The 288,358-nt window shown below is 38.5% G+C and overlaps 1 long non-coding RNA gene across 1 annotated transcript; it reads left to right on the top strand.

Annotated features, from left to right (window-relative positions):
• Positions 1-120,352: 120,352 nt before the first annotated feature.
• On the top strand, positions 120,353-122,123 carry LOC117063597. Its single transcript, XR_004429006.1, has 2 exons — positions 120,353-120,451; positions 121,893-122,123. It is a non-coding gene; the product is annotated as an uncharacterized LOC117063597 (long non-coding RNA).
• Positions 122,124-288,358: the final 166,235 nt, after the last annotated feature.

Here is a 288,358-nt window from a genome sequence, read left to right as displayed (position 1 = left end):
GTGATATGCCAACAAAGATGCCCCTGCTAATTCGGGATTTTATACTTAATTTCTGAAATGACAATAATTTTCCAAGTGGTGTTGATAAGTTTTCCTAAGAATAGCCATTCTGAGCCTGCATTTTTCATAGTTTGCTGATTCATCAGTTCTGATTACAAAGGGAACAAGGCTAATCATGGATGGAGACTGAGAGAAAAGAGAAGATGACGTTAACCTGCTCTGTGATTAACAGAATCAAAACCAAAATGAAGCAAAGCAAATGAAAACAACACAAGCCTAGCTCCAGACTACAGTAATATTAATGTAGTTATTTTGCTCCTTAACGACTTGTTTTCTTAATTTAATAAAACTTCTGGGACTAAATACTAAATTCTCCTAGTTGTGAGTGTTACTCAGAATTGTGTGTGTGTGTTTGTGTTCGTGTGCCTGTGTGTTTTTTGTGAATGTGTATTGGAGGCACAGATGTTAAGCAGAGAAAGGTTATTGGAGAACATTATTTGACCACGTAATTATCTTCCAAATGCTTGATGTTGGTCAGTAAGAGCAGGAGAGACTGTGGCCAAGAAAGTAGTCAATGTTTCTGAAGAAATGGGGCTGCCAGACAAATTACAGTTAGTAGAAGCTGTGGTTTGTGAAATAGTAACAATGATGCCAGATAAACTGGATGAGGAAGAAGCAATAGGGAGGGGCCAGAATGGTGGTTGAAAGAAGAAAAATGGTAGTGCGGGGAAAGCTAACGTGAGTAGCACCGGGTGTAGGAGAGGAGTTGATGCTTTATACCTATTTGTCTAGAAATAAGATGAGGGTCTGATTTTATTTTCTCTGCTGCACCTCCCATTTCTATAAAACTTATTTTCAAGTGTAAATGAGGAACAACTTTTATCTGCTCACGTTGTTTTAAGACTGGACACAAAGCAAGTGTTTTAAATACATTGAGTCTGTGGAGCAAAAATGAATCTCGAGTCAGATTTGAATATGCAGACATGTCACTCATGTATTTCTCAATAAGTGAAGTGAATGTAAACATTGGGTTATCATCTCTGCTTGGTTGTAGAAAACAATTTTTCCAATTCAAGGTAAATTTAGTCATTTTTAGATTAGTTTACTTTCTAGATAAATATTTAGTTTGCTTGGGAATTGCTCTTTGCATTTTCCCTCCTATTTCTGGTGTCAGGAAAAGAGTATCTTGTTATTTTATTATTTACCTTCATAATTTTTTTTTCAGCCAGAGAAAACTATGTTATATACAAGAAAGTTGACTAATGCTGCATCGTATTAAAACAAGATGAATGATCTGTGTTTACATGTTATCATGGTTACATGAACTACAACCAACAAAAACAACACAAATCTCAACGCTCATTTGAACAAGATTGATGAAGAACCAGGGACTACCTGCGGAAAATATTTTCTGCCTATTGTGTGTGTGTAAACCTACACCAACCAGAGTGATGAACATTAAGACCGCAACTATTTCTTCCATGTCACCTACAGTAAAGATCATTCTATAATTTTATTCCACAGAAAAGGCTGAAATTGATGGGCATGTAATGAATTCTGAGATGTAAATGAAAATTGAGGTAATTTTGTTACTTCAATCACTTTATTGCCATATCTCTATACCCAAAGATTAAGGGCGAAATCTTCACCAGTGATTATAAGAAGTGCAGCATTTTTAAAATAAGCAAAGCCCGGAATAACAGAATCCTGCATAAAATTATAAAGAAAGCATATTCATGCAATGCACAAAGCTTCCATTTGTGGAGTTGAGCTGATGAGTTTGCATCACCATCACTCAAATCTATGAGCACAGGAGGAGCTGGGCTTTGAACTTTGTTCTGATTAGAAAGGAAGGTAAGCTCACAACTTGGGAGTCAAATCATCATCAGCAGGTCCCTCTACTGACTGATTTGGACAAAAAAGTATTCTACTGCTCCGGTGACATCATTTGAAAGTGAGCTTCTTATTTGATGTTGAGAAGTGTGCTGTAGTGACTGGGAAGGCATCAAGAGGCTGACAGGACTGAGAAATCATTATTTTTAGCAAATAATGTCAAATTTCCTAAAGCCAACTACTAGCCTTTTCTTAATATGTTTACTGTAACTTTTAAGATACAATGTTTAAAACATACACACAATTAGAGGAAGTAGTAAAATAAGGCCTTGGTTACTTTTTCTGCAATATCTTAAAGCAAATTTTAGACATCATAGCATATCTCTCATAGACGCTTCTACTTTCAGCATCTCTAATACAGACTTTTTTGGGGGGCAACAGTTTTATTGAGATAGAATTCACATATGATATAACTTACCCTTTGATGTGTGTAAATCAATGATTTTTAGTGTATTCTCAGAGCTGTGCAACCAAAATCACACTCAATTTTGGAATATTTTACTCAGTCCTTCCTACCACAATAACCCTTAGCTATCACCCTCAATCCCCACTCCCTGCCCTCGGTCCTAGGCAGCCATTTATCTAGTTTCCATCTTTATAGTATTGCCTATCCTGTGCATTTCATGTAAATGGAATTATGCAATATGTGGTCTTTTATCTGGCTACTTTGACTTAACATTTCACTAAGTTTTCAAGGTTTATCCACATTGAGCATGATTCAGTACTTAATTTCTTTTTATGGGCAAAAAATATTCAATTATATATTGTACCATATTTTGTTTATCCACTCATCAGTTGATAGACATTTGGGTTGTTTTCACCTTTTAGCTAGTAGGAACAATTTGCTATGAACATTTGTGTACAAGTTTATGTGTGGACATATGTTTTATTTCCCTTTGCAGTCGAATCACCGGATCATACGGTAAGTCTGTGTTGAAAGTTTTTTTTGGAACATCAAGACTGTTTTGCAACATGGCTGGACCATTTTACAGGCACACCTGCAGTGTATGAGGGTTCTGACCTCTCCACATCTTCATCAACATTTGTCCTCATCTAACTTTTTTATTCTAGCTATCCTTGTGGATGTGAAATGGTATCTTATTGCGGTTTTGCCTCCATTCTGCAATGACTAATGATATTGGGCATCTTTTCATGTGCTTATTGGCCATTTGCAGATCTTCTTTAAATAAATTTCTTTTCATATTTTTTGATATGTTTATTTGGATTAGTTTATTTTTTCTTTCTACTCTTAACTTGTGAAAGTTCCTTATATAACATTTAAGAGTTCTACATAGAAGTCCTTATTAGATATATGATATGTAAACACTTTCTCTCCTTCTGTTTGTTATCTTTTTATTTTCTTGATAGTGTCTTTTGAAGCATAAGTTTGTTTTACAAAGGTCAATTTATCTATTTTTTGCCTTGTTGTTTTTGCTTTTAACATCATATCTACGATCCATTGCCAAATCGAAGGTAATGTTATTTCCTCCTAAGAGTTTTAGAGTTTTAGACCTTGTCTATTTAGATCTTTGATCCTGTTTCAGTTAATTTTTAGTATATGGGTTTTAACTGTATTTACAGTATTGCACTCTCTTGATTACTTTTGCTTTGTAATTAGTTTCATAATTAGAAGGTGTGAGTCTTATATCTTTGCTCTTTTTTTTAAAGAATGTTTTGGTTATCTTGTTCCCTTGAGTTTACATATGAATTTTAGCTTTAGAATTAGCTTGTCAGTTTTTACAAAGAAGCCAGCTGGAATTTTAATAGGAATTTCCTTGAACCTATAGATCAGTTGGAGGAGTTTTAAGTCTTACGATTCATAAGTATGGGGTGTCTTTATTTATTTATATCTTAATTTCTATCAACGATGTTTTGTATGTTTCAAAGGATAAGTTTTGCACTATCTTAGTAAATTATATCTAAAGATTTTTTGATACTATTGCAAATGGAATTTTTATTTTATTTTCAGAGGGTTCATTGTAAATATATAGGAGTGCAATTAATGTTCACATACGGATCTATTCTTCAATCTTGCTGAACTGGCTATTCATATTTTAAGAACAAAATTAAAATAAGATAAAATTTGTACATAAAATATTGTTTATAATATGTACCCATGGGAATGGTTGAATAGGGAGGGTAAAGAACAAGCTCAGTAAAATTGAAAACATCAAAAAAATGCAGAATATTCAGCAAGGTCGTGAATATTGATATGACCAAGAAATGTGATAGGATTGGCATTGCAGATAGTGTTAGAATGTGACAGGGTTAGCATTACAGAGGAAGAGTGAGTTTTGTGCTCACATCGTCAATGAACGTTAGGGTTAAACTGAACTGTTTCCCAGTGTCCATTGGGTTGTATTTTGTAGCTAGAATGAAAATCTGTTGAACTGTAGATAACTGCATCAAAGAGTAATAGGAACGGCTGTGTTAGTGGCAGAAACTCCGAGTGAGGAGCGGATTTTTAGGGAGGAGAAGGGGAAATGGTTTGGGAGCAGGAATGAAGATAAGATAAAATAATAATGGCACTAATATCTGTGTGCTACCAAGAGTGTAAGAGTGAAAGCTTCAGGAAAATGACAAATGTAGGGAGGACCAGGTTTTAATGAAAGCAAGAAAGCGAAGGTGATTCTTCAAAGAAATTGAATCTATAGTTTGTTTTGCTGATAGCTTTCAGGGATATAGAGGAAGGGTTTGAAAACTGAGGACAATATTGTAAAATTGATCAAAAAAGGAGAAGCAGAATGTGGGGAAACTAGGTCAGGTGATGGCTAATACCTTGAGACAACAATGAAAATATTTTGTAATGTTTTAACCGCTTATCTTACTTCTGCTACTTATGCAGAGTATGAGTTTTCCCATTTATATATTTCCCCTGAATTATTTATCCATCATCATCATGATTGTTTTACTAGGTCAGTAACAGTTTATATTTACCATTAGCTTGTAATTACTGTCTTTATTTAGCATTCCTGCTTAAAATGAACCCCTTCCTGTTAAATTTACATTCTAAAAGAGATATTTCAAACAAATGGGAGATGGTCCATTTTTTTCTAGTTTCTGAAAAAATTTTAAAAGTGTGTTTTACTTTCACCTTAAAACTTAGAGTAACTATGTATTTGTGTAAAAGCTTCAGAGGTAACATACAGAAGGAAATTTTGGGCAATGTCAACAGTAATATAGGGCATAATATAGTGAGAATATTTATTAGATACATTTCGTAGTTCAAAGAAGGTATTCTCACATAATAAAATGAAAGAAAGAAGTATTTTGATCCATATGGAGCTATGGACATGCATAGAGACTACATTGTAATCAAGAGCTAAAACACACAGATAGTCTCAAATGAATTTTCCTGCAGGATGTGGAGACTTTCAGTGTAGAACATTTGCTCACTGGGCATTGGAAACAATCCCTGTCTTTTTTATTCCATATATCTTTCCTTTTCCAGGTTGTTTGAATCACAATCTGTTAGTTGGTAGAAATCATTTCATTTGTTGTTTGGCAATTTTCCAAGTTGTTCTGGCTCTTTCTTCTCACAATTTCAGTATTCTCCTTACTCTTGTTCTATACATTTTTGTTTGGGGTACTGAAATCTTTTCCTCTGGCCCCCTAGAAAACTGGAATAGCTTAGCCTATCAGAAATGTACACTCATTACAAGAATTCAGTTTTAAACTAGAGAACAGATTGAATGATTTTTATTCCTACTACAAGATTTAGCCATTCCTTTAAAAATTTATTTCAAAGATTCCCTGAGATATCGATCAACGATATAAACCAGTTAAACGTGGACTGGGCACAGCTGTAAAAGATGGAGGTTGCTATTGCATAAATCTGAACCTTAGGGCATATTGACACTCAAAGCCATTAGTAAAAGGGTGCTATTGAAATATATGGAAATAAAGAAATTACCCCAAGAAGAAAGTAAAGCTAGAAAAAAGAAAAGGAGTAAAGGTTGCCGCCAGAGGTTCTTGCACATTTAGAAAGTAGGCATTAGAACATTACCTACAGAAAGGTTTTAAGGAGGGACAGTTAACATATCAGGAGGAAGAATGGGCTGCTGAGGTCTCGAATAAGGCAAGACAAAACAGTATTTCACAAAGGAGGCAGCGGGCAAGGGAGGCTTGGCCCTTTGGAATCAGCATGTGGGAGTTTCTTCTGAGCTTGTCAAGGGCAGTTTTAGTGGTGTGTTGGCAAAAGAAAGCAGATTGAAAAGCCCTGTGGGATGAACAAAAGGTGAAGTGATTAAGGTAAGAAATTGAGTAATTAAGGTAAGGAATTCCAGTTTGAGATTTTGGACGTCTCCACATCTTGCAGGAAAATCCATTTGAGATTATTTATGTATTGTAGCCCTACATGACAGTTGAGTCTCTATGCATGTCCGTAGCTCAGTAAGGATCAAAATACATTTTTCTTTCATTGGATTATATGAATCACCCACTTATGGTCTCCACGAAATGGAGGAGACAAGTGGGTGATTGGCTGGGCAGGTGTCCAGAGCTAAAGGCACTGTCCTGGGTGCTTTGCTGTGGAGGATGCCTACGTGGAGGCTCACGTGCAAGCAGTGACCCAGAAGGCAGAGTTAGTAAAGCAGCAGAATAAAGAGGATATACACAAGCAATGGCATGTTTAAAAAGACAAAGCCGGCCAGGTGTGGTGGTTCATGCCTGTAATTCCAGCACTTTGGAAGGCTTAGGTGGGAGGAATGCTTGAGCTCAGGAGTTCCAGACAAGCCTGGGCAACAGAACAAGACTCTTCTCTTCTCTTCTCTTCTCTTCTCTCTCTTCTCTTCTCTTCTCTTCTCCCCTCTCTCTCTCTCTTCTCTCTCTCTCTCTCTCTCTCTCTCTCTTCTCTCTCTCTCTATATATAAAGGTAGCCAGGTGTGGTGGTGTGTGCTTGTAATCCCAGCTACTTGGCAGGCTGAAGTGGAAGGATCACTTGAGCCTGGAAGTAGAGGCTGCAGTGATCATGCCAGTGCACTCAAGCCTAGGTGACAGAGCAAGACACTGCAAAAATAATAATAATAAAAAAGGCAAAGCCAGTAGCCCATTACTTCATTTACTTAAACTCAGAATAACTGGATTTTGTCTAAAATGGTCATAGATGTACACAATGTCTGTTATAGACATAGAAAAAGTTCTTACATCTCTAGTATCTCAGGCCTCCTCGGTTCCCCATATTTCAGATAACAAACTTTGATATCTGTTCCACCTCAAGTTGGTAGAACAGCCGATAGCTCAGAAGAGTAAAGACTCTTCTAAACAAGCACACAGTGACAGAAACAGCCCCCAAAGAATAAGAAGTTGGAGGAAACTGAAACGGGCTTGCTTAGTGATAACTGAAAACCAGACATCATGGGGCCACATCTTTTATCCCCATTTGGATGGACAATTTAAAACTGGTTTCATGATATCTCACTCAGGAGTAAGGCTCTCTCCAGAAAGATGCAGAATTCTCTGTCCTGTGTTATGAGGCCTCATGGTGCGCGGGATGGTCAGATGATCGAGAACAAAGTGTGCCCAGAGTCCATTCAGAACACATTCTGCATGGGTTGTTGCTGCCTGCTGGCAGGTGAAGGACCCCCTGGGATGGCCACAGAAGATGATCTCTCCTCTAGTCGCTGGGGTCCACTGGTGCTTATGCTACAGATTCTATCTACATCCCCTGCATTTGGGCCCAATCCCCTCATCGCTCTTATCGCTTCTGTGCACCTTCCTTTGCATGATTTTTTCTTCTTTCCTTCTTCAATTTATGCAATTAATATAGTCGATGAGGGCACAAAATTTTTTTTCTCTGTAAATGTTCATTTGGATCTTTCTGTTTCTTATCTTTTCAACATTTGCTTCTGAGAGTAACTGACTTCTGGGGGCTGGGGGTGTTGTGGTTAGTTGATACAGGTAACAATAAATTGACACAATTTTGTGAGCATAAGAAGTAGTGATACTTATAAGTCAAGATGCAAAAACTGTATCTGGCTACAAAGCAAAGAGGCAATGCACTCATAGACTAGTAGGTCCAAGGAATCATTTTGCATCCAGCTTTTCATGCATTCATTCATGCTCTACACATCTCCAATGTAACATACAAATGTTTGTTGCAACTGTATCCACTCATAGGAGAGAGGCACAGAGCTTGCTGCCCTTAGCAGTTTTTAGTATTAGAAAGAAAACAATGCCACGTTTCTATTTAGCCTCCTACTAGATATGTGACCCTGAGAAAACAGTTTAATTTCAGGTTCTTTATTTCTTTTATGAGACTGAACTTTCTCAATTCCCAAAGTTCTGGGTAAATTTAATAAGGAACATCTTTATGCCCTCCTCAAAATAGCTAAGGAAAATCCTACCAACAGTTACACATGGCTATGTTTTGTTCGGTTTCATTTTGTTTGTTCTTGAAGAAAAATCTTATCTCAAATGGAATCCTTCTGTGGAAAGTGAATTAGAAGAAAATGTGTGCCAGTTATTTATGTAACAAAAATAATTGTATCAATTAGATAATTTCATATTGGAGGGCTCCTTTGATATTTACAGTAGCTTAGTGCTACCACTGCAGATACTTCACTTACACTCATGGGCAGCTGAGCTTAGTTTAAGTGCTTACCTAAATGTTTTATATTTGTAACATAATAGATTCTCACAATATCCCTGTCATATACATACTAATGCTGTCACTATTTCACAGATGTGGAAACAGTCCCAGACAGAATAAACAATTTCACATGAGTTTGAAATAACTATACATTAATAAAGACATACATACATAAATACATAAATAATAACATCCTATCAAAGAGAAAGAAGAGTAAATGCTTTATCAAAGGGCTGCAACTAAGACACAGGGCATCTCATTCTAAGCTCAAGTTACCTAGGTAATTACAAGTAATTACCTAGACAGCATTTTTATCCTATATGTCTCAACTTTCTACTGTAAAGCATGATATCATAAATATTTTGAAGCTGTTGCAAAGATCAAGTGAGATTTTGAAAAAGAAACAATAAAGGTCTTCCTTATATCTAAAAATATTCTCTTTCTGCAAGTTATTACTATCCTCAGTCTTTTATATTATCCACACACATTGAAGCAACCGAATTTCATTTATAGTCTGCACTAATGTACACATTTCAAAGTAAAGCTATTCATTTCTTCTGATGATGTTGTATTGCTATATTATTTATTGTATAAAACTTGTCACTGGGAATACAAAATGTTTAAAATTTAGAGATTATATAGGACAGAAATATTTATTCATATATTAAACTACTTGAAATGAGAGCAGTATTATAGGTTAATTATTAAAATGTTCACTGTATGGAGCCAGTGAGGGCAGTAGCTATGGAATCTACCATTTGATAAAGATAAACCAGGCACCAGTACCGAAATCTAGAGAAGATAAAGAAAACATGAAAGCCAACTAAATAGTGAAGAAAATGACAAATGGGAGAAAGGTAACGCTGTAATTACTAGTTTGATTTTTACTTGGTTGTGACTAGACCTTCTGGTAAATAAATCTAACAATAACTTAAATAAGCTTATGAAAACTATGCGTTGAAATTGGTATTTTAGACTTTAGCAAATAGTTAACAGAAATAGCAATCTGTGGCATGATTAATCAAACATGTACACACTCTTTCTGATAAGAGAATGGAGCACTTGTGAGCATAATTTATAAGGCACCCAACTTTCCTAGATGTTCTGTGAATATTTACTACTATTGACACTTTCAAGATTATGTTTCTGTGGTTTTTATTTTTAGGACAGGGTCTCACTCTATCACCCAAACTGGAGTGCAGTGGTGAGACCACCACTCATGCAGTCTCCACCTCCTGGGCTCAAGTGATCCTCCCATCTCAGCTCCCTAAGCACAGGCACACACTACCAAGCCCAGCTAATTTTTATATTTTTTGTAGAGATGGGGGTTTTGCCATGTTGCTCAGGCTGTTCTGGAACTCCTGGGCTCAAACAATTCACCAACCTTGGTGTTCCAAAGAGTTGGGATTACACGTGTGAGCCAAAGCACCTGGCAAGTTTATGTTTAAGGATACCTTTTACTCAATGGATTCTGCTCAAAAGATTCATCTTTTATCATTCCTAAGATGAAAGAGCTGTAAGTGGATTCAAGAAATCAGAATTATAATCTTTTAAAAAGAGTTTTTTATTTTTCTTTTCCGGTTAGGATTTATAGAATCTTTGAATTCCAAAGATTATTAAATAGAAATCAAACAGATAAGAATAGGAGACACTCAAAATTATTAATATTTATAAACAGTGTGTATTTTATAGCTATTATTACATAACCATAAGAATGTAGTCATAATAGGTTCAACACAGATACTTACTGAGTAGGAGACCACTGGATAAATACATACAGAATCCGAATTATATGGTGTGAAATCTGTGAGATTTTGTTCATATTAATGAATCTCTCTATTCCTCACCACCTCTGCACGTCACTTCATAGACATGGTGTATGTGTCCTCCAAACCCAGAGTGTCCAGCAAAGAATATTCTCCTTTCTCCAAGGCCAGGTACTGCAGGAACATATGAAGTATGGAAAGTTTCCAGCTTCCCATTGAGAAACAAGTGGAATGTGAAAGAATCCTAATTATTTTATATAAAATATCATGTTTTTACAATGTTTTATAATTGCTACTTTATTGTTAGTAATGAATCAACGATATGCTGTTTCCAAGGCTTTATTAGTATACAAATTCTGTTGGCATAGCAACAGTGGTAGCAGAGTAAAAATTCCAGGAAGCTTGCAGCGGAGACGTGCGTGTGGACCAAGTTAATGGAGATGTCCTTCATGGAGGAGAAGTCTGTGCAGGATCTTGATGATTGAGAAGCGAGGGGGGTCCCTTGAGGAAAGAATGAAAGCTGTGGGTCCACCAAGGGTAAAGTCAGAAAGGAGGGTCACAGGCATTGCTGCGACCACATCGGGCTGCCCTCGACACTTGGTGCACACAAAGTTTTGATTTTAAAAATCAGGCCTGTAATCCCAGCACTTTGGGAGGCCGAGACGGGCGGATCACGAGGTCAGGAGATCGAGACCATCCTGGCTAACACAGTGAAACCCCGTCTCTACTAAAAAATACAAAAAACTAGCCGGGCGTGGTGGCGGGCGCCTGTAGTCCCAGCTACTCGGGAGGCTGAGGCGAGAGAATGGCGTAAACCTGGGAGGCGGAGCTTGCAGTGAGCTGAGATCCGGCCACTGCACTCCAGCCTGGGCAACAGAGCGAGACTCCGTCTCAGAAAAAAAAAAAAAAATCAGTTCTAGGGAGAACAGAACTGCTGTAGAAAGACTTGGATTGCTCACACTCCTTAATTGTTTCATTTGACTATTCGAGTTTGCTTGGGTCTTTTATCTCCATGCGTTAGTTCTTTCTGCAAGACAGACTTGAGAGACAGCTGTTACGCAGGTGTGCCCTCTGCTATTCCAGGCAAGAAGATGTCGGGTTAGAAGTGACCACTGGGAAACTTTTTAGTAATCCTGGACTCAATGATTTAAAATAGCCTTTTACTCTCAGTGTGAAGAAATGCATCCAACACATCTTAAATAAATAGTATTACTCTTCAGTTTCAATTTGTGTTTTGATAAAAATGTCAGTTTGGATTATCCAAGCTCCTACTTCAAAATTTGAGCACACACAGTGGTTAGCCCAGGGCCTTAGGTGTAGCTGGGTTTCAGGAAATGTCTGTTGTCATAATGAATAATTAAGAGGTGACAGTACCTCAAGTTCACCATTCTCAGTAAGTTCTCATAATCCACTACCCGCTATCCGCTGCCCCTAGGACATCTTTCTTTCTCCCTTTTATTCCTAGCATTTATCAACAGAGTAACAGAGTGTGCCCCACATCATCAACATATTTATTCTCTGAATTTCTCATATTTTCTGCTAAATTTTACACTTTTGGCATTTCCCAAGTGAAGACTCCGCTTCTTGATTCCATTTCCTCCAGTGCCTCTGCAGGCAGTGGATTGGATTCTACTCATGGCTTTCATATTGAGGGCTGTGAATGAGTCATTTTAGCTACCTGTATTAATCATCATTGTTCTTCCCTCGTTGCCGTTTTCCCAAGTCCCCACACCGCCCTATGGTCTAATGAGGTGGTTTTGAGGATCAACTTTCATGATACATGAAAGTGTATTGTGCAAATTATAAGCCACATTAAGATAACAAGACATAATTCATGTTGCAACTCTAAATGTAAAAGGATTTGCCAATAGACATGATTATTGCTGATGCAAGTGGAATGGGCCTTCAACCAATTACAAGTCTTCCTCGGGGTAGGTTGTCAACTGAAGGTGGCTTCACGGTGGAGGAAGCACATGGAAATGAGTGTGGATTTGGTTGTGAAAGAGAGAAGGGTACTTCACACCCAGAGCATGACATGAATGAGTGTGGCAGACATGTCAATGAACAGCTAATATGCAAAGACGGCCCAGAGTTGGAAAGATGACGCTCTGTTTACAGAAAGATTTGTGTGGGAGATAAGCAGTTTGGAACTCCTGTGTAGGCAACCAGGAGCCATGGGGATGTCTGAAGGATAAATGAGATGATCAAACCTGTGTCCAAACAAAATAATTGTCAGAAATATGTAGAAGGCCTTTGAATGGGGGAAAAGGGACACAGAAAAATCAGCGGGAAGAAATTACTGAAGTATGAAATGTCCAGCCGTAGAGGAAGAAAAAGCAGCAGACAGCATAGTACTGTGACCACATCCGGCTGCCTCGACACTTGATCCACACACATCTTTGTTTTAAAAATCGGTTGTCATTATTTCAATATTAAGATATTTTACTTAAAACTTGCATTTCCAGATACCTTAATTAACAACAGCAACAAAAATTTAAAGGTGGTGATAGAGGATGCAGGGGTGTGTGAATGAATAAAGTCTCATTTCCTCATGAGAATAACCAGGTGTGTATGTGATTTCCAGTTTTCCCGAGTCCCCACCCGGCCCTATGGTTTCTGAGCCCTGCAGCAAAGTGTCAGTCAGCCTTCCCTAGCTCTCTTCTGTTGTTCCCAGCCAACTAAAGCATACCTATTTCACCATAAGCATTTATATTATAATATATTGCTTAAAAGTCCTTTGATTGTTGCCATAGAATTAGAAACACTAAGTTACCTATGAGTTATGAGAAAGAGAGAAGAATTGATGATTCTAGTATCTTGATGAATGTCAAGAAAATGGTGCCATTAACTCACAATACATAACAATGCTGAGAGGCAGATTTAGGAGAAAAACCCTGAACTGGGCTTAGATCATGTATTATGGTGATAGGGGACATATAAACACATCCTTCTTCAAATGGCGGCAGGGAGAAGAAGAATGAGCAAAGGAGAGGGGAAGAGCCCCTTATAAAACCATCCGCTGTCATGAGAACTCACTCACTATCATGAGAACAGCACAACGGTAACCACCCCTGTGATTCAATTACCTCCCACCAGGTCCCTCCCTCAACACGTGGGGATTATAGGAACTACAATTCAAGATAAGATTTGAGTGGGGACACAGCCAAACCATATCAGTGTATGAATTCAAATAGACACGTATCTTTTGAAAAACTGCAGCTCCTTGCTTGAAACTCAGAAAAGCCCTGAGACAATGATTATTAAGCTTTGGGAATGATGAGTTGATCCTGAGAGTCCGTAAAGCAGAGAGAAGAGGTCTGAGGATGGAGCATTAAGTGATCCATGGGAGAGACAGCTGTGCACAGAGCATATTTACATGAGACTCCTTAGGAAAATCCATTACTCCATCATCAAATATAATGCATATGAAATGTCTTTGTTAGGATTAGTATTCTCTTATTCTAGTCGTGTGTAAATGATATTAACTACAGATTTAGCACTTGTGTTCACGGAGGGGAAAATCATTTTATTTAATTATTTTTCTTGTCTGATCTCAGACTTTAAGGAGGAATCAATTTGCTTTGAATACAGATTCAATGATTTGGCCTCAACAGACAAGTACAGAATATTGTTAGTCTTGAAAATATTTCCCAGGACACACTGTATTCGTATTTTCCCAAGTGCCTTTGTAGGTGCTACCTCACTGTAGATGAGGCAAGAGCAGAAACAAAATAGCTGTAGAAAAACAGATAAGGGAGGGAATTCTAGGGTCAGTGCTTCCCTAAATGGGATAGAAGAGAAATAATTAACTTAGGGATAAACAGGTTTTAAGAAGGCTCTGACACCATCTTTCAAAAGCTCTTTTCTGAATTATACAAAAATGTAAACATACATTTATTTTAAAAGATCATAAATCATTTGAAAAAGGTAGAAGAGATTTGGGGGGTTGGGGAGCCCTATAATCCTTACCATTGTTCGGCAACTATTGCTGTCTATTTTGAGTAGTATTCTTTCCTGTCTTTGGCCAAATCTAGCGTTTTTCACCCGGCCTGAAGGATATGACATCTTCATTGTCCCGAGAAACTTGGGACAAGATAGCCTGGTATGTGACTGACCCCCCCCCTTTTTTCTTTCAAAAATTCACATCTCCAGTATGTCTCCAGTATGCTCCACACTACAGAGCCTGAGAAGGACGTGCTCTTCCTTTGTCCGCCTTCATTTTAATTCTCCTATTTTTTTCCCCAAAGGGAGAAAAGAGTTATTTGAAAAAGCATCTGGCTTAATTCAAAAAATCCTGGGACCTAGAGGGAGAGATTTTCTAATAATCTGTAGAGAGTTGGGGGAGTTATTTAAATTAGGCAGGGTTTCCTTTACACACATTTTAACTAAGGGGGCAAATAAAGCTGACTTTGCCTTCTTCAAAGCATGTTGTGAAGGTGCACAGAGACACTACATTTTAAAATTATTGAACGTTAAAATGATATTTACTTGCAATAAGCAGGACTTGCTGGAGGCCTTCCCACCCAATGAGTGACTTTTTTTTTTTTTTTTTTTTTTTTTGGCCATTTATGGCCTAGGGACATTTTAATTCGCTGCTAGAAAATTACATTGCTACCATCAAACCTACTCGAATCTAAAAAGATGTAGACGCTTGCTTTAGAAATATTTTCAAGGTTCACAACCTAAAATAACTTAGGTGAGAGTAAACTACATCTTGTTTGTTCTAATATCTTGTTAAAGTAACAGGCAGAAATGATGCTTACTATTATACAGTGTTTTGAATAAATAATCATAACTAGATAATGCAATTACAATGCTCAAAACATGAATTTGTTTATGAACTTTGCTATTTATGGAGACAAAAATTTCATTCTCTAGTTACTTCAATAAGAAGAAATGCTGTCTGTGTGTAAACCTAGAGTTGCTAGTAAGACACTGTGCAGATAAAAATGGTTTATAAATGTTTAATGCCAACTGCGGAATGTTTTACACCTCATTAACCTTTAGCATAGTACTTGTGGCATTCCATTCAATAGTCACTTATTTTAGTATGAAAAACAAGCTACTATAATTTTTTTATATAGATATTTTATTTCTCTTTGAGAAATAGTTATTATCTAAATGCAAAATTAAGGCAGCTATTTTAGTGTTTTGTATTTAGCTTTTTATTTATGGTCATGTGTACCTGGGACTATAGGCTTCAGCTGATGTGTAGTTCGTTGAGAAACATAGTTTTGAACTTAATCATCAAATCTTGACATAAATTAAGTTCCAAGATATTTGGAGATACAGATAGACACTACAGTTAATTTTACGCATATATAATTTAATATTTATTAATATATTTATTCATGTGAATATACATACATATATACATATGTATACATATATATTTGCTTATATAAATATATATCTCCAAAGTAGTAGCATAAATGTTAACATAATAAAGGGAAATTCAATGAGAATAGCTGTACAAATAGAATATTTACTACCAGTACAGTCTGTCCCAGATTAATACACATTATGTATGGTAATTTTTACAGTTATAGAAAGGCACTTTTACACCTACAAAATGTTTCAGGTAAAATTTCTAAGTTGTTCACCACAAGATACAACATTAAACTTTCCAAAAAAGATTTCCCAAATAATATAATTACTAAGGTAAAAAAAGATTATTGAATACAACAATTGTCCCTTGGTATCCATGGGGAATTTGTTCCAGAAGCACCACTGGCTCAGAAACCACAACCTATGAATTCTCAAGTCCCACAGTTGGCCCTGAAGAACCAATGGGTATGAAAAATTGACCCTCCATATCTTCAGGTTTCATATCCCACAAATACTGTATTTTTAATCCATAATTGGTCATGGATGTGGAAACCACAGATAAAAAGTGCCAAATGTATTTATTGAAAAACATCCATGTATACGTGGACTTGTACATTTTATTCATGTTGTTCAAGGATCAACTGTACATTATGGCTAAAGATATCTAGAGATAGGATATCAGCAAGATAACGGACCAGGGAGCTCTAGAAATTGTTCTGTTACAGAAACACTGACCTAAAAACAATATACACTCAAAGAAACATCTAAGAGAACTCCAGAAAACAGGAAGTTGTGATGCCACAGGCAACTCAAATCCAACGACTGCTGTGTTCAATTAGGAAAAGAAAAGCCAATTTCATTTTAACTATATTAGTCTCTTCACCAAGTAATGACAGCTCGTGATTTAAAAAAAGTAGAGCTAAACTTGCAGCTTCTGCCTTGGGAAAGAAAGAGAAGAGTGGAATGTACATGTAATAATCCTAATTTTGGGGAGGCTGCCTGAGGGATGAGTTTCTGTCTTCTCTGACTTAGAATGCTGAGACGCCTGCATAGTGTGGATGGCTGAGGACCACTGAAAACATCCGAGAGCTCAGAGCTCATTGTCTTCTTGCACCGAGAGAGAATGTGCAGCACTATGGAAAGATTTCAGAGGGAACCAAACACTCAAAGCTCCCATAGAGACTGGTCGACCTCCCTGAAAAGTTAAAACACACACAAAAAGACTTAAGGGACACAATCAAGCAAACCAATACACACATGGTAATAGTTCCAGTCGGAGAAAAGAAATAGAATGGAGCTAAGAGTTCATTTGAAAAACATAACGGCAAAAAACAAAGAAACAAGAATACATGTCCCACGAGGTCAGGAGATCGAGACCATCCTGGCTAACACGGTGAAACTCCGTCTCTACTAAAAAAAAATACAAAAAACTAGCCGGGCGAGGTGGCGGGCGCCTGTAGTCCCAGCTACTCCGGAGGCTGAGGCAGGAGAATGGCGTGAACCCAGGAGGCGGAGCTTGCAGTGAGCTGAGATCCGGCCACTGCACTCCAGCCTGGGCGACAGAGCGAGACTCCGTCTCAAAAAAAAAAAAAAAAATTCAGAAACTTATCATGAAGAAACAGAGAGATATGAATTACCTGACAAAAGATTCAAAGTAATTGTCGTAATGAAGCTCAACACACTACTAAAGGACACAGGTAGACAACCAAATAAAATCAGAAAAACAACACATTAAAAAATTAGAATATTATCAAAGCTATGGAAACTATAGAAAATAACTAAACACAAATTCTGGAGCTAAAGAATACAATAACTAAATTGAAAAATAAATAAAAGAAATCAACAGACTTGATGAAGCAGAATAAAAATCAGCAAACTCAAAGACAGTTGAATTGAAATTATTGAGTCAGAGAAACTTAATGTTTCTGGCAAAAGTACTCTTTGAAAATTAAAAGGAGGTAATAACATTCCTGGATAAACAAAAGTTGAAGGTGTTCCACATTACTAGGCCTGCCTGAAAAGAATTGCTATAGGTAACCATTCAAGTTAAAACAAAAACACACTAGATGGCAACATGGATGCAGATGAAAGTATAAAACTCACTAGTAAAGGAAAATATATATGCAAATACAGCATCCTATAATACTGTAATAGTAGTGTGCAAATCACTTTTAATTCTGGTATAGAATTTAAAACATAAAAGCATAAAATTAACTATAAAACTATGTTAATGAATAATAATTTTAAAAGATGTAAGTTGTAATATTGATAAAGTAGAGTAAAGATAAAAGAGTAGAGCCTTGTGTCCTTTCTATCTGTTAGAAAGGATTGATACCGGCCAGCCGTGGTGGCTCACGCCTATAATCCCAGCACTTTGGGAGGCCGAGGCAAGTGGATCACCTGAGGTCAGGAGTTTGAGACCAGCATGACCAACATGGTGAAACCCCGTTTCTACTAAAAATACAAAAATTAGCTGGGTGTGGTGGCAGGTGCCTGTGATCCCAGCTACCTGGGAGGCTGAGACAGGAGAATTGCTTGAACCCAGGCAACAGAGGTTGCAGCGAGCCAAAATAGTGCCACTGCACTCCAGTCTCATCGATGGAGCGAGACTCTGTCTCAAAAAAAAAAAAAGATTGTTATAATTGATGTTATCATTTATGTAATCCCAGTATAAACCACAAAAAATACCTATAGAAGAAGATACACAAATAACATGCAGAAAGAATCAAAGCATGCCAAAACAAAACCTAAAAGACACACAAAGGAAGGCAGCAAGACAGGAAAACAGGCACAAAATAACTACAAAACATATTAAAACAACGAACAAAATGGAAATATTAAGTCTTTACCTATCAGTAATCACTTTCGATGTAAATGGATTAAATTCCCAAAATAAAAGACTTAGAGTTACTGAATAGATTTTGAAAAACGCAAAATTATACAATTCTATGCTCTCTACAAAGGACTCACTTTAGATAGACATAGGCTGAAAGTGAAAGGATAGAAAAAATATCCTATGCAAACGGTAACTAAAAGAGAGTAGTCCTGGCCAGGCATATTTCAGACAGTGAAGACTTTAATTCAAAAGCTGCGACAGGAGACAAAGAGGGATATGATATGACAAATAAGGATCAACTGACCAGAAAGATGTAATAATTATAAATCTATTTGCACCTGACAACAAAGCAGCCAAATATGTAAGTCAAACATTGACAGAACTCAAAGTAGAATGTAACACATCAATGGTAAGAAACTTCAGTACCTCACTTTGAGTATGAATAGACCACCCAGACAGAAGAACAACAAGGAAACAAAAGATTTAACAATGCTGTAGACCAACTGCACCCAACAGACATACATATACAGAATACTTCGTCCAACAAAGGCAGAATATGGATCCTTTTCAAGTGCACTTGGAACATTCTCTAGGATAGATCATATGTTAGGCCACAAAACAAGTTGTAATACATTTGTGAAAATCGAAATCACTTAAAACAAAATGGAAAAAACACCTCAAATAAGCAACCTAATTTTATGCCTCAAAAAACTAGAAAAAGGACAAGTTAAAGCCAAAGTTAGCAGAAAAAGGAACTAAGTGTTAGAATAGAAATAAATGAAGTACAGAATAGATAAACAGAATAAATCAGCAAAACTAAGAGTTGGTATTTTGAAAAGACCAACATAATTGACAAGCATTTAGTCAGACTGAGGATAAAGATAATTACATTAACATGGCTAAACACAGCCCGTACAAATTTATCTATCTACCTATCTGCCTATCTATCTATCCTTCTCTCTACATACATTTTATATATCAAATTATATAGCCAAAAACATAGATATCACAGACTGTAGATTCCAGTAGATCCCACACATGTCCACGTGTCAGAATCCCAGGGGAAGCTCATTCTAAATATAGAATTCTGAATGTCTTATATCTGACATTTTGATTCAGTAGATACAGAGTTGGTCCTGAAAATCTGTACTTTTTAAAGCTCTTTAATTTCTTTTGATGCAAAGCTAACTAGGGAAACTACTGGGTTAAACTACTGACATGTAATAAAATAAAATAAAAATGCCCACCTACAATAGCACCTTCCATTTTTGTGAAATACCACTGGTTCTTTCTTTACCTGGCAGCAAACACTTATGAGCTCAGGACTATCTTCGGAAGGTAAATTTGTATTGCCTATGTTGTTCTTCAAGATGCTTATCATCTAACTGTAAAAACAACATCAAAGAATAACGCTTTCACATGTTTTTCCCACTGTCCTTCTCATTCCTTTCTACATAATGAACATCCCTTCATGCTGCAATGCACAGCCTCAATATCACCTCCTTGAGGACATGTTCCTTCACATTCCAGGGGAGGTAGGCCTCTCCTTACTCTAAACAAACAACAGAAGACTGGAAGCCCTCCAGGTCTGGGTATCGTCAAGAGGTTGAATGCAATCTGTACTGGATACCAACTCCAGGTGTCTCACCTTGAAGGGGGCTTAGTTGGAAGATGCATGTGCTTCACGTGACTACTGGGAAGCTGGAGGAACAGCCATTGAGAAGGTTAAGAAACTAAGGGTGCTCCGGAGTGAGCAGGAGCTGTCTGGCTGGAGTAGGGCTGGCCCCGAGGTCCCCCTAAGGCCTGAGGCCACTGTCTCCTCTGAACACAAGCAGCTCACCCCCAACCCTGGCCCCCTGCTCTCTCTGGCAAATGAGTCTGAAGAGTACCTGGAGACTCTATTCTTGCTCTGAACATGAATGAAAGCTTTTGCCTTTTCAGAATCTTCAATGAGTGATCAGAGTAGCATTTCCATATGTGGTATATGATCCCTACAATACCCAGAGGAGCCACCAGCAAGGTTAACCTCTTTCATGCTAATAACAAACCAAGGTTCAGCAAATCGTTCTTCTTTTGTCCAAGATGCCTGAGATTATCAGATAGTCACAAAAGTTACTAGAGTGGTAAGTCTCTATTTTATAAAAAGATTTCATAACTTTTTTTTTTTTCTTTTTGAGATGGAGTCTCACTCTGCCGCCCAGGCTGGAGTGCAGTGGCACAATCTTGCTCACTGCAACCTCCGCCTCCTGGGTTCAAGTGATTCTCCTACCTCAGCCTCCCGAGTAGCTGGGATTACAGGTGCACGCCACTGCGTCTGGCTAATTTTTGTATTTTTAGGAGAGACGGGGTTTCACCATGTTGGCCGGGCTGGTTTTGAACTTCTGACCTCAGGTGATCCACCTGCCTCGGCCTCCCAAAGTGCTGGGATTACAGGTGTGAGCCACTGCGCCCGGCCTGATTTCACAACTTTGCTCCCCCTGTAACTCCTTCATCTCGGGCCTTGAATTTTCTTTTTTTTTTTTTTTTTTTTTTTTTTTTTGAGACGGAGTCTCGCTCTGCCGCCCAGGCTGGAGTGCAGTGGCCGGTCTCAGCTCACTGCAAGCTCCGCCTCCTGGGTTTACGCCATTCTCCTGCCTCAGCCTCCAAGCAGCTGGGACTACAGGCGCCCGCCATGTCGCCGGCTAGTTTTTTGTATTTTTTAGTAGAGACGGGGTTTCACCATGTTAGCCAGGATGGTCTCGATCTCCTGACCTCGTGATCCGCCCGTCTCGGCCTCCCAAAGTGCTGGGATTACAGGCTTGAGCCACTGCGCCCGGCCGAATTTTCTTACATTTACTCTCCTTTACTTAGTACTTCAAATACATAAGACCAAATATTTTTCTCTTGGCGCTACTGTTGCTCTGTCCCTTAGGTTCTGAAATACAGTTTCTCCTTTGTGTGTTACTCTATATATCCAATAACATTCCAGTTACATTTTCCATTATACCCAAGTGTTATCTCAGGAAAACATTTTAAACTCCCAGGAAATAGCACCATTTAATTTTATGATCATTTTAATACTTTAGCATACTGAATTGTAATCAAAGAATCCATCCACGTCTCTTGCTACCTCGAGAATATATTGCTTACTTTGCAGTTTTATGTACAGTTTGCTTTTCTTAAAAGGTAATTAGAACTTTAAAAGATGGTGTCTTTTCTGATCTTAGAGTGCTCATGTATAAAAATATAATTAATAGGATACTAATTTACCAATTACTTTCATTCTTTAATGGTTTTTGCTTTTGTTTTCCTGCCTGTACTGACTATAATAAACTTAGTCTTCTAAACTCGAGCTGGGAGCAAATTACTTCTCTGCAGGGCCAGAGAGTAAACATGTACAGTTTTGTGGGCCACGCAGCCTCCACTGCAACTACTCAACTCAGTATGTGGATTGAAGAAGACCATCTACAAAAAACCCACAGTGGGATTCCAATAGGGCTTTTTTTTTTCTTTTTTTCTTTTCAAAATGAGGCAGTGAGACAGATACCAGCAGTTTGTGGATCCCTATTATAAACAAATGCTTTTTTCATATATTTATTATTATTATTTTATTACTATTATTATTCTCAGATGGAGTCTTGCTGTGTCATCCAGGCTGGAGTGCTATGATGAGATCTCAGCTCTGCAACCTCCCTTTCCCAGGTTCAAACAATTCTTCTGCCTCAGTCTCCCAAGTAGCTGGAGCTAGAGGCGCATGCATCGCCACGCCCAGCTAATTTTTGTATTTTTAGTAGCGGCGAGGTTTCACCATGTTAGCCAGGCTGGTCTCGAACTCCTGACCTCAAGTGATCCGCCCACCTTGGCCTCCCAAAGTGCTGAGATTACAGGTGTGAGACATCGCACACAGCCATATTTATTCTTACAGTTCCTTTTTTTTTTTTTTTTTTTTGCTTTATGACAATTAATTCTGTTATTTGGTACTCAGCTATCTAAAAATGTGAAACTTTTATTGAAATGTGGATTGTAGACTTTTTCACTAACTGCCATTACTAGCCCTATTTAGTGTTCTTTCTCCTGAATTCAACCTTTAATCATATTAAAATTGTGGTTCTCTGCTTTTTGTTTGTATTTGGTGGGTCTGCATTTTTCTTGTTTATTTTCAACACTTGTAAATCACTTTTCAGAAATATTTCCTTTATTAAGTGGACGGATGAATTTTAGTTAGGGATTCATCAAGTGAATAGATGCATTTTATTTAACTGTTTTTTTCCAGATTGGACACACATCATTGATGTTAACTTTGTGATACTTTCCTGTGTTTACTGCTTTTACCTTTCTTTTAGAATTTTTCACTGTATGATTCATGTTATTTTTAGTTTTACTATTATATTAGTTTTAGTTTCTGTTTCTTTGTTCTAATTACAGAACATTTATTTTGCTATAGTGATAATTTTCTGTCATTAAATTAATTATTTTCTTACATGGTATCTATGGACTCATGTTGTGAGTAGTGGCGACATTCACTTGTTTCTATGTGTTTTCTCCCTCTGCCTTCCACTCTGTCACTGTATAGATTATTATCATTATTTTTTGCTTAGCGTTTTTATTTTTAAGATAATTACATTTATATGACCCTGGCTACCTCCTCACTTCTTCCATTTTTCACCTGTCAATTTTTGTTACATACACTTAGCTATGTTTTCAGCATTTGTAATATTCATATTCCACAATGTAACTGTGAATACCTATTTCTGTTCGTTTTAGCTCTACATTTAAATCATTTGAATACTCCCCTCTTCAAATCAGTTTTCCAGTTGTTTGTTTGCAAGGTTTTCTATCTGGTATTTCTGACAAGAAAGGAGTTCTGTAACAATATTTTTATAATTCTTTCAATATTTAGTGGTAGGTCTATTATAAGTAAATGACAAATTGACTATAAAACCATTGAGTGACACTTTTCTTGATGTTTTTGGAAGCAATATTACTCTTCAAGAATTGAAGCTGCTGCCAAGAATGTGAAGTCAACCTAATATTTTACCTCTTTTAAGTTAGTTATTCTTTTTGCCTTGAGCCCCCAATTTTTTTTTTCTTTAGTTCTAGCATGCAGCACCTTTAATAGAATATCTTCACGTTGTTCTTAGAGGGAATACAGTGTACCTCTTCAACGTATGCTATGAAGTATTGTTTTATTTCTTTAAAAATGTTTTTAAAATTATAATTGTATGCATTTTTTGCAATGACTTTAATTCTTCATTCAGTGAACACCAGGTATGCTGGTATCCTTGTATACGCTGAATATCCTTGGTCTATCTTCATATGTAAAATTTATTTACAATATTTATAAAGTGTTAGTGTTCAATTTGTTGTTCTCGTGTTTCTGAATCCTTTCTTTTTCCTGTGTTCTTCGCAGTATTGTTTTTTTAGCTTTCAAAGTGACTTTCATTCCAATTATAGCTGTATTTTTTCCACCTTTTCCTGAGCTCTGCCAGCTATGTTTCAATTTCTTTTTTCAACCACGACTTACCTAAGCTTTCACATTTCTTATCTTTCTTTTATTTTATGAACATGGTTGCTTTAAGTTGTTATTCCTTAATGAATAGGAATATATTTGGAAACTACTTTCTGGAAAGAGTTGCCAATACAGTGCCCTTGGCTGCTGTGCCTTTCTCCTGTTATCTTCCCCTTCGGCATGCTTCTTTCTTTCTTTTCTTTAGATTTTTAAATTTTTAATATTTGTGGGTTTTTGTAGTCATCCTAGACTAGTTTTTGCAATTGTTATTTTTGCTGTTCCTTAGGATTTCTTGATTGAGCTGTTAAAAAAAAATAAAAATAAAAACGTTCCCGTGGGTGGACAGGGCAAAGCCGTGTTGCTGGCTAGAGAGTCTTAAGGAGAGTCCCCTGCCAGCCATGGTTATTGTTATTAGCGAGGCTGATAATCAGGTGTCACACCTGTGTGTGTTGGCGAAGACTCCTTTACTGGATTTCTGTGTCTGGAACCACAGACCATGGTCTGTTGTTTCCTGTGTGCTGATTTGGCCTCAAGGGTCTCATGTCCCTCGCTGTAATGTGTCTGACAAACGCAGGCTCTGCCTCCCTTGGGCAGAATGGTTTCTCTCTCCTCTTTATTTGAAGAGAAGGAAAGGGAGAACTGTTTTTAATTTTTAACCTTTTATGTTAAAATCTGAATTTTATGTTTGTACTTTTTCATATTTCAGAAAGTTTTATTGAAACATGCCATCACCTTATAATAGCAAATGTAAACTAAATAGCCTCAGGTTGGGAGGTAGATGTGAGGGCCCTGCTTCCCTGGTAGGATATTTATCATATGCTTAAAGCATTGCCACTTTTAAGACATTTCCCTTATGTCCAGTATTTTTTAATTGTTCATCAGCTTTGATCAATGAAGACTAAAAATGGTGTATCAATATTTGGAAAGAATACTAATATTAAATAAGAAAATATTAATAACATTATATTTTAATAGTTTTCATATACTATTATATATTTTATAATAGTCATAAAGTTAAAATGATACAAGAGAATTTTTATATTAGATTATAATTCTTAACTGAAATGAGATATTAAAAATATCACATAAGCTATCTTGAAAGAAATCAATAAAATGGCATAGAAACTAATAAGGGAAGTAAGTGGAATGCTGTTGTGAACCTCCAGATGAATATTCCATTTATTCCATTTTAATTTCAATTTAGGAGAAAAATCACATTTTTTCTTAATAGCCCTTTGTTCTATCTACATAAAAATTTTAGTTCTCATTAAAATTGACAGAATCTAAAAATGAATTATGAATGAGGAATGATATCAGCAAATAGCGAGATAAGCTGCTCCAAGCTCCTGGCCCCCACAAAAACATTTTAAAAAAACAAGAAGCAACTGTCAGAACTCACCTTGTCAGAGCTCCGAGAAACAAAGATCTACAGCAAACACCGAATAGAGAGCAAGGCAGTGGTGGAAAAGCTTCTTGGTACTTTTTCTCCCCCTCGCCTGCGGGTTCCACAGCTCCACTCAAGTCGGAAAAGCAGCTCCCTCCCGTGCCCAGCTGGGGCCGTGGGTCCAGTCTTCAAACGGAGCTAAGGGGACCATACAAATTGCTGCCTGGCTTATTCTCTCTTTCGCAGACCTACTATAAGGTCTAATGCAAAATGTTTGTTGTCTGACTTTCATTTCACAGACAGTAATTTTTTTTTTATGAGACGCAGTCTGGCTCTGCCGCCCAGGCTGGAGTGAGCGGCGCCATCTTGGCTCCCTGCAAGCTCCGCCTCCCGGGTTCCCGTCATTCTCCTGCCTCAGCCTCCCGAGTGGCTGGGACCACAGGCGCCGCCACCGCGCCCGGCTAATTTTTGTAATTTTAGTAGAGACAGGGTTTCACCATGTTAGTCAGGATGGTCTCGATCTCTTGACCTCATGATCCGCCCTCCTCGGCCTCCCAAAGTGCTGGGATTACAGGTGTGAGCCACCCCGCCCAGCCTTTTTTTTTTTTTGTATTTTTTAGTGGAGACAGGATTTCACCATGCTGGCCAGACTGGTCTCGATCTCCTCACCTCAGGTGATCCGCCCGCCTCGACCTCTCAAAGTGCCGGGATTACAGGCGTGAGCCACCGTGCCCGGCCCACACATAATAATTCTTAAAGATCCAGGTTTAACAAAATAAAAGCTCAAGAAATTAAAGTAAAAAAACAACAAAAAAGGGACCCCATGAATTAGCCCACCTGTGAACCCAGCATATCCACAGTCTTTTTGCACCACCGTCTCAGCTCTCACCTGTCTTCTTCTGAAACTCACTGCGATGGTAATATTTGTCCTCGTGATGCAGTTCCACGTCTAGTATGAAAGGAACGTGGGTAAATTATTTTAGATATATGCCACCATGCCTTAGGACACTATGGAAAGCCATTTTACATTTCTTCTCAAATAATTTACTCACTTTGGGAAAGGATATGCTGTAGCAGTTAAAATTTTCATTTTTAACTCAACCTTTTCAAAACTTCTTTATTGGTTTGACCTAAAACTCATTTAGAAAGGCAAGTTCGTATGTGGGGGAGAAATAAAGAAAATTACATCCTATGCATTTGAAAAGAAAAAAAATGAGCACAGCCGTGTTCCTGGGTACAGAGGAAGGGCATTTGAAGGCCAAGCGCGCAGAGTCAATGGAACTCGTAGACACTGGAAGCCAGAACAAGGACACTTCCGGTTAGGGGATGAAGATGCTGGTGAGTAAAAGAAGTTACTTTCAACAACTTCTGCAAACTCCTCTTTAATCTCTGAAGTATGCTACAGGTATGTTTTAGCCTTGAGGGATGCGTTGGGAAATGACCGCTGTGTGCTGGGTCAGACTCTCTCAACTGTCTTTTTCTTTCTCTCTTTTGGTTGGAGTCTAACCTTTGCAGAGCAATCACTGCACTTTTGGGTTTTGTGAAAGCACTTCAGCTTGAGGAGTGCCATTTGCATTCCTCAGCTGCTGACACACTGGCTGACATAAACAGGAATTGCAGAAGAGTTGGCTTCCCACAGGGGGCCCTGCTCAGGGAGAAATAGACGTTAGAAAAACCTTAGGCAGATAAACTCCCTCATTTTTCTCTCTCCTGTGAGTCACTCAAAGGTAGAACTTCATGTAGCTTTCAAGCAAAAGTCCTGTGTGAAGACTTGCTGAGACTCTTGGAGGATTGTTTTAAAACAATGCTTAGCCTGAAAATAGATCGAATTCATCTGCATCTTTCTTTGCCTCACTTTGATTTTCGCTTTATGCTTTCCTGAGTTTGCACCTAAGTGAAGTGTTAGCACGTTAATCTCTGTCTTGACTCTGCTTTCTAAAGGAACTGAGCTAAATAGCTAGCAAATTTGCAATAAACCAATATTATGATGACATTTGAAGATTTATAATTAAGGCAGACAATGCTGGCTAGATTGGTGTGTTTATTTCAATATTATCCTGAATCTTGCTTTATCTATTTTAGGAAAGCATGTGAAAAAGCCTTAAAATTTGGCTGTTTAAGAATTGTAATTTTTAAAAGTCAATGATATAAGACATCAATGAAAGAAATCAAAGAAGATTTAAATAAATGGAGAGATATTCCATGGTCATGGACTGAAAGATTCAATATCGTTTAGATGTTCATTTTTCCAAAATTAATATATAGATCAGAGGCAATGCCAGTCAAAACCCTGGCGCGCTATTTTGTAGATATCGACAAACTGACACCAGAGTTTAAATAGAAAGGCAAAACTCTAGAATAACAAGCATGATACTGAAGAAGAACAAAGTTGAAGGACTGACACTAATAATTCAAGACTTACTATAAAGCTGCATTAATCAAGACAGCATAGTGTTGGAGAAAGAATGGATACACGGATCAATGAAATACAAAATGCAATCTAAAAATAGACTCACAAAATATAGTGAACGGATCTTTGGAAAAAAAAAGCACAAAGGCAATTCAACGAAGAAAGAAAAGTCTTCTCAACAAATGGTGCTGGAAAGATAAGTGTGTTTATAGTTTTAAAAAACGAAAAAGAAAAGAACCTATACAGAGACCTTAAACCTTTCAAAAATATTAACATCACCTATCTCACCTACCTATGATTAAAATGCAAAGTTCTAAAACTTCTTGAAGAAAATGTGGGCAAAAATACAAATGGCTTTCAGTTTTGTCCTGAGCTTTTAGATGCATACCAAAAGCACAATTAATGAAATTTTTAAAAATGACACCTTAGACTTTATTAAAGCAAAAGCTTCTTTACAAAAGACACTATTATGAGACTCTAAAGACAAGCCACACAGAGGAAGAAATATTTTCAAATCATATATCTGATGAAGGACTTTTATCTAAAATATGCAAAGAAACACTTTTCAAATTCAACAATAAGAAAACAAACTCAATTAAAAAGAAGGCAAACTATCTAAATGGACACCTCCCCAAAGAAGATACAGAGATTGCAAACAAGCATGGAAAGAAGCTTAACATTATTTGTCATCAGAGAAATGCAAATTAGCACAACAATGAGATGCTATTACACATCTATTAATTACTTAAAACCAGAAATCTTTTTTTTTTTTTTTTTGAGACGGAGTCTCGCTCTGTCGCCCAGGCTGGAGTGCAGTGGCCGGATCTCAGCTCACTGCAAGCTCCGCCTCCTGGGTTTACGCCATTCTCTCGCCTCAGCCTCCCGAGTAGCTGGGACTACAGGCGCCCGCCATCTCGCCCGGCTAATTTTTTGTATTTTTTTTAGTAGAGACGGGGTTTCACCGTGTTAGCCAGGATGGTCTCGATCTGCTGACCTCGTGATCCGCCCGTCTCGGCCTCCCAAAGTGCTGGGATTACAGGCTTGAGCCACCGCGCCCGGCCCAGAAATCTTGACAATACCAACTACTGATAAGGGTATGAAACAATAGGGACTCTCTCATTCGTCGCTGCTGGGAATGCAAAATGTTACAGCACCTTGGAAGATAGCTCAGCAGTTTCTTAAAAAGCTAAGCATACTCTCACCATACTACACATTAGTTGCATTCTCAGGTATTTGCTCCAGTGATTTGTAAACTTATGTCCACTTAAAAAACAGGATGTAACAGTTTCTAGTAGTTTATTGAACGATTGCCCCAAGTTGGGAGCATCTAAGAGACCCTTCAGTAGGTGAAAGTAAATTGGAGTCCAGAAGTGCCTCACACAATGAGGCGTGAATGAACTTCCTATGTGCATTGCTGAGTTAGCAAAGGCAGTGTGAGATGCTGTATAGTATATATCTCATTTACAAGACATTCTACAAGAGGCAAACTGTAGACACGCTAAGCACATCGGTGTTGCCAAGGCTCCAATTTGTAAGGGGAAGGCTGATTAGGTGAGGCACAGGGGAAACGTGAGGACACTGAAACTCTCCTATGTGCAACGGTAATCGTGGCCACATGACACACTGTGCTTTTGTCAAAACCCACAGAACTTTTTGGCATAAAGAGTAAACTTTGGGTCAGGCGATATGGCTCATGCCTATAATCCCAGCACTTTGGGAGGCCGAGGTGGGTGGATTACCTGAGGTCAGGAGTTCGAGACCAGCCTGATCAACAAGGTAAAACCCCGTCTCTACTAAAAATACAAAAATTAGCCAGGCATTGTGGCTGGTGCCTGTAGTCCTAGCTACTTGGGAGGCTGGGACAGGAGAATTGCTTGAATCCAGGAGGCGGAGGTTGCAGTGAGCTGGATTGTACCACTGTGCTCCAGCCCAGGCAACGGAGCAAGACTCTGTCAAAGAAAAAAAAAAAAGAGTAAACTTCAATGCATTCAACATTTAGAGTACTTTGTTTTCCAGTGTGGGGATTTGTATTTTTTTTCTCTCTCTCTTTTGAGATGGGATCTCACTCTTTTACCCAGGCTGGAGTGCAATGATGCAATCTCAGCTCACTGCAACCTCCAACTCCCAGGCTCAAGCGATCCTCCTGCCTCAGCCTCCTGAGTAGCTGGAACTGTAGGCATGCAAAACCATGCCCAGCTAATTTTTTTTTTTTGCTAGAGACAGGGTTTCTCCATGTCACCCAGGCTGGTCTTCAACTCCTGGACCCAAGGGATCCACCTGCCTTGGCCTCCCAAGTGCTGAGATTACAGGTGTGAGTCTCCATGCCCCATCTGGGGATATGTGTAAATAATTCTAAAACCAGTCTAAATTTATACAGGAAGTAAACAATTAAGTAAATGGGTAGTGGATTATGGGAGCCTGGTTTCCTACTGTTGCTGTGGGAGGTTACATAACAGCAATGAGAGGAGGCCACAGTGGTGCATGAGGTACAGATTCAAGCTGCAGACTTTGCTATGAACTCATATAGAGCTTAATATAGATACAGATAGTTGCATTTGGAACTGTTTCTATATATATGTATATGCCAGTCTTACTAACATTTAATATTCAGTTAATATATATTACTACCGCAAACACACATGTTAATTTTACATAATCGGCCAAGAAATCAAAATTTTGTTGGAGCACTGGGCTCCCTCAGGACAGGAACAGGTGCCAGCATATGGCTCTGGCTGGGTCCCCTGAGATTCCAATGGGTCTGCAGCTACTAGTGACATTATGGTAAAGTCCCACTAGATTTGGAAAACCTGTTTCTCCATCGATGCCTTTCACTCACAGGATTGTCATTACTTTTTTGCAAAATCTTCCACTGACAGTCTGTGCATCTTTATTTAAAGAAAATCTTACAAATATCAGATACCTCTGATTCTTGAGCAAAACCCAGCACCAACTAGGAAAGTTCCTGTAGGAAAATGCAGACTTAGTGCCTATCTCTGCTGCTAGCTTCTGTGGATTCCGTAAAGCCTCTCTGTAACTTCTAATACGTTGGAAAGAAAAATGATCAGAGTTCAAGGAATGTGGGTTAAATTCTCCATCTGGCTCTACCTGGTTGTGTGACTTTAGGGACATCGCTTAACATGCTTGCTTTCCATTTCCCCACAAGTGCACAGGCTACATTCAGTAGATACATGTCAGGTCTGGGTTAGGGTTGCAGCTCTATCGACTGATGACAAATATATCCTGAAACTGCTTATAAAATATAACTTTGTTCATGAGATTTCTAAGACCAACAATAACTCATTAGCATACAGTGTGTTGATTGATTATTCCTTACACTTAGAGTTAATCTGAAACGCATAGCCTAAATCACTCGACTTAGCTGCAATTCTAATTCTTGGTGATTTAATTGTTGCACAGCTTGCCCAGCAAACTGCTGCCCTGTAATTAAGGAAATTGTTGTTTTGGAAGGTTTCCTTGTAACCGCACGCATTTGCACCTGCTATTATGCCAAGTGTCCTTTTCTCAAACCCTGGATTTCTTCTTCTCCCTGGATCAACTCGACTACATGTCCAATTCTCTCTTACAGTTCGATGTTGCCACATGACTGATTTCTAGTTAATGTAGAGTGAGCGGAAGAACCGAACAGCTCATAGGCACCTGCCACAGCCACTCTAAACTGTCATTTCTCATTCTGCCGGGTGGACACAGGTGGTGTGAAGACCAAGAAGGCCCCCAGAACTCCACCATGGAAGGAGACTGGATCCATGAATCACTCTAGCAGAGAAAGCTTGGTGTTGTCTAACAAGAATAACCATGAGCTTTCATTTGAGTCCTAATGCATGTGCAGATGTGCTTATTGCAAAATTAGCTCACATTATCTATATACTCCGATTGTAAATATAGTTAATGACTTAAAGCCAAGGTAATATATTCTCCAATGAACTCTTCCCTTCTAGGAAGAAATGTCAATTTCCTCAGGACAAATTAATCACTCTTCCACAATGTTCTAAAGGAAATCTGGCCACATTACCATTAAAGCACTCACAGTGCTCTGTTTTCTATTTATTTATTCCTGTTACTGAAAGCAGAAATATGTGCTCAGTTATTTTTCATGCCTAATGCCTTAGAGTTTGTTATCTAGTGAAAATTTGGCCAGGGAGGTCAACAGATTTGCTGAATGAATAAATGAATGAGTAAATGAGTGAATTGAACCACTAAATTACATTTTGGGCATTTTATTCACAAATTGCCTTCTCAATTTGTCAACCTATGGAAACCCCACCCATTCACCATTCCCTAAGCCTAATGTCAAGTGCTACTTTGCCTATTCGACACTCTCCACGTTTTTCTGTTACAACAATTATCATCTTGTATTGTTTGTTTGTATCTACAATGAAATACAGATACAAAAGATTTGCTGTTCAACAGATGGATGAAGCATACTTCACCTCATAGAAGATCTTGAAAGTAGAGTTGGGGTGAAGACAGGGTCCACACATCCATTACTGAGGATGTTTGTCTTACGAGAAAGCGTTCTCCCCTGCTTCAAAGCCAGCCCTTCCTATTTACAGTTGCAAATGTGAGTGGTTGTGAGGTTGGTAGGAGAGAATTATGATGCTAGAGGGTTTGGGTGCATAAGCAAGAAGAAATGATGATGTGTATTATAAAATGAACATGGCGTAAGAGGTGGTTCCAAAGGGTGGTCTCTGGCTCCATGGCATCGGCATGACCTGGAAACTTAGGAAAATGCAAACTATCAAGCCCCAACCCAGATCTACTAAAACAGAGACTCTTGGGATAAAGCCCTAAATTCTATGATTTTAACAAATCCTGCAGGTGATTCTGATGCATAATATTTGAGAACAATTAGCATGGTGATGATATCTGCTAGCACAGGAGGTAATCCATAGCCTGAGCTGCTTTATAGAGTATTAGATTGTCACTCCAGATCTATCTTCTGCCATTGTTTGCAGCACTAACAAGCTGTGTATCCCCAGAAATGTGAACTAACCTCTTCTGTGGCCTTATATGTGATATTCAGAATTCTGAAAAGCTATCTTAGTTGTCTTTGTAGTTCTAAAATTCTAAAATAGTATGAACTATTCCCATCATTACCCAAATGAATGCGTTCATGGAAGGCATTGTGGAAGTCTAAAGTATTGCTATTTCCGTGACAATCCAAATCCACCACGACCAATTGAAAAAAAAAAACTGTATGTTTTAATGTGTTTTCCTTGACTGACAATGGTATGGGGCCACCTGCTAATAATATATCAAGCTCCTTGGATAACTGTGTGTTGGAGACGAACAAGTGCTCCTATGCCAGCTCCCCTGTTCTCTGTGCATGCAGAAGTAATCATTCGGTTGTGGTTTTGCCTCAGTTTGTTCTTCTGCAACATGTAGACAAAAACTTAATATCTGAAAGTTACAGAATTATATTATGGACATGTTTAACATGGGAAAGTTGAAATCCTTAGATGGATAAATCTATGCATACTTGTAGATATAGAATTCAGCTGTTTCCTGGGGCTGCCATAACAAAGTATCTCACACACAAAACATATACAAGGTGTCTGTCAGCAAGGTTGATTTCTCCGGAGCCCTCTCTCCTTGGCTTGTAAATGACTGACATAGTAGTCCCTATTTCCTGACATAGTAGTCCCTCTGTGTTTCTCTGTGTTTTCATCCCCTCTCCTTAGGTCTTTTCCACCAGACCTGTTGGACTAGGGCCCACTCTAATGACCTCATTTAATTTAATAATCTCTTCAAAGACCCTATCTTAAACACAGTCATGTTCTGAAGACTTCGAGATGTGAATTTCAGGTGAACACAATTCAACCTGTAACATGAAATTCACTGAAGAATCTACACAACCCCTAAGCAGTATTTGGAAGAAGAATGTTTATTCCTAAAGACCTGAAATGTTTCCAAGCTCCTTAATCAGACTGCAGAATGGATGAAAAGAATACTCATGTCCATATATATTTGGACAATACCTAATAACAGAAGCTTTTTTCTTCTTTTTCTAATTAAAGTATTCTAACCAGTTTAGAGTCAAACATAAAATGTTATAATATAAAGTACATATAGATTACATATAAATAATAGTATCTATAATGCCCAACATGGTCTTGTATTCCTTAGAATTAAAAGGAAGTTCAAATTTCCATCATAAAAGAGAAGCTACATACATTTAATCCTGATAAAAAATTTCAGTATCTTTTTCAAAACGCATTCACAGGCCAGCCATAGTTGATGCTAAACTGAGATGAATATCTATTAAATATCATCAGAAAAATATCAATTAGTTTGTAAATCATTGTTGGGTTTCTCTCATTACTGCCTGAAATTTTGAATACATTATTATGTATACTTAGCGAATGAATCCTTTATTCTGCTGTATGCTGATAATCATACATAAAAACATGATGAGTGACAAAATCACACAAAAACATGTGGAAGATGAACTGTCTGTAGTGTAAGATGTTTCTTATGAGCTCAAGCTTCAAAAATGAGATTTATTTTATCTTTAGTAATATTATTGCCATTATTATTAGAGTTTTGAAATCTCTGTAAGCTGTTTGGAATGGGTAAGCCTTATTTCTGGTTGCATATTAATGTGGAAATTATCAACAAAGCTAACCATTTATACCAGTATTTTTCAGATTACACTTTAAACCAAGAATTCACTAGTTAAGAAAATGTGCTAAGTGCTACTTTGTGAGTTGTATTTGTGATGGATACATTTATCTACCAACTTGGCTAAGCTATGATGCCAGAGTGTTTGGTCAAACACTGAAGTGAATGTTGCAGTGAAGATACTTGTGGATATGATGAACATCTGTGATCCATTGGTTTAGGAAAGCAGGTTCCCCTCCACAGTGTGAGTGACCCTCATCCAATTAATTGAAGTCCTTAAGATCAAAGACTGAGGATTCCTTGAATATAACAGTTCTACAATACTAGCTGGCCTACCCAGCATGGCTTGGATGAGTAACTTATCTTCACTCAGTATATTAATTTCTGTTGCAGCTTGCCAAATTGAGAAATGTCCCTGCAGCACTCAGTGGCTTCTCTGCCGGGAATCTGCACACTTTGTGGGCCATGTTTGTGACTTCTGATGTGAAAAGAGGATTGGTGTCTGAGTCCAGAGCCTGTTAGGCCCATGGGAGGATTTTTCTCCGTCCAGGTCTCACTGGCTTCCATTGTAGCCCAGTGTCAGCTGCATTCGCCAATTCTCCCATTCTGGGTCCTCAGGGTCACCCACGGGGGATTAAGACAAAGTCATATAGCTTGTGTTTCAAATCAGGTCCTCGAGATCTGTGAAAAAATTGTCCAGCAGTGTTATTGATGCAGTAACAAAGAAACGTTTTATTTTATGGGTACAAAGTACACCTTAAATTAAGATTTTCCTGAAGGTGCTTTTATATTTTTCTCCAGAAATGTTTCATGTCTCCTATGAAAAACCCTGATGGCACTGATATGTCACCTCATGGATTTAGCCCTCATGCAGCAAATGAAGAGGCAGTGCTATTTTCTGGCTCTCAGCAAAACTCCGTCTTCTTTGCCTCTTTTAGCTTTCACTGATTCTTCCGACATCAACCACTCCCATCCTGTCTGCCTATGCTACTTAATCTCAGATCTGTGCTCCTAACCCATCCCTTGCCCCAGGCTTCTGTACCTGTGGATCTGACTCCCTGCCAGGCTCCCTCACCATTGGGTTCTATCTAGGCCCTGAATTCAGCATGGCCAAGACTGACCTATTCAGCTTTCACTAAAAATCTTTCATTTATGTTTCTTACCTCAAGCTTGAACTCACCAGCTCTCCACCCTGAAAGTCAAATCTCCTACCCTGAGTTTCTTGAAGGACCTGTCAAGCTCTCTTTTACCTCTAGGTGTTTCTACAAATACGCTGTTCCCTAAAGTGCTCTCGGAGAAAAGTCAGACGCGTCATTTATTTCAGGGCTCTGGAAAGTTTCTCTAATACGAATCTTCTCTGAAGTCTTCTATAGTCTCCTGTGCTTGTCCGTATATCTCAAACCTCACAGCAACACTCATTCATGTGCTTCTGTCCCTACTGACCTCAGGGCTGTGCTAGCCATTGTCTCCAGGAGCTTAGCACTGACAATGATGTTTTGAATCAATATGGTTATTGTAAACATCAGAAAAGTCATCCCAAGTTTCTGTAAGTACCATTGCACATTTGCACATTACTCACTAGCTATTTATCAGGATTTCAGTTTTATAGAAAATGCCATTCTGCCCCCCTGCCATGGCCACATAATAAGCTGGTCTAGTCATAAATGTCCTCCATTTCTGTTTGTCAGAAAAAGTCTTGAGGTCTCTTCATTTTTTAAGATACAGGTTTTAGGTTAATTTTTCTCCCTTTCAAAACTTTAAATATTTTACCTTGTACTGGTTTGGTTGCATGGTTTCTGACAAGAGGTCCTCTGTAATTCTTATACTTGCTTCTCCTTAGCTAAGATTTTCTTTTCTTCCAGCTGCTTTGGAGATGTTTCCTTTTCAGAAATTTGAATATAATCTGTCTGGGCACTTGTAACCGATTGATTGATTTTATTTACCCCACATTATGTTTTCTGAGCCTCCTGTATTGGTGGTTTGGGGTCTGTTTTTTTTGGATAGAGGATTTCATTTATAAAACAATGCAAATAGCACTTGGACTTAGGAAACTTTTCCAATTTTTATTTATAACATTATTAATCCAAATTGCCACATCTAGAGTTTTAGCAGACAGTCTTTGTACTCTTTGATGAAGTGTCTGTTAAACTATTTGTTATTGATCTAGAGCCATAGATCAATAACAAAACAAGAGGGAAATGAAATGCTCCAGGGACATCTGAAAAGTACCGAAGAAACACGCACTAGGCTGAAATTCTACAGGTAAACCATCATCACCCAACAGGTTCTATTCATTCCTGCATTTTCTCAGTAAGCTCTTCCTTATATTTGTCTTTCCCTTTTCCGACTTGTTGAGACTCGGCTTTGCATTCAAGAACTTTTTCCCATTTCTGGTCCAGCTTTAGCCTGGTGATCACCACCTGGCTCGGGCAAATGCCCGCATAGATGGCAGTGCCATTGGCTCTTCTCGCACTGCACCTGCTCCATATAGATGACATATTTCCCTATGTACATCTGGACCAGCTTGCTGATTTGCTAACCAACCACCTGGACCTTTTTATCCTTGTGGATGGACATGGAGTGGACACTGTGCTTCTGCTGCAGCTCCTTGCTGGGATATCATGCTGGGAGAGCAGGGACAGCAGGATGTTCCTGTGCACATGTGAGGGGCCGCTGAAGTGACGTTTGCAGTTTTGGCTGTGGTCTAAGGTGATGAAGGGATTGAACTTTAGGCTCACCATCTGCCTGTGGCTGGCCTAGTGGTGTCTGTCTTTTATTTAAGAAAGTTCTGGGTTATTATTACCTTAAATATTTCCTTTGCACTATTCTCCATTCCCTCTTCTACTTTTCCGATTAATTATACATTTTGTTATACCTTTTAAGATGGCTCCACTTTTATGTGCTATTCTGTTCTTTTTTAAATTTGTTTTTCTCTTTTCCCTTCAACGTGGGAAATTTCTACTGATATATTTTCAAGCTCACTGATTTCTCCTCAGATATGTGAAGTCTACTGATGAGCCCATCAAAGACATTGTTTATTTCTGCTATGGTAGTTTCAGTTTCTAACATTTTGTTCTGTTTCCTTATTAGCTTTTCCATCTCTCTGCTTACATTACTCTTTCATGTTATCCGCTTTTTCTAGTAGAACCCTTACCAGATTGAGCACAGTAATTTTAAATTCCAAGTCAGATAATCCCCAAATCTCTGCCGTTTCTGAGTTTGGTTTTGATATTTTCTCTTTGTCTCATCACACTATTTTTTGAGGATACCTTGCATTTCTTTGTTGAACACTAGACAACATTTACGAAATGAAAAGAACTGAGGTACACAGACATGTAACGGATGGTCTTACATTTATCTGAGTGAGAATTAGATTGTTTTATTGTTTGATAGTCGTAGGTGGCAGAGATTAAAATTTCCTCTAGCATCTTTTACCCCTCATTTTTGTGTGTGGGTTTCCCTAGGTACTCCTTCTTGGGAAGTGTCTAAGCCTTGCCGTTCTTTAAGTTGTATTATTCTGTCATTACACAGGAGCTCTGTTAATGTGGTGGTAATGTGGGTGGGTGGGTGGGTGGCTAGAGGGGAACATCCTATAATCCTATGTTAGATCTCACTATTTCAGTGAGATGTGTCCCAGGACTATGACCTCACAAGCACTCTCAGCCTCTTCTCCGCAATCCCAACCTCCAATCTTCCCTGAGAAGAGACAATCAGGCTAGATGAGGCTGGAGTTGGATATTTTTCTTCTCCATGTCGAAAGCTAATTGGGCTGGCATTGGATAGTTTTGTTTTCATTTTTTTCTTTTCTCGAGGTCAGTCATGTTCTGATAAAATATTAATTTACAACAGTATTTCAAAATGGTTAGTTTTCCTGTCCCCCTGCCAGAAGCAGGAGGGAATTTTTCTGCAGTCTTCACCCTAAGTCTCTAGTGGAATCCCTGAAGGTAAAACTCAGTACATTGTGGGTGGCTCTCCCTCCAAAGCCTGAGTCCCTGGAGTTTGAGTCTCAGCTAATTAACAGCTCAGCCTCCATCACTTAGTCAATTACACTTCAAATGTTTCTAGCAGTTGCTGGCTCCAGCTGTGTCTTCTACTTCCAGTTAATTTTGATTCTCTATGTTCACCTGTCTCCCACCCCGTGGTTTTCAGGGAGGTAGTTCGTCCTGTGACTCCGATTCTCTGATGGGTCTAAGAGACGTGTTCGTTTTCAGTTAGTTTGGCTTTTTTCCTGTTGTGAGAATGGGGAATGAAGACTTTCGTGGTTTTACCACTTAGAACGGAAACTGTAAGCCTGTTAATGTACTTTGATGTAAAATTTTAAGTTAAACTGTGATTTTTTTTTTTTTTTAGAAAATGATATGTCATCCATATGGACTCTTGGGTGAAGTGTCTGTTAAAACTATTTGCCCATTTTTAGTGGGCGGTTTGTTTTCTTAGTATTGAATTTTGATGATTCTTTCATATTCTAATTAAGCCTATTACTACATACAATATTAGCAAATCCCATTTCCCATCCTGAGGCTTTTCCTTTCACTCTCTTAACAGTTTTATTGAAAGAGCAGAATTCTTACTTTTGATGTCATATATAAGAAATAGTTGCCTAAAAAGGTCACAACTGTATTCTCCTGTGTTTTACTATGGAAGCATTATGGTTTTATGTTTTGCATTTGAATTTATGATTCCTTTAAGTTATGATTTTTATAGAGTACAAAGAACTGAAGTTAATAGTTTTGTATATGGATATCCAGCATTATTTGTAGAAAAGACCTTCTTTTCTCTAGTAAATTGCCTTTCTATCTTAATCAAAAACCAGTTGTCCATGTATCTTTTGGTCTATTTCTGGACTTTCTCTTCTGTTCTATTGATTTATTTTATTTATGTTTACATGAATACAACACTGACTGGGTTAACTTAGCCTTATAACATATCTCAAAATCACGTAATGTTCAGTTCTCATACTTTGCATTTTTTCAAAGATGTTTTGATTATTCTAGGTCATTTACATTTAGATATAAATTTTATGCATAGTTTGTTAATTTTCATAAGAACCCGATAGTTTTGCTCAGAGTTGCATTAATTTATACTAAAATATGTGTTCAAGATTTTCTTAGAAAAACATCAAGTCTTGTCACAGAAAAACATTAAGTATGAGTTTCTGAAGAATCCATTTTAACAAAAGATGTGCCTGGAATATTTGCTAGTACCATAAAGAAAGAAGTTGCTCAAAATACAAAAAGGTAGAAACTTGTTAAATGAAATTATGAAAACCATTGAAAAGAGCTTCCAATTGCCAAAATTAATTTGAGCAACAAATCAAGTAACAAAAATATTGTGTTCTAATTCATAGAATAAAATTAATTGTCATGGAACTCTGATACAAGTAAGTAATTTGATAATTACTAGAATAAATTTTTCAGGAATTAGGAAAATAGAAAATACCATTGGAATACAACAGTAATAAGTGTCATAAGCAAAATCCACTGACGGATGCTAAAATTGTTAGGTGATTGAACAGAAACAGTGTATTTAAAGAATCAAAAGTATCTCTTCCAAGATATTTATTAATTGCAAAAGGAAAATAGTAATTTTACAATGGTGAAATCTAGCAACACCACCTTAACCAAGAAAATAATTTTATTACCAGTGATAAAAACATGTTTATCTTTTGCACCCTGAGATAATACAGCAAGAAGAGTACCTCCATGCTGTAATAGCCTTGTCAAAAACATATAACCACAACTGATTAGTCACCATCAGATTAACCCAAACTAAGGAGCATTCTACAGAATAACTGACCAATACTACTCTTCAAAATGTCAGGCCATGAAACATCTTCCTTCTGCCCTACCCGCTTCCACACAAGCAAACAAAAAGAAAGAATGAAAGAAAGAAACAAACAAAAAAGTTGCCCTAGATTGGAGAAGACTGAGGGAGAGAAATGACAAAAGCTCAAAAATGTAACGTGGGATCCTAAATTGGATCCTGGAACAGGAAAAGGAGATTAGTGGAAAAACTGGTGAAATCTGAATAAACTGTACCTATGATAATTTCTTAGTATTTGATAATTTTTCTCTGGTTATGTAAGATGTTTACCATTAGCAAAGTTAAGGCATGTGTGAACTCCGCATTACTTTTGATAACTCTGTAATTCTAAACTTATTTCAAAATAAAAATTAAAAATGGAGTCAATCGTAGACATGTATATTCTAAATCAAACAGTTCTGTTTTGTTTACAAGATACCATTTGGATAAAAACTTTTTTTCTCTGATTTTTGACCTCAGAAAAAATATTTTTATTCCATTAGTTCTTAATGAATCTATATTTCTTGAAGAAGCATCAGAGTCAATACATGTTTTTGCAAAATTATATTGCATCTCAAAAGAAAAAAAAAGTTTTCATTTTTATAACAAATGGAAAGTTCAACTCACAACCGAATCATTGGTACCTTCTTTTTCATCATGAAAAATCCATAAATCCATCTCACTATAAACATAAGATAGTGCATCTCCTAATCCAACTGATGACACCAAGTTTTTGAACTTCAGGATCAAAAAGAGTCTGTTTTTACAGCTAGTCACATGCAAACAGATGGTAAAATTTGGAACTCTACAAAATCTCTGGGAAATCATGTCTAGCTTCTCATGTCAGCTAAACTATTTTTTCTCAGCAAAGAGTGAGAGGAATATTTTGAAAACCACGAAGAATATCAGTGTACCCAGAGAATGCCTGAAATAATCATCAATTTCTCTGGTTTTTACAGGTTCTTTGATAGTAATAATTACAGAAGACTTCTGGACAACCACAGGTAAGATCTGAGAACTGAGTCAGCCTCTAACTGTTTGTAAAATTCTGCAATATTTGGACAACTTAAGTAGAATTTTTAGAGTTGAAAAGGCAGACATTGGACAATTACATGATCGGTTATCCTTTTTCTCTTGAATATTCAGCTTCTCCATCTCAGCTCTATTTTTCTCATGAGCTTTTAAAACTGATCAAGTTTCTCCAATTATTCTTCAAAGAGCTCCACTTTCTTGATCTTCTCTGTCTTCTCTCAGGTACCATTCTTCTACCTTCTTTCATTTATAGCCATGTGTTCCCTGGAGTAAATTCTCTCGACTTCCACACCTTTCCCTTAGCTCCAGTCCTCCCAGTCTGGTTCCTGTGTTTACCATCTTTGAAGATTATGTACTTTCTCTACCTAAGAAGCTTCTATGGACAACGCGCAGTTGTTATTCTATCTGACTGCCTAGAAGCAATCACCACCATGAACCTCCTTCCTCTCTAGCCACTCCTTTTATTCCCAGTTGAAATTTACCCTGTCAGTGGGTCATTAAATAATGGGTCCCTTTAAGGCCTGTCCAAACTCACCTTCTAAATGTTGTCTGTATCTCTCTTGGCAAACTCCAAGTACCCATGGCTCGAATTATATCACCTAGATACAAAATACTCAGAAAGTATTTATTTATTAATCAATGAATTCTACGCTGAATGCTTGGCATGTGCCAGACAAGATTCTAGATGTCAGAAAAGCAAATCAAATGAGGTCCTAGCCCTCACGGAACCTCTCCTCTTAACAACTTCAGATTCATGTAACAATCTGCTATCCTTACATCTTCATTCAGATATCTCAAGATGGCTCACCTTCTATCCAGTGATGTCTCTCAAAATTATGCCTTCAATTCATCTAGTATGCTAGTAGAAAACTAGCATAAAACTCCTAATGTGTGACTGTGAATCCATGCATGCCAGGGTGTACAAAGCCCTACGTGTTCCAGTCTAGCCAGCTCTGTCCATTGTCTTTCTTTACTTTTCTTGTCTCTTTTCTTCACTTTTCTTTTCTTTTCTTCCTTCCTTCCTTCTTTTTTTAATTTTTTTTTTTTTTTTAATGAAGTTTCGCTCTTGTTGCCCAGGCTGGAGTGCAATGGCGTGATCTCGGCTCACTGCACCTTCCATCTCCCAGGTTCAAGTGATTCTCCTGCCTCTCCCAGGTTCAAGCGATTCTCCTGCCTCAGCCTCCCAAGTACCCGGGATTACAGGTGTGTGCCACCACATCCGCCTAATTTTTTTGTGTTATTAGTAGAGACAGGGTTTCGCCATGTTGGCCAGGCTGGTTTTGAATTCCTGACCTCAGGTGATCTGCCTGCTTTGGCCTCCCAAAATGCTGGGATTACAGGCAAGAGCCGCCATCCCCAGCCAGCTTCGTCCATTCTTCTTTCAAACCACGTTTTCTCACTATATCTATCCAAGCCTTGGTGACTTTCTTTCTGTTCTGAAAAGAGGTCACCTATACTCTTTCGTTTTAAAGCATTGAAATGAGTAATTTCTCTCTGTAGTAAAGTTCTTAAACGTAGTAACTTTAAGAGAACCTTATTAAATTAAATTCCTGGATTAGAAGTCAAGTCCCCCTATGTAACACTGTCATTATCAAATACATCATTCCTTCATCCAAAGTAGCAAAGTTGTAGTTTTGCTTAGTTTTGGATGTGTTCACCATCTGATGAATGGCTACCTTTCCTTCTGATAACTCAGTTTCAAGATGGCAATAATAATGTCTTTGTTCATCATTATATCAACATTTTTAATACTATGCCTAGCTCATAGTAAGACCTAAGTAAATAGTAGTTGCTCAAAAAATAAATAGGTGAATGAATAAAGTGATTATTATTATGAATTTAAAATTAAATAAGCCTCTAGAGTTTATCTCTTTCTTTCAAAGATTGTCTAACTTTTGCCTTAGGTGATATTAAAATAAAATATTACATATTAATAATTTTGCTCTTGTGACTGTAAGGTCTAAAAAGTTGGATTCAATTAGATTTACCACCAAGTTTCTGCAGGTGGTAAGAAAGGCTGTGGAAAGAACTACACAGTGGAATATTACTCAGTCTTTAGACAAGGAGGAAATTCTGTCATTTGCAACAACATGGCTGAACCTAGAGGACATTCTGCCAGGTAAAATAAGCCAGGCACAGAAGGATATATACCACACATTATCACCTCTATGTGAAATCTAAAAAAGTCAAATTCGTGGAAGTAGAGAGTGGAATGGTGGTTACCACAGGCAGGAGGAGAGGGGAAGAGAATTTTGGGGGGAAAAGGGAGATATATTAGTCAAAGCGTACAGAGAATCGGTCAGAAAGGAGGAACAGGTCCTAGTGACCTGTTGCATAGCATGATAACTACAGTTTGTGTCTTGTATATGTTAGAATAGCAAAAAGAGTAGATTTAAAGTGTTCTCACAACAAAGACATAAGAAACATGTGAGGTGGTAGGTGTGTTAATAACCCTGATTTGATCATTTTATGATGTATATGTGTACTGAAACATCAGAGTGTACCTCATAAATATGTACAATTATTGTTTGTCAATTTAAAATAAAAGCTTAAAAAGAGGAATTACTAAGCTCATCAGCATGCAGCAGGTAGAAGAGCTGAACTCACCCTGTGGTGTTGACATCCTTATAGATATTAATGCATCACAGGTTTTGTTTTGTCCCATTCAAACATGTTGAGCCCCTTAGAGGTCAGCTGCAGGCACTAAGGAAAAAAGCAAATGTGAAAATGGAGAAAAATGCAGTATATCAGAAATTAATATGACCTATTTCATCATTAAGAGGAAAGGAATGGAATAAAACTTTTAGATTATCACACATGAAAATGCTATATATTTTGTATTTTACTGGAAATAATTATTTAAAAAACTACCCTCATTAATCATAAATTTGCCGAAACTTAATGTTTGTGGGAAAAAGATATTTAGTATTCTTTATGCTTCATTTTAATATTATGTATCTTTCTAAGTCATTCTGGCTTATTTTATGCATAAATAGTCAATTAGCAGGACCTTTCAAATAAATATACCCTAATTGTGTTCTCTATACAGTAATTTTTAAGTAAATCAATGAATATAATAATGAATAAAAGAGTTTTAAAAAGTTTCAATGCTTTTATTAAAGGTAAGACCTTAATTTAAAACATAGTAGCCCAAATAAACAGGGATCTTTAGTCAACTTATGACAGCAACTGAGATATTTTGGCTCAGAAACTGTATCGATGACTTTCAATTTAATTACTTAATGGTGAAATGTCTGTTGGTTTGGTGAAGAGGATCAATAATCTCTTATTTCAATGTTGCCTAATAATGTTGTAATTTTCTTACAAAAGCATTTTCATTAGAAATTAAAAAAACAAGTAAATAGATTTAACAAAATGGAAATTGGAAAGGGATACCAGAACGCAGGAATAATTTACCTTTTAAAGAACTATGTTGTTATGTTAAAATCAAAGTCAATGAAAATTCAAGACACTGATAGTTTTAAGCTCCTGTGACCAACTATAACATTGAATAAATATATAACAATAGCTTGCTTGACCAATATGGGTATGGGTTTGTGCATTGACGCCACAGAGATGAGGGGAATATTTTGGGACAGCCATTCCTTACTTCATTTCAATATGTCTTTTTATAAAAGACAAAACTCTTGAGGTATGGTTGTCTCATTTGTATTTGACAGCTTCATAAACATTGAGATTTTCCAGAAGAAACACTGAAAGAAATATTGGGAAAAATACTTCAAAACTGGGAAGAAACTCAGGACCAACAAAATAATAACATTGAAAACTATTATTATTGTAACCAAATGAATCTGGACTTGCTTTCTTTTCCTACTCGCACATAAGCTATGTCACAAATTGCTTTGAACACTGCTTATTTACCATTTTGTAATTATAGATAGCTAACTACAACCTGGAAAAGCAAGCCTACTCTGTTTTGGGGATTGGAGTGATGTCTAGAGGTAGAGCAAGTTTCCTCAAATAGTTCAGATGTATTGGTGTCATTTAGTAAACAATACCAACCAATCATCACTGCCTTTATAACCATGACTTGTTTACCACACATCATATATTTGGTGTGAGATATGCTTTTGGCCAGATACAACACATAACATTTCTAAGTGATAAATGTGATCAGTATTAAACACAAAGCAGCTGTTTCAGTCTTCAAACTTCTCCCTTTTATAATCCGGAGTCTATATGAAATTTTCAATGAAACCATGTCCCATAAATTTATAAATGTTAGGTTTGTCTTCCATAAACAGCCCTAGACAGACCAACAACATCTTTCTAAAATCATTCTATCAATATGCACTTTGCTCTTGGAAAAGGTGTTAGTGTACTTCCTTGTAGCTATGTCATGAGTATATGCTGGTAAGGGGATCTGATGAGGTTACTTTTCTTATTTTCCACAGTTCAACCAAGTAAAGGAATAGAAAATATTTCAGGCTTACTAACTCTTCCTTTCCCAATATGGTAGAATGTACTACTGGCAAATTATAGTAGTCTTCATTTTTATGCATTTAAGTTTCATGGAAAAGCATATTCTAAGAAAGAAAAAAAAATTGATGTGTTACATAATGACTATAGTATTCTGGGAGCCTGCTCCATAAATTATAACTAAATATATTAAACAGAAATACTTGAATATCATATAATTATGACTGAAAATGATGTGGTTCAAAGCATACCGTTTTGTGTAATTGCTTCTGTGGTCACTTTAATTTCAGAATAATTTGTCCATGATGAAATAGATAACATATATCTCATATATTCTCTTCCCAAGGAAGTGGTTCATACTACTTGTTTAGACAGAGAAGCTGCTGAAATTTAGTGAGTTTGCATTCAATAAAATCATTATAAAAATTCATTTTCTAGAGAAGTACAGTCCAATGCTCTAGTTCAGGGATACCCAACCCCCAGAACATGGACTCTGGGTCCATGGCAGAAGGTGAATGGCAGGTCCGTGAGCAAAGCTTCATCTGTATTTACAGCTGCTCCCCATTGCTCCCATTACCACCTGATCTCCGCCTCCTGTCAGATTAGTGGCAACATTAGATTCTCACTCACAGAAGCACAAACTCTACTGTGAACTATGAATGTGAGGGATGTAGGCTGTGCATTCCTATGAGAATCGAATGCCTGATTGTCACTGTCTCCCGTCAACCCCAGATAGGACCATTTGGTTGCAGGAAAACAAGCTCAGGGCTCAATTCCACATCATCAATTCTACATCATGGTGAGTTGTATAATTATTTCATTATATATTACAATGTAATAATAATAGAAATAAAGTACACAATAAATGTGATGCACTGGAATCATCCCAAAACCTTCCCACTCTCTGGTCCATGGAAAAATTATCTTCTACGAAACCAGTCCCTGATGCCAAAATGATTGGGAACCACTGCTCTAGTTATTGAAATCTCTCAGAAATAATTTAAGGTATATTAATATGGTAGGCTGTGACTCAAATGACTGTTTATGCCTGTTAAATATCACCATTTTGTTTCATCCCCTTTCTTAAAAATGTAAAACTTAAAATTTATTATTATTATTACTATTGTTTGAGATGGAATCTCACTCCACCTCACCCAAGCTGAGTGCAGTGGTGCCATCTCGGCTCCCTGTAGCCTCCGCCTCCCGGGTTCAAGCAGTTCTCCTACCTCAGCCTCCTGTGTAGCTGGGATTACAGGCACACGCCACCATGCTTAGCTCATTTTGTATTTTTAGTGGAGATGGGGTTTTGCCATATTGGCTAGGCTGGTCTCAAACTCCTGACCTCAGGTGACACCTGCCTCAGCCTCCCAAAGTGCTGGGATTACAGGTGTGAGCCACCGTGCTCAGCGTAAAAATTTTATTTGACCAGAAAAATTCAAGATCGGACTGATAATCTATTGAGGACCGCGGTGGTGATGGTGGAGAATGAACAGACACATGAGACAAAGACAAACAGAGAACATGGCGGCCGCGCGCAGAGCCTCCGCCTCACTTTATTTATACTCCATAAACCCCGCGTCAGCAGAAATAACACAATGCAAAACAAACTTTCTGCACCCAGATGTAACCTTCTGCTTCGTTCCTTGTCTCTAAGCTCTTTCTTATTTTGTCTGCCTTCTTGGCGCCTACTAGAGCTCATTAAAAGTTCATCTAGAGATACTGTCCTTGACTACTGGAGTTGATTGAAAGTGCAACTAGAGATACTGTCCTTGACTACTGGAGTTGATTGAAAGTGCAACTAGAGATACTGTCCTTGACTACTGGAGTTGATTGAAAGTGCAACTAGAGATACTGTCCTTGACTACTGGAGTTGATTGAAAGTGCAACTAGAGATACTGTCCTTGACTACTAGAGTTCATTAAAAGTTCAACTAGAGATACTGTCCTTGACTACTAGAGTTCATTAAAAGTTCAACTAGAGATACTGTCCTTGACGACTGGAGTTGATTGAAAGTGCAACCAGCTAGAGATCCTGTCCTTGAGCCTTATCGATTCTTAGCAGATTGTTCTCAATGGCCCCTGCAATAATCTATGGTGTCTGCATTGGCTGTGTAGCTTCAATTCCTGACTACCCCAAGTCATGCATTCCCTATAATGTAAAAATTTCTAGCATCTTTCAGGTTAAAATAATGGCTATGGTTATCACAAAGATAATTCAAAGAGAAAAATAATGCATCAGTCTACTATGTGCATGATCCGCGATATATTATGTTCATATTAGGGATCCCGAATCATTTAAGGGCAAAAGTAAATTAGACAATAGGATACATAATCACTGCAAATAACACTTCATGTCTTGGGGAAATTCACTTACGCAAAGCATCTCAATGGCTCAGTGTCAGATACATAACTATAAATTTTATCCAATCTCAATACTTCCATCTATATACTGGATTAAATTCTTTCTTGCCTACTCATTTCATTCATTCAGCAATTTTTTCTTCTTATCTCTTATTATCATTATTATCTCTTATTGTCATTCCTCCCTCCTTAGTAGATTATTTCCATCGGCAAACTCACATGCAGTAATGTACCCTATCTTACCAATATTTAAGTTAGTTGTAAAAGCTGTTCTTGGGCTCCATATGTTTCTTTGTTCCTCACTCAATTTCTTTGCTCTCCACTAAAAAAAATCTGTAAAATAGTGTCTGTAGTCATGGTCTGAATCTCCACTTATCCCCACCTCTTCTCTCCTGTATTTACACTTGTGGGACTCTCATTTTTCACCTACCCTTCCCCAGGTCATCAGCACTCTCCACATTGCCAGAGGTAAAGGACAATTCTCAGAGCTCTTCTTGGTATTCTTTTAAGCGTCCTTCACACAGTTCAGGCTTCCTCCTTTTTGAAATGCTTTATTTTTGGCCGGCAGAATACAATCTTCAAACTGCATACTTTTTCTCCTTCTCTGCTCTCCACTCCTTCTCGGCCTACTAACAAAAATCTTCACCAACCATTACATGTTGGGGTACCCAAGATTTAGATGTGGGGCTTCTGTTCTCTTCTCCATTTACTCACAGGGTAAACATACTTTGTTCTATGGAATCTAAGCGTTCATGTACTTATGTGTTTGGTCTTGAACTCTCCTAGGAACTTCGGTCTCATATTACTGTCTTGCTAAACATGTCTACTTGGAGGGTCCGCATGGAGGTCTAAAGGCGTGTATTCATGCATCTGGAGGGACCACATCCAATATCAACACAGTGGGAAGGAATAAACTAAGCCAGGAAGCGTTTATGATCATTTGGATTTTCTTCTCTTTCATGAAGAGAAAACTCCTTTCCAAAGCCATTCTGCATGCATCAAGCATCTGAAACTCTGAAACTACAACGGAACATCTGCCTTTATGGAATATTTAATAGTTTGACTATCATTTCATTGGGCTTTATGAATTTCATAAAACCCTATTGTGGATAATGCAATAACCTTAGCCTCTCTGAGTGGAGATTGTGCCACTGCACTCCAACCTGGCACAGAGTGAGACTCTAGCTCAAAAAACAAAACAAAAACCTACCCAGAGATGCCCTTAGTGCCCTGACATCGCTTGTCCCCTGCCTTCCATTCAGATTTGAACAGATGTGCTTCACTTCTCAGATCTAGTGAACTCAGCTGAAATCCCAAGAGACTTGGGACACCATTTTATTAAGGAGAAAAATTAGAAAGCAAAAAAGGAGCCAACCCTCCATTTTTATTTTTAACTAATTACTACAGAGCCAAAGAGATGCCCAATTGTTGCAATAGAAGAGAACTTTCTGAATCAAAAGTAAAGCCAGATTCAATTATTTAGCTGGTCCGTGGCTCTTGAATTTGTTAAGTGCTAAAAGCATACTTCTTTATGATGACTGACTCAAATAGTTCTTTCTCATACATAAAACAAATTTAATGCTTTTATTCCATTTCTGTCTTTATTTTTTCAGATTTCTTTTCCACTTAACTACGTGGTAGGACATTTCGAGCCAGTTGTTGAAGTCTAATGGATTGACTGAGACTGTTCTATCTTACTCTTTTTAGAGGCAAACAAAGAGGATCAATCAAACTTCTAATCTTGAATTCCACATTTACATGAATAATTCTGGGGAGTATCATCCACTTTCAATAGCAGGAGGTATGAATTTATTTTCACAATAATCAGATGACAAGTAACTTATACTGCCTGTATTTCCAGAGCACTCCAGGATGGTTTTTAAATGCCCATCTTTGAACTCCATTGATGAGCTAATAAAAACTAAGGTTGAGGAATATCGGTGGCATCATTAGTATCAAAACCTACATGAGACCAGCATGTACATGGGTGGGAGCTATGAACTTACTAAAAAGAATCAGGAAAATCTTTCTGGTGCATTGTGCCAGGTGCGACTTCATTCCCCTTCTTTCTGAATTCTTGTTTGTCTTTAATGTCTTGGGAAAAATGTGAAATTGGGACTGGAAAACAGGCTTAAATCTGTTTGACTTCAGAAGATTAACCTTAGATCTCAGACACTCAATTTCTGAAAAACGCAGGATTAATAAACACTTTACAAGAGTTGTTGATGTAGTAGTGAGGTGCTTATAAAATCACCTTGACATGGATAAAGTCTAATGCAGATGTGTTTGTGTTCGTGTGTGTGTGTGTGTGTATGTGTATTACTAAGAACATTTTTGAAAGAGAGGTTTCATACTTTGCTCACTGTGGCCCTACAGACCACCAAATGTGATGATGGTTGTGGACTACCACGCCTCCCTGTTTCCTGCTTCCAGCTCCTAATCATTTATCAGCTGTGTCGCCTCTTGACCCCTCTTGAAAAGACAGAATATGACTGGGCGCAGTGGCTTATGCCTGTAATCCCAGCATTTTAGGAGGCCGAGGCGGGCGAATCATGAGGTCAGGAATTTGAGATCAGCCTGACCAACATGGTGAAACCCTGTCCCTTCTAAAAATACAAAGAAATTAGCCAGGCGTGTTGGCAAGTGCCTGTAATCCTAGCTACCTAGGAGGCTGAGGCAGGAGAATTGCTTGAATTTGGGTGGCAGAGGTTGCAGTGAGCTGAGATTGTACCACTGCACTGTAGCCTGAGCAACAGAGTGAGACTCCGTCTCAGCAAAAATTAAAAAAAAAAAAAAAAAGAAAGGCAGAATACAATAATGATGAAGGAGCTAGACACAATATCTTTATTTTGCAGCTGAGTTTAGAGAGAATTAATTGTAGTTTTTTGAGACTTAGGTTAACTAGTATGTGCATAGTACATAGAAAGGTATCTAGCACATAAACACTCAGTACTCTTGTGTCTTTATTGTCAGAATCTCAGTTCACCATCTAATCCCTTATCACTATTGGGGACTGTTGTGATAATCTCCTAGCTGGAGTCAGTACCATCGGTCTTTGTTTGCAAGACTTCTTAGTGAAATGAACAGTCTTGAATTTACTGTATGCTTTGCTAGACTTTGTCCTTTTGACTGTAGTGTGATAAGTATTAGGGTGGTAGTTATGCGCTCATGCTCTTAGAGTTATACTCTACTTAAGTAAACACATACGTTGGGTATGTAGCTCTTCTTTCTAGAAATAATAGCCATTGCTGTCTTCATTCATTTTTCTGTCTGAATTCTTTAGTGCTCAGTGTAACAAAACTATGACACTTAGCTGAACTAATACCTGTTAAGTTCTCTTTTTATTATTAACATCAAAGAGCATTACTACAAGTGTAAGAAAGAAAGATAGTCAAGCTAATGTATCTTATAGAGTAAAATCTAGGTTTATGCTTCATTTTTATCTAACCTTTTATCTAACCTTGGTATTAGGCCAATGTATTTCACTTCATTTGCTTTCCCTTGCGTATATAAAAATTAAATTTTGATTATACTTGATTCTACAAATAGCACCTTGAAGACATTGCTATGTAGCTACTCATTCTCTGTACCTGAGGAACTTTGGAATCAGTGAATATTAAATAGAAGCTCAGAAATCTAGAGTGAGAAGCATCCTCAGAAACCATGTAATTCAACTCCGTTTTTTTTTTTTTTTTTTGCTTTTTTTTTTACGGGGGGATAATCGAGTCCCAGAATGATAACTTCATAGAGCTCTTTTAGAGACTTCCGAAGAATGCAGCTCCTCCATGACTCCTTGGTGGCCCTTCTACCATCCCTTCCACTTCCTGTTTTTACCTGTGGAAGGCATTTGTCAGGAACTCGAGCTCAGTCATTCAAAAGGTTGCTAAACATTACTGTACACAATATATTATCAGGGCCTTTCATAGAAACACAATAGTAGCTCTCTTCAATGTATTTGTTATTTATATTTTATAAGCATGAAATCTATTACCTCAGAACGTGGTTGTATGCCAATTTAAAAAAAATATGTATGTAAAATGCACATGTACACAACACTACATGTTTTCTTTTAAAATTGAGAAATATGACATACTAGACTCATAGAATATTAAAATTAGAAATGGCACTACAGATCACCAGCTCAACCTTCGCCTTTACCTCAGTAGCCTTGTTTACAAAATAAGGATAATGTGATTTCTTACAGATCTTAGAGTAGAAACCAAAAAAGATGGTTGGGGAGAAAAAATTGCTGAGGACAAAAGAACACAACAAAGGGAGTGGCAATACTACATTGGTTAAAAGATACTCTAAATCCCCTGCGGAACTGCAAGAAAGACAAAATGTTTAAATGCACATACTCATAAAGCAATCCCAAATCCTCATAGCCATGAAATATATATCACATTTGCAGTCCAATTACAGTCTTGCAAATGCCATTTTTAAAATAGCCCTAAACAATAAAATAATATTAAGAGTTTTCTCCCAACATTTGACATAAAAGTAAATAAAAGGAAGAAAAGTCCTATCTCTCTTCCTTTTCTGCTGCACAGTGTAGTATCACTAAGAACCCACAGTAATATTCATTCATTATTATTAGTGCATTTTTATTCAGAATAACCAGTCACCAGTGCATTGGAGCTACAACAGGAAACGATTGGGAATCCTTGTTTTAGAAAGTTATACATCTGTCAACGTAATCTCTGCTGAGATTTGGATTTTAAATAAAGCTTTTATGAAGTCTGAAGTTAAAAATAAAAAAAGGAGATTCTAAATTCATTCCTATTTAAAGATTCACTAAAGGCAAAGGCATGTGTTTTTCCAGATGGTAGAATTCCAAACACCACTCCGTGCTCTTCGTCACTATCTTCTCGAAGTTTTTTCCAAAATGTTTTGAATAAGTCACAGTGACTCTTCGAATGGCAGAAATTCAGCCCCAGAGGTGTTTCTGGTGTTTCCCTGATGACATTCCAGTTGGTTCTAGTGGTTTGAGACTGAGATTTTAAAGCATTTGTTAAAATTCACTCTGAAATCAAATACATTCCTCCTGCTGGGGTTTTGCCATCCCTCCTGGAGCACTGAAATAAATGAGTGTTGCCTCCTCCTGTGAAGTGCATGATATTACGACATTCAGTCGTCACCTGGGTATTCATGGAGTTAAGAGTATCTGCAAATAATTAGCTAAACAAAACGGGGTAGAGATATACCATGGAATACAACTCAGCCGTAAAAAATAAAATAATGTCCCTTGCAGCAACCGGGATGTGACTGGAGGCCATTAACTTCAGTGAAATAACTCAGAAACAGAAATTCAAATACTGTATGTTCTCACTTATACCTGGAAGCTAAATCATGTGTCTACATGTACACACAGTGGAAAAATGGACATTGGAGACTTGGAAAGGTGGGAGGGTGGGAGGAGGGTGAGGAATGAGATATTAACTATTGGGTACAATGTACACCATGTCAGTGATGGTCAAACTAAAACCCCAGATTTCACCACCGCACAATATATCCATGTAGCGAAACTGCACTTGTACCCACTCAATCTATAAAAATTGAAATTAAAATAAAATTTAAAAATATCTGCCAAGAGGGAACAATGGGCAACAATTTAGTTAAAATGTAGCATTCTCTTCCTTCTGGTTAAAAAATAAAAGTGTAATAGAATGTGACAAATAGATCAGAACTGCTATTTTATGCAAAGGAAAATTGACCCTTCCACTAAGATTTCTTGCATTTACTTATCTCAGGTTGAATCTTCTAATCTCTTATCTTTAAGGATTTCATCAGCATATGCTGCAAAGCGTGACATTATTTTGGGGACAGAAAACTGAGGACCAGACAGCAAATCCAGCAGAGATAGGTGAATGGGATGAAATTTCAAAGTATGCCAGTTGTGTCTTCTCTTCTTTGAAGAGAAGTCGAGAAGGCCGGGAAAACTAGTACTTTGCCATTAATTATTGACAAGACATCTTAAGAGGGTTGCCTCCATAAGATCTATTGATTCCTCATTTGGAGCAGGCATATTTTATTTCTTGTGCCTCACCTGCTATTCTAGTATTAAGGTTGCTCTCTGATTTGCTTTGGCTCTGACAATTGTTGACCATTAAAACAAAGATTCAGAATTGTGGCCACTATCCAAAGGATTCAGTGACTTTAGAAAGCACTGCTCTGCGTAAATTTACCAAAAAAAAAAAAAAAAAAAAAGTTTTCAAGAGAGATGTATAGTTGGGGATTTTTTTTTTCTTTCTGCAAATGGCATATAAAATGGTACATACAATGAAAGATAAATGATTTTAACTCTAAAACATGAAGTCAAAAGCCAGAACGCTATTTAAAAGTGACACAAAATCAGACGGATTCAGCATCCTCTCTAGTAATCAATATAAATAATAAATACAAACAATAGTTCCTGCAGAATTTCTTAGATATAATGGAAGAAAAACTAGAATAGTTTCTAATAATCTGTGTGCGTGTGTTTAAGAGTTGTTCTTGCTTTAAGACAATGTAAATATATTGTTAGTTAAGCAAGTTCTCAGAAAACATACTCATGTTTTTCATGTAAAAACAGTACTTGAAGAGTTCTTTCATTTCCTTAAAATAAAAATAAAAGATCACAATGTTAAAGTTCTTTATGAAATGATTGGCAGCAATATTGAAATCAGGAAAGCATAAGAAGTCAGAAAGGTTTTTGAAAATGTTCTTCGAATCCTTAATATACAAGGGCGTTTGTTTCCCAGTAGTTGATCATTTAGCATGGGGAGCTGACTGGCTCTCTTAGTCCTCCTGGTGGCAGCCACGGAGCTGAGTATAAGGGTGACGACTCCATAGGACTAACACAGAAAGCCAGGTAGAGCGCTGAGCAGAAAAGTCCCTTGGTTCCCAGGAAATGAAACCATAGGTAAATTGGCAATGATAGTTAAAGATTTTTAAAACATTATCTAGAAAATTCACAAATCTAACTGACCAAATATATATATATATACACACACATACATATATGCTTACAAATATTTGAGCAATGAAATTAAAATTATATATTTTATACACATATAAGATATGTGTGCAGGCATTTATGCATGTAGATATGTAAATACATATACATATATATACATATATGCATATGGGTCTACACAGGCAAATAATTTTTTTTTTTTTTGAGACAGAGTCTCGCTGTGTTGCCCAGACTGGAGTGAAATGGCACAGTCTCACCCAGGTTCAAGCGACTTTCCTGCCTCAGCCTCCTGAGTAGCTGGGATTACAGTCACCCACCACCATGCCACGCTAACTTTTGCATTTTTACTGGAGACGGGATTTCGCCATGTACGTCAGGCTGTTCTTGAACTCCTGACCTCAGGTGATCTGCCCACCTCAGCCTTCCAAAGTGTTGGGATTATAGGCGTGAATCACCGTGTCTGGTCAAATAATTTTAAATCCAACAGATAATACTATTATTTTTGACTGTATACGAAACAGCGACAATTATAATGCTGCATTGAGCAGCAAAGAATGTCTCTAATTCTCAAGAATCACCATTATATAGAACATGATCTCTCACTTTCAATGTCCTAGCAAAAGAGATTTTTTAAAAAGTCATATAAAGTTTAGAAACCAACTTAGATACTACTGCATAAACCTATGACTCAAGAAAAAATATTTAAAAAATTATAAAATATCTAAAACTAGAATACAGTAAAAGTGCACAAAAATGTGAAACTAAAGCAGCTTTTTTTTTTTTTTTTAGGACAACCTTATTTTAGATTTATTATAAGCATACGAGTAACACATGAATACATTATTCTTGTGAAAAAAATTCAAACGGCTCAGATAAGGCTAGAATCCCCTTAATCAATAGTCTGTCTTTTCTATCACTTTCCCCTTCTCGATGAGTAATTTTTGTTATCAGTTTGGCTTGTGTCATTTCAGACCTTTTGCTATATGTTTACATACATGTATATGTCTGCATACAAAACGCCCAAATCCCTTGTTGTTCTTTAACATGTGGAATCCTACTTGTAAACTTCATTCTGAAACTTCGTTGCCTTCACAATATGTCTCTTTTCGTGTAAGCACCAGCAGATTCATTCATTCCTTTCTACCACTGCCCAGAATTTCTTTTTTTTTTTTTAGACCAAACACCACATGTTCTCACTCATAGGTGGGAACTGAACAATGAGATCACCTGGACTCGGGAAGGGGAACATCACACATTGGGGCCTATCATGGGGAGGGGGCAGGGGGAGGGATTGCATTGGGAGTTATACCTGATATAAATGACGAATTGATGGGTGCTGACGAGTTGATGGGTGCAGCACACCAACATGGCACAAGTATACATATGTAACAAACCTGCACGTTATGCACATGTACCCTAGAACTTAAAGTATAATTTAAAAAATAAAAAAAACAGCTTTTAAGAGGAAATCTATATCTTGAAATAAATTTGTCAGAATAATTAAATGAAAAAATAAAAGAACAAATTATTCAACATAAAAACTAGAATAGAAATTATATAATCAAGAGAAAGAATGAAGCAAAGTTGTAATAAAAATTAAAGAAGAAAACTGAAATAAAGAACATAATTATGAACAAAAGTGATAACACAGTAGACAACGTTAAAAATAAGGATTTTATTAATGTGCAAAAATCACAAGCATTCTTATACACCAGTAACAGACAAGCAGAGAGCCAAATCAGGAATGAACTTCCATTCACAATTGCTTCAAAGAGAATAAAATACCTAGGAATCCAGCTTACAAGGGATGTAAAGGACCTCTTCAAGGAGAACTACAAACCACTGCTCAGTGAAATCAAAGAGGACACAAACAAATGGAAGAACATACCATGCTCATGGATAGGAAGAATCAATATCGTGAAAATGGCCATACTGCCCAAGGTGATTTATAGATTCAATGCCATCCCCATCAAGCTACCAATGAGTTTCTTCACAGAATTGGAAAAAACGGCTTTAAAGTTCATATGGAACCAAAAAAGAGCCCGCATTGCCAAGACAATCCTAAGTCAAAAGGACAAAGCTGGAGGCGTCACGCTACCTGACTTCAAAATATACTACAAGGCTACAGTAACCAAAACAGCATGGTACTGGTACCACAACAGAGATATAGACCAATGGAACAGAACAGAGTCCTCAGAAATAATACCACACATCTACAGCCATCTGATCTTTGACAAACCTGAGAGAAACAAGAAATGGGGAAAGGATTCCCTATTTAATAAATGGTGCTGGGAAAATTGGCTAGCCATAAGTAGAAAGCTGAAACTGGATCCTTTCCTTACCCCTTATACGAAAATTAATTCAAGATGGATCAGAGACTTAAATGTTAGACCTAATACCATAAAAACCCTAGAAGAAAATCTAGGTAGTACCATTCAGGACATAGGCATGGGCAAGGACTTCATGTCTAAAACACCAAAAGCAACGGCAACAAAAGCAAAAATTGACACATGGGATCTAATTAAACTAAAGAGCTTTTGCACAGCTAAAGAAACTACCATCAGAGTGAACAGGCAACCTACAGAATGGGAAAAAATTTTTGCAACCTACTCATCTGACAAAGGGCTAATATCCAGAATCTACCAAGAACTCAAACAAATATACAAGAAAAAAACAAACAACCCCATCAAAAAGTGGGGAAAGGATATGAACAGACATTTCTCAAAAGAAGACATCCATACAGCCAACAGACACATGAAAAAATGCTCATCATCACTCGCCATCAGAGAAATGCAAATCAAAACCACAATGAGATACCATCTCACACCAGTTAGAATGGCAATCATTAAGAAGTCAGGAAACAACAGGTGTTGGAGAGGATGTGGAGAAATAGGAACACTTTTACACTGTTGGTGGGATTGTAAACTAGTTCAACCATTATGGAAAACAGTATGGCGATTCCTCAAGGATCTAGAACTAGATGTACCATATGACCCAGCCATCCCACTACTGGGTATATACCCAAAGGATTATAAATTACTCTACTACAAAGACACATGCACACGTATGTTTATTGCGGCACTATTCACAATAGCAAAGACTTGGAATCAACCCAAATGTCCATCTGTGACAGACTGGAGTAAGAAAATGTGGCACATATACACCATGGAATACTATGCAGCCATAAAAAAGGATGAGTTTGCATCCTTTGTAGGGACATGGATGCAGCTGGAAACCATCATTCTTAGCAAACTATCACAAGAAGAGAAAACCAAACACCGCATGTTCTCACTCATAGGTGGGAACTGAACAATGAGATCACTTGGACTCGGGAAGGGGAACATCACACACTGGGGCCTATCATGGGGAGGGGGGAGGAGGGAGGGATTGCATTGGGGAGTTATACATGATATAAACGTCATGCACATGTACCCTAGAACTTAAAGTATAATAAAAAATAAAAATAAAAAATAAAAAATAAAAATAAGGATTTTAAACAGTAGATTAATAGGACAAGAACACTCTGGAAAGACTATTCAAGAAATAAACAGAGAATATACAAAACAAAATATAAAACTTTAAAAGTTTAGGAATGCCAAAGAAAATAGATATGCTCAAAGTAATAAAAATAAATATCTATCAATGTATTTGAACATATATTAATAGAAAAAATGCAAAGCGATTGAAATGCTAAAAATCTTCATTTTATACAAATACACTGTCTTCTTGAGAGTTACTGCTTTCAAATTTACAAAGAACATGTCAACCCTGTATTACCAAAAAAAGGAACAATTTGTTGTGTAGTTTATGCTATTTATTAACATCAAATTGATGTTTAAAAGAAAATAAGAAGAAAATCACAGGCCCACGTTACTTTTAAATTTTAAATAGCTAATATTATATTTGAACTATTTTTATTTGATCCTGGATGATGAAATAGTTAAGTATATTTAAAAATGCAAGAATGGTATTATATCAGCAAATCTGTTGATGAAATTCAAAATACTAATGAATTTATAAATCACAAGGTTATCTCAATTGATACAGTGAAAGCATGTGTTTAAATTCAATATTTTGTTATTAAAGCACAGAAAATATAGATTAATTGATAGATGTGTATATACAAATGTTTTTAAAACTTCCATAAACAGTTTAGAATAACTCATATCTTTTAAAAGCAAAATTGAAGTGTATTTACAATCAATGTTACTTTTCAATATAGAATTGAAGGCCCTGGGCGTATGATAAAATGAAAACAAGAGGTATGAAAGGAAGAAGAATAATTTGTTTTGCAAATGATATGATCAGCTACAGTGAAAATTCAACAGAAGCAATCTCCACAAATCAGTAAGGAAATTCAGCAAATGTGATGAATATATGATCAGCTTACAAAACTTAATAGTGGTTATTTATACCAGAAAATATATTGGCAAAATATTACTTATATATGTAAATAATGTATCTAGAAACTAACTGACCTAGAAAAATATAAGACTTTTACATTGAAAATTAAAATTAAATCAAAGGAAAAAGAAAATATTTAAATGGAGAGATGTACAAATTTTATGGATAGGAAAACTAATAAAAGAAAGATGTCTATTTCAAATCTCTTCACACTACTCTATCATTACAATGTAATTTGGATCAAAATTTCCACTAGAGTTTTTGAAGATTTAATCATTTTTTTAAATGTTGAAAGTCCACAAATAGCTATAGCGATTTTGACAAACAAGAGTGATGAGAATAAAGTTGTTCTGCCAGAGGAAGCCACATTACAAGTGTGCAACACTAAGGAATATTGTTGTAATGACCCTAAGAAAAACAAATGGTTAAATGGAGTAGAACAGACAGTGCAATATGAGATCCATGTGTGCACAAACCTTGGCATAAGACTGAGCCTGTGTCTACATGTATATAAACACATGTACACACATACATGTATACACATACATATACACATGTACACATATACATGTATACACATCTATGTAAACTAAAATTTGTAAAGCTGCATTAATCATGTTGGGATACAAGCTCTAAGTTGCAAATAAGAGTACGTACCTACCTTACATATTATTCAAAAGTAACATCCTCATAAATTAAATATCCTCATAAAATTTACTATTCTCATATAAAAGCAAAAATACAAATAAAGTAGAAAAAATATCAGAGAGTATCTTTATTTTATTTTGCTCATGTAGAACATGTTAAATGAGATCCCAGACATACAGTTCATAAGGCAAGACACTGACTACATAAAATTTAAACTATCTCTGGAACAAAGAAGTAGGAATTGACAGAAAATTTCTGGAAATGTTTAGTTATATCAGAAAAGCATATACGTTAAAAATAGTGTAAACATCTTTAAACTAACTGGAAGTAATATGGAAATAGTAGAAAAATGAACAAAGAATATAAATAGGCTGTTCATATTCAGGGAAACTGTAATGACTAATTTCTGAAAGTGATGGTCATTCTTTCTGTTACTGAGAATAGAGAACTTTAAATAGAGAAAATTAAAACAATATTTTTGTACCTCAGATTGTAAAAAGTTACAAAGTTAGGTATTAGTGAATCTTAAAGAATATACACTGTTCTTTATAAATATAAAGAATAATGACTCACTATTTATAAAATAATATTAAAATATAAAAATCTCATTATTTATACATATAAAGAATAATGACTTTATACATATAAAGAATAATGACTCAGAAACCTCACATGTAGATGAAATCCTTGGAAACACCTTTGTCCCCATCTACAAGGAGCTATTTACATGAACAGCCACTGACCTATTGTTCTTGATAAATGTGAGTCCATACCCTCAACCACCTCCTTTATCTGACTGTCATTTAACAAGCCGATATTTATTCTTTTCTAAATCAACCCACAGCCAGGTCCCAAACAACTAGAGACCAACCCTATCTTAAAGGGATTTCTGTGTCCTGATCTGGCTTCCCACGGAAAGCACAACTCAGGCTCTGGCCCACGCTGTCCCCTCACTCCTGCCCCCTCACTGGGCCCGGTGCTTCGCCAGGAGGCCCTGTGTGGTGTAGAGTGTCCCTCTTGGGAAATAAGTACTGAGTAACAAATTCTTGGTCACTGGCGTTAGCCTCTCCGTGTTATCACTCTAGAGATTAAATCCCATGGATACACGTTGGTACATAGTGACCTCCAAACACCATGCATTTCTGCTCCTTCACTTATCGCATTTTCATTTTTACATATCATGCATGACAATTTGTTTAATAGCAACATGCCCTACTAAAATGTCTGCTGAATTTCATTTTTGTTCCTCACATTATTCCAAATGCTTAGCATCGTGTCTGCCATGTGGAACATGGACACCAATGTTAAAATAAACACATGAATACATTTATATAAAAGAGCAATAAGGACGCTTTATATCAAAGCTTTTGAGATCTGGGAAATAGTTTAATCAGACACTAGCATTTATTCTTAGCTGCTTTCTGAATTAAATAAACATGAGTAAAAATTAATTTACTAAAGAATCCACAGCTTAAAAAGAGAGATTAAAAAAAGAAAAAAAAATGCCAAGGTAAGCTGATAATGTTTTTAAAAAGGTTAGACAATAAAATAATGTATGTAACTTAAAATTTATCACTATAATTTATTCTTAAAATGGAAAAATCAGTAAAATACTCAGACCTCTAGCATAATATCTCTATATTCTAAATTCTAAAATGCATATCTATCTTTTCACTAAAGAATTAATTTTTAGAATTCTGGGTGTGTCATACAATAGATATGTACATTTAATTGATAGTGTTTCATTTTTCCCTTTCCAATTTACTAGTCAAGTGAGAGTGTTCCTTAAAATTGATGGTGTCTTTAAATGGATACACTAATGTAATTAAGGGAAAAAAATACACAAGCAAAATTAAATATAAGGAAAATCAGAAGCCATAGAGTTTTGGTTAGTGGATTAATTTCAAGAAAGAGGTTTACTCAGGCTACATATGTAAATTTGATTTCATAAAAGGCAACTGATTGATTATTACAATAAAAAACAAGAGAAATATATGCTCAGAGAAAGGCTGTCCTTGGTCAAAAGCGCGTCGAGGCTCAGCAACTCCAAGTGCTTGCATTTTTCATTTGAGTGCTTCTTCATTGTGACACTCAGCTATTCTTTGCATATCTTCTTTCTACATCTATTTATATCCACTTTACTGAGGGTTTAAATCTGAGCATTTAAAAAATTAATTTTGTATAATGTAACAGCATTAAAATAATAGCAGGGTCTAAAAGGAGGAAAATGTGGCTTGGATCTTATATATTATTGAGGACAAAATGCTTTGCTCAATGCATATTTTGGAATTCCTTATAGTCCTAAGACCTAACTAAAATAAATGTCACGAATATTCTTCCTTAGGGTATAGGTCCACATTCTATATGTATTCTAGCGTATTTATCAGTTTCACAAAGGAAAAGCTTTTGGGTAAGATGAATGTATGATTTGGAGGAACAAGAGAAAACAGAATTTAACTCACCAGCAATGCTCTTTCAGCTATCAATGATGTAAATGAATAATTTTACATAATTAAGAATTTTCATTTGCAAACAATTATACGAACTTAAATGTTCACAGTGCCACTGGAGTTCCATGCACTGTTTGACAAACACAGGTTTACAATACGTGATTATGGGTCACGATTGTTTATGGATCAGTTGACTAAACACAATGAAAATATTTCCCATTCTTAGACATATTGCATTAATCAATATCCACCTCACAACCATTTCTGGCCTCTTCCTTGGGTCTGTGGGTGAATTCTGGCGTTACTTCATCATGCCGGTGGAAACGAATAGTTGTATTTTAACTCAGTAGCCTCATCGTCTCATAGATAGAAATTATGACTCAACAGCATATGACAGGCAAACTTAAAGATTGAAACATAACACAGAAAATGTTTTCTAATCCTTGGGTTCAAATGTAGGATATGCACAAGTGAAGTCTGCAGGAAGTGCACACACACACACACACACAAACACACACATGCACACATACATAGGCATACATGCACGAGCACACAACAAAGGAAAATCCCAGAAGAAATAAAGGCGATCATGAAATTGAGAGAAAGAGAGAGTTCTCCTAGTCCACCTACAATAAAAGTAGTAAATCGATTAAAGATTGTGACCTTTGCCTGGGGAGAAGATACTCAAATTCCAGGTATGATAGCTCACACCACTCCAGTCTATGTTCTGAACCAGGCTGGTGCAGAGAGAGTCTGGCCTGAGCTCATTATGAATAATTCATATCCCATCCATCTTTTGAAGAGGTGTTAAATTGTCCTTTTGGCGTGTCTGTGGTTTCTGAGGAATGTGTTCACACCTCATTATCACTTGGTGATGGACTCCTGAGAGAGTATGTAATTGTCTTGGAACCAAGGTCTTTGTCAGTATGGTAATGCACTATTTCAGGACAATATGACTTCCCTTGTGACCACAAAGGTAAAACTCCAGTGGAACAGAGGACAATGATCGCCTTTCTCCCTTTAACTTTTACAGCAATTTTACTTTTCTCTAATATTTGCTTCAATTATAAATTACTTATTCCACCTTCTAGTATCTTCAAAACTAAACTCTTTGAAAAAGAGCTGTAAGGAAAACCATGGTTTGTTTTTATAATGCAATGAAAAATATTATAGGACTTATCTTGCCAAAATCACATACCTTTCCACAACCATTCATTTGTGAAACAATCATTTGAGCTCTTTATTACTTTAAGCAACTTCCACATATAATTATGTTAATATAATGAAATTCTAGAAACCTGAAGAGGTAAAAATTATCTATCCCTTTACAGACTAGAAATTGATTTCCTTAATATAAAATAGCCAGTAAATGGTGGATTGACATCTCTCTTCCAAATTTTTTGTAAACCACGTGGAATACTGCCTCCAGCAATCTTAAAGTCTCCAAAGTCTCCAAGCGTGTGCTTCCTTTCAGTTTGAGAAGTTGCCACAGTAATTTCTTTTTTCTATTAAGGACCCTAGTCTATAAGCAAACTTCAGGAGACAAGTTAAGAAGAATTCATGAAAGCATGTTCAGCTGAGTTTATGAGTTTCTAAAGACAGATCTACCTACTGTGCAAATAGACTCTGTGTGTGTGTGTGTGCGCGCGAGCGCGTGCGAGTGTGCTTGCGTGTACGTGTGTGTGTGTGCCTGTGTACAGCAGATGAAGGGATGAGGCCTGTAGCAGATTGGATGAAGGTAGACTCATTCGGAAGATACTGTGCGTTCCAAATTAGAAACAACCTAGTTAAGTGGTATCCTGGTAAAAATCTGGCTAAGTGGTATTGTGGTAGAAAAGGAGAAAAAGGAATGGCATTGAGAAATATTTAGAAATGTTCAAATAATTGAAATCATCAAATTTAATTAATAGGGGGACATAAACACCTTTAGGAATAGCTGATTCCTGAAATACATGTAATTCATTTAATAGGAAGACAGTATACTGGCCACAAGCATGGGGGTGCTGTAGGCATGCGTCAAAGGTATATGGGAGAAATGGTGAATATTGGTTAATCCAGTGGGCTTCTTAATTAGCAAAGCTTCTACTGTGAAGAGTTAGAAGGCAATGAGGACTTACAAATGTTTGTAACAAGAAGACCTGTAGCTTCGTATTTCTGTTTTACAATGATAAATATGGTAGCAGTATATTTAATTTAAGCTTAATTTCTTTAAGGGGTAACGAGAAAATGTAAGAGAGAGCTTCAATCATAAAGAATTGCAGAGAGCTCTGGCTTTTGCTGGGAAGATAAGGACAAAATCTGATCCTTTCAATTCCTACTCTGTCATTCCTACTATACCTTTGTTTATTTACTTTATTTTACCTTTTAACGTCAGTGAGATCTTCATATATAGATTGATCTATCTTTTTCTCTGTACATCACTTCCTTATTTCCTAAACCCCCTTTTGGGGATGTTTTTGGACATTCACTACAAGAAGCAGAATTAGTCAACACCTTCTATGGTTGTCCAGTGAACAATTGGATTTATGACAATTATGTTTTGGCAATTATATAATTAAAAAGATTAGACAACTAGAACATTCTTCCTGGGATAGATGAAGGACATGGTTTATTTAAGCGATTATATATATTATACAGCCATGATAAGCTCACAAACACAGTACATTTGTAATAAAGGTGCCACAGTCTTCATACAGAAAGAGGAGAAATTTCTTTGAATCTGAAAACTTAAATAGCATACTGCATTCCACTTTACATTTTAAACTTCTTTAGAAAGAAAAAAATTACTAGTTGAAACACTGGTTTTCTGGATACGTCGCTTATGAATGGGTGCCTATTTCTCAGTTAAAGAACCAGACACTTTGATAAATTATTTGTCTATGGACAACCAGAAGTTAATGGCAGGCAGATTAAAGCTATGAGATTTTGGTCCCAAGACCTGAGTTTGAACCTTTGGAACATGCTTACTCTTTCAAGGATAAACATGAGTCATTAAAAGCAAAATTTTTGGAGCTATTAGCACCTAAAGAAAATGCAGGAAAGAAAGGATGTCAAGTCAATAAAGAAATTTAAAAACTAAACACAGAAATATAGTTTGAAATAGAGTTTATGTTTTTGAAGACTGCTATACTCAACCTTGCAACTTTATTAATTACAAAATATGAATGATATTTAAATGACTTTAAATAAATTTGTAGGGAAATTAAGACAACTGGTAAAGTACACGCCTGAGTGTGTTGTGTGTGTAGATGTACACACTCATAATTATGCCAATAAGGCAGGATGTAGTAATTCATAAACAATGCATGCAATATGTAATAGAGCATATCATAACAACACTCAATGTCTTTTGAGATATAAATTTGCCTATGTATAGTTTTGCTAGGTCATTCTTACCTCAGAATGTGATTGGGAAATTCTTGTGATTTTCTTCTTAAGGAACTCATGTTTCTCTCTCTCTCTCTTTATTTTTCCCATTGTGCCAAAATCAGTCCAGAACTTCACATGGATTATCTCAATTTCTCCTCATGGCACTTAGCAAACTCAATGGCAGATGACAAATACATAATCATAGACCATGAATTTTATTATTGACAGGGAAAAGTAAATATTCTGGCTACCACTTTTCCTCAGAGAGATAACGACTGCTGAAAATATTATTATATTCAAGTCAAAATAAATGAATACACACATACACAAATCTATCTTTAACATTTCTACTAGGCTTCTGCTGCAAGGTGAATTTCCCAAAAAGCATACTTTGAGATGAAGGTGAATGTGAAGGTTTAGTAGAGTTTTCTTATGAAGTAGATGGGAAGGAAAAGAAGCAGATGTGGGCCAAGAGAAGAGCTGAACAGAGATGCAATCTTAGTGCAGGCCTCAGCCAACCATAGGGGTGTTCTGCACCTGGGGTGATCTTTTAGAAGAGTCACGGGTTGGGACTAGGGCACTGAGCCCATTTAACACCCCCTTCCATCAATTAATCACGTGATGTGGACCTCCTAGAAGGGGTTTGACTTGCTTATGGTGACTTTCTCCAGCCAAGGCAAAGCTTATAGGAGGCAGGCAGCCAGCAGCAAGCACTGTAAAGGTATTCAGTTGCTTATTGCATGGGAATGTGGACTGCTTCTGATGCTTTCATCTAACCGGGATGGAAACAACACGTGTTCCAAATGGCTGGCTGCACACCTTGACCAGGAATTTGTGTTGATCTGCTCTAGTGAAAATCCCATCCCTGACACAGGAGCTGCGGTCAGGAATTATTAGGTGGTTGCTTTTGCAGTGATATACTCTTATCTTTCTGGTTTAACTTTGTCTTTGCAGCTGGAGGGATGATGGGGCTCAAGATCCCACATCTCTCAGGTCTACAAGGGAGGGACTGATTTCTGTCATTACCTCTAGAAGGTGAATTTTTTAATGTTACCTCCATTAGGACTTCGGAAGCTTTTGCTTGATCGTCCACATAAGTCAAGGAACCAACATGAGTCCTTGAGAAATATTCCGTATGTTGAATCCAATACAATGGCTTCTGTAGTTTTCAGAATGTGATGCATCACACGAAATAATCCTTTCCATGAAGAAACCATCCCTGTTCTCCAAAGTTTTAACAACTGGACATCACCTGGTGCTGGAATTTTTCTGTACCCACTGGATATGGGATTTTCATTGCCAGCCAAGCAGAAGCTGATCAGTGTGTCAGCGGGCTCCAAGATTTCAGCCAAGTTACTGCTTGCTGTCTTACGTAACTTTTAGTACCAACTGTAGCAGGCTGGGGTCCCAGAGAAGCCAACTCTGAGCCAGAGATGAGTGCACGAGAGAAGGATTAGGATTGTTTTTAGGATTGAAACCTGTGGACGCAGGAGTAGGTGGAGAGAAAAGTTGAGTCGAGATGCGGGCTCTGAGGGGGCTTCAGCCACTCCTAGAGGGAGAGCTGGAGCTGAGAGGATCCTTCCGCACTGTCTTCCTGCTCAGGGAGGGGCTAGGCTTTTATGCACCCACATGTGTGATAGAGGGATGTGACCTCATTCATGAGACTGCCCTTCAGCTCAGGCGTTTTCCTCAGGGGCCGACAAGGTAGGTGTCTCTGCCAGCAGCCCAATCGGCAGCCAGAGAGTTCCCTGACTGTCTTCTACAGCGAACAAGCCTCACATCAGCATCCCAACTTGAAAATTCTTGAGTGTAAACACTGCAATTATAAATCATATCTAGTAAATTTTATTCTATTGTCAGACATTCTTGACTCACTCATCCCTTTTCCAACTTAGTAAATATAGTTATTTTTTTTTTGTCCTTATAATAATGAGTATTTTTAGCCTTGTGTTAGTCTTCAAAGATGGACCCGGAATCCCTTCCTCCTTCTGGCAGTACGGCAATGCTCACCTTAACAGCTGGAGTGCACGTCCCTTCCCGTTGTGTGTGAGCTGGCTGGTGGCTTAGTTTCACCTACAGAATGCAGTGGACGTGATGCTCTGACTTCCAAGACCAGGCGTTCGGGATTCTGTCAGATTAAAATTCTTCCCTGGAAGCCAGTTTTTATGTAAAAAGTCAAAATACTCAGAGCCATCATATTTTCAGGTAGCCCAAACTACACAGACAGGGAGAAAAAAGCTGCAGAGAGGAACGCTCAGAACTAAACAATATTATGGAATCCTTTTTATGCCTTTCTGTACAGTTGCATACATTTGTTTATAACTGTATAAGGACAATTTAGACCATTTCAAAGTAAGTGAATTCATCTGTTAATTAAGCAAGGTAGTAATTGGGCCTTAGGTTGCACTGTTGTTATGTAACTCATAATTTTCCTTATATTTACCTACTTCACAATTATGATAATAATTATTATAGGTTCAGTTAGCAGAGTCATTAAATAAATATGTAATTTATTATAATGACATTTGTTTATGGTATAGTCTCTCTCCAAATAGTTCAAGTTTTCATAGAATCTTTAAACTATCCATAACATGATTTCATCATTAAAAAGGCAGTGGTGCCTCTGGATAATTTGCTGTGAATTAGATGAGAGCCAGAAGGTGCAATGACTTTTCTTTCTGTGTTAGGATTATAAAGTAATCCCTGGGGCTGTTCTGTGCTATGATTTTCATGTTGCAGAAGTCAAGAAAGTCACAATTACAGTCCCTCCACAACCTTTGATAGATTCAAAATAGTTATTATATCACAGATAAAAACACAGTACCATATAGAAGCAGGATCCACCACTTTTATTTATGAGAAAGAGTTGTAGTTACCAAGGGATTCATAATTTAGACTCATAAAACGTGAGTGTTAGAAAAGACAATAATGTTAACATAATCTGACTTTCATGATGTTACACGGCAATTCGAAGTTGGTATCAGTTTTCAGGCAATTGTAAATTGAAGTCATTTCGGAACTGATTGTAAATCCTTAGGTGAAGAAAACCAAATTCGGTTTACAAGGCATGATATATTCCTTACATTTCTGAATTCAGTGATATCACTCTACATGGCCAGCCCTACAGTGAAAGGAGTATATCCTCAACATAATCTGAATTTAACTTTGTCAGTGGTGTCTGCAAGTACAGACGTAGCGAAAACTTTACTCCAGAATAAATTTCAAATTAAAGAAGGGAGTAGAACAGCTGCTTCAGCTGAGAATGTTTGCTGAGGAGTAATTGGTCCCATTGTGACACCAGGTCTCCCCACTAAACAATTGTTGGAAGTCACAAAGCTTTTGTCAAAGTGAGGTATAATAAATAATGTGCAGGGAAGCATGAGTAATGTGCAATTTGGGGTAAGCTGAGAGAGGTGGTATATCCTGCCCCAAGTTGTCCTGGGGCTAGAAGGAAAGGCATATATGCTGATCATAGCAAACATTATTGTTGATAACAGGACTTGATACAGAGCTTTTATGAGTCAGTTTTGCCTGAAAACTGGGGATTAACAAGAAAAAATTAAAATATGGTAAAGCTATATCGAAAGATGCTTAATGACAGTATCTGTGTATAATTTATTCATTTATCCAGTCACAACATATTTATTAAGCTTCATCTCCTTGTAGAATAAGGTGCTAGGGGCCAGGACTATGGTGATAACAAGACAGAGATGATCCTCATTAAACTTGCATCTTAATTAGGGAGTCAGAGTGAAGCATAACAGAAACATCATGCATAATTAAAACATTTCGGTGGCTTTCTATTGTCATTAGAGTAAAAATCCACATATTTAATGTGGCCCCAAATAATCTTATTTATAGTTGATATAGTTGCCTTATCTACAGTATGATGAGTAAATTTGAAAGCACCAAGCTTATGTGCAGTGAGATTAAAAAGGAGACGATGGCCATGTGGGTTAAGATATTGGCAGTTCCCTTGAGAGATGGATAAATTGGCATATGTTAAAAGTAAGAGGCCAGGAGCCGTGGCTCAAGCCTGTAATCCCAGCACTTTGGGAGGCCGAGGCGGGCGGATCACGAGGTCAGGAGATCGAGACCATCCTGGCTAACACGGTGAAACCCCGTCTCTACTAAAAAATACAAAAAACTAGCCAGGCGAGGTGGCGGCGCCTGTAGTCCCAGCTACTCGGGAGGCTGAGGCAGGAGAATGGCGTGAACCCGGAAGGCGGAGCTTGCAGTGAGCTGAGATGGCGCCACTCCAGCCTGGGCGACAGAGCGAGACTGCGTCTCAAAAAAAAAAAAAAAAAGTAAGAGCAGCAGGAGCCTGGTACTTTTCTATAAGGTGTTAGTTTACAGAATAGCTACGGAGTTTAGGGATTTGGATCTCAAATCTAGGAGCATCCTTTGCCTGTTGTATGATGTTGGAGATGTCATTAGCTCTGTGAGGTTGCTGTGAGAATTCTTGGATATTATCGCTTTCTAAATTACTTCTCATACATTTTCTCTCTATTGCTTCCATAGCTTCAATTACATACATTTAAAAATTCTATAGCATATATTTCTTCTGTATTCAAGAAGCCAGATAAAAAGGAAAAAGCTTAATACTGTCAAGCATAGCTGACTTTTCAACAGGAACAATGTAAACTAGAAAACAATGGATGGGACACTTCACATGCTGGAGGGGAGAAATTGCCATCCTAGGGTTTTGTACATAAACTTTCAGACCTTAAAAATGGAGCATCTTTCCATGCCTGAAAGTAAAGTTCATAGGAACAGGCTTTAAGGTATTCTCTTACTTGGATACATGGAACAATTTAAACAGCAAAGTAACAATTTTGTTAAAAGATTGTAATGAATTGAATAAAAAAATCAGTGAGTGCATGGTAATATTGAGAGAGAAAATAAGAGAGAGATTGAAAAATGGGGAGGGAAAGAGAAACAGACAAGAAGAAGAATAAGCTCTAATTTACAGAAGCATTTGAATTGCTAAATGTAGAAACATTGATAATATAAAAATAATTATTTTTCAAATTCCCCAAAGGAATAAATATTTTAGGATATAATCATTTATGGATAATAAAACCGTTGGATAGATAATTGTTACAAAACAGATTACCAGCACATGTTGAAAGTACCATTGCAGAGATTAAAAAGAAAAGAGGAAAATGCATCTCTATCATTCTGCTTAGGCTACCATAATGAAATACCATGGATGACAAGCCAGCTGAATCAACAGAAACTTATTTTCACGCAGTTCTGGAGGCTGGAAGTCCAAGATCAAGGAAGCGGCATGGCTGGGTTCTGGAGAAGGCTCTTTTTCTGACTGGTACATGGCAGTCTCCTCACTGTGTCTCCCCATGGAGGGGAGAGAAAAAGGGAGAAAGGGAGCAAGTTTTCTGGTGCCTCATTACTAATCCCATCATGAAGGCCTCACCCTCATGAACTCATTTAATTACTTTCTTAGCGTCCCCATCTTTCAGAACAACCACACTATTAGGGGTTAGGACTTCAACAGATAAATTCTGGGGAGACACAAACATTCACTCCATAACATATCTCTAAAGTGAAAAGCTCTGATGGCCACCATGCTGTCCATCTTACTCACTGACCAATGTAGTGTCACTAGTCATGAAGTCACAGGACAGTCTGACGTTATGTATCTCCTGACGTGATGTGAAAAGAACTAACGCACTATGAACTATGTAGTGTACTTATCTGGAATGATTACCCTGAACCTGTGCATAAGGAGAAATACACAGCTGAGACATTCTATAAACTGAGTTGCCTGGACTATTCCAAAATATCCATGTCACTAAAAGCAGAAAGAAAGATGAAGGACTTTAAAAGGTTAATACACTACAGAATCATAAACATAATGTGAGGTGTGTTACAAGTTGGCATCCCTAGGAAACTGACTCTGAAGCGGAGATTAGAGCACGAATGTTGATTGAGTTATGTTCTTTTTTTTTCTCACCCCTCCTTCCCCTACTACACAGGGCCCACTATATGTTGTTCCCCTCTCTGTGTCCATGTGTTCTCATTGTTCAGCTCCCACTTATATATGAGAACATGCAGCATTTGGGTTTTTGTCCCTGTATTAGTTTGGTGAGGGTAATGGCTTCCAGCTCCATCCACGTCCCTGCAAAGGACATGATCTTGTTCCTTTTAATGGCTGCATAGTATTCCATAGTATATGCACATATTTTCCTTCTCCAGTCTGTCATTGATGGGCATTTTGGTTGATTCCATGTCCTTGCTATTGTGAATTGTGCTTCAATGAACATATGCATTCATTCTCTTATAAAGAGGTGTGCTCTTTTAAGCCAATTACAGTTCTCTGGGAGGACTGTTGGCTGGGAATATTTCTGGCAACTGGAAGGATGTATGTCTTTTAATCTTAAAGGTGAATCTGAGAAGCATATCAAAATTTCCATGACAACGCATGAAATAGGATTGGATCATGAATTGTATGATTTTATTAAAAACGTTTTTAGAAAAACATCTTGGAGCACTTTGGAAAATTTTAATATAGGCTGTATAGAATTATGAACATATTGCTGAGTTAATGCTAACTTGGATGTAATAATGGCATGGCTATTATTCATGTTCTTATTTTTAGGAAATTCAGAATTACACAATTGGAAGTAGCAAATGTGGCACAATGTTAGAAAAACAATAATTTGTGATGGTGAGTCTCATCAAGTGTGTTAATTCTCACTGGCTGGGAGAATCTCCAATTCTGAATGTTTGCTGCTTTATTAGGCATAGGCTTCTACTGACATTTTCTGTTTCATTGCTTTTTATGCCCCCAGCATGATTGATTTGGTTTTGTAATTGAAAGCATGTCTTTATAAATGTCAACTTGCTGGTAATTAACGTGTAATATATGTAATATATGAATATAAACATCAAATCATGGTATGACCTTTGGCTTGGAAGTATATTGTCTAGGAGAATAGCCTTCAACATCAAACAACTAAGGTCAAATCAAAATATCGCATTCAACAAATATTTTCTGAGGCACTGACATGCAGGTCATCATTCCAAGTGTGGAGGATGCATTACGAGACAAAGATCCCTGCACAGCATCGTTGTGACAGATCCACGTTCCATGCCTGCTTTGCTCTTCCAGTAAAATGCTGGCAGTTTCCAACACAATTGTCGTATAGTGCCTGATATAGAAATGGCTAATGGTTAATTTACTTTGTGAACAATGTCATAGAAACATTTTATCAAATAACTTTTCATTCCACGTGACTTCCTCTGATTTTCATATAGGATGTGAGTTTGAATGGTTTAAATACTAGAATATCTCTTGAGAGGAGTAACTATAAGTAAATAACAAACTTACTATGCTTCGGAGAATAATAAACTGCATTTTAAGAAAATGGTCTGTTGGCATTCTTGGGGAAATGGCTATGCTTGTTAATCAGTCCTTTAGAGAAAATTTTTGGAAAAGGACCCTAGACACATTTCATGATAGCAGTGGAATGTGAATGACAAAAATTGTACTTCACAATGATGCTTGTATATTTAGGAGAAGTTTTTTTTATGAGAGATTATTCGACTAAAATTAATTTTTAAAGATGTTCATATATGAAAAAATGAAACATTTCTCACAACCTCACTTGAAAAAGATTGTTTCCCAGTGCTCCTAAAATAGTCTTCTGAGAATGAGAATTTATAGTGCAAAATCTGAAGCCAGAATCTTGGGTATTATTATGGCAGAATTCAACTTGAAAGCAAGTCTGATTTCATTTCCAACGTAGTGTTAATTGGCAATTGCCAGTCCAGATTGAGAATGCATACAAAATTACTTAGATTAATAAGCTCCAATAAATGTTGACTTTTCTCATTCATCTGCAATAGTCTTTGCTTAACCAGTTTATGAATAAGGATGGCAAATGAATGCATTCTAAAATTATGACCATTCCAATGTATACACTTATGGGCCCTCATTCTATTTGACTCCTCCTTCCTTAGTTACCCCAATATCCTGAAACTCCACACAAGGTACATGCCTTCACTTTAGCATTGTGAAATCTGGGAGACCAGTACCAAAATTGTTGGTTCTGAAAGGATAATCAGTATACATTCAATATCTCATATGTGAATATCCAATAATACCAAATGGCCTCCAAATAGTTACTGATAAACAATTATATACTAGTTTCAGCAATTTTAAGATATCACTAAAACTTATCTTAATGGTATATAACTTGAAGATCTTAAATAAAGTCATAGAAAAAACCATATTTTAAAAATGTTTACATGCTTTATTAACTATAATTTATATTAAGTATAAGATTAAATATAATGGAATAAATTACATGTATTAAAAGTGTGCCTTGGGATATGTTTTGATGGATTATATACACTCATCCAACTACCTCCCCATGTAAGGATGATAGACACACCTCTTATCTCAAAAGTGTCTTATGACCCTCTGTAATCCATTGCTCTAACAATAGATTAGTTGCACTTCCTAGAATTTTACATAAATGAAATTGCATAGCATGGATTATTTCTTGCCTGGCTTATTTTGTTCAACATAATTATTTTGCTATATACTCATGCTGTTGCAGGTATCGATATCTCATTTCATTTTATTGCTGAGTAGGATCATATTGCATGCATATACCACAATTTATTTATATCTTTATTTGTCGAGAGACATTTGGACTGTGTCCAGTCTTGGGTCAGTAGAAATAAAGCTGCTATGAACACCTGTATATTAATATGCATATCTTTCTGTGCAAATACATATATTTTCTCTTAAATAACTAGGAATGGACTGGTTGAATCACATGGTATAGTAGGTACATTTACATTATAAAAATTTTTGTTGAACTCTTCCAAAGTGTCCATATTATTTTATGTTTCTGCCACAATGCGTTAATATCCTGGCTCTTCCAAGTCCTTGCCAATGTTTATATATTTGTTTTTAAATTTTAGCTATTCTAACAGGTATGTAGTAGTAACTCATTGAGCTTTTAATTTTAATTTGTCTACTGACATGATTTTGAGCATCTTTTCTTGTGCTTTTAAAATTAAATTTTAATTGACAAATAATAATTATGAATATTTACTGGGTACAAAGTGGGTTTTGTTTTGTTTTTGAGACAGGACCTCACTGTCACTCAGGCTGGTGTGCAATGGGGAGATCACAGCTCACTGCAGCCTCAATCTCTTGGGCTCAAGCAATCCTCCCACCTCAGCCTCCTGAGTAGCTGGAACTACAGGTGCATGCCACCCCATGCCCATCTAAATATTTTATTTTTTGTAGAAATGGAGTCTTGCCATGTTGCCCAGCCTGGTTTTGAATTCCTGGGCTAAAGTGATCCTTCTGCTTCGGCCTCTGAAACTGCTAGGATTACACATGTGAGTCACTGTGCCCAGCCCAATGTGATATTTTGTTCTATGTATGCATTATAGAAAGATTCAATAAAGCTAGTTAAAATATCAGTCACCTCACCAAAGAGATGAGACTATTCAAATATAGTCTTTTAGGAATTTTGAAACATACCATACATTACTATTAATTGTGGTCATCATGTAACATAATAGATCACTACAATTTATTCTTCCAATCAAAATGAAACTTTTTGCCATGTGATCAATAACTTCCCCTTCCCCATCTTGCTCCATCTGATAAGCCACCAGTTTACCTTCTGTTGCTGTGAGATTCGCTTTTATAGATCCTGCATACAAGTGGAATCATACAGTATTTGTCTTTCTGTGTCTGACTTATATCACTTAGTAGACTGTCTTCCAGTTCCATTCAAATTGTCACAAATGACAGAATTTTCTTTTAAGGCTGTATACTCTTCCATTGTGCATATATACCACATTTTGTTTATCCATTTATTCACTTAAGGACATTTCATTTGCTTTCATATCTTTACTTTTGGGAATAAAGTGAACATAACTGTGCAGATAGCTATTTGAAATAGTAATTTCATTTCTTCTGGATGTATACCCAGAAGTGGAATTACTGAATCATACGGGAATTACTGGATCATATTTTTAATTTTTTAAAGAACCTCCACACTGTTTTCCACCATTTCTGCACAAGTTAACATTCGCACCAATAGTGTACAAGGATTGCGTTTATTCCTCAAACTTGCCAACACCTTATCATTCATCTTTCTGATAATAGCCATTCTAAAAAGTGTGAGGTGATATTTCATTTGGTTTTAATTTGCATTTGATTAAATATGTTGAGAGTTTTTCATATATCTGGGGGCTATATGTCTTTAAGAAATGTCTGCTTCCCTTCCTTGTCATTTTCTAGTCGTGTTATTTGTTGTCTTGCTGTTAGGTTATTTAAGTACCTTATATATTTTAGATATTAGCCCCTTATCAGATGTATGGCCTGAAAATATTTTATTCCAATCTGTTGGTTGTCTCTCCATTATGTAAATTGTTTCCTTTGCTATGCAGAAGTTTCTTAGTTAAATAAAACCCCCTTTGCCTATTTTTGCTTTTGTTGCCTGTGACTGTGGAGTCCTATCCAAGAAATCATTGCCCAGACCAACGTCATCAAAGTTTTTTTCCCTATTTCCTTCTAGAAGTTTTACAGTGTCAAGTCTCATGCTTAGGTCTTTTATCCATTTGAGTTGATTTTTGTATATGGTGTGAGGCAAAGATCTACTTTTATTCTGCACATGAATATCTAGTTTTCCCCGCACAATTTACTGAAGAGATTGTCCCTTCCCCAAAATGTTTTTGCTGGAAACTTTATTGAAAATCAATTAACTCTAAATACTTTGATTTATTTCTGGACTCTCTATCTTGTTCCATTGGTTGACATGTCTGTATGGCAAGTTTCAAGGAATGTATTCTTTTCATCTAAGAGGATGAGCTTGTTGGCTTAAAGTTATCATAATAGTTTCTCTTTTTTTCTTTTTCTTTCTTTCTTTCTTTTTTTTTTTTTTGAGACCGGAGTCTCACTCTGTCACCCAGGCTGGAGTGCAGTGGCGTGATCTCGGCTCACTGCAAGCTCTGCCTCCTGAGTTCATGCCATTCTCCTGCCTCAACCTCCCGAGTAGCTGGGACTACAGGTGCCTGCTACCACACCCGGCTACTTTTGTGTATTTTTAGTAGAGATGGGGTTTCACCGTGTTAGCCAGGATGGTCTCCATCTCCTGACCTCGTGATCCGCTCACCTCGGCCTCCCAGAGTGTTGGGATTACAGGCGTGAGGCGCTGCACCTGGCCGAATAGTTTCTTGATATCCTTTTGATTTTTGCATGAGCTGTGATGAGAATCTTACTTTTTTGCTGATATTTCATTTTTTTTGCTTGGTTTTACTTGTATACCAATTTTGCTAATTATTTCCCATAACCAGATTAACTTTATTTTCTCTGTTTCTCTGTTTTCTATGTCATTGGTATCTGCTCTTTATATGCATTTTTTCTCCTTACTTTGTGTGTACTTAACTTTTACATTTTCCTTGAAGTAGAATCAGAGGATATTGACTTAAGACTTTTCTTTGTAAGAAAATATTTTGAAACTATGAATTTTCCTCTGAATACTGCTTTATTGTTTCACATGAATATTAATATAAATGTTAATAATGTATTATAACTTAAATTTTAGGGGGTAATTTCTTTTTTGACTCATGGATTATTTAGGAGAGTATTGCTTAATAATCAATGATTGGGGTTTTTCCAAATATCTTATTGTTAGTATTTCTATTTTAATTCTGTTGCTACCTATGAACATACTGGATATAATTTTACTTGTTAAAATTTACTAAACTGATTGCATGGCCCATTTGTGAATGTACCATACACATCTGAAAATGTTTATTCTGCAATTCTTAGGTTTAGTATTTTATACATAGCAGTCAGGTCAATGTGGTTAATAGTGATTTTCATATCTTCTATATCTTTATTGAATTACCTAATTTTTCTATAAATTGCTTAGAGGAGATTAAAATATCTATCATCATGGAATCCTGTATCACTTCCTTTCTGTCAGTTTGTCCCTTATATAATTTGAGGATTTCTTATGTGCACACCAATTTATGGTTGTGATATCATCCTAATTGACTACATTATCATTATGAATGCTGACCCATTTATATTTGGTAATACTACTTTTGTTATAGTCCATTCTATCCAATACTAATAAATCCACTCTAGCTTCCTTATGCTTACTGTTTCCATAACATGTCTTTTTTTAATTATTATTATACTTTAAGTTCTAGGGTACATGTGCACAACATGCAGGTTTGTTACATATGTATATATGTGCCATGTTGGTGTGCTGCACCTATTAACTCATCATTTACATTAGGTATGTCTCCTAATGCTATCCCTCTCCCCTACCCCCTCCCCACAATAGGACCCAGTGTGTGATGTTCCCCTTCCTGTGTCCCAGTGATCTCGTTGTTCAATACCCACCTATGAGTGACAACATGCGGTATTTGGTTTTCTGTTCTTGCAATAGTTTGCTGAGAATGATGGTTTCCAGCAGTATCCATGTCCCTACAAAGGACACAAACTCATCCTATTTTATGGCTGCATAGTATTCCATGGTGTATATGTGCCATATTTTCTTAATCCAGTCTGTCACTGATGGACATTTGGGTTATTCCAAGTCTTTGCTATTGTATGTCTTTTTAAAAAATGTATTTACATCTAATCCATATGGCCTTTTAAATTTAAAGTGAAACTTTTTACAGGCATCATATAATTGGTTTTTGCTTTTTATATCCAGTGCGACCCTCTTAGTCTTTTAATTGAAACACTGTGCGTATAATGCAAAATTAACATTCAATGACGTGGTTTGTATAGATTGATTTAGGTGCACCTTTGCATTGTTTTTTTCTATTTGTTTTATGTGTTTTCTGTATAATGTGCCAATTAAACATAATTTTTCATCATTCTTTATGTAGTTGCATTTATAAACATTAAAGCCTCACAACAATATTGTATTTTTTGCTTCAATAGGTATGTGTATTTAAATATTTAAGGGTATAACTAACATCCTAAATGTTTATTGCACATAAAAACCATACATTAATAAATAATATATACAGTGCTATTGGTGTTAATAATAATAATATATATACACCTGTTAATAATTAATATATTTAGCATAATATACTTCTAATTTTATATTTTATATCTTCCTCCATTATAATTTTCAATGACCTTCCATTCATTCCTGATGATTTGATTTTCCATTACCATCCTTCTTCAACTTAGAAAACTTCTTTTAGCATTTCTTGTGGGGAAGATCTGGCGGGATAAATTCTCCTAGGCAGTCTGTAAGTGAAAATGAGTCCCCTTCATTTTCAAAAAAATATAGTTTTGCAGGGCATGGAATCTGGGTTTTATTGTTCTTCAGCACTTTAAGAACAACGCTTTTGTTGTTTTCTGGCCTTCACCATTTCCGGGAAAAGCCCTAGTAATGTGGTCAACGTGAACGGATGCTTTTCTTCTGGCTGCTTTCACAGTTTTATCTCTCACCTTCAGCAGTTTGTCTTTTGTGTGCCTTGTAAGTGATTGGTTTGTATTTATCTTGTTTGGGGTTTGCTGAGATGATTGAACCTATACATATATACCACTGAATTTGGAAGTTTCAAGCCATAATTTTTCAATTTCTTTTCTGTCTTATTCTCTCTCTCTGCTTCTCTAATTGTTCTTAAATGGCAATTTTTATTCTCCTCACAAGTTTCTGAGATTCTTTTATATATATATATATTCTTTTATATATATTTTTTTCTTTTTCTTCTTTAGAATGCATAATTATATTTATCCTTCTTCCAATCTACTGACTTTTTCATTGTTATTTCCACTCACTCTTAGACTCATTCAGTAATGCTTTTAAAAACATTCAGATAGAATTTATTTTCAGTTTAAAATGTACATTTGTGTGTGTATAGAACACACGTTCATATTCCATTTCTTCGTTGAGATTTTCTGCCAGTTTATTCATTGTGAGTTATTTCCTTTTGCTCCACTGAACATTATTATAATAGCTATTTTTAAATCTTTCCCTAATAATTCCAATATCCAGAACGTCACAGAGTTGCTTATCTTTCCTCCGGAGAATATACTGAAAATATTTTCCTGGATTCTTGTGTCTTGAGTAGTTGTAGATTGCATTCTGGACATTGTGATTTCTATGTTGTAGAGAGATTGATTCCGATCTTCTTTGTAGAGATTTGTAAGAACAGTCGGAGTAAGAGACAATGAAGTTGGCTATATTTAAACTGCAAACTGTCATGCATGCTGCAGGTAGCTACTCAGACGTCAGTCCACACAGCACACAGAGGTTCAGGGAGACGCTGGAGAATTAAGTAGATTTTATACATGGAACACTTCTATTTTCACTTGGTATCTTTCTCCTTTCTACAGCCGCGGAGGCCCTATGCTCCTCCTACACAATGTTTGCCATCTCTGCCACCTGCGTAACTATGCCTGCGATTGGGGAAAAGCTACAAAAATGAGAAACTGAACCCTTGCTGATTGCCCCCTGTAAGTTCCAATTCCCCTGAACTATCTAAATATCTGCCAGCTTTTGTACAGTCTGCACAGCACTCAAAGTGGATTTTTTTTCTGGGACGGGGGGCGAGGTGTTGCTGTATTTTGTCCAGAGTCTACAGTTCCTATCTGGAGACAAGTCATTTTCTTATGAACTTCCTCATCCATATCAGAAGCAAAAATTTCTGCCACCTAGTTTTAAGATGAATTTCTGCAGAAAAAGGTTTGCTGCTGCTAGGTGCCTGATAACGTATCACTCGGTATTACATTAAATTCTACTTTCACCCTTTTTGTGAGGGGCAGGTAACATGAGTGTGGGTTCATATGTAGGAATTATTAGGAGTTTTAATTTTTCTCCTTTATCCAAAAGTAAATTTGAGATATGCACAATCTCTGATGTCTATCATGTGAAGAAGGGAAAACAAACCTCATTCCTCTATTTTTCTACTTCTACTGAGAATATCCCCCTTTCAATGTCTTTGTGTCTTCATTTCCCATCCTGCTCATATCTTAGATTTCTCCCCTGTTCCTAGGTAATGCAGATCATTCAAACCCAGACCTTCAGTGACCAGAAGGCATCACATATGCGCAGGGAAACCCTGGCTCGAGTGCTTTCTTGTCTCTATAGATTCATGCATTTTCATTTCTGTCCTCCGAGGAGATCTCTTATTTTGCCTCCAGGTCGGATAGGCGTACAGAGAGATTTTGAAAAACAGATTTTAGCTGCTGAGTCTAGGTCGTAGCAGGAGATGTTTACTGGAGCATTAGTGATCCATTCTGATGAATGTGGCAGTCTCCTTTATCAGATCTCTTCCCAGTTCTAGTGCCCTATGTTTGTCATCGAGATGCGCGTCAGAAATGCATTCTTGTTAGAGTTTTGTTAGGAAGACTGGCACAGGGATTTCAGGACGGACTTGAGAATAACCATCAGAATGTAAGGTATTGATGATATTTAGGGTCTAATTAAAATGCCTTGTATATTTACTAATTGTCAGACACTTTTCAAAGCAACTTTTTGTAATTCTTTTATCACTACGCTGTCAGTAACTTACCCCTATTTGATGGAAGAGAGACTGGAGGCACAGACAAGTGAAGTAACCCATTTGGTATCCCAGCGGGTTGGCTAGCTGCTCTGCTAATGTGGGTTGGAGAGAGTTCTATGTTGGGCTTCTGTGCATGTTATTTTCCCAAGTGACCCTGGGAAAGGAGTGACTTGCCTGCTCCAGTGAAAACTCACCTCCTGTACACATGTTGCTGGGAGCATGGGGGTGGGGTGAATGTTGGCACATGCAGCTTTCTATATTCTAAAAGACTGGAAGATTGATCAAGGAAGCGAATCTACTCAAGGTTTCACAGGCTGTTGCGAATTGTATTTTCCAAAGATGGCCACAAAAATAGTTCCCATTCCATTTGCTTTTTGACAATATGTTCTTGCCACTTCTCCATCAAAGGTGACATTTAATTTCCCTTCTGAAAATTCTGTAGATTTGAATCCCACGTGACGGAACAAGGCTTTGGATGGCGCTGGTCCCAGCGAATGCATCACCCTCAGCCGTTGGGTTTTCCCAGCTGAGGTTCCTGATGCTGTAGAACAGAGGCAAACCACTGTTGCTGAGCCCTCTCTGAATTTCCAAAGCACAGAATCCATGTGCATAATAAAATGGTTGCTGTTCTTATACTATTAAAGTTGGGATTTTTATTATGCAGCAGTAGTGCCTGGAACATATCTCCAAAGAATTAATGAAGCACTTGTTTGCGATAAATTCCCAGAGCTTCGACGCTCCCTCCATACTTGTTGATGTGTTACATAGTGGTTTAGGCTAACCTTTACAACCAAGCCTGTGTTAACTTTGTTGTCATAGTGCTTTTCACAAATGTCATATGTTTGAAGAGTAGGGGAAATTGCTCTTATAAAATTCCATGAGACTAACATCCTCAAATAAATCACATGGCAAATATACAGATTTTGGCCTTTTAAAATATTGTATCTGTTAGGCTGGCAGATCAAAACCTTTAAATAGCAACTCTCAAACAGCAAAGTATATGAATTTGAGTACAGAGATTTTTATAACATCAATTTTAATTATTCAGAAGTTTTCATTTTTTTGTTATTTGCTGCGATCAAGGTAGATATGGATAATGGACATTTAAATAACTGAGGGAATATCACTGTATATTACACATTTATAAATTAATATTTTATTTAAATGATATTTAAACATCCTGCTCTGGCAAATCAGTGACATGGAACTTTTCCAAATTCTAGACTGCTGTAAGTACTTCAAGATTCAGAGGAATGATGCTGAGCTATTAGATTCAAGAAAAACATTCAGATTTCAGTATAAAACAGGGAATAGTCTAAATTACTGTCCCATTTTCTAATTATTCTGCAACATTCCTTTTTGTTGTTTTTCATAGCGGTTAGAGGCTCACAAAACGTGATTATAGCTTTGTTATATCCAAGACACAATTCAAGATTATTTTCAAGTTTATAGAAAAATTTGATCAAACCTAGAAACTGTCCATGAAATTTGAAACTCAGATTTTAAAAATTCTCAGGTAATACATAAATATAACCATTTATTTTCAGAGATACACCCATTGACAAATAGGCAAAAATGTCTACTGAAGTAGAAGAAAATCTGACCACCTGAGTGGCGAGTATGTGACTGCCACAGCACCATCATTTCAAAAGCTGATCACACTTGTGCTCAGGTTACTAGGTCTGTCACTTTCTGATGCTTTCCACGCTTTGCAAAAAAAAAAAAAAAAAAAAAAAAAAAAAAAAAAAAAAAAAATTAGAGTAATATTTTATGCTTGAATCTAGAATGTTCCAGAGATTTAGAAAACCATCTAAGTCTCAGATGGAAGTTTTTTGGTCAACCACAAAACATAGTTACTTTAAGACAACAAAATCTAGCAGGAAGAAGAAAGTATGGCTTTGTCAAACCTAGGACCAAGCCAATCTTATTTAGTCTTCATTGATAACCCCCCAAATTTTTCTAAAACCTAAAAGAGAAAGTTACTCTAAATCAGTATCTACAAATAAAAATCTACTCAAAGTCACCTCTGTGCATATAATGAAAGGGGAGATATTAAATATAAAAATCATGAAGCTTAATTAAACTTTTGAAACTTTCCCCAAGAATTTAGACAAAGAATGCAGCCAGCCTGCCTTAGCCATTATATAATGATCACCAAGGGGGGAGTCTTATAAGAAACCTAGTTAAACTCTAGCCACACTATTCTGCCTATTTAAAAGTGGGTCATAATGCAAGGAAAAGTAATTAAGAAGCCCAGAATACTCTCGAACATTTAAAACATAATATTTAAGCCAAATATTCCAGGGAATGTTAGGCAAGGAGGACTTGTTTGCATTAATTAGAAGGTAGTGTCTGGTGCTAATACAAATGAAAGCCATCAATATCTAGCTAGTGGACTTGAACCAAAAGGGACTTCCTATCTCAAGGCACATTAACTGCAACTCTCAAAGCCTTTTTCCATCGAAACTATATGGGCTTCTATCAGAAGTGAGGTCAGAATATTCATGAGGTATATTAAAATTGTTTCTTTTTACAGACTTTCAGCCATTTCAATATAAGAACAGTCTTTCAGCATTCTACGTGTTTTCCTCTCTTAGCTTGAACTTTGATCAAATTTTCTAATACCTATAGTGGATCCCAATGAATAAATTAAAACACCATGTAATTTATACTAATGAAACTGACAAAGTAATGGTTCATTCGTTGAACAGAACTAGTTAATTCAAATCCAGAAACCTATAGTGTGGTGTGCCATGGAAGAAGTTATATTATCAGCCAGCATGGTTAGAAGCTTAATGAGACCTAGAAAGGTGTGATCAGGCTCAAATAGCAAATTGACTTTTAAAGTCGTTTTTTCTTTAATCTTTATTTAAATGTGATTGCCAAAATTATCAGTGGATCAGAACTAGAATCACAGACAGAAGTGGAAGGTCTGACTATTGTCTATCGCCATTCTCTCACAATGTGTTTGGGGTAATTGAGACCCGATAAGAATAAACATTTCCCAGTCACTGTCAGGTCACAACATGGGTCAAATTTACTAAGTCCTTGTCTGGTGCTATGTGGAAACCACGTGACATTGGTATGGGACTTGGTATCACTTGCCCTTTACAGTGACAGTAAAACTGGATTGAGTCCTCCATCTTTCAGTGTCCATTAAGTCCAAAGCAGCCACAGTGTTCTCTGATTCTCCACAGATTTATATTCTCATGGAGACATCATGTTCTGATTCTCAGCCACCAAACTTTCAGCCCGACTCAGGTCCTTCCTCTGGCATATGTCCTTATCTCTCCACCTCACGCTGTCTTTGATGTGGAAACACTTCCTTTGCCTTTCTCAGTTAATATCACTCGACCTGCAGTGATTTCACCATATTAGAACTTTCCAGAGGATTCATGGTGATGGAGGAGAGGCAGTACCATGTCGCATCACATGGCAACGGACAATAAAATATGAGGTACTAGATAACCCCATTCTGAAAAACACTACCTTTCCATACCTGCTAGAAAAGCTCTCCAGAACACCCCCGAGCTGAATGGTCTCATGGCTTTCCTGAGGCTTTGGACCTAGCTCCACCCCAGCTTTTACTAAATTCATGTGGGCAAATGTGACCCCATCACCCGAATACAATGGCAGGGTTCCCCAGCTTCTCTTCCCACTTCCTGTCTCTGATAATGTACATGCCACAGGACAAGAGATCTGGCTTCCTCAGCAGACACTCAATGACTCAGGTGATACAGTGTGAAAGTGTGTGGGGGAAGTTCAATTTTCATATGGTACAATTGGATCAACAGGATAAAGGAGAAAGGAGAGGCCAGCAGATAAATTCCTTCTTTTTCCTCTTTCTCCTGGATTATCCTGAGGCGTGGTATTTCCGTCATCTGAAAATATGCCACAAGCCTAAGTGACTAACAGTGTTTCTTCAAAAGCACTGGGCAGCTTGGTCATGCACTAAGAGGTATTCTCCCTCCCTCACTCCCTGAGATTGTACCTGCGAATAAAGTATTAGCTTTTACACTTTGCCTCAGGCTCCCTTTCCTGGGGAAATTTGCCTACATCTTTCTAGATGGCAGTCCTTTAAACAAGGGACTTTACCGTTGGATTTCCCTCCTTCTGAAAGCAGTGCTGGTAGTAAGTGGTGTGGGGGAACTCTGTGTGCTGTGGCAATGTGACCCAACTTTCACCTGTGTTTAACTGGGGTGACAGGAGATGGAAGGATAAGTATCTGCAGCACTGAATGAGATTTGCAAGCAGCAATAATTGTATGATTTGTGAAGTGGAGTTGCTTATTTAAATGACATTAAAGCCATTGTAAAATAAAAGATAACAAGATCATGCCGTGTAATTATGAACTTAAGATATGTCCTGAAGGCCAGAAAACTCTTATCTCACCTTTGAAGAAGTCCATGACCCCCTAAAGCCACAGGACACACTGCACTGAAAATCAGACCTGGGATCTCACTACAAGACTAAAGGATCTGAAAGGAAACTAATCACACAGATGTGAAAGGTCCTTAGGTCAAAGTCAAGTCTTTCAGAAACATCCCTGCGCTATGAGATAATGTCATTTAAAGGATGAGCCTGAGTGTTGAACCCTGTACTGTTTTTGTTCAAACAGACCCTTTAAGTTGCCAGAAGGAAACAGTCTCATCTTTCCCGTAGAACATGTGATGACATCACTTTAAGGAAGTGACATCACATGGTAATGTTTTTCTTCCTTAAGTCTTGGTCCCACCACCACCACTTATTTTGGGCAAGGATGTGCAATCACTTGCCTTCCATAGAAAGCCATAGACTAAATGTCAAAGGTTCTGTGGGACCTGGCTGATATGTACGGACAGGCACTGAGGGAGCACGGGTGGGACTGGAACTTGAGAGCATTCATCTAGAGGAGGATGACATAGGATTGAATCTGGGAGAGGAGAGAGGAGCATGCACTTCTGACTCAGGATGGAATATTTTGTCAGGGACACCTGGGCAGTTCTTAAGCATTTGCTGGCAGGAATTCCTACAGCCTGGACTTTCTTATAACCTACAGAAAGAGGCAAGTGTCAGAACTTCTCTGGTATTCTACTGAAGACGATGTCAGAAGGCTCAGGGAAATTGGAATGTGAGAGAAGGTTTATTATGTACACCTGAGAACTCATTGCTGATAGTGTTCCCCAGAAGACCCCGGAGGGCATTCCTCTCACTAAGATTATAAAGCATGCACTGGTGAAGGCATCAAGAGCACCCTACGAGAAAGCCTGGTCACGGATGTCCTCTATAGCTCAGGATTGGTGAATGGGGACCAGAGAAGCCAAGTCAAAATGATGATTTTCCATTTTACCGTGGATGCAGTGATTCTGTGATGAGAGATGCCACCATTTAACTGGGCTTCCTAACAGCAATGGCAATGGCAGGGTTATTGAATGAGAGACCAGGAGCAGCATTTATCCATCAAAGGCAAGGTCCTACCGTGGCAGGCTACAGGCTGGAATGGCAGTCATGAGTCCTCTGTCCACAGGGATCTGGGACAATGGCTGAAAGATCATGGTTCTTTTAGTCACTAGATAGATGAATGGATGACTAAAGTGTTGTTCTACTTGTATATTCAGAAAAAAATTAAAAGCTTTCAAGCAGAAATTGAAGTCTGCTGCTGCAGTGGAGAAGTGTTATCTCTAACCCAGTTCACCTATGTCAACCTGATCATTGAGTCCTGTGAAGGAGAGGCCAGGTCCTCTTGAGGAAAACTCCTGTAATGTTTCCTCAAGACTCTTCCTCCTATCCTTCCAGAAAGGCAATTACAGCCACCTTCCAGGGAGTCTCTACACTGAGGATGTGAGATAATCAGATTTGGAGGCTTATTGGACACATGCCTGAGCTGCCACTGAAGTCAGGATATCTGAACGCCATAATCATCCTACAAATAGAATGGTGGCATGTAGAAGCAAGGTGAAAAATGAGGATTTTTCTCTATCAGTGGATCCAGTGATTCTGTGCACCTGCCTGGAGTGATTTCTCTGCCCAAAATGCAAATTTGGAAGAGATATAATTAGAAACTGAAAGAACTTTTACCTTGGTTTCCTAACGGAGGAAAAGACACCAAGGCGGAAGACGTAAAAGTGCGAGTCCTTCACCTCCCAAGAAAAAAAGTCAGTAGCACTAACATATTCCCCAAGGAACCGAAGAAACAAGAATCCCCATAGTAAATCTGAAGAACTGAGCAGTGTTGGTTCCTATCCATCTTCATTCCATGGATTTTCATTCAATTTTGCCTCTGCAAAAATAACATGTATCCTGGAAGATGATGGTAGACTACCCTAAACTGAGAACACTCTGACACAAATCTCAGCGGGTGTACTGACAGCCAGATGGGATATTTTCACTGGAGCAGATAAACAGCCTCCAGGCTTGGTGTGCAGTGATTAAACTGGAGAATGTTTCCTTCTTGATACCACTCAACAGGGGTAATAAAAAGCCATTTGTCTTTACATGGCAAGGAGAGTAGTACAGCTCAGTAATCAATTCCACAGAAAACCTGGCCACCTTGACATTCTGTAGAACTTCTTGCTGGTCTACGGTGTTGGTGACATCATCCTAATTGGATCTTGTGAACAGCAAGTGGTAAATTCTGTCTCAGACAGCTTGGGATGTCAGAATGAAATACTATAGGCTGGGGGGGGTTAAACAAGATACATTTATTTTCTCATTGTTCTGGAGAATAGAAGCCCAGGATGAAGGTGCCAGCAGATTTGGTTCCTGGTGAGGGTTCTATCTTAGTTCATTTGGGCTGCTGTACCAAAAATACCATAGACTGGGTGGCTTTAAAAAAAAATAGCAGAAATTTGCTTTTCGCAGTTTTGTGGGCTTGAGAGTTCCAAGGTGAAGGTGCTGCCATGTTTAGTGTTTGCTGAGGGCCTGCGTTTTGGCTCACAGGTGGCTGTCTTTTTGTTCTGTCCTCATGCAGAAGAAAGGACCTGGAAGCTCTCTGGGGTCTCTTTTGTGAGGGCATAAAATTCATTCACCAGGGATCCACCATCATGACCTAATTACATCCCGAAGGCCCCACTGTCTAACACTCTCAAATGGGGATTTGGTTTCAGCCTATGAATTTGTGGGGGGACATAAACATTCAGTGTATAGCATGATCTTTTCCTGGTTTGTAGACAGTTGCCTTCTCACTATGTCCTCACATGGCAGAGAGAGAGAGAGAGAGAAAGAGAGAGAATACTCTTGTGTCTCTTCTTCTAAGGGCACCTACAAGAAGCTTAGGGATACTTTTGAAAGGCAGTGGAAAAGGGAAATATTTCCAGTGGGAAGAGCAAAAGGTCTGGGAATACATGTACATGCATTCTTGGGAGTGGGGATAAGGTGCATGGATGTTTGATGTTAGTCATCCGTTATCCTCGGCCACCTCTGGGCTGGTACACCGAGCTCATGAATAGAGTGCTCTTAATAACAGGGCTGGAGACAACATGTGGGCTCATGAGCACGGCTGTCTCTCAACAAATTTAGTAATTACACAGCCGGTTGTTCTGGTAGCAGAATTCTATGCTTAGCCTGGGCAGCTCTTCGTTTCCCAGAGACCTTCCAGCCTCTTCTTGGTGGGTCAGTGACAAAGCACACTCCTCCTTGGCTGGAGCAGCAATTTGTGTTCCCCAGAATTGTTGCATATTTTAGGTGTTGAATTGCCTTCACTGACTGCAATCTGCCTTGAAGTACCACCACTTAGTAACTTAGTATATATATGTATATACTATCTGTTTGTCATCCCTACCAATTAATAAGTGTTTGGGAAAAAAATCCGGTATCTCACTGAGTTGATTTCTGTGGAAAGGTTTTTTTTTTTTTTCTCCTGTTAACTAAATGTGTAAATATTTGAGGGGTATCCCAAGGTCCTTCTTTTAGAACAGTCCTTTATTCCTATCTGCTCTGGTGCATGAGTTCTTATTGTCAGACTGATTTCCTGTGGATTCAGACATTGACTCTATCCAGCATGTGGTTATGGAGAACACATTTGCTTTGTCTGAATAGGAACATGGCCGAAGATCACTCTTCACAGAATTTCTTTCTCTGTTCTCCAAGACTCCAGCTATTGCCATAGGGAAGCATATAATTATTTAGACTGAATCTTGATAACAAGTAATTATCTACTTTAACAAATCCTTTAAAGCCCGAGAGTCCTCGGATTCAAATCTGCACAAATTTTGGCCTAACTGTCATGACTGATGGTCCTCTAAGTTCAGCCAGTCCAAACTGTGAAGATTCTTTGTATCTTGAAGAGTCTTTGACATTTCTAGCCCTGCTGCCACTCTCAAGTGGTGATTTATCAATTTTAAACAAGTATGTCCTATACAGTGGTGACTGTGCTAGACACTGGGGATGGTGGGTTAATGAAGCTGTCACAGTTCCCACCCTTGGGAAGCTTAGCGTGATGGGAAAGGGGGACAAAGATATATTATGAATAATTACATAATTACTAGGACACAAAATGGTATCTGTGAAACAGCATATAATAGAGCCATATGGAATAGTCCTCTGAGTTAGGACAGAGTATGTAACGAGGCTGCTCAGAAACTGCAGCCTTCTCAGGATAAGAATATTCTCTATTTGTGCATGTCCACACTGATGATATTAGAATAAACGTTTACATCTTCGAGGAGGCGGAAGATTGGCTGGTGTTTGTACCATATGTGCCAGAGATTGTTCAGCAATTGTGAGTGACAATAACAAAATTTTACATGTCCTTCCATCTTAATATATATGTATATACTATCTGTGTGTAATAGTAATATATGTGTATATTATATGTATATATAATATATTATGTATATAATATATGTATACATAATATTTAATAATATATGTATGCATAATAATACAATAATTATATAACATGTATATATAATAATGTACCTATATATACCCTATATAATATATAGTATTATTTATTGTATATATGCACACGTATTATATATGGGTATAATTTGTGTGTGTGAATATATATACACACTCCTATAACATATATAGATATATACATATATAATATATAGTATTATATATAGTATATATACACACATACTATGTATAAATATACTGTGTGTGTGTGTATATGCATACACAGTCCTTCTCCAGCTTCCACATCTTGTCCAGCTGTCATCTCATTTCTCTGTGTCTCTCTATAGAAACTTCTCTTGTGTGTCTTTACAGGACCCTATAAACTCCAATCCTTCTCTTCCTGCTATCCTTGGCACCAATACCAGGCATCCTCTCACCTCCACTCTCCACTTAATTATCTCTAGTGCTAAATTTAGTGGTCTAGCCTCAAAACTCATTTTACTATTCAACCCATCAGAAACATTTGAGAAAGTCAAACGCTCCTCGTTTAAAACATTTTCTGCAATTGCACATAGAAAAATCCTGGGACAGTAAATTAGAATGCATAACTGTGCTAAAAATCTTTGAACAGCCTCTCATTTCACTCTAAGTACAAAGAAGAGGTCCTATGATGGCCTGCGAGGCCCCTGATGAAATGGCTGTTCTTCCCCATGCACTTTATTGTCCCGGTATCTCCCGCTGGCTCATTTAGTTACAAACACACTGGGCTCTTTGCTGCTTCTTGAACACACTAAGCAGGCTCCCATCTCTGCTCACTGTCTTGTCAGCCCAAATTGCCTAATTTCTTCCCAAATGCTCACAGGACTTCCTCTGTCCCATCCTCTAGGTCTCTATTCACTGTGACATTTTTTAGCAAGGCCATCCTGGATGACGCAATCAAGAAGAGGAACACTTTCTCATTCCTGAACTCCCCCCAACTCTCCATGGCGCCTTCTTTCCCATATCTCTTCTAGCCACCGCCATTACATGGCACTTTGCGGTTTGGTTTTTGTCCTCCTTTGCTCAGAAGAATAGAAGCTCCTAAGGGCAGGGTACTTGGAATTCTTCGCTCTCTGCTGCTATCTCCTTAGTTTAGAACAGTATCCAACATATAGGAGGAGCTCAATTAACCTTCACTGAACAAATGCAAGGATCATTTCCAGGGCGCTTTTGCTGGTTTTTCCCTACCGTGGTTGGAATTTGACTGGGTTTTAAGGTTTGTATCCCAGAACTGTTGAGCATGGTTTTTCCCCCTTTTCATTTTTGTGGCCTTCAGGCAGGTGTGGGACCTCTGCTGCACCCAGAAATCCCACGGAGACAGGGAAGGAGACTAATTATCTTCCTGGTGCATGAGGGATGATTGTTGAGCCATCCTAGTCAAAAGGAGAACGAGAAGGGTACACAAAATCCTGGAGCAAATAAACGTGCTGGTCAGCACAGTTTGTTCCTTCAGAGCTCAGCGAAAAGGCATTACTTTTAGAGGTAAGAGGACCAGTTGATTAAATATACCTCCTCTGCCCATCAGCAGCATTGACCCAATCCGGGTATGTGAGCACCTCCGCTGGGTGAGGATGGCAGGTGAGGAAGGTGCAGGCTATTCAAAGGCAAACCTCCTCCCCTGGAAGACTTGAAAATCGAAGCTATCGCTTGACTAGGTTGGCAGCGGCGTGGAGGGGAGGTGACAAAAATAGGAGGAAAGAAGAAAAAGTATGATGCAAGGGAACAGCATCCTTAAAATTTTACTTTTCTTCAAATATGCCAAGAGCTTTCCTATGTAAGTGCTAACACATGGTTGTTGCTTTGCCTGGCAATGACATAGTCAGCTATGAAGACCAAGTAAGTGCAATGATGTCGCCTTGAGAAGCACAGCCTTACACTGTCAAAATTTCATTATTCCCTCCTGGACACTTTCAGAAACACTTTGTGGTTGTCTTTATGATGTCATTTTTCACAGTGTATTTTAACTTATATCATCCCTCTACACACACATCCACAACTATAAACTCCTTTAAGGCACAGACCATATCTTCTTTCTGTTTGAACTCCATTGCAGTTATTCTTCCAATGCCTGCTCCTCCACCCAGAGATCAAGATCTGTGTGGCACCCAGGCATCAGTACATTAATAAACCATTTGTGTGATTTTAATGTTCTGCCAAGGTTGAGAAGAACTGCCTGATAGTGCCCTGTTGTTGCCTGATTTCAAAACCCTGCTACTTATGTAGCAGGAGACCCCAGTTTGAGCTGCATTGTCAGAATGCAGCTATGGCTCAGCTTAGACTTGAAGAACTTTGGCTTTGTTAATTAATCCCTGCGCTCAGGGATCCAAGGTTTTCTGTTACGCAACATGCATCCAAGTCCAGACTTGCCTGTCCTCTGGCTCTAACTTTCTTAGCGGGTGACTTTTGTTTCCAGAGTTAGATGATCATATGGTTTCTCCAGACAAGACTTTTCTGTCCCAGGATGGAGGAAGAATGAAGGGCCAAAGGCTTTCTCATGAGGCTTGACTTTTTGTTCAGGAAAGGAAAGCTGTTCCCAGCAGATTTCTCATTGGATTGTGTGGTACCCACGAGATGCATATTGAGCTTCCTATCTCCTATAACAGAGGAAGGAAGGAGAAAGGGGCTGTAAATGGCTCTTGGGTGGCCAGCTTACTGTCCGGCCACATCTGCAGGTGTAGGCTGGGGCTGCTAGGGTGTATTTCTCTGAGTAGCTGAGAGGTGTGCTAAGGGATAAACTAACCCCCGAGTCCTACAGCAAAACAGTTCATGGACAGTCTCAGCAGCTGGGAGAAAGGAAGAGCTTTTGTCCACTGCATGCGTTTTCTCAATAAGGTTTGTTCCTGCTCTGATCCGGACTAAATCCTACATGAATTAGATGCTGTGCAATGAAAAATGAATGGAAAAATTGTTCTTACCCACGAAAATCTTTTAAAAAGCATTGTTACTTTGGTGTCTATCTAGTAGATTGTAACACCAACAGAAAGATACAACTTTTCTCAACTTCGATCAGAAAAGAGTACAATGTTGGCATCCGATGTAGTTCTGCTTAGATCAGATACTGCTTAGGTACCACATCAATCCTGTCTGAGTCATCTGATTCTTGTTCCAGATGCTGCTATAGTAGCCAGCTGTCCGTGGGCTCAGTCCTATTTGATGAAACCTAAGCGTCTTTGGCCTCCTGCCTGCAAAGCACGCCTTCTTCCTTCTGATCTGTTAATGACCAATAAGACCATTTTGGCCTATGGGAGATGGTCTTGCTTACTCCTTTCTCCCATTCAATTCATAGCCATGAGATGCATTGATACAACTTCCTTAAGGTTCACCTTTGCAGCTCAAGCCATTGGTAGCATTGACTTGCAATCAGTTAGAGATTGTCCTTGCAATTGCTTCTCTCTTCCTCCTTGCTTTGCTCTTTGTGTCTCTTGGTGCTGTTTCCTGAGATACTGCTTCCTAGTAAAATAATATCACATAATGTTTCTATTTCAGACTCTGCTTTCAGGGGTACAACCAGGTAAGACTTTTGGTTCCAGGAGTGTTTCTACAAAGTGTGTCTTCAGGATTGGATTCTGGGGCCAGATTTCTCACTGCTCTGTTGGCAATTAGACCCCCATCGTTGGTGTTAAATGTTGGGGTGGTGTTACCCGCAATATGCAGTGAAGTCACAATCACTGGGGCTTTCACCTGTGGTTATGCAGAATGAGCTCCACAAATACGGCGAGGCATTAGAATGTGAGGAGCCCGTGGTGATGATGGAAAAATACGGCAGTGATATTTGTAAGGATTGTGGCATGGGCTGGTTTCTTTACCTCTCCTAGAAACTTTGAAAAGAGAGAGAGGGAGGCAGGAGGAGAAAGAAAAAGAGGGGGGTGGTCAGGGGGAGAGAGAGAAAGACAGAGAGGGAAAGAAAGAGAGAGGGAGATAGAAGGAAGAAATCTCAAGCCGAGAGAAGCCAGTTTGCCACTCAAACCCAGCTCCAGCTTCTACAGCAGCTACAGTGTTGCCATTTCAGCTTTATGGAAACTCTCTGCCCTGCTAAATGCCACATTCGGGATGTCCTTGCAAGGATGACACGTCTGCAAAGGTGACTCAGTGCACGTCCTCAGCGTGCTCTCTGTGTCCCAGTTGTGGCTCCGATGTGAAGAGGAATGGAAACACATAGATGAGTGAGTCAGAGAATTTTGCTACCTCAGTTTTCTCAGAAACCTCCAAAAGCCATCTTCTGCTCCTGACTGATCACTGTAGGGGAACGATCACTTCCTACCCGAAGACTCTAGAAACTTCTTGGCTGAAGATGGCAATCAGGGTGTGAGGCACGCAGGTTTCTTGTGAAAAGGTACCTGTGCTCATCGCGGCCCAATCCCTCCCCTAATTTCAGGCTGATAAACAGGTCCAGGCCTCTGCGTAGCTAGAGTAGAGAAGGACGTTTCCTTTTCTGGGAGAAAATACCTTAGGCACTGGATGAGTTCAGGATCTGGCTAATTCATGCCAGCAGCAACCAAGAAAATATGTGTGAGAAGGAATATTGATGGAACTGGGTAGGAAGAGAAATACACGGCTGGTTGGGGAGAATTTACTGTCATGGAGGCCATCTCTCCAGGTTCTTGATTCCATGTCAAGGTCTCCTGGGGCCAGCTGGTCCTGAGACTTTGAGGGTGAGAGCCCATGAACTGTGGATATCAGTTTGTCCTGGAGTAAAGGGAGGTGGAGAACTTCCTTGGCACAGCAGGAAAGGCTCAGAAGGCTCTGCAAAGGTCGAAATGTTAGACTCGATGTACGATAGAGCTGCTCCCCCTTATTTGTGGGGAATATATTCTAAGACCCCCACTGATGCCTATGACTGTGGTTATAACAGACCCAGTTGCCATCCATGGACTACGTGTCTGTTCGGGTCTCCCACCCACACATTTGTTATTTTTTCCATGGTAACATCATTTATCACACACAGTGGCTATGATATTTGCAGTTTGAGACGTGACAGCCAAACTAGCACAGATTTCTTTTTTTCTTTGAGACGGAGTCTAGCTCTGTCGCCCAGGCTGGAGTGCAGTGGCCAGATCTCAGCTCACTGCAAGCTCCGCCTCCTGGGTTCATGCCATTCTCCTGCCTCAGCCTCCCAAGTAGCTGGGACCATAGGTGCTGCCACCAGGCCCGGCTAGTTTTTTGTATTTTTAGTGGAGACGGGGTTTCACCGTGTTAGCCAGGATGGTCTCGAACTCCTGACCTCATGATCCGCCCGTCTCGGCCTCCAAAAGTGCTGGGATTACAGGCGTGAGTCACCACACAGATTTCTTTTTCCTTATTCACAATGTTATGAGTAGAAGATTTATTCTTATTGTAGATCTTAGCAGCCTCAGCATATAATTTTTATTTTTTTCTTAAGTTGAGAACTTTCACCTTCTCACTTGAAGCATTTTATGGCTTCTTTGGCTTCTTTTTGCCATATTCAAATGCCAGCATTGCCACTGCTACTCTTTGGGGCCATTATTAAGTCAAATAAGGGTGAGTCGAACAGAAGCACTGTGACACTGTGACAGCCGGCCTGGTAATCCCAATGGCTACTAAGTGACTAAAGGGTAGGAACACATACAGCTTGGATCTGCTGGACAAAGGGATAATCCACATCCCACCAGGATGGAGTAGGACAGCGTGAGATTTCATTACACTACTTAGAACTACAAATAATTGAAAACTTATGAAATGTTTATTTCCATTTACTATTTTCTGACCACAGTTGACAGTGGGTAACTGAAACTGTGGAAAGCAAAGCTGTGGATAAAAGGGGGCTACTGTATAAAATCAGAGTGCTCTGGGAGAGTTCAAAGGACAGGCCCTTATCTCTTTAACTTTTATTTTAGGTTTGGGGGTGCATGTGGAGTTTATTACATAGTAATCATGTGTCATGGGGTTTGTTCTACAGATTATTTCATCACTCAGGTATTAAGCTCAGTATCCGATAGTTCTCTTTTCTGCTCTTCTCCCTCCTCCCACCCTCCACCCTCAAGTAGACCCCAGTGTCTGCTATTCTCTTGTTTGTGTTCATAAGTTCTTATCGTTTAGCTCCTACTTATAAGTGAGAACATGTGGTACTAGTTTTCTGCTCCTGTGTTAGCTTGCTAAGGATAATGGCCTCCAGCTCCATCCATGTTCCTGCAAAAGCCATGATCTCATTCTTGTTTATGGCTGTATAGTATTCCATGTTGTATATGTACCACATTTTCTTTATCCAATCTGACATTGATGGGCATTTAGGGTGATCCCATGCCTTTGCTATTGTGAATAGTGCTGCAGTGAACATTCTTGTGCATGTGTCTTTACGGTAGAATGATTTACATTTGTCTGGGTATACACCCTGTAATGGGATTGCTGGATTGAATGGGAGTTCTGCTTTTAGCTCTTTGAGAAGTCAGCATACTGCTTTCCACAGTGGTTGAACTAATTTTCATTCCCACTTAGAGACACACCGTGCTCTAAGGCATCAGGGAATACACAGGTTGCAGAGATGGCACTAGCCTCCCAGTGATTTTTCTGCAGGCCACATGGGAGAGGGGTAGCTGGTGCAGCAGAAGAGGATCCCCTAATAATGGTGAGGATAGGACTCCCGAATGGCCAAGGCCAATGGCAAAACTTAACCTTTAGAGGCATCGCAGGCACAGTCACTGAAGCGGGCAGTGAGGCTGCAGTGGCAATCAGGGTGCGAGACATGTGGGGTCAGTGACTGTGGTTGAAGGACTTGGTGCTTCCAGAGGAGAGATGCACACCCAGCCAATGTGGGTGCTGTTTAGCACCTACAGTTTAAAGAGAGAAAGAGACGCAGCAGGTAGAAGGCTATCAGTCTCTCAAAGAGAAAGTCATACATCCTCACCAGGTCCAAGATCTCAATCACAAAAGCCGAGTCTATGGATTGAAGGGAGGGCCAGATTCTTCTGAGGAAGGTCTCTGAAACACCTCTGCAAATGCATCTGTTAAATACTCCCCAGCTCCTCCCCAAAAAGATGTAAGACCATTTTCCAGAGAAGCTGTGAGATTTCTTCAGCTCTGCCTATGGGAGTTGAGGCCAAGACACTGTTCCTCCAGGGGCATGATGCTTTGCAGTGGCATCCATGGTGGCCATGGAGAGGCACAGTTGTGGTAGCATACACCCAGACGCTTCAGGACTCATGAATGATGAGTCCCAGAAAGCTTCTAGTCCGTTCACAGGTGTCAGCCACAGAATGAAGATCAGCTTGCAATGGGTGAGATCTAACAATAATGTGAAAATCCTACTGGCTATGCAGGCAGAGAAGCTGGATTCTCTTTGAACTACAGGCTGAATTCTTGATGGAGAACAGGTGAGGATGACACTGCAAGACAAAACGTGATATAGGAGAGTACCTGGGAAAACATAAAATACCCTAAGGACTTCCTTTCAAGCATGATTCTGTAACTCTAAAGAATGCTGGACACTTGGCAACTGTGCAGGGAAAAAAGAATCAGAGAAATACAATATAAAATCATTAATATCACTATTAATTTATGAGGCCTGAGAAAGCATAGGTGACAGCCACATGGATGATTTAAAGATAAAAGTGACCACTTCTCTTTGCTGTCAAGTGAACCTGAAACTGCAATGGGCAGTAAGGCTGGAATGGCAATCTGAAACTACATAGGTTTTTACTTTTTAGACTCTTAATAATTGTTCTTTTCTTAAACTGATCCTGCATTTGAAAAAAAAAATGATTGTACTTTAGGCCAAAGGAAGCTTATCCTTTCTTACTTTGTTTTTCCTTCTACAAATGCTGCCACGAGAAAATGACTTCCTGTTTAAACAGTGCCTTAAAGTGGTTTATAAAGCTTTTGTAAAGATCTTCCAGCTCATCTTTTTCCTCACACCTTCTTATGAACACAGTACTATTCACATTTTAGAAACAAGAGTGAAGCTTGGAGACAATAAATGAACTGCCCATCACACATCCTCCAGGAAGGGCTGTGATGGGAACTCAGCTCTGCTGTTACCTAAGGTGAGGATCTTCCCTCAACATTACTCTGAAGCTCTGAACACAGTGGTCAACGGAGAAGACCGTTATTCAGACAGCACTGAGGGGCAAGGGCAAGGTGATGATGACGGCATTCGGTTATATTGTTATATTCAACAGGAATCCTGGCAGAGTTTAGTTTGCTTTATGTTTTGAAGATGAAGAAAAACAAACCAGCAGTAGGGAGACAGAAGGTGTGTGGTAGAAAGGATGCCACGTGTTAATCTTGAGTTATGTGGCAAACAGGTGTCATTGAGAGAATACGGCATATTTACAGGGATGTGGTTGAAAGTTGGAAGGGAAATATTGGGGAAGGCAGTAATGCAGTGAAAATCTTTGAAAGCCGTTGGGGCCCAGGAAATGTAGCTGTAGAGTCAAGACAATTTATTAAGTAGAGTGTGAGATGCCTACTGAAGACAACTCATGAAAATATTGGGTCCAAATAGCTGAAGACAAAAAGTGTTTCCCAGAGAAAGGGTAAGCTTTGCTCAGAGGTGGGACAGTTTACTGGCTGAGGTAAGTAGTATTTTATTTCATTTTTTTTTTTTTGAGACAGTCCCTTCTGTCACCCAGGCTGGAGTGCAGTGGTGTGATCTTGGCTCGCTGCAACCTCCACTTTCTGGGTTCAGGTGATTCTTCTGCCTCAGCCTCCCAAATAGCTGAGACTACAGGCACACACCACCATACCTGGCTAATTTTTGTATTTTTAGTAGAGACGGGGTCACACCATGTTGGCCAGGCTGGTCTGTAACTCCTGACCTCAAGTGATCCACCCACCTTGGCTTCCCAAAGTGCTGGGATTACAGGTGTGACCCACTGTGCCCGGCCGGTATGTGGTATCTTATTAGGGAATGTTCTTATTATACAGTGGTCATAAATTGTAATAAGTACAGAAAAGAAAAATATAGTATTAGGAGAGCATACACTAGGGGAACTAAATTTGAGTGGGGGAGGCAGAAAGATACCTTTGAGGACGTGGCATTTAATAAAAAACCTGATTATGTGTAGGTAAAAGCTTGAATTCTCTGAAAACTATTTTTTGGGGGGTAAACTTAAAGTCACCATGAATATGTAATTGAATACATGTTTTTTACAATAAATAATTATTTTATTATACTTCATATCATTGTTCAGTTTTTGTATTAAAGTCATATATGTTATTCATCATGGCTGGGTGTGGTGGTTCACTCCAGTAATCCCAGCACTTTGGGAGGCTGAGGTGGGCAGATCACTTGAGGCCAGTTGTTTGGGACCAGCCTGGCCAACATGGTGAACCTCGTCTCTACTAAAAATACAGAAATTATCTGGATGTGGCAGCGCATGTCTGTAGTCCCTGCTACTTGGGAAGCTGAGGCAGGAGAATCACTTGAATTCAGGAGGTGGCAGTTTCAGGGAGACAAGATCATACCACTGCACTCCAGCCTGGACAATAGGACGAGACTCCATCTCAAAAAAAATTATGTATGTTATTAATCATAACATACATGTCTATGTACATTATATACATATGAGTGTGTAGATATATTTGCCTATAAATATGATAGTGAGAGCCAAATCGTGTTATTATACAAAACTAGAACTAGTAATAATAGATATATTTATATTCATGAACACTAACTGAGATCAACTCTAAAAATTAAATGTTAATCCCTAAATACTTGAGAATGCTCATGACAGCTCAAGCAAAGAATGTGAGCCTTCAAAAACTTTATAAGTTTATTTGGCTTCCACAAATTCCGACATCTTCAGATTGTTTCTCTCAGACCCTGGTATCTTTAGAAAAATGTATGTATTCAGTTCCAAAGTGGTTTACAGCAGACTAGACAGTTCCAAGAGAGGTCAGTGCTGGTTCTTAACCTCAGCAAGTTTGACCTCACACATAAATGTCCCTAAATTTCTATCACCTTTCCTCTTCCCCAACCCTGGCCCCCTCTTCTTTCCTTTGGATTTCCTCTTTCTGGTCTTATTTCTTGTGATTCGGGATTTGTGCCCTAATGGACTGGGGTTCATTCCCAGCCTCTCCTCATCATTGCCTTGGGCACTGCCTCTGCTTCATTATTTCAACCTTGTTAGTTACTAAACTTCCTTTGTCCTCAGGTAGCAGCTGTACCTATTCGTACAGAAAAGGATAAAAAGTCAGTCAGTCTCGTGTCACCAGAGGACATCCTTGGGGAATTTCCACTGGTAATTAATCAGCATGAATACTTTGGAAATGGAAAGTTTGCATATCCGTTTCCTTAGCATGACAGAGCATTTCAAAGATTTTCCAGACATCTCTATCATAAATACATGGTCTTCCTTGGGTTCAGGCTGCGGATTCTTGAGGGTAGGAGCTCTGCATTACTGAAAACTTTAACAGAGCTCACCAGTGTGGATGCATCTGGACAGATGAACGAACAGATAAATGAACGAGCAAGATGTGAAATTACCCATTCTTGTTTGTCATGGCAGCGGTGTGTTTCCTTCCAAGTCCTGGAATTCTAATGCGGGTGATTTAATTCCGTGTGTTTCCCCATCAATCAGGAGACTTTCTGTTTGACTAAGAGTGAAAGCTGCATTGCTCTTGCTGGTGGGGAAAATAGTAAAACAGGCAATTGGGCAGTGGCAGTGAGGGATTGGGGAGGAAAGGCAGGTTCAGAACAAAAATACCTTTTCACAAGGAGACATTTGGAGAAAAAGTAGAAGGCCTGGAAAGCAAATCTTTATTTCAAACAATACCTGTGGTTTCTTAGAAGGAATATGTTGATTCAGGGAGTCTACAGTGTCTGTCTTAGGAGATGTCCCATAGCGGTATGCTGAAATTGGAATGAGGCACAGAACACTATTTTTTTTTATATTTATCTTTAAACATGTTATCAATTATATACATATATATAAATAATAGAAATTGTTCTCTCCCTGTATTTTAAGAAAAAAATATATTTGTTAATATAGAATATATATTATATATAATATAAATATGTATATCTTTCTTAATATATAATATATAATATAATATATTAAGAAATATATAAATATATTTATTTCTTAAAATATAGGGAGAGAACAATTTAAAAAGTATGCCCATAAGCCAGGTAAGGTAAAGAGAAATAAAAATTTTGATGTTTATTTTTATGAATTTACCATGCATAAAATGTAGCTTCATTCATTCTTGCAAACATTTTTTTGTTGTTTTTGAGAGCCACTACGAAGTGGGCACAGTGAACCTCGGTGATGACATCCTAGTCCTCTCTGTTTTGCCTTCCGAGTGGGGAGAAACAGACAAGACAAGAAGAGGCAGAGTCTGTCAGACATTGTTGGGTGTTACAGAGAAAAAGAAAGCAGAGGAAGGATGGGAAGTGAGCCATGGCTGTCAGATGGTGATAGATATCTGCGTACAGACCTGGAGGAGCTGAATGAGGGAACTGTGGCGATGCTGAGGAAAAAACATTCCAGATGGAATCTGGAGAGGAGACTGTGCCTAGGCTCTAACATAGACACCAGCTTGCTATGCAAGGACACCAGAACAGAGGGGGTCAGATGCTGTGCAAATGAAACCATGCTACAGTACTTAGAAGGGGACCCAGTGACTCAGGTGCCTCCATCATCCTCTTACTATGGTGGAATTCCCACTCTTGCCCAAGGGACACCTCATTCCTCACTACTCAACATGAGTCTGCCTAACATGACCATGTGGGGCCACTGACAACCTTACATAAAATATTATAAACATTATTTTATTTGGAAAAAAAATGGGATATATGTTTTAACATTTTCTTTCTGCATTCAGTGAGTGTTCTTGTGCATTATATTTTAGGGATCATTCCTCATACCCCTCACTCTCACAGTATGTTATGATGACTTACTGGTTACCATTTAATTACTTTACCATTTAAATACTTCTTAATTAGACTGGGCTTGGCATTGTTTCAAATTCTACTCTGAGTCTCAGGCTACATTGCTTTCCAACTACCTCTCCCCAGTGTATGTTAAAAACATCTAGATGTAAGAATAATTTTAAATACAGTGATACAATGACTTCTATACTGGAAATAAGCTATATGGTCCATTTAGAAACAAACTAACAAAATAAATTAAAGGACAGAGTGTGTGTGTGCATGTGTATGAATGTGTGTGTATATATGTGTGTATATTTGTTTCTTATGTGTGTATGTGTGCATGTGCATATGTATATATAATTGTATATGCATGTGAGTGTATGTATTTTTGTGGATATATGTGAATGAATGCATGACTGTGTGACTGTATGTGTGTGTGTGCTTGTGTGTCTGTCTGTCTGTCAGCCAGTTCATGAGGGCCTTCTGGACATGCAATTCTTGCACCAGCTGAAGGGATTTGAGCTGAGAAGTGGAGTGACTTGATGTAGGTTTTGCAACCATCACTGTGGCTGCTCTGTTGAGAATGGAGGGAGGGAAGCAAGCAGGGAGTCCAGCTTGAGGCTACTGTAATAGCCAGGTAAGGGAAAATCACGGCTTGGTTCAGTATGGAAGTGATAGAGATACAGAGGAGAACGTGAGAATTGAACCAGAGTCCTGGGTGTCAGTCCCAATTCTGTAACATACTAGCTAGGAGATCCTGATCACCTCATTCAGCCTTTAGCTTTTCCTATTTTGTCTCCTTCAAAGAAGGATTGTGAGACTAAAACAAGGTAACAATATATAGAAGCATTTCCCAAACTCTGAACATCTCTTCAATCGAGCATGTTGCCCAGGGCAGGATTTCACAAACATTGAATCAAATTAGTGGATCGTGGAATTAGTTTAGTGGGTCACATTCAGCATTTAACAATAACGAATAAAAGAGAACAGGTGAGACATAATGTTTGGGAAACACCAGCATGGATAAGACATAATGTTTGGGAAACACCAGCATGGATGTTAAAGAATGAGATTTTGAGTCAGACAACCCTACGTTCCAATCCCCATGTCAAACACTAACCTGTTGTTTGGCATTCCACATGTTAATGTATCTCTCTGGTCCTGTATACTTATCTGAAAAGCTGATACTTTAAAAAAAAATTCCTACCTCATGAAATTTTGTGATTAAATGAGTTAGTACACTTAAAGTGCTTAGCAATATACTTGGCACATAGTAAGTCCTCAATAAAATAATTATTAACAATTATAGTAATTACAGAGTAACAGGTGCAAAACCACTGTGTAAATTACTATTTACCAAATTAGCATGTTATATTGTTAAGTGATCATAACAGACAAGTGCATGATTTAGAAATGTTTACAGGATTTTAAATCGATTTGTTTGTATCTAAATTCTCCTTAGTGACTCAAATCTAAAAGAACAGAAATATTCCTCACAGTATTTGCTATATTTCCAATGTTTCCACATACATCTCTAATCTGTCTAAGCTGACAGAGACCAAAAGAAAAGACTTCTTTTTTTGTGCCTTCTACTGAAGTCATTTTACCAAAAAGCACATTCTTCTGCAGTCAGTTATCAACCCAAATTCTCCTTCTTTGGGCGATTAGTCATATTATTGCCACTCTCCTCACCTACTCATCCTAGAAGACTGCAGAATTTTGCATTGCCAGATTCTCTCAGAGTCAAGCTTTCCAACCCCAGGACCTCCCCATGCACTTGGCTTAAATAGGTTTCACTGACTGATTTATTTAATAGTGAGGTTTGTATAGAACTGTTTTCCTTCTTAAATGTTTAGTTTTAAGATGGCAAGGAAATTCTTCTGTATCTTTTTAGTTAACATTAGTCATAATTCACCCTTCTACCCTATTAGGTCATACATAGAATTTTACTGTGCCTTTGGGAATTACAAGATTTATTCTTTCATCAAGCTGGACATCCTACTGTTGTCCATAGAGCTTTTGCAAATGCTTGCCTCATTTCTTCTATTTGTTCACTGATTTAGGTTGCAAATACAGTGAGCAATCCAAGGTCCTCTGTATCTGACCCATTAATGCAATGCATACCTTCCGTACTAGGAGTTATCTTTAATGTTTGTTTTCCTAGGTGCTTTGTCATCCTCTAAAATCCTCAGCTTCTTTATAAACAAATGAATAAATAATGTAGAAAAACAGCCATCAACAAGATCACAGTATAGTTCTAAAATACTTAAATAGTGAATATAGTCTAATGTCTTCGTAGATGACTAATCAGTTCATTGTTTTTGTTTATGCTATATGAAATGTAATGGTTTATGAGCTTCACCTTGATTGCAGCAATTAGTAAATGAAAATGTGTTTGCATTTAAACCAGTGTGTTTGCATTTCCCAAGTCTTTTCTCACAGGAGAACCCTATACTAATAGCTCTAATCAAGGCCAACTACCTCACACATACAATCAACAAATCTAAAAAAATAGTAGTATAGATAATACTTTTTTTCATGCTTTGGGTAAAATTTAGTTTCTTCTTTCATGCCAACATGGGTGTTTTATGTAAGAAAACTCTAGCTTATAAAAAAAACTTCTTACTATAAAAGAGTAATAGATGGAAAACAGCACATATTGTTTTTTGGAGAAAAACAAAAAGGATTCTTTAAACTTCATGGTTTTGTTGAATTTAAAATAAACTTTATCAAATAGCATTACCACGTAGATATTTTCAGAAGCATGCATGAAGAGTCCATCTTTATGTATATTTTCCTAGTAGTTCATAACAAGAGGAGAAACATTTTTAAAAAGAAGTTTAGGAGAAAATAGTGACCATACTGCCTTAAGATCTTATATTCACATTAAATTAGCATTGATTTACTTATCTCTTCCTTTATGAGGTAATTCCCTGTGAATTTCATGAGCTTTCCGTTGCTTTCCTACAAAACAATCAACTAAACTTTACCTGGTGATCTAAAGATCACCTTACATTTTGTCAGCGAGACTAATAGGCAAAGGAGTTTTGAGCATAAGGAGAATGGTATAAAATGTGAATTCTATCTTTATGATTAAAATAACAGAGAACAAAACAAAACTAAAATACACACATTTTTTCCTCTCCCTAGCTCAAGTGCTATCTTCCATTGGTGGGTTTCCTAAGGGATAGAGCCATATCTCTCTGAGATCCGATGGTTGTGGAAATAGGAGGAGGAAAGAGGGGGACTTTTTCAATTCTAAGAGGTGGATGGTAATTAGTATTGTAATCTATTTTAACTTACCTTTTTCTGGTAAAGTGCGTTTGTTAACTGTCTAATTATAATCAAACCAACCTCCACAAAATGACAAAAAGAGTAAAAACAAAACCTACATACAATCTCTATTTTAAAAAATACCAACAAGGCAAGCACACATGACCAGCATGAAAACACAGTAGCCCGTCAAGCTACAGACATCATTGCACTTCCAAGACAGGCACTGCTCTAACAGTGAGGCGGCATCATTTACTAGGGTAATTTCCAAGGTTCATTGCCTCACGCCAAAGAAATCAAGGACATGGACACGCAAGGAGCAAGTTTAAGAGCAGAGGTTTAAGAGGCGAAAGAAAGAGAAAAGCTCTCTCTTGTAGAGAGGGGGGCTCCCGAGTGGGTGTTCTGGATCAGGGGTGAAATGCATTTTTTTTTTCTTTAAGTTCTAGGGTACATGTGCACAATGTGCAGGTTTGTTACATACGTATACATGTGCCATGTTGGTGTGCCACATTGGTGTGCTGCACCCGTTAACTGACATTTACATTAGGTATCTCTCCTAATGCTATCCCTCCCTCTTCCCCCTCCCTCCACCCTGCAACAGACCCCAGTGAAGGATCTAGAACTAGAAATACCGTTTGACCCAGCCATCCCATTACTGGGTATATACCCAAAGGATTATAAATCATGCTGCTATAAAGACACATGCACACGTATGTTTATTGCGCCATTGGGTTTTATAGACTGGTTCAAGGAGGTGGTGTCTGATTTACATAAGGCCCAAAAGATTGGTTGGACCAGGTGTGCCGTTTACATAGCACAGGAAGAAGCTTGCTGTTCCACCCTAATCTTTTATTATGCAGATGGCCCCACCATGTTGCCTGTTCCTTTGCTGTACACCTTGTTGACAAAGAAAAGGGAAGATGGAGGCTCCATGCTGAAATTGCCTGGCCCCCCACGTAGCCTCTTCCTGTTAGCACAACTGCCGACTTTCACCTGTGCAAGCTTCTAGCTTGCTTATCTACGGCTACAGCCTGAATTTTCAGGCGGCTCTTTGTTCGAAAAGAAATGATTTGGGGGCTCTTTTTATTAAAAGGAAAACCTTACCAAAGATTCTCTTAGCCTCACTAACTGCCTAGATAATTCCTTTTCAGTTCCTGTATCAGTAGGAACCCACAGCAAGTGCTGCTTTTGAGAGGGGAAATGCAAGCTATGGAAGGAGTGCTAGTTTGAAGAGATTTTTTTGAAAATATTTCCTTCTTTTTCATGATTTGTGTTTCAGAAAATTATGTACGTATATCCATACTAAAGGCTTTTTATATTTACAGACTGAAAAAAATAGCACATTGAAAATAAACTTAAAAATCTCCAGAATGAGGAATTACATTAAATCATTTTATAATTTGGGACCATTTTAGATTTTTAGAAAAATTGCCAAAATAGTACAGAGGGTTTCCAAATGTTCTGTACTTAGTTCTGTTATTAACATCTTACATTAGTGTAGTACATTTGTTACAATTAATGAATAAGTATTGCTATGTTGCTAAGTCTAAACTTTTAAAATATTTTCCTAGTTTTTCATAATTTTCTTTATTTTCCAGAATTTCATCCAAAATATCACATTTCATTTAGTTGTTATTTCCCCTTAAAATTCTTTTGGCCATGATAGTTTCTCAAACTTTCTTTGTTTTTGATGACTTTGATAGTTTTGAAGAATCCTGGTGCTGTGTTCTAAATGTTTGTGCCCACCCCCCACACCCCCAAATTCACATGTGGAAACCTAGTCCGCAACCCCAGTGTGATAGCATTAGGAGGTGAGAGCTTTGGGAAGTGATCAGAGATGAATGCCCTTATAGAAGAAGTCCCAGAGAGCTGCCATATTACTCCCACCGTGGGAGGATACAAGATAATGTCATCTATGAGTCAAAGAGCAAGTCCTCACCAGACGCAAAATCTGCTGGTGCCTTGATCCTGGACTTTGCAGCCTCCAGAACTGTAAGAAATACATTTTTGTTGTTTATAAGTTACTTAGTCTAAGGCTTTTTGTTGTGGCAACCTGAACAGATAAAGACAACTGGTCAGGTATTTTATAGTATATGCCCCTCAATTGAGATTTGTCTGAATTTTTTTGTTGGTTTGTTTGTTTTTTCATGATTACACTGGAGTCATAGGTTTTCAGGAGGAAGACCACAGAGGTGAAGTGCCATTTTCCTTACCTCATATCAAGGGTACATGTTATTAATGGGGATTATTCCTGCCTGTGTTAACCTTAATCACCTGAGTGTACACTATGTTTTGAACGCATTTGTTACAAATATAAGTTGCAATATCTTTCAACTAATTTGTTAGAAAAACTGACTTGCATGATGTAAGATGACACTTTAGTAACTCCATTTTATATCCAAACTTTGGCATATTATCTGGATGGGATAGTAAGCATAGTCGATGATTCTTTTTTTTCCATTTTTGAAGTATCAGAGTTTTTCCATTATGATAGCCATGTAAAGTAAATATTAAAACTGTCTGAACTTAGATACAAATACCCACACTGCTGTCTGATAAAAGATTCAACAAAGACTTTTTTTAAAAAAAAAAAGGCATATTGCATCATATTCAAAATTATAAAATGGGTTTCCTTAATAAATAAATTAAACAAAAGTACAAAGATAAAATTAAGTATATTTTAATTAATACAATAAAAACAAAATATAGTTGCTTTTGCTCTTATTTATTCTTTTTTTTTCAGATTACAGGGTTTTTATTTGTTAAGCAGTGTTATTCCCTGAAAGAATACAGCACATAATGTGTCTTAAAAGAAGCTTGCTTAGATTTACCTTTTATTTGTATTCATTTACTTTTAACTTCATATCTTACATACCCATAAATAGGAGCACATATTATGTATCCACAAAAATGAAAGAGAAAACATTGTTTAAAAGCTCCCCACTCCTTTCAAACGTCTCTTTTGCAATGCCTCTGAAGTGCTGAAGCAATCCATGATTCAGGCTCTTCTATTAAAAACTTGTATTTGGGGACTTGAAAAAACTAATCATCCAAAGTCCTTGCAAAATGGAAAACCAATGATCAGAGGAGGGTCATAACTTTTAGAAACAGAGCTAGGGTTATATCCCAGTCTTTGGATTCAGCTAGATGTGGGCTCATGCCTCAAATCTGACATTTTAATGACCTTAGCTCAGATATTTAATTTGGACGAGCTGCAATTGCTTTATGAACAAAGTGGGTTTAGCATATAGTTAATACCATGATAAAGCCTAAATTATTAGCTCATGCTTACACTCAATAAATGTTATATCCCCTCTTTTTTTCTTCCATATTCTCTGCCATTCAACCACTCCACAATAGAAATGACAAAATTATTTATTTGAGAAAAAAAGTACCATCATGCTTTTAAATCATGTACCAATAACTTTTGTTTCTCTCCTTGACTTTGCTATTTGAGATTATTTTATGAAAGTGAACATGACTTTGCTTTAGTTACACTATAAGTATTACTAAAGCCTTGCACAGAAACAGAGTGGTCTTGAGGCAAACCTGGTGTAAGTCATTAATCCCTGAAGCCCCTTCTTGGTTATAGCAACAGTAATAAAGTCAATAAGGAATACTTAAATATTCATGTGGGTCATCTACATCTGCCCATGGCTTCAACTCTCTGTTAGGTGTCTGGAAGCCTTTGAACCTCAGCCTCTAGTCCTCAAGGGCTTCTTTTGTACCATCCAAGACTTTAAGTAGAGCCTTAAAGCTACTTAACACCTTCCTCTCCCGGCCAATGCATTAGAGAAACTTTCTAATATCCCTAATGTCTAGATTACCTCATCTTCCCTTTTTATTCTTTCAGTTAACTCAAAATTCTCTAGCATTTTCCAGTATGAAACACTCTCTGTCTCTGTTTAGAGTATTCACAATCAGGTCTGTATTTTCTTCCAACCAGTTGTTGTTTGGTACCGTTATTCAACACAGAAGGTGAGATATATGCAATAATGTTTATAATCTTTTTTTTTTTTTTGAGACAGAGTCTTACTCTGTCACCCAAGTTGGAGCAAAGTGGAGCAGTCTCAGCTCACTGCAACCTCTGCCTCCTGGCCAGGTTCAAATGATTCTCCTGCTTCAGTCTCCCAAGTAGCTGGGACTACAGACGCAAGCCACCACACCCATCTAATTTCTGTATTTTTAGTAGAGACGAGGTTTCACTATGTTGGCCAGGCTGGTCTCAAACTCCTGAGAGCGATCTGCCCACGTCGGTCTCCCAGAGTGCTGGAATTACAGGTGTGAGCCACTACGCCTGGCCAATAATTTTAAAAAATAGTCATAATACTATTTTGGGGGATCTTAAAACATAAACGTGTAAAATTTTGATAGAAAAGTAACTACTTCTGAGAATCTAAAGATCATACTTTTTGGAGTTTAACTCAAAAAATAATGAAAATATATCAAATTTTGAGCAATCCCCTGAAATTGTAATTGTACTCTAAATTTCTATCAGGGAATAAAAGTGAACAATTCTTAGTTTTGTTAATTGTCTGAGATAATCTCCAGAAAATAACTAATTATTTAATAAGAAGGGAAAACACGAAAATCAACAGAAAAATATTAGTAGGAAGCAGAAAAGTACAAAAAGCAAAAATTAAAAATAATAATTTCTCTCTTATTTTTTTTTTTGCTTTTAAAATCAGTGATTTTCATTGATGAATAACTGAAAAATGAGGGTCTGTGTGTGTCTGTAGGAGTTGGTATTTTTGTTTTGCTAATTTGGTTATAATAATATTTTAATCTCTGAAAACTCTAGCAACAGATCAACTTACATGTAACATTATAGGATTGTTTTCAGAAAGAGTTAATAAAAGATGATTTAAAATATATTGCTTTAGGTAGTTTCATTATTAAAAAGCACTAGCTTCAAATTGGTGGGGTATCTTTGTATGTTAGATAGTGGAACTTAAATTCTTACTTCAATCAGAAATAAAAATTCATATATATATATATATTTATATATATATATATTTATCTCATCTAAAAGTGAAGCAAATGGATATTCTATTACAATATATGATCCCAGAGAGTCAAGGATGTCAGCCAAATTCTTTCTGCAGAGGCTGAAATTGTAGCATCCTGAGACCCTCTTTAAATACAGAAAATTATTCCAACCTCTCTCGCTTTTCTTGAGTGTTAGCCACAGGTTGATAAAACAAGTCCTCCAAGCTGTTTTCTCTATGCCCAAATCCAGATCAATGCTCCAACTGATAGGATAGCATCTCTGCTGCATATTTGCAGATTGTTAGTCTGGGTGCCTTGTCATCATATTCTGTGAGTTGTGTGTGAAACATTTACAATTTATGATTAATTCAGTAATTAGTTTAATAGAATAGCGATCGTCTTTTTCAGTTCTGAGAATATCATAAGTATCCTACTTTTACTTGCATATTTTAATGCATTTCCCACATAGGCTATTGGTTGATGTCTCCATGTTGGTGCTACTTAAGATGCTTAATATGTGTTCACTGATGGCAGAAAGATGGAAACAGATTTGTTTTCTGTAATACATTTGTCTTCCACTAAAAGCATTGATATGAAGAAGAAAGAAGGGAAGATATTAATTGAGACATTGCTTTATCATTTGCAGTACACTCCCTTGCATTTCTGTGCCATACAGAGATCTCCGACGCACTCGTGAATTAGCAACACCTCTCTCGGAGGAAAATGTGGCCACTCTGTTCTTCCAAGTGGTTTCTCTGATGTCATCTTTGTCGAAACCCTTCCATCAACCTAAGAGCTCCCCTCCTGTATTCCATTTCTACCTTTGAATTTACAGATATGGTGCCACTAAATCTCTACTTCTTGTTCTACTCATATGATGAATCTGTAACTATTCTGGACATTCCAATGTCCTTTTAGGAATGCAGCAGAATATTTAAATTATTTACCATTTATTGGTTTCAAGTACATGGTAAGAGAGATTTAGGAGACTTTTTGAAGCAGCATATCATTTTCTTTGTGTGCATAGTAATCTTTTTTTTTTCTTGGTTACTTCCTGTGTTTATAGAAAAATGCTTATTTTATTTGGGTAATGATTAGCCTTAAGATAAAAAAAGAAACTGAAAATACAGGAATTTAAAATATTTAGTAAGAATAATTATATTATAGTTAGAAAGGAAAATCTGTTAAGTGTAATGAAAAGTTGCACTAATAATTTGTGCTTAAAGTTTGCATTTTGATTTTCAGCCTCTCGTGTGTGCAGAAGATTCAAGTATGGGTTTACTGTATTATAAACAAAATGAAATCAACCTGGAAAAGTTTAATACCTATGTGCTTGGAATATTCCCTCCTAACCAAGGTATCTAGAAGCTGTATCAACTGGGAGAATTCAGTGAGCAGATAGCTTGATTATCTAGTTTCAGAAGATTAAATTTAATAGTTCTGCTATGAGAATATCATGGAAAGGCTTCAGAGCTTTCTTTATTTTCTTTCTTGGTCAGGTCATAGCATCTTTATTCCCTCATGATCTTTTTTTAATCTTTAATTCTTTTTCATCTTGAGTTCCATTTTAGCTTCAAAGGCTGATTCTTGTCTTATTCCAAATATGTTTACCAAGTACCATTCATCAAAACAACGACCACAAACCTTTCCCATGTAAGCGACTCTATAGCTTAACCAAGAAGACAAACAGTAAAATGATTATTTGCTTACAGTTACTTTGAAAGACACTTTGCTTGTCTCAGCTGAGCACATTTGCTGATGCATGAGGCTGGCAGAGGCTGTGGTGTGTGGTTTTATCAGCAGCAGCACCCATTCTAAGCCAATAGTCTGTGTCTTTGATCATTTGCTCCAAGTTTTGGAGTATCACTGGAGACTGCCTTGAGGTATGCTCTTTGGATTATAGTGCTAGCATGAAAAAAAATTTTGGTCTGCCTGTCAATTGGTGGGACTTCTCCCCTCCCCATAATAAGCTGGGACTATGACAAATTCCTGCCCTGCGTCGAACATCCAAATCTCCACATTCTTTGTAGTGAACCTCAGAGAGGATCTGTGGTCAGATTTGGAATAACTACAAGCTTTATCACTCCCTGAAGGCACAAGTCAAAGGAGGACAGGGCAGGAGCTTGCCCATAATGAGGAAGCTTGCGGAGCACAGGAGGGGAACTTGTATTCACACGGCTCCGGGTTTCTCCTTGAAGATAGTGAGGTTGTCTGTGGGGTCAGAGAGAAAACTTGACATATCAGACAAAGAGATGGCAGGTGGTTCCTGCTTCCTCTGTGCATTTCTGAGTGCCCTTTGCCCTCTGCCTCCAGGGACCCTAAGGACTGAAGGGCTGGGGAGGGTGCCATGCCCTTAGCATTTGCTGGCTCTCCTAGTTGGCCAAGGCTTCGCTAATACTTTGACTTTCTAGACTTCAAACTGTAGGGATCTCCTGCATGTGCCTACTCTTCCTTGATCTTGGACACAGTCCACAGGATTAACCTTGTATTCTCCTGACCTTGAATATCTTCCAGACACCTCCTGAGCCAAGCTAGCTATTTAGCCTTGGCTTTCCTTGCATGCTTGTTGCTACATAACTCAATGATAATGATGATGAAATTTTTGATATCTTAGTAGTAGTAGTAGTACAGTGATATCTTCTTCTATTGAACTATTACTATGTTCCAGACACTATTCTAGGTGCTAAACAGGTATTAGCCATTAATTATTTCCAAAAAAATATTTTGATGTTGCTATTACCACCACTTTCCCAATGACAAAATAAAGTATAAATTAGGCTAGGTAACCAGTCCAAGGTTATACAATGAGTAGGAGGTGAAGATGAGATTTGACCCCAGATATCTTGGGTCCAGAGTTAAGGCTTATTTACTCAGTGTTTTATTTTATTCCTTTATGGGAATTTTATTTGATTGACTCATTTACCTAACAGTTGTTAATTATTTTCTCTGTGCCTATGACATGTAAATACAAATGACCTCTACTTTCAAAGACTTTGTATTTTAGTTTGAGAAAAACAAGCTGCTTTCATGGAAATTTTAATACTCCGTTAGGTACCCAATTTTTTTTTTTTTCTTGGAACACCACTTAACACTCTGCTTTGGATGAGATATTTAATGTCTATAAACCTAATTTTCTAGTCTGTAAAATGGACTTCTCACACACTTTGGCTTTAAATGAAACAACGTACATGAAAGCACTTTACAAACTGAAAAGCTATACATATGCCGTATGCTGTAGTAATGACACTGTGGCTTTTTATGTGTAGTCCGAAAACACATAAGCTACTTCTCCTCTTCAACAGTAGAGTTTATCTTTTTAGCCATTCATTCCAAACATATTTTTTGAGTCCAACATATTGCTAGAGCTTTACGTACCCTTTAGTTTAATCTTCATAGCAACACGGTCTATGTTCTCCCATTTTTAAGATACTGTCGCTGAGAATCAGGAAGGTTAATTAATTCATACAGAGGTATGCTACCAGTAAAGGAAAGAGCCAATGAATCCACTTTATTTATTTATTTTTTTAATTTTGAAGCTGTGTTTTTTCCTACCATGTAAGACATCTTCTTTTTGTCAGATTAGCAGTAAAGTTTCCTTTCCTTGGGGATCTCCCATTATCCAAAACATGAAGTGATCATACCATGACTAGAATATATACGTTAAGAAAACAAGGCAGAGAGGGTGACTAAATGCTGCTTTAAGCGCAGACTTTAGAAGAGAGGTGAGAGTTTATTTAGCTCTTTGCTGTAGCCAGGGTTCTTGGTTCTAGAAAGAACCAAAGCTTAGATGGAGATGGATCTAAGAGCGTGACGAGGGGTAGACACCAGGGGTGCTCAGGGAGTCAAGCTCAGGGAGCCCCTTGTGGCGATAGAGACAATGAAGGGTAACTCCATCAGGGCTACTGTGGACAGAGCTCAGTGATGGAAAATGACCTCCTATGGTTTCCGCTTTCTTTTCATGTCCCTCTCAAGGTTTAAGGCCTCTAGAAATGAGGCCTGAGGTTCTAAGCTCATGACATGAGCTCATGTTTACTATATCCCCACTCAGGGACAGGCGGGTGCAGGCTCTCAAGGGTTCCACAGTGAGGGATGAGAGCCTGTTGTTTGCTTACAAAGAGACTGTATGAAATGAGGGAGACTTAATTCTTCAAGAAGGGTCTGGGTGCTCTTAGCAAGATTACTGATGCCAGGGTGCAGGAAATCAACAAATGTCCATCACTGCTTTAAGGAAAATGAACAAGAGCTTCCTAGTGAAAGAGGAACACCATGGCCTTCTGAGAAGGGTCAGAAAGTGGAAGCCTCACTGAAGCACAAAATAACATGTTTCATTTATTGGGAGAAAAAAATGAGTACCACTAAAGGATCATGCGCTTGGCAAAGTGGGTAGGTTTCAAGTCTGGGAAGGTCGTTTGAATTTGGGAGATAGGAACCTGTATTCTAACATACTTCAGAAACTATTGTGACAGGCCATGAGAAACGTTTGGGGGTAGAGCATTTACATGCCATTGTTTCCTTGCAATTGGTTGTTAAAGACCCCTGTCTCCCTTGGCAGTGTTGAAGAGCAGACAATGAAGCCAGCCCAAATGTGTAAGCCCAGCCTATAGATGTCATCTTTTCTGGTGAATTATCCCTAATAGCTAGAGGATTTGTGACGTCCTCCAAGGGAGCATAGAGCAGATCTCTGAGGAAGCTACCACGCACAGACATGCACATTCTTTTCAGTCTTCTGCACCTTCTTATAATTTATGTGAACTTTGAAATTTTCTTCCTGGTGTGTCCATAAAAGATACATGGAATTGTTGAATTAGAGGGACAATGGATGACTCACGCAATATCCGTTTCCTCCTTCCTTTTACTTGTAAACCCTTAATTTTGTCCCTGTGCCCACCCTCTCAACACAGATGTATACACAGCAAGGATGATGCTGTGTCCAGTTTCAGGGTGATTCAATAAGTCACCCACGTATTTAGGAGGGACCCAGTGATTTTGAGGGGTGGTACTGGAAAATTGTTCCTTGTTCTTGAAAGAGAGACAGTCATGTATCAGTCTTCTTTTCTGGGCATTTTTGTGTCTGCCATCCTCAGACCTGTTGTTATTCTTTGACACTGGGGAGGCAGACTGAGGAGAGGCTCCTAGGGTGAACATAACAGAGCAAAAATTAGAATCTGGAGGTTTGATTCTTCATGACACCTTCGAATCTCTGTATTCAAGCCTGGGAACCTCTGGCCATGTGATCTGCTGCCATGTGAGATGAACTGCTCTCTCGAGGCAGTGAGCCCAGGCCTTCAGGTACCAGTTCAGGAGAAAGCATCCTCATGACTTTGCCTCCAAATTCTTCAGTAAAGCAGGGGCTGCGGGAAGGTGCACAACCTTAATCTCATGAATTTCTGTTTCCCTATCTTCACAACACTTCTGTGGACCCTGAGATAATTCAACCCTCCATTTGAGAAATTCAGAGCACCACCTTCTTTATGGCGATAGGTAATTTGAACTTAATGCATATACTTACAATAAAGTATGTAAAATATAAACATCAAACATGCTTTCATGGGATACACATAATACATTCTCTTTCTCTTCTATATAAATATGAGTATAATTGGGTAGGAGCTCTCTGTCTACTGACCAGGCTTAATTTCAACTTGGGGGGATTATATTCAATTTACCTGCAAAGGAAAAATATGTTTTGTGTGAATAAACATGTGTTTTATGTGAATAAACATGTGTTTTGTGAGAGCTAGTTATTTTCCCCAAAGTCTAAAAATGTGTAAAGTACATTCTCTACACAATGTAAGCAAGTTGTTACATGTGTGACATCTGAAATCCGTGTTTCACCGTACTGCTCATTTCAGCATCTATGCTAATTTTCCAACGAGGGCTTTGATATGTGATGGGGAAAGGAAGGGCCACTGGGGCTCCGTGGAGGCAGCTATGGAAGGCAAGGAAGGTTTTCTCACTTTCTTTTTCATTGTCCTGTACCAGGACAGCACACTTTTTTTTTCTCTCTCAATTGCTTTCTTAAAAATAAATAAGATACTTACTTGCATTATGCAATAGAATAAATTTTCTTCTGTGAGTTATGAAATTTGGCATGATGAGGAAATTGTAATATGGTCATTTTATGGACATCAATACATATTAATTCTGACATTCTGACATTTCGTAGGGCTTCCTTACTTTTTTTTTTTTTTTTTTTTTTTTTTTGAGACGGAGTCTGGCTCTGCCGCCCAGGCTGGAGTGCAGTGGCCGGATCTCAGCTCACGGCAAGCTCCGCCTCCCGGGTTCATGCCATTCTCCTGCCTCAGCCTCCCGAGTAGCTGGGACTACAGGCGCCCGCCACCTCGCCCGGCTAATTTTTTTGTATTTTTTAGTAGAGACGGGGTTTCACCGTGTTAGCCAGGATGGTCTCGATCTCCTGACCTCGTGATCCGCCCGTCTCGGCCTCCCAAAGTGCTGGGATTACAGGCTTGAGCCACCGCGCCCGGCCCCTTACTTTTTTTTGTTTTGAGATGAAGTTCGCTCTTGTTGCCTAGGCTGCCATCTTGGCTCACCACAACCTCCACCTCCTGGGTTCAAGCGATTCTCCTGCCTCAGCCTCCTAAGTAGCTGGGATTACAGGCTCCCGCCACCACGCCTGGCTAATTTTTTTTTTTTTTTTTTTTTTTTTTAGTAGAGATGGGGTTTCTTCATGTTGATCAGGCTGGTCTCAAACTCCCCATCTCAGGTGATCTGCCCGCCTTGGCCTCTCAAAGTGCTGGGATTACAGGCATGAGCAACCGTGCCCGGTCTGGCTTCCTTATGTTTTTATATTTGCTTAGGAGTTAGGTTATAAATAGAGCACCAGTAATTTTGGAAGGTTGTAAAGAAACAATTTGAATTGAACCCTAAGTCAGTATTTGAAGACCAAACATGAAAGTAAATAGAGTTTTACCTAGTCTCTAGAAATTCTGTTTGAGATTTTTTTCTTATTTTTTCTTAATATTATTTTATGTGTGAATGGAATGAATTTTTCTTATTATTTTTATGTTTGAAATTCATTTATAGAGTACGAAGCATATGGGTTTCTGTTTAATAAGAAATCGATATTTTCATCAACACTTTTTTTGGTAACTCTCCTTTAAGTAATATTTTTAGATGTGACAGATGGAACATAATCAAGAATGAACAATTTCTGTTCATGTGTGGCCGGAATTAAGCTCCAGTTAGAAATTTCAAACGTCTGGAATTCACAAGGTACCTCCCCAGCTTCATTCCCCATCTGTACCACTGTTTATGGCTCTCTTCCATTTTTACCTCTAAAATATTGGGTGTTTGTTTGTTTTGTAGCTTTAGTTAGTAGAAGGAACACTGGTCTTTGAGTCTGAATTCTAGTCCTGTCACATTCTGGTTTTGATCCTAAGATGATGTTTGAGTCTGAGTTTCTTCCTTAGGGGAAAAGATATGCTGCAGCTTCACAAGGTGGTTAGGGTTGGTTAGGGGATCAGCTCACAAAACCTATGGACAGGAACAGAATAGAGCATTTAGCACAAGGGCGGCCATAGCATGAATATTCGCTGAATATATTTTCCTAAATATGGAATCAAAAATCGGCAACCTAAAAGAGCTAATGAATTCTCCAATCCATCATCCTGATTTTACAGACAAGAAGACTCCACCCCTGAGAAGAAGAGTGGAACACCAGAGGCCCCAAAGGAACCAGTGACAGAGCAGGCGCTGAGGGCCAGTCCACGGTGCATTTGCATTTACCCCAGGAATCCGTCAAAATGCCAATTGCAAATTAGCCTTTCAAAGCATTAAGCAACTTAATTATTTTCCAAAATTTAATCTGATGGTCTGTCGCCAACTCACTGCTGAATCTAGGCATTTTCTGTTTCATAGAGTATAATTATTTGTGTACCTTGGGTTCATTGCTGAGAGAAGCATTATTGTTTTGGGGAGAAAGGAAAGGTTTCAGATGAGCCAGACATACTCCATGCATATGGAATTACTTCTACATTCTATTAGTATCTTCTTCAAATACCCCTACCTTGTTCAGTATCAGTTTAAACAGCACAATTGCTTTTTTCCTGGTTTCAAACTGGAGAAACTTGGAAAAAGAAATTTTAAGAAAATGTTAAGAAACACTCAACTTGAAAGACAGTTGGATGGTATTGGGATTACTACTGATATGGGCGTCTTAGATCCACTCTTTACTAACTTGATGATTGTAAAGGTCAGTAAACTTTGCTAAACTGTGGTCTCTTCATCAATATGAGGAGATTGAATATAGTAGCTGTTTCTATTTTGAGTCTGCAATACATTATCCCTTAAGTTTTGAAAATTAGACCAGTTCTAGATCCTTCAGGCATCGCTACACTGTCTTCCACAGTGGTTGAATTCCTTTGCACTCCCACCAACAGTGTAAAAGTGTTCCTATTTCTCCACAGCCTCACCAGCCTCTGTTGTTTCCTGACTTTTTAATAATTGCCATTCTAATTAGCATGACATGGTATCTCATTGTGGTTTTGATTTACGTTTCTCTAATGACCAGTGATGATGGGCTTTTTCTCATATGTTAGTTGGCCGCTTTGACCCAACAGTTCCATTACTGGGGATATACCCAAAGGATTATAAATCTACTCTAAAGACACATGCACACGTGTGTTTATTGCAGCACTATTTACAATAGCAAAGACTTGGAACCAACCCAACTGCCCATCAGTGATAGACTAGATGAAGAAAATGTGGCACATATATAGTACGGAATTCTATGCAGCCATAAAAAAAAGAATGAGTTCATGTCCTTTGCAGGGACATGGATGAAGCTGGAAGCCATTATTCTCAGTGAACTAACACAGAAACAGAAAACCAAACATCACATGTTCTCATTCATAAATGGGAGTTGAACAATAAGAACACACGTGCAGGGGCCATTGAAAACAATATGCTAAGAATAGATAAGGCTCAAGGACAGTATCTCTAGCTAGTTGCACTTTCAATGAACTCCAGTAGTCAAGGACAGTATCTCTAGTTGAACTTTTAATGAACTCTAGTAGGCGCCAAGAAGGCAGACAAATAAGAAAGAGCTTAGAGACAAGGAACTAAGCAGAAGGTTACATCTGGGTGCAGAAAGTTTGTTTTGCATTGTGTTATTTTTGCTGACGTGGGGTTTATGGAGTATAAATAAAGTGAGGCGGAGGCTCTGCGTGCGGCCGCCATGGTCTCTGTTTGTCTTTATCTCTTGTGTCTGTTCATTCTCCACCATCCCCAGCGCGGTCCTCAATACACATGGACACAGGGAGGGAGACATCACACACCAGGGCCTGTTGTGGGGTGGAGGGCAAAGGAAGGGAGAGCATTAGGACAAATACCTAAAGCATGTGGGGCTTAAAACCTAGATGGTGGGTTGATACATGCAGAAAACCACCATGGCACATGTATACCTATGTAACAAACCTGCATGTTCTGTACATGTATCCCAGAATTTAAAATAAAAATAAAAAAGAAAGTAAGATTGGACCTTCATAATACATAGATAGGCACATCAAAGAAAGAAAAGGAAATTTACAATACTAAGTGTGTGGCTTGTGTGTGTATGTGTGTGTACCCTGTTTTAGAATAAACGTTGTTGAAAGAAACATTCATCAGAAGACCAGTTAGTCTGGAATCACAGCAAAGTTGCTGACACAGTGATGGCAGGCCCTTCCAGAATGATATGGTGGACAAGGAACAAAAGCCACACTACTTTGACTATACTGGTCTCATCTGTAATGCTTCTACTGTTAGATGTCAGGAAGGCCTTGCCTCAAGTTATTAAATACCTAGTTTATTTCTCCAGCCGGTAGTAATTCCATACTTATCAAACACAGTGCTAGTGATCATTTGATTTCCCATTTAGTTCTGTGGGTGACTCAGTTATTGCCATGCTAATGCTGTATAAAAAAACCACACCCCAAAACACGTAGCTTATGATAATATTTATTGGTTCTTACTCTCATGTCTGAGGGGTGACTGTGGACTGGTTCTCTTAGGCTGGGCTCAGCTGGGTGGCTCTGCTTCAACTTGCAGAGCTGGTTAGACCTGCTTCTTGCAAAATTGATTCTGGTTGAAGAGGCAGCAGCTTTGCAGGGAAAGCTCTAATAAGGACAACGCAGGGCACAGCTCGCCAACCCAGCTCAGAAACACAGGGTAAGTTCCTGCTAGTGTCACATCTCCTAATGTCCCACTGGTGAAAGAGTGAGTGGACTTGGGGCAGGCAAATAGACTTCTCTTAATGAAGGTCGGAGGGGAGGGGTGAATGTTTTGAATAATATGCAATCTTCCACCGTCTGCCTAGAGAAATGATATTCTGGTGACTCAGGCATGAATATCTAATTCTCAGATGTCACTAGAAAACAGAAGCTTGGTTACTATGAAGTTTGTATTAAAAGTTATCCTTTTGGTGGCACTTAATCATTCTCATCTGCCTCCAATCTCTGTCACCACTAAAGGCCAGACCCCAGACTTGTTATATTCATCCAGGAGCGCATTGCACCCTGTGTATGTGCTGAACATAGAGAATTTAATTCTACCTCTGGAGACAGCTTTCAGACTGAATTTGCAATATGGCTATGTGTTTCCTCTGTGGCTCTGACTCCATTCTGCAGAGACAGGATCTCAGAATACCTGTATGAAAGCAATGAATCACACGGGTGAGTGAACGCTACTATAAAAACAGTAAAAACATGAACATGATTATTTTTAAGAGTGAGATTGAATAGTAAAGAATAAAAAAAGATGTCATTATTTTTGGTAGTACTTATGGAATTTTATAGCTCATAAATTTGCAAGAATCAAGAACTATTTTTGTTGTGTTCTCATGTGCCCATCCTGCTGCCAATGTGAGAAGGGACCACTCTCTTCTGGGGAAGATGAAATTGGGTGGATGGTAGAGTTTGAGTTTAGATTTTCTGGCAAGCATGTTATGAGATAGTTCTAAAGAAGTGAGTTTTAGTCATCATTTTGCTATTTTATAGGACTGTGAACTCAGGAAACATAATTTAACTTTTCTGGGCCTCAATGACCTCGATTTAAAATGAGGTGCCATTGTATTAAAGGATGTCATATAACCTTCCACCGGTACTGATAGCCTGTGATTTTATTCATCTCAGATTACATGGTCCGGTGCCACATTTTGCAGCTCTTATGAAAGAGAAAGCAAAGTAAATGCTGGCCCAAGGGAATAAGAGGCAACAGCTCGGGTGTCTCTGCTATAGAACATATCTGGGACCTTAGTCGCGAATTGTAGTCAACAGAAGCAGCATTGAGTCTCACCTGCCTCCCAACTGCCTCTGACCTTTCTCCCCTACAAACGTGGGGCACACCAGCGACTGAAGCCTCGGGGATGGATGGCAAACTCCTGCCCGGAGAGGCTGCTACCTCAGGGAAAACTTGCAGCTCTTTTTAACCTCTCTGTCAACTCGTTAACTATACTTACTTATCTTTATTTTATATATATTAACTCACCTCTATTCCTGTAACCGGCATGTTTTCCATCTTCTGAATGGACATGAAGTAGCGTAAAAGTGTGTATCTAGCAGAGGGTACTGAAGCAGCCATTGATACAAATTCATACAAAAGTGTTCTTCAGATTTACAGGAGGGGATGCAGTTTTAGGAAGTGCAACTTCCATGGGACTCAGAGGTGGAATTCATGATAGGACGCCATGGTCGACACTTCCATTCTTGTATGTGGAATAAACAGCCTCTTTGGGGAGCCACTTCCAAGGAGAACAAAGAGGTGGACAATGGAGCTGTGATTAGGATGGAGAAGGAAAAGTCACCTTTTTGGATTTAATGAATAAACCCTTTCCATTGCTGTGTGTTCTACTCATTTCCCTCCATTCACTACCCAGCCTCTATCCTATCAAGATCTAGTGTATTTCCTATTATCAACTCACTCTTCACTATGTGTCTACCTCGGAGAGGAATGAATAAACACGGAATGAATGGGTATGACTTCAGCGGGGAAAAAGGCATATTTGAGCAAATGTGTCCATTTTGGTGAGTCACAAAACCTGCAACTGACTCTCTGTTCAGGTTTTTCATTCATCCAGTCATTTCGGTATGTGCTGTAAGCCTTACAGTCCATTTTCTATGAAAAATACTTGATAACTGATAAAAATATGTATTTGTGTGTCATTTGAATTATTCCCTTTGATTTTTTCCTCTTTCTTTCCATTTCACTTTTGGAATCCTTTGCAATTTCCTCTTAATGTGGAAACTTGTTGGAATAACTATTTATATTTTAAAAGACCCAACTGTAGCTCTCTCTAACTCATGTTTTGAACCCATTTGGAGAACTCATCCTTTGGAAATAGCTGCATAGTTGGGTTTCTGCTAACAGCAGAATTTGATTTGCTCCTACACCTTCATGTTTTGTTCAGTGCCCTTTTAAGTTTGGCAAAATTACTTTTAATTATCTCTGCTGCTTCCTTTAATAAGTAGCTTTGAGCAGTTTCCAAGGGCCTCCTCTAATCTTTCTGCATGAGATCACTCTTGCCTTTCGAAAACACATTACAAGGAGACACTGAAGGCAACTTGGCACTATTAAATTTTAGTCACACTTTCAGCCTGGGAGCAGGGGCTTGCTAGGTTAGAGGTAGCACCTGCTTGAAACAGAACCTTGGCTTATTTTGGGAATTTAAGCATGCAGCTGTTGTAATAGTCACAATGGTAAATCCACCCTGTCCCCTCCCCCCAAATTACAGGGTTCATGGTGCTTACAGTGCAAAAAGAAATGTCAACCTCTTAGGTGCTAAGAGATCATCTGAATTGTTTCCTCATTTATTTTGGAACCCATTTTATTTTATTTTATTTTATTTTTGTTCTAAGATACAGTGATACCACAGGGAGAAACTTTAGAGGCAACTTATTAAAAACAAACAAACAAAAAAACCAAAAGCCAAAAAACAAAAAGGAGGTGCTCAGTTTGCAGGTGAGGAAAACACATACTGGCTACCTCAAAGTGACAACTTGCTTAACGTGTCAAAATTCCACCTCCGAAAGAACTCAAATGCCCTATTTGAAATTTTATAAGTTTTATACTTTTTTTCATTTACCTTGATAATACTGGTATATTTAAGGAAAAAGAACCCAGCATACTCAATTTAATAAGAAGCTACTGGGTACCAACAATTGGATAAATAATTTACTGAAAAATTTGACTTATTTTATTTGTTCTACTTGAGCATTTTTCCTCTGTGTCTAAAAACGTCACTGTATACTCCCTTCTCCTTCAGTGTAAGACAAAGACTAATCTTCTCTCTAAGACCATGCTCTTCGTTTTTAATGTTGGCCACTGCCACTGTCCTTTCCTGACACCTCAGGATCCAGAAATTAGCCCTCTCTCTTTCAATCTTTCCTTCCCTCTGGAATCCCTCTTTCCTTCTCTCTCTCTCTCTCTTCTTCCCCCACCCCATCTCCCTGTCTGTCTCTCTCTCTTCCCCTCCTCCAAATACACTTCTCTTCCTTATCCTAAAAAAACCATGGAATAAGCTAACAACATCTAAAAAATGAAAGTCAAATTAATATTCTCAATTACCCACTCAATATTTTCTGCACTGGCTTTTTTTCTTTTTTCTTCTTTTTTTTTGTGGAATGCTAGAAGATTATATTGAGGCTTAATAGGTGAACCTAAGAGACGAAAATGACTATATATTTTTTTCTAAGCATGTTGTTGAGAATATTATTTATCATAATAAGTTGCATTTTAGAAAAGACCCATATGAGAGAACTATGGTTAGTTACATTGATAATGGTTATGCTGTTTCTAAGTAATTGATTTGTCTTTCTTATGAGCAATCTTATGAAAATAGTTCCTTTTTCTTGGTGACAGTTAAATGCTCAGGACTCGGTGTGCAGCTTACCCATATACAAACAAATATACTAAATAACGTGCACTTTTTCATTAGACCCATGCTTAGCTTGATTTCATGATATTACCTTTTCTCTGATTTTTTTAAGACCTAAGTGAATATCAATAAATACATACAGTTTCTCTTTCCCTTCACCATAAAGTGGCAGATTACTTCATAGTCATGGCTTAACAATTAGCTTTCTTTCTAACTCCTTTAGATATTTTTATCCCCACAGATCTCGAATTCTATGTTCTCTCTCTCTCTCTCTCTCTCAAATTCCTCTATCTATGGTTCCTGTAGTTGTCTGTTTTGTTTTGTTTTTTTTTCCTCAATGATTATACCTCTTTCCATATCCTTACTTGTCTTGTTTGGCTCCTGTCTATATTCTGTTATTAATCTCATCCATTTTCATCGTACTAGTTACTTCAATGGGAATAACCTACAGATACTATTCTCAGCCTATGTCTTTTTTCCATAGATCCAGTCCTATATTTCTAGCTATCTCCTAGGTGTCCCCATTTGAGATTCTGATGTTACTCAATTATTGATCAACAGAACTCATTCTCTTCTTTTATTAAATTAAAAAAAAATAGAGATGGGATCGCACTATGTTGCCAGGCTGGAGCGCAGTGGTTATTCACAGGTCTGACCATAGTACACTACAGCCTGGAACTCCTGGGCTCTCGCAATCCTCCCACCTCAACATCCCAAGTATCTGGGACTACAGGCACTCATCGTCATGCCTAGCTCAGAACTCACTATCTCCTCCTGCAAACCTGTGCTTCCTTGTTTGTTTATTTTTGTTAATTTTTCTTAACACTTTTCTCACATTCAGATTTCAGGACCAACTTTGACTTTGCATAAATTCTGCCATTTAGTTATTCCTTTCCCTACCCAGCTCCCTATTCTTTATCAAAGTGAGAGCCCTCATTAAGTTATACAATGGCTACCACATACTCTCTCCTTTCTCGTTTACACATTGCTGCCAATTAACCATTATTCACTCATAAATAAATGACAGTTGCATGGCATACTGGGATGAAGCTGGGCATGAGAGTCAGAAAGACCTGGGTCTGTGTCCTCACTCTGGTTCTTGCTAGTGCAGTGAAGTCATTTTATCTCACAATATAGCTTTAAGTTTGGCTGCAAAAGCCATGATGGGGTCGGTTATGCCTAGTAACAAATCAGTGCTTAAAACAATTTGTTCTTTTGTATATTACATACCCGACATGAGATGGTTGGGGATTGTGTCAGGGAAAAGGGAGCACTGTGTTATTTTGCAATGACGATTAAAGGCTGCAGGCCAGAAGCAATGCAGGTCACTTCTGTACCATTTCCTTGGCCAGAGCAAATCACACTACTCTGGTATATTAGTCAGCTTGGGCTGCTGCAACAAAATACCACAGACTTAACAGCAGGAACTTATTTTCTCAGAGTTCTAGAAGCTGAAGGTCTTCAATCAAAGTGCCAGCCAATTCCATTGCTGGTGAAGCCATGCTTCTTGGTCATCTCTTCCTCTTCTTAAAGACACAGTTCTGCCCTTATGACCTGGTTTAGCCTTAATTACTGCCTGAAGATCTATCTGCAAATACAGTCACATGGAGGATTAGGGATTCAACATGAATTTTGAGAGAACACAATTCAGTTCATAGCATTCTGCACTCCCCAGATCCATGTCTTTGTCAGGTGCAGAATATATGAACTCCATCCCTAAGCTCCAATATTTTAAATGATTAGAGCATCAACTCTAAGGTCTAAAGTCCAAAGTCTCACCTAAATGGTATTTGAATTAGATATGGATGAGAGTCAAGGTACTACTCATCTTGAAGCAAAATTCCTCTCCAGCTGTGAACTTGTGAAACCAGAAGAGTTCTGTGCTTCTGATATGATTTGGCTGTCTCTACCCAAATTTCATCTTGAATTGTAGCTCCCATAATTCCCACATGTTGTGGGAAGGACCCAGTGGGAGATAATTAAATCGTGGAGGTGGTTTCCCCCATACTGTTCTCATGGTAGTGAATCAAGTTTCACGAGATCCGACGGTTTCATAAGGGGTTTCCCTTTTCACTTGGCTCTCATTATGTTTTGTCTGCCACCATGGCTTTTGCTCTCCGCCATGATCGTGAGACCTCCCTAGCCACGTGGAACTGTGAGTCCATTAAACCTCTTTTTCTTTATAAATTACCCAGTCTCAGATACGTCTTTATCAGCAATGTGAGAATAGACTAATACAGCTTCAAAAATATGATGGTGGAACAAGCATGGAACAAACATTTTTATCCCAAAAGAGAGAAATAGGAAGGATGACAGTTCCAAAGTAGAAGTAACACCTATCAAGGTAAACTCCATCTGGTCTTAGGGTTCCAGAATACTCCTCTTTGGATGCTCTGCCCTCCAGGCCCACTGGGGTGGTCCTTGACCCCATAGTTATGGGTGATGGTCTAGATGTCCAGGCTCTGCTGAGGGCACCACACCCAGGACTCCAGGCAACAGCAACTTGCTATTATGAAGGAGGGATAATGGGCTCACGTTTTGAAACTGAGGGGCAACTTTGGTGGTTTCTGAATTGCTGTGGAATAATGCATTTCTTTTGTTGGAGAATAGCACACATACACACCTGAATAGCATCATCATCCTATTGTCTGGTCCTGCAGAAACTAAGAGGGCCAAAAGAAAGGCTTCTGTCATCTCCTTCTGTCTCTGTTCCCTTTGATTCAAACTGGGCATTTCTCTGCTGATACAAATCCATCTCTAGTCCTAGATGCTACTGATATGTGATTAGGTCTATGATTCAACCCGTACTAATCTCCATATCAAATGATTGTGTTGACACGCCCTTAGTGTTCTCTTCTGTACACACTTTCTCTCCTTTTTTTTTTCCTTAATATGGATAGGCTGAGAATTTTCCAAATCTTCAAGTTCTGTTTCTTTTTTGCTTAATAATTTCTTCAATTTTCTCTCTCTTTTTGTGTTTTACTATAAGCAGTGAGGAGAAACAAAGCCACTCAATGAATGCCTTGCTTAGAAATATCCTCAGCTAAGTATCCAACTTCATGGTCTGCCTTTTCTACATCCCACAAAACAGTAGAACATGAACACAATTCAGCCAAGTTCTTTGCCACTTTGTAGCAAGGCTCATCTTTGCTCCAATTCTCAATCATGCCTTCCTTCTTCTCTTTCAGAACTCACAAGAAGCACCTTTCATATTCGTATTTCTACTATCATGATGTTCATGATTTTTCAATATATTTTCTAACAAGATGTGTGCTTTCTGTCCATGTCTCCTCATTTCTTTCTGAACCCTCACCAGAATCACTTTCAATGCTCATATTTCTAACAACAGGCGATCACAGTTGTCTAGGCTTTATCTGGCACACACATCAACTTTCCTTCAGCACCACCCATCACCCAGTTCCAAATCCATTTCCACATTTTTAGACAGTTGTTACAGCAGCACTCCAATTTTAGTACCAAAATCTGTATTAATCAGCCCAAGCTCCCATCATAAAATACCACAGACTGAGTGGCTTAAACAACAGAAACTTATTTTCTCACAGTTCTGGAAGCTGAAAGTGCGAGATCAAGATGTTGGCCAATTCAGTCCCTGGAGAGAGCTCTCTTCCAGGCATGTAGATAGCCACTTATCCCCATGGGCATTTCTTCTCAGCATGTGTGAAGAGAGAGAGAGAGAAGTTTATCTTGTCTTTTTTTTTTTTTGAGATAGAGTCTCACTTTTGTTGCCCAGGCTAGAGTAAAATGGCATGTTCTCGGCTCACTGCAATCTACACCTCCCTCTTGGGTTCAAGCGATTCTCCTGCCTCAGCCTCCTGAGTACTAGGATTACAGGCACATACTACCACACCCAGTTAATTTTTGTATTATTAGTAGAGACAGGGTTTCACCATGTTGGTGAAACTGGTGTCGAACTCCTGGCCTCAGGTGATCTGCCCGCCTTGGCCTTTGTCCTTTCTTTAAAAGGACACCAGTCTTTTAGATTGTGGCCCCACCATTGCAACCTCATTTAACGTTAATTATCTTTCAAAGCCCTATCTCCAAATATAGCCACATTGTTGGTGATGGCCTCCACATAGAATTTTGAAGAGTCACAATTCAGTCCATAAGACATGGCTAACTTCAAATGGTGGGAAGACTATACTGATGACTTCGTCAATCGCAGGCTTAGGCCTATAATTAGAAGGGATATATGCTATGTCTGAGCAGTAGCTATGCAAGCCATTGTGTTCTGTTCCCTCGTCTAAAGACTGACATTATTCTGATAGAATCTTCCCCTTCAGCCTAGAATAGAATGATGTGGAACAGCGTTTCTGCTGAAGGAATTGGTATATAAATATAAAATAAACATCTATTATTCTAAGTTATTAAGCTTCGGGGATCATTTCTTATTACAACACGACCTAGAAAAAGTTGACGAAGAATTTTTAACAATTCTTGATAGTGCTTATAGTCATAGATGTGGCTATTATGGTGCAGCCAGAATGGAGGTGTTATAATCTGTATGATTCTGCAAGGAATTTTGTAGCAGTTACCAGATTAATGTTTCCTCATCAGAACCATGACTATATGGATTTCTCTGCTCAAACCCTAGAATAGTCTAGTTTTCTTAGTCTTTTTCAATATATTTTGTTTTTACTTTGACCACTTAAAAATGATTATTAACCTCAGACATTGACTTTATTATTAAATTCAATTGATATTTTAATAACTTCAATTTCTTTCTTTGCAATTTTGTAACCTTCCACATTTTTTCCTAAATACGGTTTCCAATCTGTGTCCTTTAAGGCCCCCTTTGCACTGTTCTTCCCTTCTTGAAATAGTGTTTGATCCCTCAGGTAGATGACAGTGTGCATGACTCAAATTTCAATAACATTGTAACTATATAACTGTCCTCAGAGACAGCCTTTTATCATGTAACTTATGAAGATGCCGATCTCTTTGACAGAGATTCTGTGTATACAAATATTGGCAGAACCTTGAAAAAGTTAGAGATACTTCACAGATACTGAATACAGGAACAACTCTACATCCAATGTTGTATCAGATACTAAAATAGATAGAACCTCTTAAAGTATCATTCAGAAGTAAGCAACATTCATTTTCTATTGCATGACTGCCTATTGAACAGAGCCCTTGCGCAAGTCACACAGTCCATCATCAAAGTTTGTTAGCCTAATATCAAATATCAAACGCATGCAGAAGGAAGATGAAGTAAGTGAAAGATCATGACAGGGTTATTCAGCTAAAAGTCAGTGTGAAAATGTGATGCTGATATCCTAAACTGCATTCAAACTTGTACTGCCTAGCATTTTAGGTCAGGTGTATATCGTCCTTGTTTTTAAAATAAATATTCTTCTATAAGTGATTCCTCACATGTCATTAATTCATACACCATATACCCTTTTTCTGGACTTTTCATTTTTGGGAACATACCAGTGCTTCCATCTCTTATTCATGTGTGCTTGTTGCTCCTCTTCAGGAGTCCCTGCATCTGCCATCAGTTTTATTAGTAGGTTCTCTGTATTGGGGGCAGAAGTTGGGTCTGTTACTTCTTCCAGATGTCAGTGAAGAACATCTAGGCATCGGCCTATAATTAAATCCAATTTTGAATGTTTCAGCCCAAGATAAGGAAAAGCAAGACAGTCTTTTAGAAATGGGCATCACACAGTAGTTTTGAAAATATCATCCATCCATCTATCCATCCATCCATCCATCCATCCATCCATCCATCCATTTAAAATTGCATCCATACCTAGCATGAGAGAGCATGCATACATGGGAGAGGCTGATTTAGATGCAAACACAGACATACACTCATTACTCTTAGGAGCACAAAGATGTATAGAAAAGCCACTGAGTAGCTTATATTATTATGGACACAAAGCTGAAAATAATATAACATCATAGGATGATTTTATTCATGCAAAAAAATCATTTACTTGACCGAGAAAGGAAAATCCACTATCAGAATTGAAGATTTAACCCACTTTTCTCAGTGACTTGAACATGGAGATTAAAAAATATATCTATATAGATTTAAATAACACTCTCAAGATTACCCCAGTTCATAGATAAACATTCTTAAATGCACGCACAACATTTACAGGTAGAGACCATATGCTGGGCACTAAAACCAATCTCAATAAATCTCAAAGGTCTGAACTCATACCAAGTGTATTCTCTGACCACAATGGGCTTGGAAAGCCTGCGATGGGTAGGAAAACAGTGACAAACAAAATGTATTAGTCTGCTTGGGCTGCCATAAAATATTACCACAGACTGTATTGCTTGAATGGGAGAATTGTGTCTTGTCATAATTCTGGAGGCTGGAATTTTGAGATCAAGGTGTATTGGAGGCCTCTGTCCTTGACGTGTAGATGGCACTTTCTCCCTGCGTCTTCACATGGTCTTCCCTCCATACCTGTCTGTGTCCAAATCTCTTCTTCTAAGGACACCAGTCATACTGAGTCAGGACCCACCCTAACAAACTCATGCTAACTTAATTACCTTTTTTAAAGAAGCTATCTCCAATTAGATTCACCTTCTGAGGGACTGGGGATTAGAAGTTCTACATACGAATCTGGGGAGAATGCAATTCAGTTCATGACACAAGATAACTAGGAAAGCCCCACAAACTTAAACATTTAACAGTGCATTTAAAATAGCTTTACAAGTTAAGGAGGAAGAAACACGAACTACTAGAGATATGTTGTACTTCTTAATAATAATATTACAACGTCTCAGAATTGATGAGTCACATCTTCAGGATTGGTAAGAGACATATTCATATCTTTACATGCTCATATTAGAAAACAAGAACAGTTCAAAATAAAACATAATCTAATTTTCCACCTGAAGAAACTATTAAAATAATACAACCATAAATCCAAAGTAAACAGAAGAAAGGAAATGATAAATATACGAGAAAAAAATGGAACAGCCAACAGATAAAGGCTAGAGAAAATCAACAAAGTCAAAGTTGGATATTTTAAAATGTTGATAAAATTGACAAATCTCTAGCAGGACTAGTTAGGATAACAAGACAGAAAAGGAAAATAACAGCAATGTATTTTAATGGAGAAAGAAGAATCTATTCAGAAAATGTTGATAAACTGGAAATGAATATGGAGAAAAATATTGTTTGTATCTCTTATCATACCTAAATATAAATCCTAGATTGAGTGTTAAAATTAATTATAAAAATGAAAACTTTCAAGCACATTGATGGCATAGTAGAGGATTTTTGCAATCTTGCAGGAGGAAGATTTCTGAAACATAATGCAAAAGGCACTAAACATCAAAAAAAAAAAAAAAAAAAACCCAGGGGAAGGGATGAGAAACTACATTTCTTAAATACTTAAAACTCATGCTCACCAAGAGTCACCATTAGAATGGGTTAGGCAAGCCCCTGTGCAGGAGATAACATATGTAATGCATACCTATCACCCACAATCACATCCAGAATACACACAATACCTACAAATCAATAATAAAAAGTAAACAGCTCAAAAGGGGCAGAAATTTTTGGCACTACAAAAAAAAAAAAAAGAATATCCAGATAAGAAGATGTTCAACATCATTATTCATTAGGAAAATGCAAATTAAAAGCATAATACAGTGCAATTTAATACCTATCAGAACAGCTACAATTAAAAAAAGTACAGCATACAGGCAAGGATGCAGAACCACTGCCATTGAGTGTGAAATGTTACAAACACTGTGGAAAACTATTCGGTATTTATTATTCTCATAAAGTTAGACAAGCTACCTTACGATCCAGTAATTCCACTCCTTATTTATTCATGACCCCCAAATGAAAACATGTGTTCAACTAAAAGCTCACACAAGCATATTCTCCTTATAATAATCTCCACCTGGGAACAACTCATATATCCTTCTGCAGGAGAAATGGTTAAATAAATTGTACGGTATATTTATACAATAAAGTACCACATAACAATAAAGAGGAACAAGTTCCTGATACACTCACTGAAGCACAGAAACATTACATTAAGAAAATCATGATATTTATATGAAGTTTAAGAACACTAAATCTAGGGCCTGGTGCGGTGGCTCACACCTGTAATCCCAGCTGTTTGGGAGGCTGAGGTGGGAGGATTTCTTGAGGCCAGGAGTTTGAGGTTACAGGGAGCCATGATTGCACCACTGAACTCCAGCCTGGGCAACAGAGTGAGACACTGTCAAAAAACAAACAAACAAACAAACACAGTAAATCTAAGCTGTGATAGCAAAAACAAGAAAATAGTTGTACCTGGGACAGGAGAAGGAGGATTGGCCACAGTGAGAAATGAGCAACAATATTCTACATCTTTATGGAGATGATGACATGGTCATATACAGTTGTTACAAATTATAAAATTGCACACTGATTTCTATGGATTTTATGACATGTAATGAAATATTGATATAAAATAAGCATTATAATGTTTCGCTGGTGAGAAGTCATGGGTCAGAATGGGTGGGAAAAGGCCTGAGGAATGTGAAAGGAGGGTTCAGTCTCTGAGAAAGGGTGGAGTAGGTAGACCTGTGTTAAGACCAGATAAGGACTCACAGATTGAATGACAGCAGGGTGGAGCCTATGTTTGTTCAGTGGGTTTATCATGATATTAAGCGAACAAGCCGGAGTGAAATAGAGAGGTTCTTAAAGGAGTTTGGAAAGAAATACTCAACGAGAACCACAAGCAATAGTGCTTTGGTAGGAGACAAATGATACTTGAACATGACCTATTTTGGGTAAATTAGTAAGATGAGATTAATGAGAGACGCTCTTCCTAAGAGTATTTTAGTTTGGAAATCACAACAGTGGAACATTTTCATAGGTCAGGGACTATTTGGGGTCTCTTCATCAGCACATTCTTCCCATCAGCCAAACTCCTGCCCAAAACACATCTTTCTCAAATAGACTCCCAATTTTAGTAAGAACAATGAGCTTTGTAAGTAAATGCAGAATAAGGAAGTCATTTTTGCAGCTTCAACCCATATTTCCAAAGTGCAACTCCTGTTATTTCGAAGTTCTCAGCATCAATCCACAGCTGTGGATTCTGAGCATATTATCCCAGGATATATGGAAATGACAGATCTTTCTGAAGTTCAGCAAGATCGTGGAGTTTAATCCAATGTTGTTGAAACCTGTTCAGGAGTACCGGGAAACACAGATGCTAAAGAAATCCATGCGAGTTGCCTTCCTCTATTTTTGAAATAGCTTAGAATTCTCAGCGTCATTTCAACACCATGATTTTAAAAGCCTTTCAGACTCAAAATAGAAGCCTCTCCAAATTATACTGAATCAACAGATTCTATTTGTTCCAATCTTGTTCCAAACTTCACATCCTTGGAAATGACTAATGGAACAGATACCCAGACGCCACCAGCAACTCCATTTCTGAATTAGTGTTTTCCAAATTTGGAGCCCTGGAGGTCTGGGACTGTTTTGGAAGCCCTAAGGATTTTCTCTGCAGGTGGTGGAGCAGGCCCAGGGACTCCAACATACGAGGAAAGAAAACTTTTTTTCCTGGGATCTTGTAGCATCTGCTGGACATATCTTAAATAATGACTGCAGAAGCCTATCACTCAAGAGAGAGCCACAGGCAACTGAATAGTGTTTCAGAATTAAAGTGATTTGTTTGGGGGAAAAAAGCCCATACCGTGGTGAAATGGATAAATGAGTAAGGACATCAATGAAGAAATCAATCTTCTACACTTGTTCAACTATCCATATGGCTTCTTCTTTGTCCTACTGTGAAGTACTTTCTTTCATCTTTCTCTTCAGAACTACATGGCGTTCCTCCTCCCTTGGCTACTTGTGACCATGATCCCTTCATGCGCTCAGCTTCCAGCTATTCTACCACACTAGGTTCTAAGCACTTCTTCCTGGCTGAAACTTAGCAATGCCCTCGAATTAGTTTCCCCAGCAACCCAACTCAGAGACAGCGATTTGCCTGCAGGCATTTGACTAGAGAGTGCTTCCAGAACCTTCCTCTAAGTTAAGCAGCTGGCAAAGAGCACAGAGAGGAGTTGGAGGGGTGGAAAGGGGTCTGGAATGAAGGGGAGTATGAAAATCCATCCATCCTCTATGTTTTTTGTTCAAGCCCTGAAGCTAGATAATGATGATAACTAACTAGAATTGGGGGAAAACAGGCTCCTGGAAATTGTGGTCAAGGATCTGAAAGAGCCACCTCAGGGGATAGAAAACAGCTAATCAAGGGCTTGTGAAATAATACTGAAAGCCCTCAGTAAAAATTCAAAAATAAAAAATGGGAAAAAAACCCACAAATGTGTAGAAAATGACTCAGAAGGTTTATGTGAGTTTTCTTTAGTACTTGGCTTGAAATAACTGGAAGAAAATAGCTGGTGTTATCTGAGGCTGGGGCAGGTGGATCAGGTGCTGCAGGAGTCCAGAGGAGAAAGGAAATACAGGGTACCTGTAAGAATGGAGTTGAAATTATTCAGCCAATAGAAGTCTCAGGATTGTTTTGAAATATTTCAATTCAAGGATGACTTTCAATGGAAACCTACCTTTCCAGTTTTCTCCTGCTGTTACGGAAAGAAATCCAAAAGCCTTCAGAGATTTATGTAGAAGATGGCATTTTTTAATAAAACCACAATGATATATTGTCTGTTTTTTAATTAATCATAATGGCACCCCCATACGGGCATGTGGTGACTCGGAACAAGATTGGAAAAACATCAGCAGTGTAGTATACAATATGCTAAACTTTTCAGCATTTTGTGTCTTGTTGAAAGGGAATAATTCTCTAAGGGAATTATTAAAACACATATATAACATAATATGAATCATGGAAGCAAAATGTCAAGGAGAACATTTGTATGTGCTTTAGGTGGCTAAGTTTGAAGTCAAGCAGAAATAACCATTCTTGAAACTTGGAGTTATCTCCAGCAGCGTATATAATACAGGACTGTAAAGCCTCTGAGATATATTGGTAGGCCTAGAAATTTGTAGGTCAATGTCTGAGTATAATGGCAAGAAGTCAGATTCTAGTTATGACCCCAACCAATTGGGGAAGGCTGTGAAAGTTTGCCCAAGGAGTCTGAAGTATTAGCAAGGCTACAGAAATCACTATAAGCCGTGGACAAAATACAGACTAAATTCAGCCAGCTGTGTTTACCTGAAAGGCTAAAGGAATGTGATATAGCCTCTATTCACCGACTGCACTGCAAAGTCATGGGATCTATGTGTCCTGCTGTTGTCTGCATTGTCCCTTGGTGCTCAGACCATGTCTTGTGTATGCTACCCTGGCATAGTTGCTACAGAATTTCATTTACTCTTCAACTTTATGAAACTAACTGATATTTTCTTCATCTTAACATGGCGGGTTTGGTTTTGTTTTTAGACATTTCAAGTGTATTTGAGAAGGTGGCATATTCTCTTTTATCTGAGAATAAAGTTAGATATATATGAATAAAATTTCTGAATTGATTTGGTAATTCAGATTTCCCATGTTCATACTTATTTTTAGCTATTTTGGCCTGTGCTGGATTGAGGGTGATATGTTAATCTCTTTAATGTGGGTCTTTGGATGTTTCATATCTTGTTGCACGTCCTGCACTTTCTGCTTTATGATGGTGGTTTCTATATTATTTGGTGCATAGATGTTTTTCAGCATTGTATCTTTATTGTGAATTAGGACCTTTTAAATAAAGTATTCTTTATTTTAATTTTTACTCATTTAAAGATTTTTGGCTTTTTACCTTGTCTTTTGCAACCATGCTTTCTAATTATTTGCATTTGCTCTGTAATACCTGTGCCCATTTGTTAACTTTTGTTTTTTTCCAAATCTCTTTGCTTTTAGTTGCATCTCTTCTCTACAGTATATAGTTAGACTTCTCCATGCAAAACAAACTTAAAAAAAAATAGTTCACTTATATCCATTTACATGTATATATAGGTCATATACTTTTATGTTTATTGTACATTTTTGTTATATTTACTATTTTTTCTTTATGAGATTCTTATTTTTTCATTACTTACTGTATTTTGAAAATTATGTATTTTTGTTCTAATGATTACCTTTATAATAATATTTTATATAATGGCCTTAGTCTTTTGTTCCTCCTAACTTAACCATTTGCTATGTGCTTTTCAAATGTAAATAATGTCTAATAATTACTGAGGTAACAATCAAAAAACTTAATTTTTTTGTCCTCTATCATTTGTTTAATTTTGTTACTTTTACTTTGTCTGACTATGCTTCTGCTCTTGCCTCATCACTGATCTACTTTTAGATCTATGCTGGACGTGTTCAGCACCCAACATTAATCTGTGCTGAAAGTTCCCCAGCTGCTTGTTGGTTGGAAGAAGCTCACCATCTAGGAGATTCCTCATGAAGAGTTCTTGAGTTCAGTTTTTCCTGAATTCTTACCTCTTCAAACCTTTTTAAAAATAGATTCATACTTGAAGGATGACTTAATAAATTGAATACTTGGCTAACTCTTTTATTCAATTTCTTTAAAATGTTGTTTTACTTGTATTTCCCTTTCTATGTTGCTTTCAAAAAGCCTAATAAAAACTTGATTTTATTTGTTTTGTAAATGACTTAGTTGTTTTGTGTGGAGGCTTAGAGACCTCTTTATTTTGAAGTCAAATAAACGTATTTAGATTATAGCTTGGAACTGACCATTCTAGGTCAGTTTCTTAAATATCTGGTGGCCTTTTCAATATTCAAACATATTAATTATTTAATTTTTGATATTTTATGGGATTACAGTTTTAAGCATACCTTTATATTGTTTTGTTTTGTCACTCTTTGAAGACTGCAATTATACTGTATCTTCTTTACTTTTCATTTACATCTACTTCCTCTTCAATACTTTATCTATATTTCTTTATTTCAAGCTTATTTTATCACCTATTTGCATTCTTTTGGGGGATTGTGTAACTTATTCTTTATCTTAAAGTTGACACTTTTTCTCATTATTTTTATTTCATAAGTCCAAGTGTTCCTCAATTCACATCTTGCTTTGTTTTAAGGTTTTATATTTCTATGGGTATTTTTTCCCATATTCACAAGCAGTTGCTTAAGGATACTTAATTAAGGCTAGGGTTATCTGTAAGTATTTTCCTTTGTTTTCTGTTTGACCTTTGGGGAGATTTTTCACCAACATCAGCTTCTTTTATTGCTTTCTTTCCGTAGCTTTATGTGGAAATTTTCTGGGGCTTGTTATTGTGTGTTTTTTTTCTGTTGCTTGAAACATTCTATATTTTAATGTGCTCATGAACAGGGCGTGTGGGAGATTTTGGATGACTTTTATGTATGTTAGTCTGAGAACACCCTCTTTTATTTGTGGATTAGCATAGAGTTTCCATAATCCATGGGGCCTCCTGTTTGTGTGGAAGTGGTTAGTGTATCCTCTGATTTACCACTCCTTGTGGTTTCTGTAGCCCTGTTTTCCTACCGTTGCCTTCTTTGTTTGCTGTAAGCCTCCCACGATCACCTCCCATGATCACCTCCCCGATCACCTCCCACAATTACCTCCCCGATCACCTCCCCTTCCAAGTCGCTTTACTCTTACTTAGTTGTGCCCTTCTAAGATGGTCTCCCTTGTTCTGCACATTTCCAAAGTCCTCCCCTTTTTCACAGTAGCAAGTTCTCTGCTCTACAAGGCCCCAGACCTGTTCTCAGTATGCAGAGTGGGACCCTTACTTTCTAAACGTGGCTTTCTTTGTATGCTGCCCTCACTGGGCTTCTGGTATTGAGTTTTTGTGGAGAATATGTGCATGTCTTGAACAATTTTGTAGGTGTTTTCTTGTAGACATATGCAATATTTTCTCTAGACTATGTACCAGGGTGATACTGACCATTATGTGGAAAACTGTGTGTTCTGATATGGAGTCATGAGGGCTTGGAATGTGTCAAAAGATGAATGAGGGCAGGATTGCTGAGGAAAATTCTCAGTGAGGGAATGAGAAGAAACAAAGAACTCATCAACTCTCGGGCTAGTACAAGAGCAGAGTTGCTGTTTACTGTCATGAGGAAACATATGAAAGAAGTAGATGCTTGTGCAGAAAAACAAGACCTTTGTTTACACAAACTTTGAGAGGCTTGATAGCCATCCAAATGGAATTGTTTATAAGAAAAGGAAATTGGCAGGAGGCTGAGACAGGAGAATGGTGTGAACCTAGGAGGCAGAGCTTGCAGTGAGCCGAGATGCACTGCTGCATGCCAGCCTAGGCAACAGAGTGAGACTCCATCTAAAAAAAAAAAAAAGAAAAAAGAAATTGGCTATGAGAATAGAGTTCAGGAAAAAGTTTGGGCTACAGTTATTAAACAGTTATCTGAATGATATCAATGTATGGGTCAAGTTTAGTCATGGCACTGAATGACATCACCCAGCATAGCAGACTCCAAGTGAAGAAACTTTGCTCACCCTGAAACGAGCTGGCTAAGTGAAATGGTGTGATTGGAACTCTGATTGTAGGGCTCAAAAGAAAACAGAGACCTTATAGTTTGACTGTGTGTGTTTCTCAGCTATTTTCACAATGCTGCTGTGTCACAAATTGTCTCTGAACTCAGTGGCATAGGAAATTAGCATTTATTTCATACTCATGAGTCTGAAGGTCAGCTGAGATTCAGTTGATCAAAGCTGGACCCAGGTAGGTGGTTCTGCTTTAAGCTATGGGTCCAACTGGAGTTGGCTTCTCATTGAGGATTGGATTCTCATCTTTGCTACATGAATTCACCATGGGATCCAGGATGAAGGGGCAACTATGACCTAGTGACCTAGAGGCACCCCTACTCATGTAATGCCAGGGCATAGGAAAGCAAGAAGGAGCATGCACTGACATTTAAGGAATGGGCTTCCAACTGGCAAACCGTCCTTTACATCCACCTTCCACGGGACACAGCAAGTCGGATCACTGAGATCAAAGTCAAAGGGACAGAAATGCACTCTACCTTTAGTGGGAATAATTGCACAACTCCATGGCAAAGGGTAGGGGAAAAGCTTCCCCAACATGGAAATGCAAATTCAATATTTACGGTGTATCTTCTTGCAAAGCACCCAAAGCATCTAAGAGATGAAACATACAAAACAAAACAAAATTACTAAACTCCATTTTCAGTGCATGAGGAGACAGCTAAAATATCAAGCTCGACTCTAGGTGAAAAAGTGGCCAAAGCTCTAGAATCCAAGAACAGATGCATTTAGGAGAAAACAGAGATAATTTGATGCAGAGGCAATTTGGTGCGGAGAGAAGATGAAATGATTGCAAATCTCAGAAATAGCTGATTGTATGGCACTTCTCAAAGGACAGGACATGCTGAGGTGAAAACTAAATTCCTTTTTGTAATGGTGACAAGAGAGCATTAGCTTTTGGCTAGAGGTTTTCTGGTTTTGGGTTGGTTCCATGGAGGAGAGAAAACAAGACTAAATCAGACAAAAAATAACTCAGTGGAATTGAAGGGGATTCTTTGCATTTCAAAAACCCACATGCTTTTTTCTACCCCCTTTGGTTGAGTAGAAGTAAGTGTTTAACAAACTCACACATAAAACCTGTCCCATAAGAACAATTCCAGCAAGCCAGGCAGGCTCTGGGTGCTCCTCCATGAAAGTCTTTCACAATTATTTGCATCAGGAAAACTCACTCTCTTCAATGCTGAATAATAACAAAGGGTCTGTTCTACAGTCTGTAATGGTAGTTATCAATCAGAGGCTGATAAACTCCCTACTTCATATTTCTCAACTTCCCCTGAGGACACAGAGAAATGTGAAGTAGGGATTTGGGGTGCCACAGTGGCTGAGGGGTGCTGCCGGCATTCAGTGGATGTGACACAGGATTTTTCTTGGCTTCTTTCTCTAGCTGGCAACGCCCCTGCCCAGGCCTGGCTCGGGCCTGGGCTCACTGGAGGAGATGGTCTGTCTATTCTGCCCACTAGGCCACACTTGCTTTGTCCCCCAGCGTGGATCCCGTGGCCTCCACCGTGAGGGTGCACTCAGCCCCTGTGTTCAGTGGGTCCCAAGTTCTTGTTCTGTGTCCAAGGAGATCGAGGTTGTGCTGACAACTGAAGGGTGAAGAGGGAGAAGAAGAATTGTATTGAGTGATGAAACCGCTCTCAGCAGAGAGTGGGTGCGAGGGTGGTCCCCCACCCAAAGTCAGATGGTCTCTCCCTCAGTGTGGCTAGGTCTGGGGCTTTTATGGGCTCAGAATGGGGAGTGTGTGCAGATTGTGAGTATGCAAAAAAAGGCTAAAACAAAGGCACCACTCAAAGGCATGGCAGTGTAAAAAAAACAATTAGGGAAGGAAGGTTAGGTATATGTAAATTAGGTGAAGAATGGGGATCAATCAGAGGAAAGCATGCCAAACGGGAAGAGGGGTTCTCAATCCAGTCTGTGGATTTACCCGAGACTTGTAGCGAGGCTTTAAACTGTCCTGGGCTTGAAGATCAGGTTTCACTGGGGCTTTTCCCAGTCTGCCTAGGATTGTCTGCCTCCTGCCGCTGTCACATGGCCCCAATAATGGTAAATATCCTGCAGGGTCTATGGTGGTGCCACTCAAGGAAATATTGTCCCCTCAAAACGCCATCAGACCCTTTCGAGGAACATTGATGTGATTTTTCTAAAGAAGAAAACAATACACCAACACAAACAAAAAATGACCGAGAAAGAGCTCTCTCCATAAAAAAACCTAGAAAACAATTGTAAGTCATGCCTGATTGTGTAAAAAACATCTCAGCAAAATACTAACAAAATAATTTTTTTTTGCGTGTACAAGAAATAAGAACACAAGAGCAGAATGCAAGGTTTCAGGGAAAATGTGGCAACGCTGTGGGAAGAAATCAAACTTTAGTTGCCAGAGCTCAGGAAAGAAGCAGAAAGCAAAATAATCAAAAGTAAAAGCAATAAAGGCATTATTGGAAGAAAAGAAAAAAAAAAGATATTACTGAATATGCTGTGAAAGATCAAGGGGATCTACTTGCAGGAAAAAATCCTTATTTATGTGAGAAACAATAAACAGAAATAGGTATCTGAACACATCTGTCTAGACGCAAACACAGACACACCCCAGTGAAACAGGCTGCATGGCCATTTAAAAAATCTATAAAGCAGAAAGCTTAAAATAATCATATAATAGACGTAATACCAAAAGATGCATTCAAATGAACAGAGATTAACCACCCTGTCTGTGAAGTCGTATGAACCATTTCAAACAGAATATTCACAAAGGATGAAAATAACAAATGGGCAAACACATACCAGGCAACTACCAATACATAAATACATAGAAGGAAGTAGGTGGATAGAGAGATACAACAGATAATAGAACAACTTAATAGAGGCCATAATCTTATAATAAAATACGGACATCTTTATGCTAAGAACCACAGCTTAAAACCAAAAAAGCACTAAAAAAGGCAAAGGACACATTTCATAATCAATGTATTATATTTATAGTTTTTAAATTATGAGCTATCATAGCAAAAATGTTTGTAAAGCAAAAATTACAATTTATAAAAGTAGAAGTAAATGCAAAACAATTACAGGAGATGTGTTTCCTCCTTTATTTTCTGAGAGCTTGAGAAATGTCTTCACCTTAGTAGTATGGATAGATCCAATTGTATTTTCAGTGCTACAATGCACACACCTTTGTTTTAAATGTCTATTGATCATTTACAAACATTGATCACAAAACTCTTCAAAATGTCTATACAGTAGCTGCACTGTCTTACTAAAAGAGGAAATGAAGACATAATTTTGTGTAAGTTCGGAGCTCTCTACTCCTAGTAATGTTTTGATGAATTCATCTGCAAATCCATCAGACAATGTGTGGGAAGTTTTACATAATTACTAGCTCAATTTTGTCAATGGAAATAAATCTGTTCAAACATTCTATTTCTTCTTGGTCAGTACTCTTGTGGTTTTAATTTTTTTGATGTCCAACAAGAAAGAGTAGCCCTTGTATTATTCTACAAAAGTCCACACATGCATTTTTTTTAAGCAGAATTATAAATGTGGTCATACCGGAACAGAAGTTAACTCTTGAAGTATGTTTCACAATGCCAATACCAGAATGATCTTGCTATGTTAAAACACTGTAATAAGTTCTCCTGAAGAAAGGTAGTATGTAACTTCACAATGTTTTTGGTTTGCAGCCAGGGTTACCGTCAACTTCCTGTAACAGTTTTCGTCTGAAAAAATCTGTCCTTTTATTTACGAGCAATGCTTTATCTGTTATGTTTTCCTATACTATCTGTCCATAATCCTTGAAAAATCTATCTTCTTCAATATGCCAGTTTGGACAAGGAATAATCAAGTAACAGATATTTATTGGAAGTTTATTTTGTGTTTAGATAATGGACATATTTCTACAAAACAACACCCTGGGAAGCTGCAATGAGTGGACATACATGTAAAGGTAACTAACAGTACAGCTCAGCTGAGCCTGTGCTGAGAGCTAAGGAACTGCTCAGAGAACAGATGCTATGTTTGCAGCAAGGGAATGGAACTATATTCTGGACTGTTGGGAAAGGCTTCAAAGATAAGATGGTATCGGAATAGAAATTGAATAAATTTCGGGATAAATAAAGTAGTGGCTGATTCTGTCTTATATTTTCAGGAGTCCTTTGTGATTTACAAAGAAATGTTAAGAAACAAGTTTGTTTCCTTTAATAAAAAGAATTCTTCAGGATAAATGTGAGAGTTTTGTTGAAACAACTAGAATTGTGACATTACGTGGGAAGCAGAGAGAGAACTAGATGATGAAGTTTGCAAAGAGGATAATGCTTTCTCTTCTGCAAGTCTGAGGGAAAGGAGATCACTCAGAAATCTGGGAGGAAGGGCTCCAGTCAATGTTGCAACAACCTAAGAGGGACACACGCTGTTCACTCTCAAGGACTGGAAAGACTGCCTGCCCCTTGCACACCACGTTTGTTAAATAACGTGGTGAAATCTTTAAGGGAAAGCTTCTCAGGACCAAGCCCCGGGAAACCAGTACTTGCTGATCTGTGGGAAGAACACAGATTATAAGTCTAGAAAAGAAAGCCGTGGGAGAGAGAAGTAGAATTTTTAAGAAAGGAAGGGCCATTTAAGTTAAAAAGAAAGGACATTCTACGTAGGGGTAAGGTTATCTGTCAAAAATACATAAGAAGAGTTGGGCCAGGGCATTGTGCATATTTAGATTATATTCTGTAATTTGCCACCTATCTAGATTTTTAGTAATGTCTCTGTATCAGGGTGTCCTCCAAACATAAGGTTTTATTTATGTACCTCGATAGAGCTAACACTTAAAAAAAATTCAGGTTTATTGAAGTATAATTAACAAACAGAAATTGCATACGGTCATCCCCTCTTATCTGCTGGGGTACATTCCAAGCCACCCAGTGGACGTCAGTAACCATGGATAATGCTGAACCCTATAAAGCTGTTTTCCTGTACATACAGACCTATGATAAGGTTTAATGTATAAATTAGACATGAGATTAGCAACAATAATAATAAAATACCACAATTATAAATATACTGTAATAAAAGTTATGTGAATGTGCTGTTTTTCAAATTATCTGATGGTACTATATGGCGTTCATGTATTTTTTAGGCTGTGGTTGACTGTGGGTAACTGAAACTGCACAAAGCTAAAACACAGATAAGGAGGTAGGGGCTTACTATACGTTATGTTGTACAATGTGTTGTTTTGATATATGTATATGTTGTGACATAATCACCACAATCACGCTAATTTACACATCCACCACCTCACATAAAATATCACATTTGCTAATGCTAATATATCCTTTCCTTTTTAATACTAAACAATTGTGATTCTTATATTAACTGACTTTTAACATTTTTTCTTATAAAACTGTTTCTTTTACAGATAGTTTCAAAAGAAGTTTCTAATTTAAACTGTGAAAATAGTTGAACTCCAATAAAATAAACATATTTCTATTTTTTTTTAAGATGGAGTTTCACTCTTGTTGCCCAGGCTGGAGTGCAGTGGCATGATCTCAGCTCACGGCAAACTCTGCCCCCCGGGTTCAAGCAATTCTCCTGCCTCAGCCTCCCGAGATAGCTGGGATTACAGGCATGTGCCACCACACCTGGCCAATTTTGTGTTTTTAGTAGAGACGGGGGTTTCTCCATGTTGGTCAGGCTGGTTGCAAACTCCTGACCTCAGGTGATCCGCCCACCTCGGCCTCCCAAAGTGCTGGGATTACAGGCATGAGCCACCGCGCCAGCCAAAATAAACATATTTCTATTTTAACCTTATCTACGAATACTTCAAAGTGACGGAAAACATAAAACATGCTCATAGTTAGTTCATTATAACTAATAGGGGATAAAGAAACAGTAACGAATGTTCCTGATACGTTATGAAAGAGAGGTTCTTGAAGCAAAAACAAATGGATGAATGCAATATTCTTTGAAATAAAAATTTTATTTTTTTTTACTTTATATTACTGAAAAATCATATACATACTTAGACAATGAATTTTTATTGATGCAGAACATATGGGAAAGTAAAAGGACAGGAGATGAGACAAATCAAAAAGGGCTTTAATACTCAGGGACGCGGTGGCTCACGCCTGTAATCTCAGCACTTTGGGAGGCTGAGGTGGATGGATCACGAGGTCAGGAGATCGAGACCATCCTGGCTAACACGGTGAAACCCCGTCTCTACTGAAAAAAAAGAAAAATCTCTGGGGGAGCTAAATATTGATTAGTAAGAACGGAATTCTGAATAGTCTGAGCTGCTTTGCAGAAGGTTCTCATGAAATCATGAAAACTTTTCCCAGCCTTAATCTTATAATGTGGAATCTGAGGGAAAGAAACAACGTCTGATGTGTAAGGAGCTTAACATCTTAACATGATATTTTCTAGCATTATTTATGCTCCACTCCTCTTTGTATAGTTGGATCCTATGTAAGGTGTGAACACTGGACTTTAAAGTGCATCCTTCTTGACACCATAGGTCTCCCTCTTTGGGAGACGTGGTCAGGTGGTCAGTGCTCACAGTAGCCCTTCATTCCTTCCCACTGCTCGCCTGGATGAGGGAGACATTTCCCTGGCAGTGGTTAATGACTATGGGTAACTGAGTACTCTCATATGGGGCTACAGGACCAAGAAGCTCAACTTGCATGTAACTCCTATAACTTTTGGGAAGGGCTGGAGAACCTGGCATGGAACAAGGCTGGGATCAAAGGATGCTGGGCACAAGACCACAGCCAAAGCCCAGCCTCAGCAATGGGCTGGCTAACATACCTCTCCCAACATACACACAAATGAAAACTCTGTCTGGTGATGGACATGTTCATTAGCTTGATTGTGGTAATTGGATCGCATTGTGTGTGTATATATATAATCATTTTGTACAACAGAAACATAAACAATTTTTCCAATAAAGCTAAAAAAGAAAAAATAATAATTCCTTTATTAGTATTACTGCTACTGCTGTTCGGGGACCCGCGGCTGAACACTGGCACTGAAGACTCCAATCAGCCACTCTTTTTTGAGTCACAGGTTTGGTTTTGATTCCATCAGCCGAGCCTTTCCCCGGATCCCAGGAAGCATAAGAAAAATAGCCTCTGCCACTGTTCCCTGTGGCTTTCTAGGCTGTGCGCTTTGTATCTTGAAGTCATCCATATTGGGATATTTCCCAAAAAGAGAAAGGAAATTTGGATGGTAGGCATTCAAAATGATGATAATTTTATCTAGAAACTATTAAAAATTTATGTGCAAGATGCACTATGCTGTGATTTGTATTTTAAAACTTCTCTCTCTCTGTATTTTAGACGATGAATGGGAGTGGAGGTTTACCAGAGGTAGGGAGGTGAGATAGACAGTTGTTGCTATTGCTTGAGAGAGACGGAAAGTGGTCTTGAGCTAACCAGATGCAGGTTAAGGCAGAAGGTGTTGAAGAGGAGGTGAATTAGGCAAGACCATTGGTTACAAAGAAAAGATATTTACTAAGGTTAAAAAAAAGAATGTATCGACTATGGTCTTCCCCAGAAGGCACAGAGCAGCAAAACCATAGGGAAATAAAAAGATGCAGGTGGATCTTAGGTAGAGCTGGAACCAGAGACTTGGATGTGATGATTGGCATCTCATTTCCCATCCCACCTGCTCTTTGCACACCAGCATCATTCTTTCCCACTGCACACCTAGAAGTTTCCCAAACTCTCATCCCATAGTTTTTGCATGCAGAAGTCGACTGTCTTCTTTGCTTCCAATTGAGAAAATCTTGAGGAGATTCAATTCAGGTCCTGCATGAGTCCAGTGCTCACTCCTACAGCAATCCATCGAATCCAGAACATTGAGATCCTGTGTGAACATGATGGTCAGTGCTGAAGCCACTAGACTGGGTTAGAAGAGATGCAGTTTTAACAGGCAAAAGACCTTCATGATCTGAAGAGAAACCAGTGTTATCGAGATGCAGTTTCCAAAAGAAAAAGAACGCCATTCTTGAAAGACAAACCACTAGTAGGCAAATGAGAAGTGAATATCTACTGTGCATGGCAGATGGGGGAGTTAACCAGAATATGAAGACAGCACTTACCTGTCAAGCCTAGCAGAGAAGTTTCAGTAATGTTAGCAATGTTAAAATGTACAATGTACAGTTAATTAACAGTTGATGATGACTGATGTAATTTTTTTTTTTTTTTTTTGAGATGAAGTCTCGCTCTGTCGCCCAAGCTGGAGTGCAGTGGTACAGTCTCAACTCACTGCAATCTCCGCCTCTTGGGTTCAAACTCTTCTCCTGCCTCAGCCTCTCAAGTAACTGGGACTGCAGGCATGCGCCACCACACCTAGCTATTTTTTTTTTTTTTTTTGTATTTTTAGCAAAGACAGGGTTTCACCACGTACACCAAGATCGTCTCAATCTCTCCATCTCGTGATCTGCCCGCCTTGGCCTCCCAAAGTGCTGGGATTGCAGGCATAAGCCACCGCACCTGGCCAACTGATGTAATTTTTATTGTTAGATGATTTGTGGCAATTAGACAGGTGTATCTTAACTGTTCGAGAGAGTAGACAGGCAGTATCTGAAATATTAGAAAAATTTAATCCTGAGACTCAGGGTAGAATTAGGGCCTTTCATACTGATAACTCCCTACTCTGATTATGAACCAACACACCTTTCCCTGTTTTCCTGAACATTGCACCAAGATGGTTACTAGAATTTAACCTCAAAATCTTAATGCTCTGGTCAGTTCTAAAGGACACAACATTTCTCCTAGAAAACCTGGTGACAATTTCCAGTTGACTATTGCCAAGGGGGTGTCCCCTTGCCTTTTCTTTCTTTCACTGTCGCTCTGCTTTGCTGCCTGGGCTCCTGTGATTAATTGTCCACATCCCATGCCCTCTGGCTTTCTGCATCATTAGGATGCCATGTAATATAATACAACACAGTGTATGTAGATGCCTGGTTTGGGATGCATGGTCATGGCATGCTGGAGCATCTTTTGTTTCCCTCATTCTTATTTGGCAATTTAGGATAAGTTGTGGACCCCAATGTCAATCCCTTCTTTATCCCAATGGACATCTTGGTTTCTCAACTGAAATAGAATTCTTGGGATCTCTCTGACATTACAGAACTCCTAAGGTAAGCATGCCTGCACTATGATTATTGCTGTATAAGAGCAAATGAAAGTGTAGTCAGTTATAAGCTATGCAAAATGTGGGTTATACAGTTTGAATTATTCATCTGGAATAGATGTTCAGTGTAGTGAGTGATGGTGTACTTGACAATAAGTGATAAATAATAGTGATTTTGATAAATTCTCTTGGATAGATGGCTTATGGCAATGCATAAACAGTGGGAAAGCATCTCATTTTAAATTGGGATCACTAGCCCAATACAAAATAAACAGATGCTATGACTCGGCAGTTGCTGTTAACAACAAGAACCCAATATCCAAAGCAAAGAACAATGATTAAAATTCAAGAGCAGCAGCTCTGCCTGGTGCTTGGAACATAATTTCAGTTAGGAACAGAGCGAATCAACATTATGGAGTTTGTGACCTTAGTCTATTCTCTCCAGTGGGAGACACGGGGTTTCATAACCCACCTGCTTATTGACACTTACTTTGGGAAAGCCAAAATACAGATTCCAGAGGAGATTCAAAAATGATTGTGGCATTTACATCTTAAAAACATTACAATCTAGTGAAACAGTCCGGGAGCACAAAAACAAAACTAACCCACAGTGCTTAATATGTCACTGAGGTCTCTGAAACTAATAGAAAATGATCTTCTGAAGAATTATCTATTGTCATGATTTTTATGTGTTTGCTTTTCCTCTGAATAACAGGCCGACTATAATGCAAGTCCTTTAATATATATATTAAGAAAAAGTCCTGTAATTTACGGTAATCAGTATCAAAAGTTGATATATACTCAAATCATCACATTGCATAGGCAGCTAACTGGATTAATTTAGTATCTCAGCAACTTTCTTTAACAGAAACATTAAAGATCTGTTAAAGAAATAGTCTAGGAAATATTTTTCCCTTTTTTTCTATCAAATTTCTTCTTTTTAAAGCTGTACCTCTCTTATAAGTTTTTTCTCTCATCTCCCACTGGAACTAATGATTATTCCCTCTGGGTTGTCCCACTGCAGGATCTTTTTTTTTTTTATTTTTTTATTTTTGGGACGGAGTCTCACTCTGTCACCCAGGCTGGAGTGCAGTGGCACAATCTTGGCTCACTGCAAGCTCCGCCTCCTGGGTTCACACCATTCTCCTGCCTTGGCCTCCTGAGTAGCTGGGACTACAGGCGCCCACCACCATGCCCGGCTAATTTTTTGTATTTTTAGCAGACAAGGGGTTTCACCGTGTTGACCAGGATGGTATCGATTTCTTGACCTCGTGATCCGTTAGCCTCGGCCTCCCAAAGTGCTGGGATTACAGGTGTGAGCCACCGTGCCCGGTCTGCAGTATCTTTTTGTGATAAGAATTGCTCACTGCCTTGTATGGCAAACCTACTATGCAAAGGTTGGTTTCTCCTATGCCCAAAATTGAGTTTGTGCTCCACCTGCCCTTGAATCTTTTGATGCTGATGGGTCATTGCTGCTAATCGTTATCACCACGAACTACAGTGCACTGCCCTCCAACTGATGCCACTCACAGAGATTCAATACCTAGACTGGGACATCTGGTCAACTGGTCATAGGTCATGAGTTCCTGCTTCTGGGCAGAGTCGGGGGATGTCTCCATTTATTCTCTCTGCTGGAAGATGGACTCTGCCTACCACCCTGATTCGCACAACCGGGGCCTTCAAAACCAGAAAAGGGTGGTAGACTGGAAGATGAATGGTTAACAAAATGCCACGTCATCTATAGAATGTACTTTCTCAGCATGATAAATAATGCTGGCTTGGTAAAATTCATACAGTCATATTCACACATAAGAGTGAAACAATTGGAGATGTGTTTGCTAAATCAGCAACAGTGAGAATATACTAATATAGCTTAACATTGTTCTAGAATTTTTGACATTTTGATAGGGCATGAAACAGAAACAATGGAACTATTTAGGATAAATGTAGAGCAAGAATTATAATTTTGGGCTGAAAAGCTTGGTAATAGCTAGAAGCTCATAGGGAATAAATGAAATAGAAACATGCTTAGAATTACCAATAAAATTTAGTTAACTGGCTAAACACAGAACAAATATGCGAATATATTTTTTAAAAAGTTTGCAATTAGTAAATGCGATTCAGGAAAAAGTGTTTCATTCACAACAGCAACATATATAAATGAATAAATTACAAAATGAAGAATGTTTCAAAAGTAAAACCACAAAATTTAAATAAAAACAATTCTTTTAATGACTAAACATCATTAAGGAATATGAATGAGTTTAAAAAGAAGAATCATAATATGTATCTTATTTTCAAATCAATGAATAGCCACAATACAATACAGGAATTTTAATATTGCTTTTAAAAACTTGACAATATAATCTCGAATTAGTTACAAATATAGATGTACATCTAGACCATCAAGTTAGCTAGATTGGAACTATAATTTGGTTGTCTTTGTGTCTCTATTGCTTACTGCAGTGTCAGATAGTAAGTTTACAAATAATAAGATTTTTAATGATAAAAATCTATGAAATGTAGGAATAGGTAATGATATATATGTTTTTTGCAAATACCACAGTAACAATTGCTACAAATCAGAATTACTCATAGCTGCTAGAATTGAACAGGTGAAAGTAAGATGAGAAACAGGATACTTGGATAGCAGTTAAATTCCTCTCCGCAAAAATCTTCTCAATTACCAAAAAACATACTAACCTTCCAGTGGGAAAATCTTACCGAGGGTAAGATTTCATGTTAACCCAGTGATCAAAATTAACATCCGTAAAGAGACATATCAACATGTGCCTCCTGATACAAAGCATTTGCACTAGGAAGGACACAACATCACTTCTGTGACATTCTTGCCTAAACATGCGTGACTTAAATCATTAAAAAATCATACAAATACAAAATGAGGGAACTTACTTTTCTTTTTTGCTTATGATTGACATTCAATAATTGGTTATACTTATATAATAAAATAGATCCCAAATTTGACAAGATTTGTCAAACGCTCCACAGCCCCTTCCCACATAGTTTGACATGTAGCTGTTTATTCTTTTATTCATTTTGCAACACGGAGATGAATTTATCACATTAAAAGTATTGTGCTAGATAGTGGAAATACAAAATAAAATTACAAAGACACCCATCCAACCATATAGCCACTTGCTCTGTAAGAAGAAAACAAGACAAGGGAATAATTACATATCACAAGGATTGCAGTCCAGAGCACATACATTTCTAAGATAAATGGCTGTGCAAGTTGAACAGGACAATAATTTATTATAGAAGACATTTTAGAAACCGAATGAAATTGTTGAGGGGTATCTCACTATATATTTTTGTCCTGAAATATTATTGGTATTGTTGGTATCTTACTTTTTAATAAAAATGTAGAAGAAAAACTTTTTCTTTCTTGTCTCATTTATTACCCTCAATTGTGTATAATATAATTGTGAAAACAGAAGTGAAACCTTTATTGAGTGCTCTTCTATTCCAACTAACCTCTCAAGTGTCATAGAAAGAATAATATATATGAACATGACCCAATTTTAGAAGCAAGAAACTGACCCACATTTATAAGCAAAAATACTTTTTTTCCCCTTAAGTACTCCTCCACATCAGAATTCAGGAACATGACATGTTCTCTGTTACCAGTAGATGGAGGGTATCTTACAGGAAATTTTTTAAAAATGTGAACAGGTATTTTAAGTGAGGAATTTGAACAGAATTTAAGGATATTGACTCTCTGTTATTTACATAAAAGTCTTTTAAATGATTTGAGTTTCAAGAACTCACATCTGACTTTCAATAAGCTGTACTGGGTTGAATAGTGCCCCTGCAAAATCCATGTTCAGGCTGGGTGCAGTGGCTCACATCTGTAATCCCAACTCGTGGGGAGGCCGAGGCTGGTGGATCACCTGAAGTCAGGAGTTGGAGACCAGCCTGGCCAACATGGTGAAACCCAGTTTCTACTAAAAATACAAAAATTAGCTGGGCATGGTGGGGCATGCCTGTAATCTCAGCTACTTGGGAGGCTGAGGCAGAATTGCTTGAACTGGGGATGTGGAGGTTACAGTGAGCCGAGATCGTGCCATGCACTCCAGCCCTGGGTGACGGAGCAAGAGAAAGACTTCATCTCAAAAAATAAGTAAGTAAATAAATAGATAATAAAAATAAAAAATAAAAAATGTTCACCTGGAAACTGTGAATTCAACTTTGAAAAAAGGGTCTTTTTGAGGTTATACTGCATTAGAGTGGGTCATAAATTCAATGACTAATGTCCTTATAAGAATAGGAAAATTTGGACACAGAGACAGGCAGGGGATGCTAGGGAAGAAGACCATGCAACAATGGGGCAGAGATTGGAGTAATGCAGCTGGAAGCCACACAACACCATGGAGTGCCAGCAACCACCAGACGCTGGGGACAGGCAAGGGAAGGCTCATCCCCAGAGCCTTCAGATGACCTACGACCCCACTACACCCTGATTTTACACTTCTAGCCTGCGGGTGTGCCAGGGAGTAACTTTATGTTGTTTAAGCCACTTTGTTTGTGAAACTCTGTGACAGCAGCCCTAGGGAACTCAAACAAAAGGATATTGGGTAACTAATATTAAATCATACTAATTCTAACCATTTTTCGATAAGAATCCATGAATAATCACTCTGTATTTGTAGATAATGCCATGGGTGAAATCTGTAATGCGTCTGCAGAAATCACAAGGCACTGATAGGCCTTCCTCACAAGCCTGCTATACAGAATTCCTTCACTTTTCATGGTAATATAATGACATATATAGGTTACATAGGTTCATTAAGGATCTGTCATACTATACAATGGAATATAAGTGGGAAAACTAAATTTTTAATGTGCTGTATCAGAAAAGTTGCAATTAAAAATAAAGCATGTCTGTCCAGGGGTGATAAACCCACCATTAATGACCAGCAACTGTATCTCCTATATAGAAATGATTATTAACTTTTGGGCTGTAGTAGCAACTCAGGATCACATGACCTCAGACTTGTTGACAAAGCAAGGAGGCCTATGTGCTTTAGTTTAAACTTTCGACCGTACTGAAGTTAAAAAAAAAATGACACTTTCAGAGCAAGATATTGACAATAAAAGAAATGTTCTGGGACTTTCCTCTTTAGCCATGCTAGGTTAAATGAAACTAGATGTGGCCTGCCACTGAAATAACCATACAACTAGATAAAATAACAGCAGTACTTTTCAGACACTGAACAGCAAACAGTACAGGGCATGGTCCTTGATGGAAGAGAAACCCAAGAGGCGAGTCTCATGATCGCCCCAGCATTCTATTATGTGTGCATTTTCCTGCAAAAGCACAGGTTATTTGATCCCAAGCAGCATGGTGGTCTCACTAAATAGGTATAGATATGAGTTCCAGGCTGCTGAACTGGTTGGAATTTGCAGGGCATGAAAATTCATAGCTGATCTTTGGTCGAAGACTATGTTGGACTTGTGCAGACTAAGAAGACTCGGTGGCACTTAGTTAAAAGCCCTCAAGTTGAAGGACAATACCAAAGGCTGTAGAGTGCTCAGATACCTCCAGCATATGTAGACTGGATATACCTCTTTGATCATGGCAGACATTCATGTGAGATCCCAGAAAGGCCATAAATACCCCTTAGATAACAGTCTTGCTCTAGGACTAAGATCAAAACCCAAATAGGTCCACTGTAACAAAGTGTAAAATCAAACATGACAGGAATAAAAGACCCCCCAGTAATTCAACTGTCTGGCAGAAAAATACCTAAAATAAGCCAGTATCTTTTCAGCATATTGTCATTATGGCCAGCATGCAATTAAAAATTGCTAGACATGCAAAGAAGCAAAAAATTGTATCAATTTTAAGAAGTTATCAATGAAATATCAGCAATTAAAGTTTATGAAATTAAACAGTTTCCAATTATAAAAAGAAAGAAACAGATCCCAAGATAACAACAAATGATGGAAATAGCAGCAAGCACTTTTTCTCATCTATTTTAGGTATGTTTCATAAGTATGTTCCAAGGCTTAACGGAAAATATATCCATTAATAGAAAAGAGATGTGGAAACCCAGAAAAGAAATGACAACTATAAAAAATAACCAAATAGACATTCCAGAGTTAAATATGTAATATTTGAAGTGGAAAGTACAATAGTGAACATAACATCAGATAGGATACTGCTGAATAAAAGTGAACATGAAACCAGTTGGATAGAATTCATCAAAAATGAAGATCAGAGAGAAGGAAAAAGTAATGAGAGAAAAACCAGGGCCTTCGTAACCAGTTGAACTATATCAACTGCTTTATCATATGGATAATTCAAGGTCAAGAGGGAAGGAAAAAGAGCAGAAAAAAATATTTTGAATAACATGAATGAACACATATTAAATTAAATTTCAAAAGTCAGTGTACAAAACCAAGACGCTCAACCAATTGTAAGCATAATAAACATAAAAATAAGCAACCTTGGCACATCATAGTCAAGCTGGTGAAAATAAAAGATAAAGAGAAAATCTTGAAAGAAGCTGAAGACAATTGACACATTTCATACAGAAGACAAATGAGGTGAATGAAGTATGACTCCTTATCAGAAACAATGAATGCTAAAAGACATATTTCAGTGCTGAAAATAAAAATATGACTCTCGAAACTTAGTTTTCAATAAAATTATCTTCAAAAGTTAGGTGAAATAAATAAATATTCAAATTAAAAAGAAAACATGAGATAATTCCTTGCCAGCACATCTATACTGGAATAAATGCTAAAGAAAATTCTCTAAAATAAAACAAAATGCTACCAGATGGAAAATCAGTTCCAAAGAAGAAATGAAGAGCATCGAAAATGGTAAATTAGTGGGCAAATATAAAAGATTGTTTTTTCTTAGAGAGAAAGCTGTTTCAAGCAAAAAAAAAAAAAAAAAAAAAAAAAAACAGTTCATTGTAAGTTTAATTCTTACTTGTATATAAAATATATAATAATAAATAAAAACAAAGTAATATAACAAATAATAATAGCAAATAACACAAATGACTGGAAAAGTAGAATTTTATAATTTCATGGTTATCACATTTTATATAAGTGGTATTATGACTAAGGTAGACTAATCTTTAATAAAAGAATATTATAAGGCCTGAAACAAATCTTATAAATATGTACAAAGATGGGTAGCTTGAGGAGTCATTAAAATTGAATATCAAATTAACAACACAAAAGAAAGTGGAGATAGAAGAACAGAAGGAAAAAGACAGATGAAGAAAACAAATAGCAAAACTATAGACATAACCAAAACACACCAATAATTGCATTGAACATAAATGGATCTGACATTTCAATTAGAAGACAGAAGTCTTCAGAATAGGTACAAAAAAAGTGCTAAGTATATTCTGTCCACAGTAGACACTTTAAGTAGAAAGACAGAAATTATATGTAAGGTATTGAAATTATTTCATGAAGATAGAGCTACCATGGTTCTATTAATATGAAACAAACTACACTTCCAATCAAATATAAGCAGAATGAAGAGGAACATAATGATAAAATTAAAGGGAGAAATGCAAAAATCTACAAGCATAGTTGGAATTTTAATACTTTATCTTAATATTTGATTCCCAAATGATCTATATGTGAAAGATTTGAAAACAGTGTCAACAAGTGACATACATATAACACACATATATATCTCTATCATAAATATATAGTCTTCAGTCACATATAAAGTCTTCAGTTGTAAAGTTATACACATACTCACACACACATATGTAACTAAAGGCTACACATTCTTTTCAAATGCAGATGAAAGAGTCACTTTGATCATGACTGGCATCATGAGTCATAAAATACATTTACAAATTTAAAAGACTGAAACATCATGGTCATTGTTCATACATGTAAACCAGCTTTTTAAAAAACAAATGAAACAAAACAAATATCCTGATTTGAAGTGTTTGCAGTTTTCCACGGCATGTCCACCATTTTTTTTTTTTTTTTTTTTGAGATAGAGTTTGCTCTGTCACCCAGGCTGGAGTGCAGTGGCACGATCTCGGCTCACTGCAAGCTCCACCTTTTGGGCTCATGCCATTCTCCTGTCTCAGCCTCCCCAGCAACTGGGACTACAGGCGCCTGCCACCATGCCTGGCTAATTTTTTTGTATTTTTAGTAGAGATGGGGTTTCACTGTGTTGGCCAGGATGGTTTCGATCTCGTGACCTTGTGATCTGCCCACCTCAGCCTCCCAAAGTGCTGGGATTACAGGCAGAGCCACTGCACCCAGCCCATGTCCACTTTTAAACTTGCTAAAATTCTGGACATGTAACAACTGGCTTTCTCAAGTCATTACAAGCTGGTTCCAGCACATACAATGAGTAGTGTATTGTTCTTTAATTAAAATAAAATTAAATTATAAATCAACAAAAATTAACTATCTGAAAAAGTTACAAATATTTGGAGACTGAAAACCACATTTATATACCAGTCATAGTTCAAAATGAATTTATAAAACATAAATATTTAACTAAAGGATAATAAAAAAATATATATGGGCAGTAGCTAAAAGTTGAGAAAAAATTATAGAATGAGAAACTCATAAAAGATGGAAAATATTTTAAATCAATAATATATTTATACCTCTAAAAGTTAGGAAAAATAACCAAAGTAATTGTACTTTTAAGTCAAAGTATTTAGAAAACAAGAAAGAGAAGAAAAACTGAAATAAATTTTAAAAAGGCAAAATATAGAGAAAGATAACAACCTCCAAAATTAATTCTGCTAAAAGATTAATAAAATGTATTTTAAAAAGTCTAGCAAGTCTAAGCAAAGGGGGTAAAAGAAAAACATGAATGGTCAATATTGGCAGTGATTAAAATGACAGTACTACAGTTACAACAGATATTCAAAAATAATAAGGTAATATTACAAACAACATTAAACCAATGACTTTGACAAATTAATAAAATTAACCAGTTTCTTCAGAAATTATTTGAATATATTCAAGAAGAAATCAAGCAGTAAAATAGGCATAAATCTGTTAAACAAATTCAGTTCCCAGTAAAAATCAGCAAAGGTAAAACACAAATACAGATAGTTCCACCGGATCAATGTATTAAATATTTAAGGTTGAAAAATGCATACACTCTTTTAGGAAATAGAGGATGATAATCTGCTTCTGAACTTATTTTAGGAAGCCAAAAATACTCTACTTCAAAATTCCACCAAAACACTGCAGGCAAAGAAAATTATAAATCATGATCCTTCATGAACTTAGATTTAAAAAAATGCATTACAAAATAATAGCAAGTTAAATCAAGCCATATGTAAAATTGGTAATATGCTAAGTAGAGTTTATTCCAGGAATGAAAAGTTGGTTTAAGTTTTGAAAACCAATATAATTTAATAAATTAACAACAGAAAGTATAAAAATAATATTGTATCTCAATAAATGAAGAAAATTTTTTGACAAAATTGAACCTATTCATGATAAAAACTCCCCACAAACTAGGAATACAAGAAAACTTCTTCAATCCAATGAGTGGTATTTATAAAGCATCTGTGGTTAAGGTGAGTTATTAAATACTTTTCTTTAAAAATGGCAAATAGGTCAAGAATAACCCTTTTTATCACTTCTACTCAGCAATATACTGGTTGGCATCCCCAATATAGTAAGGCAAGAAAAGTGTTATATACACATGAAAGGAGACATAAAACTGTCTGTATTTAAGGGTGACATAAATGTTTTTTAGAAGATGATAAGGAATCTGCAAGTAAATTTCTAGACCTAACTGTGTAAATACCCAAGGCTTTGTTTATGCTGGCAGCAAATGAAAAATAAAATAAAATTCACAGAAAATTGCATGAAGATGCATAAATATTTAGAAATATAATTAATGTGCAAATCCTCAATATTGAAAATGACAAAACTGTAAAGCATTGATTAAACAATTAAAGAAAACCTCAAGAAATGGAAAGGTATACCACGTTCATGGATTGAAAGATGCAATAGTTTTATAAAGTTGTTCTCTCAAATTAATCTATAGATAATAGAGAAACCCTAACAAAATTCCAGAGGACATTTTTGGAGAAACTGAGACATTAATTATAAAAATTATACAGAATAATAAAAGGCTTGGTATAGTCAAATAAGAAGAGAAAGAACAATATTCCTGGTTTCAATATTTACTCTACAGCCATAGTAATCAAGACATTATATTGGCATAACACTTGCAAAATATCACCAGAACAGAAAATCCATCCAGAAATTGACCCCTCATATAGCTCGTTTATTTTGACAAAGAAGCTAACAGAAGAGAAATTGGTACATTTACTTCCCCTCGACAAATATTTCCAGAACTCTTGATTATTCATACAGGTAAAAAAAGCAACTGAAAAATCAACTTACACTTTCCACAAACATTAATTTAAGTTGGACATAATCCTAAACCTAAAGCTAAAACTATGAAGTTTCTAAAAGTGAAACATAATATATCTTCCTGGCCTTAAAAATATGCAAAGATTTCTTGGAGAACACCCAATAAACACCAATAATAAAATAAAAGAATAGTAGTCAACTATACAAATATAAGGCTGACATATCCAGCATTGAGACTTCCTGGTGTTCTGTGTATGGTCACTTTGTATGATAGTTGATAAACTGGAACGGATCTCAAGCAAATTGACTATAAGGATCTTTTATACCATTATCTAATGACCATAAGCATTAATTCTTTAAAATCTTTATTTAAATATAATTAACATTAATACAATTTACCTATTCAACATATACAACTAAATGTTTCTTAGTTTTTTTACAGAATTGTGTAATCATCAGCTTAATTTAATTTTGATTTTTTTCATCATCTCCAAAGAACTCCATACCTCTTAGCAGTCACTCCCTATTCCCTCTTCACCTTCTCCAGCCCTAGGCAATCACAAATTCACTTTTGTCTCTAGGGACTTGCCTATTCCAGATATTTCATGTAATAGAATTGCACATTATGTGGTCTTTTGTGACTGGCTTCTTTTAGTTAGCACTCTATTTTGAGATTTATTCATGCTATAGCATAGATGAGTGTTTCATTACTTTTTATTAATGAGTAATATTTATTGTATGGATACATCACATTTTATTTATCCATTCATCAGTTGATTGACATTTGCTTTCTTCTGCTATTTGGCTATTATGAATAATGTTGCTGTGAACATATGTGTACAACTAAGCATTTATTTTCAAATCTGGTTTTGAGGAAGTCTCAGATTGAGTGACTTTTCAGCCCACTAGACCATGTGCAGGTAGAAAACTTCAACTTTCAAATTTGACACCAGCTTACTGTATGAATACAGGTAAGTTACTTCTTTGAGCTTTTTTTTTAAAAAAATTTAATCTGAAAAATTAAAAAAAAAATGGATATAGAGTGCCTGAAATTAGATGATGCATCTAAAGTGCCACTCTTCTGTCTAAGGGGAACTCAGTAAATGATAGCTCTAATTACATGTATTTTTCTTTTCTCTTAAATTCTTTTATTCCATTCAAATCCTTGCTGGTGAGTTAAAAAAGTAGGAATCAGGAAAAATATCCGGGTATAAATAGTATCTTAACTCTTGGGCTTCATTTTGCTGCTCTGCAAAACATGGGGATTGGATAATCCTTAGGGTCTATTTCTGGCTTTCATATTTTAGGATTTAAAATGCATTTTAAAACTATTTTCTGCAGACATCATAAGTGAAGGTTTGATTATTTCTCCAGGGTCATATAGCAAGACTGTTGCAGAGTCAGCATTTGAATTTCGTGGTCTTTTATTCAGGTCTCAGTTATTTGTGTTAAAACCTCATTCTCTCTAAGAGTTTTAAGGTGCAAAACCAATGACTACGGAGTAACTTAGTCAACTTCCTAGTGAACCAAAAACTGCATGTCAAATGTTTTAATATTTTGTGATCATATATAGTTTCCAATTTTTCTGTCTCTTATGAACTGGCAAGAACTCATTTATTGTTTTGGTCTGAAGTAGTTTGCTTTGCCGTGGTTCTAGAAGTATTACAAACACAATGTTCCTGCCTTCTTCACACTTTTTATAGTTGCAATGAAAGCGTTAATTTCAAAGTTTATTTATACTTAAATCACTTTATAAAACAAACTCCATCTAGTCATTTACCCCCTTCAGTGCTTAAGTTCCTATGTTTTATGTGCCAAATACATTTGCAGCTTTGAAATTATGTGAAGGGTTTGCAATAGTCTCGCACATTTAATATGCACTGTGGACATAGTGCTGATCAGTTCCTCATTAGGTGTAAAAAAATTTTAAATTGGTCTTCTAAATATTCCACAGTTTCACATGGTTGTGTTGCTTTTTTTGCATGTGAAAATAATTAGCAGCTTAAGTCTCAAAATTTCAAACTCCACTTAGAGATGACATAATTGCATCTCGTTATTATTGCAGTATAATCAGAGGTATTGTTTCATAAAATGCTTTTGTTGGGATGCTAGGGGATGATTTTAATAGATTTCATGTAAGAATAGCTAATTTGTTGCATAGTCAGGCCCTGCTGGCAGTGTCTGTGTACGCCTGCCCTTGGGAATCTGGAAACCGGAAACAACTCTTAAAACAAGAGCCACAGGTTTGATGATACCTTAAAATACATAGTCAGAATGCACCGCCGAAAGCCATAGGGACACGGATGAAACACGGAGACCTTTCTGAGAATGAGAATGTGTCATTACACAGTGGCAAGGCTGGTACTCTGGGAATGTAATGTGAAGAACTGCTTTGGGAATTGGCTACTGCCTAACAGGTTTATCAGAGACAGGTGTGGTTGGATCCTGAGCAGTAAACAGTGTCCAGCAAGAGTAGCTCCAGAATTCTTGCTTCCTTTTCTTGCCCTCCTGGGTGTTGGCAACACAGTCATGTGCTGCTTAACAATGGGGATGTGTTCTGAGAAATTTGTCCTTAGGGGATTTCATTATTGTGCAAACATCACAGAGGGTACATACACTAACCCAGATGGTGTAGCCTGCTGCACACCTACGCTATGTGGTAGAGCCTGTTGCTTCAAGACTACAAACCTGTATGGCATTTGCCTGTACTGAATACAGTAGGCAATTGTAACACAATGGTATTTGCATATCAGAACATAGAAAAGTACAGGAAAAATACAGTATAAAAGATTTTAAAAATGGCGCACCCATATAGGGCACTTACCATGAACGGAGCTTGCAGGACTGGAAGTTGCTCGAGGTGAGTTGACGAGTGAAGGTGAAGGCCTAGGACTTTACACTACGGTGGACTCTATCAACACAGTACACTTTGACTACACCAAACAAATAAAAAGATATTTTTCTGTCTTCCATAGTAAAGAAAGTTTACTGTAATTTCCCCTAGCTTACTGTAGTTTTTTTTTACTTTATACACTTCTTTTTTTAATTCTTTGATACTTTTGTGATAACACTTAGCTTAAAACACAAACACATTATACATCTGCACAAAAGTATTCTGTTTCTTTATATTCTTATTCAAGAATCTTTATTTTTTATTTTTTTACTTTTTAGAATTTTCTTAAAAAGCAAGACACAAACACATGCATTAGCCTTGGCCTACTCTAGGTCAGGATCACCAATATCACTCTTCCATCTCCACATCCAGTGCCACTGGAAGGTCTTCAGGGGCAATAACATGCATGGAGCCATTGTCTCCTATGATAACAATGCTTTCTTCTACAACATGTGCTACAGGATCTGCCTGAGGCTGTTTTACACCTAACTTTTTCATTATCAGTAGAAGGAATGCATTCTAAAATAACAATGAAAAGTATAGTATAGTACCGACATAAACCAGCAACATAGTCTTTTATTATCATTATCAAATATTACGCACTGTACATAATTGCAAGGACTATACTTTTATAAAATTGGCAGTTCAGTAGGTTTGTTAACAGAAGCTTCACCACAAATATGTGCAAAATGCATTGCACTACATTATGAGAGCTATGACTTCACTAGACAATCAGAATTTTTCAGCTCCACTTAAATCTTAAGGGACCATTGTTGTATATGTGGTCCATCATTGACCAATATGTCTTTATGAGGTGCAAGACTGTATGTCAGTAAGAAGCTTGGAACCCCAGAGGGCACAGATTCAGTCTCCCTTTCACTAGTTACCCTTTCAACTTCAGGTCCAGAGAATTCCTAGTAGCAAAAGGATGGCTCATTTTATCTGTCAGCTTTGCATCCTTTCTACCCAATGCCCCAACCCTTAAATTGCATGTAAGTGTGTTTATGAATTTTCAGTTTCATAAAAGTAGCAGCAAACATAATTACCTTTGTCCCAAATATGCACAGATATTTCTTTGACAGGCAGTAGAGCACAGCAGTTGAGGGCAAAGTCTTTAGAATTCACACAGCTGTGATATATAAATACATATCTTTTCATAGTCTTGGACCTCCTTTGAATTTTACTTACTTCCTCTGTAAAATAAGGCTAATAATATAGTTTTGCACATCAAATAGCATATCTTTGGGATTTAGCATAGTGTCTGAGAAATGGTAAGCAGCTGATATTTTCTCACAATCTAATCTCCTACCAAATCTCAGTGAATGACACCACCAAATCTGTAAAGCTGGGCATCCAGCCTGTCACCTCACCCTCCCCACAAAGTGCAAACCTTCAACAGAAATCTTGCCAACTCTAATTACAAAATATGTTTCGACACATATTGCATCTTTGACTGTTCCTCATCTCTAATGCCACTGCTAGAGTCCCAGACATCACCAGCTTTGACCTGGACTCCTGAAAACACCATGTACACACCTGATCTTCTTGAAGAACCTCCAACCCTTCCTTGACACAGCATCTGGAGAGATCTTCAAGTAATGGTAACCACATTCTATCCCTGCTGCCATTTCTTCAGTGGCTCAGCAGTTTATATAAGACTCCGCATCTTTAACTTGCTCTACCAGGCCCTACCTAGCCTTCTGCACAGATGTTTCTTCAGTTTGGACCCCAGAAGCTTTTCCCAATATGAACTGTGTTCTAGTCACACCCATCTTTATTTTAGTGCCTCTAAAGAACTGAGATCTTTCATTTCTTGAGGCTTTCACACATATATAAAGTTTCCTCTGTCTGGAATGCTTGTCTCTCTATTGTTTTGTTTTACGTTTTTAGAAATTGTATCATTTTCCCTCAACATTGTATTTTGGAGAATTTCTGACTTGAAAAGTCACAAGAATTGTATAATAAAGTCCTACATACCCTTTATCTAATTTCATCAAATATTAGCATTTGCACCATTGTTTATTTATCTCTGATGTGTGCTTTTCATTTTATGTGAGAAGATTGAATTCTATTATAGAAGAGAAACACAAAAATAAAGACAAACCTAAATATAGAAGGCAAGTAGCTCATGAAACACATTATACGTTGATAAGGCTGTAACTGAAAAGGAAGAAAAGGCAAGGGGACACTACATATGCTTGATGAATTAAATATGCCTGAAGCATCCAAGGCACAGAGTGCTCCTGAAGCATAGCAGGCATTAAATATATCAATATTCATGAGGTCTTACGTCTGCCACCTGCCCACAACATCCTCTCTAGATCCATGTGTCTTCTGCTTGAGAAACCCAAACTTCACTTGGTGCTCATTGGGCTAAGTGGCCAAGGTTCTTGAATGCTTACCACCAGTCATAATTGCTATTATTGTCTTGGTTGTGTGAAGCTTGTTTTCTGATACATATCCTTACAAAGCATTCAGGGTAATGATCGTATAAACTCTTAATAAAAAGCATATAAAAGCATATAACTTATAAAAGCATATAAACTCTTGCAAATTGACAACAGATTTTAAAAAATACTTGATGGCACATTTGTATACATGAACATAAATTTTGTTGGAGGTAAATTCTTGGTTCAAATTTTCTTTCCATGAGTATCTTATACATGTTATTCCATTTTCTTCTGGAATAAAAAAATTGCTGCAGAAAAGCCTGAGCATGTAATTTGCCTAGATGCCCAAAGACTTCTCTAAGATTTGGTAATTTTATTAGAATGCATCTTGGTTTTAGTCATTGCAATTTGATTTCCTTAGGTACATGGTGTGATCTTTCAATATGTATTTTCAAAACTCTTTTATTAGATTTCAGGAAATATTTTATATTTAAGATTTGTCCTATCCTCACGCTTTCTTTTCCTTTTTCAGGGAATCTATTACGCATATATTGTGTCTTCTTTGCCTGCCTTCAATATTTGATGGTTTCTTTTGAATTATTTTTATCTCTGTCTTCATTTTTTAAATTTTTTACAATTTTCTTCTTTGTTCTCTCTATTGTTCTTTCTTGTTTAATTATCACTGTTATAATAATTTATTTTTATGTCTAATTCTCTTTTGAGTCTGTCTCTTCATATCTTAGTCTTCCTAAATGTCATTTATTTTTTCTCACTTTTTGAGATAGATGATCATTCTATTAATTTGTAGCTGATTTTCCATTGCCAATATATGCATTTATACATTGAAATCTAGATACCTTCTAAGTACTTATTGGTACTTATTTGGTGCATGAAAAATTTTATGTGTGTGTGTATTTCATTAGGAATCAGAGTTAGATAGTTTATTCTTTAACCCATGATTTATTAAGAATTTTTTTCTTAATGACTAAATTTATTAGAATTTTCTATTTTATTGCATTGTGTTATTATCTATTTCATAGCATAATTAATAACATGGTCAAAAGCAAGTAGCCTCTGTATAGCCTCCACTCTTCAGAATTTGTGTAGAGTTGTTTTATAGCCCAGTATAAGGTTAATTTTCCTAAATATTCTGTGTGTTCTTGTAAAACAAATGCACTCTTCAGTAGACTGCCCTGCTCTATGCCTTTTATCTATAGCATGTTAATCATATTAAGTCAATTCTTTTATAAACATTATTTTTCGTCTGCTTTATAAAAATTAAGGCCTGTGAGAGGTGTGTTTATATGTCACTATGACTCTGAATTTTCTATTTATGCTTGTAGATTTGTGCATATATTTAAATGTATGTTTTGAGTTATGTTTTGGGCTTATAGAAACTTTGCTCTTTTTTTTTTCCAGTTTGAAGCCACCATCTTTAAATAACCAGCCTAGTCAATTCTGCTATAATGTTTGTTTTGAAAACTTGAGTTTTTTCCAACAAAGTGTATGTATTAGGAGAAAATTTGAAGACAATATTACAATGTGAATTTTGTTTGTTTACGTGCATTTTGTCCCTGAGAAACACTGAATGAGTAAAACTGTGCCAACCTGAAATAAGGTATATAGAAAAATATACACACACACATCATACACATACCACACCACACACACAGCATACCTCACATGCCACACATTACACACATCACATATGCACACACCAAATATACCTACCACAGGCACCACACACATACCATGCCACATACACATCACACACATGCCACATGCTACACGTAGCCCTCCACACACACACCACACATATTACACACCATGGATAGACACCACCACACACACCCAACACCACACATACATACACACCTCACATCACCCTATGCCACACACAAACTACACACACAAGCATCATACATACTCACCACTCATACCACACACATATCACACATCACATTCCACAAAACATGGACACCTACACACTACATCACACAGACACACACACACCAAACACACCACACATACATACCACACCACACAGCACACACATCACACATCACATTCCACAAAACATGGATACCTACACACTACATCACACACACACACACACACACACCCCACACAAACCATACATACATACACACATCACACAGCACACACACATCACACATCACATTCCACAAAACATGGACACCTACACACTACATCACACAGACACACACACACCAAACACACCACACAGCACACACATCACACATCACATTCCACAAAACATGGATACCTACACACTACATCACACACACACACACACCCCCCACACAAACCATACATACATACACACATCACACAGCACACACACATCACACATCACATTCCACAAAACATGGACACTTACACACTACATCACACAGGTCACTACACAAACCACAAATACATGCACACACACACCACACACATACTACCACACATACCTACCACATCACACCACACACAGAGCCCACACACACACACCCAAGGCACACATATACCCAACATATACTTTGAACATCTACATTTCACATCCATTCACATCTGGTGATTTTCATGTTTTCTCCAGATTTTAGATCACCTTCTTTCACTGTTTTATAATCACTCATAAACTGCAATCCTTCTAACACCTGATTCTACAAGGAAATACCAGGTTTTTTTCAAAGTAAATATTTATTGCAGTATTTACGTAATTCTCAACCACTTAACATGTGTCAAGTGGTGCAACCAAATTTATCAGGTTCTCATGTACTTTATATTTCACTGAGCAACTTTACAATTGTTGTGCCTCTAACTTTATTTTGTCTTAAACTCTGTAGTGTTTTGTTTTCTATAACACATCTGCTTGTGATAGCAGAATGACAGCTATTCTTCTTGCTTTAAAGTACACTTTGATGGATATTAATATAGATGTAAAAGTATTATTTGTTTTATAAATGGGTATTATTCTTTCCATATTCTTACTTTCCGATTTTGTATACATTGGTTTAAATTTGTCTCTTGTAAACAGCATATAGCCAGAAAGCTTTTTACCCAATCTGACAATTTTTGTTATTTAGCTGAAACTTTTATTCCATTGAGTGTTATTGATGATGTGCTGGGTTTAAATACACCATCATTGTTATGGTAGAAGTAGCCACAGTACTATCAGTAATGTTTACTTTACCATAGTTTTACTTGCTCTGTTTCTTCCCCCTCAACATCACCCCTGGTTGTTTCTTGTCTTCTTTTGGAAGGACTATTTTTTATCACATCTTTTTCTCTCTATTACTCTGAAAATTACACGATCTACTTCTTTTAATTTACTGCCTCCTCTAAATAAAGTATGCACTTTTATTTAACTCATTATCTTCTAATATTAATCAATGTCTCTACCTTTCCCTTGGAGTTTTCATTCATCACTTTCCTGATATGTTATTGTGGTCATGTAATATATGTATGTACGTATGTGTGTGTGTCTAACAAAAATCTTTGAGGAAGTAATATTATTTTCAAAGGTCATCAATATGTATTTGGATAGAACCCTACATTTATCACTCTCTCTTTTATTTTTTTTTATTGTGACCGAATATCCTGCATCTGTATCCCTTAGAATTTTCATTAGAGCATGTGTGTGGATGAAGAACTCTGGTGTTTTATTTTGTTTTTGTTTGGTCTGAAATTGTCTTCATTCTTCCTTTATTCTTTTAGGAGATGTATGTTCATTTAGAACTTTAGGTTGGTAGTTATTTTTGTTTCAGGATAATGAATATATTTTTCCTGCATACAGGGCTCATGTTATTTCTGAGAAATTGGTTGTCAATCTGACTATGGGTCATTTGAAGGTAGCGTTTATCTTCATCTTTGGTTTTCTATCATTTCAGTATGATATGTATACATGTATTTATTCATAAGATTCAGTGGACTTCTTGAACTTATGTGTTAGTTTTATCTGTTTTGATGTATTCTCACACATTCTTTCTTTAAATATTTTTTGTCTTATCTCTTTGTTTTGCTATCTAGATAATTTTTCTGATCTGTGTTATAATGAATCAATTTTCTCTTTAACTGTGTCTAATATACGGTTAAGCTCAACTTTTCAATTATTTGTTTTGGGGACAGTAGTTTTTACTTTTGTTTTCTCTCTTTTTTCTTCATGTGCTATGTCATTTTATATTTTGCTCTTTCTTAGACATTTTTAAGCCCGCTTTTTTTATTTTTTATTTTTTTATTGGCAGAGTCTTGTTCTGTGGCCCAGGCTGGAGTGCAGTGGTGCAATCTCAGCTCATTGCAACCTCCGCCTGCTGGGTTCAAGTGATTCTACTGCCTCAGCCCCCTGAGTAGCTGGGATGACAGGCATGCACCACGATGCCTGGCTATTTTTTGTATTTTAGTAGAGACAAGTTTTTGCCATGATGGCCAGACTGGTCTCGAACTCCTGACCTCAAGTGATCTTCCCACTTTGGCTTCTCAAAGTGCTGGGATTACAGGTGTGAGCCATCATGCCTGGCCAAGTCTGCCTTTTTATTTGCTTCACTGTAGCAAGCGTATTTTAACAACAATTCCTGCCTAATAAGCCAATTATTTCTCTTGTTCATTGTTTCACATTACAGTAGTATATGGATCTTTTTCTCTTGTACTTGGTTATCTTTAAGTATATTCTGATTTGGGAAAATAATTTGCAAAAATAACTTGAAGTAGAAGATGCAAGTTTTATTTTATTTCTGTCCCCGCTAAGGGAGTGAGCAGGCATGTGGGGCACTGAAAATCTAACCAGGTGCACTCTGCAATAGCAACGTTCACAATTCTCTGGACCACCCAATTGACATCATTTGGGTGTATACATTCATTTAAGTGGAGAATTACTTCTTATTCTTCTTTATTGTATCAATCAGTGTCCATCAAGAAAGCAAAACCATTCTGATCATTAAAAAGAAATCGATCGGGAACAGCTGAAAGTTGCATGTGGAAATCAGGAAGTTTCAGGACTCTCTGGAAATTACTAAAAATGACCTCACCGTGATGCTTTTGAAAAACGTGTCTTCTCTGGAGGCACAATACTTTCTTCTACTGGTTTCTACTCTTGGCAGTATCTGAAATCTTTGAAGTCCTTCTTGAAATTCTAGGAAATGAATTTCCCAGGGTTCCTGGTTCTCTAACGTGAAGAAAACAGAAGGGAGTGGAGATGAGTGCTGGTTGTCAAAAGAAAATGAAAGCTCGATACCCAGCACACCTGAATTCAGGGGTCATCACTCCGGGTCATAGATGAAACTGGCACCAGTGTTATGATTATGACTAATTTGGACAAGCTTTGCCTGTTGCATTCAGTTTCTCTCACCACACCAAGTCAAGAGATTCTGCACAGTTGCACTGATATTTTTTCAAAATTGGCCATTGCCCTCAGGACAAAAGGGAGGTGGGCCCTACACTTGGTTTTTGTCTTCTTTGAGGTTTGTTTCCATAATTTTGCTCTTTGATGCTTTTAACATTTTTTTTTAAAGTTTTCCTCAATGAGAATGTTGAGGTGAGTCATCTATCTGTTTTTATAAACAGTAAGAATCCTGCATTCTCTTTTTTAAGAGTTAAATTATGATCTACTATAGTAAGTAGAAGGTATAATCACCTTCTCTAATTCTCTCCAACAGGTGAAAATGAACAGAACATGAAGTTTATGGCATTACATACATTTTGAATTTAAGAGCTTCCACTGAGGTTTTAAAACACTGTGGAAAAATTAAAGAGTTTTGCTTTAGTGAGCTCAAAATCTTGATTGGTATTTTTTTTTTTTTGGAGATATAGAAGGTGCAGATGTTTTTATTTCAGCACATTTTCTTCTTTATATTTTTCTATTTAAAATTGTGTTGTAAATTGACAACTTATAAGTGCCCATATTTATGGGGTACAAGGAGATGTTATCACTTTATGAGTACACTGTGGAATAGTTAACTCAAGCTAATTAGCATATTATTCAGCACAAATATTATATGTAATTTTTTGCAGTGAGAACTGCACATACTTAATTTTTGCAGTGAGAATCTTTGAAATGTACTCTTTTCGCTATTTTTAAGTGCACAATATACACTATTATTCACTATATTCACCACTCTGTGTAATAGAATTACCTGATGGTCTGGCAATCCCACTCCTGGGTATTTGCTCAAAAGATTTAAGTCAGTTTGTAGAAAAGATGTCTGTGCTCGCATGTTCAGGACATAATCTTCTCTAAAAGATGTTTCCCCAAAGCATCAAAATAAAGGCAAATGAGGAGAAAAGAGACTAAAATAGAAAAATAGGTTTGAGAGATGAGGCTTTCCTAGAAAAAAATAATAATCCAACCATATAATGCAGCAAAATTACTTTTTAAATAAAAATAAAAATAAGTCTTACCCTTGAGTGGGTCTGAAGAATCAAGCTGTCATCACACAAACATCTTTGAAGAATGACACAGAAATATGATTCTTTTTGCCCACAGCAGTTCTAAATAACACTTTGCAGCTTCCAGAGAGTCATGAAAAAAGAGTGATTACACATAGAACCAGAGAGTTTCAATGCCAAACAATTCCCAAAGCTGCAGCATTTACAGTGAAAGAGAACTTAAAACCCTTATAGAATCTGGTTCGTTACCAGAAAAACAAAATCTTTGTGCCCAGAATAATTCTGACTTAAAAAAAAAATTCCACCTACACAGAAAAAGTCAATCATGAGTTAAAGACCCTACAATATTGCATGCTAAATATATTCGCTTCAGGAATGCTACAGCATGTTGAATATACTTTCTTTCTCTTTTTATCCTAGCAATGTGGTTTTTGTAAAGAAATCCTAAAATTCACTGCTATAGAATTTTATGTCTTTAAAAAGTACATTGCTATGCTAAGAGGTATCCAATGTATAATTTTAAAAGGTGAATTAGATTAAAAAGTGAACTCTGGGGAACAGAGTGTCCTTCAAAATTAAAGACACAAAGTTAGTGAAATGATGGAAATGTATTCACTATATCATTTTACAGGTATTGGTTATCTGCCTGCTATGTTCCAGGTACTCTGTTTTCTACACCATACTGAAGACAGGGAGCTCAGCAGCTGGCCGGGAAGTAACCACAGTGTTCTTGCTACCTGTTTCTTTGTTTAAACATTAGTACAGCACTTTGAGAGGCTGAGGTAAGAGGATCACTTGAGTATAGGAGTTCAAAACCGGCCTGGGCAACATAGCAAGACCTATCTCTGTCAAAAAATTAGCTGGGCATGGTGGGGTGTGCCTGTAGTCCCATCTGCTGGGGAGGCTGAGGTGGGCAGATGACTTGGGCCCAGGAGGTTGAGGCTGCAACGAGCCATGATGTTCCACTGTGCTCCAACCTGGGTAATAGATTGAGACCCTATCTCAAAACAGACAAAAAATTAAACAAAAAATCAGCAAAATATATTAATACGGGAGACATACAAGGTGTAATGAAGCCTATACTTGTGGAACCTAACAGTCTTGAGGAATCAAAAGTTTCCTGGAAGAAATACTGCATGTGCTGAAATCTAGAAGGTGGGAGTGCAACCCGTGGAAGCAGAGCGTGGGGGTGAGACAGGAAGCTTAGGGGACAGCATGTTCAGTGGGACACTTATTTAGATGCACTTGGCGAAAACATTGCTTCTATTCAAAGGGAAGAAATATGAAGAAAGTTTGAGCAGGTAGAGTGGGGCCAGATCACAAAAAACCTCCTAAATATGCGGCTCTTTTCATACTGTTTCCTGAGAATTTTGGAAAGCCATGAAGGATTTTCAAGGAAGGAGGAAGGTTTTCTTATCTGTTTTAGCAATAATCTTACACACATAGCCAATAATTGGATGTGGGCAGAGTTGGTGGTAGGAACACTGGCGAGGAAGATACTACACTAATGTAGCAAGAAGTTTCTGTGTTTTGAACTAGAGTAGAGACTATTGGAATGAAAAATATAAATGGTGTCCAGTCATATTTAGGAGGTAGAATCTTAGGATTGGGTAGTTCATTGGAAGTGCTGAACTCGAAGAAAACTGCTAGGCTTCTGACTTGAGCTACTGTGTGGATAGCAGAGTATTTTCTGACAGAGGCACATAATGAGAAGCAAAGCTTTATAGAGGAGGAAGTGGAAGTTAAGTTTTAAAAATGTGAGCTTGAATTTCCCACCAAGAGGAAGCACCTGTATATATGTGTGTGGATTCCAGGCAAGAAGTCGGCACTGAAAATACAATTTGGGAAACAATAGAGTTATGAAGGACAGACGAAGTTCCACACCCCAACCAGAGGGGTAGGTGTGAACTTCCAGAGAGTGTAGGAGAGAAGCTCCGGCAGCACGGTTCCCTAAGAAATGGCTCTAGATAAGAAATCTGAAAAGGAGGCTGCGTAGCCTGAAGGATGAGGTGTTCAGAAAGCCAGGAGAAAAGAAAGCCAGTTTCCTTTTCCCCTAGGCAAGAGACAGGAAGGCTTCATGAGTCTGAAGCACACACTTATTTAGCTGTGGGCAGTTATTATCTCCTGTGATCCAGACCCTTCTCTGTTACACAGGGATGATAAAAATGGCACCCACTCTGAAAGACTGGGATGGGCATTGACTAAATTACTATTTATAAAGTGTGTAGAAGAGCGCCTGGCAGAGAGCAGGTGCTACCAAAGTGCTTGAATAAATAAAATGTCAAGCAAGGTAAAGACTGAATTTATCCACGGGAATCTGGTATTGTCTCATGCAGTGACAATATGTGGGGAAGAAGAATGGGGTGAGGCAAGGCCAACATGCCCAGTGTGGAGAAACCAGAGGGATGTGGAGGGGACGTGTTGATGGGAGGCTGGCAGAGAGCCACGGGGAGGTCTGCACCATAAGAACGTGGGATGGGTATTATTGAAGAGACATATTTAAGAATGCTGATTACAAGGCTCCGGCTAGGATCTGCCCTTGGGAAGCAAATAACTGTTTAACAAATAGCTGTTGAAGGATGGGGGCATGAGCGCATGGGAAACTGCTGGGAGAGATTGTCCGTACCTTTCTGTTTGCTTTTACTCCTTGCTTGTCTGGAAATGGTGATTGCCGGTGAAAATTACATCAAATTAGGAGTCGGGAGACCAGATTGTTTAAGCACATGGCTTTTTTCCTCAGAACCTTAGTATTTCTATACATCAAGTAAGGGTGTAGACTGAATGCTGCAGGACTTTTCCTCAGTTCAGCTAAAGACGAGGTCTTTTGTCCCACGGCCACGAAAATTCAGGTTCACAGACAATTTCAATGTTGAATAAGACAGGGTTTTATTGGGTGACAAGGAAGAAAAGGTGGACACAGGGACTCTGCCATGCCAGATCTCCCTGCTAGAGTGCTTCCTGCCTCACTGTTGGAATTCCAGGTTCCACACAGGAAGAGGAGGGGCCAGGCTCCTCCCTGCCGCAAGTGCTGCAGACTTCTGGAGGCTGCACCCCAATGCACAGGCAGGCTGGAGTTTTGCCAGGGGCCCCCTCCCCTCTGGCTGTCTCATCTGGGGAGATTCCTACATTTATTACCATTCCCAGTGCTGTCTGCTCACACTCTTTGAAGTACATAGCACTGAGTACCACCAATAAGGAGAATCTCACACTTTTTGAAATGTGACCTCCTGTTGTCCTTCACTTAAATCATTCACCGCAATTAGTTTTCCTTATATTTTAACTGTGCATTTCTTGGCAATCATGATATCATTGGAGACATCTTCAGGAATACTGATTACAAGGCTCCGGCTAGGATCTGCCCTTGGGAAACAAATAAGTGTTTAATTCTAATCAGCCAGATAAGGAAATACAAATCATGCGATTGAGACATAAGGAAGTCAGGCTAGGGAAGCCCAGAGCTAATGCATCTGCCGTGGCATGGTATCAGGGCACCTGAGAGGTAGCATTGGTTTGAAAGTCAGAAGGCCTGCTTTGAAGCCCGGGCCTTATTTTACCCCAATTAGTCACGCAGCCTTCAGCAGATCTCTTGATTTTTTAAGGCCTGACTTGTTCCTAAAGAAAAGTAAGATGACCCATGGCCATCACCAGTACATAGTGAGTGCCTACTCCATTCCAGTGATTGCAGTAGACATGGCCATGGGTACCCAGGAATGCAGACATGGCCTTGGGCCTCTTGTTGGCACAATCTAGTGTGGATCAAAGGCAGATGCACAAGGAAATGCACATATTAGAGGCACGATTTCCAGCAGTCAGGTGTGCTACCATAGTCAAGATCATCAGAGATGCCTGCAGAGAGGCCAGCACTTACTTACACAGAGACCTGAAGGAGGCAGTTGTGAGAGGAGCCCAGAGAAGGAGAGTTCTGAGCAGGAAAATCATCCTGAATGAGTGACTAGAGACAGAAAAGAGCTTGACCCTGTCTAAGAAACTGAAAGATGAATGGTGTGTATGCTGAAGAATGAAAATAGAGACAGGTCGGAGTCCTTTCATACAAGAACACATGGGCTATGATCAGGACTTTTGTTCTATGATCAGGACCATGAAAGACCTACCATTTCCTAACATTCTCTGAGTTTGTGACTATTTTCTTGTGACTATCATCTCTGCTCTCTTGAATGCCCTTGAATGCCAGTGTGTGAAAGTTGAGGTGTGGCTAGAAACTAATGGTAAATATGCTGGAATCTCTTGCACATGGACCATTGCATTGGTTTAACAAATACAAACATTACTTATGAATGAATATTAAAAGCTTCATTTCTTCACTTGGATGATCAAGAAACATTATTGCCAGCCCTTACAGCCTAATTTAAGAGATGCAAAATCATTAAATGCAGATGCAAGACCAGCCTGGCCAATGTAGTGAAACCCCATCTCTACTAAAAACACAAAAAATAGCTGTGCGTGGTAACCAGTGACTATAGTCCCAGCTACTTGGGAGGCAGAGGCAGGAAAATCACTTGAACCCAGGAGGCAGAAGTTCCAATGAGCTGAGATGGTACCACTGCACTCCAGCCTGGGTGACAGCATGAGACTGTCTCAAAAAAAAAAAAAAAAAAAAAAAAAAAACAGCCGGGAGGTCAGGATTGGGTATTTGCAGGAGAAAGAACCAAAGACATTATCCACCTCCCCATTTTTTTTTCGTTCTTATCCTAACTCCCATAGTCTTTCATTCTTCTCCTTCCCACTTACTTAAGAGATAGCAAGGCTAGTTAAAAGCCTGTTGTGGTGGAACTCAGGACAAGCCCTAGAGGAGTCCTGTGTGCACACACGCTTCTGCGAGTGGAGGTGTATCTGTCGATGGGAGTGTGAAGGTGAGTCTATATGTGTATGTGTGCTGAGTTATTGTGAGCTGCAAAGGCTAGCAAAAGATGAGGAGGCTGGAGGTAGAATAAGAGGAGGAAAAACTTGCTTGTAGGTCTGACGATCTGAACTATGATTTGGAAACAAGTTTTCCCCGTGTCAAATTAAAAAAAAAATCTCATGAATAAACATATGTATCATGCATTGTTGGAAAAAGAAATAAAATTGTAGACAGTATAGTTATGCCTTTAGATATATGAGTTGTAAAATCATCACCTCATTCAACTTCACTTTACAGATGCTGAAAATGGGACCTAGACATAAAGAGTGACTTGTGTCAGCAAATCAGTGGAAAATCTGAGTTTGGAACCAGGGTGTCTTCAGGTTAGTATTCTTTATAATTTCTCAGGCTGTTTTTCAGCCCAACTGTCTCCACTCTGGTAAATGACATTTAAATGTGCAGGCAGATGACAAAATATCTGGTAAAAGAGCAAGAGCCTACAACTGATCAACCAAGCTGTAATTTGAAACCAGAATCTGCAATTTGGAGTATTTCCCTTTGTCGTGATCCCTGAGCTTGTGTCCTCTTGTCTGTAAAAAAAGCAGTAGAAGCATCTACCTGAGCAGATCATTGTGAGATTGAAACAAGAGAGTCACCTGAAAGTACCCAGCACCCAATACACATTTAGTGTGACTTAAAGTTGCCTCTGAAGTCATAGGGAAGACATTTAGAACTGATCTTCCCATAATGGGAAACACACGATATTCTTCGAATGCATTGGAAGATGTTGTAGAAACACAAAAGGATACAGTAAACTGATGGGAAATGACATCTCTTGAGTGAACCCAGCACCTATACAGGTAGTACAGAAAATAAACGAACAAACAAAGAAGGAAAGGTCAGGGTATGACCAGAGAAGAAAACCGTTGATGAAGTCAACTTAAGGCCCTTAGCATTCATAGCTGCTCTACGGGTCTGAGCATCATCACATAACCTCAGTGGGAACCATTGTCTTTGGAGAAAGGCCCAGGAGGCCAGCTGGAACTGGACTCTTACCTGAAGTATCCAATGGGCTGTATGAATAGGATGATGCCCAGCAAGGTGTGGGCCCAGGCTCTTGGCCTTTCTTTGTGTTGAGGAAACATCACAAACTTTATTATTATTGTCATCTGCCTGATGCATATTGGAGATGAGTATGCATATTTAAAAATGGTTTTGTTACTGGCTTTATGAATTCTGGTTCCTGGTTCCAACAGTTTCACAGGGCAGACAGGACACTTTCAGGTCAGGCCACCAAAGCACTGTTTGTGATCCTGGGTAATCCAGAGGCATTATATCGTTATGAGCAGATCAGCTGGGAACAAATGTGGGTTCTACTTCCAAAAGTGGAAAGAAGCCAGAATTTACAATCTATAACCTAGCAATACATTGGCTTTTAGCTTTAATAAGAATAGATTATTAAAATAAAAACAGGAGGTTTACAAAATGCGTTTTAAAAGGTCATCAGTCTAATCCGTGTTTCTTCCCTCACATGTTACACGGGACTCTTGGTCAGTGAAATCAGATATATCTGAATGTTAATAATTTCAACAAACGTTAATGGTGAATGTGGAATTGGTTGAATGGCGATACCCACACAGATCTGACTTATGCATTAGGTCGCCCTGGAGGATGTTCTGAGAATGCTCCTTAGAACTCTATCCTGGGCCCTGTCCTGTTTCTTATTTTTATCACTTAATTTAAAAGGACAATGTAGCATATTCAGAAAATAATTTTGGAGCTGATTTTTATATGCTGTGCAATTTGCTAAGCATTGACTGTTTGAAAGTTAATAAGAACTAGTTCTGGACCTCAAATATCTCATGGTTTATTAGATTAATTAAAAATGTGGAAGACACACACGCAGCGGCATTGGATATTTAGAACAACCCATGTTGAATATGTCACCAGTAATAAGCAAAGAAATGCAAATTCAAACAAGATTTTCTTGCCCATCAACTTTCTTATGCTGCATCATTTATTGGAACAGCATTATAGCATCTCCTTAAAAGTAGTTCCATGAATGTTGTAGCACAGACATGTGATTCCTTTATTTAAAGAAAGGATTTTAATGATTTACTTAAAGGTTTATTGGGATCACTGCAAACTAGTGCCCTTTTCCAATAACACAGCTCTTAACGGAAAACTTATAACAAAGTTCTGTCTTTCTGTGTGTTCTTCCCAACTAGGATGGGGGTGTATTCCCAGCTTAACTCAATGGCCCTGAGTCTCAGTATGAGAGAGATTTGTTTTGGGGGGGGGGGAGAGAGAGAAAGGAGAGAGAAAGGAGAGGGAGAGAGGGAGAGAAGAGGGAAGTTTTGGCTGTTTATTATTTAATTTTTATTTGATGATCATGAAACTGATATCTAGACATGTTTTTGTCTAGTACTGAAGCCCTTACTCAATGTTTTAATATTGCATTTTATTCAATATTGCAATGGAATAATATTGCATTTATTACATTATCTAGCGTGATTTTTCAAGTGCTCTTGATACGGTGAGAGAATGAATGAAATTAAGCAGAATAGGCAGATCTATTCCGTCTGTTTTCACAAACACAACACGATGTCAGTCAATAAATGGATGAATTCTGGCCATAAGCGGTGTCTCACTAAGCATTTTGTCGGATTTATAAGTAATTAGTGGTATGAATCACCGCATGCCACTGTCTACGTAGCTTTATGCATTCTGTGGCACACGTCCGTGAGAGAGGAGCTGATCTGCAAAAGATTAACCCGAAGCACTTACAAAAAAAGTTGAGGGAAACGGAGTTCCATAAAATGAATTCCACTGGAGTTTTCATTGGAATATTAATATCCTCTTTTCCCGCAGACAAGACGCATTTAACTTGATTATCTGCCCTGCCCTCACCATTCCTCTGTGAGTTGCATACCAATTCCTCACCTGCAGGCTTGACCAGACCTGGTGTTCTGGGACCTGGTGTGAAAACAGAATCACTGCCTCACTTACTATTCTTCAGAGAACAATTTTTATTTCTCTGCCTCTAAATGTCAGAAATCTTTTCCAATGTCCAAGAAAGAAAAAAAAAGTCTCCAAGTTGCTGTACAGGAAAATGAGCACAAGTTCCCTTTTATTTGCTTCATGCTGGAGAATCTCCAAGAATTTCTGGTGATCTGGAGGCAGAGAGGGGTGAGGAACCACTCCCTCCAGGAAGGAGCAGACGTCATCCTCTGCCGGTTGAACTCCTGGCTGCTGAGATAAATTGCTCATCCTGGGACCTGTGCTTGAGCCCAGGCCTTTTCTGCCCGTTACTTGTGCACTGGGTACTTTGAGATGTAGGTTCTTTAAATATTTAATCTTCTTGACAATGCTACTATCGCATTTTGGATGTAGAGAAAACTAAGGTTAGAGAGCTTACATAACTTTCCACAATTGCAGATTGTAAATTGAAAAGCTGAGATATGAACATTGGTGTTTCTGACTCCGGGTGTGTGCTCTTTCTGTCACCCAGGTTTACTGATCAGAGCATCGTCTGCCATGACCTGAGTACTTGAGCTTGATCTATCCATTTGGTTGGTTGCTGTGATGGTTAATTTTATGTGTCAAATTGACTGGGCTAAGAGAAATCTAGACAGTTGGTAAAACATCATTTCTGTGTGTGTGTCTGTGATGGTGTTTTCTAGAAGATGTTAGCATTGGAATCAGTGGATGAACTAAAGAAGACGCCCCTCACCATTCTATTTTGCTGGGGTGTCTTAGGAATTTCTGAATTCTACCCCGTGCACCTCACTTTGAGTTTCCTCAAAGAGCTTTGTGAACAGGGTCTTGTGCAGCAGTGATGTTAGGGCCATGAAGAACAACCACGAAAATCTCAGATCAGCCCTGCTCCTTCACATCTTTGACTGGATATTAGAATCTAGAAAGATTACAAAATGAACAAGTGGAGAGATCTGTCCTTTAGAAAACATGTGTTAATGCTTAAAAGATGACAAAAATAATGTTTTAAAATAAATAAACTGTAATTAACCTAAACCAAGTTAAAAAGGGGAATGCATCATCCTAGCAGGCTAATTGGTAAAAAATTAAACAAGATACACATAAACAAGAACTCTTCCTTGACACGCCAAACACAGACACACACAGACACACTAAACAGACCCACATACAGTGACACACCAAACACAGACACAAACTTAGACACACACACACGCTAAACACAAACACACAGACACCAAACAGGACACAGAGAAACACACCAAATACAGACATACACACACCAAACACCAGGTACACACACACTAAACACAGCCAACACCACACACACACACACACACACACACTAAATGCAGACACAGACACAAACACACACTCATGGCGCTGTGTTAACTACTTATGTCAGATCTTGGGTCTGTGTGGGAATGTCTGTGATGGGAGGTGAGCCTGACTTTGGTCAGGTCTTTGAACCCAATTCTTCCCCAGCCCTGACATGAAGGCCTGAGGAATCAGCAACCTCTCCTATCCTCCTTTGAGCTAAGTGTTAACAATCTGCTAAATGTTGATGTTGACCCCAGGTTGTGATATTTTTAATTAGTAGGAATTTAAATCACTCCCAAAAGCTCAAAAGGGGAGAAGAAGGTCTTTTATCTCTTTCAAATTGTGTGAGTGATGTATTGTCTTGAATTCCCCTTATCTGACAATCAGAACAGCGCTGGAGGCTGTCCTGATTCAGCAGGGGGCTCCCTGCTGAATCCACCAGAGTGAATCACTCTGAATCCACCAGAGTGAGCCACACAGGGCAGGATGCCCCCACACCCTTTCCACTCTCATTGCAGAGGTATCAAGGGGTTGCCTTCATGCTTCAAAGTACCCGCGAGACAGAGAGCTGTCAGCGAGTAAGAAAGATCTAGATTTGAGTTACTGATATTGCAACAGTAGTTGCTGTTAAACTTGGTATTGGACACAACAAGGAATTGAAAAATTAAACAGCACCAGAAGAACCTAGAACAGATCACTACTGCTCTTGACTGAGGGGATATTCAGCCAAAGATGTCTATGGACTGTGAACCAAGTCTGTTTCTCTGCCTTCTGCCCCACGCTCCCCCTACTTGTGACTGTGTTTGCAATGCCCGTGCATGTGTACAGTATTTAAACACACATGGTGGACTTCTGGTGCCATCTCAATATCCTTTGGTCTGTCTCATTTCCTTTTTTTTTTTTTTTTTTGAGGCGGAGTCTCGCTCTGTCGCCCAGGCTGGAGTGCAGTGGCCGGATCTCAGCTCACTGCAAGCTCTGCCTCCCGGGTTCTCGCCATTCTCCTGCCTCAGCCTCCCGAGTAGCTGGGACTACAGGTGCCGCCACCACGCCCGGCTAGTTTTTGTATTTTTAGTAGAGACGGGGTTTCACCGTGTTAGCCAGGATGGTCTCGATCTCCTGACCTCGTGATCCGCCCGTCTCGGCCTCCCAAAGTGCTGGGATTACAGGCTTGAGCCACTGCGCCCGGCCCGGTCTGTCTCATTTCCTTAGCATTTTTCAATCCTCTCTCTTATGTCACTTCACATTCAAAGCAAAACAATATAACAGCAATGAAACAATCACGCTGCAGACTCGTATTTTTGACTCGGTGGATTTGTGTTAAAATAGATGTCTACGTATTCATTTTCTATTTCTGCCATACAAATTACTGCACATTTAGCAGCTCAACACAATATGAATTTACTATCTCATAGTTCTGTAGTTGAGAAGGCTGATAGCCTTGGCTAGTGTCTTTGCTTTGAGCCTCAGAAGCTGAAATCAATGCACCTAGACAGCAGGTTCCCTTCCGGAGGCTCTAGGGGAGAATTGGTTTCTAGGCTTATTTGGTTCGTAGGTTTTTGCGCTGAGCTCTGTTTCCTCACAGGCTGTCAGCACAGCACCCCCAAACTCCTAGAGGCCTCCCTCTTGTGCCTGCATGTAGTCCTTGTATTTCACAGCCAGCCACAGTAGTACATTGTACTCTGCTGTGGCCACGCACGCCTCCTCTGCACACTTCTCTGCTCTCCTCTTCAGCTTTTAAGGGCTCGTGTGATTACCTGGGATGCACCTGTATCATCTAGGACACTCTTCCTATCTCAAAGTCAGCTGATGAGCAGCTTTACTTCCATCTGCAAGTCCCCTTTGCCATTTAATGTCACATATCCACAGGCGTGAGATCATGGGGGCCAGAGTCTGGCCTACCACAGTCTGTAGGGGCAGAAGTATTTCTGTTGAACTCAGAAAATTTAACCACACTGAATTGAGAAACAATGAAAACTTAAGAAAATGGTCATGTATCTGACAAGTCCGTATCTCTGCGTGTTTGGTGTCAGCCGAGGCTGGGGATATCATTGCCAGGATGCTGTCCATTTCTCTCCCTGTCCCCTGTCCCTGCTCCCCTTCGCCTTGACTTTACTCTCAGACACGCTCCCCGCATGGCATCACTCTCCGCCTCAGGTCTCAGTTGTGCACATGGTGTAACCTCAGTGGACTGACTCTGTTCCTGGCTAACACCTCTAATCCAGGTGCCAGAGCTGAGTCATGGAGCTTCTGTTGTAAATACACTCATTCTTGGCCACTGCGTAGGGAGATAAAGGTGTGGTGTGGTCAGGCCCAGGAGTATGCAATCCTGGGAGAACAGAGGGAGGGTGGTTGCCTTGGCCTCATCAAAGCCCACGGGCTGAGAATGAGGAGGGGATATTTGCCAAGGTAAAACAAAAGCACAGCTACCAGAAGACAGAGTGGATGCTGGACAGGCAGCACTGAGTAATTTAAGGGATTTTAGGTTTTGCCATTAACCCACATGTCATCGATGAGGACTTCTTTGGGAGCGATTCTGCAGATCAATTTGGCTCCTAGATGCATTGAATTATCTTAAACAAAAGCCTTAATCTCTCTATGCTACTCCCCATTATATTTCAATCCTAGTACGCTTTTACCCTCAAGTAAACAAAGGTGTCTTCTGCAAATCTCAGCATCTCTTTTTGTAGTTGAGGAAACTCTTACCATGCTAGTTGATCTCACCACGAGATCCCAAATCTATGTGCTTCAGCTGCAGCTACTTTTTCTGCTCTGACTCTCGGGTGACCAGGCACATGCTCAGTGCCTTCTGCTCGCTAAGCTGGCCTCTCTTTCTGAGGCCAAACGTCTTCCACGACATCTAGAAAACTAAAACTAGCAAGCCACAGATTTCCCTAAGTGGCATATGCCTCTTTGCTTTTTAAAGTTTTCACAAAATATGGTACAAACCGTTGGACTATTTGGGGCAGAGCTGACGACAGACAGAGGATTAAAAATAAATTATCCCTGCCCTTTTGTCTTTGATATGGGCAATGCCATGGAGGACGGGTGACCCAAAGGACGGGGTTTTGGCTCAGATGACATGTTGATGCTGCGGCCTGGGTCTCCAGTGAATGCTGTCACTTTAACGGAAGCCACTAAGCACATCAGCTAGCAGGTGAGTCTTTGTTCCAGAGAGTGACAGCCCTGAAGAGCCACTCCGACTTTTCTTGCACCCCAAGGGCAGGTGTTGACATCCTGTTGTGGATGCTCGATGAGAAACACGGCTCCAGTGGGCATCGTTTGCAGCATGTAGGAGATCACATAGTGAATAATTGAAAAACCTCTGCTGTGTGCATACGGCACCTGTGGTGGGAGAGAGCTGGGGAACCGTTTTAAGGTGTGCTGTGCTGGCCCAGGAGGGCGAGGGCTATGTCATTGAAGAAAACCATATATACGTATGTGTGTGTGTGTGTGTGTGTGCATACATGCAGGAACGTGTGTGTGTGTATGTGTGTGCGTGTGTACAATTTGCATGCTATTTTGACATCCTGGGTATTTCTTTTCCATTGATCTGCCTAACTTCTCGTGTTTTGTTTTGAGATGGATTCTCGTACTGTCGCCCTGGTTAGAGTGCAATGGCATGATCTCGGCTCACTGTAACATCCGCCTCCCAGGTTCAAGTGATTCTGCCTCAGCCTCCTGAGTAGCTGAGATCACAGGCACCTGCCACCACGCCCAGCTAATTGTTTTTGTGTGTGTGTATTTTTAGTAGAGACGGGGTTTCACTATGTTGGTCAGGCTGGGCTCAAACTTCTGACCTCCTGATCCGCCCGCCTCCACCTTCCAAAGTGCTGGGACTAGAGGCTTGAGCCACCGTGCCTGGCCATTTCTAGTGTTTTAAAGATGCGTATTCCACCAGCCTGGTTGGGGATACAACTGTGCTTCCTCGAGGATGAAATGGTGCCTCTCTCCTGCCCTCTGAAGTCTGCTACATTTACTTTCTTTGTGCCAGGGTGCATGACAGCATGTTGGGAACGCCGTTTTTAGTTTTTTGTTTTTTTTTTTAATCTACATCATCTGTGTTTAGCTGATTCTTTGGCATAGAGAAGGCCCTCAAAATACTTGTGGAATGAATCAAGTATATACCAAATAAAGAAACATATTCATATAATTTATATATCTTAAGAAATCCAACTGATTTTTCTCATTGCTCTCTTTCAGTCCTTGTCCTTAAGTAAATACGATTTTGTGAATATTTTTCCTTTTTAAGCATATTCTAAAACATTTTCAGCACTAGTCTTTTATATGAACCATTTTTGAAAAAGTGTTTCTTGCTACTTTGCCTTATTAAATGCTGTACTACTCCTCTTTGGCCAGGATGTGTGACTGACCAGCCAGGCAGGCTGCTTTCCCAGACAAAGGACAAAGTGGCACAGAAGGCAGCCGGTTCTCCCAGCGTGTCTGAGAGTCGGTTTGCAAATGGCCTAGGCTGCCTCCTTCTTCTTACCGATGTGCTGGCTGGTCCCTGCTCTCTCTCAGCCCCTCGCAGTCCCAGCTTCTAATCACCAGCAGTGCTTAAACAAAACTAACCCAATCAATGGACAGGTGATTAGAATTAATTATCCACCTGCCTCAAGTGTAGGTCTAGAGGAATAATTGCATCCTTCACAGCTGGCAGGACTTGGCAGGTTATTCTGGGGTTGCCAGCCTGATGATACTGGACTTGGTGATTATCTGCAATGCTTTTCTGTTCCACCCCGACCAGGAAGACTGGGAACGAATGAGCCTCAGAGGTGGTGCACATGTAACTGACAGATGTAAACAAGGAACTTGACCTTGTTTGAAAGTAACCTCAGCAGCAAGAACGATCGTCATGATGCTTGAAGCACTATCCACATATTATAACTGTGCTTCCTCAACAAGAGTAGGTCTGGCTCTCCTTATCCAGAGATCAGAAAACAGAGGCTCAGAGATACCACATTAATCAAGATCACGCAGCACATGAACAGTGTGGCCAGGCTTTGTAAGTGACTCCTAAATCTGTGCTGTTTCCCTAACATGTACGTGATTTATCAGGAACACTGCTTAGCATGTCTGTCTCTTTCAACACAGAAGTCCTTTGGCCAAACTGGGACAAGAATGGATGATTTTCATCCCGATTCCAGGGTTTGTGCTATTCTCTGCCTTCTGTCATGGTGACAGCACTGATATGAGAAGAGTGTGTTCTCTCAGGGATGTGCTGTAGCCCTTGTCTGAGACCTGAGGCTGCAGGACAACAGGATAGTCCCAGACACCCTCCCACCCTCCCATAGCTGCATTTTGCATGTCCTCCTCCATCGGACTCTTCCTCAGAGTTCCAAAGAACAAGACACGGCCCTCAACAAGTTACGAAGAACAGTGGACTTGCCATATAGCAACGTCTAGTAAGCATCTATTGAAATGTTGGGTCAATGAAGGAATGAATTAGTTAATAAGTAAAGGGAGGAAAAGGAACTAGAATTTCAATATCCCGACAGGTAAACTAGATGGGGAAAAAAATGCAGACAATTCACTGATAAGAAGATCCAGTGTTTCAAGAAAAAAAATGTTTAGTACTAAAGGAAAGAAATACATTGTCTTCGGTAGAAAAATCTGAGATTCATTCAGCATTATGAGTGATTGGATAGACATTGGAAATAACCTTGGGTTACTGTGGTAATTCAATGAATTGCTCTCTGTGCATTTCTACCTCCCAAATCACTTTACTCGTTTTTATTTTAATATTCACCAGTATCACAGGCCATGAGTAAGTACCATGCTGTACAAAACAACAAATGAAACAGCATAAAACAGGCTAGAAGGAGAGGTACTGGGCTCACACGTGAACTCTTCCAGGGCATCTCACCAATCACTCTTCTGTCTCCTCCACTGAAGCCTTTCTCTCGCTCTCAGGTGTCATGGTTTTGAAACATTTCAAAATGTCTCATGAACATATTCATTTCACTTGACTTCCTTCCCCTTTTGAGATCACAAATGCTGCTTCTTCCTTTGCCTTGCAAATAGGGTATCTTTAGGTCCTGCCATTCCAATGGTGACGGTGTAGCTGACGTTGCAAGGTGCACTTTGCGTTTTTCCTTCTGCTCACCCACTCCAGGACCCTGCTTCTCTCGGTTTGGACAAAGAGCCTTGTATTCTTGTGACGTGTTTTGTAATCATCTTAAACTTTCGTTCAGATGATTGATTTGTGTTAAATCTTGTTGCCTGTCACTTGAGGTGGGGCGTGGAAGCTTCCCTCCTGCGCACCGCTCCGTTTTGCCCTGGCTTCCTTACACCCCAGTGCCCTAAGACCTGCTCTCATCCTCCTCTCCATCCTCCAGGTGCCATGAAGGTATCCTGAAGATGGGAAAATATGATTTTGTCATTCTCTATTTTGGGAATTATTTTCTAACTCCCTTTATTAAAACCAGAAGTTTATCATTAGGGTACATGAGAGATTGTAAGAAATTCAAGAATGATACTTTCTTCTTTTCAGAATACAGTAGGAGAATTGAAGAGAATCACTAAATTTCATTGAATTTCTTTACTTTGGGGTAGAAGCTTATCATTTCAATGTCAAAATACTAATGAGTTTATTTTGACCAGAAGCTCTGATTAGTGTGTGTATGTGTGTGTGTGCCTGTCTGTCTGTGTGTGTCTATACAGATTTATGTTTGATTAATTCCAAGTAAGATCAAATTTTTTTTAGAAAATTTAATTTGGTCATCAAGTACATATCTAAACAGGTAGTTTATTGGAAAAAATCAAGTGGATCTTTTGTGGAGGTTGAGCCTGTTCATTCATTACCCAGAGACACAAATCTAAGGTGCAGCAACGGCAGATCCCAGGTAAAGCCAAAGGAAGTTGAATCCTCGCGGAGACGCAATAGGAGCCCAGGGGTACCTGTCAGAAGTCAAACCACGGAGAGGAAGATCAGATTCAGGCAGGGAGTGAGAATCAGGAGAGAGATGCACACAGGCAGGCAAAGGCATTTGTATGCCTCGCAGCCAGTGGTTGGTGGTTTGTCATGCCATTCCCTTCACTGCCTAGTTGTTGAGCCTTGCCCATTGCACAGACGTCTTCTTTGAATTTCCAAAGTGTGGATGTTGTACTTTTCGGTTGTAAAGATTTTTTCCCCTAGAGCTAGACTTGGACAAATGTAACTACTGCTATTAATTTGAGATGTACAATTACATATTTCAGAAAATGGGAGGGCTTTTCTCTCCATACAATTACTGGTTAGCTGGGCAGAGTTTTGGTATGGAATCCATTATTTTTCATGCACCGAAGATAAACGATGGACTAAATAACAGACGATGTTTGAACTGGGAAAGTGTTTAACATGACTGAAAACAGTCTCCTTCTTCACTTTTTATATTACTTTCTTGTTCTTGAGTCATTACTTTTTCTTGGAGATAATTCAGAAAATTGAGGAGACACTTAAACTATATCATGCAAACAAACTGAAAAAATAATACCCCTCAGGATACCTCACATAATAACTGTGTAACATGTATGTATGAATACATGCATTAATATCATGGGTACATACAGTTACTTGAGCCCAATAAGAAAGTCAGTAAAGACAGCTTTTGCTACTAACTTTCTAGGAGAATCCTCTTCGAAACAAAATCTAGTCATAGATTTTGAGGAAAGGATTTGGTTTCAACCAGGGAGAAATTGTAATGATTTACACTAGCTCTCCTAATCCTGCAGTTTATTGGCTTTTTTCCTGCTATATCACAATTTTTTCTTCTAGCACTTATGGTCTCAATGTCCTGGGTCTAATCTTTTAAGATGGACGTCTAAAAAATGCACGTTTCCTAAAGGCTGTTTTACCCTCCTGTGGTTTATTGAATTTCTTCCTATTGATCTAATTTGAATACACAATCATAGAGCCTTCAAAGAATAATGCATTTTTAAGTGGGGAAGGGTATAAAAATAAATTTTATTTTTATTTTATTCTTATTGTTTTTCAAGTCAAAATCTGGCTTAGGTAAAATTTAATCATGGGAGCCAGTCACCAGTAAAAGTAACATTTCTATTATTTTTACTTTATTTTTATTTTGTAAATTGACAGATAATATTATATATTTGTATCATGTACAAGATGTCTTGAAGTAGAAGGAATACATTTCAAGAGATCTATTATACAGTAAGGTAACTATAGTCAATGATGATACATTATATTCTCGAAAGATAGAGAGTGGATGTTAACTGCTTTCACCACAAAAATTGTAAGTATGTAAAGGAATTCATATATTAATTAGGTAGACTTAACCGTTCCACAAAGTAACATTTCTTTTAAAAAGCAACATCATACACATGTGTTTGGGTGACTATTAAAAACTGAACTTATGGAATCTGGGGGGGGAAGTAAAGCTGTTCATTGATTTACATTTAAGAGAGGCTGTGAGCTAAGCATCAAAAGAATGTCAAATCTAAACACAAGACGTTCAAGTAAGTCCAGAGTAAATAACCAGGACCAGTCTTTGAAAACGTGGTCTGGCAAGATGATTGGTGATATGGCATAGCTTGGGGCTCAGGGAAGAGGGGAGCCTTGAGGCAGGGTGGCGGGCACCAGAGGTTCTGCTGGACAAGGAGTGAAATGCGCCAGAGGATAATACACCTTGTACCATAAAAGTCATAACCCAGAACATATGCTGTCTCCAGAAACCCCGACCTGCACAATAAAAGAGACACTGTGATCTGCTGCAATGTGAGTGATACAGGGACATGGCGACCTGGCGTACTCAGCATCCCTGCCTCTTCCAGAGCTCCAGATGGGCAGGTGCACCAGGTGTGTTGTTATGGGCTTGGTGGAGCTTTCATGGTGGCTCTGTGCAGTAGCGAGTGGTAAGGACCCAAGGGAAACCAACGTGGGTGGGCTGAGACTGACAGTAACTCTGCAAATAACATTTGTACCTAATTCCCCTCCCAAACTACCTCTGAACACTGCCTGCCACCTACAGCAAAATGAAAAGATGCTGGTTCATCAAAAACAGACGCTAGGATGCAATGGGGACATTGGTGAAGTGGTTGGAATTACACGGTCTCAGGGAACACGTCTTCTAATATAAATTTTATCTGAGGTTGTGTAGTCTTAAGGATGGTAGTTATAGTATCTCCATTAATAATTTTCTTACTGCTGGTTGAATGACTGCAGTGACAAAGCAGTCACTAAGTCACCCCACTGGGAGGTACTTCAAATGGTTGATAGGTTTGTTTATTCATCAAGTGGCTTTCACTTGTCTCTAATTTCTGCCTTGACTCTGGTTTGGATCTTGGAGCCACGTAGAGCAGATTTCAGCATTTCTTCACAGAATAGTCTTACTACATGAGAAGCAACCACTGAGTCAGACCGTGTCTTTTTTTCTTGTATAAACACTGTTGCTGCATAGGCACTGTTGCTTGCTCTGTCTCTGAAAAACACACAAAAATGTTGCACTGATTTATCTCTGTACCTTGGCCTTCCAGAGCTCACTTCCATCCACCTGCCCTTATGGAGGAGGTCGTATGGCTCAAGAGATTGTGCCCTCAATGTGACCTTAGCGTTTTGAGACCCACTTTGAAGGCAATGTTAAGGAGAGAACTGGCCTGAACAGCTGCTCTGGATGCAGCTCTTCTCTCCCTGTAGAGAGACTACAGACACACCGAAATCATGTTTTTTCCACTGGGAGAATTTTTTTTTTTAACTTTCGTCTTAACTTCAAGGGTACACGTGCAGGTTTGTTTTCTGGGTAAACGTGTGTCATGGGCATTTATCATACAGATCATTTTGTCCTGCAGGTATTAAGCCTAGTACCTGTTGGTTCTTTTTCCTGATCCTCTTTCTTCTCCCACTCTCCCCACTCCAATAGGCCCCAGTGTCTGCTGTTCCTTTCTATGTGTCCATGTGTTCTCATCTTTAGCAGAGACATTGCTTGCTGCTGTCCTCTCCTGAGCAACAAGACTGGAATGAATCTACCAGTGCCAGAGGAGAGAAATCTGCATGCCTGCCTTCTGAGTCCCCAGGACAGACCTCTTTGTGAGGAGGCGATGCATGTTTGCATATATTGGTTTGTAGTGGGTACTCAAAGGACCAGAAAAATTGGCTAGAGAAAGCTGAATGATGATAGATTCTGGAAAGGAAAATGGAAATATTCTGGAAAGGAAGAGGAGGATTGAGCTTGATCCGGTTGGCGTACAGCTGTTCCCAGCTGTCCCGGCTGTGCCAAGGACACATTGCTGGGTTCAGCAGGATCAATGAAGAGGGGGAAGAGTTTCCACCTATTTCTTTCAGTTCCCAAAGATGAGAACAATGCTTTCTTCTGATGGAGTCTAGAAGCTGCAAGGGAGAACCAACAAAGTCTGATATCTTATTTTCCATCATGAAAATTCCCTGATGCAGGCAGATGCTAGAGATCTCTTAAAATGAGGCATCTTTAGGAAGTATAATTGTGTGTGCTGTCCAATGTTTGAGTAATTTTGTAAATTTTCAATTTAATACATTTATACCTAGGCAAGGAAGTCATTTTCATTGAAGCTGAGGGTGATTAGAGAGTTTTACAACTGATGAAATACTTGGGAGCTATCTCCAATCCTTTTTTATTTTTTAATAATAGAATAAGACACAGACTCAGGATGGAGGCATTGAAAGACAGACAGAGAGAAAGAGAGAGAGGGAGAGGGACAGGGAAAGAATAAATAGTCCAAAACTAAACAACAAATCTACGGAGAAGCCATGCTGTAAAGTGAAAGGTTCCCAAGGATGCAATGTCAGGAATAGCCCCATGTCTTTAACAGAAAAGAGGGAGAAAGGAAGGAAGTCAAAGCTAGCTCCTCATTTTAGCTGAGGCCTTCTGATTCTCCAGAATCTTGAATCTCACTTAGGAGAATTTCCACAACGTAGCAATGAAATTGCAAAACCAATATGAGGGTTTCAAGGGACATCAGAAGGCACAAGCCAGGGGCCACTGAGACACAGACCCTTCTGCCTCTGGGAATATTACACCAGCCCCAGTGTACTTAAGCAAAAGAGCTCAAGAGATGCATGACGAAAGCATTGTAAGTTACACTTTAAATGAATGTCGGTATCTTGACTTATTCAAGGTCTTAATATCAGGAGGTGGTGGGGGGAGCTACACAATTAGACATGACATACCTGTGCTCAGCTTGTCAGTATTGTTAGAAAGTTCTTATGCTGAGACAATATTGAAATTCCTGAACTGACCCTCATTCTGTCCTTGGCAGTCATATAACAAGGCTGATGCCCTTGTACACGACATTCATTCTAAGGTTAAAATACATCAGGGTGCTACCTGCGAAGCATTGACGGTGTTGATCTAACACCCTACCTTTGTTGCAGCTCAGACTCCTGGGAGTGCTCCAGGTTAGCGTCCTAACCAAGCCACCAGAACTCTCCAGGGAGCTCAGGACCCCATGAGAGCTCAAGGTCCCTGGGCACTGCATTTCTGAGTAGTCTTCAGCTGTGTCTACAGAACTCACTACTAGAATCTATCTTGTGGTCAATAAGGAGGATAGTTTCTGGAAGTAGGAAATCGCTGCCCAAGAAGAGGACAATGAGTTGATCCTAGAGGATGAAGGGTCTTATAGCAGAAAACCAAGCCCTTAAATCACATACACATTGGCTCAAACACTGAGTATATCAGTACCAGTTAAATCTGGTCTTGCTATTATGTGGTTTTTATATTTCATGCAGGGAGAAGCCTGGTGGGGACACAAGGTATAATTTTCTCTCCCTCAGCAAGAGTTCCAGGGACCATTCCGTACATATGTTTTGGTGAGCTCAGTGGAAGTTACCTCAACTATTTTGGCATCTTCCCTTGCCGCAGAGGGGAGACTTTCAACATGGTCACGGGCACGTCGCAGAGCAATTCAAGGAAGCCTTTGGCATTGCACTAATCTCCAGATGCAGCTCTGGTGCCAAGGGGCAGATCCCTGGCTCATTACATCAGCGCCTTCCAAGTCCTGCTGGCACTGGCAGGCCAGTTCCAGGAAGACTCAGGGGCCGCCCGGGAGGGAGGTGGAGATGATTGAACTCCCACGCCTCTCGCCAGGCATGAAAGTGCCATTTTCTGAACTGAGCCTGGCACCACGTAAACCTGCCACCCATCTATGAAATGGAGGTGTGTGAGTTGAGAAACCACCCACATAGCTTGGAGGAATAACCCAGGTAAGCCCTCACAGAGGCCTGACTTTTAGGGTGGGTCTGGATTCACTCTGAAGAAAGGCTCCAAAACAAATAATACACAGGCCTCCCAGTGTGCCCGAGATTTCAGGCAGCCGTGTGTACATGAGTGTGGGGGTTGTGTGTGAGTGTGAGAGTACATGAGTGTGGTGTGTGTGTGAGGGATATGTGTGTGTGGTGTGTGTTTTTGTGTACATGAGTGTGGTTTGTGTGTGGTATATGTGTGGTGTGTGTGAACGTGGTGTGTGTATATGTGTACATGAGTGGGGTGTGTGTGCGGTATATGTGGGTGTGTGTGAGCATGTGTGTATTTTTGTGTACATGAGTGTGTGTGAGGGATGTGTGTGTGTGATGTGTCAATGTGGTGTGTATGTGTACATGAGTGGTGCGCATGTGTGTGTGATATATGTGTGTGTGTGTGTGATATGTGGTTGTGCGTGAGCATGTGTGTGTGTGCTGTGTGTGAACGTGGAGTGTATTTGTGTGCACATGAATGGTATGGGTGTCTGGGGGTTATATGTGGGGTTGTATGTGTGAGCATGTATGTGTGTGTGGTGGGGGCAGGAATGGAGAGTCACAGGTCCTGGTCCTGAGTATGTCTTGTGTTAGCATGTGTGAGCATGTTGTGTGTATGTGTACATGAGTGTGGTTTTTGTGTGCTGTGTGTGTGGTGTGTGAACATGGTTTGTGTGTATTTGTGTATACATGAGTGGTGTGTGTGTGGCATGTGTGTGTGTGTGAACATGTGTGTGTGTGGTGGGGGCAGGAATGGAGGGTCACAGGTCCTGGTCTTGGGGGGGTATATGTGTGTGTGTGTGAGCATGTCATGTGTGTGCATTTGTGTGTGTACGTGAGTGTGGTTTGTGTGTGGTGTGTGTGAACGTGATGTGTATTTATGTGTACAGGAGTGGTGTGTGTGTGTGTGTGGTGGGGGCAGGAATGGCCTGTCACAGGTCACAGGTCCTGGTCTTGGTCATACGTCCTCTCTCTATGGACCTCTGTTTTCTATGCCCCTAAGGTCTATCCCGTTTAGAGAATTTTTAGTGGCACAAAATTTTTAGCTATTTTGAATCCCAGAACCTCATCAACTTTGCCAAATGGACTTCAAGTGTTCCTGAAGCCTCCAAAAATTATACTGAAGATCATTAACAAAGGACTGCTTGATCTCGATTTCAGAACTGTTATCATTAGATTCTGAGACATTCTAAGCCCTGAGAATGTACAGCCCAAAATGTCTCTGCTTTCACTGAGGTCCAGAACACCCTCACGGCTGCTTTTGTTTCTGTTTTCCCCAACCCGACCAAACAGTAGCATGGAGTGAAAACATGTATTTATTCTACAAATCTTTATTGAACACTTACCCCTCCTTCAGATCCCAGACACAGTTCTAGACATTGGGACTGCAGTAGTCAATATATTTACAAAAAAAAAAAAAAAAAAATTCTTATAACATCTTAATTGTGGAAGGAGTAGAAAAACAAATGAGCAAATGAAATATGCCAGTTGAAGATGAGTATTACAGAGAAAAACAAGGCAGGAAGGAGATTTAGGGGATACTTTGAAAGGGGCTGTGATTCCCAGTGTCTGGGTCAAGGAAGGCCAGAATGAGAAGGAAATACTTGAGATAAGATCTAAAGAAAATGGAAAAAGAGCCACACGATCCCTGGGTAGGAATGTTCCAAGAAGAAGACACAGAAAATCTAAAGATTTGGACGTGAGCAGACCTAGTGGTTTCCAGGAAAATGCTAACTCAATATGGCTTTAGTGGAGTGAACAAGAGAGAGATTAGGTCAGAGAGGTGATGGGAGCCTAGTGATAGAAGTGGTCAGATTAGATGAGACCTTGTAAATGTGAATTACGGCTCCGGGCAAGAGAATTACATGATGCAGTTCATGTTTTTAAGAGATCGTTGTTATGAAGAGATTATGAAGTGTAAGGGGAAAGACCTGCACAAGGAAGACCGGTTAGACCCTTTTTATAGTAACTCAGGCTAGAGTTGGTGCCGCCTTTCACCAGAGTGGTAGGCATGATGATGTTCAGGAAGAGTTTGATTCTGAACACATTTTCCTTTAACTGTTTAGTTTGAAAATAATCTAAATGTCTGGAAAGGAATGTTACGATGATGCTCAGATATGCCCTTTTCCTGCATTCACAAACTCTTAATGTTTTGCTGCATATGTTTTGACTTTCTTTCTTTGTACCCATACACATATATCCATAAAAATATATGAATGAACCAGTTGACACCCATTTGTAGATACCATGATATTTCAGCCCGTATTTCCTGAGAAAGAGCACTTCTATGTATAACTTAACCACAAACAAGAAAATTATTCTCGATGACATAGTACTGTCTAATATTCAATTCATACCCAAGTTTATCCAATTCACAAAAAGGCCTTTTATAACTGCTTTTACTTGTTTTTTCTCTGGCTTGGTTTTAATGCATAATATTTTAACACAATATTCAGTGCAGCAGTAAATATTTTCAATGTGTTAAACTTTTTCTCAGATTAGAAGTCTTCCATGTGGTCAGGGCATGAAAAGATAGAAAGGCTGCCCTGGGCCCTTCATTCTGGAGGCTTAGCTGATAGGATTTGCTGAAGCATCAAGTAAGAGGTAAGAGATAAAGACAGGGGTTAAGGAAGCCCCAGGGTTTTTGGCGTCAGCCAAACTGGACCAGAGGATTTACTGTTTACTGTTAAATGTATAGAATCCAAGGAGAAGCCTGGGCTGAAGATGTAAATATGGGAGACACCCACATACAAGGAGTCTTTAAGGAAAGCAATTAGATGAGCTTACCAAGTAGAAAAGGTCCAAAGACCATGGCCTATGGGTCTCCAAAATTAGGAAGTCAGATCGGGGAGAAAGGACACTAAGGAGTGGGGTCAGAGCAAGAGAAGAGGAAAATCAAGTAAAGGTGTCTTGGTTGTCTGGCTAACAAGGGAACAAGGAGTGTGTATGCCTGTCAAACCCAGGTGAAATGAAATGAAGTCTAGACTGAGATGTTGGTTACCTTGACACACAACAGTTTTGGCGTAATGTTGGGAGCAAAAGCCTGACCTGTGTGAGGGAAGGAATCGGAATGAGGAAATTAAAATGATCAAGGGATTTTACTGTAAATGGTGATAGAAAAATAGAACAGTAGATAGAGAAGGATGTGAGGTCAAATTTTTTAAGCAATAGGAAAAAATTGATTTGGGGAGAGGAGCTATACTGTTGACCAATATACTTTAATAGGCAATGAGACAGTTAGTTTTATGTGTCAGCTTGGCTAGGCCATGGTACCCAGATATTTGGCCAAACACTAGTCTAGATGTTGTTGAGAAGGTATTTTAAGGATGTGATTAAATTTAAATTGGTGAAGTTTGAGCGAAACAGATTATCCTTATCATGTTCATGAGTGTATTCATCTGTTCTCATGCTGGTAATAAAGACCTACCCGAGACTGGGTAATATATAAAGATAAGGAGGTTTGACGGGCTCACAGTTCCACATGGCTGGGGAGGCCTCAAAATCATGGCAAAAGATGAACAAGGAGTGAAGGCACATCTTACATGGTGGTAGCAAGGAGAAGAACCAAACAAAAGGGGGAAAAGCCCCTTATAAAACCATCGGCTCTCATGAGAACTAACTATCCTGAGAACAGGATGGGGGAAAAACACCGCCATGATTCAATTATCTCCACCTGGTCCCTCCCACGACACGTGGGTATTATGGGAACTAGAATTCAAGATGAGATCTGGGTGGGGACACAGCCAAACCATATCAGTGGGCCTCATCCAGGAAGATAAAGACCTTAACAGGACAAGAATGAAGTTCCCTAAGGAAGAGGGAATTCTACCTTCAGACTGCCCTTTCATCAGCCACAACTGCATGAGTCCATTTCTTAACACAAACCTCTCTGTGTATGTGTGAGTACATGTATACGTATACATATCATGTATATACACATAGCCTATTGGTTCTGTTTCTATAGAGAACCCTGACTAACGAACGGGTTTTATTTATAAATGGAGGTATTTTTTAAGATAGGAATAGTAGTGTGAAGTTGCTTTTTAGCAACAGAATGAAGAGAGAACTGGTGAACTCATATAACAGCAGAGTTCATGGAAAGTTTCTGCCGATGGCTTCAAATACTGAACAATATACTGAGGGTTCACTGAGGGTGAGTCATGTGTTTAAAGTAAGGCATGTCAATCAGAGTGTTTCTGTCTCCTTTGGCATGTACCTGTACTAATATTGGCATAGAATGACAGAAGGGTGGGCTTAATGAGGACTAGGGTGTTGACAATCAAGAAGAAGGCATGTCAGGGCAGGGGTTTTAGAGTGACGTTTACATTTGTGATTATGCTTCCTAAAGTTTAACCTGAGAAAGGAGAGATGTGAGAGACAATGAAGAGCTGGCTGCACAGTGGATTGATGGTCTTAAGGACGTTGACCCATTACTGATGTCGAGATGTAAGTAAGGGTAAGATTGGAAGACAGAAGGCGGTAGTAAGAAAGTAGACTACTGTCAATGAAATTAGGAAGGGGTTGAAGAGTTTGGCAATGATGAGGACTAAGGATATCACCATGGGATTAGATAGTTTAAAATGGGGATGACCCCAGATAGTTGAAAGACAAGGGCCAGGTACAAGTGGACATAGCACAGGCATCTAATATTTTTAAGAAATGAAAATGAGGAAAAACCTGAGATTTTGTTTCTTGATGAATCCCATGTCATCAGTTTATATTGCCCACTCACTCCTTCTTTCAAAGCTGGAAAGATTTAGAAATGAGAGGAAATTAACTGGGAACAGCAATGAGGAGTAAAACGTTGTGGTAGAAATAATTGCTACAACCATTTCTTAAAGTTATCCACACCCTAACCTAGGGAACCTGTGTCTATATTACCTTACATGGCAGAAGGGAATTTGCAGATGGGATTCAGGTTAAGGACCCTTAGATGGGGACCTTGTGATTAGGTGGAACTCATCTCATTGCAAGGGTCCTTACAATTAGAGAAACTTTTCTGGTTGAGATCAGAGGGAAATGTGACTGGAAGAATGGTCAGAAAAATGCAATGTTGCTGGCTTGGAGGATGCAGGTAGGGAGACAAGAGCCAAGGACGGTGGCACTACAAAAAAAACTGGGAATGGCCTTTAGCTCCCACTAAGCAAGGAAATGGGGAGCTGGATTCTGTAGCCCCTAAGAATGAAATTCTGCAAAAAACCCAGACGAGCAGGAAACACATTCCCCCCTAGAGCCTCCATAAAGGGAGGCAACTTATTTTAGCCCACCAAGATCCATGTTGGACTTCTGACCTACAGCAATAGGAAATTAATGCAGAATTAAACCTACTTGACTATTCCAGATATTTAAGGGGAATGATTGAGGAGGAAAAAATAAAACACAACTTGAAAGAATTCTAAAGAAGCAAATTATATCATCCTCAATTTCTGTTCACAAAGCTTCAGTTACTCCCAGGATCATCACAGCCAGTCCCAATCCTGACTTCGTAAACAGACAGCAGGTTTCTGAGAACACAGCCAGCCATGTGGGGGCTGACATCCTGCTTCCAGAGAATTAAAGGTTAAACTTGGTGTTGAACTGACTGAATAAATAAATTCAGAATCTTCCTGTCTAGTTTTGTGGGGGGGTCCCTACCACCTTGAATTTATTTTATTTTATTTTATTATTATACTTCAAGTTCTAGGGTACATGTGCATAACGTGCAGGTTTGTTACATATGTATACTTGTGCCATGTTGGTGTGCTGCACCCGTCAACTAATCAGCACCCATCAACTCGTCATTTACATCAGGTATAACTCCCAGTGCAATCCCTCCGCCCTCCCCCCTCCCCATGATAGGCCCCGGTGTGTGATGTTCCCCTTCCCGAGTCCAAGTGATCTCATTGTTCAGATCCCACCTATGAGTGAGAACATGCGGTGTTTGGTTTTCTGTTCTTGCGATAGTTTGCTAAGAATGATGGTTTCCAGCTGCATCCATGTCCCTACAAAGGACACAAACTCATCCTTTTTTATGGCTGCATAGTATTCCATGGTGTATATGTGCCACATTTTCTTAATCCAGTCTGTCACTGATGGACATTTGGGTTGATTCCAAGTCTTTGCGATTGTGAATAGTGCCACCTTGAATTTTTTAAAAAGAGTATTCATTAATGGAAGCCAGAATTTGGGAATCATTGTTTTAAAAATCTCTTCCTAAACTCATTTTGAATTCCTCTATTAAATCTATGCCCTTGTTAATTGTCGTAGGCATTATTGTCTCTCCCACCTGGTTTGTGTCTTCCTTTCTACTCATCTGCCCAACCACATTCTCCTCAGAGGAACCACGGTCATCCTTCATTGGCCCCTTTCTTCTGCTACAGGCATCCCCTTGACTTTTGGAGGGAAAAAAGTCTGGTAAGATGCCCTCTCACTATTTAGCTCACTCATATTTACAATTCAGACCTGTGCTTAATGCACTTTCTTAGGTGAGAATGTCTTGGCATCTGAATAGGTCAATAATACCTACTCTATATTCTCATAGCATTATAAAAGTGATGTATTCTACTTTTATTTATTTGATGCTTTGATTAAATTTCTCTCTCCACGACCAAGTCTTAAGATCCTGAAGGTAGTATCATGTCTGTTTTCATTCTTAATTTCTTAGCATACTATTTGAGATGTACCATACCTGGTATTAAAAATAAGAATAAGTGAGCTGGATGTGATGGGTCAAGCTTGATTCCAGGAGTTTGAGACCAGCCTGGGCAACATGACAAAACTTCATCTCTACAAAAAATACAAAAGTTAGCTGCATGTGGTGGCATGTGCCTGTCCCAGTTACTAGGGAGGCTAAGACTAGAAGGTCGATTGAGTCTGGCAGGTCAAGTCTGGAGTGAGCCGTGATCACACCACTGCACTCCAGTCTGGACAACAGAGCAAGACACTGTCTCAGAAAACAAAAAAGAATAAATTACTGAATGCCCTTGAGAACACAGGTACTCTGGGATGGAACTAAGAAACCTGTAGTTATGTATTGAAAACAAGTCCAGGAAAATGTGTGAAATTGGTCTGTTAAAATCTCATTGCTATTTTTAAAGAGAACATTCAGGGTCTAGATAATACAGTAGATTCCTGATGGAATATAGTTGGGGATTCCTTTCTTTCTTACAAATATCTGGGTGATGTAACTTATAACAAGGTAGACCTGCAGAAAAGCTCTAATCTCATTTCTATCCCTTTGAGAGATGAAAGAAAACATGCATTGCAAGCTTAGCAAGTATCTTGAAAAGCACATGAGAAATATTTGAGAAATAGCCCATCCATATAACAATATTTCAGGAACGCTATTTTAGGACATGCATGATCAATTTATTTAGACAGATGCTGTGCCTCTGAGTGGGTATGAGGGTATGTTTTCCTAGATCTCCTCCTATCCCCATTTTTCTCTGCTCAGCACTGTCTAGTATCAACCCACGCTAAGGCACTATGCAGCTAGAAAACTCTGTGAAGCCCTGCCTTAGGACCTGCCATCGCTGGTCTCTGGCTCTAACATCGCAGTATGTGTTATTGCTTGAATGAGATTTGGTGATTATAGGTCACCCAATGTTAGGAAGAATATCATTTCAAGAAGAGCATCTGAATTTAGAAAATACGAAGCAGAAGGATATCAAGGAACTTGTGAAGTACATAGTTATGGCTCTCAGTAGATTGGATTTGTTATAACAGGCTACAGAGAAAGAAACCTGTAAATATACATAGTTACTACTACTAAGTGTTGTCTGTCTGTGCTAGAGTGTCTCATTGCTGTAGTAACAATGTGCCCATGTTTCTCCCAAAGTTCATGTCTCCAAAATTTAATCCCCAATGCAATAGTGTTGAGAGGTGGAACCTTTAAGAGGTGATTAGGTCTTGAGAGTTCTACCCTCATGAATGGTTTAATATTGTTGTCATAGGAGTGGGCTCCTAATAAAAGGATGAATTTGTCCTCTGCTTCCCCCCCACATACCCTTTCTCTCTCTCACATTTCCTCATATGATGCTTTCTGCCATGTTATTACACAGCAAGAAGGCTGTCATCTGATTCTGGTGCTTTGATCTTGGACTTTCCAGCCACCAGAATCATGGGAAATAAATTTTGGTTCGTTATCAAATATCACAGGTATTCTGTGATGGCAGCACAAAATAGACTGAGACAGTCATTTAAATTTCACTAAATGAATTCAAGTAGACGTCATTATGGTCCCCCTTTTACATAACACTGTCATAACACTGTCATTTCTAAGGAATAAACATACTTCCCCAGGTCATGTAAGATAGTGACAGTGTTATTTTCTTTTCTTCCTTTATTCCCACTTTTCAACCACATCAAATGATTCAGTCATTCAAGTAAATTCTTTGTTTGAAAAAGGCTTAATTCAGTGGGGAGTTAGGACAGACATAAGAGAGAAAAAAAAATCTGATGATATTTATTCCAGGACTATTTTTGGGAAAGAGACAATTGGTAGCACTACAGGGGGCTATCCTCTCAGGAATTAGGTCCATTCCTTAAAACAAGGAAAATTCTATGGTGCTTCTTTGGAGAAATAATCTGTAGGTGGGATGTGAAGATATTGAAGAGGGTGATATGGGTTGGCTCTGTGTCCCCAGCGAAATATCATCTCAAATTGTAATCCCCACATGTCGAGGGAGGCACCTGGTGGGAGGGGACTGGAACATGGGGTGGTTTCCCCCATGCTGCTCTTGTGATAGTGAGTGGGGTCTCAGGAGATGTGATGGTTTTATGTGCCTGGCAATTCCCTTCCTTGTATTTCTTTCTGCCACCTTGTGAAGAAGGTGCTTGCTTCTCTTTCGCCTTCTACCATGATTGTAAGTTTCCTGAGGCCTCCCCAGCCCTGTGGAACTGTGAGTCCATTAAGCCTCCTTTCATTATAAATTACCCAGTCTCCAGTAGTTCTTTATAGCAGTGTGAAAATAGACTAATACAGAGGGGCAGTAGATGATGAAATAGGAAGCATGTAAATCATTTTTATCAAAAGTGAAAATACGAGCTCCCAGGAATACCTGTCAATATGACTGAGAGCAAGTACAAAGTGCCCGGGGGAGAAAATCCTGAGGAAGCAAGATAATAATGTGCGTGGCCTGTTCAATAAGCACTTAGCCTGAGGTCTTTCCAATATGCAAAGCAAAGCCAAGCCAGTGTGCTTGTGCACTTTCTTCTGTCTTCGGCATGCTGGTTTTCTTGCAGCAACCCAGACTTGTCCTATAAAAGTTCTCTAATTCATTTGTCCGAAAAGGACTTCATGGTAGCTGCTGTTTGAAAAGATTAGAAAATGTAGGCTTAAAAGAAACACATCTGAAATGGATAAATGTGGCTAATGAGATGTCTTATAATTAAAGTGTAGAACTCCCTGCCACACGTTATTAAAGACTCAGGAATCTTCAAACAAGAATTACAACAGGGAGAATTCAGCAATGCCATTAACAGTGATAAAATTAGAAAGAAGATCAATCATCCTACTTCAGGGCACACACTGAGGGCTGGATAAGGTGGAGAAAATTTTATGTTGTAGGATATCACTTAAGCATCACAATTTCATACATAAAGTCCTTCCATCTTAAACATGAGTAATTTTTCTATAATTACTCCCTTTTGATCTCTATTATATATTTACTATTAATTTACTAATGTTTGCCTTTTCAATACTAGATGCATTCTCTTTTCCATCTTTAAAATGGTTACAATATTCTGGTTTCCTTTAGGTGTATGGTCATTTGAACTGACATGGTACAGTAGGATTACTGGTTGAAAAGGGAGAAGAAAATGCTAGGTTTTACCCATTTTTCCCTCCAGTGAATAATTTCCATATTTTTTTGGAGGGGAGATAGGTCTTGCTTTGTCACCCAGGCTGGAGTGCAGTGGCATGGTCATGGCTTATTGCAGACTTGACCTCCTGAGCTCAAGCAGCTCTCCTCCCTCAGCCTCCTGAGTAGCTAGGGCTACAGGCATTCACCACCATGCCTAGCTAGCGTTTTTTCAAAAGATACTTGTTTGTAGAGATAGGGTTTCACTATGCTGCCCAGGCTGCTGGTCTCAAACTTCTGGGCTCAAGTAATCCTCCTGCCTTGGCCTCCTAAAGTGCTGGGATTATAGGCGTGAGCTACCGCACTCAGCTGATTTTACATAATCTTCCATATTAAAAATGAAAATGAAACTTTAAGGGTTTTTTTTTTCCTGCCCCTGTTTGTCCTTCCACTTGCAAATATTCAGATGAGAATACTGAAAGTAGTATTTCCTCCCCATACCAACGTCACTGAAGACATCAGTGGGGAACCTGGAGCTGGAACTCTGGCCTTGAGCTCCTGTCCCAGCTCTGCTCCCTTTGGACTGCACCAGGCTGCTTGCAGTGACTGCAGCGAGGGAACAGCTAAGAGTCAGCAGAAAGTAACCGCCTGCCTGCAAAGATTACAGACAAAGGAAAGTTTTCCAGGTCATTTCCAAATATATTTTTTCTCAGGTATCTTAAGTGCTCTTATCACAGCAAAGAATATGACATTAGTAACTTACAAAACTGTTTTCCTCTATGAATAAGTGCATGTATTTAAGTTATGTACCTGTGGTGCTACATAATCCCAAATAAAGGGCTGTCAGCGGAAAAGGGGGTATTACCTTACCGAAGAGCTAAAACCCCATGCACTTTCTTGCAAAAAAAAAAAAAAAATGGGTATTTTTCAAGGATGTTTTGAAAATTGCTGCAATCGCAAGGCAACTGTAATTTGTGTGTCATAAGCTTTCCTTATTTTGCTATTCAGTTTCCATGGCAAACCCAATATCCAGAAAGTTTAAAGACACTTCAGTGTGACCTTTATATTTTAGTTTTCTTAATATATTAATTGTCTATTGTGATGAGTTGGCTTAAAGATGTGTGTGTGTGTATATATATTTAAATATATGTGTGTGTATACACATATATATTAATATATACATTTATTTATAAAATATATAAATATACACATTTATTTATATATATTTAAGCATCTTCTCTTAGTATTACAAACTCATATTAATGTTTGTAATTTTAGGACACAAGTAACTTTCATCTGGGAATCATTTAATAGTATAAGTAAATTAAACTTGAAATCACAGAATAAAAGAAAAATATACACACACATTGTGTTTGTGTTTGGTGATAGTGGGTGTAAAAGTAGCTGAAAACCAGATATTTGGCAAAACATATTTGAAAATTGATTAATGTGATAGTCTAAAGCTAAATATTTATTCTGTTGTATCTCGGAATATATATCTTCTTTTTATGTTTTACAATATTCTATAAATTAATCTTCCTCCTGCCCCTAGCAAGTTATTATTATTTCAACTTTGAATTGTCCCAAAAATTGACTAAACAAAACAAAATCTTTAATATTTTTAAGGTACATTTCTTTGTTTTCCCCTTTTCAGTCCTTCTTAAGATCATTAGTATAAGAGATGCCAAGGAGATAAAACTTTGGAAATTCTGAGATATTCTAGAGACTTCTGTGATTTGTTCCAGTCGACCATGATATCTCTGCTTCTCGTAGAGAAGAAGAAAGTAATTGCCTTATAATGTAGGCTTTGTTTAGTGAGCTGAAACAGTATTTTACTTCTCATTAATTAAATGAGCTAATGAGGATTTTGTGATATAATATGAAATTGTGTTTGTGAAGGACTGTATTGGCTCCAGACATAATTCTAAACTGAGAGCAGACTGTTGAAAAAGAAAGGAAGAGAAACTGTCAATTTATGTTGACATGCAGTAAAACAGAAAATCAGGTCAATATTGTTGACAGGATTTACTTGCAGATATTGTGCTCTGTTTTGCTGTAACATCAGAAACATTTTACCATGGATAGTTAGAACAAAGTCAGTTGGCTAAATCTTCTAATATATGTCTTTTCCTCTAACTATAAATCTGCAAAGGGATTTAAAACTAGACGGCTCAATCTTTTAACAGTGTTTATACAATTACCAAACACAGCACACACGAATGCATCAATAGAGGTCATTTCTGCCAATATTTGCACCAAAGTGCATGTAACCAGTTATGAAACAATGGAACAAGGGCAGAGTAACACCATTCGACCACGATTTGGAATGGGATGTGTGAAAGTAGAGAATAGAACTTGATTTAAAATTGTAAGTGGCTTGTCTTTATGTTTTGCTTTTAGGTAAAGTGAAACATGATATCACAATGCAAATGAATTTTTGTATTGTTTAATTTTGTTTATTATTTTAGTGTTTCTATCTTGGGCTACTTTTAAAGTAGCCTTTCAAAGATCATAGAGGAATATGGATTTAATAACAACAGGCATTATAGGAAAAGAGTGAAGTCTCAATCAGGTAGAAACAATGAATACCATTTATATTTTGGCAGAGTAACAAAATCTTATATCTAAGTACTAAAATTATAGTAATACCCCATTTTGAACACTATAAATGCCAGAAAAACATGTATAAAATTTAAATTACCAATTAAAATGTGTGAAAAAAAGTGTTAGTGAAACTATCAGTGGCTGGTAAAACTGTTTAGAAAAACTCAAGGGAGAGATTTCTAGAATGAATGTCATGTACCATTGAGAATGGAATGAACTAGTTGTAAAAATACAAGGGGTAGAGGTTCAGCGTGGCCCACAACCACGAAGTAAACCCAGATAAATATCTGTCACCCAACAATGCATTCTTAGATAAAAATTTGAAGTTATATATCTCCCTCTTCAAAAAGCAAACATCTTGATTAGTAAAACAACATTTAGTCACCAGGAGACCATTTGTATCAACATACTTTTATGAAAGAATGACATTTTAGAAAGAGTTCTTCATTTCTGACTAAGAATCCCTGGTTATCTTAACAAGCAGAACATTCTATCATAGTTAGAACTACATTTGTAATGAGACAAGGTAGATATTATAATATTCTCTATGGTGAAAATTGATCATCCTTGATTTTGTTATTGAATATACACATCTTCCTTCCCTCTCTTTTATTTTTTCTTCAAGCAATATTTACTGATTTCAAGTGCATATATGGTAATATTTTAGCTTTAGGGTTATATAAATAAATCATATGGTGTCTGTCCTCTAAAAAGTTATAGTCTAGGAGGTGTTAGGGTCAAACTGCTTCCTTCAATATAATAGTCTTGGTTTCAGCGTCCAAAAATTCAGAAAATAGCGGATGCTTTCTGGATTTCGAAGTTGAAATTGGGGTTTTCAGCTCTCATGACAACAAATATATCCTCTGAACCACCACCCCCACCGCCCCGTCATCTTTCATGAAGAAGTAAAGAAATTATGTTCCTCGGTAGATTCAAGTTGAACAAGACAAAATCTTAATTTCCAGCTTCCATTAACATTATTTTAATTATTTTCTGCAATAGGATCTTTCCTCTTACTCTTTGTCCTTTACAGAAAAGGAAGTCTAGTTTCCAGCTCATTGCCAGGCAACCTTTGAAGGACAATCATGTTGAAATTGAGCTAAGGTAATTAAACTCAATTTTTGGACCTCTATGTTTACTACTTTATTGCCCTGTAAAAGCAACTCTATCTGCCTAGAGTCTGGCCTGGAGCCATGTCAAGTTCTGTCTGTCCCAGAAATTGCAGGGATTCTAAGGCTCTCATGGGCAGGGTGGACCCAGGGATGGTGTGAGGCGCCTGCTGAACATTTCTCTGGATCATCAAAAGGGTTTATTTTCCCATCATTCTTTTAGATTTTGTTGACTAGACATTGAAAAAAACAGCAGCAACAACAACAAAACTTTGGGCACAGAATGTGTATTACGCTAAAATACATTAAAAGAAAACTAATGCTATTTTAGCCTTCAAGATATACGCTTTTTTCAAATGCAATTGATTTGTTTTAATTATTGCAAAAGGTAAATGAAGATTGTTTTCACCTTCAGATTTGCTTCTCAGTGTTTTTCTCACTGACCGTGTTGAAAACTGGATGTAGGAACCAGGGAGAGCTTGATTACCACGCTTGTTTTTGTTTTTGTTTTAATTCCTAAGGACATATTTGACTCCCGGAGTCCTCAGAACTTAGAAAAGTGCCTGGCATTTCATACAAGAGCAGTATATATTGAATGAATGAATGAATGACTTGTTAGTCATTCATTCTAGGTAGAGAGATTCTGGTAAACACACAGGAAAAATAACCAACAATACACTCGAGTAATAATGGAGAACTTAAGGCCTTTTTTTTTTTCTTTTTTTTGAGATGGAGTCTCACTCTGTGGCCCAGGCTGGAGTCCAGTGGTGCAATCTTGGCTCACCGCAACCTCTGCCACCCAGGTTAAAGCAATTCTCCTGCCTCAGCCTATCAAGTAGCTGGGATTACAGGCACCTGCCATCGCACCAGGCTAATTTTTGTATTTTTAGTAGGGACAGGGCTGGTCTTGAACTCCTGACCTCCTAATCCACCCCCCCCACCCCCCTACCCCCCCCACCCCCCTACCCCCCCCACCCCCGCCCCGCTCAGTCTCCCAAAGTGCTGGGATTACAGGCGTGAGCCACTGCGCCCGGCCCTAACGTCTTTTCTTTGTTTCAGGGCATCCTGACCGGGACTACCTAGAACTCTGGGATTTCATAAAGCTTCTTTAGGTATCTTCTGTTTTACATAATTCAAAAACCTGAATGGAAATGCTCATCTTCTGGTCAAAAGCACTACACTTCTACATCAACAGATTTCATCACAACCTTTGCACATGTGGTCAGACACTTTCTTTGGTAGATATTGCCATTTTATTACTTGAATAAAGCAAAAAGAAATTAATTTTTGGTCAGCAAATTAATAAGTTAATACATTAACTTTTGGTCAATAGTTTTTGTTGCTATTGTGAAAAAAATAACTAGAATAGTAATTCTTAGAGTCAGATCAACAAATCAACAAGTTAGTAAACAAATGTACTCTCCAAAATGTCATTATCTAATGAAAACTAGAAATTCTGGTTGGATTCTGTCCTAATGGCCTCCTTCTATCCATGGCGGGGTTGGTGCACTATGACAAAACAGAATCAGCTGTTGGTGAGATGTAGCATTTTGGTCCACACAGCAGTAACCCTCTTTATTCAGGAAGATGCACAGAAATAAAAAGAACAAAACACCTGAAAACAAAATAAACAAAACACTTCTCTATCTTGCTCTATGAGCAATGTGAGCTTTGACATTAGAACCCAAGTGTGCTAAAACGTATGACAAAATGAGTATATTCCCTGGTGATGGACACAGACAAATTCTTCCTGTGTTTTTCCGTAGTTTTGAGACTTGACTGTAGAAAAAGCAATAACTAGTTGTCAAAGTATGATTTGGAACTAAACTTGAAGAGGATAAGCAGACGAGCTGCTGTGGAGAGTTTGGGAGCCAGAACAGTCAAGTGGCTTTGCAGCACCGCTCGAGAGGCAGTGAGGTTGATCGAAGATGGCAGGTGGTAACTCCAAGCCTTTGAGCATGGAGCCCTAGAGACTTGTGGGAGGAGGGAAAGGGGGCTTGAGAAAATAAAAGCTCTCAGCTGCACTTCTCTGTAAAGGATATCTTTCATTGCTGATCCTGACACTCTCTCTCTCTCTCTCCCTCTCATCTCAATGCCTCTAATAAACTCACTTATTCAATTGTGTCTTGTGGTTCTGTGTATTAGAAGATTTACAGAGACATTGGAAAGAATTCTATTAAGAATATTTTTACATATTATCAAATCATGCTGTATCCTAGCCATTTCTTTTTGTGAAACCTGCGTTTATTCATGGAATACTCTAAGATGTGTGATCCTTTTATGATTCAGACATGCAGTGCTTATTGCTAAAGAATGTTAATGTGGGCACTAGAATCCCAGATGCCAACGAGCCTGGATTTAAAACAGTGCAGCTGGAGTCAAGTCTCAGGAGGGAGGAGGGTGAAGCCAAGCAGTGGGAGTGAGATCAGGAAGAGAAATGGTGGGTGAAAAAACAGAGGTTCTGAAGAAGGCAAAGGACTTTAAGCACTATATATGCTATATGTGTGTGTGTGTGTGTGTGTCAGGGAGGATAGAAAATCCATGCAGTGATGCAGTAGTAAAGGCGCATTGCTTTTGGATGATGATAAGAACCAACATTAAGGTGGGTGATGAGAAAACAAGAAACAATGGGAATATCTGACTATCTAGGTTTTGTGAAAATGCAAGGTTTCAAGATAAGGTAGTGAAGGAATTGCCAGGCTTACACTGGAGTGGGTTCCTTGTCATTATAAATGCTACTGAGAATCCTTGCGATGAGTCAGGTGCCAAAATTATAAAAGAGTGTGGAGAAATGTCATGGAAATCATAGATGACAATTAAAATTTGATTGGGGATGCACAGGGGTGCAAGCTGATGTTGCCTGCATTTTTTCTTGGCCTCAGTTATGTGGGCTTAGGAGTAGAACTGTCTCAAGTATTGAGGGTTGTAAAGGTATTAGTGTTGCCAGGGTCTTATATGCTTCAGTTAAGATGTCGAAAAGAAAATGTAGACATTAGAAGGATGCCTGTCAAGCGGAAAAATGAAGGTCAAAATAGAAAGTTATAAAAGATAGGTTAGAATTAAAACCCATCCTATGAAGTGATAATAACAGACAATTAACACTCCTTTAGAAAAGGTGAACATTCTGTTTATACTACATTAACCTTCTAGTAATGGCAGGCATAGAGAGTGTACTAGTCTGTTTTCACACTGCTCATAAAGACATATCTGAGACTGGGTAATTTATACAGGAAAAAGGTCGAATGGACTCACGGTTCCAGATGGCTGGGTAGGCCTCACAATCATGGCGGAAGGCAAGGAGGAGCAAGTCACATCTTCCACGGAATGGCAGCAGGCAAAGAGAGAGAGAGAACTTGTGTAGGAAAACTCTCCCTTATGAAACAAGCAAATCTCGTGAGACTTATTCACTATCATGAGAACAGCACGGGAAAGACCCACCCCATGATTCCATTACCTCGCACGGGGTCCCTCCCCCAACACATGGGAATTCAAGATGAGATATGCGGAGGGACACAGCCAAACGACATCACAGAGGATGGGTGTGGACTGGAATTGAATGACCTGCTGGAAGACTGCAGAGAAGATCTTCATGTCCAGCTCAGAAGACTGATTCCAAGGTCGGCCTTGGTTGGGGGAGGGCATTGTTCGTGGCATTCCAAGGCAATCATGATAGCATAAGGTGCTCAGACCGGGACTGAAAATTACCTCAGTGTCTTAGTTCCTTAAAATAGAGTGAATTGTCTAAACCATTGCCATTGTGATGGAAGCCACTCTTTTTGCCTTGGTCTGATTTTCTGTCTTAGATCTAACCTAGATAACTATCAATCAATAAAAGAACGGGATGATATAATAAAATCAGAGCAAAGTCTTTATTGATTTTTGCATTGCTTGATATGTGTTGGCCAATCACAGAATGCCTTTAAATCTTTAAGAAGGCATGTGCGTTTACATTTGATTTGATGGGGCTGGGCTCAGTGGCTCATGCCTGTAATTCTAGCACGTTGGGAGGCCAAAGTGGGTGGATTACTTGAGGTCAGGAGTTCGAGACCAGCCTGGCCAACATAGTGAAACCCCGTTTCTACTAAAAATACAAACATTGGGCCGAGTGTGGTGGCTCATGCCTGTAATCCCAACACTTTGGGAGGCCAAGGCGGGTGGATCACCTGAGGTCGGGAGTTTAAGACAAGCATGACCAACATGGAGAAACCCCATCTCTACTAAAAATATGAAATTAGCTGGCCATGGTGGCACATGCCTGTAATCCCAGCTACTTGGGAGGCTGAGGCAGAATTGCCTGAACCCAGGAGGCGGAGGTTGTGGTGAGCCGAGATCGCGCCAGGGCAACAAGAGTAAAACTCCATCTCAAAAAAAAAGAAAAAAAAAAAATTATCCATGCATAATGGTAGGTGCCTGTAATCCCAGCTACTTGGAGGCTGAGGCAGAATTGCTTCAGTCTGAGGGGTGGCGGGTGTCGTGAGCGGAGATCGCGCCACTGCACTCTAGCCTGGGTGACAGAGTAAGACTCTATCTCAAAAAATAAAAATTGTTTTTCTGTGATGGGGGTCTCTGTTTCCACAAGCTACTCTCTTATTGTTAGGCAGGTGTATCCGAACATGATAAACCCTTTCAGGTGAATGTCATCCTATGTATTAAAAACAAGGCTTCAGTTTTTTTAAAAAACATCAAATGGTGAAAGAAGTTGAAATGCATTTTTTAAGTACAGGCGTTCGGTTACAACTACTGTACTCTAATTTTACAAAGGTGGCGTTCTCATCCTTTCATGGAGGAGTCTGGGAGATTTCCACCACTGGGTCTCAGCACTTCAGCACATTACTGCTCTCACCTGTGTTGGTAATGGCATGCACGTTGGGAGACCAGATGTGCAGTTTGGAAGAGTGGACATTGGCCAATAACTCACCTCTGCTACTACCTTCAGCTTCCAATTCTGCAGCCAAAAAGCAATTACTGAGACTAAGAATCACCATTTTCCTCTGTGTGTAACAGAGAATATCGCACACCACCTGCATGTGGGTGGAAGATAATTGTCACAGTTGGTGCAGGAGGCTTCCACATGGCGGGCACTGAGTTCTTTGTGTGCCGCCAACCTAGAGAGAAGCCTGACTGCTTCCATTTCTGACATCTCTCTTGCTTCTCTGGAAAAAGTATCATCTGTACGAGTTCTTGGGAGCTGAGCGTCAACATCCACAGGTAGATAGATGGGGCAGATACTTCTTGGCTTGAATTCACCTGACTTGTGTGCTCACAGTGTCCATATTGTAGGTATGGTGTTTATAGCTCTGCTTCTCAAAATTTTTTTATACAGAGAATAACATGGGGCAGCTAACACATACTCTCCACAGGCTCCATCCAAGATTCCTTGACAGTAAACCTCCAGGGGACCAGTCTGGGGGCTGCATATTTTACAAGGACCCTGATTATTGTACTCAGGGAAATTTGAATTTAAAAAAAATGAAAATGGCAAATTAATATCTCTAGTTAGGTACTGAAAGAACATCTCTGTTTTTGCCTCTAGGGGTGATGAGTAAAATCTTCTATCCCTGAGATTTATGAATTCCCTGACATATTCATACTTTTTTATGACACCCCCCTAAGACGCAAACCTACCTCTTAGGTTTTTTTGTTTGTTTGTTTTATTTTAACCACTAGAGCAGAAATATCATGGGTAATTGAAATCCAAAAGGAACACGAAAAGTAAACCAAATAAAAAGAAAACAGCCACCTCTCCATAATCCAAATTCCCGGAGCTTTGCTGCCGTTTGGAGGCTCCGTAAGACCCCAGAGCTGTGCAGTATCATTGCTCTTACATTCTATTCTTTTAAAGATTCATAAAACCTACAAACGGCCTGAGCAGCATGGAGAGAAGGAGCCAGAGGCGGGTTTTGGAGCGGAAAGCACGCAGAGCATCTGAAGGCCTTACCTGCCTCAGTAATTGTGCCTGTCCCGTCTATTTCCCAGGGTGTAGGGAACATGGAATCAAATCATGCATGTGGAGGCTGCTTTGAAAACTGCAATTACAGGAAAAGGTTGTCTTTAGTTTTAATCCAAGTTTCCAATTAAAAAAAGAAAATCTAATAATATAAATATGCTCTGAATATCACTGTTTAAGAAGCATCTCAAAATGTGTCAATTTGGGCTATTTTTGGTTTCCACTAACCCGTGGGACTCTGAGGTTGGTAATGGGTGGTAGACAATGAGAAACCTGAGCAAAGTCAACCTGGGGGACCCTGCCTGATGCTTTGCTGTTGTGCATGGACAATCTTCACCACACAAAGGAGGACGAAAAGTGACTATTGCCTAGAATGACTCGTGGCTATACTGAAAGAGGAAGACGGACTAAACACCTTTCCAAATTAGGGTCTCCTCCTCCAAATGTGCTAGAATTAAGAAACTGTTAGCCATGCTTTCTTCAGCTTTTCTCTGGAATAGTAGTGAGAATCTCTTTTCATCCAAGCTCTTGCAGTCTGTCGGGAGGAAGATTCAATTGTGGGTCACACACAAGGAAAAGTCCCCTGAATGTAACGAGTGTGTTTACTCAGAAAAATACTCCCATTCCATATTCTGGCAGTTAAGGTTCACTGGAGAAAGAGATGAAAGGTAATATAAGAAAAGGAAAATGTTTTAAAATTTAGAAGAGAGAAGGTGAAGGGAAAATGAGGGTAAAGAGGAAATGAGGGTAAAGAATCATAGATTCAAGACAGTACATTTTTGTTTGCTTGAGCTGCAGGCCTTAGATTAATTGTCACCTGTTGTCACTCTCCTGTAAACCTCAGATGAGCTCTTTTGCAGTTTGGATCACTTTTTCTACAATAGAATAGTTTTCTCACTTCTAAAGTTCAAGTGTACACCGAAAGAAAAGTTTATTTTCCCCCATAAAATTCTTTTTTTTATTATTATTATTATACTTTAAGTTCTAGGGTACATGTGCATAACGTGCAGGTTTGTTACATATGTATACTTGTGCCATGTTGATGTGCTGCACCCATCAACTCGTCAGCACCCATCAACTCATCATTTATATCAGGTATAACTCCCAATGCAATCCCTCCTCCCTCCCCCCTCCCCACAATAGGCCCCAGTGTGTGATGTTCCCCTTCCCGAGTCCAAGTGATCTCATTGTTCAGTTCCCATCTATGAGTGAGAACATGCGGTGTTTGGTTTTTTGTTCTTGCGATAGTTTGCTGAGAATGATGGTTTCCAGCTGCATTCATGTCTCTACAAAGGACACAAACTCATCCTTTTCTATGGCTGCATAGTATTCCATGGTGTATATGTGTCACATTTTCTTAATCCAGTCTGTCACAGATGGACATTTGGGTTGATTCCAAGTCTTTGCTATTGTGAATAGTGCCACAATGAACATATGTGTGCATGTGTCTTTATAGCAGCATGATTTATAATCCTTTGGGTATATAACCAGTAATGGGATGGCTGGGTCATATGGTACTTCTAGTTCTAGATCCGTGGAGAAATACGAACATGCTGTTGGCGGGATTATAAACTAGTTCAGCCATTATGGAAAACAGTATGGCGATTCCCCCATAAAATTCTTAAGCCTTTGCAAATGTTTCAGTAAGGAGTTAGTTTTAGAATTTGACTGTGGAAGCCCAGTTTTATCCATCTATTTACTATCTAAGAATGAATTTGATTTGATTTAAACTATTTATTTGTTTCCTGTTTTCTTTAATTTTATCCCATGTTTTGATTTCATTGTGCAATGAAGTTCAATTTTTATATTATTGGAAGTGCCACAGCCTGAAGAACAGCAGCTCTTAATAAAATATCTTTGAGACTAAATATTAATATTTGCAACTACTGACCAGTTTTCCCCCAACTCAGACTGCTTGTCCTAAAGGCAGAGAAATCTGCTCTTTTTCTTTTTTTTGAACATATCAAGGTGGCTACCATTCTGGGTGAAAGATAGACTGAAGATAAATGATCAGGGTCAGTTAGGTGAATTTTGTCTTGATTCAGGAATAGGGTTCCAGTGAGAATTGTTTGGTGAGAAGTTCTATTACGATGGTGTGTTGATTGGGATAGAGGCCTGGCTAAAAATTTGAAAGGGCCAACTGGTTTAGCTGATAATTTACAAACCAGGGATTCCAGTTGCAGAATGGTGTGGCGGTCTCACACTGAGACATAGAGAAGAAGAGAACCTAGAGTCAATGAAGGCCGCAAAATGCTACTCCAACGGAGGAGGTGACGTAGGTAAGTATTTTCATGGGAGAGGGAGGTCAGCAGTGGGGATAATAAAGAAAGAAATATTATAAATACATTCTGATGGAAAAATGTAAAAGGATAAGCCATTAATTCCCTATGGCAGGTGGAGAAATAGGAGCGTGGTGTATTGGGAGAATGATGTCAAAGGCATCACATCCTGTGGGTGAGGAGCTATGCAATGTGTGCATGCCATAGCTCAGTTTTGTCTTTGGTGTTGGCTGCCTTTTCTAGGCCTTTCTGCCCTGACTAGTCCTGAACTACTCTCCAGAGATATTTGAGAATTTTTTTGTCTTTCATTGCATCTCAAGGAAAGAGATGCAGTAACACCCGTTCAATATTTCCAGAAAGAGAAACTATCACAGAATCATGTAGTTCTTTCCACTGTTGAGACAACAAAGACATGAATATAGGTGCTGAGCAGAGACTAAGGATTCAGTAAGGTAGAGAGCCCAGGTCAAAGAGCTTTCTCAGTTTCCTCTAGGCTACATCAGGACACCATTGGGTCTTGCACAGTGATATGGCTTGGCTCTCTGTCCCCATCCAAATCACATGTTGAATTGTAATCCCCTGTGTTGGAGGAGGGGCTGGTGGTAGGTGATTGAATCACGGGGTGAACTCCCCAATTGCTGTTCCCATGATAGAACTCTCACAAGATCTGGTTGTTCGAAACCATGTAGTGCCTCCTGCTTCAATCTCTCTCTTTCCTGCTGTGTGAAGATGTTCCTGCTTCCCCTTTACCTTCCACCATGATTGTAAGTTTCCTAAGGCCTCCCCAAAAGCAGAAGCCTGTACAGTCCACAGAACCATAAGCACAATTAAAGCTCTTTTCCTTATAAATTACCCAGTCTCAGGGAGTTCTTTATAGCAGTGGGAGAACGGACTAATACACTGGGATACAGAAATGTCCTCCTGGCTGGTTCTTGTGCCTCTAATCTCAGGACCAGCCTCCCTTTCTCTCTCTCTCTCTCTCTCTTTCTCTCTCTCTCTCTCTCTCTCTCTCTCTCTCTCTCTCTCTCTCTTTCTCCTCTCTCATACTTGAACCTCTTTTTCTCAGTGTCACTAGAAATAACACAAGTGTAATCTTCTTTCTCTTATTAGGAATTCTCAATTATTTGGCATTGCTCTTACACCTTTACAAAGTCCTGCACAATCTCACTCCTGCTTGGCTACCAGTTCCTCAATGGGCTCTGCTCTCTCCACCCCAGAGGCCTTACATATGGCTATCATATTCCTGAATGCCCACATCTCACCTGACTCATTCTGGGTGACACTTTCCATCTCAACGAGACACCATTTGCAAGTGATGTGCTGCCATCATGCAGGGCCGAGACCCCATGTGACCCCAATGAGAGCACTTGTTATATCACATTGCAGAGCTCTGCTTATGCCTCCATCACCTGCAATAAACTGTAAGTTCCCTGAGGACAGGTAGGCGTTCACTGTATTCAGTTTAGTGAGCATAATACTTAGCATAGTATACAGAAGGCACAGAATAAATACTATTCCTACATCAAGGCAGAATCTGAGTGACATTGTTGTGGGTGGACACCATTTATTCCTTGTTTTTGCTCAGGCATTAAGACATGATAGAAGAAGAACTACATTAGCAGCCCAAAAAGCTCACTTCCCTTCGTGCCCTGATTTTAAATGGTTGTGTCATATTCAGAAAGTCTTTTCAATGTTCTTAGTGTCAGCATCTATATCTGTAAAATAATGCTGCTGTTATCCATTATTCTAATGTTATAGATTTGGTGCAAATTAAAAATTTGGGAAGTTGAAAGTACTTTAAAAATTGTAAACCAGTATAGGAATTTTGATGAAATATTAGATCAGATCAGAATAAAAATGTCCCAGAAAAACTCAAATACAAAACGATCAAATTACCCCTGTTTGTTACTTCTGCGAAGTCTGTCTCACTAGCTCTCCAGAAAATTATGGGCTGGCTACAAGCAAGAGAAAAAAAGTATTCCTTTATCAAAAAAGGCTGATGGAAATGAATACTACTATGTTGATTACATTGCGAAGGAAAATCTTGATAAGGAAGGTTAACCACAGGTTTGCCCAGAAATTAAAACCCAATAAATGTTTCATTGTCTCCTGATTGCAGAACAAAATTGATATATGTCTTAGTGTGTGGCTGCCACACCATCCTGCACATGGAATTTGTGGTTTATAAATTATCAGCTAAATCAGTTGGCCCTTTCAAATTTTTAACCACAGATTGTTGCTGTGTCATTTTTAACCACCCCTGTCTCTCTCCTCTTCTAGCTTCCCTAGAGAAGGGAAGCTTTCATTGCTAGAGAGCGGAAGACAATGTCTGGCTTTAAAGCTTCAAAGGACAGGCTGACTCGCTTGTTAGGGGCTGTGGTAGTTGGTGACTATAAGTTGAAGCCATTTATTATTCTGAAAATCCTAGGGCCCTTCAGAATTATGTGAAATCTACTCTGCCTGTACTCTCTAAAGAAATCAGCAAAGCTTGGATGACAGCACATCTGTTTACAGCATGGTTTACTGAATATTCTAAGCCCACTACTGAGGCCTACTGCTAAAAAAAAAAAAAAAAAAAAAAAGATTTCTTTCAAAATAGTACTACTCATTGACAATGCAAAAGGCTGGCCTCTTGCACCAAATGGCTAGCCAAGTTGTGAATGCAGAAGAGACCTGGAAGAAAATCAACCGCGTCGCTCCAGTGAACACATGAATGACAAGAAACGGAAAGAACTGTCTTGCTGACATGGAGAAAATATGGGTAGTCCGGATGGAAGACCAAACCAGCCACAGCATTTCCTTAAGCCAAAGCCCAATCCAGAGCAAGACTCTAATTCTTCAATTCTAAGAAGGCAGAGGGAGGTGAGGAAGATGCAGAAGGAAAGTTGAAAGCTAACGGTGGTTGGTACACGAGGTTTAAGGAAAGAATCCGTCTTCGTAATGTAAAAGTGCAAGGTGAAGCAGCAAGCGCTGATGGAGAAGCTGCAGCAAGTTACCCGGAAGATGTAGCTAAGATCATTGATGAAGGTGGCTACACTCAACAGCAGATTTTCAATGTAAATGAAACAGCCTTATATTGGAAGATGATGCTGTCCAGGATTTTCATAGCTAGAGAGCAGAAGGCAATGCCTGGCTTTAAAGTTTCAAACGATAGGCTGACTCTTGTTAGGGGCTCTGGTAGTTGGTGACTATAAGTTGAAGCCAATGCTTATTTATTAATCTGAAAATCCTAGGGCCCTTCAGAATTATGTGAAATCTACTCTGCCTGCGCTCACTAGAGGAATCAGCAAAGCTTCAATGACAGCACATACATCTGTTTACAGCATGGTTTACTGAATATTCTAAGCCACTGTTAGGGCTTACTGCTCAGAGAAAAGGATTCCTTTCAAAATAGTAGCACTCAGTGACAATGCACTTGAACACTCAAGAGCTCTGAAGGAAATGTACAAGATTAATGTTGTCAGCCTAGGCAACATGACAAAACACTCTCTCTACAAAAAATACAATAAAACCCCCCAAATGAGCCAGACATGGTGACATGCCTATAGTCCCAGTTACTTGGGATGCTAAGATGGGAGGATCACTTGAGCCTGGGAGGTGCAGGTTGCAGTGAGCTGAGATTGCACCATTGCACTCCAGCTGGGATGACAGAGTGAGACTTTAGCTCAAGAAAACAAACAAAAAATTAAAATTATTTCCATGTCTGCTAACACAACATTCATTTTGCCCCCCATGGATCAATTAGTAATTTCAACTTTCAAGTCTTATTATTTCAGAAATGCATTTTATAAAGCTATAGCTGCCATAGATAGTGAGTCCTCTGATGGATGTGTGCAAGGTAAAATGAATACCTTCTGGAAAAGATTCACCATTCTATGTACCATTAAGAACATTGTAAATCATGGAAGTCAGTCAAACTATCAACATGAACAGAAGTTTGAAAGAAGTTGATTTCCACCCTCTTGGATGACTTTGAGGGGTTTAAGACTTGAGTGCAGGAAGTAGCTGGAGATGTGATGGAAATAATAAGAGACTAGCAATAGAAATGGAGCCTAAAGATGGGACTGAATTGCTGCAACCTCATGATAGAACTTGAATGAATAAGGACTTGCTCCTTATGGATGAGCAAAGAAAGTGGCCTCTTGAGATGGAATCTGCTCCTGGTGAATATATTGTGAACATTGTTGAAGTTACAACAAACTATTTAGATGATTATATAAACTTAGTTGATAAAGCAGCAGCAGGATTTGAGAGGATTGACTCCAATTTTGAAAGAAGTTTGACTGTGGAGATAATGCTATCAAACAGCATAGCATGCTACAGAGAACTCTTTTATGAAAGAGTCAATTTATGCAGCAAAATTCCCTGTTGTTTTGTGTGAAGAAATTGCCACAGTCACCTTCGCCTGCTGAACCACTGTGATCAATCAGTGGCCATCAACATTGAGGCCAGACCCTCCACCAGCAAAAAGATTCTAACTTGCTGAAGGCTCAGATAATCGTTAGTATTTAGTTAGCAATAAATTATTTTTTAATTAAGGTATGCACGTTAGCTTTTTAAGACATCACGCTATTTGCATACTTAATGGACCAGAGTATGGTGTAAACATAACTTTTTTATGTACTCGGAAACCAAAAAAATGTGTGTGACTCTCTTTATAGCAATATGAACTTTATTACAGTGAGCTGAACTGCACCTGCTGTATCTCTCAGGTATGCCCATAGTTAGATCTACAAATGTTTTGAGGGTTAATTCTACAGAGGAAGTAAAGCAAGGGATTACCGTGGCTTTCAGGTGAGTTTAATTTTCTTTATCATTGCTGCCTTTGGCCGTCCTAGGAAGATACGCAGTCATCTTGAGGAGCAAACTCGGGTGAGCCGCTGAGCGTCACTGTCAGCCTCTGAAAAACAGATGATCTGGATTAATGACATAATATTCTAGTATCATTTCATTGTACAAAAGGGTAATATCTGTATTGGCCAAGCTGTATTTTATAGCTTTTCTAAAACTATTTTTTGGGGTATTGATATATATCCAAATTTGTGTTTGTTCAAAACCAATTTTTAATTCTTTAAAACCTTAATAATGAACTACAAAAAGACAAAACATCTCTGTTCTATTTAGCACTTCCTCCTCATCAGCCAAACCCTAAGACTTGCTCTTCCCTCCTCTGTCCTGTTCTCTCCTGGTCCCTTCCTATGTCTGCATTTCCATTGTAGATACAAGCTAATGGGCGAAATTCTGGAGTGTTTTCTCTGTGTTTCCTTCAAGGAGTCTCAATACCTAGTATATGTTAAATGAATATGAACAACTGAAGTTTGTTTGGAAGATGATCCAGCGAAAGAGTCCATTAGGATCAGAATAGAGTAAGAAGTCCTCAGAGAGGCAACAGGCTGTGAAGTGGTTTTACAGGTGAGTGAGATTTAGAAATAACTGCTTCTGCTTGTTACAGGCTTACTATGGACCATGTGTATTCTATAAAATGCATCATTTAATTTAGTTCATAGAATAACTTCTTCCGTAGATTTTCACTCTCATTATTCAGGTTCTTGTTTTTCTCAGCATAAGTCCTAGTGTTCTTTACCAACGTACGATGGCTATAGTTAACAATAATATATCAGTTCGTCTCATATCGCTAGAAGGAGGATATTGAACATTCTCAATACAAAGAAATGATAAATATTTGCGATGGTGGGTATGCTAATTAGCCCAATCTGATCACTGTTCATTAGATGCATCAAAACATCACTATGTGACCCATGAATACGTACAATTATTATTTGTCAATTAAACAAAACAAAACTAAAAAAGCAACAAGAAAACCAAAACCTGAAGTCATTAAGTAACTTATTCAGGGTTACCCACCCCACAGCTGACAGGGTGAGGATCTAACTCCAGCTCGGCAACCACCCTTTACCACTGTCATTCCCCTTTCCCTGGAGACACAGTTTTCCTCAAATTTAAAAACAGGAGACAATGACTCCCCCTATTCTCCTTGTGCCTGGGTTTGGTTTGAAAATAAAATGTTGGCCGGGCGCGGTGGCTCAAGCCTGTAATCCCAGCACTTTGGGAGGCCGAGACAGGCGGATCACGAGGTCAGGAGATCGAGACCATCCTGGCTAACACGGTGAAACCCCGTCTCTACTAAAAAATACAAAAAAACTAGCCGGGCGAGGTGGCGGGCGCCTGTAGTCCCAGCTACTCGGGAGGCTGAGACAGGAGAATGGCGTAAACCCGGGAGGCGGAGCTTGCAGTGAGCTGAGATCCGGCCACTGCACTCCAGCCTGGGCGACAGAGCGAGACTCCGTCTCAGAAAAAAAAAAAAAGAAAAGAAAATGTAACAATTTTCCTGAGAGTCGTTCGAACAGCACACGCACTGTGGATATAGGTAGTACCATGTTATAGTATTTAGAAAAGGGAAAATTGTTTTGAGTGCCAGTTCTAATACTAAGTATTTGTATGACTTTAAATCAGTCTCCTCTAGGTTTCAGTTTCCTCATCTGTAAAGTAAGGAATGGGTTACATGTGAACTATTGCTGCATGACATGCGAGTATGTGTTACGTATTCACAGCTTAGTAACTGCAGAGGCTGGAGCTTTGTTAGTGGATAGGAGGGAAAAAGACACCCGGTGGGTGGTCACTGTCAGACATGAGAGAAGGTGCCACACGCAAAGGCACCGGAGGAAAGGGCAGAAGTCAGGACATCGCATAGATATTAAAGTCCGTGCTGTCTACAGGAAATTTCATGATGCTTATCACAGAAATCTCTACCAGGATAAAATGATGGCTGATGCCAGAGAGACGGAGAGACAGCCCCCTCCTGCCTGCAAGCTAGAGTGTGAGAGCTTGTCATGGAGGAGGTTTGCAATCACGTTTGCAGGTGGAGTTGCAGGTACCTGGGTTTCCTCATTCTCACGTTCATCATCCGTAAAGCTAAATGTTGAAACTCATCTTTGGAGGCAATTTTAAGTATAAAATGTTCCTTTTTATTGCTCTCTAATTTTATTATGTGTATTAGAGAAATGCTTTTTCTCCCTTTTCAGAGAACACATTTTATAAAAAGTTATTTTGATAGGGCAGAAGGCTGCGACAAAAGCTCCAAATCTTGCTCTACGAAGATTCCAGAAACACCATTATTATTAATGTCTTAGTCCATTGATTCCAGACAGAAAAGCTCAATAGGAGCAGACAAACACATTTGCCTCTTTTGAGAATACAGACAGAAATATTTGGCTTGGGGAAGTTTGAAAGCAAAACAGTGAGGGTGAAGGAGCTTAGGGAAGTCAGTGTGTACTTGCAAATCCAAGGCCGTTTCCGATGCTTCCAGTGCATCTCAGCAGATGCTTCCTACGGTAGGTTAATTTGCAAAAACATGAAATAACATAAACCCACCCATTAAATCCTCCACATTAAGTCTCATTTGGAAATGGGCATCAGAGAAAGCTATATAGCTGCTGTGAGGATCAGGGGATAATGTGTTTTGTTCTGCAGAGTTATTTTATTGAAGCATAATTTGGTGCTCTGCGTTCTCACTGGTGGACGGCTATCCGTTAAGATCACCTCCCTCAGGTTACAATTGCCCATTCCAATGTTTATTAATAAGAGACTAGGACTTTGATTTGGCCCACGGAGAGTAAGTCAGGTCCATTTGTTGCAATGCATTATTTAAGAGCTGTTTGCAGCATATTAGGGTCATAATGGCTGGTATTATCAGGTGGGATGTTACAATGAGGAGTCCACTAACGTAATGTGGTGAACTCCCAGAGAGACAGACTCTATCTACTTTTTGGGAACCACAGAGTCTTCACTGGTAGCTGCCAAATAGTGTTTTGTCAGATTACGGTCACAGAACACTCTCAGACGCAGATAGATTTTTTAATTGCATGTTACTGTTGTAGGTGGTTGAGCATTACCTTTCCTGGACACAAGATCAGGTAATCATGTTTGAAACGCTACTATATTCTGTCTAGAACAAATGCTTGTTTATCACCATGGCTATCAGGAGGTCCAGGGCCGGAGGGCTAGGCTCATGCAGCAGCTGGGCCAGCGCAAAGTCTTCTTCCAAACAGATCTCCCTGCAAGAAACTTAGGAATTCCTCTGCCCAGGTCATCAGACCTGTCTTCCTGGCAACCTCTGTTAGATTTCACCTAAATGGGAACAGATTCTGAGTCTATGCTCAATCTGTTCAAATTTGGAGCTCTCTGCTCTGCCAACATCTGACCCTCACCTCTCTTTCCTATCTCTTAACTGCCCCAAGTAGGAATTGCTGTTCTCCCCTGATAGGATTGGAATCTGGGCTCAGCCTGCCCCAGATTTTTCCCTTGCATTCTGCTTCTCTCAACTGCCTGTCATGAATTTGCTCTGTTACCTAGTGTGTAGATACGTAAGCTGCAGGTCAGCAAAATAGGAAACATGTACACAGCTCTGTGAGTTATCCACAGCTACCCAATCTGAGCCTTCTCAGCACAGTATGACACAGTGGTCCCCAAGCCATGGGGTCATATATGGCAAGAAAGAAAACAACTCTATTTTGCAGGTTTTTTAAATCATCATAGATGCTGAATAACACTACATCAAGAGACTTATCTGGGGGGAAATCTGTTGTTATTATTTGTAAGACAAAAAGAGGAACAGGGTTTTGTTCTTTTCCAACTTTGGATTAGCTGTTATGTCCTCTGAAATTGGAGGCCTCCAAGAAGGACTCTGGATTCAATTTTTCTTCAAGTATTCACTTTTACTTGATTGGCCCATACATGAACCATTGATTAGGGTCTATCTGTCCACAGGTCCATTTAATTCTGATGACAATGCAATAACAAAGAAGGGAGCACCTCCACACAGAGCCATACGGCCCTGGGCAGATGTGCACTGTGCTGTGGAGTGCTTTGTTGTAAACAACAGTGATTGTTTTTTCCTTTTTGAGTATAATACTTACCAAATGCCCTGTTGTGATGGTCAACACGGAATAAACCTTTTTTTCATATGGTGAAACTGGCTTCAGGGGAACATCCTTGTTTTAGGGAATTTTGTACAGAGTCGCGTTTTCGCTGAAAATAAGTCATGATGTTTTTGTTATACTGTGAGGTAAGGCACACCTGTTAGAGCAAGCTATATATGCTCTAAGCCTCTTTGTTGCTTTTGAGAAACATTTTTGTTTTTCCTCTTAAAATGAAAATCAGCCCAGAAATGGAAGTCAAGGAGAAACAGGGCTTATTGAAAGAGAAAAGCATTTAATCATAGGAAGGAAAAAATCCTTTATAGGTCTTAGGAGATGCTTCCTTTATAGAGAGAAAAATCTGCTTTTCTGTTTCAAAAAGTTAAACTGTATGGGGTCTTCATTCGACATTGTAGAATTATCAAAAGGAAGCCCATCTGTAATGAGAAATCAAAATCTCACCCCTCGTAAGGAATTTTCTTTCTTTGTATGGACTACCAAGATGGAAACTTCCAAACTGAGTTCCTCTGCTCCTGCCGAGGCTGGAATTGAAATTTCTGCTCACAATTACTGAGCTACAGGTGAGATATCAGCCTCTCACTCCATAGGCCGAGAGCAGCAGCGTGATGTGGGCTCAGGCTGGCTTGGCATGGTTTTCCTTTCAGGAAATTAAAATCTATCTCCCTTAACAGGGCAACCAAGAGGATGCGGTCACATTTTGCTGCATCGTACCAGGGCACCACTGACATCTGCCACTCTCCAAAGCATTATTTTTCAAAGTTTTTCAGATTTGAGAGATTCTCTTTAATGGTTGTCTGAATTTCAAATTTCTAGGGAGGAAATACCTCATAAAAATGAAAAAGCAACATGGGAGAATAGGTAAAGTGCCAATGTCTAAAAGGATAGTTTGATATCTGAAAAAAAAAATCTGAAATTGTAATGATAAAAGCAGTTAGTCATCTAAATGAAAAAAAAAATGACAGGTGGGTGATTTAATTAACACACATTAATCGTTCACTTTTTCCACTCTTACAAGACATCTGTTGTACACAAGTCATGGTGTAGATTTTACGGTAGATATAAAAATGAATAAAGGAGACCTGCTCCAGTGTTTCGCCAAATGAGGTAACTGCTAGTGGCATAGAAAAAATGATCTGCTATTTGAATATAGTGTGTGTGCTTTCTTTTACTGGAAAGAGTAAAACTGTATTTCGAAGCTGACATCTTTCATCAAAACTACTAGGAAAATTAGAAGAGACATAATATCAGTGTTCAGGTAAAAAAATAAAAATAATGATAATAACCAATTTTTTTATATGAATTCTATATATATGTAAAGTATTCTACTAAGTGTTTTAGATAACTGTGTCATTCAAGGGCCACGCAATTCCTACGAGGTTTCACTACCAAAGAAGGGATTCCTGTTTCTAGAGGCTTCGAATCGCATCATTGGGCAGGAAAGAAACATTGGCTATATATATTCTTGGATTGGATGGTGATGATAAGTGCCAAGATAGTTATCGGGATAAGAACTTGGAACAAGTCCTACCACCCTTTCACAGAGATTATTTCAGTTCCAGCTTTCTCAGAGATCATTGAAAATACATACTTAGAAGGTCTGAAACGGGGATGTGGGATACTGATTATCAAATATATTCTCAGGCTGAAGATACACGGGTTCTTGGTTCACTGAATAATAGAAGAGAGAGGAAAGATGAGGAGACAAGGCTGAGGCAGGCAACCCTGGCTCCCAGAACCACATGGCTCACTCAGAGGCAAGGGCACAGCATTGATGCCGGCTGTGGCGATTCAGAATTCGGTTGGGGAACCTGCCAGATTTCATAGCAGGGATTATTTCATTGTGTGAATGGGAGAGAGAAAAAATCTCAGGGAATTTTTGACAGGGTAGAAGGGAAGGTGAAAGGTGGGCAAGAGAAGTACCTGGGAGGATAAAATATAATTTTCTAAATGTTCTAATAAATAAGAGGCTGCTGTGTGATTATTTCAGGGGCCTGGAGCCTTCAGGGTTATTAGACACAATAAAAGGTAAAATGCAAGAATAATCTATGAATTTGTGAAGTTATCAGAACATTGCCAACCGGCCTGTGTTTGTCCCGAGAAGTGAGGACGCTGTGTTCTTGTTTTCCTCTTCACCACCTGCCTGCTTCTTCCCTTCCATGAAAACCATCCCAGTGTTTCAGCAAAAGACTGTGAAGACTTCTGAAGTCAAAATGACTTTAGAAGTAATAAAAGTATGAAAGACATATATGGATGCAAGTTTTAAAGTCTAAAAAAAATATTTGCTGGAAAAACCCGAAGCTGAAATGCTTACGCTATGAAATATAGTTACAAAGTCATTGAGATCAGGGTGCTATTGCGATAAGAATTCTAAAATTGCCAGGTGTGGTAGGTGACGCCTGTAATCCCAGCACTTTGGGAGGCCGAGGTGGGTGGATGACCTGAGTTCAGGAGATGGAGACCAGCCTGGCCAACATAGTGAAACCCTGTCTCTACTAAAAACAATATAAAAATTAGCCAGGTGTGGTGGCGGGTGCCTGTAATCCCAGCTACTCAGGAGGCTGAGGCAGGAGAATCGCTTGAACCTGGGAGAGGAGGTTGCAGTAAGCTGAGATCGGGCCACTGCACTCCAGCCTGGGGGACAGGGCAAGACTCTGTCTCAAAAAAAAAACATAAAAATAAATCGAAATCTAAAATGCTAAACTCTACATAATCAGTATTTTGACTGGAATAATTCATTTTATTTTAAATTTATCTCCTTACATAGCTTTTATTTGCTACAGTCTACTTATTTTTCATTGTTATCAATGGTTTTTATAATAAAATGCTTTTGCTTTAATAGTGTAAATGAAACAATAGGGGACACAGTATAATAAACCCAGCAATTGAACTGGAGCAGATTTTACATGGATGCCAAACAGGAAGCAGGTTCCTTCATAGGGGAGTGTCATGGAAAAAGAGGGATGTTCTTGGTAGGACAAATAGGTTATTTCAACCCATTGGGAGGTGGAATGTAGAATGGCTTTTTGAAATGAGAATCAAAGTTAAACAACGAATGGCATAGAATGAAATATGCAGAGCATATTAGGAGAATAACATGCTCCTAATTTTTAATTGCTTTATAACAGCATTTTGCTAAACTTTTTTTTTTTTTTTTTTTATCTGTTGATAGGGTTTTCTTTTCTCTTGCACTTTAAAATTTTGTATTTAATGACCATGGGTTTATGTATGTATGTGAGCATGTGTGTGTGCATTTTTCTCTTTTTTAGTATTTTCCTGGACCAGGGTAGCTTCTGGCCTTCACGGCCCAAATGCCCTCCTCTTTTTGACTGAAGAAAGAAAAGGACAAATCCCTTCAAACACGATCTCTCTCATGCGCTCTTTGATAGACTCTTGTTTTCCTTCTCTGAGCCAAAATGAATCCAATAGAATTTCTGTGGCTCCCTCTCCTTACCCTGACCCCATGTTAATTGTTGCAACAAACGTTGCAACTCCAGCATGAGCCAGGTGAGCTTCTGAGGCTTTCCAAGAATTGCCACTGCTGAAGTATCTTCCTGCACATCTTCCGTTCACTTAATAGGGTACAGCTTAGGCCTCATTGCAGAGACATTTGACCTTACATGTATCTTTGAATTATGTCTATCTCCTAGTTTTGCTAAAAATGGAGTTTGTGTTTTCTTCCTTCTCTCCTGTTATTGTTTGTATAATACACAGGAGGAATATAGTCATGACAATAGTATTTGTAATAGTATCTAACATTCTGTGGTGCCTAATATGTCACACGAACCATTCTACATCATATCGTGTGCCATTTAATCTTCACAACACCCTATGGAGTAAGCGTAATAGTAAGGTAAGGATACTGAGGTATGCAGAAGGTTAAGCAACTTGGCCATTTGCAGTGAACAGGTAAATGGTGCCATAGGTTATAAAACTACTTAGTCTGGCTCAAGTCTCCTTGCTTTAAACTACCATGCCGTATGCAGCCATGTTTTCGGTGGAAGTCTGTTTTCAATGTTTGGAGCATGGTGGTTACATGTGTTTAAAAACATAAGTGGCACCAGGTGGAGGAAAGGTTAAAGAGGGATAATGCAGTCAACAACAAGGTCAGGGAGGCTGTGATTCTCAAACTTCTGTGAGCACAGGGGCCACCAGTGGATGCTGCTGAATGCAGGTTCTGACTCCGTGGGTCCAAGGAGGGGCCTGGGACTCTGCATTTCTCAGGGCTCTTCAGATAGTGCTGATATACTCTGAAGAGTCAGGAAGTAGGATGTTGTTCAGATGATTACAGGCAGAGATTAGGAGTGCCTGAGCTAGGATATTACTCGAGGCAATGAAAGAAAAGAGACAGAAGTGAGAACGCATAGCAGTAGAACATGGAAATTGTAGACAGATTTAATGTGGGTGGTGAGGAATGAGGGAGAAGAGATGACTTGGAGCTTTCTAGCCTGGGAAATGCTTTCAACCTCCAATAAATAAATAATAATAAACTTCAGAGGATGATAACTCGGCAGTGTGGGAGATGTTGAGCCTGAGTTTTCAATCTAGAGTAAGAGATTCTGTACCCCACCTGAAACATGGCAATGGTGCAGCCGTGCGGAAGAGTAGAGGATGGGTACTGGTGAAGACCGAGAGTGGAGCTGGGAGACGCATCAGCATTTAATGTGTGGTAAAGAGGATTCAGAGGGATGGGAAGAAATGAGCAGAGCATTATTTCGTATGCCAAGGGAACTGGCATAGAGGAAGTAATTAAGGTGCCTCCTGACGTTCTCTTTCACAATTTGGATGTTAGAAGACAGTGATGTCATCGGGGTCCCCAATGTCTGAGGAAAGGAGGAGAGGGGAGGGATGACTCGTCCTGGTTCAGAAGGCAGAGACAAGCCTGCAAGTGTGCAAAGAGGGAAAAGATTGCTGATTTCCATCAGGAAATTCAACTTGAAATGGGCCATTAAAGTGCATCTTTTGTAATATTTCAATGTCTCTCTCAATATTTCCTCTAGTCGCAAGCTTCCAGTTTCAAGAACAAACCTCACTCCTTACTGACCAGTCTCGATATTTGTTTGTTTTCCGTAAATTAAAATTCAGTCTGCTATCCTTTATCTGCTATCCCTTCATTAGTTCTGGTCTCTAAACTCAACATACGATCATAGTCATCAAGACTGTGGAGTCAACCAAGAAACTGGCGGTAGCGTGTCTCATCTGAAGACGAGTGCTGATAACTGGAAGGTCGGGTTTGAAAAACCCTTGTCATCTGTCTGAGAATTAATTTATCTGTAGCAAGCTCCCATAACTTTTGAAATGGAAACACTGAAACTCTAAAACAAGATCAGTCTAAACCTGGGATTGACACTGCTTCAGAATTAGGATGCCAAGATGCTGAGCACATTCTTTTCCTACGTTGCTGGACGAGGAACTAACACCACTAACAGTTTCCCCTTTTCCAAAATAAGCTTTCACCATTCATCAGGATGCCATTGATTGGAACATGTTTCTCCCGTAAATGCGTATGATAGTGCTTTACTTCTACGTGGAAGGCATCATTAATGCCCTAAGGGAATATGAACCTTAGTGGAGGATAGGGCGCTGGAGCAGGTACATTTACTTTAGTAGGTAAATTTTGTTAAGTGGCAGACAACAGAGTCACAAGACATCTAGAAGTTGGGATCTGAAAAGGCACACGGAGAAAGATGACAAATTCCAGGCTTCTCTCTGCCAAATGTCTTTGTGGGCCGCACTTTCTGGTATCTACTTTAAATATAAGTATGAGATTTTTGTGCCTGCTCTGTATTTCCATTGAGGACTAAATATGATAGAAGTGTATTTTAATGCCATTGTTACCTAGGTGCTCTGTATTTCCTTCCTCCCTCCTTCCCTCCCGTTCTTTCTCCCTCCCTCCTTTTCTTCTTCTTTTTATTTCTTTTGCCTAAGAGGATGGAATCAAATGCTGGTAGGTGAATCACTGTATTTAATTCTCTTGCTCCTGCTCTTTCTGCTTTACTCTTAATATCTAATCATATCCTCCTGTTTATTCTCTTCCTGTTTCCTAAGAACAGCACATGAATAAACTTTTAAGAGTGCATCAAGAGTGCAATCAGTCTATTTTGTATAAATCAAAAATACACAGAGGCATTCCAACAGTTATGAAAAATATCGCTGAATTGCAAGTATTCCTATGATGAAGTACATTTTCTTTTGTTTTGGTTAGACTTACCAAATTGCTCCTATTAATATAATGTGCTCATGCATTATGTAACAGCTGAGAGCAAAGCATACACTTTGAGAGTCCTACATTTTAAGAAGCTGCATCACTTTCATGCAAGGTGGGGGGGGTCTTGGACCAAATCCCCACGCACTGCAATGAAAGGCACCTGCAATGCCATGGTGGTGTAAGTCGCCTCGTCTCCTCCTGCAGCTCATAGAAAAATATTTCATGAAAGCTAATTAAATTTTTCAATATATCTTGACAGAAGAACAGAGTATTATGATTTAAAAAATAAATCCGTAAATGGCAGTAATAAAAAGTTTGGAAGACCAATAAGAAAACAAGAAAGGGAAAAATACATTAAGAAGAAAGCCATAATGAATCATAGAATGTTAGAGAGTGAATAGTCCTCAGAGATCATCTGTTGCAAGCCCTCATTTTAGGAATGAGAGAACTGAGCACCACTGATGTTATGTAAGGTTATAGAACATCATCCTAATTCCGATTCCCACTCTGTGTGCATAACTCTCTGGAAGAATGTTAGGCATTTGTGAAAGTTTCATTCATTTTTAGCCTACTAGGGTACTCGTGGGTGCTTTGAAGCAGTAATTTCCCTACAGTAATCTTGAGTGCAGAGGCTATCAGACTGTGCAGAAATTAAGTTGGGCCTTAGGAATTACTGAAAATGGGCTAGGACTTGGGATACTAAAACTTGTGGCTCCAGAAATACAATTTTGACCATTTACCCAGAGGTAGTTCGGCCCTGGGGAACAGATAGATGCTAAGCTGACTTATGAACCATCAATATAAATTTGTTGATGTACTGAAAGTGGGAATCCATGTGTGAATGCACTCTGTAAAACATGTGGAATTACAAGCATGGGAATTACACTGGGAACAGTAAAGATAATGATAATTATAAACATCATTATTCCTCATGGTTAGCTCCATGCAGACATCCCAGTATTGTCTAAGGCATTTCCATTAATATTACAGCCTGATAAGATATCCATATCTTCTTCAGGGATGTTGAGGTTCAAATAACCAGCTTCTGGAAACTACCCTCTTGGGAATACTGAAGGAAGTTAACCAATCCTTGCTGTACACAATATGATGCAGTAGATTACATTCTGATTTAAGACTCCTGAGACATGGGTTCTAGTCTCAGCTGTGCTATTGTGGGCTTATATAACCCTGGGAAAGTTAAGAGATTATTCTGAGCTTCAACTTTCTCGTCTCTGAAATGCAGAAGTTGAACTTGGCAACTTCCAAAGCTGTTTCCAATGCTCAGTCTCAGCCTCAAGCAGTTTTCCTTTCCTAGACACTGTAAGCCTTTCTATTGTCTCCCCATATTTTATTAATACTTGTCACCGTATTACCAGTCATTTAATCATATTTTTATGAGATACTGCATTTTAAGTCCACTGTTTTAGCCAAGATTTTCTATAAAGTAGAACCTGAGGCACAGACTGAAATGCTGACAGTGTATTTGAAAGGCTCAAGGCGGGAGAAGTGGAGGTGAGGGAGATGGGGGAATGGGGATGGAAAGCCGTCCAGAGAGAACACTTGGCTGCACCAGCCAGGAATGCATACTCTGCTGCAAACAGAGACAGCAGGGGCCTGAGTAGTCTTGGTTGCAAAACATATGGAGCATGTTAAGGAAGACGTGTAAGGAGAAACTATGCCTTGGAGCCATCTCCAGAGGGGGTTTATGAGTCTGCCTATCACTGGCTGAGCTTCCCGCAGTATGGATGCTGGTCCCCCGCACTTTCGGATTGTGTAACTTCCTCCCACCGCAGACATGGAGGGAGCCAGAAATTATGTTCCCAGGCCTTCCCAGACCAGAAGTGAAGGGTGGCTTCGTGCACATAGGACTCTGTGTGTGTCAGTGCTTGAGAAATCAGACAGGGCATGGGTGGTCATGGTCATGGTGAAGTCTGGGAGGAGGGTTTGAAGAGAAGGTGAAGACAGATTCTGAGAAGTCATACAGAGTTGGTGTCCCAGGGAGTCCACTCACGGTACCTCTCTTAGATGTTCCGTTGTCATCTTTTTGTCTTGCATCCTGTGATATGGGTTCTCCTTCTTTTCTTCTGTGGGAATGAGTGCACCTTCACTTCTTTCCTATGTAGGGAAGAAAGTCACAAAGTAACGGGCCCTTCTCTCCCTGAACCTCATGTCTAGTTGTTATCTCCTGTAAGGTTTCAGCTCACGAATTAGTGACCAAGCCTCAGGCCCCACTGCTGTGATTGGCTTGAAGCCATAAGGGACATTCATCTTCTCTCCCCTTTATTACCCATGTCAGGCTTCCCTTACCTTCAGTGTGGCCTGTCTGGTTCGTTACCTGGTGAGAAGACCCAGACCATGATTGTCGAAGGTCTAAACACTTGAGTTAACTCCTTTTGCTGTCTTTTATTTGTTATATTTTTCCCAAAACAGTTACTGCTGGGCCATGCAAGTTCAAAGAGGCTTCCATGCCATCCTTTTCCCTGCCAGCCTCCTCGATGCTGGCCACCTGACCCCTTCATGGTCATTAGGGTCAACATTCCAGCCAGTGGAGCAACTGCTTTTCACTCATGGATCCTTTGCCATGAGGAGCTAAAGGTGGCCAGGAGGTAGATGTAGCTTCCACTTTAGTGGGATTCACACTGTATTCTGTGGCATGTGCCTTCCCCTCTCCTGGGAACACTAATCATCAGAATGCTAGATTAGGGCATCAAGAAGAGCAAATACTGAACATGGGTCATTAGATGTGATAAGAAAAAGATGACTTCCACGCCATACATTGGCACAGGGAGCCACTCGGATCCAGTGCGAGCTCAGTTGGGACCAAAACTCTTTCCCTTCCTTCACCTGGCTTCTCTAAGCTCCTAGACTAACCTGTGGTAGATGGTGGTGTTTTAGGTCTTCAATTATCAGTATCAGCTGAGACCCTATTTGTACCAAACCTTGAGAGGTCTGGATCGTTCACTTTGCCTGTTGCAGGGATGGCCTGGAGAATACTTGTGTCTCTCTTTAGAGAAGGATCAGAAGAATGTTTATGGGTTTGCACAGTCCTTCCTCAAGGGACAACTTTGCATGGCAGTGGTTTCTGTGTATTAGCTTTCCATACAGATCATGAGAATCATGTAGCCCTTTAGTCAGCTGTTTGCTCATCTGTCTGACTCCTAGGAAAATCATGGTCTTTGATTCATTGCCACAAATAGACACTCAGATTTCCACTCTAGTCTTGCTGCTGTTGCCGTAATTACACTGACTTGGCTTCTGAAGGTAGAGGATTGTCCTGACCTCTGCCTTTCTGTAACCCTGTGATCTCCAGTGACCATGGGGTCTCACTCTGATGGTCGTGGCTCTGCCAGTTCTGGCTGGCAGAGGACAACCAGTAAATTTTTAGGATGATGCTGGAGCTGTCCCTCATGGGTGCATCCTCATCCTCATCCTCAGGGATGCTTGCTATACGTCCACTCAAGCTTTCCTCCAGCCTTCTGAACCCTCCTTCAACAATATACTATGAAAATTCTGGCAGGTTCACTTCTATTATTGGCCATCATTAAATCACACTTTAAGATGCTCCCTCGCAAATTTAGGGCTAACTCCAGGGATTCTTGACATCCCATTAAATCCAAAATCATGGGTGAGTCTGCCCATGCTGAACATCCTCTTCTGCTTAGTCTTCCACTTCGCTCACTTCTGTGTATCTCCCCCCAGTTTATATCCCAGTCCATATTAACCACGTATGTGTATCCTGTTGCCATGAAAACAGTTTCTTCCTGGAATAAGGCTGTACTCCCCTGACTCAGGTTTTTGTCCTGGGGCTAAAGAGCTTTGTTGGGGATGAGGTTTGAGGTGAGCAAGAAAGCAATTGTGATGCACCTGCTCGAGGTGAGATTCTCACACACACATGGTCTCCAAACCATGGGAGCCTGTCTCCTTTGTGCAGTGGGAAGGACTGTTTCTGCCAGCCAGGAGGGCTCAGTGGCACTTGGGGTTCATTGCCAAAATTTCTCCACCTTAAATTTCATGCCTCCCCTCCCACATCCCCCAGCGCTGACTTGGTACGTATGAGCCACCTAGGAGCGCATTCGCCTTTCTTGTGTATCAACCACCTTCTCAATCAGGTCCTCATCTTGGTCCTCTGCACACTTTCATCTGGCACTCAGAGGCATGAAGCCCTCAAGTTGCCACGAGACGTCCAACTTCTGAAGCATGTTAAGAGTTGGAAATCGACTCCCCTGTACTTCTGCATGTTTTGCAACCTCTCAAGAGCCATCAGAAGCATGCCACACTCACGACAGCACCCACTGCCTTCATATTGAGGAGAGTCCACACTGACCTACTCTCACAAGAACTTGGCCTCTGCCTCCAAGCACCTCACTTAGCCCTTGGTGAAACCAAAGTTGATGTCACTGCTTGCCAAAGGTCATTACTGTCCTGTTGGTTGTTACCATTCATAAAGAGTTCCTATGGCTTTCGAAGAGGTGAGCAGTCCTGCTGCTTTGTAGAAACACTTCTGGCTGTCCTGTTTGCTTTAGACTGAGTCCTCAACAAAGAGAGTTCAAGGAAAATATTAATGTGTGTGCAATTTATTTGGGAGTATTCAGCCCAAGGGAGAAAGAGTATGGATAGGAGGAAAGTGTGAGAAGAGGCACGTGACACAATGTTCCCGTTTGTTACTGGACAGGACACCACTTTGCTAAGAGCCAGGAAAAGACTCTGTGGGTTTGTTGCAGCTGTGTTTTGAATGTGGAATTCCAAATTAAGCAAGGGGGGAAGACATGTGCACACAGCCCAGCATGTTCATGGGGGCAGAAGGAGGGCTGGTGGGTGTTCCTGCTTCCCCTCATCTTTCCTCTCTGCTTGTTCAAGAACGACCCTCGGAGCCCATTCCTCCAGAGTGCTGGGCTGCAGATTCTGAGCCCTCAGGGACTCCCAGGGTGCCATGCGCTATATCCTGTGGCCCTTCACCTACATCTAGAAGCAGAGGGGTCGGCATGTGGTGGGTGAAGGTCATGAGACCCAGGTCTCAGTCAGACTCACGAGAGACATGACAGTTGAGACAGCACAGTTCAGGACTGTAGTGGAGTCTTCAGGAACATGGGGTGAGTTTGAGAAAATCTGAGCATGGGTATGAGTTTTTTGTCCACACAATAGCAATGAATTGTTTCAAGTTAATGGAGGAAGTGGAATCTCATCACAAGTCACATCTTAGATTGGTTCTAATGTGGCGAGAGTTAATCATGATGATACAGTTTCTGCAGGAGGGACAGTTTCTTCTTGGTAATGTCAATTTGAGGTTTTCTTCTTAATCAGTTCATTGTTTTCCTGAAAGAGTTGGCATAGATCAAGACCACGGAGTGAAGGTGTGAAAACTAGAATTTAGACTGACAGGTGCCACCACCAGCTGTGAGGGCATAGATGAGCCACCCCCTACTGTGTCTCAGTTCACTCATTGTGAATCCAATGGAGAGGCCTCCAACATCACCTGAGTTTTTCTTCAGCCTGGTGATGTGGGTGCATATGTGGCTACAGCCTCTGCCGGCCAGTGTACACCCTGGAATTCTTCTCAGTCTAGGGAGTCTGGCATTTTGATTTTAGATTGATATTTGCTGGTGGGTTAAATAAAATAAAGTGCATTTGAAGAAATCTTAGCATCTAATCTGAACCCTTTATTTAGGAGATGAGGGTATTATGAGCTGTAGCACTTCTGACTGTCCAAGAAGTACACGGAGGTTCTTTTAAGAAATCCTTCCTTTGCTTATTGTTTAGAGAGTAATTGTGCCAGCAATTTTCCCTAAGTAGCAACGAACTAGCAAGTTCTGTGGGAAATTAAAAATAATAATAATAAAAGCAAGAAAATTTTCCTTGTCTTTATAGTCTGAGAAGTGTCTTATACCTAAGTACCCCACTAAATATTAATTACTAAATAATAATGACATGAAGACTGGAGATTTTAGCAGTAGAGTAAAAGATGATGACCATCTAGACAACACAAACTGAAATTGCAAGGATAAAAGCACACCTCATGTGCTCTCTCCAATCACCTTCACCCATGGCAATACGCTCAGTACCGAGTAGGGTGATTTTTAAGAAGACAACGTCAGATAATGCTGTTCTCTGTCCACAGAGATATCCATACATTCCCTCTAGATAAAAATTTATCTCAGCCAATGGAGTCGACCAATATGAATATTGATGAGAAAGAAAAGGATACAAAAACACTACCGTTCTAGAAAATGAAAAAGCAATATGTTTTTGGAAATTGGTTTTGAGGCCCTAAATTTGTATGTTGAGGATCTATGTGTGTGTGTGTAAAATAGGATAGGATAAAGATTTAGAGAGAAGGAAATATAGATGATAGATAGACAGATTAAACATATGGCTACAACATTAATGTCATCGACTCACAAAATATTTGGTTTGGAAGTAATCTTCCAATTACTTACAGGTCCTCCAGATAAATCTCTTAATTTTAATGAAGTTTGAAGTGAGATTCAGAGAAGTAGCTTGATAATTAGGAACAGATATACAATGACTATTTAATTTTCAAGACTTGAAGACATTTGCTTTAATTTTTTCCAAGTGTGAAAAATAGTCACTAATAATAATAATAGATAAACTAATTAATTGATATGAGAATAAAAAGCTTAGTTTAATAAAAAGTAGGGGCTAAATATTCATGTGTTTTATAACTTCTTTATTTGGCTCCTTTTTTTCCCCATTATTTAGCTTGTAGAAACTGTCTACCTAAAATTTGAAATACTAAATTCCCCCACGTGTGTTCTGAGAGACTGAGCTTGTTTGACGATTGCTTCCTTGGTTTTCCAAAGTTTTCTAGAAAAAGATGAACAGGTCATTTAGTTGAAGACCAGGCATCTATTTTGGTTCTTCTTTTCAGATGCCCCATGTTCTATTCCAGCTCAGTTATGGTATCCTGTGGACTGAAAGTGAAAAGTCTATTATTAAAGCTTACAAACTTTACACTCAAACCGTATAGTTTTATAGCAAAGATCAATGATCACAAAATATAAAGGACACAGCAATATACTCTGGAGAATTATATCACTTGAAACTGTAACTGTTTAGGAAAAAAAGTGCCAGGATAGCCATAAAGTGATGGGAAGGAGAATATATTATAGAGTCAGGCTGTCGTAGCTAAGACTGCTGTCTCTGCTGGCTCTGAGTCTAGTCCTTCAAGGCTACAAGGACTACACTGCAAATTTCTTCTTTTGATGACTAAGTTAATGTCTATATTGTAGGGTTTTTATATGTCCCTATTTACATGGATTTCAACTTAGGGTTTTTCTGTTTTTTGTTTGTTTGGCAAAGCCCCACTTCTCCACTGCAGCCAATCATTCCTTTTAAAACGTATTCACACACACACGCACACGGAGGAATTAATAATAAACTAAATTATGCATTTCCTTGTGAAGCTTTGAAAAACAGTTGCCAAAGTGTTCCTGAAGTCAGAGTGATACTGGAAGCCTCTATGAGAGAGCCCGTTGGAACCCAGGTCGGTCGTTGTTGGAAGAACCGACAGAAACTGCTCTCAGGAAAAACAAAGACCTTGAAATTTTCAGTGCTATAAACCCTTCATTTTCCCCACACTTTTGATTTCCCCTTTACAAGCACCATCCACGCAGTTGAATACTTTCTGGTTAACCATTCTGGCTCTCCCGTAGCATATGGCAGCCATTCACAGAGGTAGCAGAGCACTCACAGTCCCTGAAATGCCCTGGGTTCGTCCCAGTGGAAGGTGCTTCCTCTGCAGCACACGGCCCTCCAGCGCTGGCCTCTCCTTAGCAATGCTGCTCCCTGTTGCTTGTTTCCCCTTTCAAGAGCCTGTTCACAGCATGGGCTTTGGGCCATTGTCCATGAAAGAGAGAAACAATCTGAGTCCCAGAAGATCTCATCGCAGGAGGAAAAGATCAACTCCATGGCTGTCTTTGTGGTGCCCAGTGAGGAAAGGTGCCTGTAAACGTGCCTGTGCTTTTCTAGGGCAGTTTCCTGAACAGGTCCAGGTGCAATGGTGAGCAGAAGTCACTCACATTTCGAGCCTTGGTCTGAGGCATTTTGAAGGCTAAGGCCATCATTTTAGGTCAAAAGAGGTTTCATGAAATGTGTAAAAATAGGAAATGAGGTAAGTGTGGCGAGCTGGTTATCTACTCTGGAGTTTTCTTGTCAATGTCGGCAAGAGGAGTCAATGCAGTCAAAGGAGGACTCACTCATATAACCGGCTGCTCTGGCTCACACGTAGGCTCCGTCGTGCCTGCTCTTCAATCGGCCGGAGGGATGTGGCCGCTTGTACACCCAGGTAGTCTACGTCACTTCCCTGAGTCCTACCATACGATGAAGGCCTCCGCCATCAAACCAACTGCACCAGATTACAGCGAGTAGGAGAATCTGGAAGCGTTTGTCTTAGTCAATGTGGTGTGTTTACTGAGAACAGGGTACATGCAATTTGTCCACAATGGCCACAGCTCTCAGAGGCATGGCATTGAGACAGTGAGGACTCAGCTGGTGGGAGGGCAGGAGCAGGGTTCGTATCATCTGTCCACACATTACGTTAATGAATAAAATAATGGATGATAGAGTGGGGACGCCTTTATTCTCTGACCACGAAACCCTGCCATGTATCAGAGAGCATCGTAGCCCCTGGGACCGGCACCGATCACTTCTCTGTTGACTGTGGTTCCTGTTTACAGTGGTCCCACATCCACTTTTCCTTTCAGCCTCAATAACACTATGTCTGTGTATCATTTATTTGCCACAAGCTTCTTAAAATTATTAAAGGGACATGACTGATTTAAGCAAACTATATTAATAAAATTGGGAGAAAGAGAAAATGATGGCAGTAGCTATATTCAAAAATGAATCTTGGTTAATATTGTATACAATTATATACAATTCTATGAAAATTGTGTCTTCTATATAGTTATTTCAAATATGTATTTAAAGTTGTTCTATATATTATTAAAAAGGTTTTATCTGGTCTGTATGAGCATCTTAGCATCATTATTTTCATGCCGGGTGTGAAACACCTTGAAATCCATCGCAGAAGGCTCACCTCGAAGGAGGGCACTCTGTTTGCCTCTTCTAACAAGGTTTTCACTGCTCCTCATGGTTATAGTTAGTTCTTATGAGTTCAGTATATGGTAAGCTATTTAAAACTGATGAATCAATATCCCAGTGCTCCTAGAAAAAATACTTATCTTCAAATGATGGTATATTTATTCTTTTTTTTTTTTTTTTTTTGAGACGGAGTCTCGCAGTTGCCCAGGCTGGAGTGCAGTGGCCGGATCTCAGCTTACTGCAAGCTCCGCCTCCCAGGTTCACACCATTTTCCTGCCTCAGCCTCCCGAGTAGCTGGGACTACAGGCGCCTGCCAACTCACCCGGCTAGTTTTTTCTATTTTTTAGTAGAGACGGGGTTTCGCCGTGTTAGCCAGGATGGTCTCGATCTCCTGACCTCGCGATCCACCCATCTCGGCCTATATTTATTCTTTAGTTTAAGAAACAGCTTTGAGATACAAGATCCACATATGATAGACATAGAATTAGGGAGGAATTTTTTCAGTAGGTTGGAGTGTAGTTTATGGCTTTTTTGATATTCATCATTTCTGAAATAACTTTTTTTTTTTTGAGATGAAGTCTCGCTGTGTTGCCCAAGCTGGAGTGCAGTGGCACGATCTCACCTCACTGTGACCTCCGTCTCCCAGGTTCAAGTGATTCTCCTGCCTCAGTCTCCCGAGTAGCTGGGACTACAGGCGTGCGCCATCATGCCCGGCTAATTTTTGTACTTTTGGTAGAGATGGGGTTTCACTGTGTTGGTCAGGCTGTTCTCGAACTCCTGACCTTGAGATCTGCCTGCCTTGGCCTCCCAAAGTACTGTGGTGGGATTACAGGCATGAGCCACCACACCGGGCCAATAACTTCATTTTTGATGATTAGGTTAGGAATCATTTTAACAATTTAGTACTTCAGTTTGAGGCACGTATTTATACACACACACACATATAAAGCTATGCTAGCTAATATGATTTTGTGTTTCAAACTGAGGTACTGAATTTGTTTAAAATGTTTTATATGTATATATCATACACATATATATTATATGTGTATCATATGTGTGTATGTGCGTGTATATATATACACATATATGGATGTGCAAACGTGTGTATGTATATGCATATGTGTATATGTATATGGGTCTGTATGTATATATGTATATGTATACATATACATATATGAACTTATTTAAAATGCTTTATATAGGATACACATATATAAAACATTTTATCATATGTGTACACATATGATAACCCACATTAGGCTACCAGATTCAACCCAGGTAGCCTAATTCCAGGGTCTGTACTTTTAAACAGATCCTGTGCTACTCTGCCTCTTTTGTGCTTTGGGTACCCCACAGAGAGAACAAATGAAAGGCCTTTTCACGCTTTTCTGGACCTTGCTGGCACACACAAAGTTCAATACTCTCAGATTCTGAAAGAACTTGATAAATGTATCCATGGGGATAAAGGCTTACTGAGAGATAAGATTTTTATTTAAAAATCATAATTACTGATATTGTGTTTCTTATTAGTTTTTTTGTTTTTGTTTTTTGAGACAGAGTCTTGCTCTGTTTGCCAGGCTGGAGTGCAATGGCATGATCTCGGCTCACTGCCATCTTTGCCTCCCGGGTTCAAGCAATTCCTCTGCCTCGGTCTCCCAGGTCTGGGACTACAGGTGCGTGCCACCACGCCCGGCTAATGTTTTGTATTTTAGTAGACACCATGTTTCACCATATTGGCCAGGATGTTCTTGATCTCCTGACCTCATGATCCACCTGCCTCAGCCTCCCAAAGTGCTGGGATTACAGGCGTGAGCCCCCGTGCCTAGCCTATTGTTCGTGTTTTAAAAAGCACATAGAAGGCACAAGCAAATGAAACTTATAAGCAGCAATTAAGTTTCATGGAAGTATTTTCCTCTCTACAGTCGTAAAATCAGACAATGTGTGGAGCAACCAATTCTTGATGTGTTGAGCCAGTTGTCTTCTTTGGATTTTGTTTACAGAGGACTCATCAGGATCTCGTGTGCAATCACATCGCCTGAGCAGCGAGAGACATCCAGCAGTCCAAGGCAGAGAGAGCCCCGGGTTAGCCAAGGATTTGGAAATGATCCTCAGGCACTTCCCTGGGGATCTGTCTTTCTGGGTTATTTGAAATGTCCTGTTGTTTTCTCGTCAATCATGTACAGCATCCACAATACCCTGATTCATAGATTTCCCGCTCTATATTTGAATGCCAGCTATTTTTCAACACGCTTTGAGACAATATAGTCTACTTTAACAAAATGCTGTTTGAAAGGTTTTAGCAGAGCTAAAATCTCTTACCCAATAGCCTCCAATCATACATTAGAAAAAAAAAAAGAAAGTCCATAACACAAAATAGACCCAGGCTGTCCTCTAGGCACTTTGTAGATTTTAACCAATTTAATCCTTGTACAAGTCTTCTTAGGAAGGCACTATTACCCACATCTCACAGACGAGAAAACTGCAGGACTTAGAGAGTTTACAAGCTTTCCCCAAGGTTAGCATAGTTGATAAGTGGCAGCCAGGTTCAACCCAGGTAGCCTAATTTCAGGGTCTGCGTTTTAAACAGATCCTGTGCTACTCTGCCTCTTTTGTGCCTTGGGTGCCTCACAGAACAAATGAAAGGTCTTTTCTGTGAGACTGAATATTGCAGTATTCTAGGAAATTACAGCACCCCAAATGGCAACATCACTAGCAAGCATATCAAAGCAGGAAGTGACCACAGACAAGTAAGGCTGAGATTCTGAAGGCATAAACCAAAGTAAGAGTTGATTCAGCCCTTGGCTACAGGGTTCAATAGCTCTAAATAGCATGATTTGACTCACTTGTTTTTGAGCCTGTGCATCAAGGTGGTATGTTTGGCTGTGCCTCCACCCAATATCTCATCTTGAATTGCAATCCTCCTAATTCCCACAGGTCAAGAGAGAGACCAGGTGGAAGTAACTGAATCATGGAGGAGGTTTCCTGGCAAGTCGATAGTGAGTGAGTTCTCGCGAGATCTGATGATTGTATAAGGGGCTCTTCCCCCTTCACTGGGCGCTTCCATTTCCTGTGCCTTGCGAAGAAGGTGTCTTGCTTCCTCTTCTGCCGTGACTACGCTTCCTGTGGCCTCCCCAGCCATGCTGAACTGTGAGTCAATGAAACCTCTTTTCTTTATAAATTACTCAGTTGCGGGCAGTTCCTTATAGCAGCATGAAAATGGTCTAATACACAGGGTTACCTGGTGAGCTTAAAACTAGTGCAAATGATTAAGTCTTGCACTCTGGAAATTTTGATTCCGTAAACTCAGGCTAGACTCAGGAATCTGCATTTAAAGAAAAAATTCTCTGGGTAAATAAAATGGACTCCAGTTTGGAAACCACTGAATTCCCTAATTTAGTCTTTCTCAAATTCTGATCGTCAGAGAGCAGTATCACCTGGAGCTTGTTAGAAATTCAAATCGTCAGTTCCCTCCCTGGATTTACTGAATCAGGAACTCGGTTTGTGATAGACCCTGCAGGTGACCCCACTGCTTGTTCAAGTTTGAGAACCGTTGCCCTTACTTGAAAACAAATCCCCAGGGGTCACAGTGCCTTAGCCTAGACCAATTCTCTAAAGATCAATTCTCTAAAGAATAATATTAGTGCTCAATGTTCAATGTGACTTTGTATTACAGATCCTTCTGAAATTCTTTTATGCTTCAGTATGTTTTCCCTTTGTAGGAAAAGGAAACCATGTTGCATCTAACATTCTCCAGAGTAATAGTTAAGACAGAAGAAGTCTTACTTTGATAGAGTGTGGAAAACCCAGTAGAGTTGTTTTTTAATCCTCCTGCAATTCAGTCAGTATTAGAAGTTATACTTTTAGTTAAAAAAATTAATTTCCTTATTTGTGATTCAAATGAAACAATACTTGAAGAATAAGGCACCATTACTTTTCTCTGAGCCAAGATAGTACAAAACCTTCACAGGTGCTAATTAATCCCCTTACCGTTTCTGGGAAGTAGAGGTCAAGGATACTGCCCTTGTTACATGTGAGAGGAAGTAGAAGGACATGAACAATTGTCATCTAATTTGTATTCACTTCCCAACAATTCGATAATCATGTTCTTTCCATTTTTAGCCGACTCTTTAGTAACAGAGTTGAGCTTTAGTGGCTAATTTCTTATTTTTAGAAGCATTAATTTGTAATTAACCATTGGACACATCTTAAGTATGTTATTTTGGCTTACAGTTTATAACAGCCTGTATCTAAGATTTAAACATTATTTTGTGCCATAATAAATTAAAAGAACTAAAATACCTCCCTGAAAAGAGATTCACTAATTGACAATAATCTTTAATCATTTGACATATATTTATAGAACATGCTCCAAAGCAAGTAAACCTTCTTGAGATCATCCAGCCCCAAATTCCAAATGCCAATATTCTAATTTTCAGATATATGAAGTTGTTTTTCTAAATATCTCGCTGTTTTTGACAGTATTAATATAGAGTAGTAGTAACATGTGCTGCACAGGGCACAATGGAGATTCAGCACATGTTAATAAATGTACCTGCCACTCCCTGTCCCCAGAAAGATACACAGATAGAAAGCCAGGCAGATCATAAATGATAGACAGGTAGGCATGTTGATACAGATAGGTAATAGATATTAGGTAGATAGATAGACATATAGATGATAGATCATAGATGATAGGTAGAGAGATGATAGATACATAGATATATATAGATAAGCTTAACATTCCTTAATGTTTATTGGGCATACAGAGTACTCGCAGAAGTATTCTTCTCATTGTGTGTGTGTGTAAATATTTTAGGTCAATTGCTAATTAGATATGTACTTTGGGATCGCAGTGTTAAGTCAGCTGACATTGAGTTGGTTGAATTATCTTGGGAGTGTTTAAATCAATCTACCAGTAGGCCAAGATTCTCTGTGCTCGTCCAACATTGTCCTAGGATTGTGAAGAGTCTGCTGGGAGCCTTTCACATGTTTCACTGATTCTGGCTCTTCATCAACAGTGCTATCACCAAGGGCCCTCTTCCCACTGATTCACGCAACACGCTCTCGTTCAACACCCACCATTGACTGGCCACTGTGCTGAATGCTGAGCATTAAAAGATCAAGAGAGATGATGGTCCAGTTGTTGAGAGCACAGACATCAAGTCCACAGACTGCATTTCCTTGTCACAGTTCATCTGTCACTCCTGACTTTATCCATGTTATTGATGCAGTTTGGAAGTGAAGAGTCTGGGCCCACAAGCCAGATTCCTTCTGCACTTATGGGTCCTGAGACCCTGGGCTCTTATGTAATCTCTCGGTAAAGTAAAATGAGGATAATATGACTATTTCACTCAACAGACTGTTTTATCCTATTTCCCATTTAGGAAAAAAAAAAAAAACAGTGCAGCTCACTGCCAGGGCTCATTTCTTAAGGCAAATGGGAAAGGGGTTAAGGGTTCTCTGACTTAATGCATGCCGAGTTTTTAAATAATATAGGAAGGTTTCATGAATGTAGCTCTTGTTATTACTTTGTGCAGATGTCCATGGCACAGGTGACACTGACTTGCAGACATGACTGGCTGTGCTGAGCACCTGCTCTGCAGAAGGCTCTGGAAGGACACTTGGCCTGCTTGCTAAACATGTCCCTTTAGAGCAGCACACTGCCTTTTTGTTTTTCTACAACTGAGACCCTGGACATTTTCTCTTCTGTCTAGGATGAAAGTTATTTTTAGTCTGTTTTTGTTTGTTTTTGGAGAAGTGGGAACACACGCACACTGATTTTGTAGATCGTCTTGGGCAGCATTGGGGCAGTGTGTTTTCCCCACCAAGGAGACAAAAGGCGATGTATACCATAATCCCTGTGTCATCTGCACTTCTCGGAAAAGGCAGAGAGGCCTTCCTTAAATTCTATGGAATCTTTAAGTGATTTAAGAAATTTGCTCTCTGGGCTGTCCTGGAATACAAGAGCTCAATTTTGCAGACTTAGTGCAGCAGTTCTAATTTATGCAGTTGGAAAGAGAATGCCATTGCTCTCTGCAAAGCTGTGAGATCCGTGCAGTCCAGCATCTACTTTCATGCATCGCAGGAAGCTCTATTTCCATTCCTGACAAGCCCATCTCCGGCTCAAACTGTGAGGAAAGAGAAGCAGTTCCCGAGTGAGGCCGTGACAGGGAGACAGCTACAACAGGTGGCCAGGCGAGATGGGAACGTAGCGCTTGTTGACGTCTTCAAATTCAGTGCTTATGAATTTCAAAATGTAAACATTTTAAGACAATTTGGGAGGAGGGAATTAAGTTTGGTTTTTAAAAGTAAGCAAGGAGCAAAGGGTTCTGGGCAAATCTATCCCCCTTCCTCACCCTTCTCCTGGTGAGGGCCCCTGCACGCCTTTGCCTTCCTTGTGAGCAAGGTGTCGATCCACAGCAATTTCAAGTGCTCTGCACTCATAGCCAGAGACCGTGGAAATGGAGCTGTCAGCCTGAAAATAGAGATGCTTTGGTAGAAGTGAAATAACGAAACCGTCGAAAGCGCACTGCTCTCCATAGGTCCCTGGCTGTAATATTATTCATACCATATTCCTTTTGCACCAGGCTGCAAACTCATTTTTTAAAAACAGTTGTCAATATATGTAGAGCTGCTGGAGCTAAACCTGCAGGCAAGAGCTGGGATTGAGGCACCTTTACAAAGCTGCTGCTTTCTGATTCCTCTCTGTTTAAAGTCCATGAAAATGAAAGACCGATAGCCTTCCCCCTTTCCAAGCAAAGCACTTTAGAGGCTCATTATTTTTGATTGTTGAGGTCCATGGAGGATTTTATTCTGCTCTAACAGGTAGATTTCCTTTACTCTTAGCTCATTCCGTCCCACTTGCTGCAGGATAGGTGGATGGAGATTTTCTGCAGCATTTCTGGTAGGAGGCTGTCTAGCAACTGCTTTGGAGTCTCTGGCCCAACATTTGCTGAGATTCTATTATGCCTGCATCACGATCCCGGGTTCTTTTCAATTGTCATCTCGTTTTGTGATTCCCCCAGAGGTAGGTGGCCTGATGTGCTCACTTAGCCAACCTAGAACTGAGGTTTTGAGCCTAAAGACCTTGCTCAAGTTCATAGAACTGGCAAAATAAACCTTAGTGTGCCCTAAGAGCCTTGGGACACCGTGTGCATTGAAGAAAATGTCATTTTCTTTTTGTCCAAAAAATAGTCATTATAAGACACGGTTTCCCTCAGTCAGCCTTATATTTCCCTGGCTTTTTTATTTTTATTCTTTCCCATTTTCCCTGGTTTCCATCTTTTTCGCTGTACACTCTAAATCAATGGTCTACAACTTTTATGACATTGAAGATCTTTTATCCTCCACTCCAAGAACTTTCTGTTGAGGTACATTTCCTGTTCTAGCAGATGGATTAAAAAGGAGTTATTCATCTCTCTATTTTAAAGATTGAATAGTGTATAATGATACACATGTCTAACCACATATAGTTGAAATCTGGTAAAAAAAAAAAAACTGGCATATCCTATGGGATTCAAGTTTCAATACTTCTAAGAGTTTTTGAAATATTGCAAATAAAGAAACTGACATTACTAAGTCTGAGATTTCTAAGGGGTTCCAAAGCATTGCCATACAAAACTTTTCCCATATTTCATTTGCTGTCATTGGCTACCTTTGTGATGGAAAATAAAATCACTGTCACTGGAGCCAGTCTTGCCTGCCCCTTCTCCCTTACGTTCCCCGACAGCCTCTCCTCTCTTCCTGGTCCGGATTTGTCATGATGCCTACTGCTTCCTTCTTACCATTTATCACATCTCCTCTCCTGCCATTCTCCTCTATATGTACACTGCCCTCCAGCAAGATCAGCTGGTGCACCAGAATAATGTGAAATTGAAGATTAATTATTGAAGGGATACTTACCACAGGCTGATCTGGGAGCGTGTGATTCGCGTTTAACCACAGCAGTTTTACCGCTCCTTTCCACTATCGTAAATCCCCTTTCCCGTAGGCTGCCCACCTAGAAAAGAGCAATGGAAGGCCCTGTTCCTTTATCAATGCCTCTTTGAAGCCCTGTCACATCCTGGGTGGCAGAATGAATGTCTGTCCCAGCATGCTTCTCTGCTGGCTGATTGTAACACTTTTCACATCCTATAACCCATGAGGACAGAAATTGTGTTTTGTTTATCTCTTTGTTCACAGAATCTGTTACAGCATTGTTTGTTCAATAAGAGTCACTGAGTTGAATCCTTACTAAGGTATTACTCTTGTCATGCATATTTTAATTTAAATGGGCAACTCTAAAAGGGAGAAGGACAGGAAGGGCAAAAGAGGAGAGAGAGGGCCATGGAGGGACAGAGAAAGAGAATTTAACTTAAGAAAGAACACGATGGTTTTAATGACTTAATGATTAAATTTATAATGGGGAATAGTTTAGGAAGGACATTTTGTGTGTGCTGTATTTGCACAGGACCCAAATCATATTTTTAAAAGCATAAGTGGATGAAAGGTTTTGAATTCTTAGCAATAAAAGAGGAAGTCTCTCCTATCATAGAGAAGGATAAAATAACATCGGCCTGACTCAGAAATCTGAGGCCACTGCAACATGAGTGAGATGTGTTTAGGATCACTAACAGATTAATGCATTACAGACTTTATGCTTTAAGGGATTCAGTACAAACTGTTTTCAAAACAACTCAAATATTAGCTCCATTTCCATATAATCTCGGGAAAGTCGGATAATTCTATTTCAATCTCACAATTTGCAAATTAGAATGATGCCACATAGGCAAAGTATTATGGATTCTTAAAACATCATCCTTTTCAAATGCACCATCATAACATTAAAGGTGTTTATTTACGGAATCCTTTTTTAATTTCTTAAGTTGAGCAATAACTTTTGAGCACTTCTTGGCATGGCCAGGAATCTGAAAATACAGCAGGCACGAATCCTGCACTTGGGAAAAATTATATGTTAAGGAAAATAAAGTATGTAGATAAATAATGGTAATCAAGACAGGATATTTAACATTTTAATTAGACAAGTTCAGAAGAAGTGATGAGAAGAAGAAGGGAGAGAGAATTTCCCTGGAATTGGAAGTCCTTCTGAGTTGCTTTTGAGTGGGTGATGGAGGATGAATAGGTTTAAACTGTGAAGCTGGCAGAAGATATTCCAATGAGGTAAAGAATGAAAGCAAGATATGGAGATAGCAGTACGTGGAAGTGGTGCTTCCAGTACATGAAACGTGGAGTGTGGTAATGTGTGGCACAGGTGATGGTGGGCTGGGGCATGAGAAGCAGGGGTGATTTTGCAATGGGGAGCGGTAAGTTTGAAGTTCTACCACGAAGATGTATGTGAAAACAAGAACAGAAAGACCTCTTGTTAGGAATTGCAAAAGTCTGGTGAGGCATTAGTATGTCCTAGAGCAATGAAAGATGCTGTAAAAAGACAAGTGGAAATGGGTGGATTACTGAATAAATGACATCACTGAATTCTGATAAAAACAGTGATCATAAAAATGAGCAGGAAATGCTGGACATACACAAAACTTCTATACAAGTTTTCTTGTCTTTTAAAAAATTTGTTTCTCATATGTGGTGGAAGAAGTGATTGGAAAACAAACAGTCTGAGTTCATAGGGCAGTCGATCCATTTGGGAGAATTGAGAGTATTCAGTGAAAATGATGACTTTTAAGAACTAAGCAAAGGTATAGTTTTTAATGAAAACCTTTGGGAACAGGCATCCGGATTATGCACCAATTTTGTTTCAAGTAGGGCTGTAGCATTTGGATTTTTATTAGCGTCTTTATTAAACTGTATTTCCAAGTGTATTTCACATTTTAAATACCTTTGCATTTCCTGGTTTGTTTTCCTCCTTTAGAAGAAAGTTTATTGCCAGCAGAATTTATTTTTTAATTGGCAAATAGAAGGCTGTAGACAAGCTCTACAGAGCTTCTCCAGAAACAGCTTGAGTTTCCAAAATGCGTCTTAGGTGAATTGTCATTAGAGTAATCCACTTTTTGTTTTTCTTTGACTAGAATTCCAATCAGATTATGTCTGTTTTTGTTTGATGCATTAATAAAATAGAATAAAAGTCTACATATTTTGCTTTTCGATTGAATGGTAACTGAGGAAAAACAGAAATAAGAAACAAAGTCAAAGCACTCTGCCCTCCTAGGCGATGGAGACCTCCACTTATTACTGCGCTGAAAAGCAGGTACTGGAGGAAGCCGACTGGAAAAGGAAGACACCAAGATAAACATTGCTTCTTTCTTTCTTTCTTTCTTTTTTTTGAGATGGAGTCTCACGCTGTGACAGGCTGGAGTGCAGTGGCCCGATCTCAGCTCACTCTCTGCTCACTGCAACCTCTGCCTCCCGGGTTCAAGCGATTCTCCTGCCTCAGCCTCCTGAGTAGCTGGGACCACAGGCGCGTGTGCCACCATGCCCAGCTACTTTTTATATTTTTAGTAGACAGGGTTTCACCATGTTGGCCAGGATGGTCTCGATCTCTTGACCTCGTGATCTGCCCGCCTCGGCCTCCCAAACTGCTGGGATTACCAGCCCGAGCCACCTCGCCTGGCCGCTTCTTTCTTATGTTTGTATCTGGGCATCCCTAGTATAGAAATGTATCGAGAGTCTTGTTTACTTTTCTCAATTTGACACCTTAGTTACTGAGAAGCATTGAACCAAAGCTTCCTTAAGGATACAATGAAAATACAGCATATAAGTTGTGAGAAAAAATGGTAAAAACATTATTCTGTTTAAATGTCACTACACGTTTTTAAAGATTCATAAGAATCGTTATATATTTAAATTGAGTGCTGGTGGTTGAAAAGTAGAGTTGAGAAGAATTAGGAGGCTGCTGGAGATTTCGAAAGATTCCTGTAGGTCTTTCAAGAACATTAACGTTTCTGCAGGGCACGGTGGCTCACGACTGTAATCCCAGTACTTCAGGAGGCTGAGGCTGGCAGATCGTGAGGTCAGGAGATCGAGACCAGTTTGACTAATGTGGTGAAACCCCCTCTCTACTAAAAATACAAAAAACTAGCCTGGGGGTGGTGGGGCACGCCTGTAATCCCAACTACTCGGGAGGCTGAGGCAGGAGAATCGTTTGAACCTGGGAGGCAGAGGTGGAGGTTGCAGTGAGGCTAGATTGCTCCACTGCACTCTAGCCTGGGCGACAGGGTGAGACTCATCTCAAAAAAAAAAAAAAAAAAATTGTTTCTTGGTATTGGTCTCTTATTATATTAAAAAGTAAAAGTAGTAGGGGTCTATTGTTAAAAAGGATATGTAATACATGTTATATAAAGTAAAAATTAAAGTTTTCATTACTGTCTTGACCAAAAACCCTCCCCAAATTAAAAAGTCAAGCATCCATTATGTGTCATTCTAGATATTTTCATAATATATAAACAGCCCACCTCTAACTCTTAAAGCTATATTTATCTTGCTATTACCAATCATATTATTTCTATCAACACCACTTTATTTTTCTTAATTTTGCCATCCATTTGTATTATTTGATTCATAAGTTCACATTGCCATGTTTGAAGTACCTCTTTATATATATGTATATGCATACCAACCATATTATTTTCAGCAAGTGCACAGTTTACCATGATATTGCCGAACCATAATTGAGTCATTCTTTTCTGATAGAATTTAATAAAAAGAGATCAATAATTGAGCCATTCTTTCATTAATAGGAAATTGATTTCCCATTGCTGCTATAGCACGTGACAATTCCTGTATATTAATATTCAATTCACATTAATGTGCACATTTACTCACAGGTGCAAGTATTACTGAGGGTAGATTCTGATGAATGGAAAAGAGAGACAATATGCATGAAGAATGCAGAAGATATAGAAACAGGGACAGAGAGAGGGACTTGGGTATCAACACAGGCAGGTTGTAAACCACCTGAAGTTCACTTAATTGAACCAAAATTAAAGGCACATAAAACATAAGCAAGATGATTCTTATAAAGTGGAGGAAAACAATATAAGAATAAAGAAACAGTTTTGTGGTCCTCGGTCAACAGACAGCCCTGCCGTCTCAGAATAGCTTGAATGGGGACTGCAAGGAGACGGTGTGGACAGAACTTACTACTGAGCAAGTTGGGTAACTGATAGAAGGTGTCTTTGGTTTGAAGGAAATTCTCAACTTTAAAGTATTTTATTCCATTTCCTCAAATTAAAAATTGTATTATCAAATATATGGGAGATAAATATTTTGAAGGTGCAATGGAAAGTTTTAAAGATTCAGTTTCCTTTTAAGCTTCCAAATTAGTATGTGGACTTCACCAAGTGAATCAAGGGTATAAGTCTTTGGAGTTAATGATACCTAGAATTCATAAAACTAAACTGTGGGTATCCATATAGATACTCATTTTAAATGAATTGATCAAGTATTTATTAAGTACTTAATAATATGTAAAACACTCACTTTTTTTTTTCCAACCTTTGCCCTCAAATTTAAATCACTGTGGAAAGACATGAAATATCTGTATGCAACAAGACAACACAAGGCGCTTGAAGATTTCCTGTCATTGGTGGCACAGAAAATAGTAGCGAAGGCAGTTTGAGTAAGAGGTGCTGTTAGGATGATCAGATTTGAAGAGACTTCAGATAGACATTGAGAGTTTAATAATTTGTCATCTCAAAAGTGTGGAAAAGATTTTCTAAGACTGGGAAGAAACCATGAGGAAAGGCAAATGATTGTTGGATGATTATGTTATTTCTACTTTAGGAAAAGCAAAATAATCTGATATAAACTACCTTCTCAATTATTCTGTAAGTAATACATCTAAACTGAATAAGAAATCACATTGGTAATTTGTTTTCCTGCCTGAACACATATAGGCAAACATATAATCTTTATTTAACATAATTTGACATTTAGAATCTAACTATATTAGGATGCATTAGTGTAAACTTTGTTACACCTGCCAATTAGTGTAAATGACCAGTAGATTTTAACCCAATCAACTAAGGAAAATGTTAACACAGAAGATAAAATGGTTTAAAACGATGATGCTTCCAACTCTGCTGAGGATTTTGAATAGTGTTTCCTAGAATTTGCTTATGCACTCCAATCGTATACATAGCAGAGTTCCTTTCACATAGTAGATTCTAAAAGTAGTGCTGGTGTTGAATGAAATAAGCATTTAGGCTGCTTAGCTATTCAGTTGATTTATAAGTTATAGGCTATAGGCTAGGAATTTTTCTTAACCTAATATACTGTGTAGATCCTAGAACCGAACAATGGGGCGTTTTTATTCAACAAGTTAACAAATACCTTTCTAGGAAGGACAGAGAAGGAATAACAGTGGCTATAAGGGCATATGGAGAAGGAGTGTCTTTAAATAGCAGGATTTAGCTTCTGACTGAAAGCCTTGCAGGTGCAGAAACTCGGTCCCTTTCAATCTTTTTTGAAGTTCTGGATTTGATTACATTCTATAAATCAATTGCAAGCAAACAGCTCACAAGCTTTTCAAATCCACAAAGTAGTATAGCAGTAAAGGAACGTGAAATTTGGGGTTTTCTGGCCATTTTAAATATTGAGTGATAAACTAAATTATGTGTGCAATAAGGATTAGTTGGTGAATATTAATCCAAACAGGCCTAGTTGAAATAACATTAAACGGAATGTCTTTAATTCTGATACCTTGGTGAGTCTAAGATGAGACAGCACCTCTTTCCTAGATCCTGCTAAAACAGGCTGACAGGCTTTGAGGGTCTGAAGAATGCATTCTTAACACGGTAATCCCATCTCAACATTAGGGGTGAGGATCCTGAACCTATGTTCAAGGTAGAACATAAATTGAGAAGAAAACGGGGCTCAGGAGGATTGAGGAATACCACAAGTGAATCTATAAAAACTCCAACATAAAATAGTACATTAAATACGGTAATATATTTTCTCATATTAGTAAGATCAGGTAGTATGAAATTATTTCTAGGGCATAAGATGCCAGCGTCTTCTGCAGCATAGAGGTTGGAAGATCACTAGCCACAAACCCCTCCCACACTTCCTGGTTGTGGCAAGATCACTCTAATTTTGTTTATTTGTGAACAGGATTAATTCTAGTTATTAGTATTTGCTCGTGTTTATTGCGACACAAATGAAAGACAACATAGGAGCGTAGAGAAATCCTCAATGAAAGTTAAAATTATTGCTATTTTTATTATTGCCATTCTTGTAATACTTCTATTGCTCGACACGTTGTAGCATCTATTTTTCTTCCCCACAGATCAAAAGAGATGCTTTTAAATTTGTTTTTCCTATACCGAAATCACCAAGTAAACTGAGAAGCTTAGTGTTTTCTTTAAATCTTTCTCTCCATCTCAATTTAAGGTGGCAATGTGCCAGTGGTTCTCATCTAGGGCACCAATTTGGTTTCATCACAAGGGCTGCCTGCAGCACATTGAGACATCTGAGGCTGAGTTCAGGCACACTAGAAAAGAGTTAAATGATTAGAAATTCCTAAGGGCCCAGGGTGAGGAAGTGGCAGACCACACAATCTTTTTTCTGCTTCTGAGATATATTTATACATATGCACACATATGTACCATATACACACAATCAATAACTTTTTGAATTTCTTAGTTTTTTGGGCCATGGTCATTATAAACTTAAAGATTTTCTTAGATGCCTAGTTTGAAAAAGGTCTGAATAGTTTCAGCTGTTCGAATTGCTATGTTTGCAAATGGCTTCATAATCATGAGAATATAACTATCTCCCCGCTAGGATATGAACTGCATCAGCACAGAGATAATCCCGCTGCTGCATCCTTGGCCGCTAGATGCATTCCTGGCTACCCAGGCATGGCACATTGTAAATATCAGTGGGCGAGATGAGTAGAAGACTCAGCCTTAGCCCCTGCGATGCTTCTTCTTTGCCAAAATCTGTCATATCAGCCCTTTATTACACAAAGTAAAGCTCCTTCCTTCCTAAAAGTAATCAGTGCTGTGACTTCTAGTCTCTTAAAGGTAATAGAAGTTACTGCCTTTTGCCACAACACGGAAGAATCTGAAGGACCTTGTGTAAGGGAAATAAGCCAGAAACAGAAAAGTACCACATGGTCCCTAGAAGCATACATAGAAACAGAGAATGGAAAGGTGGTTACCAGGGACAGTGAAGTGGGGGCAGGGGGAGAAGTAGAAAAGGAAACTAACTTGTACTTATGAATAAATACAGAGATATAGTGCAGGGCATAAGGATTATAGTTACTAATACTGTATTGTATGCTGAAAATTTGCTCAGAGTAGAATGTAGGTGTTTTTAATGCACATACACGGAAAGTAACTATGGAAGGAAATGAGTAGGTTAGTGTGCTTGATCATGGTCATCATTTCACTATATAAGTTTTAAAAGCAACAAGAATTTTAAAAAGTAATAGTAACCCTATGACTTCTTTTTCTTACAACTTGTTTTTATTTTATAGAATCTTTACTCTTGCTCTGTCTTATATATGATTTCTTTTGTTCTGTTCTTTACTCCTTTTTTTACCTTTTACTAGCTTTTTCCAGTGGGATTCTGATATTTTTATATGTCCCATCTATAGAATTTACTCTCAAAGAATCTGAAATGGAAAGTAAAACAGTATTTACCAGAATTTCAAGAGCTCATGAAGTGTGTACACTATTCATAAGGTAACTCTTAAATCATTCTATTTTCATTTCTGCCTGGCAAACTTTTTATCTCCAAGATAACTTCTGCATAAACATATCTCCCATGTGTTGTTTTACTTCAGAGTTTGGAGCTATTATCCTCAATAAAAAGAAATCAATGTTTCTAATATATGTTAAAGTATTACATAAGCAATAAAGAACAATAAAAGACCTAGGTGATCATAATACCGCTATTGTATGTGTTCACAAAGCACAGCTGTGTACCAGAATTATTCTAGATGTAATGCATATTCTGTTTTTAGCATTTGTAGTCAGTTTAAAGCAAAAGTAATAAAATCTACTCTACATCATTGTAGAATATCACTTACAGAGACCACTGCAATGCACTGTGATAGCCAACAAACTTTGATGATCCATAGAATTTTTCTTTTCTTTTCTTTCTTTCTTTTTTTTTTTTTTTTTTTAACAGAGTCTCCCTCTGTTGCCCAGGCTGGAGTGCAGTGGTACGATCTCGGCTCACTCCAACCTCCACCTCCCAATTCAGGCTATTCTCCTGCCTCAGCCTCCTGAGTAGCCTGAATTACAGGCATGCACCACCAGGCCTGGCTAATTTTTGTATTTTTAGTAGAGATGGGTTTTCGCTATGTTGGCCAGGGTAGTCTTGAACTCCTGACCTCAGGTGATCCATTCACCTCAGCCTCTCAAAGTGCTGGGATTACAGGCATGAGCCACTGGGCCTGGACTATAAACAGAAATTAAGTTGGTGTTTTGCAGTTTTAAATCTTTGTGAACCAGCCAAATAAAACAAAATGGAACAATGTAAAGACTCTGACACCCCAAGTAGTGCTGTGGTCACTTGGGGCATTTGATTCATGATTGCATGGATAGATACATAGAGGGTAGACAGATGGCATTTTTTATCCTTTTTGCCTTATATTAGTTTTTGAAAAGTTAAAGTTCCAAATGTTTTGTAGTATTTTGTAATATCTCATAATAAAAACCTGAATTAGTATTATTTGTGAGGATACATATGTGAATAGGCAGATGTAGAGGCTTTCTAAAACATGTTGAAGCTATAGCTGCTTTATTAACAGCTCCTTAACATTATTTTGAGAAGAAAAGTTTCCCATGGAACTCAGATTGAGGCAGAAGCACCATTCAGAAACACATGGCATTTTTATGGTGTCCTCACTCAACCACTTCTCCCTTACTGTTCCTACTGCAGGAATGAGTAAGCTAGTTTTGAGATGAAAATGCAGGTCATTATCAGATTTTTAGCATATCCTATAAAACTACTCATTTTTAAGAGCAGCTCTCCCACTGTGACATAAATCACTGGAGTATTGACAATGGATCTCATTTATCTTTGTAGCTTCTATGTTCCTTGTTGAGGTAAACTAAACTGAGTTCATGTATGGAGGCCTTTAAATCTAGAGACAATGCATCCTGCTTATCTAAGGATGTTTTTCCTTTACTTTCAAAAACTCCTTATTTTTTGTATGTTCTCAAACCTAGGGAACACCCCACTATAAATCCTGATATCCAAGGTCCATTTCCCAACATTTTTCCAGGGGCAGAAGAAAGAATCGTGAAGGCAATGTGGGATGTCTCCTGAGCCTGGTAGCCAGCATTCCTCTCTGGTATTTCTTTCTTTGCCCTTCTCTCCAACTTGGAAATCACCACATCATCCTGGGTGTCTTGAATCAGTTCTTTATCACTTTCTCCATCAGCTTAATCTTCAAAGGGAAATTTTGTTAAGAATATCTTTTTCCTTTTAAAGATCATATTGATATTTCATGTTTTTTAGCATAGTCTCTCATTCCTTTTAAACAGGGATTTGCCAACTTGAGCATAAAAATTATTCTTCTGCATATAATTGCAGAAATTGTGTATATTTTTGGTTATTGCAACTGAAAAAATGTAAGATGTATGTGGGGAAAATAAGAGTAAATTGCAAGAAAAGTGATAATCCTTAATGAAGATGCCAACATAAAAGGACATTTCAGTAGGAAGAAGTAAATGGTGAATGGACATTGGCTAGAATTCTATAAAACGTGGCACATCTCAACAGTTTCATTCAATGAACTTGACTGAGGCCTATCATGCGGTTGGCACTACTAAGTGCCTGGGGTAGACATGCATGTGTGCATACACATATTGACATACTACCCATGTGTGCACACATTCACGTAGACAGGCTATACTATTTTACACAGGTAGGCACTATTTTACACTATTTTAAATCCATACACTATTACACAGGTCACTATTTTAAGTCCATAATTTTAAGTCCATAATTCAATAAGGGAAACATAGTAAAGAGAAAAATATATGCTATCAAGAAGTCAAAAAAGAAAAAGAGCCCTGAGAAAGCACTGCTTGTGGGAAGTAGTAAAAATTCACAAAATAGGTAGCATTTGATTTGGAACATAAAATAATTATTCCAGGTAGTGAACACTGGAGTTTTCTAGGCAGTACAAAGAGTCTTTAAATGGATTGGTGAGTTCAGAGAAGTATAAAATGTTTCTTGTAGTTTTTTGCAAACAGGGGAATGATGAGGGATGAGTCTGGGAAAACAGATTAGAACCAGATCATGCTGGTTCTTGCAGTCCATGCCAAGGGACTTAGATTTTAGGCTGTAGGCAATGGAGAGACAGCTTTAATTAAAGGATGGCATGATCAATTTTATGTTTTGAATGAAACAATGATTCTTTTATTGGAAGAATACAGAATTCAGAGGAATGAGGAGAAATTAAAAGCACATAATTAGATAAAAAATTTTAAAACAGTACAAGAGAGACTTTAGACGAGACAAGGTTACTCCCACTGTAGAAATTATTACTTATACATATCTTATTATAAATATCTTCATGTATTAAAGGTGGGAGAATATAGCATGAATTAGACCAGAAATTGTATGTTTGACAGTTGGGTTAACCATCCTGTTTTCTTGAATACTTCCCTGTTCTTAATAAGCACTCAACAGGTACTTGAAAAAAAAAATGTTTATAAGACACCAAAGTTTTGGACACATAAAACAGGAATGATTTAGAGCTTTAATATACACTGTTATGACTGAAAGAGAAAAGATGACATAGTCTGACTCTGTCACATACTGTATGATCTTAGATAACTCACATAACCCTTATGTACACAAAATTGCAATAGAAATCCCTTCTATAATATAGAAGCCTTCAGGATACCACTTTTTATTTTTTCCTCCACTACCAGTGTCTTCAGATTGTATGAGACACCTGATTCTAAGCTAAGTCCTAGTAGAAAGTAATAAAAAAATTGGTTCATTTAGATTTGACTTGATATTATAAGAAAGGAGGTCTGGGGCCCGTTCAACATTCTGGTTAGGAGAGCAGGGAAAAATGAGAGCTTGAAGAAGCCTTGGTATCTATGAAGCTAGTAGATTTCTCTAAAGTACCCTCAATAAATGCATTCTTCAAAAAATAAGACAAAAGTTATGCAGAAAGATAAAATACGATTTAGGTCTAATGGAGCACAGGAGCTGGGATCTTTCCAACTGCCCTGCAGTTCATCACTGCGGTTTTTGAATTGTCATTTGGAACTAGAAATCTACCTGTTCGCCAAGTTTTATCAAGTTCTTGGGTAACTTGTCTCCTCCTCAGCCTTCTGGGATGGTACCAGAGTCTAGTGTGTTTATTGTTTATTTTCCAAAGGAATAAGGGGCTGGGATCCCCATTTTACTCCTTATTAATCGTATGATGAGTTAATAAGTAACTGTTTCCATTTCATAAAAACTCTGAAAAGAAGCAGTGTCTTAAATAAATGAAAAATGCCCTTTTTTATCTATGATGGAGCCAACTACTTCTACAGACTGTATAAGAGGTTCGGCAGAATTGGATGAATTTCCATCCCTTTGAGAGGCTCCTGGAGCCCACACAGACTAAGGAATTGGGCAAGATCCATGAAAGACAAAATAATCTCTTTGAGTAAGAAAATCATTTGTCTGGAAGGATCATTTATAATGTGCTTAAGTCAGGCTGAGGCTTAACTCCATTTATTTCTTTTATGTTGGATGTGGAGAACTGCAGGGACAAATCCATTGCCCGGAACTGGAAGAAATCCGATGTTTGCCTTTGTACCATCGACAGTTTTTCATACTAGTTAATTTTTGGCGTTAGGAATAGTCTACTCTGCCTGTTCAAAAGTCATCTGGTGTCAACAGTTCTGCAGGGATGCGATTTATCTTGGATTTGCAGGGGAGCTGATTCCACAACCTTCATTGCTAAATCATTTTGACGTTTAACAACCTTTCCTGCCAGGAAGTTCTTTCTTATATCGGAGGGGTCGGCAGCCTCTGGCAGGCATTCTCAATCTTTTGATTAAGAGGAGATTATTTTCATTTCCCAAAGCTTTAAGATAACTAGCAAGGGCAAAAGAGGGTTGCAAAACATGCTAGATACGAAGGGCTATTCACTTTTCCCTGGTGGAAATCAGAAGAAACCTCTGGAGAAGTGCATCAACATGGATCTATTTGCAAAACAAGAGTGTACCCGCAGAATTGCCCATGTGGGCAAGGGACTGGCACTCACTCACTGTGGCTCGTGAGAGGGTGAGTATTGGATTAGAATGAAAAGCCAGAGAGGATGATAAAGAGAAAAACATGACCCAAACCAGCTTCTCAACATTCACTTCCTATGGCTACTTTCATTCTTTTTCCTCAACTCTTGCTTTTGGTGTCAATATCCCTGCTTTTAATATAAGGTTTCCGGCCATGAGTCCTTTCTGACAGTCATTAGGATCTTATGGTTTTCAGGGTGTCTCCATGAAGCACTCACCCTTATTTCCAAGTCGCCTTGTTTTTCTGCTCTTCTTTTCCACCTACTTAAATACAGCAAAGCAAGTGAGACTGGAAATCCACCCATATTCCACTCGGAATGCTCAGGGCCTTCACTCATGGGACACAATCGATGCCCTTCCTGCATTATTGTTCAGCTGTGGAAACGGGTAGGCTTTAAATAGCTTCTACATTAGTTATTTAAAAATCACTTGTTTCTCACCTGTGGTGAGATGAATGTATGTAACTATGAAGCCCTCATCAGACCTTTGACTACGGCTCAGCTCCTAGAGGTTGGAATGATGCATATTCCCAGGGTTACCCACGAAAGAGACAATTAGGTAATGCCTGCTCCCTGATCATAAGCCAATGAAAGTTTCGACTGTTTTATCTCTGCCTTCATGTAACAAGCCCAGAAAAGACGATCATGACCCAAATAGCGTGTTCTGGTTTCAGCCAGTCACTGATTTGGTGATTCACTTTGCTCTTTTTCTTCCCAAGAATCATATTTAGGTTTAGTTTTTTATATTGTTAGTATTCTCCAGAGATACAGAATAAATACAAGATTTGATCTCCTCAAATAACTTTTGAGGAAAAACAGATACTGCACAAACAATAGAACTGGAATGCAATACGTGAGAATAAGTAAGTCACACTATGTGGGAAGTAAAGCGTTTGTTCTGAGAGGTAAACCCCGTGAGACACATCCGGTTGCAGAACGCTTCGTGGAAGAGGTTTAATTAGGGTTCCTAAATTAGAGTTGGTTTAAAAAAAAGGAAGAGAGGGCCTGAGACACCCAGCTACGGAGTCCACTGAATGAAACCAGCTGAGCGGGAAGCAGCCTCAACCTGGCTTTGCCCAGGATAGTGCAAATGAACCTTGATCAAAATTCCATTCATATCACAGAGCTGAGATGCTTTCACTCAGCTTGTGCTCTTCACCTTTTCATGGCTTCCCTGTGGCCCAAGCTTGCCGTTGGCAACAGGAAAACGTCCCTATAAAGATTCCTTCAGAGATTTCATTTGATTCTGAGTTAATTTTCACAAAGGCCAGCAGGAGCCAGGTGGTTGGTAATTGAAGGCCAAAATAAGTCTGGAAAATCCTCATAAATTAAAGCAGTGACTGACCTTTTGATAGCATGCTTCCAAGAACATAGCTAAGTGTCCTGGGTTGCAGAAAGTTGGATGCTGATTCTGTAAACTCATATGGAAACCTCTATTGTTTCATTTTTGAGTTCCTGTTTTTGAATCAAAGTCACATAAACTTTTGAAAATTTATCTAGTTTCTTGTAGTACTCTGAATTTTAAATCTTTGCCATCACAAATACATACATTTATTGAATTTCTATTCTAGTCAAATATTTAACATGTTGCCTGTAAACATTTAAAAAATCAAAGACATTACTTCAGGGCACAAAGGGGTCTCTAAGATTAATGTGTGACAATCTAACTTTCTTTATGTTCTTCAGTGGAGTGGGAAAATAAATATACCTGGATTCCTAGAGACATTTTAAACATGCATACTAATCTTTATTCTTTTTTATATCTATTATATTTACTTTCTGACTTTAGTTTCATAGTTACAGAGGCTTCAGAATTGTAGATTAGACATAGTTCCTATATTTTTTCTGTAATGATAAAGTTTCCTTTCTTGTATGTACACATTTTATCCCTTTGGAATTTAGGATGTATGGTTTGAAGTCCTCAACCATCTCCTAGACACATTTTTATTTCTTCAGTGAACTGAAGCACAAACTTTTTCAGATGAGTTATTAAACACATTTATATCTCTTTATGAACTTTCTTTTTGTTCATTGATTCACATGCTTATGCCTATGGAAGCACAAAACTGCCATATTTTTATTACATTTCTGGTAAGATTTTATAATTTTACATGAGTATAATGTAGGTTCTAAGTAACTGCCTTTTATGTTGAAAATTAGCTAATTTTAAAGTTTCATTCCCTGAAAATTTTAAAATAACTTGTTAATCAAATTTCTAACTATTGAGGAAAACTGGATACCACTCCAATTATCCAGATTATGTATTGCCTCAATTACATTTTAGAATTTTTCTCACATCTGTATCTTTTAGACTTTTAGTTATGTGTATTTTAGTTTTCTGTTAGAATATCTTCATTTTGTCTTCTGAAGCTATTTAGTATCATTGCATTGTAAAACTATTGATTTTATTATTTAATTGGATCTGGCAAATTTACTATAAACCCGTTTAATCTAACGATGAGGAGTATGTATTTTTATACAGATGGCCCATATTTAAATTCAGTCTGTCACTACTACGGTAACTTGAGACATTTTAAACCCATCTACCATTTTCTTCCCTATCAATTGAGGTGTTAGTCTTTCCCCAGTTGGGCTGTTGTGAGGATTAACTGATTTAACACCTGTTAAAATGCATTACACGAACATTTTCTTTATAGTAAAGCAACAGCAGTCATAATAATGGTCATAAAGAAACTGGAATTAGAGTCACAATTTTAAAACATAAGAAATATACTTCTTAGGCCTCATGGATGCATTAATTCCTGGGGATGTTCCAGCAAAGTACTGCAAACCAAGTGGCGAACAGAAATTTACCGTCTTCATTCTGGAGAGTAGAGGCCTGAAATAAAGGTGTCAGCAGTGCCACAACCTGTCTGAGACCTGCATTGGAAGCTCTCTTTGCCCCTTCCTGGCTGGATACAGCATGTTTAAACTTTTAATAGGTTTTCGTAACTCAAAACAGCCAGAGAATTAATTGGTAGTAGCAACTTAGAATTCTCTATATGTATTACTAAACAATATATCTGTTCTTTTTAATACTATTATTAATGGCATATAAGGAGGCATACTTCAATAATATAGTATCAATAACCCACAGTTAGTACACTGATTGAAAGTGAATTTAATAAATCTCTTAACAATGATAAATATACAACTGTTTAATAAAAATCAACCTTACGATTCTTGGATAAGATATTTTTGGCTATCAATTTGCATGTCAAAAAGGGTAGAAGCTTTTGACATAGCGGCCAATATTCATTACAACCTTAAATTAAATTGATATAAATATAATACTCAGAATATTATCTAATTCTTAATGCCTCATTTAATGAGGACACATGGAAAAGAACTGAAGCTCAAAGAAAATTGACCAATAAAGTCAATTCAGTAAGAAGGCTAAAAGGAACAGTACATTTTTGGTACAGTACTTTGAATTCTGAGGTCCATATATTTCTTTTGGGTGCCATTCCTGGTATCCAGACCCTGAGAACGCAGTCATCAGGGATGTGGGAGTGCTGATGCAGTGAAACTGCAGTCTGATGGTTTTCAGGGACAACAGGATAAGCCCTTGAAACACAATTGTCCTTATAATCAATATACCTCCTTCAACTCATTGTATGTTTCCTGATGATTTTCTCTCAACCTAACACTGGTTAGAATAGTTGAACCAATGGCCATTTCTTCAAATTAGATGATGCATGTTAATTCCTAAAGACATTTTTACAATCTTTTTTTTTAAATTAGTAAACAATTAGCAAAATGATTATATCCACCTAACACTGATGGCTGACATTGTTTCAGCTCCCCAACAGATGGTGCTATTGAAACTAAGTGTACAATTTGCTATACCTCTGTCATTGTTTCTGAAAAAGGTTTCTAGAGTAGAGTTTTCCATAATCTTCTAAAGATTTGTTGTTTAAAAATGGGTATTGGTAGTCTCTGCTCTTTAATTAAAAGCAGTTTCTCTCCAACCCCTAATTTTAATGAAAGTACAAAATTCTTAATTCAGGATGGAGTGTAGTTTTAGTGATCTTGACACACTAAAAGCTTGACACACTAAGCTGGTTTGAAAACCAGCTTTCAAACTAATTAAAATCTTCATGAATATTAAATATCAAAAATTAAATGGTTTTCAAAAATTCAACATTGTACACTAAACTCTGATAAAGTTAATATCATTGTAACCTCAGACATCCATTTGGATTATACATTAATTGACAGAATCGGATAGTTTTTTGTGAGCTCAGAATTAAGGAACTGTAATTTATTCAGGGAAATTTGAAATCTGATTAAAAGTGTGTTTTCTATTTTCCTCTCCATAGCTATAGTTCATAGCTTACTCATTATTCAGTTTACCTTTTTTCCACCAATTCCTCACTACGATGTCACTTGGGTTCTTATCCAACTGTATCTTAATACATCTTCCATTATTTCATTCATTATCTTTTCAGTATGCATTTGCTGTGCCCTTATCTTATTCCAAACTTGTCCCAGACCTTGAATATATCCAGAAGAGTAAAAGAAAGTAAAAAACCAGAGCCTCAGTCTTCAAGGATTTTACAATCCCCTGGAGGTGATCAATACACTAAAAACATAGAGAAAAATATCACAAGTATTGTATATTCTCAAATTGCTAACACTGTAACTAGTAGATATTAATATATTAATCATTCAATAAATAAGTGTTGAGTGAATGATGGATAATCCTACTTATTACCCTATGATATTACCCTATGGTCTGACTCTGTGTCCCAACCCAAATCTCATGTTAAATTCTAATATGAATTGTAATCCCCATGTGTTGGGGGAGGGACTTCATGGGAGGGGATTAGATCATGGGGGGGTCCCCCCATGCTGTTCTCAAGATACTGGGTGAGTTCTCATGAGATCTGATGGTTTTATAAAGGGCTTTTCCCCTTTGCTGGGTGCTCATTCTCTCTCCTGCTGCCCTGTGAAGAGGTGCCTTCCACCATGATTGTAAGTTCCCTGAGGCTTCCCCAGCCATGCAGAACTGAGTCAACTAAACCTCTTTTCCTTATCAATTACTCAGTCTCAGGCAGTTCTTTATAGCCCGTGAGAATGGACTAATACACCCTAGAAAATTTTGCTATTTAAATATATAAAATGTGTCAAAAACACATCCTAGGCATTTTGATAATAGTGATGGAAGTATTATAGGCTGTTAAGAGAGAGTTGAGCTGAAACATTGTAAAAATGGCCACAGAATGTCACTGTTACTATGTAAACCTGTATAGGACCTTTATCAGGCTTAAAACTGTTTCCTAAGAGCAATTTATTCAGATGAGAGTTTGGATTTTCTGTTTCTTCTTTGGTATGCATGACTGTGCTCATTTATTGTTTTGCTCAGAGACCACACTGTGTTCCAAGTGTTCTTTGTATTAATAAACACTAAACTGATGATTCTCCTATTATTTTTGTAACTTGATTAGACAACACTTAATATTAACTATTCTTGACTCACATTAATACATAGAATTTGCAAATTAGCCAATGATGATTTGCAAATTGAAGTTAATTAGAAAGTCCTAATACAGCACCTCCTAAAAAGGCCAAAACACTTTGCATAGAAATAGCCAATTTAGAAGTCACAATTTTCCAATTGCCTTTTGGAAACAATTATTTCTTTGAGATGTCCTTGGGATTGGGGTGAAAAGATAAATATTCACAACATTATTGAGGACTTAGAAACTGAGTATAAGTCCTTTTTCTAAGTAGTTGGGACTGAGCTACCATTCTATTAAGAAGCTCATATTTGTCCAGTGGACAAATTTAATAATTTAAGAAACTGCGGTAGCTCGTCACTGAAAAGAAAGATGATTTAGAGAAGAGTTTAAGAAATAGTAAGACCATAATAATCCATTGAGATCTTAATGTTATTGGTAGTCTTTATTCTTCCTTTTCATTGAATTTGAGTACGAAAAAAAGCAAAAGTAATTTATGACGATAATAATGCTTATAACTGACTCAAATTTATCTAAAATATAGGATAGCATGATTATAAGAGATGACTAAAATAACTAAGTGAAATTAATTAGAAATCAGAAAATGCTATAATACAATTTACCACATTAATTTTTTAAATGATACAACTCTCTTGATATATGCTAAAAAGAATGATACAATTCACCCACTGATTCTCAGAAATTAAGAGAGTTCCTCAGAAATTAAAAATAAATTTCTCAGAAATTAACTCTGAGAAATTCTAAAAAATTAAAAATAAAAGCCTACTTAATATTATGTAGGATGGGTACGGTGGCTCACACCTGTAATTCCAGCACTTTGGGAGGCCGAGGCAGGTGGATCACGAGGTGAGGAGTTTGAGACCAGCCTGGCCAACATGGTAAAACTCTGTCTATATTAAAGATACAAAAAATTAGCCAAGTGTGGTGGCACATGACTATAGTCCCGGCTACTCAAGAGGCTGAGGCAGGAGAACAGCTTGAATCTGGGGGGCAGAGGATGCAGCGAGCGTGCCATTGCACTCCAGCCTGGGCAATAGGGTGAGACTCCATCTCAAAAGAAAAAATATAAATATACAAATAAATAAATATTATATATATATATTAGACCACCAGACTATCCAACAACAAAGAGCATATGTCATGTAGATCTTTTATACTCAGTATTATCATGAAATTTTCAATAACAAGTTACAGGTATTTCTACGAGTAAAGACAAGAAGAGAATATTCAATGTAGAACCGTAAGTTCTAGGCAGAGCAATAAGGCACACAAATGTTTTTAAAAGCAGATATATATATACACATTTCATAATTTGCACAGCATATAATCTGGTTTGAAAATTTCATATAATTAGCAGAATATTAAGAGATAAGCTATTACAAAGCTAAGAAGAATTTGGCAAAATTTATAGATATGTGATTAATTTACAAAAAGACCTAGCACTAACATCCTAAGAAATGCACTAGAAAGTAAATAACAAAAGCCACAAAAATAGCTAAAAGTGGACTTCATGGAGCATCCACTAGAAATTTATGGGGAAAATTAAAATTAAATTCTGTTAAAAATATGATAAATAAGGGCAATTGTATTCATAATAATTTAAATGAAATTGTCATTAAAATTTCTGCAGTGTATTTTTCTAGGGGAGGTGAAAAATGACCTTCATATCCACATGATCCTACAATTTATATTTTTCTATGATCTGCATCTTAAAACACATAAGAATATTTGAAAAATAAGGCCAAGGGAACTAAAATTCCTCTACCAAATATTGATATGTAAAATGCTGTGGGAAAAACACAGCGTATAGTAAATTAAAGAAACAGACAAATAAATTAATGGAATGAAACAGAAGTTCTAAGAAAGAGACTGTGGATGTAGGAGGACTTGGTGTTTGAGTTGAATGGCAGCCCAAACCATTGAAGAAATGACAAGTGCCATGGGAGGTACTAGTGGGAAACTAGCTCACCAAAGCACATTTTAATCTGGAATATCTACATCATACCTGTTCAGAATAAATCTCAACAAATTGATAACTAAACATTAAATATAAAACTGAAACTAAGAGGAGAAAATTTCAACAATATGTCTTTATAACCGTTTGGTAAAGGCAAATTTGTTAGCCTTAAAAAATCTTAAAACATAGTGAATACATCATTGGAGTTAAAAACAGCAAAATTAAGCATTTGTGTTCAACAATAGTCTTTGTGTACAAAGGAAAGATGTAGGTGATTGATTGGGAGAAGATATTTACAATAATGGATGTCAACAATAAATTAATATCCAGAATCTATAAGGAGCACTGTCAATCAAAAGAAGTTGCCAAGAAAGAAAGAAGTTGTGATGTCTAGGATGTCATTGGAGAGATCATCAACTGCAATAGTAATCAGAGAGCTAAAACAAAAATAATGAGACACCAACAAGGTTAAAAAAAAAAAAAAAAAACAGAGAACAAGAAACGCCAGAAAATAACAAGTAGTGGTGTGGATTTTGAGGAAGAGAAGTTTCCTGTATTGCTAATTGTTATTGAGTTAAGATGAGAGGATTAGTGTGAGCCCTGGTCCAATATGACTGGTGTCTATAAAAAGCAGAAATCTGCAAACACACAGTGCATAAAGGGAAGACAATGTGAAGACACAGGGAGAAGATGGCCATGTGACTGGATGGATGCATCTACAAGCCAAAAATTGCCAAGGATTGCTGGCTAACACCAGAGGCTACAATGAGCCACAGGAGGATTCCCTCCCAAAGCCAGAGGGACTCTGGCCTGGCCAACACCTTCATCTTGTATGTCTAGCATTCAGGACTATGAGGCAACAAGTTCCTGTTATTTAAACCACTTAGTTTTTGATATTTTGTTATGGCAGCCCGAGGAAAATGATATGTATTTTTATTTAAACGTGTGAATATTTCGGAGAGTAGTCTACACTGAGTCATTATGTATGTACCTTAACAATGCAGAAATTCCACCTATGAGGACAACACCAGAGCATCTCTCTTTAAAAAATAAGTTCTGGGGTACGTGGGCAGGATGTGCAGGTTTGTTACACAGGTAAATGCGTGCCATAGTGGTTGGCTGCACCTGTTAACCCATTGCCTACATATTAATCCCAGCATGCTTTAGCTATTTTTCCTAATGCTCTCCCTCCTCCCACCCCAACAGGCCCCAGTGTGTGGTGTTCTCCTCCCTGTGTCCATGTGTTCTCATTGTTCAGTTCCCACTTGTAAGTGAGAACATGCAGTGTTTAGTTTTCTGTTCTTGTGGATAATGGCTTCCAGCTTCATCCATTTTCCTGCAAAGGACATGATCGTATTACTTTTATGACTGCGTAGTATTCCAACAGAATTTTGTATAGTTTTGTTAAACAATCTAGACATAATTTCCTGCAGAATCAGAAAGTTGAGAAGTAGAACAACGCAGTCAGCCACCATTTAAAATCAGTCATTACACTGAGTGATGTTCTCCCTTAAAGCCTCAGATTATAGTCAATGAAGCCTGATTTAACTAGGCCACCTCCTAATAGAGGAAGTATTCCTTTCTCTGAATCAACATTTAAGGAGATTATATAGCAATATTTCTGGAATGCACCCAAAAGCTTATTCTCGAAGAGAAAAAAAGCTCAATCTACTTGACATTCTGTCCCAGGTTTTCCCAGGCTAAACTCATCTCAAAAGGATCTCTAGAATCATTACATATTAAATACGAAACTCCTTTGCAGATTTTAGTTTAATCTGCATTCACCACATAAGAAAACAGACAGGTCACTTGTTAATGCAAACCAGCTTGTCGGAGAAGGGAAAACTGTGCTGCTTCCTCTGTTAATAAAGCTTGTGATTTTGCTGTGGTATCATTTTCCGCCTAAACTAGTAAGAATCTTAATCTGTTGGATAGTAGCCTTCAAGGTTTGGTAAGTTTTTATTAAGCTTTTACCAAATATATCTCTTACCCTATACATTAAGTAACCTCTAATTTATCACTCAAACCAGAGCACTGTTGAGAGTCAAAGTAGATGGTCAGCTGAATCCAACATGAAAACAATAGAGAGAAAAGTAGAACTTTGTCCAACTAGGGCACATTTGCCTTCCGTTTTTAACTTAACATTGGCTGTACAGATAAAATCATCAATTCATAATGCTAAAGGCCAGGTATGAGGGCAAGAAAGAAAAGGAGGAGTTTTAATCTTCAAAAAGGTTTTTCATCTTTTAGTTTTTGTAAGTAATTAAATTTTTAGCTCATGATAGAAATCAGACATTAAGGAGGATTTAGAGGCTTACAGTAAGCATTCTGAAGACATTTCTTTCATAGTATGTCAGTGTGAGCACAGCCTGCACGGAATAAATGTTTTGATTATGGAAGGAACATTTCAATGTGCTGTGTCGCTGCTGGGCAGAACTGAGTCCTACCCTTGCTCACCAATATGTTTAGCAAATTTTCTACTAAAACCAGACCCTTCCAGTAGGTATCCCCTTATGCATTGAACATCAAATTAATGTAGTTTTTAAAGGTTTTTTTTATGACAAAGATTATAATTAATGTTCAAGATTACTCTGAAATGTGCCTAACTCTAAATTTTTCAAGGGCCTTGTGGCTAACACCATTTTTTTGTTTGTTTGTTTCCACTGCTCTTACACTGCTCTTACCAGTCTCTTTACCTTTTGTGAACCATGATTCCATCCACAAAAGGAAGGAGGAGAAACTCATCTCCCACATCCAAATTCATCCTCCCGATTGGTTTGTAAATACATGATGGTTGCTATTTGACCCAAAATGATACCAGAAGTTCCATAAATTTGATTTTATTCATTGGGTTTTGTACTTTATTACTATGGAGAGTTGGGAAAATGTTGATAACTGATTATCATTATTAACCAATTAGTTTTGAGCACCAGTGTGAGGTATAAGGTGGTCAGATACTCGAGATCAGAGAGACCTTTGTGCTGATTGAACCTCCGTGGAGATAAGACGTGAAGCACCTTTGGTGGTATCTGTGCTGTGTGCGTGCACAGGTTTTCTTCGGTAGTAAATTGTCTTTAAGTTACTGTGCCTTACTTCTCTCCTGGAATTGAGAGCCATGAGGTCTTGTGTTGAGCAAAATTGTGGGTCCCTGGAGAAAATGAGAATAGATATCCTTAGAAGTTTGGGTAACTGTCTCTGTCTCACACAAAACAGAGATGATTGGATACCCTGCTTTGAATCTTCAGTATGAAAAGAATGAGTCCTTCTCTAAACATATGGAGAGAAAGGGGCAAGTTTCTTTTTCTATGTCTGTGTGAGTCAGATATTTGTATGTCTGCATCATTTCTGGCAGCTCTTGTGACAGTAGTGTGCTATCGTTTTGGCATAAATCATTCTAAAGTCTTTTGGCCACTCATACTTTCAAACAGCCATTGCACCTACTGCTAGGACCCAGATGCCCTAAGCAGGTCCAGGATCTGGGGAGATGGCTCAGATAAGCCCGTAAGTGATATAGACTGGGCAGACAGCAAAATCTCTTTCATTTAGAAGCCATTTAGAGCAGTAGCATTAACCAGTGCCACATACGGTCTCCACACTTGCCTTTAAGGGTCTTCATATTATTATAATACAAGAGAATAATATCCACAATGAAAACAAACAGTTCATTTTTTAGTAATTTGGACAACAGATAAGGGACTGATACTATTGCATTTAGAGAGATTTCCATCCAAGCTACTGACAAATAATTTGACCTTTAAATCATGAATCTTCAATTACGTAAGAGACATATTCACCCATACAATCTAGCCCCAATCCATCTTCCCTTTAGGAATCTTATGTAATTCAAATATTAGGCACCAAAACATAATTTTAATTTGCTAAAGAATATCTTTAAAGTAATTCTAGTGAGTCCTTTGATGCAGAAAATAGTCTTCTTTAAATTTTTTTATATAAGATTTATTTTTAATCATTTAAATTATAATTTTATATGAATAAATATAAACAAGATACAGGTAGGCAAAACTATGGAAATAAAATCAATATTAATTTTAACAACTAATAGTGACAACTTAATACCTATGAGGTATATCATTTCAGACTTACATCAGAATGCACACACTTCATATTTGTAAGGACATTTCTGTACTGAAGGGACTTTACAGGAATTACTGTACTTAACTTTTTTGGTAACCAGACTTTCTTACTCATCATTTTCATCATTATATTAACTTATGTAGAGGATTTTTAAAAAATTGTTCTATCTTTACACTTTAAGAAAATGGATTGTTTTACAAGTTGTACACGTCTTTGCACATAAGTGTCCATCACATTTGAAGTTTTTATGGAGCTTCAGGAAGTTTTAGGACATTCATACTTGAAAGCAATTCCTCCAGGTCAACTGTGCTTGTGGAATTATTCCTACCTGAGGCTCACAAAGCGTGGTTGGTAGCTGAAGACCCAAACCTCACGTTGAAAATTATGATCACACTTGTTTCTGACATAAGTTGGTTATTGTAATTCTTGCTTCAATGCTAGAAGATCTTTGTGGCTGGATACTTCCTTTGCTGTTGGAAATTGAAGGATGGTCCACCTTTGGGTGGTACCCATGTGGCGTTCTTTCTCAGCCACTCTTGAGTTGTAACTGAGAAGCTCTGTTCCTGTGCAGTCACTACAGCTTTGTCAAATCTTAGTCCAAGAGGTGTCTTCACTTGGCTTGCCTTTTGCACTTGCAGCTAATTTCTGAAAATCTTACATAACTCTTTGATATTGATATTATCGATATTGATACATATCACAAAATGTAAAATAATACAACACAATAGGTTGGTGTAACTCTTGCCTAATTCATGTCAGATTTGATGGACTACACATTAAAATTATAGCTACTTAAAAAGATATCATAACTTTTAAAATTATTTCGAATGTGTAGCTGAGCCAAAAGTATATATCACTCAAAGTTAATCACTCCAGAGACTGATAAGAAATAGCTTGATATCTAAAACTTCATGAAAGATGTCCTTTTAAAATGCAGTAAAAGATTAATGCTCATTTTTATTTCTGTTTTGACTTCACATTTACAGCTAGTCACTTAGCTTTTAAAAGATGTTTAGGTCAGGAAATTGTATTACTGTTCAAATTTAATGATGTGTTTTTGATAATTGGTATATTTAAAATAATTTACACATTTTCAAGGGAAATTAACTAGGTTTGATTGCACATATTTTAAAAATTCTAGTGGAATACAATAGGCACACTGTACGAAACCTATTTTAAAATGCTACTAAGTATTTAATAAAATGTTGGACAAACAGATCCAATTACATTATGAGAAAATCTAAATGTCAAAATTCTTCTAACAAATTGTAGCTTTTTAAGTGAAATATTATTTGAAATAAACGGAACATTTATAAAAAATATATTTTTACTTGGTTTAGGAGTTTTTATTGCTGAAGCTTTGTGAGAATGAGATTTGAAGTGTGCAAACATCACATTTAGTGAGCTCCATGACACATCCAAATTATTGGTTCTCATAGTAGCTTATTGAAATCAATGCATTCCTCAAAATTTACATGTCTATATTCAGAGAATCTACAGATTAAATATGACAGGATCATTTTCTTTCTATAATGAATGAATTTGTAAGTAAATAGACCCAAGAAGGTAAGTGCTATTACCATCCTTCTGAAAACACTGAGCATGTTTGTGAACAAGTTAAGCACTAAGGTAAATTCATTTTGTTTATTGCTAGGTTGGGGTGTGTCTGTGTGTGTGCACACGTGTGTTGGACACATATATATGCTAGGCAAAATTAGCATAAGGGCTAAAATAAAAATCAGCTCATCTTCTTTCTGTTAAAATCGGTGTACCAGACCATCTGGTGGCTCATGCTTGTGATCCCTGTGCTTTGGGAGACTGAGGCAAGAAGATTGCTTAAAGCCAGGAGTTCCAAACCAGCCTGGGCAACATAGCAAGACCCCCATCTCTACCACATTTTAAAAAAATAAGCCATATGTGGAGGTGCACACCTATAGTTCTAGCTACTTTGGAGGCTGAGGCAAGAGAATTGCTTGAGTCCAGGAGCTCAATACTGGAGTGAGCTATGTTCACACCAGTGCATTCCAGCCTGGGAGACATAGCAAGACCCTATCACACACACACACACACACACACACACACACACACAAAAGTGATGTGTGGAAAGGAGAACACTTTCATTATTCTCTTTTTTTTTTTTTTTTTTTTTTTTTTTTGAGGAGGAGTCTCGCTCTGTCGCCCGGACTGGAGTGCAGTGGCCAGATCTCAGCTCACTGCAAGCTCCGCCTCCCGGGTTTACGCCATTCTCCTGCCTCAGCCTCCCGAGTAGCTGGGACTACAGGCGCCCGCCACCTCGCCCGGCTAGTTTTTGTATATTCTCTTATCAAGAATATTTGAATAGACAGAAAACAGAAAAATAAGTACAAATATAAGCACATGTATTAATTTGCTAAATTAATAAGCACCTTCATTAATTTAGCAAATATATATGTTAGGGTTGCTTACATTTCATATATTAGACAATGTAGATAAAATAATAAGTAAAATTCTTTGACCTTTATAAACATATGACTAGTAGGGGAGGTTATTGAGGATGTCCATGAAATTAATCATGGCAGGTGCTAAGATAATAGTCTGTGAAGAGTGGTGTTGGGACAAAGGTGGGAGCCAGCATTCCTATGAAGCTGCCTTCACAGGACATCAGGTGTTTATCAGGTGAACACTCCACATAAATATGTTTCAGTCAAGAAATAGCAAGAGCAAGGCATCATGGGCAGGAGACACACATAGGCCAGAGAGCTGTATAAACTTCCTGGTGGTTTGAAATGATGCTTCAGATGTGTACATTGGTTGGGTATTTCATTCAGTCAGTTAAGGTCATACAACCACAAAAAGTGTTTTGGGTTTTTTTTTGTTTTTGTTTTTGTTTTTGTTTTTTTGCTTTTGTGACAATGAGCCTGGGAGCATCAGTTGCCGGAGTTGGTTTGGAACACAAGATAGCTGCTGAGTGTTTATCTCTCTACAGGCTTTGCCTTATCCAAAGTATTCTTGAAGATAAATTCAATCCACACCAGAGGATGAAGGCTGTTAAATATTCTAAGCATAATTGAGGAGTAATTATTTGTGTGGATTATCACAGCATGGACCCTAGTACCCTTCTAGAGTATTATGGAAGCCATTATAAGGAAAACCTAACAGAATGAGCGGAGAGAAAGATTGATTTACTTGCTTGCCTCAATACGATTCTCAAATGTAGAAGACGGGTTTGAAAAAGTCAATGCTTACCTTTTACCAGTTAGCCTTGTTTTTCACAGGGGAAGAATATATATTTGGGATGATTTCTTTCAACAAATTTTTAATTTTAGAACAGTTTTAGATTTCCAGAAAAGTTACAGATAATACAGAGAGTTCCCAGGTACTCCCCATCTAGGTTTTCCTAACAGTAACATTTTACATTGGTGTGGACATTTGTTCCAATGAATAGTCCAATAATAATGCATTGTTTTCAGCTAAAGTTCATACTTAATTGAGATTTCCTTAGTCCTTGCTTCACTCACACCTTCTGTTCTGGGATTTCACCCAAAGCATCACACTGCAGTTAGTTGCCGTATCTCCTTAGGGTCCTCTTGCCTGTGGGATTTTCTCAGGTTTTCACGATTTTGATGACCTCAACTATTTGAGAATTGCGGATCTAGTATGTTGTGGAAATCCATTAAGTTGAGATTCATTTCGTGTTTTCCTCCTCATAAACTGCAGTTATGGTCATTTGGGAGGAACATCAGAGTTAAACTGCCACTTATATCTCTTTAAATCAAAGGTACATATTATATATATTACTTATCAATGTTGATACTGACCTTGGCCACCTAACCACGGCACTGTTTGTCAGTTATTTCTACTATAAAGTTTCTCTTCCCCTGTTTGTATACCATTCTCTTCGAAGAAAATTACCATGTGTACCCCAAACGTTCATTAGTGGAGAGGTGCGCTCAATCTCACTGAGGGAAGAAGAGCTGCAAAAGCTATTTGGAATCTTACTTCATTCAGAGTTCTTCCGTTTTCAACTATTAATTAATTGAGTCATTTATTTATACCTGTATGGACTCCTGGATATATGTTTTACACTTTATCATCCTACTATTTTATATATTTTGTTAAATTGTGTCTCCTTGACTACTGGAAATCCTTGCCATCAGATCTTGTGTCCCTTTGACTTACCACTGGCACTATGTGTGTGTGTGTGTTGAGCAATTTCTTCCTTTCTGGCCCTGCAAGACACTCTAGATTCATCTTGTGAATTCCCTTCAGTCCTAGAACCAGCCAGTTCTCCAAGGAATCCTGGTTCTAGTGGAGTCTGATATTAGAAAACAAGACCTGGTCATTAAGTGCACTCATTTTTAATAGAGTGTCATTGATTATGGGCCCCTCAGCTTCTAGAAAAGGAGTGACATATACCTACAACCTTTTTATAAAAACTTATTTATAAATATTTCCATATATAATCATCTGTATCTATACAGGTAAGTTTGTACTGATGACTTGGTACTGATGATGTCTCGAACTCATGCGTGATCACATGGATCATTTTAGCCTCTCCTTTCTCTGTAAACCTTCACACTGAAAGTGAGAAAGCAGATTCCTATTTTCCACATGCATTTAATTAGTAATTCAATACCAGTATATAGTATAGAAATATTGGAATTGTTAACTGTAGGCATGTAGGAAATCACTTCGCCAACCATAATAAGGGTGCTTATGTACAGTTCCTTTTGCTTGAAGTCTTACCAGTCTCCACTCATTTCCAAGGTTCATGTAGGTCGGCACCTTTTCCCTCACCACCTTTGTCACGTCGTTTCATACATTTGTAAAAGAGACAGATTCTCTTGTTACATTATGCCTTCCTTTCTAGGATCCTCTTACCTTCTCATATTTTTTAAATTTGCATATGTTAAGATCAACTGTGTGCTGTAAAGACATATGGATTTTAATAAATGCATAATGCCCTCTATCCATCATTTTACTTATGCAGAAGAATTTCACTGCCTTAAAGAATCCCCATTGTGAACACATTGGTATCCCTCCTCACCTCTTCCAGTCCCATGAAAAAGCTGATCTTTTTATCTCTAACTTTTCCAGAGTGTCAGATAATTGGAATCACATAATAATGCAGCCTTTTCAGTTTGACTTATTTTAATTGGCAATGTGATTGAAGATGCTACATATGTGTTTTCACAGCTTGATAGCTCACTTTTTGCTACTGAATACCGCCTTTTATAAATGTACAAGAGTTTGTATGTCCCTTGACCAATTGAAGGATATATTGGTTGTTTCTAGTTCTTAATGATTCTGATTAAAACTGCTAGAAACATCTGCATGCACGCAAGTTTTGTGTGTGCATAGGTTTTCAAATCTATTGAATAAGTCCCTGGGAGCTTGATTGCTGAGTTGAATGGCAAAGTTATGTTTAGCTTTTTAAAAAAATGGCCAAGCTGCGTTCCACTGTGGCTGTACCATATTGCATTTCCATTAGAAATGAAGGAGAGTTGCTATTACTCTAAATCCTGGCCATTAAGGGGTATTGTCAATATTTTTGATTTTAGACATTCTAATAGATGTGCAGAAATGTGTCATTATCCTACATTTGCAATTCCCTGATAAAAGATGATATTGACTATTCTCATGATTATCTGCCAGCTATATATCTTCTTTAATGAGGTGTCCGCTCAGATCTTTTGCCCATTTTTTAAATAAGTTGTTTGTTTTCTTATTAAATATTAAGCATTGTATATTTTAGATACAAATCCAGCATTATATATTCATTTTGTAAATCTTTTCTCCCAGTCTATGGCTTGATTTTCATTTTTGAAACACTATGATTTGCAGATCAGATATTTTAATTTTAATTAACTGCAAATAATTAATTTTTCCTTACATACATCATGCTTCCAAACCCAAGGCCATCTAGATTTTCTCCTATGTTTTCTTATACGTATTTTATCGTTCTTTGCTTTACGTTCAGGCCCATGATCCACTTTGAGTTAATTTGTGTAAAGGTGTATAATCTTTGTCTATTTTTTGGCATATGGAAATACAATTGTTCCAGCATCATTTGTTGACAGGTATCCTTTGCCTTTTGTTCTTTGTCAAAGAGAAGTAAACCTAACTGATTCTGTTCCTGTGGGTTTCTTTATGAACTATTTTGTTACATTTATATATATATAATCTTTCTCCAAGATTGATGAAAGACATTGTGGAGAATTGGTGTCATATTTCTTCCTTAAATGTGTGGTAGAATTCACCTGTTAAATCATAAAGATATTCTATTTTGGACAATGTAAATAATTATCATTTCAATTTCTGCAATATACAAAGGCTGATTTCAGATTATCTGTTTCTTCAGTTTTTGGTAGTTTGTGTGTTTCAAGGAATTGGTGTTTCACTTATATGATCATGTTTGAGGGTATAGAATTGTTCACAATATTCCCTTATTACCCTTTTATTATCCATGAGATTAGTAGTGATGTCCCTCTTTCATTTCTAATATTACTTATTTGTGTCTCCTTTTTTCTGGTTATCTTGGATACAGATTTATCAATTTTATTGAACTTTGTAAAAAATAGCTTTTTCATTTTTCTGTATTTTTTTTGTTTTCAATTTCCTTGATTTTCTGCCAATATTTACTATTTCTTTTCTTACAATTGCTTCAACTTAAATTTATCTTCTTTTTCTAGTTTTCTAAGACGTAATATTGATTGTAGACTTTTTCTAATCCATACATTCAATGCTATAAATTTCTAAGTGGTGTTTTTGCTGGATCCCACAAATTTTGATAAACTGTATTTTCATTTCATTTATTTAAAAATATTTTTAGGCCATAATTTAAGTTGTACTAGTTACTTGGCTGAGATAGGAGGATTGCTTGAGCCCTGGAGTTTAAGTCCAGCTTGGACTTGAGACTTCTTGAATTCGTGTGTTAGTCAGAAATGCGTTGTTTAATCTCCAAATATTTTGGATTTCCAGCTATCTTTCTGTTGATTACTAGTCTGATTCTGTTGATTACTAGTCTGATTCTGTTGTGTTCTAAGACAATATGTTGCATGATTTCTGTCAATTTAAATTTTTTAGAATGTGTTTTATGACTCAGAACATGGAATATATTAGTGAATGCTCCCTAAGAGCTTGAGAACAACATGAATTGTGCCAATTTGGGATGGAGTATTCTCTAAATGTCAATTAGATCAAGTCAATGAATAGTCCTGCTCAGGTCAATTTTATGCTTTTGGCCTGTTTGAGCTGTTTGATCTATCAATTACTGAAGGCATGGTGTTGAAGCCTCCAACTATAACGGTGGATTTGTCTATTTTTTCTTTCAGTTCTTCTAGTTTTGCCTCATATATTTTGATGCTTTTATGTTAAGTACATATTTAGGGTTGTCGTGTCTTCTTACAGAATTGACCCCTTTATCACTGTTATGCCTCTCTCTATCCCTGATAATTTAACTTGTTCCAAACTCCTCTTGGAATGAAGATACTTTAGCTTCTCCAGTTTTAAATTAGTAAGTGTTAGTATGGTCTCTCGTTCTCTATCCTTTTATTTCTAATCTATCTTTGTTTTTATATTTAAAATCATATTTGAGGCAAAATATAACAGGGTCTTGTGTTTTCATCCACTTTGAACATCTTTGTTCATTGGTTAATTTGGGACATTTCTATCGAAAGTGACCATTGATATAGTTGAATTGATATCTGCCATGTTTGTAACTATTTTTTATTCATTCCATTTTTTTTTTTGTTATCCTTAGTCCTCTCTTTATCTACTTTCTTTGGTTTTAACTGAACCTTATATATCATTCTATTTTATATTCTTGTATTATATCATATATACTTGTTTATTATTTTCTCAGCAATTGCCTTAGAGTTTGTAATATACTTTTTACTAATCTATATCCACTTTCAAATGACACTATACCTCTTGGCAGATAGTGTAGGTGCTGTCCAGAGTAGTCCCATTTTTTGTGTGTGTACCTTGTGGCATTGTTGTCACTCATTTCACCTATTCATCCACTATAATCACCCAATGCATTGCTACCATTACTACTTTAAACAAATGGTTATCTTTTGATGAAGTAATAATTGTTTAAAAGATTATATTTACCTTCATATTCCTTCTGCAATAATCTTCTTTTATGAAGATATGAATTTCTGAAGGATATCTTTCTTTTTGTCCCTTAAAAATTTCTTAAAAGTTTTCTTACAGGGCAGGTCTGCTGGGGATCAATTCTCTCAGTTTTTGTTTGAAAAACTATTTTTTTCTTTACTTTTGAATGAAATTATCACCGAATATAGACTTCTAAGTTGATGGTTTTTGTTTTTGTTTTTATTTTCAATACATAAAGTATTTCATTGTTCTCTTTTGTTGTAAAATTTCTAACAAAACCTAACCTACTGATGAGGCCATTCTTTTTCTTAATTAGGTTGGTTGTTTCAGTGATTTTTGTTTGTTTGTTTGTAAGAGTCTCCATTTCTCTACTTATATTTCTCCTCTACTCTTGTACATTTCTTTTCCATCATTAGAGCCCTTACCATATTAATCACTGTTATTTTAAATTTCTTGCTGGATAATAGAAAAATCTGTCATCTCTACATATGGCTCTCAAATTTGCTTTGTCTCTTCAGACTGTGTTTTTTTCCATTTTCTTTTTTTAGCATGCTTTGCAATTTTCTTCCTGCAAAATGAATATGATGCACCAGCGAGTAGAAACTGGTAAACATGTAATTCAGGCAAGGTTTTGCTTATTTGACTAAATAGTTTGGCTGTTTAATATTTGCTGTAGCTATAAATGCCAGCGGCTTCAGCTTCCTCCAGCGTCATTTCTAGTTCCCATGCTGTCTTTGGGCTTTGCTCAGAACTCTTCCTCAGAAAGAGTCTTCATCTTGCAGCTCTTTCAGCCATAAGCCAGGTATTATCCCGCAGCCCTGCTGGTAAGCCATGACCATCATGGGAAGTGTGGGGAAGGGGAACATTCTATGATCCTGTGATTAAATCTTAGGCTAGAGGTGGGCCAGTGTCTTTGGGCTGTGATGTTCAAACATGTTTCTTAGCTTCTTTTAGGAAAGCTAGAGGGGAATGAAGGGGGAAGAAATCCCCTTTCCCCATTTGGGGTGCATCTCTGGTGAAGTCTTCTCCCCTGATTGGTGGGCCATTACCATAGAGAATGTGCTAAGTGTACAGTCACAAAGGTTATTCTTCCATTTGCTCTGCCAGAGTCAAGAGGGGCTCCATCTTGGATCTTCACCATGAGAACTTGATGAGTTTCCCAGAAGTAAGGACCACAGATGTGTGGACCCCCCTGAGACTGCTGTCCCCAGGAGATTCCCACTCTCATGCCACTCCAGTGGTTCCTCCCATTTACTATTAAGTGTTCCTACCACTGTATGGACCCCCAGGGTTTCTCCTCCAAGTCACATGTCTCAGCTGTGGCTCTCTGGAGCTTCCATCTCTCCAGATTTCAGGGTAGTGGTTTTCTCTGCAAACTGAATTTTCTAGTGGGTCCAAGAGCATATCTCCAAATTGGTCTTGCTGTAAGGATAGGAATGATGACTTCTAAGCCTTTTGCATGTCAGAGCTAAACCTGAAAGTCCTTACTTAGATTTATTTGTAAGGAAATTCCAAGAATATTACATTGTGTAGCATGATAACCATGCTAACATTTAGAAAGACACGTAAATACAGAGTCACAATGAGCTGCTTCATGATCCATATACCTTTATTGTTCATGGTTGTGTCTTATTGTCCTATTACTGAAAAAGAATAAAGAAATATCAGACCATAATTGTTGAATTGATTGTCTTTCTTTTTTGATTCTCCCTCATGTATTTTGTGGATCCATTGCTAGGTTAGCATGCACTTATTATGTCTGTCTAATATACTGACCGGAGACTCTGTATTAGTCTGTTCTCACATTACTAATAAAGACATACACGAGACTGGGAAATTTAAAGAAAAAGAGGTTTAATGGCCTCACAGTTCCATATGGCTTGAGATATCTCGCAATCATGGGAGAAGGCAAAAGTCACGTCTTACATGACAGCGAGCAAGAGAGAGCGTGTTAAGGCAAACTCCCCTTTAGGACACCATCAGATCACGTGAAACTTACTGTTGTGAGAACAACATAGGAAAATCCAACCCCCTTGATTCAATTACCTTTTGTCAGGTCCCCCCATGACACATGGAGATTATTACACTTCAAGGTGAGATTTGGGTGGGGACACACAGGCAAGCCATATCACTCTCTAATAAACTAAGTCTGGTGGCTTCACCATTTTATGCTCCCCTGCCTGTTTTCTGAAGGCATATGAATTCCAGAGGGTTGCTCTTCAGTGTGTGGCCCTGGTCCAGGAGCATTCCCATAACTTGGGAATGGAGCTACCAAGTTCAGCAAATAAAAACACAAGACACCAGGATGATTTTATATTTCAGATATACATAGAAAAAAGGTTATCTATTTTTCATTGAGTATCTGAAATTCAAAATCACCTGGGAGTCCTGTATTTTTCTGTCAGCTCCTCCTGGATACATTTCAGAGATGCAGAGTCAGAGACCCCACCTCAGACCTATTGATTAGACTCTGCATTTTAATGAGAACTTCTAGTAATTTGTATGTATATTAAGGTTCAAGAAGTCCTCTTCTAGTAGTCCAGTTTATGTTAGGGCAGGAACTTCAAGTGAAGCCTTACAGTGCATGTCTGCAGGAAGTGGACGCTCTTGAAGAGAAGCTGACCGTGGTCACTGGTCACTACTTATTTCTGCAGCCCTCCAATTACACCAGCTACTGGATTTCCAACTAACATGTTTCATCAAAACAATTTCCAAGTTAATTGTAGCTCTTGGCATTAATCAGTGTTATAAAATAGCAATAATTCAAAAATGTAGTCATTAGAATACTGCTTGTTTGAGTAAGTGTTCTCTTTATGCACACACAAAAGATGTCTAACCAAAGTCACTAGGGAATTCCTTAAACATCAAGAAATGTGGAAACATCCATTGGGTTGTTGCTCCATCACCATCAGCACTCACCCTAAACTTACATCCTGTCAGGCTGTCATTTCCCTAATGATCACATTGTTGACTCTAATTGCCTTTTATTATATCAGTTATCTCACCTAACTAACATATCTGCACTAAAAGTTTACCTGTAAATTAATGAAGCTGTATTTTGTGGAGTAATGGGGAAAATCCGATTATAATTCATGTTGTGACTCCACACAGTGTCACTTCTCGGTCTCTGTGGGGGGTTGGTTCCAGGATCTCCCACAGATACCAAGCTCCACAAACGCCCAAGTCCCTGACACAAAATGATATAACATTTGTATGTAACGTATGCACGTTCTCCAGTATAATTTAAATTATGTCTAGATTACTTATAATACATAAATACCCAAGTCCCTGACACAAAATGGTATAACATTTGTATGTAACGTATGCACGTTCTCCAGTATAATTTAAATTATGTCTAGATTACTTATACGTAATACAATATAAGAGCTGTGCAAGTAGTTGCTGTGCTGCGTTACTTAGGGAATAATGACAAGAGAAATGTCTGTACATGTTCAGTGCAGACTTAGTCATTCTTGTTTATCCCAAACATGTTTTATCCATCCTTGTTTGAATCTGCAGAGGCAGAACCCATGGATGTGAAGGGCTGACTGGAGGGGTACGTGTGTGTGTGTGTGTGTTTATAACCTGAAACGTAATTCTAAATATCAGAATCCTTAAGAAAAGTTTTTATTTTTGTTTTTGTTTTTAATCCTGGGAATGTTTGTGTTTTTACAACTCTGTGATGCTTTTTCCTATAAGTATCAGCTCAAAATTCTACAGAGAGAGGGGTAGCTGTGGGGATGGCTCCCAGCCTCACCGCTACTGCCCAGGGTGACCTTTGGCTCCTCACTTGCACTCTGCAAGCCTCTGTGTTTCCATCTTTAAAATGGGAATACCATCTCACTTACTTTTCCAATGTTATCACTTGACTCAGAAGTGAAGCATTACTCTAGTTAGTTTTCAGAATGATGATGACCTCTATTTAAAGTACACTGTTATTGATCTTAGCCATTCCTCTCTTCATGTGGATGTTTATGAAGACTTGCATTCTTCTGAGGAGTATATATTATTTGAATGTTTTCATTAAAAGATAGAATTTTACTTTAATATAGAGTCAAGGGCAAGAGTTGGTACTTACAGAGGAATCAAAAATGAAAGCAACCAAGATGGCAGTACAATGGCAAGATGTATGGAAAAGACAGGTATAGAAAAGAAATTGTGTAGAGCCCAAGCTATTAAAGCTATTAAAGTTGAACTCTATTAAAGAGTTCAACTCTTTAATATAGGAAATCGAGTTGACACAAAATAGTCACACCTATTTCTAATATCGAGAAAGAAAGTATATGCATTATATTTAACAACGTCGATATATTTAAGCATTACTTGGCTCTAATTCACTCCAGGTTTATTCAGATGTTTCTGAAATTGTCTTGGAAGTTATTTAGTCATGACATGAATGGCTAAACAATTTCAGGCAGGTTTTCTTATGTAATTTTCTCAAACTTTCTGAAAAGCTTTGTAATTTTTAAACTATTATGCTATCTTTAGAATTATATCATTTTAACTTCTTTCAAGGAAAACCACTTGGATAACCTGGCTCTAGTGGGTATTCATTTTTGTTTCATTTTTTAATGGGCTGGTAAACACAGGAACTGTCAGGCAACTGTTGAATATTTCTCAGATGATACTGTATTTTTTAATAAATTACTTTGTAAAAATTGCTAAAATTATTCAAAGAGGTTTTTAAAAATTTATTTTTATTATACTTCAAGTTCTAGGGTACATGTGCATAACGTGCAGGTTTGTTACATATGTATACTTGTGCCATGTTGGTGTGCTACACCCATCAACTCGTCAGCACCCATTAATTCATCATTTACATCATGTATAACTCCCCAATGCAATCCCTCCTCCCTCCCCATGATAGGCCCCAGTGTGTGGTGTTCCCCTTCCCGAGTCCAAGTGATCTCATTGTTCAGTTCCCACCTATGAGTGAGAACATGCGGTGTTTGGTTTTCTCTTCTTGTGATAGTTTGCTAAGAATGATGGTTTCCAGCTGCATCCATGTCCCTACAAAGGACGCAAACTCATCCTTTTTTATGGCTGCATAGTATTCCATGGTGTATATGTGCCACATTTTCTTAATCCAGTCTGTCACAGATGGACATTTGGGTTGATTCCAAGTCTTTGCTATTGTGAATAGTGCCGCAGTAAACATACGTGTGCATGTGTCTTTGTAGTAGAATAATTATAATCCTTTGGGTATATACCCAGTAGTGGGATGGCTGGGTCATATGGTACATCTAGTTCTAGATCCTTGAGGAATCGCCATACTGTTTTCCATAATGGTTGAACTAGTTTACAATCCCACCAACAGTGTAAAAGTGTTCCTATTTCTCCACATCCTCTCCAACACCTGTTGTTTCCTGATTTTTTGATGATTGCCATTCTAACTGGTGTGAGATGGTATCTCATTGTGGTTTTGATTTGCATTTCTCTGATGGCGAGTGATGATGAGCATTTTTTCATGTGTCTGTTGGTTGTATGAATGTCTTCTTTTGAGAAATGTCTGCTCATATCCTTTGCCCACTTTTTGATGGGGTTGTTTGTTTTTTACTTGTATATTTGTTTGAGTTCTTTGTAGATTCTGGATATTAGCCCTTTGTCAGATGAGTAGATTGCAAAAATTTTCTCCCATTCTGTAGGTTGCCTGTTCACTCTGATGGTAGTTTCTTTTGCTGTGCAGAAGCTCTTTAGTTTAATGAGATCCCATTTGTCAATTTTGGCTTTTGCTGCCGTTGCTTTTGGTGTTTTAGACATGAAGTCCTTGCCCATGCCTATGTCCTGAATGGTACTACCTAGATTTTCTTCTAGGGTTTTTATGGTATTAGGTCTAACATTTAAGTCTCTAATCCATCTTGAATTAATCTTCGTATAAGGGGTAAGGAAAGGATCCAGTTTCAGCTTTCTACTTATGGCTAGCCAATTTTCCCAGCACCATTTATTAAATAGGGAATCCTTTCCCCATTTCTTGTTTCTCTCAGGTTTGTCAAAGATCAGATGGCTGTAGATGTGTGGTATTATTTCTGAGGACTCTGTTCTGTTCCATTGGTCTATATCTCTGTTTTGGTACCAGTACCATGCTGTTTTGGTTACTGTAGCCTTGTAGTATAGTTTGAAGTCAGGTAGTGTGATGCCTCCAGCTTTGTCCTTTTGACTTAGGATTGTCTTGGCAATGCGGGCTCTTTTTTGGTTCCATATGAACTTTAAAGCCGTTTTTTCCAATTCTGTGAAGAAAGTCATTGGTAGCTTGATGGGGATGGCATTGAATCTATAAATCACCTTGGGCAGTATGGCCATTTTCACGATATTGATTCTTCCTATCCATGAGCATGGTATGTTCTTCCATTTGTTTGTGTCCTCTTTGATTTCACTGAGCAGTGGTTTGTAGTTCTCCTTGAAGAGGTCCTTTACATCCCTTGTAAGTTGGATTCCTAGGTATTTTATTCTCTTTGAAGCAATTGTGAATGGAAGTTCATTCCTGATTTGGCTCTCTGTTTGTCTGTTACTGGTGTATAAGAATGCTTGTGATTTTTGCACATTAATTTTGTATCCTGAGACTTTGCTGAAGTTGCTTATCAACTTAAAGAGATTCTGGGCTGAGACAATGGGGTTTTCTAAATATACAATCATGTCATCTGCAAACAGGGACAATTTGACTTCTTCTTTTCTTAACTGAATACCCTTGATTTCTTTCTCTTGCCTGATTGCCCTAGCCAGAACTTCCAACACTATGTTGAATAGGAGTGGTGAGAGAGGGCATCCCTGTCTTGTGCCAGTTTTCAAAGGGAATTTTTCCAGTTTTTGCCCATTCAGTATGATATTAGCTGTGGGTTTGTCATAAATAACTCTTATTATTTTGAGGTACGTTCCATCAATACCGAATTTATTGAGTGCTTTTAGCATGAAGGGCTGTTGAATTTTGTCAAAAGCCTTTTCTGCATCTATTGAGATAATCATGTGGTTCTTGTCTTTGGTTCTGTTTATATGCTGGATTACGTTTATTGATTTGCGAATGTTGAACCAGCCTTGCATCCCAGGGATGAAGCCCACTTGATCATGGTGGATAAGCTTTTTGATGTGCTGCTGAATCCAGTTTGCCAGTATTTTATTGAGGATTTTTGCATCGATGTTCATCAGGGATATTGGCCTAAAATTCTCTTTTTTGTTGTGTCTCTGCCAGGCTTTGGTATCAGGATGATGTTAGCCTCATAAAATGAGTTAGGGAGGATTCCCTCTTTTTCTATTGATTGGAATAGTTTCAGAAGGAATGGTCCCAGCTCCTCCTTGTACTTCTGCTAGAATTCAGCTGTAAATCCATCTGGTCCTGGACTTTTTTTGGTGGGTAGGCTATTGATTGTTGCCTCAATTTCAGAGCCCGCTATTGGTCTATTCAGGGATTCAACTTCTTCCTGGTTTAGTCTTGGGAGAGTGTAAGTGTCCAGGAAATTCTCCATTTCTTCTAGATTTTCTAGTTGATTTGCATAGAGGGGTTTATAGTATTCTCTGATGGTAGTTTGTATTTCTGTGGGGTCGGTGGTGATATCCCCTTTATCATTTTTTATTGCATCTGTTTGATTCCTCTCTCTTTTCTTCTTTATTAGTCTTGCTAGTGGTCTATCGATTTTGTTGATCTTTTCAAAAAACCAACTCCTGGATTCATTGATTTTTTGGAAGGTTTTTTGTGTCTCTATCTCCTTCAGTTCTGCTCTGATCTTAGTTATTTCTTGCCTTCTGCTAGCTTTTGAATGTGTTTGCTCTTGCCTCTCTAGTTCTTTTAATTGTGATGTTAGAGTGTCAATTTTAGATCTTTCCTGCTTTCTCTTGTGGGCATTTAGTGCTATAAATTTCCCTCTACACACTGCTTTAAATGTGTCCCATAGATTCTGGTATGTTGTATCTTTGTTCTCATTGATTTCAAAGAACATCTTTATTTCTGCTTTCATTTCGTTATGTACCCAGTAGTCATTCAGGAGCAGGTTGTTCAGTTTCCATGTAGTTGAGCGGTTTGGATTGAGTTTCTTAGTCCTGAGTTCTAGTTTGATTGCACTGTGGTCTGAGAGACAGTTTGTTATAATTTCTGTTCTTGTACATTTGCTGAGGAGTGCTTTACTTCCAATTATGTGGTCAATTTTGGAATAAGTGCGATGTGGTGCTGAGAAGAATGTATATTCTGTTGATTTGGGGTGGATAGTTCTATAGATGTCTATTAGGTCCGCTTGGTGCAGAGATGAGTTCAATTCCTGGATATCCTTGTTAACTTTCTGTCTCGTTGATCTGTCTAATGTTGACAGTGGAGTGTTGAAGTCTCCCATTATTATTGTATGGGAGTCTAAGTCTCTTTGTAAGTCTCTAAGGACTTGCTTTATGAATCTGGGTGCTCCTGTATTGGGTGCATATATATTTAGGAGAGTTAGCTCTTCCTGTTGAATTGATCCCTTTACCATTATGTAATGGCCTTCTTTGTCTCTTTTGATCTTTGATGGTTTAAAGTCTGTTTTATCAGAGACTAGGATTGCAACCCCTGCTTTTTTTTGTTTTCCATTTGCTTGGTAGATCTTCCTCCATCCCTTTATTTTGAGCCTATGTATGTCTCTGCATGTGAGATGTGTCTCCTGAACACAGCAGACTGATGGGTCTTGACTCTTGATCCAGTTTGCCAGTCTGTGTCTTTTAATTGAAGCATTTAGTCCATTGACATTTAAGGTTAATATTGTTATGTGTGAACTTGATCCTGCCATTATGATATTAACTGGTTATTTTGCTCATTAGTTGATGCAGTTTCTTCCTAGCCTCGATGGTCTTTACATTTTGGCATGTTTTTGCAATGGCTGGTACCGGTTGTTCCTTTCCATGTTTAGGGCTTCCTTTAGGGTCTCTTGTAAGGCAGGCCTGGTGGTGACAAAATCTCTAAGCATTTGCTTATCGGTAAACGATTTTATTTCTCCTTCACTGATGAAACTTAGTTTGGCTGGATATGAAATTCTGGGTTTAAAATTCTTTTCTTTAAGAACGTCGAATACTGGCCCCCACTCTCTTCTGGCTTGTAGAGTTTCTGCCGAGAGATCTGCTGTTAGTCTGATGGGCTTCCCTTTGTGGGTAACCCGACCTTTCTCTCTGGCTGCCCTTAAGATTTTTTCCTTCATTTCAACTTTGGTGAATCTGGCAATTATGTGCCTTGGAGTTACTCTTCTGGAGGAGTATCTTTGTGGCGTTCTCTGTGTTTCCTGAATTTGAATGTTGGCCTGCCCTACTAGGTTGGGGAAGCTCTCCTGGATGATATCCTGAAGAGTGTTTTCCAACTTGGTTCCATTTTCCCTCTCACTTTCAGACACCCCAATCAGACGTAGATTTGGTCTTTTTACATAATCCCATACTTCTTGCAGGCTTTGTTCATTTCTTTGTCTTCTTTTTTCTTTTGGTTTCTCTTCTCGCTTCATTTCATTCATTTGATCCTCAATCGCTGATACTCTTTCTTCCAGTTGATTGAATCGGTTACTGAAGCTTGTGCATTTGTCACGTATTTCTCGTGTCATGGTTTTCATCTCTGTCATTTCGTTTATGACCTTTTCTGCATTAATTTGTCTAGCTGTCAATTCTTCCACTCTTTTTTCAAGATTTTTAGTTTCTTTGCGCTGGGTACGTAATTCCTCCTTTAGCTCTGAGAAGTTTGATGGACTGAAGCCTTCTTCTCTCATCTCATCAAAGTCATTCTCTGACCAGCTTTGATCCATTGCTGGCGATGGGCTGTGCTCCTTTGCAGGGGGAGATGCTCTCTTATTTTTTGAATTTCCAGCTTTTCTACCCTGCTTTTTCCCCATCTTTGTGGTTTTATCTGTCTCTGGTCTTTGATGATGGTGACGTACTGATGGGGTTTTGGTATAGGTGTCCTTCCTGTTTGATAGTTTTCCTTCTGACAGTCAGGACCCTCAGCTATAGGTCTGTTGGAGATTGCTTGAGGTCCACTCCAGACCCTGTTTGCCTGGGTATCAGCAGCAGAGGTTGCAGAAGATAGAATATTGCTGAACAGCGAGTGTACCTGTCTGATTCTTCCTTTGGATGCTTCCTCTCAGGGGTGTACTCCATCCTGTGAGGTGTGGGGTGTCAGACTGCCCCTAGTGGGGGATGTCTCCCAGTTAGGCTACTCAGGTGTCAGGGACCAACTTGAGCAGGCAGTCTGTCCCTTCTCAGATCTCAACCTCTGTGTTGGGAGATCCACTTCTCTCTTCAAAGCTGTCAGACAGAGTCGTTCGCGTCTGCACAGGCCTCTGCTGCTTCCCCTGTTGTTTTTTAGCTGCGCCCTGTCCCCAGAGGTGGAGTCTACAGAGACAGGCAGGTTTCCTTGAGCTGCTGTGAGCTCCACCCAGTTCGAGCTTCCCAGAGGCTTTGTTTACCTACTTAAGCCTCAGCAATGGCAGGCGCCCCTCCCCCAGCCTCACTGCTGCCTTGCAGTTAGATCGCCGCAGACTGCTGTGTTAGCAATGAGGGAGGCTCCGTGGGCATGGGACCCTCCCAGCCAGGTGTGGGATATATTCTCCTGGTGTGCCAGTTTGCTTAAAGCGCAGTATTGGGGTGGGAGTTACCCGATTTTCCAGGTGTTGTGTGTCTCAGTTCCCCTGGCTAGGAAAAAGGATTCCCTTCCCCCTTGCACTTCCCAGGTGAGGCGATGCCTCACCCTGCTTCAGCTCTCGCTGGTCGGGCTGCAGCAGCTGACCAGCATCGATTGTCCGGCACTCCCCAGTGAGATGACCCCAGTACCTCAGTTGAAAATGCAGAAATCACTGGTCTTCTGTGTTGCTCGCGCTGGGAGTTGGAGACTGGAGCTTTTCCTATTCGGCCATCTTGCTCCGCCCCCTCAAAGAGGTTTTAAGTTCACAGAAATATTAAATGGAAAGTATAGAGAGTTCCCATACATATCCCCTTCCTCTTCACATGGCTTCCCCAATTATTATGAACTTGCATCAGTGTGTTACGTTTTTTGCAACTGATAAACCAATATTGATATGTGATTATGAACTGACATAGTTTACCTTAGCATACATTACTTTTGTTGTACAGTTCTATGAGTTTTGAAAAATGCATAATGTCATGTATCCACTCTTACAGTATAAATAATACACAGTCGTTTCAATGCAGAATAATAATTCTAGTGAAACTAGAATTCTTTTTTGCCATTGATCCATCAGTGGCAAAAACGGTACCACATAGATGCAAGTTGTTATCATGGAGAAGCCCTTGTACCCCAGCCATGGACCCCTTCTTTCCTGCCTTACTCCCTGCTAGCTCCTAGCAACCACTGATCTTTATACTCTTTCTATCAATTTGCCTTTTCTAGGATAACATCTAGTTGGAATCATATAGTATATGACCTTTTCAGGCTGGCTTATTTACTTAGAAATATCCATTGAAAATTTCTCCCTGTCTTTTTGTG

This window comes from Trachypithecus francoisi, unplaced genomic scaffold (genome assembly GCF_009764315.1).
Source record: "Trachypithecus francoisi isolate TF-2019V2 unplaced genomic scaffold, Tfra_2.0 Contig01558, whole genome shotgun sequence".
In the NCBI taxonomy this organism is placed as follows: Eukaryota; Metazoa; Chordata; class Mammalia; order Primates; family Cercopithecidae; genus Trachypithecus; species Trachypithecus francoisi.
This window is presented reverse-complemented; position numbering and strand designations above follow the sequence as displayed.